The sequence below is a fragment of the Dendrobates tinctorius genome, unplaced genomic scaffold (genome assembly GCF_039654945.1).
Source record: "Dendrobates tinctorius isolate UK_male_01 unplaced genomic scaffold, ASM3965494v1 ptg000111l, whole genome shotgun sequence".
In the NCBI taxonomy this organism is placed as follows: Eukaryota; Metazoa; Chordata; class Amphibia; order Anura; family Dendrobatidae; genus Dendrobates; species Dendrobates tinctorius.
The window spans coordinates 32,086,553-32,360,775 of NW_027361779.1; the positions used below are offsets into that span (position 1 = coordinate 32,086,553).

Here is a 274,223-nt window from a genome sequence, read left to right on the forward strand (position 1 = left end):
ATGGGCCCAAATAATGCTCCAAACATAATGGGCCCCATTTCTAATGCTCTAGTGTATAATGGGCCCTGTAAATGCTGCTCCAGTGTCTGATGTCCACCTTTGGAATGTTCCAGTGTATGGTGGGCCCCATCTATCATTCTCCAGAGTATAGTGCTCCCCAAAAATTGCTGTCCCAACATTGAAAACAATCAAATAAGTCTCCTCGCTAGGGAATCCCTGTACTTGTCTGGACTCCTCGTCGTCCCCATCTTCCATCTCACTGCACAGTATTTCAACTTTGCAAGTGCTGTGATCTTGAGCAAGCAGGGGGGGCCCACTCGTTGGCGACGGCACTGGCACAGGGCCCCTGATAGTACGGTGGTGTGTCTGATGGCGGGTGGGCAGAACCTGCACTTTCATCTGCAGCTTCCTCTTTGTCACCGTGTAAGATGGAACTGTATATGGGAAGGGTAACCTGAGTTTCATCAGGGTCAGATTCAGGTCGTGTAGCGTGCGAGGGGAATGTAGTGGTCTGGGTCAATGTACCAGCAGATTCATCGAGCAGTGGCTGGGCATCAGTGCACTTGTGTCGCCCCCAGGAGTACGGTCGCCACAGTGGCATTACCTTCTTCCTAGGGAGTGTGATGTCATGCTTGGGAGCAACGAACGATCTCTCTAGCAGGTTAACTGATTGGGCGGCGTTATTCCCACGAGTCATGACCCTCCAAACAGCGTTCATGAAGGCAAAGTGTTTGTTTTACGTGGGCAGTATGGTTGCAAAGCTGAACCTTAAAGGAATGTCCAGAAGGGCACCACCAGGAGTGGAGTCTACGGTTAAATTCGACTCCACCTGGGAAACCTCAACCATGCCAGCTACAGAACAGATGCACACATTGCAAGCTTAATTCCGTTAACGAACGAGACTCCGTCATGCCCCGCGGTCCGAGTCCGGCTTACTAGAGGGACACGTGAGGATCTGGCACATGAGATTGGCCAATAACTGGTGTGTCATGCCCTTACATGTCCGAGGCTGCATGTGTGCTACACTGAAAAGGCCAGCGTTTGTCGCTTACGGGTGCAGATAACCCGCTGAACAACGTTAGTGATGGGGATCACTGATTACAATTATTACCCGCGAACAATGATTTCCCAGTAAGTGCAGGTCAACCGCAGTTCCGGAATTAGGCCTAACCGTCATTCCTGAAAAAATGAAAAACTTACGTGTGCAAACCACAGGTGCTGTAGCTTGCTTAACAGCTCGCCAGCCATTCTCACGCCCAGTATGGATTACACGTGATTGCACAAAGGTGAGAAAGGGTACCGTATCCCCAGATAACATGTATGGATAGCGTACACATTCAAAATATATGTCTATACATCAGGAGGCAGGCTCAGACGGTGTTAGGCCCAGTATGGATTGCACGTGATTGCACAAAGGTTAGAAAGGGTACCGTATCCCCAGATAACATGTATGGATAGCGTACACATTCAAAATATGTCTATACATCAGGAGGCAGGCTCAGACGGTGTTAGGCCCAGTATGGATTGCACAAAGGTTAGAAAGGGTACCGTTTCCCCGGATAACATGTATGGATAGCGTACACATTCAAAATATATGTCTATACATCAGGAGGCAGGCTCAGACGGTGTTAGGCCCAGTATGGATTGCACGTGATTGCACAAAGGTTAGAAAGGGTACCGTTTCCCCGGATAACATGTATGGATAGCGTACACATTCAAAATATATGTCTATACATCAGGAGGCAGGCTCAGACGGTGTTAGGCCCAGTATGGATTGCACGTGATTGCACAAAGGTTAGAAAGGGTACCGTATCCCCAGATAACATGTATGGATAGCGTACGCATTCAAAATATATGTTTATACATCAGGAGGCAGGCTCAGATGGTGTTAGGCCCAGTATGGATTGCACGTGATTGCACAAAGGTTAGAAAGGGTACCGTTTCCCCGGATAACATGTATGGATAGCGTACACATTCAAAATATATGTCTATACATCAGGAGGCAGGCTCAGATGGTGTTAGGCCCAGTATGGATTGCATGTGATTGCACAAAGGTTAGAAAGGGTACCATATCCACAGATAACATGTATGGATAGCGTACACATTCAAAATATATGTCTATACATCAGGAGGCAGGCTCAGACGGTGTTAGGCCCAGTATGGATTGCACGTGATTGCACAAAGGTTAGAAAGGGTACCGTTTCCCCGGATAACATGTATGGATAGCGTACACATTCAAAATATATGTCTATACATCAGGAGGCAGGCTCAGACGGTGTTAGGCCCAGTATGGATTGCACGTGATTGAACAAAGGTTAGAAAGGGTACCGTATCCCCAGATAACATGTATGGATAGCGTACACATTCAAAATATAGACGCACAGTATGGATTTGACGGCCCAGACTACACAGCGGAGGAGCAGGGAGAGGTAAAGATTGCAAATGCTGGGGCCCTGCCCAAGCAAGGGGGGCCCACTCGTGGGCGTCGGTACTGGCACTGGGCCCCTCATAGTACGGCGGTGTGTCTGACGGCGGGTGTGCACCACCACCGTCAGAGACACTTGATTGCACTATGAAGGACCCTGTGCCAGTGCCCGCGCCCAAGAGTCTGCCTACCCACCTGTCCAGGGCAACGGCACTCGCACGGTGTCGTGCGCTAGGTGGTGACCCCGGCCATGGGGGGGGGAGGCAGCACAGTTAGGGAGTTTTAGAAAGTGGCATATGTTGATGTTGGACATTCAGCTGATGCAAAAGGTGAAATAGGTCAAGTCCCAGGAAGAGGTGGACCAAAGCAAGCCATTTTTCTGTCACCCTATGTGTCATCAGGGGAAGGTGGGACAAAATCCTTGGAAACCCATGCGTGGTTCATTTTAATGAAGGTTAGATCATCCACATTTTGGGTTGACAGACGGGTCCTTTTTTCTGTCAGGATTGATCCAGCTGCACTGAAGACTCTTTCCGATAGCACACTTGCAGCTGGGCAAGCGAGCTCCTGTAAGGCATATTGTGCCAATTCAGGCCAGGTGTCCAGTTTAGCGGCCCAATAGTCAAAGGGGAATGACCTGTGTGGGAGAACATCGATATGGGAGGAAAAGTAGTTTGTAACCATAGTTGACAACTGCTGTCTCCTGTCACTTTCCATCGATGCAGTATTACCAGTTGTGTGAGCGGTACTTGAAAAATCAGTCCACAACATTGTCATGAAACCCCTGTCTCCAACGCCACTTCTGCTGTGTGCACCACGAACACCTCTGCCAAGCTGCCCCCGGCCCGTACGGCTCGTGTGAGAACCATCACCGCTGCTGTGTGCTGGGAATGCCTCAAGCAACCGATTTACCAGAGTTGCTTGTTTATTAGCCAATATTAGGTCAAGGTTCTCCTGTGGCATGATGTTTTGTTATTTGCCTTTATAGCGTGGATCCAGGATGCTGGCCAACCAGTAGTCGTCATCGTTCATCATTTTGGCAATGCGTGGGTCCCTTTTTAGGATCTGCAAGGCATAATATGACATGTGGGCCAATGTTCCCGGTGTCAATGATGCACTGCGAGTGCTGGTTGGAGGAGCACTTTCTGGCAAATCCACATCCCTCCAGTCACGCACAAACCCTGTACCAGACCTTGCCACGCCAACATTTTCACTTGCCCCACGAGATGCATCCTCCTCCCCTAAGTAATCATCCCCATCATCCTCCTCCTCCTCCACTTCTTCCTCCACCTCGTCCAGGAGAGGTCCCTGAGCAGATAATGGCTGAATGTCATCAAGGATTCCCTCCTCCTCTTCCTCCTCATCAACATTGGCTGCAGACGCCTGCTCCTTAAGGTGCGTCAAAGTTTGCATGAGCAGACGCATAAGTGGGATGCTCATGCTTAGGATGGCGTCGTCTGCGCTTACCAGCCGTGTGCATTCCTCAAAACACTGAAGGACTTTACAGAGGTCTTTCAGCTTCGACCACTGCACACCTGTCAACTCCATGTCTGCTCTCAAAGTGCCTGGCCGTGTATCCTCCCACAAATGCATTATGGCCTGCCTCTGCTCGCACAGCCGCTCCACCATGTGCAGGGTGGAGTTCCACCTTGTTGCAATGTCGATAATGAGGCGGTGGTTGGGAAGGTGGAGCAATCGCTGCAGCTTCTGCATACGAACGGAGTGTACAGGCGACCGGCGGATGTGCGCGCACAGTCTTCGCACCTTCTGGAGCAGGGCTGTTAACTCCGGATAATTTTTGAGGAAGCACTGCACCACCAGGTTCAAGGTGTGAGCCAAGCAAGGTATATGGCTGAGTTTTGAAAGGGCTATGGCTGCCACAAAATTACGGCCGTTATCACTAACTACCTTGCCTGCCTCAAGATGTACACTGCCCAGCCATGACTCAGTTTGTCGCTTCAAGTACTCGGCCAGCACCTCGGCGGTGTGTCTGTTGCCCAAACACATCATCTGCAACACAGCCTGCTGACGCTTTCCACTAGCTGCTCGATAGGGGGACACATAGTGTGCAACAGTGGCAGCTGCAGATGGAGTGCTCGTACGACTGCGCTCTGTGGACGAGCTTTCGCTTCTGGAGGAGGAGGAGGGTCGAACGCCTACAGCCAACTGTTTCCTATACCGTGGGCTAGGCAGCACTGTCCCACCACCGCTGTCCCCTGTGGACCCTGCATCCACCACATTAACCCAGTGCGCAGTGATGGACACGTAACGGCCCTGGCCATGCCGACTGGACCATGCATCAGTTGTGAGGTGCACCTTTCCGCTCACTGACTGCTTGAGTGCATGGACAATGCGGTCTTTCACATGATGGTGGAGGGCTGGGATGGCTTTGCGAGAGAAGAAGTGGCGACTGGGTAGGTCATAGCGTGGTACTGCATAGGCCATGAGTTCGCGGAAAGCTGTGCTTTCCACCAACCGAAAGGGCATCATCTCAAACGAGATTAGTTTGGCAATGTGGGCGTTCAAACCCAGTGTACACGGATGAGAGACTGAGTACTTTCTTGACCTACTCATAGTGTCTGGGAGGGTGAGCTGGACTTGAGAGCTGCATATGGTGGAAGTAGCGGTGGACAGGGCGGACTGAGAGAGGGATGATGATGGTGATGGAGTTGGTGTTCTTTCTGATGGCCTAGAATCAGTCTTTCGTTGATATAACAGTGGGATTCCCTGACTGCTGTGGCCTTGCAACGACACCTCAACATTTGCTGCTGTGCTAACCGGTGGGCTTACAGTGGGGGAAACAATGTAGCGTTGCTGACTACCTTCGTTGTGATCAGTTGCACATGTGGCACTTGAGGTTTGGTGTTGTGTCCACGCTTGCAAGTGTATGCTGGTTAAATGTCTAAGCATGCAACTGGTATTCAAATTTTTCAGATTTTTCCCTCGGCTAAAGGTCTTTGCGCACTTCTGACAGATAACCTTGGCCTGATCATGAGGATTTTGGTCAAAAAAGTGCCACACTGCACTCTTCCTACTTTGGCAGACATTTTGCGGCCTAGCACGCTGTGATCTTTTGACCCTCTGGACAAGCTGTCCAGCAACTCTTTTGATGTTTGGAACCTGTCTTTGGAGTGCTCCGGGCCTGCCAGATAACAGCTGTTGCGATGTCGATGTCTGCTGTGGATGCTTCTCATCTGAGCTATTGGAAGCAGCACCCTCTTCCCCCAATGGATGCCAATCTGGGTCAACAACTGGGTCATCCATCTCCTCCTCTTCTATGTCATGTGCACCTTCCTCTGTGTCACCGTGTATGGTGGTATAGTGTGCGGGAAGGGGCACCTGAGTCTCATCAGGGTCAGAATCTGGCTCTGTACACTGCGAGGACAATGTAGTGCTCTGAGTGAATGTACCAGCAGAATCATCCATCAGCGGCTGTGCATCAGTGCACTCCATGTCAGATTCATCTTGGCCTGGGTAATTCACCATTTGACTTGATAATCCAGGCATGGTATGTGAAAACAGCTCCATGGAGTAATCAGTAGTATGGCCTGCGTCATCCTTCAATCTTGGTTGGGGTGAAGGACACAAGGAAAGGTGTGGTTCATGAACATGAGCCTCCAATGATGACTCAGTGCTTTTACTTTTTACAACTGAAGAAGAGGAGGCGATAGAGCTGGAGGCTGAGTCAGCAATGTAAGACAAAACTTTTTCCTGATGCTCTGGCTTTAAAAGCGGTTTGCCAACTCCTAGAAAACTAAGCGTTTGAGGCCTTATGTAGCCAGACGATGACGCAGGCTCAACACCTCCTGCATTTGGTCCTATTTTGCTCTTGCCACTACCATCAGATCCACCACCAACACCATCATTACCAGCTGCCAACCCCCGCCCAATTCCACGGCCTCTTCCACCAGCCTTCCTCATTTTTGGTAGAAATGTAGACAAAATCCAACAAACTATATAGTAATGTAAAACAAGGTACAAGGTGTCTATAGGACAGGGGAGATTTTGAATTTCTGCACACACTTGTGGACACTGGACACTTTTGGATTGTGTGAGACCCAATGAATATCTGAGCGCTATGTCACAGGCTCGATGGCACAGCTGTGACCAAAGTGACTAGAGGATAAGGGAGATTTTGAATTTCTGCACACACTTGTGGACACTGGACACTTTTGGATTGTGTGAGGCCCAATGAATATCTGAGCACTATGTGACAGGCTCGATGGCACAGCTGTGACCAAAGTGACTAGAGGATAAGGGAGATTTTGAATTTCTGCACACACTTGTGGACACTGGACACTTTTGGATTGTGTGAGGCCCAATGAATATCTGAGCGCTATGTGACAGGCTCGATGGCACAGCTGTGACCAAAGTGACTAGAGGATAAGGGAGATTTTGAATTTCTGCAGACACTTGTGGACACTGGACACTTTTGGATTGTGTGAGGGCCACTGATATCTGAGCACTATGTCACAGGCTCGATGGCACAGCTGTGACAAAAGTGACGAGAGGATAAGGGATATTTTGAATTTCTGCAGACACTTGTGGACACTGGACACTTTTGGATTGTGTGAGGCCCACTGATATCTGAGCGCTATGTCACAGGCTCGATGGCACAGCTGTGACAAAAGTGACGAGAGGATAAGGGAGATTTTGAATTTCTGCACACACTTGTGGACACTGGACACTTTTGGATTGTGTGAGGCCCAATGAATATCTGAGCGCTATGTGACAGGCTCGATGGCACAGCTGTGACCAAAGTGACTAGAGGATAAGGGAGATTTTGAATTTCTGCACACACTTGTGGACACTGGACACTTTTGGATTGTGTGTGGCCCAATGAATATCTGAGCGCTATGTGACAGGCTCGATGGCACAGCTGTGACCAAAGTGACTAGAGGATAAGGGAGATTTTGAATTTCTGCAGACACTTGTGGACACTGGACACTTTTGGATTGTGTGAGGGCCACTGATATCTGAGCGCTATGTCACAGGCTCGATGGCACAGCTGTGACAAAAGTGACGAGAGGATAAGGGAGATTTTGAATTTCTGCAGACACTTGTGGACACTGGACACTTTTGGATTGTGTGAGGCCCACTGATATCTGAGCGCTATGTCACAAGCTCAATGGCACAGCTGTGACAAAAGTGACTAGAGGATAAGGGAGATTGGATTGCTTTTAAAAAAGCAGTTTGCAGAGCAGTGGATAAACAGCAATGCCAGCCTGTCAGGAAGCCTTAAAAGGCAGCCCAACAACCAACACCACTGATACACCACAATATAGCCTCCCCTTGCACTGCACACACAGTGACTGGTGTGTTGTGCAGGCCAAATCGCTAGCAGCAGAGGCAGTTTTTTTTTCTTCTCAGCAGGACAAAAAAAAAAAATTGGGATTGCTTTTAAAAAAGCAGTTTGCGGAGCAGTGGGTAAACAGCAATGCAGGAACGTCAGGAAGCCTTAGAAGGCAGCCCAACAACCAACACCACTGATACACCACTATATAGCCTCCCCTTGCACTGCACACACAGTGACTGGTGTGTTGTACAGGCCAAATCGCTAGCAGCAGAAGCAGTTTTTTTTTCTTCTCAGCAGGACAAAAAAAAAAAATTGGGATTGCTTTTAAAAAAGCAGCTTGCGGAGCAGTGGGTAAACAGCAATGCAGGAATGTCAGGAAGCCTTAGAAGGCAGCCCAACAACCAACACCACTGATACACCACTATATAGCCTCCCCTTGCACTGCACACACAGTGACTGGTGTGTTGTGCAGGCCAAATCGCTAGCAGCAGAAGCAGTTTTTTTGTCTTCTTCCCTGCCTAACGCTCTTCCTACAGAATCAGCAGCAACCTCTCCCTATACTGAGATCGGCAGAAGATGGCGGTCGGCGTGCACGCCCTTTTATACCCCCTGTGACGCCCACCAAAGCAAGCCAATCACTTGCATGCCCTTCTGAAAAATGGTGGTGACCCCTGCCTATGTCATCACTTTGCCCACAGTGTCCGTGGATCTTGATTGGCTGAAAAAGAGCACAAAACAAACTTTTGAAACGCGACTTTGGCGCGTAAGTCGCCGACCTCGTGGCCGACCTCATCCTAGGGTCGGGTTTCGTTTCATGAAACCCGACTTTGCCAAAAGTCGGCGACTTTTGAAATTTTTCGACCCGTTTCGCTCAACTCTAGTTAGCGCTATATCAAAATAAAGATTATTATTTATTATTAAGTGCCATTATACACAGGAAATCTGTACTTAGTATGCAGTGCCTGAAGTCCTTCAGCATCGCTTTTCATCTTTCATCCAGCACAGGCCGCCGTCACTTCTTCCAGCCAGGGCTCATCTCTGCAGGAAATAGCACAGTTACTGTATCTAAAGCACAGCTTGCAGAACACATTACTTAGTTTTTTCCCAAATTCTAAACTACACCAGATGAAGAAAAAAAGGCGACATAGTGTCGCTCTGCACAATAACAGGACCTCTTCCCCCATTTAAAACAGTATCCTCAAAAAATAAAATAAATACATCACTGCAATAATAATATCCCTTAATTAGCTCCTATGTTAATAATATGCCTCATACTGGCCCCAGTGTGTCTCATTCCTGACTCCAGCCATATGTTCTCCCTTCTTGCCCTCATGAGTATCCATTCTGCCCCCTGATGTCCCATCCTGCCCCATATGATCTCCCCATTCTGTCCCATGATTCTGCCCCATCTGCCTCCATCGTATCCATCCTGCCCCATGATCCTGCAACATGTGTCTCCATCTTGCCCCATGATCCTGCACCATGTTTCCCATCCTGCCCCTTGTCTCCATTCTGCCCGTGTGTCTCCAATCTGCCCCTTGTCTCCCATAATGCCCCTATGTCTCCATTCTGCCCCGTGTCTCCATGCTGCCCCTGTGTGTCTCCATTCTGCCGCGTCTCCATTCTGCCTCCGTGTCTCCAATCTGCCACTTGTCTCCATCTTGCCCCTTGTCTCCCATTCTGCCCCTTGTCTCCAATCTACCCCTTGTCTCCCATCCTGCCCCTCGTCTCCAATCTGCCCCTTGTCTCCCATCCTGCCCCCGTGTCTCCATTCTGCCCGTGTCTCCATTTTGCCCCGTGTCTCCATTCTGCCCCTGTGTGTCTCCAATCTGCCCCTTGTCTCCCATCCTGCCCCAGTGTCTCCATTCTGTCCCCGTGTCTCCATTCTGCCCCTGTGTGTCTACAATCCTGCCCCGTGTCTCAAATCTGCCGCATGTCTCCATTCTGCACCTGTGTGTCTCCAAACTGACGCTTGTCTCCATTCTGCCCCTATATGTCTCCAGTCCTGCCCGCGTGTCTCCAATCTGCCGCTTGTCTCCATTCTGCCCCTGTGTGTCTACAGTCCTTCTCCCGTGTCTCCAGTCTGCCCCTTGTCTCCATTCTGCCCCTTGTCTCCATTCTGCCCTCATGTCTCCATTCTGCTCCGTGTCTCTAATCTGCCCCTGTGTGTCTACAATCTGCCACTTGTCTCCATTCTGCCTCTGTGTGTTTCCAATCTGCCCCTTGTCTCCCATCCTGCCCCCGTGTCTCCATTCTGCCCCTGTCTGTCTCCATTGTGCTCCAGCAGGATGGAGACACATGGTCCATGTGTCTCCATTCTGCTGGGGAAACATATTGCCGCTTTCAATAATAAAATAAACAAAAAACTTTCTTCTTACCTGGCTGCGCTCCTGCGGCGAAGATGGTATCATACCAGAGAACACGAGCTGCACACAACCAGGACAGCTGCTGCTGTGTGAGCTGAAGGACCTGTGGTGGCGTCATCGTCAAGTGATCAGGGGGCGGAGCTGATAAATGGTGAAGGCCTGTGACAATGATGTCACCACAGGTCCTTCAGGTCATCCACTTCGTGTAGCTCTCTGATGTCAGCCGCTGTGGCGGCTGTGCTGATGTGTGCGCCGCGGGCCCGGTGACGCACAGCACTTGGGGCCCAATGACTAGAAGCACAGGAGTGGGACCCCTGACCTGCGGGCTCCCTCCTGTACTGCTGCTCACCAGCCCCATACAGTAGTAAGGGCAGTAATGCCCTGATGGCAGCCCTGCCACTCCACATCACATCCACAGTGGTGATAGAGCGTCACATGTCCCCACATCCATAGTGGCGACTGCATCACGTCTCCACATCACATCCACTGTGGTGACGGAGCATCACATGTCCTCATATTACACCCTCAGTGGTGATAGAGTGTCACAAGTCCCACATCACATTCACAGGGACAGTTTTAGACAAAGTGGGGCCCTGGGTAAAAGTTTAAAGTGGGGCCCCAAATGCTCACATATTGCACCATCACATGGATACATTTCTGTTGTATTTACATGAGCTGAGTTCAGGCCCCTAACAAACAAGCGCAGTCGACAATATTGAAGTCTTTCGACGTTTGTTTCCTGGCCTCTTTAATCTGGCTGAGGAAGAATGATGGGTACAGATAGCCCTTCATACAGTATAATGCAGATGTCATATAGTACGTATAGTAGAATGCACTCCCCATGGTCCTTGATAGAGTATAATGCAGCCCCCCTCATAAAGCATAATGCACCCCTTCAGAGTAAAATGTAGCCCCCTCAGAGTATAATGCAGCCCCCTCAGAGTATACTTCAGCCCCCCACACACAGGAAAGTGTAGCCCCCACACACAGTATAGTGCAGTCCCAGACACAGTGTAATGAAGCCCCCCACACACACACACACTATAATGCATGCATATACACACACACACTATAATGCACACAGCATAATGCCCCCCCACACACACATCGTATAATGCAGCTCCCCACACACAGTATAGTGCAGTTGCAGACACAGTATAATGCAGCCCCCACAAACAGTAAAATAAAGCCCCCCCACACAGTATAGTGCAGCAGCCCCACACACACACTATAATGAATGCATATACACACACACTATAACGCATACATATACACATACACACAATACTTACCTCTCCTTGTTCCCTCGCTGCTCTCAGAGTGATGGGAGAGGGAGTGTCATGTGACGCTCTCAACTCCATCACTGCTTTCAACTATATCGGCATCTATGATGTCAATAAGTTGAGTGCGAGATGCGGGGGAGGTGGCACCGAGCCTCTCTTACTCAGGGGCCCCAAAGTGACTGCGTGGTGTGCCACTATTAGTGGCTGGGATCACTGGTTGGGGTGCCTGAAGGAGTGGGGGACCTAGGCAGCTGCCTGGTCTGCCTGCCCCTAACGCCAGCCCTACACAGGCGTAACAGGGTTTCACATATCTCCACATTACATCCACAACATCACATGTCCCCACATTACCCCTGACATTGGAGAACTGTGAGAAGACTAGAGTGTGTAGATTTACATATATACCACATAATCCACCAGCTATCTATAAGCCTTTTCCTTCCTGGTTCGTCCAATCATCTGTCATTCCCCTGCTGCATTGCCCTGTGTACTGCAGGAGAGGCTGGAGCAGGAGGGGGAGGGTCTGGCATACACTTGGGTCAGTTACAACCAGTCTTTGCCAAATAGAAAAACTCTAATCGGTGAGTGAGCAGCTATTCCAGAATCAGGAGAGAGCTGCTCACCAGACTAAAGGCCTTTTTATATTTAGCGATGCACCAGCGATCCCGACCACGATACGACCCGGTCAGGATCGCTGGTGCATCGCTAAATGATCGCTAGCGAGCTGTCACACAGGCAGATCTCACAGCGATGCAGCAGCGATACAGCGGTCGTTACTTACCTTTCAGATGCGGTGATCCTGATGTCCTCCCGCCCGCCTCCACACGTCGCTCGTCGGCGCCACAGGAAGCCCAGCAGGAAGCGCCCGACGAGAAATGGAGCCGGCCGATCTCGCGCGATCAGCGACAGACAGCGGGGGAGCCGATCGGAGGTAAGTATCACACATAGCGATATCGCTATAACGTCACAAAATCGGTGACATTATAGCGATATTGCTAGCGATATCGCTATGTGTAAAACCCCCTTAATTGTGATACCTAGGACACTATGTAGAATGCTGACAGGGAGTATATTACAAACTGTCAGCATTCTGCAGCCTAGGTACACAAATAAATTATACAGAAAGACTGGAAAACTGCTTTAGGTAGTTTTCCTTTAACCCCTTCACCCCTGAGCCTGTTTTCACCTTCCTGACCAGGCCAATTTTTACAATTCTGACCAGTGTCACTTTATGAAGTCATAACTCTGGAACGCTTCCATGGATCACAGTGATTCTGAGAATGTTTTCTCGTGACATATTGTACTTCATAATAATAGTAAAATTTATTCGATATGACTTGCATTTCTTTGTGAAAAAAGGGAAATTTGGTGAAAATGTTGAAATGTTCAAACTTTGAACTCTTATGCCCTTAAATCAGAGAAATATGTCGCACAAAATACTTAATAAGTAACATTTCCCACGTCTACTTTATATCAGCATAATTTTTTAAACCAATTTTTTTTCCCGCTAGGAAGTTATAACGGTGAAACGTAGACCAGCAATTTCCCCTTTTTCCAACAAAATTTATAAAACCAATTTTAAAAGAGACACCATTCTAAATACTGCATCCATCAAGGTGATCAAAACCACATTCAAGAAGTTTATTAATCTTTCAGGTGCTTCACAGGAATTTTTTTAATGTGGGGAAAAAAAAACATTTACCATTTTTCCACAAAAATATACTTTAGACCAGTGCTCCCCAACCTTTCTGACCCAGAGAGCCACATTCAGCTCTGAGAGAGGGTCGTGAGCCACATCTAGCTCCCGGCCTCCTGATAGTAGTGGCAACCAGAGTCCCCCTGTGTGTTGAGGCGGGAGTTTTTCCCATTGCACTCGCAAGTGTGACAGCGGCCTTACCCTTATGAAAATGCAAAATTTGGGGCTAAAAACATATTTGTGGAGAAAAAGTGATTTTTTTTTTTTTAATTTTCATGGCTCAACGTTACAAACTTCTGTGAAGCAACTGAGGGTTAAATGTGCTCACCACACATCGAGATTAATTCCCTGAGGGTTCTAGTTTCCAAAATGGTGTCACTTGTGGGGGATTTTCACTATTTAGGCACATCAGGGTATAAATAGCAGTAGTCCATTTAATAACAAGTGTCCCACGACAATCTCACGTGTAGAACAGTCACATTGGAAGATGTCACTGCACGGCCTCCGGTGATGACAGGAGGTAGGCTGGAGTCACACTAACCTGCGCAAAATACGGTCAGTATTTTACATGCGTAATATGGATGACAGACCCCTAAATGGTGCTCCGTATGTCATCCGTAATCAAGGTGTGGTCGCGTATTTTGCGCATGTCAGCATCCGTATGTAATCCGTATGGCATCCGTATGGCATCCGTATGGCGAGATTTTCTCGCAGGCTTGCAAAATGGACATATAATGGAGCCCTATGACAGTTTTAATAAAGAAATGAAAGAATAGATATAGACACATAGAATGAATATATATATATATATATATATATATGTATTCTATGTGTCTATATCTATTCTTTCTTTCTTTATTAAACCTGTCAGTGTGAGTTTACTGTATAGCGCACTGAATTGCCGGCTTTGCTAAAAGACACCTGGTGCGTATTTCTCGCAAGTCACATGTGTGGTCCGTGTGTAATCCATATTTTTTGCGCACCCATAGACTTGCATTGGCGTACTACGGACGTAGTACGCTGACAATCGCAGCATGCTGCAAGTGGCACGGAGCGTAGGATACTGAGGAGAAATATACGCCTGGTGCGAGTGACCCCATAGAAAATCATTGGTCCGTGTCTAATGCGTGCTTTTTGCGCCTCTCACTCTCCCGTATTCCTCGCCAGTGTGACTCCGGCCGTAATCGCTCCTGCAGTGGATCACTGAGAGTTCACCGGAGTTCGGAGTTTACGGCACCGCTACGTGAGAATTCTCTCACGCCGTGGAGCTGCAAGTGACAGCACGAACTCCGGTGACCTCTCAAGGCTGAGGCTATGCCCTGACTGCACACACACATCCTATGCTTTCCCTACACTGAGGGCTGAAGCTACGCCCTGACTGCACACACACATCCTCTGCTCTCCCTGCGCTGAAGTTATACCCTGACTGCACACACACATCCTCTGCGCTCCCTGCGCTGAGGGCTGAGGCTACGCCCTGACTGCACACACACATCCTCTGCTCTCCCTGCGCTGAGGGCTGAGGCTACGCCCTGAGTGCACACACATCCTCTGCTCTCTCTGCGCTGAGGTTATGCCCTGACTGCACACACATCCTCTGTTCTCCCTGCGCTGAGGGCTGAGGCTACGCCCTGAGTGCACACACATCCTCTGCTCTTTCTGCGCTGAGGTTATACCCTGACTGCACATACATATCCTCTGCTCTCCCTGCGCTGAGGGCTGAGGCTATGCCCTGACTGCACACTCACATCCTCTGCTGTCCCTGCGCTGAGGGCTGAGGCTATACTCTGACTGCAAACACATCCTCTGCTCTCCCTGCGCTGAGGGCTGAGGCTATGCCCTGACTGCACACACATCCTCTGCTCTCCCTGCGCTGAGGGCTGAGGCTATACCATGACTGCACACACATCCTCTGCTCTCTCTGCGCTGAGGCTATGCCCTGACTGCACACACACAACCTCTGCTCTCTCTGCGTGTGCTGAGGGCTGAGGCTATGCCCTGACTGCACACACACATCCTCTGCTCTCCCTACGCTGAGGGCTGAGGCTATGCCCTGACTGCACACACACATCCTCTGCTCTCCCTGTGTGTGCTGAGGGCTGAGGCTATGCCCTGACTGCACAAACATCCTCTGCTCTCCCTGCGCTGAGGGCTGAGGCTATGCCCTGACTGCACACAAACATCCTCTGCTCTCCCTGCGCTGAGGGCTGAGGCTACGCCCTGACTGCACACACACATCCTCTGCTCTCCCTGCGCTGAGGGCTGAGGCTACGCCCTGAGTGCACACACATCCTCTGCTCTCTCTGCACTGAGGTTATGCCCTGACTGCACACACATCCTCTGTTCTCCCTGCGCTGAGGGCTGAGGCTATGCCCTGACTGCACACGCATCCTCTGTGCTGAGGCTATGCCCTGACTGCACACACACATCCTTTGCTCTCCCTGCGTGTGCTGAGGGCTGAGGCTATGCCCTGACTGCACACACATCCTCTGCTCTCCCTGCGCTGAGGGCTGAGGCTATGCCCTGACTGCACACACACACATCCTCTGCTCTCCCTGCACTGAGGGCTGAGGCTATGCCCTGACTGAACACAGACATCCTCTGCTCTCCCTGAGCTGAGGGCTGAGGCTATGCCCTGACTGCACACACACATCCTCTGCTCTTCCTGCGCTGAGGGCTGAGGCTATGCCCTGACTGCACACACACATCCTCTGCTCTCCCTGTGCTGAGGGCTAAGGCTATGCCCAGACTGCACACGCATCCTCTGCTCTCCCTGCACTGAGGGCTGAGGCTATACCCTGACTGCACACACATCCTCTGCTCTCCCTGCACTGAGGGCTGAGGCTATGCCCTGACTGCACACGCATCCTCTGCGCTGAGGTTATGCCCTGACTGCACACACACATCCTCTGCCCTCCCTGCACTGAGGGCTGAGGCTATGCCCTGACTGCACACACATCCTCTGCTCTCCCTGCGCTGGGGGCTGAGGCTATGCCCTGACTGCACACACACATCCTCTGCTCTCACTGCGCTGAGGGCTGAGGCTATGCCCTGACTGCACACACATCCTCTGCTCTCTCTGCGCTGAGGCTAAGCCCTGACTGCACACACACATCCTCTGCTCTCCCTACACTGAGGCTATGCCCTGACAGCACACACACATCCTCTGCTCTCCCTGCGTGCGCTGAGGGCTGAGGCTATGCCCTGACTGCACACACATCCTCTGCTTTCCCTTGGCTGAGGCTATGCCCTGACTGAACACAGACGTCCTCTGCTCTTCCTGCGCTGAGGGCTGAGGCTATGCCCTGACTGAACACAGACGTCCTCTGCTCTTCCTGCGCTGAGGGCTGAGGCTATGCCCTGACTGCACACACACAACCTCTGCTCTCTCTGCACTGAGGGTTGAGGCTATGCCCTGACTGCACACACATCCACACATCCTCTGCTCTCCCTGCACTGAGGGCTGAGGCTATACCCTGACTGCAAACACATCCTCTGCTCTCCCTGCGCTGAGGGCTGAGGCTATGCCCTGACTGCACACGCATCCTCTGCGCTGAGGTTATACCCTGACTGCACACACACATCCTCTGCCCTCCCTGCACTGAGGCTATGCCCTGACTGCACACACATCCTCTGCTCTCCCTGCGCTGAGGGCTGAGGCTACTTCCTGACTGCACACACATCCTCTGCTCTCCCTGCGCTGAGGCTACGTCCTGACTGCACACACATCCTCTGCTCTCCCTTAGCTGAGGGTTGAGGCTATGCCCTGACTACACACACATCCTCTGCTCTCCCTGCGCTGAGGGCTGAGGCTATGCCCTGACTGCAAACGCATTCTCTGCTATCTTTGTGCTGAGGTTATGCCCTGACTGCACACACATCCTCTGTTCTCTCTGCGCTGAAGGCTGAGGCTATGCCCTGACTGCATACACACATCCTCTGCTCTCCCTGCGCTGAGGGCTGAGGCTATGCCCTGACTGCACACACATCCTCTGCTCTCCCTGCGCCGAGGGCTGAGGCTACGCCCTGACTGCACTCACATCCTCTGTTCTCCCTGCGCTGAGGGCTGAGGCTATGCCCTTACTGCAAACACATCCTCTGCTCTCCCTGCGCTGAGGGCTGAGGCTATGCCCTGACTGCACACACATCCTCTGCTCTGCCTGCGCTGAGAGCTGAGGCTATGCCCTGACTGCACATGTATCCTCTGCTCTCTCTGCGCTGAGGTTATGCCCTGACTGCACACACATCCTCTGCTCTCCCTGCGCTGAGGGCTGAAGCTATGCCCTGACTGCACACACATCCTCTGCTCTCCCTGCGCTGAGGGCTGAAGCTATGCACTGACTGCACACACACATCCTCTGCTCTGCCTGCGCTGAGAGCTGAGGCTATGCCCTGACTGCACATGTATCCTCTGCTCTCTCTGCGCTGAGGTTATGCCCTGACTGCACACACATCCTCTGCTCTCCCTGCGCTGAGGGCTGAAGCTATGCCCTGACTGCACACACATCCTCTGCTCTCCCTGCGCTGAGGGCTGAAGCTATGCACTGACTGCACACACACATCCTCTGCTCTCCCTGCGCTGAGGGCTGAGGCTACGCCCTGACTGCACACACATCCTCTACTCTCCCTGTGCTGAGGGCTGAGGCTACGCCCTGACTGCACACACATCCTCTGCTCTCCCTGCGCTGAGGGCTGAGGCTACGCCCTGACTGCACACACATCCTCTACTCTCCCTGCGCTGAGGGCTCAGGCTATGCCCTGACTGCACATGCATCCTCTGCGCTGAGGCTATGCCCTGACTGCACACACATCCTCTGCCCTCCCTGCACTGAGGGCTGAGGCTACGCTCTGACTGCACACACATCCTCTGCTCTCCCTGCGCTGAGTGCTGAGGCTACTTCCTGACTGCACACACATCCTCTGCTCTCCCTGCGCTGAGGCTACGTCCTGACTGCACACACATCTTCTGCTCTCCCTTAGCTGAGGGCTGAGGCTATGCCCTGACTGCACACACATCCTCTGCTCTCCCTGCGCTGAGGGCTGAGGCTATGCCCTGACTGCACACGCATTCTCTGCTATCTCTGCGCTGAGGTTATGCCCTGACTGCACACACATCCTCTGTTCTCTCTGCGCTGAGGGCTGAGGCTATGCCCTGACTGCATACACACATCCTCTGCTCTCCCTGCGCTGAGGGCTGAGGCTATGCCCTGACTGCACACACATCCTCTGCTCTCCCTGCGCTGAGGGCTGAGGCTATGCCCTGACTGCACACACATCCTCTGCTCTCCCTGCGCCGAGGGCTGAGGCTACGCCCTGACTGCACTCACATCCTCTGTTCTCCCTGCGCTGAGGGCTGAGGCTATGCCCTTACTGCAAACACATCCTCTGCTCTCCCTGCACTAAGGACTGAGGCTATGCCCTGACTGCACACACATCCTCTGCTCTCCCTGCGCTGAGGGCTGAGGCTATGCCCTTACTGCACACACACATCCTCTGCTCTCCCTGCGCTGAGGGCTGAGGCTATGCCCTGACTGCACACACATCCTCTGCTCTCCCTGCGCTGAGGGCTGAGGCTATGCCCTGACTGCACATGCATCCTCTGCTCTCTCTGCGCTGAGGTTATGCCCTGACTGCACACACATCCTCTGCTCTCCCTGCGCTGAGGGCTGAAGCTATGCCCTGACTGCACACACATCCTCTGCTCTCCCTGCGCTGAGGGCTGAAGCTATGCCCTGACTGCACACACATATCCTCTGCTCTACCTGCGCTGAGGGCTGAGGCTACGCCCTGACTGCACACACATCCTCTACTCTCCCTGCGCTGAGGGCTGAGGCTACGCCCTGACGGCACACACATCCTCTGCTCTCCCTGCGCTGAGGGCTGAGGCTACGCCCTGACTGCACTCACATCCTCTGCTCTCCCTGCACTGAGGGCTGAGGCTATGCCCTGACTGCACACACATCCTCTGCACTACCTGCGCACTGAGGGCTGAGGCTATGCCCTGACTGCACACACATCCTCTGCTCTCCCTGCGCTGAGGGCTGAGGCTATGCCCTGACTGCACACACATCCTCTGCTCTCCCTGCGCTGAGGGCTGAGGCTATACCATGACTGCACACACATCCTCTGCTCTCTCTGCACTGAGGCTATGCCCTGACTGCACACACACAACCTCTGCTCTCCCTGCGTGTGCTGAGGGCTGAGGCTATGCCCTGACTGCACACACACATCCTCTGCTCTCCCTACGCTGAGGGCTGAGGCTATGCCCTGACTGCACACACATCCTCTGCTCTCCCTACGCTGAGGGCTGAGGCTATGCCCTGACTGCACACACACATCCTCTGCTCTCCCTGCGTGTGCTGAGGGCTGAGGCTATGCCCTGAGTGCACACACACATCCTCTGCTCTCCCTACGCTGAGGGCTGAGGCTATGCCCTGACTGCACACACACATCCTCTGCTCTCCCTACGCTGAGGGCTGAGGCTATGCCCTGACTGCACACACACATCCTCTGCTCTCCCTGTGTGTGCTGAGGGCTGAGGCTATGCCCTGACTGCACACACATCCTCTGCACTCCCTGCGCTGAGGGCTGAGGCTATGCCCTGACTGCACACACACATCCTCTGCTCTCCCTGCGCTGAGGGCTGAGGCTACGCCCTGACTGCACACACACATCCTCTGCTCTCCCTGCGCTGAGGGCTGAGGCTATGCCCTGAATGCACACACATCCTCTGCTCTCTCTGCACTGAGGTTATGCCCTGACTGCACACACATCCTCTGTTCTCCCTGCGCTGAGGGCTGAGGCTATGCCCTGACTGCACACGCATCCTCTGCGCTGAGGCTATGCCCTGATTGCACACACACATCCTTTGCTCTCCCTGCGTGTGCTGAGGGCTGAGGCTATGCCCTGACTGCACACACATCCTCTGCTCTCCCTGCGCTGAGGGCTGAGGCTATGCCCTGACTGCACACACACATTATCTGCTCTCCCTGCACTGAGGGCTGAGGCTATGCCCTGACTGAACACAGACATCCTCTGCTCTCCCTGAGCTGAGGGCTGAGGCTATGCCCTGACTGCACACACACATCCTCTGCTCTCCCTGTGCTGAGGGATGAGGCTATGCCCTGACTGCACACGCATCCTCTGCTCTCCCTGCACTGAGGGCTGAGGCTATACCCTGACTGCACACACATCCTCTGCTCTCCCTGCACTGAGGGCTGAGGCTATGCCCTGACTGCACACGCATCCTCTGCGCTGAGGTTATGCCCTGACTGCACACACACATCCTCTGCCCTCCCTGCACTAAGGGCTGAGGCTATGCCCTGACTGCACACACATCCTCTGCTCTCCCTGCGCTGGGGGCTGAGGCTATGCCCTGACTGCACACACACATCCTCTGCTCTCCCTGCGCTGAGGGCTGAGGCTATGCCCTGACTGCACACACATCCTCTGCTCTCTATGCGCTGAGGCTAAGCCCTGACTGCACACACACATCCTCTGCTCTCCCTACACTGAGGCTATGCCCTGACTGCACACACACATCCTCTGCTCTCCCTACGTGCGCTGAGGGCTGAGGCTATGCCCTGACTGCACACACATCCTCTGCTTTCCCTTGGCTGAGGCTATGCCCTGGCTGAACACAGACGTCCTCTGCTCTCCCTGCGCTGAGGGCTGAGGCTATGCCCTGACTGCACACACACAACCTCTGCTCTCTCTGCACTGAGGGCTGAGGCTATGCCCTGACTGCACACACACATCCTCTGCTCTCCCTGCACTGAGGGCTGAGGCTATGCCCTGACTGCACACACATCCACACATCCTCTGCTCTCCCTGCACTGATGGCTGAGGCTATACCCTGACAGCAAACACATCCTCTGCTCTCCCTGCGCTGAGGGCTGAGGCTATGCCCTGACTGCACACGCATCCTCTGCGCTGAGGTTATACCCTGACTGCACACACACATCCTCTGCCCTCCCTGCACTGAGGCTATGCCCTGACTACACACACATCCTCTGCTCTCCCTGCGCTGAGGGCTGAGGCTACTTCCTGACTGCACACACATCCTCTGCACTCCCTGCGCTGAGGCTACGTCCTGACTGCACACACATCTTCTGCTCTCCCTGCGCTGAGGGCTGAGGCTATGCCCTTACTGCACACACAACCTCTGCTCTCCCTGCGCTGAGGGCTGAGGCTATACCCTGACTGCAAACACATCCTCTGCTCTCCCTGCGCTGGGGGCTGAGGCTATGCCCTGACTGCACACACACATCCTCTGCTCTCCCTGCGCTGAGGGCTGAGGCTATGCCCTGACTGCACACACATCCTCTGCTCTCTATGCGCTGAGGCTAAGCCCTGACTGCAGACACACATCCTCTGCTCTCCCTACACTGAGGCTATGCCCTGACTGCACACACACATTCTCTGCTCTCCCTACGTGCGCTGAGGGCTGAGGCTATGCCCTGACTGCACACACATCCTCTGCTTTCCCTTGGCTGAGGCTATGCCCTGACTGAACACAGACGTCCTCTGCTCTCCCTGCGCTGAGGGCTGAGGCTATGCCCTGACTGCACACACACACAACCTCTGCTCTCTCTGCACTGAGGGCTGAGGCTATGCCCTGACTGCACACACACATCCTCTGCTCTCCCTGCACTGAGGGCTGAGGCTATGCCCTGACTGCACACACATCCACACATCCTCTGCTCTCCCTGCACTGATGGCTGAGGCTATACCCTGACTGCAAACACATCCTCTGCTCTCCCTGCGCTGAGGGCTGAGGCTATGCCCTGACTGCACACGCATCCTCTGCGCTGAGGTTATACCCTGACTGCACACACACATCCTCTGCCCTCCCTGCACTGAGGCTATGCCCTGACTGCACACACATCCTCTGCTCTCCCTGCGCTGAGGGCTGAGGCTACTTCCTGACTGCACACACATCCTCTGCTCTCCCTGCGCTGAGGCTACGTCCTGACTAGACACACATCTTCTGCTCTCCCTGCGCTGAGGGCTGAGGCTATGCCCTTACTGCACACACAACCTCTGCTCTCCCTGCGCTGAGGGCTGAGGCTATACCCTGACTGCAAACACATCCTCTGCTCTCCCTGCGCTGAGGGCTCAGGCTATGCCCTGACTGCACATGCATCCTCTGCACTGAGGCTATGCCCTGACTGCACACACATCCTCTGCCCTCCCTGCACTGAGGGCTGAGACTACGCTCTGACTGCACACACATCCTCTGCTCTCCCTGCGCTGAGGGCTGAGGCTACTTCCTGAATGCACACACATCCTCTGCTCTCCCTGCGCTGAGGCTACGTCCTGACTGCACACACATCCTCTGCTCTCCCTTAGCTGAGGGCTGAGGCTATGCCCTGACTGCACACACATTCTCTGCTCTCCCTGCGCTGAGGGCTGAGGCTATGCCCTGACTGCACACGCATTCTCTGCTATCTCTGCGCTGAGGTTATGCCCTGACTGCACACACATCCTCTGTTCTCTCTGCGCTGAGGGCTGAGGGTATGCCCTGACTGCATACACACATCATCTGCTCTCCCTGAGCTGAGGGCTGAGGCTATGCCCTGACTGCACACACATCCTCTGCTCTCCCTGCGCTGAGGGCTGAGGCTATGCCCTGACTGCACACACATCCTCTGCTCTCCCTGCGCCGAGGGCTGAGGCTACGCCCTGACTGCACTCACATCCTCTGTTCTCCCTGCGCTGAGGGCTGAGGCTATGCCCTTACTGCAAACACATCCTCTGCTCTCCCTGCACTAAGGGCTGAGGCTATGCCCTGACTGCACACACATCCTCTGCTCTCCCTGCGCTGAGGGCTGAGGCTATGCCCTGTCTGCACATGCATCCTCTGCTCTCTCTGCACTGAGGTTATGCCCTGACTGCACACACATCCTCTGCTCTCCCTGCGCTGAGGGCTGAAGCTATGCCCTGACTGCACACACATCCTCTGCTCTCCCTGCGCTGAGGGCTGAAGCTATGCCCTGACTGCACACACACATCCTCTGCTCTACCTGCGCTGAGGGCTGAGGCTACGCCCTGACTGCACACACATCCTCTACTCTCCCTGCGCTGAGGGCTGAGGCTACGCCCTGACTGCACACACATCCTCTGATCTCCCTGCTCCCTCTGCTCTCCCTGCGCTGAGGGCTGAGGCTACGCCCTGACTGCACACACATCCTCTACTCTCCCTGCGCTGAGGGCTCAGGATATGCCCTGACTGCACATGCATCCTCTGCGCTGAGGCTATGCCCTGACTGCACACACATCCTCTGCCCTCCCTGCACTGAGGGCTGAGGCTACGCTCTGACTGCACACACATCCTCTGCTCTCCCTGCGCTGAGGGCTGAGGCTACTTCCTGACTGCACACACATCCTCTGCTCTCCCTGCGCTGAGGCTACGTCCTGACTGCACTCACATCCTCTGTTCTCCCTGCGCTGAGGGCTGAGGCTATGCCCTTACTGCAAACACATCCTCTGCTCTCCCTGCGCTGAGGGCTGAGGCTATGCCCTGACTGCACATGCATCCTCTGCTCTCTCTGCGCTGAGGTTATGCCCTGACTGCACACACATCCTCTGCTCTCCCTGCGCTGAGGGCTGAAGCTATGCCCTGACTACACACACATCCTCTACTCTCCCTGCGCTGAGGGCTGAGGCTACACCCTGACTGAACACACATCCTCTGCTCTCCCTGGGCTGAGGGCTGAGGCTACGCCCTGACTGCACTCACATCCTCTGCTCTCCCTGCGCTGAGGGCTGAGGCTATGCCCTGACTGCACACACATCCTCTGCACTACCTGCGCACTGAGGGCTGAGGCTATGCCCTGACTGCACACACATCCTCTGCTCTACCTGCGCACTGAGTGCTGAGACTATGCCCTGACTGCACACACATCCTCTGCTCTCCCTGCACTGAGGGCTGAGGCTATGCCCTGACTGCACACACATCCTCTGCTCTCCCTGCGCTGGGGGCTGAGGCTATGCCCTGACTGCACACACACATCCTCTGCTCTCCCTGCACTGAGGGCTGAGGCTATGCCCTTACTGCACACACACATCCTCTGCTCTCCCTGCGCTGAAGGCTGAGGCTATGCCCTGACTGCACACACATCCTCTGCTCTCCCTGCGCTGAGGGCTGAGGCTATGCCCTGACTGCACACACACATCCTCTGCTCTCCTTGCGCTGAGGGCTGAGGCTATGCCCTGACTGCACACGCATCCTCTGCTCTCCCTGCATTGAGGGCTGAGGCTATGCCCTGACTGCACAAACATCCTCTGCTCTCCCTGCGCTGCGGGCTGAGGCTATGCCCTAACTGCACACACACATCCTCTGCTCTACCTGCGCACTGAGGCCTGAGGCTATGCCCTGACTGCACCACACATCCTCTGCTCTCCCTGCACTGAGGGCTGAGGCTAAGCCCTGACTTCACACGCATCCTCTGCTCTCTCTGCACTGAGGTTATGCCCTGACTGCACACACACATTCTCTGCTCTCCCTTCGCTGAGGGCTGAGGCTATGCCCTGACTGCACACACATCCTCTGCTCTCCCTGCGCTGAGGGCTGAGGCTACGCCCTGACTGCACACACATCCTCTGCTTCCCTGCGCTGAGGGCTGAGGCTACGCCCTGACTGCACACACATCCTCTGCTCTCACTGCACTGAGGGCTGAGGCTACGCCCTGACTGCACATACATCCTCTGCTCTCCCTACGCTGAGGGCTGAGGCTATGCCCTGACTGCACACACATCCTCTGCTCTCTCTGCGCTGGGGGCTGAGGCTATGCCCTGACTGCACACAAACATCCACTGCTCTCCCTGCGCACTGAGGGCTGAGGCTATGCCCAGACTGAACACACATCCTCTGCTCTCCCTGCACTGAGGGCTGAGCATATGCCCTGACTGCACACACATCCTCTGCTCTCCCTGCGCTGGGGGCTGAGGCTATGCCCTGACTGCACACATATTCTCTGCTCTACCTGCGCACTGAGGGCTGAGGCTATGCCCTGACTGCACCACACATCCTCTGCTCTCCCTGCACTTAGGGCTGAGGCTATGCCCTGACTCCACACATATCCTCTGCTCTACCTGTGCACTGAGGCTATGCCCTGACTGCACACGCATCCTCTGCTCTACCTGCGCACTGAGGGCTGAGGCTATGCCCTGACTGCACTCACATCCTCTGCTCTCCCTGCACTGAGGGCTGAGGCTATGCCCTGACTGCACACACACAACCTCTGCTCTCTCTGCACTGAGGGCTGAGGCTATGCCCTGACTGCACACACACATTCTCTGCTCTCCCTGCACTGAGGGCTGAGGCTATGCCCTGACTGCACACACATCCACACATCCTCTGCTCTCCCTGCACTGAGGGCTGAGGCTATACCCTGACTGCAAACACATCCTCTGCTCTCCCTGCGCTGAGGGCTGAGGCTATGCCCTGACTGCACACGCATCCTCTGCGCTGAGGTTATACCCTGACTGCACAAACACATCCTCTGCCCTCCCTGCACTGAGGCTATGCCCTGACTGCACACACATCCTCTGCTCTCCCTGCGCTGAGGGCTGAGGCTACTTCCTGACTGCACACACATCCTCTGCTCTCCCTGAGCTGAGGCTACGTCCTGACTGCACACACATCCTCTGCTCTCCCTGCGCTGAGGGCTGAGGCTACGCCCTGACTGCACACACATCTTCTGCTCTCCCTGCGCTGAGGGCTGAGGCTATGCCCTTACTGCACACACAACCTCTGCTCTCCCTGCGCTGAGGGCTAAGGCTATACCCTGACTGCAAACACATCCTCTGCTCTCCCTGCGCTGAGGGCTCAGGCTATGCCCTGACTGCACATGCATCCTCTGCGCTGAGACTATGCTCTGACTGCACACACATCCTCTGCTCTCCCTGCGCTGAGGGCTGAGGCTACTTCCTGACTGCACACACATCCTCTGCTCTCCCTGCGCTGAGGGCTGAGGCTATGCCCTGACTGCACACACATCCTCTGCTCTCCCTGCGCTGAGGGCTGAGGCTATGCACTGACTGCACATGCATCCTCTGCTCTCCCTGCGCTGAGGCTACGTCCTGACTGCACACACATCCTCTGCTCTCCCTTAGCTGAGGGCTGAGGCTATGCCCTGACTGCACACACATCCTCTGCTCTCCCTGCGCTGAGGGCTGAGGCTATGCCCTGACTGCACACGCATTCTCTGCTATCTCTGCGCTGAGGTTATGCCCTGATTGCACACACATCCTCTGTTCTCTCTGCGCTGAGGGCTGAGGCTATGCCCTGACTGCATGCACACATCCTCTGCTCTCCCTGCGCTGAGGGCTGAGGCTATGCCCTGACTGCACACACATCCTCTGCTCTCCCTGCGCTGAGGGCTGAGGCTATGCCCTGACTGCACACACATCCTCTGCTCTCCCTGCGCCGAGGGCTGAGGCTACGCCCTGACTGCACTCACATCCTCTGTTCTCCCTGCGCTGAGGGCTGAGGCTATGCCCTTACTGCAAACACATCCTCTGCTCTCCCTGCACTAAGGGCTGAGGCTATGCCCTGACTGCACACACATCCTCTGCTCTCCCTGCGCTGAGGGCTGAGGCTATGCCCTTACTGCACACACACATCCTCTGCTCTCCCTGCGCTGAGGGCTGAGGCTATGCCCTGACTGCACACACATCCTCTGCTCTCCCTGCGCTGAGGGCTGAGGCTATGCCCTGACTGCACATGCATCCTCTGCTCTCTCTGCGCTGAGGTTATGCCCTGACTGCACACACATCCTCTGCTCTCCCTGCGCTGAGGGCTGAAGCTATGCCCTGACTGCACACACACATCCTCTGCTCTCCCTGCGCTGAGGGCTGAGGCTACGCCCTGACTGCACACACATCCTCTACTCTCCCTGCGCTGAGGGCTGAGGCTACGCCCTGACTGCACACACATCCTCTGCTCTCCCTGCGCCCTCTGCTCTCCCTGCGCTGAGGGCTGAGGCTACGCCCTGACTGCACACACATCCTCTACTCTCCCTGCGCTGAGGGCTCAGGCTATGCCCTGACTGCACATGCATCCTCTGCGCTGAGGCTATGCCCTGACTGCACACACATCCTCTGCCCTCCCTGCACTGAGGGCTGAGGCTACTTCCTGACTGCACACACATCCTCTGCTCTCCCTGCGCTGAGGCTACGTCCTGACTGCACTCACATACTCTGTTCTCCCTGCGCTGAGGGCTGAGGCTATGCCCTTACTGCAAACACATCCTCTGCTCTCCCTGCGCTGAGGGCTGAGGCTGTGCCCTGACTGCACATGCATCCTCTGCTCTCTCTGCGCTGAGGTTATGCCATGACTGCACACACATCCTCTGCTCTCCCTGCGCTGAGGGCTGAAGCTATGCCCTGACTGCACACACATCCTCTGCTCTCCCTGCGCTGAGGGCTGAAGCTATGCCCTGACTGCACACACACATCCTCTGCTCTCCCTGCGCTGAGGGCTGAGGCTACGCCCTGACTGCACACACATCCTCTACTCTCCCTGCGCTGAGGGCTGAGGCTACGCCCTGACTGCACACACATCCTCTACTCTCCCTGCGCTGAGGGCTGAGGCTACGCCCTGACTGCACACACATCCTCTGCTCTCCCTGCGCTGAGTGCTGAGGCTACGCCCTGACTGCACTCAGATCCTCTGCTCTCCCTGCGCTGAGGGCTGAGGCTATGCCCTGACTGCACACACATCCTCTGCACTACCTGCGCACTGAGGGCTGAGGCTATGCCCTGACTGCACACACATCCTCTGCTCTACCTGCGCACTGAGGGCTGAGACTATGCCCTGACTGCACACACATCCTCTGCTCTCCCTGCACTGAGGGCTGAGGCTATGCCCTGACTGCACACAAATCCTCTGCTCTCCCTGCGTTGGGGGCTGAGGCTATGCCCTGACTGCTCACACACATCCTCTGCTCTCCCTGCGCTGAGGGCTGAGGCTATGCCCTGACTGCACACACATCCTCTGCTCTCCCTGCACTGAGGGCTGAGGCTATGCCCTGACTGCACACAAATCCTCTGCTCTCCCTGCGTTGGGGGCTGAGGCTATGCCCTGACTGCTCACACACATCCTCTGCTCTCTCTGCACTGAGGGCTGAGGCTATGCCCTTACTGCACACACAAATCCTCTGCTCTCCCTGCGCTGAGGGCTGAGGCTATGCCCTGACTGCACACACATCCTCTGCTCTCCCTGCGCTGAGGGCTGAGGCTATGCCCTGACTGCACACACACATCCTCTGCTCTCCTTGCGCTGAGGGCTGAGGCTATGCCCTGACTGCACACGCATCTTCTGCTCTCCCTGCGCTGAGGGCTGAGGCTATGCCCTGACTGCACACACACATCCTCTGCTCTCCTTGCGCTGAGGGCTGAGGCTATGCCCTGACTGCACACACATCCTCTGCTCTCCCTGCGCTGAGGGCTGAGGCTATGCCCTGACTGCACACACACATCCTCTGCTCTCCTTGCGCTGAGGGCTGAGGCTATGCCCTGACTGCACACGCATCCTCTGCTCTCCCTGCATTGAGGGCTGAGGCTATGCCCTGACTGCACACACATCCTCTGCTCTCCCTGCACTGAGGGCTGAGGCTACGCCCTGACTGCACATACATCCTCTGCTCTCCCTACGCTGAGGGCTGAGGCTATGCCCTGACTGTACACACATCCTCTGCTCTCTCTGCGCTGGGGGCTGAGGCTATGCCCTGACTGCACACAAACATCCACTGCTCTCCCTGCGCACTGAGGGCTGAGGCTATGCCCAGACTGAACACACATCCTCTGCTCTCCCTGCACTGAGGGCTGAGCATATGCCCTGACTGCACACACATCCTCTGCTCTCTCTGCGCTGGGGGCTGAGGCTATGCCCTGACTGCACACATATTCTCTGCTCTACCTGCGCACTGAGGGCTGAGGCTATGCCCTGACTGCACCACACATCCTCTGCTCTCCCTGCACTTAGGGCTGAGGCTATGCCCTGACTCCACACATATCCTCTGCTCTACCTGTGCACTGAGGCTATGCCCTGACTGCACACGCATCCTCTGCTCTACCTGCGCACTGAGGGCTGAGGCTATGCCCTGACTGCACTCACATCCTCTGCTCTCCCTGCACTGAGGGCTGAGGCTATGCCCTGACTGCACACACACAACCTCTGCTCTCTCTGCACTGAGGGCTGAGGCTATGCCCTGACTGCACACACACATTCTCTGCTCTCCCTGCACTGAGGGCTGAGGCTATGCCCTGACTGCACACACATCCTCTGCTCTCCCTGCACTGAGGGCTGAGGCTATACCCTGACTGCAAACACATCCTCTGCTCTCCCTGCGCTGAGGGCTGAGGCTATGCCCTGACTGCACACGCATCCTCTGCGCTGAGGTTATACCCTGACTGCACACACACATCCTCTGCCCTCCCTGCACTGAGGCTATGCCCTGACTGCACACACATCCTCTGCTCTCCCTGCGCTGAGGGCTGAGGCTACTTCCTGACTGCACACACATCCTCTGCTCTCCCTGCGCTGAGGCTACGTCCTGACTGCACACACATCCTCTGCTCTCCCTGCGCTGAGGGCTGAGGCTACGCCCTGACTGCACACACATCTTCTGCTCTCCCTGCGCTGAGGGCTGAGGCTATGCCCTTACTGCACACACCTCTGCTCTCCCTGCGCTGAGGGCTGAGGCTATACCCTGACTGCAAACACATCCTCTGCTCTCCCTGCGCTGAGGGCTCAGGCTATGCCCTGACTGCACATGCATCCTCTGCGCTGAGGCTATGCCCTGACTGCACACACATCCTCTGCCCTCCCTGCACTGAGGGCTGAGACTACGCTCTGACTGCACACACATCCTCTGCTCTCCCTGCGCTGAGGGCAGAGGCTACTTCCTGACTGCACACACATCCTCTGCTCTCCCTGCGCTGAGGCTACGTCCTGACTGCACACACATCCTCTGCTCTCCCTTAGCTGAGGACTGAGGCTATGCCCTGACTGCACACACATCCTCTGCTCTCCCTGCGCTGAGGGCTGAGGCTATGCCCTGACTGCACATGCATTCTCTGCTATCTCTGCGCTGAGGTTATGCCCTGACTGCACACACATCCTCTGTTTTCTCTGCGCTGAGGGCTGAGGCTATGCCCTGACTGCATACACACATCCTCTGCTCTCCCTGCGCTGAAGGCTGAGGCTATGCCCTGACTGCACACACATCCTCTGCTCTCCCTGCGCTGAGGGCTGAGGCTATGCCCTGACTGCACACACATCCTCTGCTCTCCCTGCGCCGAGGGCTGAGGCTACGCCCTGACTGCACTCACATCCTCTGTTCTCTCTGCGCTGAGGGCTGAGGCTATGCCCTTACTGCAAACACATCCTCTGCTCTCCCTGCACTAAGGGCTGAGGCTATGCCCTGACTGCACACACATCCTCTGCTCTCCCTGCGCTGAGGGCTGAGGCTATGCCCTTACTGCACACACAAATCCTCTGCTCTCCCTGCGCTGAGGGCTGAGGCTATGCCCTGACTGCACACACATCCTCTGCTCTCCCTGCGCCGAGGGCAGAGGCTATGCCCTGACTGCACATGCATCCTCTGCTCTCCCTGCGCTGAGGCTACGTCCTGACTGCACACACATCCCCTGCTCTCCCTTAGCTGAGGGCTGAGGCTATGCCCTGACTGCACACACATCCTTTGCTCTCCCTGCGCTGAGGGTTGAGGCTATGCCCTGACTGCACACGCATTCTCTGCTATCTCTGCGCTGAGGTTATGCCCTGACTGCACACACATCCTCTGTTCTCTCTGCGCTGAGGGCTGAGGCTATGCCCTGACTGCATACACACATCCTCTGCTCTCCCTGCACTGAGGGCTGAGGCTATGCCCTGACTGCACACACATCCTCTGCTCTCCCTGCGCTGAGGGCTGAGGCTATGCCCTGACTGCACACACATCCTCTGCTCTCCCTGCGCCGAGGGCTGAGGCTACGCCCTGACTGCACTCACATCCTCTGTTCTCCCTGCACTGAGGGCTGAGGCTATGCCCTTACTGCAAACACATCCTCTGCTCTCCCTGCACTAAGGGCTGAGGCTATGCCCTGACTGCACACACATCCTCTGCTCTCCCTGCGCTGAGGGCTGAGGCTATGCCCTTACTGCACACACACATCCTCTGCTCTCCCTGCGCTGAGGGCTGAGGCTATGCCCTGACTGCACACACATCCTCTGCTCTCCCTGCGCTGAGGGCTGAGGCTATGCCCTGACTGCACATGCATCCTCTGCTCTCTCTGCGCTGAGGTTATGCCCTGACTGCACACACATCCTCTGCTCTCCCTGCGCTGAGGGCTGAAGCTATGCCCTGACTGCACACACATCCTCTGCTCTCCCTGCGCTGAGGGCTGAAGCTATGCCCTGACTGCACACACACATCCTCTGCTCTCCCTGCGCTGAGGGCTGAGGCTACGCCCTGACTGCACACACATCCTCTACTCTCCCTGCGCTGAGGGCTGAGGCTACGCCCTGACTGCACACACATCCTCTGCTCTCCCTGCGCTGAGGGCTGAGGCTACGCCCTGACTGCACACACATCCTCTACTCTCCCTGCGCTGAGGGCTCAGGCTATGCCCTGACTGCACATGCATCCTCTGCGCTGAGGCTATGCCCTGACTGCACACACATCCTCTGCCCTCCCTGCACTGAGGGCTGAGGCTACGCTCTGACTGCACACACATCCTCTGCTCTCCCTGCAATGAGGGCTGAGGCTACTTCCTGACTGCACACACATCCTCTGCTCTCCCTGCGCTGAGGGCTGAGGCTATGCCCTTACTGCAAACACATCCTCTGCTCTCCCTGCGCTGAGGGCTGAGGCTATGCCCTGACTGCACATGCATCCTCTGCTCTCCCTGCATTGAGGGCTGAGGCTATGCCCTGACTGCACAAACATCCTCTGCTCTCCCTGCGCTGCGAGCTGAGGCTATGCCCTAACTGCACACACACATCCTCTGCTCTACCTGCGCACTGAGGCCTGAGGCTATGCCCTGACTGCACCACACATCCTCTGCTCTCCCTGCACTGAGGGCTGAGGCTAAGCCCTGACTGCACACGCATCCTCTGCTCTCTCTGCACTGAGGTTATGCCCTGACCGCACACACATCCTCTGTTCTCCCTGCGCTGAGGCTATGTCCTGACTGCACACACACATCCTCTGCTCTCCCTGCGCTGAGGGCTGAGGCTACGCCCTGACTGCACACACATCCTCTGCTTCCCTGCGCTGAGGGCTGAGGCTACGCCCTGACTGCACACACATCCTCTGCTCTCCCTGCACTGAGGGCTGAGGCTACGCCCTGACTGCACATACATAATCTGCTCTCCCTACACTGAGGGCTGAGGCTATGCCCTGACTGCACACACATCCTCTGCTCTCTCTGCGCTGGGGGCTGAGGCTATGCCCTGACTTCACACAAACATCCACTGCTCTCACTGCGCACTGAGGGCTGAGCATATGCCCTGACTGCACACACATCCTTTGCTCTCCCTGCGCTGGGGGCTGAGGCTATGCCCTGACTGCACACATATTCTCTGCTCTACCTGCGCACTGAGGGCTGAGGCTATGCCCTGACTGCACCACACATCCTCTGCTCTCCCTGCACTTAGGGCTGAGGCTATGCCCTGACTCCACACATATCCTCTGCTCTACCTGTGCACTGAGGCTATGCCCTGACTGAACACGCATCCTCTGCTCTACCTGCGCACTGAGGGCTGAGGCTATGCCGTGAGTGCACTCACATCCTCTGCTCTCCCTGCACTGAGGGCTGAGGCTACTTCCTGACTGCACACACATCCTCTGCTCTCCCTGCGCTGAGGCTACGTCCTGACTGCACACACATCTTCTGCTCTCCCTGCGCTGAGGGCTGAGGCTATGCCCTTACTGCACACACAACCTCTGCTCTCCCTGCGCTGAGGGCTGAGGCTATACCCTGACTGCAAACACATCCTCTGCTCTCCCTGCGCTGAGGGCTCAGGGTATGCCCTGACTGCACATGCATCCTCTGCGCTGAGGCTATGCCCTGACTGCACACACATCCTCTGCCCTCCCTGCACTGAGGGCTGAGACTACGCTCTGACTGCACACACATCCTCTGCTCTCCCTGCGCTGAGGGCTGAGGCTACTTCCTGACTGCACACACATCCTCTGCTCTCCCTGCGCTGAGGCTACGTCCTGACTGCACACACATCCTCTGCTCTCCCTTAGCTGAGCGCTGAGGCTATGCCCTGACTGCACACACATCCTCTGCTCTCCCTGCGCTGAGGGCTGAGGCTATGCCCTGACTGCACACGCATTCTCTGCTATCTCTGCGCTGAGGTTATGCCCTGACTGCACACACATCCTCTGTTCTCTCTGCGCTGAGGGCTGAGGGTATGCCCTGACTGCATACACACATCCTCTGCTCTCCCTGCGCTGAGGGCTGAGGCTATGCCCTGACTGCACACACATGCTCTGCTCTCCCTGCGCTGAGGGCTGAGGCCATGCCCTGACTGCACACACATCCTCTGCTCTCCCTGCGCTGAGGGCTGAGGCTATGCCCTGACTGAACATGCATCCTCTGCTCTCTCTGCGCTGAGGTTATGCCCTGACTGCACACACATCCTCTGCTCTCCCTGCGCTGAGGGCTGAAGCTATGCCCTGACTACACACACATCCTCTGCTCTCCCTGCGCTGAGGGCTGAAGCTATGCCCTGACTGCACACACACATCCTCTGCTCTCCCTGCGCTGAGGGCTGAGGCTACGCCCTGACTGCCCACACATCCTCTACTCTCCCTGCGCTGAGGGCTGAGGCTACGCCCTGACTGCACACACATCCTCTGCTCTCCCTGGGCTGAGGGCTGAGGCTACGCCCTGACTGCGCTCACATCCTCTGCTCTCCCTGCGCTGAGGGCTGAGGCTATGCCCTGACTGCACACACATCCTCTGCACTACCTGCGCACTGAGGGCTGAGGCTATGCCCTGACTGCACACACATCCTCTGCTCTACCTGCGCACTGAGGGCTGAGACTGTGCCCTGACTGCACACACATCCTCTGCTCTCCCTGCACTGAGGGCTGAGGCTATGCCCTGACTGCACACACATCCTCTGCTCTCCCTGCGCTGGGGGCTGAGGCTATGCCCTGACTGCACACACACATCCTCTGCTCTCCCTGCACTGAGGGCTGAGGCTATGCCCTTACTGCACACACACATCCTCTGCTCTCCCTGCGCTGAGGGCTGAGGCTATGCCCTGACTGCACACACATCCTCTGCTCTCCCTGCGCTGAGGGCTGAGGCTATGCCCTGACTGCACACACACATCCTCTGCTCTCCTTGCGCTGAGGGCTGAGGCTATGCCCTGACTGCACACGCATCCTCTGCTCTCCCTGCATTGAGGGCTGAGGCTATGCCCTGACTGCACAAACATCCTCTGCTCTCCCTGCGCTGCGGGCTGAGGCTATGCCCTAACTGCACACACACATCTTCTGCTCTACCTGCGCACTGAGGCCTGAGGCTATGCCCTGACTGCACCACACATCCTCTGCTCTCCCTGCACTGAGGGCTGAGGCTAAATCCCTGACTGCACACGCATCCTCTGCTCTCTCTGCACTGAGGTTATGCCCTGACTGCACACACACATCCTCTGCTCTCCCTTCGCTGAGGGCTGAGGCTATGCCCTGACTGCACACACATCCTCTGCTCTCCCTGCGCTGAGGGCTGAGGCTACGCCCTGACTGCACACACATCCTCTGCTTCCCTGCGATGAGGGCTGAGGCTACGCCCTGACTGCACACACATCCTCTGCTCTCACTGCACTGAGGGCTGAGGCTACGCCCTGACTGCACATACATCCTCTGCTCTCCCTACGCTGAGGGCTGAGGCTATGCCCTGACTGCACACACATCCTCTGCTCTCTCTGCGCTGGGGGCTGAGGCTATGCCCTGACTGCACACAAACATCCACTGCTCTCCATGCGCACTGAGGGCTGAGGCTATGCCCAGACTGAACACACATCCTCTCCTCTCCCTGCACTGAGGGCTGAGCATATGCCCTGACTGCACACACATCCTCTGCTCTCCCTGCACTTAGGGCTGAGGCTATGCCCTGACTCCACACATATCCTCTGCTCTACCTGTGCACTGAGGCTATGCCCTGACTGCACACGCATCCTCTGCTCTACCTGCGCACTGAGGGCTGAGGCTATGCCCTGACTGCACAAACATCCACTGCTCTCCCTGCGCTCTGAGGGCTGAGGCTATGCCCAGACTGAACACACATCCTCTGCTCTCCCTGCAGAGGGCTGAGCATATGCCCTGACTGCACACACATCCTCTGCTCTCCCTGCGCTGGGGGCTGAGGCTATGCCATGACTGCACACATATTCTCTGCTTTACCTGCGCACTGAGGGCTGAGGCTATGCCCTGACTGCACCACACATCCTCTGCTCTCCCTGCACTTAGGGCTGAGGCTATGCCCTGACTCCACACATATCCTCTGCTCTACCTGTGCACTGAGGCTATGCCCTGACTGCACACACATCCTCTGCTCTACCTGCGCACTGAGGGCTGAGGCTATGCCCTGACTGCACTCACATCCTCTGCTCTCCCTGCACTGAGGGCTGAGGCTATGCCCTGACTGCACACACACAACCTCTGCTCTCTCTGCACTGAGGGCTGAGGCTATGCCCTGACTGCACACACACAACCTCTGCTCTCTCTGCACTGAGGGCTGAGGCTATGCCCTGACTGCACACACACATTCTCTGCTCTCCCTGCACTGAGGGCTGAGGCTATGCCCTGACTGCACACACATCCACACATCCTCTGCTCTCCCTGCACTGAGGGCTGAGGCTATACCCTGACTGCAAACACATCCTCTGCTCTCCCTGCGCTGAGGGCTGAGGCTATGCCCTGACTGCACACGCATCCTCTGCGCTGAGGCTATACCCTGACTGCACACACACATCCTCTGCTCTCCCTGCACTGAGGCTATGCCCTGACTGCACACACATCCTCTGCTCTCCCTGCGCTGAGGGCTGAGGCTACTTCCTGACTGCACACACATCCTCTGCTCTCCCTGCGCTGAGGCTACGTCCTGACTGCACACACATCCTCTGCTCTCCCTGCGCTGAGGGCTGAGGCTACGCCCTGACTGCACACACATCTTCTGCTCTCCCTGCGCTGAGGGCTGAGGCTATGCCCTTTCTGCACACACAACCTCTGCTCTCCCTGCGCTGAGGGCTGAGGCTATACCCTGACTGCAAACACATCCTCTGCTCTCCCTGCGCTGAGGGCTCAGGCTATGCCCTGACTGCACATGCATCCTCTGCGCTGAGGCTATGCCCTGACTGCACACACATCCTCTGCCCTCCCTGCACTGAGGGCTGAGACTACGCTCTGACTGCACACACATCCTCTGCTCTCCCTGCGCTGAGGGCTGAGGCTACTTCCTGACTGCACACACATCCTCTGCTCTCCCTGCGCTGAGGCTACGTCCTGACTGCACACACATCCTCTGCTCTCCCTTAGCTGAGGGCTGAGGCTATGCCCTGACTGCACACACATCCTCTGCTCTCCCTGCGCTGAGGGCTGAGGCTATGCCCTGACTGCACACGCATTCTCTGCTATCTCTGCGCTGAGGTTATGCCCTGACTGCACACACATCCTCTGTTCTCTCTGCGCTGAGGGCTGAGGCTATGCCTTGACTGCATACACACATCCTCTGCTCTCCATGCGCTGAGGGCTGAGGCTATGCCCTGACTGCACACACATCCTCTGCTCTCCCTGCGCTGAGGGCTGAGGCTATGCCCTGACTGCACACACATCCTCTGCTCTCCCTGCGCCGAGGGCTGAGGCTACGCCCTGACTGCACTCACATCCTCTGTTCTCCCTGCGCTGAGGGCTGAGGCTATGCCCTGACTGCAAACACATCATCTGCTCTCCCTGCACTGAGGGCTGAGGCTATGCCCTTACTGCACACACACATCCTCTGCTCTCCCTGCGCTGAGGGCTGAGGCTATGCCCTGACTGCACACACATCCTCTGCTCTCCCTGCGCTGAGGGCTGAGGCTATGCCCTGACTGCACATGCATCCTCTGCTCTCCCTGCGCTGAGGCTACGTCCTGACTGCACACACATCCTCTGCTCTCCCTTAGCTGAGGGCTGAGGCTATGCCCTGACTGCACACACATCCTCTGCTCTCCCTGCGCTGAGGGCTGAGGCTATGCCCTGACTGCACACGCATTCTCTGCTATCTCTGCGCTGAGGTTATGCCCTGACTGCACACATATCCTCTGTTCTCTCTGCGCTGAGGGCTGAGGCTATGCCCTGACTGCATACACACATCCTCTGCTCTCCCTGCGCTGAGGGCTGAGGCTATGCCCTGACTGCACAAACATCCTCTGCTCTCCCTGCGCTGAGGGCTGAGGCTATGCCCTGACTGCACACATATCCTCTGCTCTCCCTGCGCCGAGGGCTGAGGCTACGCCCTGACTGCACTCACATCCTCTGTTCTCTCTGCGCTGAGGGCTGAGGCCATGCCCTTACTGCAAACACATCCTCTGCTCTCCCTGCACTAAGGGCTGAGGCTATGCCCTGACTGCACACACATCCTCTGCTCTCCCTGCGCTGAGGGCTGAGGCTATGCCCTTACTGCACACACACATCCTCTGCTCTCCCTGCGCTGAGGGCTGAGGCTATGCCCTGACTGCACACACATCCTCTGCTCTCCCTGCGCTGAGGGCTGAGGCTATGCCCTGACTGCACATGCATCCTCTGCTCTCTCTGCGCTGAGGGCTGAGGCTATGCCCTGACTGCACATGCATCCTCTGCTCTCTCTGCGCTGAGGTTATGCCCTGACTGCACACACATCCTTTGCTCTCCCTGCGCTGAGGGCTGAAGCTATGCCCTGACTGCACACACATCCTCTGCTCTCCCTGCGCTGAGGGCTGAAGCTATGCCCTGACTGCACACACACATCCTCTGCTCTCCCTGCGCTGAGGGCTGAGGCTACGCCCTGACTGCACACACATCCTCTACTCTCCCTGCGCTGAGGGCTGAGGCTACGCCCTGACTGCACACACATCCTCTGCTCTCCCTGCGCCCTCTGCTCTCCCTGAGCTGAGGGCTGAGGCTACGCCCTGACTGCACACACATCCTCTACTCTCCCTGCGCTGAGGGCTCAGACTATGCCCTGACTGCACATGCATCCTCTGCGCTGAGGCTATGCCCTGACTGCACACACATCCTCTGCCCTCCCTGCACTGAGGGCTGAGGCTACGCTCTGACTGCACACACATCCTCTGCTCTCCCTGCAATGAGGGCTGAGGCTACTTCCTGACTGCACACACATCCTCTGCTCTCCCTGCGCTGAGGCTACGTCCTGACTGCACTCACATCCTCTGTTCTCCCTGCGCTGAGGGCTGAGGCTATGCCCTTACTGCAAACACATCCTCTGCTCTCCCTGCGCTGAGGGCTGAGGCTATGCCCTGACTGCACATGCATTCTCTGCTCTCTCTGCGCTGAGGTTATGCCATGACTGCACACACATCCTCTGCTCTCCCTGCGCTGAGGGCTGAAGCTATGCCCTGACTGCACACACATCCTCTGCTCTCCCTGCGCTGAGGGCTGAAGCTATGCCCTGACTGCACACACACATCCTCTGCTCTCCCTGCGCTGAGGGCTGAGGCTACGCCCTGACTGCACACACATCCTCTACTCTCCCTGCGCTGAGGGCTGAGGCTACGCCCTGACTGCACACACATCCTCTGCTCTCCCTGCGCTGAGGGCTGAGGCTATGCCCTGACTGCACACACATCCTCTGCACTACCTGCACACTGAGGGCTGAGGCTATGCCCTGACTGCACACACATCCTCTGCTCTACCTGCGCACTGAGGGCTGAGACTATGCCCTGACTGCACACACATCCTCTGCTCTCCCTGCACTGAGGGCTGAGGCTATGCCCTGACTGCACACACATACTCTGCTCTCCCTGCGCTGGGGGCTGAGGCTATGCCCTGACTGCACACACACATCCTCTGCTCTCCCTGCTCTGAGGGCTGAGGCTATGCCCTTACTGCACACACAAATCCTCTGCTCTCCCTGCGCTGAGGGCTGAGGCTATGCCCTGACTGCACACACATCCTCTGCTCTCCCTGCGCTGAGGGCTGAGGCTATGCCCTGACTGCACACGCATCCTCTGCTCTCCCTGCATTGAGGGCTGAGGCTATGCCCTGACTGCACAAACATCCTCTGCTCTCCCTGCGCTGCGGGCTGAGGCTATGCCCTAACTGCACACACACATCGTCTGCTCTACCTGCGCACTGAGGCCTGAGGCTATGCCCTGACTGCACCACACATCCTCTGCTCTCCCTGCACTGAGGGCTGAGGCTAAGCCCTGACTGCACACGTATCCTCTGCTCTCTCTGCACTGAGGTTATGCCCTGACCGCACACACATCCTCTGTTCTCCCTGCGCTGAGGGCTGAGGCTATGTCCTGACTGCACACACACATCCTCTGCTCTCCCTGCGCTGAGGGCTGAGGCTATGCCCTGACTGCACACACATCCTCTGCTCTCCCTGCGCTGAGGGCTGAGGCTACGCCCTGACTGCACACACATCCTCTGCTTCCCTGCGCTGAGGGCTGAGGCTACGCCCTGACTGCACACACATCCTCTGCTCTCCCTGCACTGAGGGCTGAGGCTACGCCCTGACTGCACATACATCCTCTGCTCTCCCTACACTGAGGGCTGAGGCTATGCCCTGACTGAACACACATCCTCTGCTCTCTCTGCGCTGGGGGCTGAGGCTATGCCCTGACTTCACACAAACATCCACTGCTCTCCCTGCGCACTGAGGGCTGAGGCTATGCCCAGACTGAACACACATCCTCTGCTCTCCCTGCACTGAGGGCTGAGCATATGCCCTGACTGCACACACATCCTCTGCTCTCCCTGCGCTGGGGGCTGAGGCTATGCCCTGACTGCACACATATTCTCTGCTCTACCTGCGCACTGAGGGCTGAGGCTATGCCCTGACTGCACCACACATCCTCTGCTCTCCCTGCACTTAGGGCTGAGGCTATGCCCTGACTCCACACATATCCTCTGCTCTACCTGTGCACTGAGGCTATGCCCTGACTGCACACGCATCCTCTGCTCTACCTGCGCACTGAGGGCTGAGGCTATGCCCTGACTGCACACACATCCTCTGCTTTCCTTGCGCTGGGGGCTGAGGTTATGCCCTGACTGCACACACATCCTCTGCTCTCCCTCCACTGAGGGCTGAGGCTATGCCCTGACTGCACAAATATCCTCTGCTCTCCCTGCGCTACGGGCTGAGGCTACGCCCTGACTGCACACACATCCTCTACTCTCCCTGTGCTGAGGGCTGAGGCTACGCCCTGACTGCACACACATCCTCTGCTCTCCCTGCGCTGAGGGCTGAGGCTATGCCCTGACTGCACTCACATCCTCTGCTCTCCCTGCGCTGAGGGCTGAGGCTATGCCCCGACTGCACACACATCCTCTGCTTTCCTTGCGCTGGGGGCTGAGGCTATGCCCTGACTGCACACAAACATCCACTGCTCTCCCTGTGCACTGAGGGCTGAGGCTATGCCCTGACTGCACACACATCCTCTGCTCTCCCTGCGCTGAGGGCTGAGGCTACGCCCTGACTGCACACACATCCTCTGCTCTCCCTGCGCTGAGGGCTGAGGCTACGCCCTGACTGCACACACATCCTCTACTCTCCCTGCGCTGAGGGCTGAGGCTACGCCCTGACTGCACACACATCCTCTGCTCTCCCTGCGCTGAGGGCTGAGGCTACGCCATGACTGCACTCACATCCTCTGCTCTCCCTGCGCTGAGGGCTGAGGCTATGCCCTGACTGCACACACATCCTCTGCTCTCCCTGCACTGAGGGCTGAGGCTATGCCCTGACAGCACAAATATCCTCTGCTCTCCCTGCACTGCGGGCTGAGGCTATGCCCTGACTGCACACACACATCCTCTGCTCTACCTGCGCTCTGAGGGCTGAGGCTATACCCTGACTGCACCACACATCCTCTGCTCTCCCTGCACTGAGGGCTGAGGCTATGCCCTGACTGCACACACATCCTCTGCTCTACCTGCACTGAGGGCTGAGGCTATGCCCTGACTGCACACGCATCCTCTGCTCTACCTGCTCTGAGGGCTGAGGCTATGCCCTGACTGCACTCACATCCTCTGCTCTCCCTTCACTGAGGGCTGAGGCTATGCCCTGACTGCACACGCATCCTCTGCTCTACCTGCACTGAGGGCTGAGGCTATGCCCTGACTGCACTCACATCCTCTGCTCTCCCTGCACTGAGGGCTGAGGCTATGCCCTGACTGCACACACACACATCCACTGCTCTCCCTGCGCACTGAGGGCTGAGGCTATGCCCTGACTGCACACACATCCTCTGCTCTCCCTGCACTGAGGGCTGAGACTATGCCCTGACTGCACACACATCCTTTGCTCTCCCTGCGCTGAGGGCTGAGGCTACGCCCTGACTGCACACACATCCTCTGCTCTCCCCACGCTGAGGGCTGAGGCTATGCCCTGACTGCACACACACATCCTCTGCTCTCCCTGCGCTGAGGGCTGAGGCTACGCCCTGACTGCACTCACATCCTCTGCTCTCCCTGCGCTGAGGGCTGAGGCTATGCCCTGACTGCACACACATCCTCTGCTTTCCTTGCGCTGGGGGCTGAGGTTATGCCCTGACTGCACACACATCCTCTGCTCTCCCTCCACTGAGGGCTGAGGCTATGCCCTGACTGCACAAATATCCTCTGCTCTCCCTGTGCTACGGGCTGAGGCTACGCCCTGACTGCACACACATCCTCTACTCTCCCTGTGCTGAGGGCTGAGGCTACGCCCTGACTGCACACACATCCTCTGCTCTCCCTGCGCTGAGGGCTGAGGCTATGCCCTGACTGCACTCACATCCTCTGCTCTCCCTGCGCTGAGGGCTGAGGCTATGCCCCGACTGCACACACATCCTCTGCTTTCCTTGCGCTGGGGGCTGAGGCTATGCCCTGACTGCACACACACATCCACTGCTCTCCCTGTGCACTGAGGGCTGAGGCTATGCCCTGACTGCACACACATCCTCTGCTCTCCCTGCGCTGAGGGCTGAGGCTACGCCCTGACTGCACACACATCCTCTGCTCTCCCTGCGCTGAGGGCTGAGGCTACGCCCTGACTGCACACACATCCTCTACTCTCCCTGCGCTGAGGGCTGAGGCTACGCCCTGACTGCACACACATCCTCTGCTCTCCCTGCGCTGAGGGCTGAGGCTACGCCATGACTGCACTCACATCCTCTGCTCTCCCTGCGCTGAGGGCTGAGGCTATGCCCTGACTGCACACACATCCTCTGCTTTCCTTGCGCTGGGGGCTGAGGCTATGCCCTGACTGCACACACACATCCACTGCTCTCCCTGCGCACTGAGGGCTGAGGCTATGCCCTGACTGCACACACATCCTCTGCTCTCCCTGCACTGAGGGTAGAGGCTATGCCCTGACTGCACACACATCCTCTGCTTTCCCTGCGCTGGGGGCTGAGGCTATGCCCTGACTGCACACACACATCCACTGCTCTCCCTGCGCACTGAGGGCTGAGGCTATGCCCTGACTGCACACACATCCTCTGCTCTCCCTGCACTGAGGGCTGAGGCTATGCCCTGACTGCACAAACATCCTCTGCTCTCCCTGCGCTGCGGGCTGAGGCTATGCCCTGACTGCACACACACATCCTCCGCTCTCCCTGCACTGAGGGCTGAGGCTATGCCCTGACTGCACACACATCCTCTGCTGTACCTGCGCACTGAGGGCTGAGGCTATGCCCTGACTGCACACGCATCCTCTGCTCTCCCTGCGCTGGGGGCTGAGTTTATGCCCTGACTGCACACACATCCTCTGCTCTACCTGCGCACTGAAGGCTGAGGCTATGCCCTGACTGCACCACACATCCTCTGCTCTCCCTGCACTTAGGGCTGAGGCTATGCCCTGACTCCACACACATCCTCTGCTCTACCTGCGCACTGAGGCTATGCCCTGACTGCACACGCATCCTCTGCTCTACCTGCGCACTGAGGGCTGAGGCTATGCCTTGACTGCACTCACATCCTCTGCTCTCCCTGCACTGAGGGCTGAGGCTATGCCCTGACTGCACACACATCCTCTGCTCTACCTGCGCACTGAGGGGTGAGGCTATGCCCTGACTGCACACACATCCTCTGCTCTACCTGCGCACTGAGGGCTGAGGCTATGCCCTGACTGCACTCACATCCTCTGCTCTCCCTGCACTGAGGGCTGAGGCTAAGCCCTGACTGCACACACATCCTCTGCTCTCACTGCGCTGGGGGCTGAGGCTATGCTCTGACTGCACACACACACATCCTCTGCTCTACCTGCGCACTGAGGGCTGAGGCTATGCCCTGACTGCACACACATCCTCTGCTCTCCCTGCACTGAGGGCTGAGGCTATGCCCTGACTGCACACACACCTTCTGCTCTACCTGGACACTGAGGGCTGAGGCTATGCCCTGACTGCACTCACATCCTCTGCTCTCCCTGCACTGAGGGCTGAGGCTATGCCATGACTGCACACACATCCTCTGCTCTCCCTGCACTGGGGGCTGAGGCTATGCCCTGACTGCACACACACACATTCACTGCTCTCCCTGCGCACTGAGGGCTGAGGCTACGCCCTGACTGCAAACACATCCTCTGCTCTCCCTGCATTGAGGGCTGAGGCTACGCCCTGACTGCACTCACATCCTCTGCTCTCCCTGCGCTGAGGGCTGAGGCTATGCCCCGACTGCACACACATCCTCTGCTTTCCTTGCGCTGGGGGCTGAGGCTATGCCCTGACTGCACACACACATCCACTGCTCTCCCTGCGCACTGAGGGCTGAGGGTATGCCCTGACTGCACACACATCCTCTGCTCTCCCTGCACTGAGGGCTGAGGCTATGCCCTGACTGCACACACATCCTCTGCTCTCCCTGCGCTGGGGGCTGAGGCTATGCCCTGACTGCACACACACATCCACTGCGCTCCCTGCGCAGTGAGGGCTGAGGCTATGCCCTGACTGCACACACATCCTCTGCTCTCCCTGCACTGAGGGCTGAGGCTATGTCCTGACAGCACAAATATCCTCTGCTCTCCCTGCACTGCGGGCTGAGGCTATGCCCTGACTGCACACACACATCCTCTGCTCTACCTGCGCTCTGAGGGCTGAGGCTATACCCTGACTGCACCACACATCCTCTGCTCTCCCTGCACTGAGGGCTGAGGCTATGCCCTGACTGCACACACATCCTCTGCTCTACCTGCGCACTGAGGGCTGAGGCTATGCCCTGACTGCACACGCATCCTCTGCTCTACCTGCACTGAGGGCTGAGGCTATGCCCTGACTGCACTCACATCCTCTGCTCTCCCTGCACTGAGGGCTGAGGCTATGCCCTGACTGCACACACACACATCCACTGCTCTCCCTGCGCACTGAGGGCTGAGGCTATGCCCTGACTGCACACACATCCTCTGCTCTCCCTGCACTGAGGGCTGAGGCTATGCCCTGACTGCACACACATCCTTTGCTCTCCCTGCGCTGAGGGCTGAGGCTACGCCCTGACTGCACACACATCCTCTGCTCTCCCTGGGCTGAGGCTACGCCCTAACTGCACACACATCTTCTGCTCTCCCTGGGCTGAGGCTACGCCCTGAGTGCACATACATCCTCTGCTCTCCCTACGCTGAGGGCTGAGGCTATGCCCTGACTGCACACACACATCCTCTGCTCTCCCTGCGCTGAGGGCTGAGGCTATGCCCTGACTGCACACACATCCTGTGCTCTCCCTGCGCTGAGGGCTGAGGCTATGCCCTGACTGCACACACACATCCTCTGCTCTCCCTGCGCTGAGGGCTGAGGCTACGCCCTGACTGCACACACATCCTCTACTCTCCCTGCGCTGAGGGCTGAGGCTACGCCCTGACTGCACACACATCCTCTGCTCTCCCTGCGCTGAGGGCTGAGGCTACGCCCTGACTGCACTCACATCCTTTGCTCTCCCTGCGCTGAGGGCTGAGGCTATGCCCCGACTGCACACACATCCTCTGCTTTCCTTGCGCTGGGGGCTGAGGCTATGCCCTGACTGCACACACACATCCACTGCTCTCCCTGTGCACTGAGGGCTGAGGCTATGCCCTGACTGCACACACATCCTCTGCTCTCCCTGCACTGAGGGCTGAGGCTATGCCCTGACTGCACACACATCCTCTGCTCTCCCTGCGCTGGGGGCTGAGGCTATGCCCTGACTGCACACACACATCCACTGCTCTCCCTGTGCACTGAGGGCTGAGGCTATGCCCTGACTGCACACATATCCTCTGCTCTCCCTGCGCACTGAGGGCTGAGGCTATGCCCTGACTGCACACACATCCTCTGCTCTCCCTGCACTGAGGGCTGAGGCTATGCCCTGACTGCACACACATCCTTTGCTCTCCCTGCGCTGAGGGCTGAGGCTACGCCCTGACTGCACACACATCCTCTGCTCTCCCTGCGCTGAGGGCTGAGGCTACGCCCTAACTGCACACACATCTTCTGCTCTCCCTGGGCTGAGGCTACGCCCTGAGTGCACATACATCCTCTGCTCTCCCTACGCTGAGGGCTGAGGCTATGCCCTGACTGCACACACACATCCTCTGCTCTCCCTGCGCTGAGGGCTGAGGCTATGCCCTGACTGCACACACATCCTGTGCTCTCCCTGCGCTGAGGGCTGAGGCTATTCCCTGACTGCACACACACATCCTCTGCTCTCCCTGCGCTGAGGGCTGAGGCTACGCCCTGACTGCACACACATCCTCTACTCTCCCTGCGCTGAGGGCTGAGGCTACGCCCTGACTGCACACACATCCTCTGCTCTCCCTGCGCTGAGGGCTGAGGCTACGCCCTGACTGCACTCACATCCTCTGCTCTCCCTGCGCTGAGGGCTGAGGCTATGCCCCGACTGCACACACATCCTCTGCTTTCCTTGCGCTGGGGGCTGAGGCTATGCCCTGACTGCACACACACATCCACTGCTCTCCCTGTGCACTGAGGGCTGAGGCTATGCCCTGACTGCACACACATCCTCTGCTCTCCCTGCACTGAGGGCTGAGGCTATGCCCTGACTGCACACACATCCTCTGCTCTCCCTGCGCTGGGGGCTGAGGCTATGCCCTGACTGCACACACACATCCACTGCTCTCCCTGTGCACTGAGGGCTGAGGCTATGCCCTGACTGCACACACATCCTCTGCTCTCCCTGCACTGAGGGCTGAGGCTATGCCCTGACTGCACACACATCCTCTGCTCTCCCTGCGCTGGGGGCTGAGGCTATGCCCTGACTGCACACACACATCCACTGCTCTCCCTGCGCAGTGAGGGCTGAGGCTATCCCCTGACTGCACACACATCCTCTGCTCTCCCTGCACTGAGGGCTGAGGCTATGCCCTGACAGCACAAATATCCTCTGCTCTCCCTGCACTGCGGGCTGAGGCTATGCCCTGACTGCACACACACATCCTCTGCTCTACCTGCGCTCTGAGGGCTGAGGCTATACCCTGACTGCACCACACATCCTCTGCTCTCCCTGCACTGAGGGCTGAGGCTATGCCCTGACTGCACACACATCCTCTGCTCTACCTGCGCACTGAGGGCTGAGGCTATGCCCTGACTGCACACGCATCCTCTGCTCTACCTGCACTGAGGGCTGAGGCTATGCCCTGACTGCACTCACATCCTCTGCTCTCCCTGCACTGAGGGCTGAGGCTATGCCCTGACTGCACACACACACATCCACTGCTCTCCCTGCGCACTGAGGGCTGAGGCTATGCCCTGACTGCACACACATCCTCTGCTCTCCCTGCACTGAGGGCTGAGACTATGCCCTGACTGCACACACATCCTTTGCTCTCCCTGCGCTGAGGGCTGAGGCTACGCCCTGACTGCACACACATCCTCTGCTCTCCCTGCGCTGAGGGCTGAGGCTACGCCCTGACTGCACACACATCTTCTGCTCTCCCTGGGCTGAGGCTACGCCCTGAGTGCACATACATCCTCTGCTCTCCCTACGCTGAGGGCTGAGGCTATGCCCTGACTGCACACACACATCCTCTGCTCTCCCTGCGCTGAGGGCTGAGGCTACGCCCTGACTGCACTCACATCCTCTGCTCTCCCTGCGCTGAGGGCTGAGGCTATGCCCTGACTGCACACACATCCTCTGCTTTCCTTGCACTGGGGGCTGAGGTTATGCCCTGACTGCACACACACATCCACTGCTCTCCCTGGGCACTGAGGGCTGAGGCTATGCCCTGACTGCACACACATCCTCTGCTCTCCCTGCACTGAGGGCTGAGGCTATGCCCTGACTGCACAAATATCCTCTGCTCTCCCTGCGCTACAGGCTGAGGCTATGCCCTGACTGCACACACACATCCTCTGCTCTACCTGCGCACTGAGGGCTGAGGCTATGCCCTGACTGCACTCACATCCTCTGCTCTTCCTGCACTGAGGGCTGAGGCTATGCCCTGACTGCACACACATCTTCTGCTCTACCTGCGCACTGAGGGCTGAGGCTATGCCCTGACTGCACACACATCCTCTGCTCTACCTGCGCACTGAGGGCTGAGGCTATGCCCTGACTGCACACACATCCTCTGCTCTCCCTGCACTGAGGGCTGAGGCTATGCCCTGACTGCACACACATCCTTTGCTCTCCCTGCGCTGAGGGCTGAGGCTACGCCCTGACTGCACACACATCCTCTGCTCTCCCTGCGATGAGGGCTGAGGCTACGCCCTGACTGCACACACATCTTCTGCTCTCCCTGGGCTGAGGCTACGCCCTGAGTGCACATACATCCTCTGCTCTCCCTACGCTGAGGGCTGAGGCTATGCCCTGACTGCACACACACATCCTCTGCTCTCCCTGCGCTGAGGGCTGAGGCTATGCCCTGACTGCACACACATCCTGTGCTCTCCCTGCTTTGAGGGCTGAGGCTACGCCCTGACTGCACACACATCCTCTGCTTTCCTTGCGCTGGGGGCTGAGGCTATGCCCTGACTGCACACACACATCCACTGCTCTCCCTGTGCACTGAGGGCTGAGGCTATGCCCTGACTGCACACACATCCTCTGCTCTCCCTGCACTGAGGGCTGAGGCTATGCCCTGACTGCACACACATCCTCTGCTCTCCCTGCGCTGGGGGCTGAGGCTATGCCCTGACTGCACACACACATCCACTGCTCTCCCTGCGCAGTGAGGGCTGAGGCTATCCCCTGACTGCACACACATCCTCTGCTCTCCCTGCACTGAGGGCTGAGGCTATGCCCTGACAGCACAAATATCCTCTGCTCTCCCTGCACTGCGGGCTGAGGCTATGCCCTGACTGCACACACACATCCTCTGCTCTACCTGCGCTCTGAGGGCTGAGGCTATACCCTGACTGCACCACACATCCTCTGCTCTCCCTGCACTGAGGGCTGAGGCTATGCCCTGACTGCACACACATCCTCTGCTCTACCTGCACTGAGGGCTGAGGCTATGCCCTGACTGCACACGCATCCTCTGCTCTCCCTGCGATGAGGGCTGAGGCTACGCCCTGACTGCACACACATCTTCTGCTCTCCCTGGGCTGAGGCTACGCCCTGAGTGCACATACATCCTCTGCTCTCCCTACGCTGAGGGCTGAGGCTATGCCCTGACTGCACACACACATCCTCTGCTCTCCCTGCGCTGAGGGCTGAGGCTATGCCCTGACTGCACACACATCCTGTGCTCTCCCTGCTTTGAGGGCTGAGGCTACGCCCTGACTGCACACACATCCTCTGCTTTCCTTGCGCTGGGGGCTGAGGCTATGCCCTGACTGTACACACACATCCACTGCTCTCCCTGTGCACTGAGGGCTGAGGCTATGCCCTGACTGCACACACATCCTCTGCTCTCCCTGCACTGAGGGCTGAGGCTATGCCCTGACTGCACACACATCCTCTGCTCTCCCTGCGCTGGGGGCTGAGGCTATGCCCTGACTGCACACACACATCCACTGCTCTCCCTGCGCAGTGAGGGCTGAGGCTATCCCCTGACTGCACACACATCCTCTGCTCTCCCTGCACTGAGGGCTGAGGCTATGCCCTGACAGCACAAATATCCTCTGCTCTCCCTGCACTGCGGGCTGAGGCTATGCCCTGACTGCACACACACATCCTCTGCTCTACCTGCGCTCTGAGGGCTGAGGCTATACCCTGACTGCACCACACATCCTCTGCTCTCCCTGCACTGAGGGCTGAGGCTATGCCCTGACTGCACACACATCCTCTGCTCTACCTGCACTGAGGGCTGAGGCTATGCCCTGACTGCACACGCATCCTCTGCTCTACCTGCACTGAGGGCTGAGGCTATGCCCTGACTGCACTCACATCCTCTGCTCTCCCTGCACTGAGGGCTGAGGCTATGCCCTGACTGCACACGCATCCTCTGCTCTACCTGCACTGAGGGCTGAGGCTATGCCCTGACTGCACTCACATCCTCTGCTCTCCCTGCACTGAGGGCTGAGGCTATGCCCTGACTGCACACACACACATCCACTGCTCTCCCTGCGCACTGAGGGCTGAGGCTATGCCCTGACTGCACACACATCCTCTGCTCTCCCTGCACTGAGGGCTGAGACTATGCCCTGACTGCACACACATCCTTTGCTCTCCCTGCGCTGAGGGCTGAGGCTACGCCCTGACTGCACACACATCCTCTGCTCTCCCCACGCTGAGGGTATGCCCTGACTGCACACACACATCCTCTGCTCTCCCTGCGCTGAGGGCTGAGGCTACGCCCTGACTGCACTCACATCCTCTGCTCTCCCTGCGCTGAGGGCTGAGGCTATGCCCTGACTGCACACACATCCTCTGCTTTCCTTGCGCTGGGGGCTGAGGTTATGCCCTGACTGCACACACATCCTCTGCTCTCCCTCCACTGAGGGCTGAGGCTATGCCCTGACTGCACAAATATCCTCTGCTCTCCCTGCGCTACGGGCTGAGGCTACGCCCTGACTGCACACACATCCTCTACTCTCCCTGTGCTGAGGGCTGAGGCTACGCCCTGACTGCACACACATCCTCTGCTCTCCCTGCGCTGAGGGCTGAGGCTACGCCCTGACTGCACTCACATCCTCTGCTCTCCCTGCGCTGAGGGCTGAGGCTATGCCTCGACTGCACACACATCCTCTGCTTTCCTTGCGCTGGGGGCTGAGGCTATGCCCTGACTGCACACACACATCCACTGCTCTCCCTGTGCACTGAGGGCTGAGGCTATGCCCTGACTGCACACACATCCTCTGCTCTCCCTGCACTGAGGGCTGAGGCTATGCCCTGACTGCACACACATCCTCTGCTCTCCCTGCGTTGGGGGCTGAGGCTATGCCCTGACTGCACACACACATCCACTGCTCTCCCTGCGCAGTGAGGGCTGAGGCTATCCCCTGACTGCACACACATCCTCTGCTCTCCCTGCACTGAGGGCTGAGGCTATGCCCTGACAGCACAAATATCCTCTGCTCTCCCTGCACTGCGGGCTGAGGCTATGCCCTGACTGCACACACACATCCTCTGCTCTACCTGCGCTCTGAGGGCTGAGGCTATACCCTGACTGCACTCACATCCTCTGCTCTCCCTGCACTGAGGGCTGAGGCTATGCCCTGACTGCACACACACATCCTCTGCTCTACCTGCGCTCTGAGGGCTGAGGCTATGCCCTGACTGCACTCACATCCTCTGCTCTCCCTGCACTGAGGGCTGAGGCTATGCCCTGACTGCACACACACACATCCACTGCTCTCCCTGCGCACTGAGGGCTGAGGCTATGCCCTGACTGCACACACATCCTCTGCTCTCCCTGCACTGAGGGCTGAGGCTATGCCCTGACTGCACTCACATCCTCTGCTCTCCCTGCACTGAGGGCTGAGGCTATGCCCTGACTGCACACACATCCTCTGCTCTCCCTGCACTTAGGGCTGAGGCTATGCCCTGACTGCACACACACACATCCACTGCTCTCCCTGCGCACTGAGGGCTGAGGCTATGCCCTGACTGCACACGCATCCTCTGCTCTACCTGCACTGAGGGCTGAGGCTATGCCCTGACTGCACACACACATCCTCTGCTCTACCTGCGCTCTGATGGCTGAGGCTTTACCCTGACTGCACTCACATCCTCTGCTCTCCCTGCACTTAGGGCTGAGGCTATGCCCCGACTGCACTCACTGCTGAGCTGACAACTCCGCCAGTTCTGTACCAGGGTATTGGAGGGGCGGGGCCTAAGCGGTGACGCAGTTGTCATGTTCCAGGAAGTAGACGGGAGCCGGGAGCAGCCTGTGCCCGCGGCCTGGAGGATGTGGCTGCATATGAGGCAGCGGCTGCGGACCGGCACAGTGCGGGACATATGCCGGCAGTATCCCCTGCTCTGCTTTATCCTTCTCGGCCTTTCATTGTCCACCGTCCTGCTGCTCAGGTAACGCGCACCCGATGTCTGGCCCCATCTGTGCTGCTGTATGTGTATGACCGCGGTGCTGACCGCGCACACTATAATGACCCCACGGTGCCCACCGCACACTATAATGTCTCCACAGCGCCCACCGCCCACACTATAGTGACCCCACGGTGCCCACCGCACACTATAATGTCTCCACAGCGCCCACCGCCCACACTATAGTGACCCCACGGTGCCCACCGCACACTATAATGTCTCCACAGCGCCCACCGCGCACACTATAATGACCCCACGGTGCCCACCGCGCACACTATAGTGACCCCACGGTGCCCACTGCGCACACTATAATGACCCCACGGTGCCCACCGCGCACACTATAATGACCCCACGGTGCCCACCGCGCACACTATAATGACCCCACGGTGCCCACCGCGCACACTATAATGACCCCACGGTGCCCACCGCGCACACTATAATGACCCCACGGTGCCCACCGCGCACACTATAATGACCCCACGGTGCCCACCGCGCACACTATAATGACCCCACGGTGCCCACCGCGCACACTATAATGACCCCACGGTGCCCACCGCGCACACTATAATGACCCCACGGTGCCCACCGCGCACACTATAATGTCTCCACGGCGCCCACCGCCCACACTATAGTGACCCCACGGTGCCCACCGCACACTATAATGTCTCCACAGCGCCCACCGCCCACACTATAGTGACCCCACGGTGCCCACCGCACACTATAATGTCTCCACAGCGCCCACCGCCCACACTATAGTGACCCCACGGTGCCCACCGCACACTATAATGTCTCCACAGCGCCCACCGCGCACACTATAATGACCCCACGGTGCCCACCGCGCACACTATAGTGACCCCACGGTGCCCACCGCGCACACTATAATGACCCCACGGTGCCCACCGCGCACACTATAATGACCCCACGGTGCCCACCGCGCACACTATAATGACCCCACGGTGCCCACCGCGCACACTATAATGACCCCACGGTGCCCACCGCGCACACTATAATGACCCCACGGTGCCCACGGCGCCCACTATAATGACCCCACGGCGCCCACTATAATGACCCCACGGCGCCCACTATAATGACCCCACGGCGCCCACTATAATGACCCCACGGCGCCCACTATAATGACCCCACGGCGCCCACTATAATGACCCCACGGCGCCCACTATAATGACCCCACGGCGCCCACTATAATGACCCCACGGCGCACACTATAATGACCCCACGGCGCCCACTATAATGACCCCACGGCGCACACTATAATGACCTCACGGTGCCCACCGCGCACACTATAATGACCTCACGGTGCCCACCGCGCACACTATAATGACCCCACGGTGCCCACCGCGCACACTATAATGACCCCACGGTGCCCACCGCGCACACTATAATGACCCCACGGTGCCCACCGCGCACACTATAATGACCCCACGGTGCCCACCGCGCACACTATAATGACCCCATGGTGCCCACCGCGCACACTATAATGACCCCACCGCGCACACTATAATGACCTCACCGCGCACACTATAATGACCTCACCGCGCACACTATAATGACCCCACAGTGCCCACCGCACACACTATAATGACCCCACAGTGCCCACCACACACACCTCTATATATAAAACTGAATGTGTGTGTATCACCAACCAATCACAAAGCATTTTTCATTTCAACAGAGCTGTTCAAAAGAAGCTGAGCTATGATTGGTTTCTATGAGCAACAGTTTTCCTCGCAACCAATCACTAAGCATCTCTCATTTCATCAGAGCTGGTTAAAGGAAGCTGAGCTGTGACTGGTTGCTATGAGCAAGTTTTCCCACTTGACAACACCTCAGCATACATTGACTGGGTGGGAGAAATCTGGCATCCCTGGGAACATAAGCTCCCAGCCATTGTCTGCCCCACAGAAAGGAGCACAGAGCACATGACAGAAATGAATCCCCCCCTCCTGTGCCCATATACACATCACACATCCTCCATCATATGGGTACATCTTCCCTCTTAAAGGGATCATTGGTATGGAAGTCAGAGCAAATCCATCCAGCGCTTTGGTTTTGACCCCAAGCCTCTCTTAAAGGGATCTCCAGTATGGAAGTTAGGACCGCTTCTACGGTTAGTTAGTGACAAATTATAATGAATATATATATATATATATAATGTGTATGCATGAGTGTAGAGCCCCACCAATTCTGCATAGCCACATTCACTATAATATCCCACATCATCCCGTCAGCCAGAGCTACCGGACAACAACCCCTAATATCCCACATCATCCCGTCAGCCAGAGCTACCGGACAACAACCCCTAATATCCCACATCATCCCATCAGGCAGAGCCACCAGACTACTACTCTTAATATCTCACATCGTCCCGTCAGCCAGAGACACCGGACTACTACCCCTAGTATCCCACATTATCCCTTCAGCCAGAGCCACTGGACTACTACCCCTAATATCCCACATCATCCCGTCAGACAGAGCCACCGGACAACTACCACTAATATCCCACATCATCCCGTCAGCCAGAGCCACTGGACTACTACCTCTAATATCCCACATCGTCCCATCAGCCATAACCACCGGACTACTCCTAATATCCCTCATCGTCCCGTCAGCCAGAGCCACCGGACTACTACTCCTAATATCCCACATCATCTCGTCAACCAGAGCCACCGGACTACTACCCCTAATATCCCACATCGTCCCATCAGCTATAACCACCGGACAACTACCACTAATATCCCACATCATCTTGTCAGCCAGAGCCACCGGACTACTACCTCTAATATCCCACATCGTCCCGTCAGCCAGAGCCACCAGACTACTACCCTGTTGTGAGTTCATTTTTCCCTTCACCATTGAGGTCTGATGAACTCCCTCCTCTGGTGAAGGAAGGTAGTGAGACTGATTACCAAACACCTGGGCAGCTAGATGAAAACTGGGTGGCTGGAATTGAGGACTGGATATAAGGCTGCCGACGCCCTTCTTCCTGGCTGGCGATTTTCCTGCTGGATTCTTGGAGACTAGAAAATAGAGGGGGAAGCCAGCACTGCTTAAGGTTGGAACGCATAAATTGGAGTGCATATGCACATAATGTCTAGCCGTATTCAAAAATGAGATATTTAGCAAAAAAATTGATCAATTCAATTGAGCCGCCGCGCCAAGGCAATCTCATATGGGGGGTCCTACTCTATATATTTTTAATAAATGCTGTGCCATTACGGCCTCCTAAATACATTTAGAGCATGACCACATCAAGTGCAATCTGTACCTGAACATTACTGGATCGCTCCCATGAAGCCAGATGAAGCAAGTGCAGATTGAAGGCCAACCAGGTCTGAACACAGACATATCAGGAATGGCCTCTTGGAGACTAGTCTGATTCCTGCGTCTCAAAGCTAAGTTTTTCTGCTCTGCTTTGTACTCTTCAGTTTTGTTTTGCCTTGTTTTTTGGGAGTTCTGCCATCCCTGGCCGGGGGTGAGCTGAATTCCATTTTTGTCTCTGATCTGTTGATCTTTTGCTCTGTCTTCAGAATATACCTGAGTGCTGATATAGTCTTTTGAAGCCTAGCGACTTCAGGGCCTGTTTTTCCTATCAGTCGGTTGGCTCATTTTGATAGGGTTTTTGCGGATGGCAGACAGCAGCTTTCCTATCCTGTCCTATGTAGTTAGCTTGGGCCCCATCATTTGCTAAACCTATCTTTCTATCTGTGTTAGTGTTTTCATCTTGCTTCACCGTCATTATATGTTGGGGGCTGCCTATTGCTTTGGGGTCTGCTCTGGGGCAGTTTAGTTTTTTCCCCTTTTCTGTCTTTAGGCTATGTAGCTCTCCGGCTGTGATCGAGGGGTCTAGGGCACCGTAGGAACCCCCCACGGCTACTGCTAGTTGTTGTGGATAGGTTCAGGGGTCTGCAATCCGATAGCTGCCAACCTCTCTGGTTTTTCTGGACTTAGCTGGTATTTTGTTTTTTCCTCCGGTGACTCATCATAACACTACCCCTAATATCCCACATCATCCCGTCAGCCAGAGCCACCGGACTAATATCCCACATTATTCCGTCAGCCTGGAGTCAGAACCAGAGTGCTAAGGGGAATGATCCTAACTTCCATACTGGGGATCCCTTTAAGAGAGGCCTGGTGTCAGAACCAGAGCGCTGAGTGGATTTGCCCTGACTTCCATACCAATGATCCCTTTAATAGAACCCTGGGGTCAGAATCAGAGCGCTGAGAGATTTGCCCTAACTTCTGTACAGGAGATCCCTTTAAGAGAGCCTGGGGTCAGTACCAGAGCATTTGAAGGCAATTGCCCTGACTTCCCTACCGGCTATCCCTTTGAGAGCCTGGGGTCAGAGCCAGAGTGCTGAGTGGAATTGCCCTAACTTCCATACTGGGGATCCCTTTAAGAGAGGCCTGGTGTCAGAACCAAAGCGCTGAGTGGATTTGCCTGACTTTCATACCAATGATCTCTTTAATAGAAGCCTGGGATGAGAATCAGAGCGCTGAGGGATTTACCATAACTTCCATACCGGAGATCCTTTTAAGAGAGGCCTGGAGTCATTACGAAAGCACAGAGTGGATTTGCTCTCCCATCCATACCGGGGATCCCTTTAAGAGAGCCTGGGATCAGAACCAGAGCGCTGAGTGGATTTGTCCTGACTTGCATACCAATGATCACTTTAATAGAACCCTGGGGTCAGATTCAGAGCGCTGAGGGATTTGCCCTAACTTCAATACAGGAGATCCAGAATACAGGATTTGCCCTGACTTGCATACCAATGATCACTTTAATAGATCCCTGGGGTCAGTACCAGATAATTTGAAGGCAATTGCCCTGACTTCCATACCGGAGATCCCTTTAAGACAGGCCTGAGGTCAGTACCAAAGCACAGAGTGGATTTTCCCTAAATTCCATACCAATGATCCCTTTAAGAGAAACTGGGGTCAGAACCACAGAGCTGAGTGGAGCTGTCCTAACTTCCATACCGGAGATCCCTTTAAGAGAGGCCTGGGGTCAAAGCCAAAGCGCTGGATGGATTTGCTCTGACTTCCATAGCAATGATCCCTTTAAGAGGGAATATGTACCTATATGATGGAGGATGTGTATATGGGCACAGAAGGGGGGGGGATTAATTTCTGTCATGTGCTCTGTGCTCCTCTTTGGTGGGCAGACAATGGCTGGGAGCTTATGTTCCCAGGGATGCTAGATTTCTCCCACCATGTCAGTGTCTGCTGAGGTGTTGTCAAGTGGGAAAACTTGCTCATAGCAACCAATCACAGCTCAGCTTACTTTTGAACAGCTCTGTTGAAATGAAAGATGCTTCGTGATTGATTGCAAGGAAAACACATACTAAGACTCTCAGTTTTAGAATAATGTAAAGATATTTTTGTAAAAAATCTGAAAATATTTAAAAAAAAAAAAAAAAAAAATATAGTACTGATAAATTTCTATTTTTTATGTAAAAAAAAACAAACAAAAAAAAGTACACATTTGGTATTGCTGCATTCGGGACGACCTGCCACTTAAAACGGTCCCATTATTGAGCAAAAAAATAAAAAAAAGGGGCAAAACAGCATTCTTTTTCATCATATCGCCGAACAAAAAGTGTAATAAAACGCTGTAAAAAAAAGTGAATGTAAATAAAAATGGTTCGGCTGAAAAGAACATCTTGTTCTGCAAAAAACATCCACCATACTTCGCCATCAGTGGAAAAATTAAATAAGTTGTAGCGCTTAGATTACAGCGACGCAAAAATAATTTATTTTTTCTATAAAATTGTTTTTACTATGTAAAAGCGCCAAAGTATTAAAAAAAGTATAAATATGGTATCGCTGTAATCGTACTGACCCGAAGAATAAAACTGCCTTATCAACTATACCACATGCAGATCGAAAAAAAAAATATTCATGAATTGCTGGTTTTTGTTCATTCTGCCTCTCAAAAATAGGAATGTAAAATGAACAAAAAATGTTGTGACCGAAAACAGTACCAATAAAAAACATCAACTCGTCCCGCAGAAAACAAGACCTCACATGACTGTCAGCATAAATAAAATTATAGCTCTCAAAATATAGCGATGCAAAAATGTTGCAATAAAAAGCGTCTTTTCGTGTGTGACAGTATAGCGCTGTGGTCTGCAAGCTCTCTGACCTAGAAAGCCACACTCTGCTCTGAGAGAGAGTTGGCGAGCCACATGAAGAATCTGTAGGAACCTTGTGCCCAATAGAAAAAGAGACGACTGGAAGCTTCTCCAGTAACCATAACATAGATTATACTATACTGTTGTAGCAGTGACGTGAGACTGTTTGGCTGCATGAAGTGAGTCACTATATATAGAAAAAAAAAGCAACTTTTTTCTTATCCTGGAAACCTATATAATTATTGAAAATATTATAACCAAAATGCATGACATATCCACACTGTTATCTTGGTGATGGTTAGGACATGAGTGCATCTGCGTTTTTTCTCATGTTTCTCACAATTACAATGAAGCCATTGTGAGACAAAAATACAGCCTTTTATGCCCTGGTCTTTAGCATTACACCCATACTGAGCATGACTTACACCTGTACCAAGAGAAGAAGAGAGCAAGGAAAACAGGTGGAGCAGGAAAATACAGCTTAAGAACATGCATATATGTGTAGCCATTGTCTGATAATAATGATACGATGTAAGTACAATTAGTCCAATATTCACATTAACATAACAATCAAGATTGAAAAAAGATTGAATAGTATGGACAGTTTTAGAGAGTAACATAATTATTGCATAAAGCCCTATAATGTAGTAGCATAGTCACAGATGTGCATATAGTGTACCAAGGTTATGGGACAATGCAGCACAATAATTGTAACATAAGAACAAAAGGAGGGATAAGTAGACGGGGACCCACCACACCCAACGCGGATTTCGCTTAGGCTACTTTCAGACTTCAGTTTTTTAAATCCGGCGGGCTGCGGTGAAAAGTTGTCAAACCTGATCCGGTAGAAGCCGCAGCCCGCCGGATCATCTGTTGAGGCTGGAGACGGTGCAGGAGAGGGAGAGGGCGAGAGAGTCTTCGGGCATGCTCAGTGGAAAAAAGCGGTCCGGCGCTGTCAAAAAACGTTGCAGGGAATGTTTTCTGCAGACGCCGGACAGGCATTTTTTGCCGAATCCGGCAAAAGCCGGACACGCCGCATGGCCATCAGGCGCAATGCGGCGATAACGCAAGTCTATGGGAAAAAAGCCGTATCCGGTGGCAACCGGCGCCGGATCCGGCTTTTACATTTTTCGCCGCATCGCGCCTGATGCTTAAAAACTGAAGTCTGAAAGTACCCTGAGAAATGCTTCGTCCAGGGGTGGTCGGGTACTGGCCAGATACGTCTTTATATTAGAGATAGCCAATAGGCTTACTTTGAATCAGGTGTCTCCTATAAACCTGCTCCTTGGTGCCATCATGTGCTGGACTGTTGATGTCGTAATCTAAGTGATGCGGTCACATGGGCCCGCTGACAGGAAGTAAAACAAAGTTACTTGCGGATGTCTTTTCGCCACGTTGCTATTGGTACAAGTGTTGGCGTCCTGTGATTGAGAGGAAGAGGCGTCCTGGGTACCATGGCAACAATAGCATGCTGTGACAGTGCGCCATCGTGTGACCGGAGTGAAGGGTTCCAATACGTCACTTCCTGGACACAGGGTAGTGTCGCTTCTAATAATCCTAATCCAGGCAGACACACAAGCGCCGTGGTTCCTTCTCGCTGCATGTATAGCAATTGCTGTTAGGAGTAGCAGCATGCTGTGAGGGTAAAGAGAGTAAATTATTATGTTTGTCCTAAACCGGAATATTCCAAAATCAAAATTTATCTGCAACATATTAAGAGCGGGTAAATAAAATAAACATTACAAATAGTTGACATATATAGAATTAAACAACACATAAACCTCATGTTTATATTAGAAACATATTTTTAAGTAGTCAAGATAATTGAACGTGAAGTGATTGAAAAATAATAAATAAAAATAAGGCTACTTTCAGAATAGCGTTCTTGGGCGCAGGGCCACCGCTTAGCTCCGTCCACGGCCGCGCCTCCTCCGGTCAGCTCCTCCTAGGATCGCATGACGCTGCATGCTATCAGCGTACCCAATATTTAACGTTGGGTACGCTGACCGTGCGCTGGTATGATTTTGCCGGCACTTGTGCCCTTTTGGCGCTGCGCCGAGCGCACAAAAACGCACAGTGTCTGACCGGAGGGGGCGCGGCCGTGGGCGGAGCTAAGCGGCGGCACTGTGCTGTGCCCGAGAATGCAAGTCTGAAACTAGTCTAAGATGAGAAAAAAAAAATGGTGGGGGGGAAAGGGTTAAAGGAGAGAGATGTGCCCTAGTGACTTCTGTGGGAGATGTATAGTGTAAAATGGTCGCATATTGTAACAGAAATCGGCCAGAAGCATAACCACTCTAAGGGACTATCGGCGATAGGAAGGACACACACGGTGTGAGATATACTGTGTGTGTGTGTATATATATATAATGTATATGTGACAGAAATATCAAGGTGGGGACAAGCAGCAATAGGGATAAATATAAAGTGTTATATGTTGCAATTATATTAAGTGACTTTAGTGAGAGATGTCCAGAGGAAGGCCGCACAGTGTACATGAGCAGCCAGCCGAGGGCATAACCACTACAAAACACAATTAGTGCCGATGTAATGACACAGACAGGATAATATGTAAATAGATAGTGATAAAAAGAATAAATAAAACAAACTACAATAAAGATGAGTATAAAGTGCTTATGTGCCACTCTAGGGTGAACACTAGGAATCAAGATGAAGGATCAATATAACCTAGAGGATGCTGCATTACATGGAACAACACAATAAAAGAACAAAAATCGACCATAAGTCCCAGATTATAAGAATATATATTTTATTAAGATACCAAGTTTAAAATAACACAACACAACACAACCATGTATGAGATAAAAAATTATGTTATATATATATTCATTCCAAATAAAGGCAGCACTCCATAATAACTTCTCAAGTGGTAGTGAGTTTTTATTCAGCCCACATATCAAGGCAACGTTTAGGCTCAACTGAGCCTTTCTCAAGCCTAACATCCCGAAACAATCACTGACCTCAGGGAGACCAGTCAAAGAAAACACTGCGGCAGCCGGCAAAGGCGCTCAATCAGTGTTTTCTTTGACTGGTCTCTCTGAGGTCATGGATTGTTTCGTGATGTTGGTCTACTAGGCATTGCTCCCACCTAGCCAGAATCCTACTCCACACTGATGAGGGGCAACACCCCGAAACAGCTGTCTGTGGATGGATACCTGGCCTTGGTGTTTCCCTTGTCATATCTGTAAACTCGTAAAGAGCTGGATATTGACTTAAAGGGCCACTTAATATGGTGGTAATGGTGGTTTCCGAAAGGAGCCACCCCTTGGCTGGTTCCTTCCCTGGAGGAAGATCTGGCTAGTCCCGTGTTTGAGACTCTTAAATGAGGCTCCACGGACTTTATTTACATTTTCTCAAGCCTAAGGCTCAGTTGAGCCGAAACGTTGCCTTGATATGTGGGCTGAATAAAAACTTACTACCACTTGAGACGTTATTATGGAATGCTGCCTTTATTTGGAATGAATATTGGAAATTGTGGCTGAGAACGGGACTTTCTGCCTGGGGCCTTGCACCTGAAGCGAAGTACTGTGCTGTTTCCTCTTTTTATACTATATCTATCTATGCAATTACTATCCAGATGTGAGGCATGCCGTACCAATAATAGTACTAATAAATATTATTATTCATATAAAATAGTGTTTTAAGAGTAAATTTAAAACAACATCAGTGTGATTCAAAAAAATATAAATAGTGTGCATCACATGAAAAAGTGCATCATGAGGCAAAAAAAGTGCGGTGTCACTAAATTGGTATGCCAAACAGACAAAGCAATAGTGATGGAGGACACGGAACGTGTCACTATGTAATTTGCAGGTCAGAAGACCAGGAAGCAATGACAGTGCAACATAAGTAAAAAATAAAGTGAGAATGCAGGAAGTGACTTACAAAGTATACTGCTCCTGGGCTCCTAGAATAGACGCCCTCCCCAACGCGCGTTTTGGCCTGTTGCCTTCGTTATGTACTACATGGAAGAAAGTGCACCAGTTATAAAAGAAATGCAGAGACACTGGTCAGGGTGCATGGATAGGAAAAAAAATTACTAGACCGCTTGTAGTAATTAGTGTTTTGTTTAGTATAGTAGCTAGCCTTTATGCTTTTTTTATTGCATTAGGTCACCACGTTTTCTCTCTTTTTTCAGATACCTCCATATTCTTATGATCTTCTGGTCTTTCCTTGCTGGAGTTGTTACATTGTACTGCATTCTGGAGCCTGAATCTCTCCTTCCTAATATTCTTTTTAATATAAAACAAAAACCCAAGGTACAGTATTACATTACATTTTTATTGCACTTTTGAGCTTCTATTAACCCCTTTCTGACCTTTGACATACTATTCTGTCCATATGCCCTGGGCCCCTATGACTATTGACGAAATAGTACTTCATACGCGATCAGCTTCCCTCACTGGCGGGGGGGGGGGGGGGGGGGGGAGCGCGGTTGATCGCTGCCGGGTGTCAGCTGATTCTCACAGCTGACACCCGGCACTTTAACCCCCATAACAGTGCTATCAAACATCTGTGACAGCCCCTCTGCCTTTGGATCGGAGACCCCACAGCATGACGCGGGGTCCTGATCGCTCCCATGGTAACTCTGTCGTCATCCGAGTTACCAGAGCTCATTGACTTCCTGTCATGCGCAGTGCATGTCAGGAAGTCTCTCAGGTTAGTGACAAATCACTACAGAGCTGACAGCTTATATTTCATGCAAATCTGCATGCCATATAAGCGATCAGCCTGCACAAAATTAGTGTCCCATATGGGACATAGTGTAAAACATAGAATGAAGTAATTTTTTTTTTTTTTAAATAATCGTAAAAATATAAAAAAAAATAAATTAAATATTCCACCAATAAATCAATATTTGAATAAAACAATCTAAAAGTACACATAATTAGTATTGCCGCGTCCGTAACGACCCGACCTATAAAGCTGTCCCACTAGTTAACCCCTTTAATGAACACCATTTAAAAAAAAGGGCAGAAAAACAATGCTTTATCACCATACCGCCGAACAAAAAGTGGAATAACGCGCAATCAAAAAGACGGAAATAAACATGGTACCGCTGAAAAATTCATCTTGTCTTGCAAAAAACAAGCTGCCATATAACTTCATCACCGGAAAATTAAAGTTATAGCTCTCAGTATAAATCGATGCAAAAAATATTTACTTTATCGCCTTATTGGGGGACACAGATTACCATGGGTGTATGCTGCTGCTGCTAGGAGGCTGACACTATGCAAAACAAGAAAATTAGCTCCTCCCCGGCAGTATACACCCACCGACAGGCACCAAGCACCTCAGTTTGTGCTTAGTGTCTGTAGGAGGCGGACCGGGATCTCCCCAGATCCGCAGTTAACTTTTTTCCCTTAGGTTTTCTAGTGGAACGTTTTTAATTCTTTGTCTTTTGTCTTTCAGATTCAAGTCGGTAAACAGGGTGTAAGTTTCACCCTGCTTTCCCATATCAGGCGGCTGAGCGAGCAGTGTGGCGTACCCCACATCGCAACTCTCAGTACGCTGGCAGGACTTTTTCCCTATCACCTTCTGGTGCTATGGGATGTGGACAGGTGGCTGGTCCTTGCCAAATCCCCCTCCTCACCCCTCTCTCGGGACAGGGCTGAGAGGAAGACGGCGATCGCAAGTAGTGCATCCTCCTCATCCAACAAGAGGTTAACGCCGTCTTCTGCAGGATGCGGGTACAGAGGACATTTCCCAGCGGCTTGCCTTATGCTCGTGGGCCCCTGTGATCATCCTCTTCAGGGACGTCAGGTAAGTGCCTGTACGATCCCTCCAGCCCCGCAGTGTTACCAGAGAATCCCATCGGCAGTAACAGCTACAGGCTTCCCTGTTTGAATCTCCCACCTCTCTCCCCTGCCTGCCGCGCACCGCTCTCATCAGCCGCGCGCCTTCCTATCTATATTCAGGGGGGCACAGAACAATTCACAGCCTGGGCAGGGATTTCAAGGGAATCTGCGGGCATTGTACCGTAATATCGGCGTTTTTTATTGTCCCGAGTAGTTATCAGGCACTGGGCTGCGGCGGCATCAGTTTCACTTTCACTTTCGTTTCAGCTGTTTTCAGCGCGTTTTCTTATCCTGAGCGCGCTTTCCTGCGCGCCTTTCCTATCCTATCACAGGGCTCCTTTCTCTTTTGCCTAGCCAGCCCCCTTCTCCCCACGCCCTCCTTGCTGCCCTTATCCAATCGCGGCTCTGCTACTAAGCTCCGCCCGCCGCTTCCTTTATACAGTAGTTCCTGGTCGTCTTTTCTCTTCCTGTGTTGCGTGGGGGACACGTCGGCTTTCTCTGCTCGCCTGAATGTCACGGGGGCTTAGTTCAACTAAGGCTGAAATACCCGGGGCCCCTGTGGTGTCCCTTTACTAGGGGAAACCCTGTCTGACCCTCAACCCAGGGTTTTTGCTGAAGGTGCAAATGCCTGAGCCTCCGACCTTTCCTTATCTCCTGCTCAGCCCTGCACTTAACCCTCCACCCTCCACCCAGTGAGAAGTCACCACCAAAGCTCCCACACAAATAATGACAGACAGGGAGAACTTAAACTGCACTGCGCCGCACACACACAGGAATAAACAGTAATGTGAACAGGGCACAACTAAACACAAATATGGGAAGGAGAAAGGATAACGACGGATCATACGACACCAGATATGAATCTCTCTCTCTTGAACACCTCCACTCCAGACCGGAACCACTTGGTATGAAACACAAGCTATAATCGGCGACGCCCATAGGCCAGCATGACTATTTAAAGACCGTGGGCGTGACTAACCATCCAACCTGGTCTCCAGCAGGATTAACCCCCGAGAGCCTGAAGATCAGGCCGGCGCCACTGAGGCTATAGTGGCTGGAGGTGGAACTACCTCTGCCTGCCGGATGCTGTGGTGTGAACAGCGTCCGACATGACAGTACCCCGTCTTCTACGAGGGACCCCAGGGCCCTCAAGACTCATAGGACCCGGCTTGTCCGGATGACGACGGTGAAAAGAACTGACCAGCCGATCCGCATGTATGTCTGAGGCTGGAACCCAAGACCTCTCCTCTGGACCATACCCCCGCCAGTGCACCAAATACTGAAGAGTACGGCGTACTACTCGAGAGTCCACTACCTTGGCGACCTCGAACTCTAACTCGCCATCCACCATGACTGGAGGTGGCATCGGCGTTGTGTCCACAGAGCCTACCACCTTTTTCAATAAAGCCCTGTGAAACACGTTGTGTATCTTGTACACTGCGGGAAGTTCCAACCGATAAGCCACTGGGTTAATGATGGCAGAAATCCTAAAAGGCCCAATAAACCTTGGACCCAGTTTTAAAGAAGGGATTTTGAGTTTTATGTTCTTCGTAGCTAACCACACCCATTCACCCACACACAGGTCCGGACCTGGCACGCGTCTACTGTCAGCCACCCGTTTGTACCTGGCACTCATGCTCAACAAACGCTGTTTCACCCGCCTCCAGACTGATGACAATTGGGCTCCTAGCTGATCCTCCTCCGGGACACCCCCGGAGTCACCCTGACGTAAGGTACAAAACTGAGGATGTTGACCGTACACACAAAAGAATGGAGACTCTCCTGATGACTCTCTTGGCGGTGATTATTTAATGCGAATTCGGCCAGAGGAAGGAAAGTAGACCACTCCTCCTGGTTGTCGGACACAAAGCATCGTAAATACTGTTCAAGATTTTGGTTCATGCGCTCAGTTTGTCCATTAGACTGTGGATGAAACGCCGATGAATGTGACAACTTGATCCCCAACCTTGAGCAAAAAGCTTTCCAAAACCTCGCCACAAATTGCGTACCCCTATCAGATACTATGTCAGACGGTACTCCGTGGAGTCTGACCACCTCCTTCACAAATACCTGAGCCAACGTCTTAGCATTGGGCAAAGAAGACAACGCCACAAAATGCGCCATCTTTGAAAAACGGTCAACCACCACCAGGATGACCGTGTTCCCTGCCGAGGCTGGCAAGTCAGTGATAAAATCCATGGAGATTTCTGTCCATGGCCTATTGGGTACCCCCAGAGGCTGTAGCGTGCCAGCAGGACGGGTTCGGGGTGACTTAGCCCTAGCGCACGTGATGCAAGCTGCCACGTACGAGACCACGTCCTGCCGGATTTTGGGCCACCAGAAACGACGCGATACCAGCTCTAAGGTGCCCTTCACCCCTGGGTGACCAGCCAGTACCGAATCGTGGTGTTCCTTCAACACCTTAGGCCGAAGATGCAGGGGTACAAATGATTTGTTGGCGGGAAGTCCTGGTGGTACCTCCTCTTGGGCCTCGGCAATCTCCGCCTCTACCTCAGTCGTGAGAGCCGAGACCACTACCCCTTTCTGGAGGATGGGTACCGGCTCTTCCCGAGGTTCTCCCCCCGGAAAACACCTAGACAAAGCATCCGCCTTGGTGTTTTTAGCCCCGGGACGGTACGTCACAAGAAAATTGAAACGAGTAAAAAACAATGCCCAGCGAGCCTGCCTAGGAGACAGACGCTTGGCCGACTCCAGGTAGAGCAGATTCTTATGGTCGGTGATAACTGTGACCTGGTGAGCCGCCCCCTCCAAGAAGTGTCGCCATTCCTCAAAAGCCAGCTTGATGGCCAACAACTCCCTGTTGCCGATATCATAATTCCGTTCGGCCGGCGACAACTTCTTGGAGAAGTAGGCGCATGGATGCATCTCGCTCAAGGACGAGCCTTGAGACAGTACTGCCCCCACTCCCACCTCCGACGCATCAACCTCTACCACAAAAGGTTTAGACACGTCTGGTTGCACCAGAATGGGGGCTGAAGCAAAACTATTCTTCAGACGCTCAAATGCACGTATAGCCACCTCAGGCCAGTTCGCCAGATCGGCACCCTTTTTTGTCATGTCCGTGAGCGGTTTGGCGACAGTCGAAAAGTGTTTTATAAATTTCCTATAATAATTCGCAAACCCCAGGAACCGCTGGAGTGCTTTCAGACTCTCCGGCCTCTCCCATTGCAACACCGCTTGCACCTTAGCGGTGTCCATTTTAAAACCAGCTGCGGACACAATATATCCCAAAAAGGGCAACTCCTGGACAAAAAATAAACATTTTTCCAGCTTAGCATAGAGCTGGTTCTCCCGGAGCAACTGTAACACCTGCCTAACATGCTGCAAATGAGTGTCCCAATCGCTGGAATAAATGAGGATATCATCCAGGTATACAATCACAAATCTCCCCAGGACATGAGCAAAGACATCATTAATAAAATGTTGGAAAACGGCAGGCGCGGTGGTCAACCCAAACGGCATAACCAGACTCTCAAAATGACCCTCAGGAGTGTTAAACGCCGTCTTCCACTCATCCCCCTGACGGACCCTTATGAGGTTATACGCCCCCCTGAGGTCCAGCTTGGAAAACCATTTTGCCCCCCCTACCTGGTTGAACAAATCCGGGATCAACGGCATTGGGTAGGGATCACGGATAGTAATCTGGTTTAACTCTCGGAAATCCAGACACGGGCGTAACCCCCCATCTTTCTTCTTAATGAAGAAAAACCCCGCGGCTACAGGCGAGGACGAAGGCCGGATGTGACCTTTGCTCAGACTCTCCGCGATGTAGTCTTTCAGAGCTTGTCTCTCAGGGCCAGAAATATTAAACATCCTGGCCTTAGGTAATTTGGCCCCGGGTTTTAGCCTAATAGCACAGTCATAGGCTCTATGTGGAGGCAGTTCTGAGCAACCCTTCTCCGAGAAAACATCCGCGAAATCCTGCAAAGCCTCCGGCAGGCTGGGCGTCACGGCGGACACACATGTGGCCAAGCAATTGTCTTGGCAGAAACCACTCCATTGTACTATGTCCTGAGTTTTCCAATCAATTACCGGGTTGTGCCTGGACAGCCATGGAAAACCCAGGACCATTTGAGCTGGGAGATTACGGAGGACCCTACATGTAACCGACTCAGAATGTAGGACCCCAATGTGGAGTTTCACCTCTGCCACAAACTCAGTAATCTCCCCTTGAGGGAGGGGAACAGCATTAATGGTCACCACCTGTATGGGGTGAGGAAGTTTTTCAATCTTAAACCCGGCGGTGTGTGCAAACTCCTCATCTATGAGATTGGTGGCGGAACCGCTATCCACAAACACTGATATAGGTAGCTCTCTGCCGGCGACAATAACCTTGGCAGGGAGCATACATTGAGATACCATCGTGGAGGATATGCATACGCTCAGTTGGGTCTCCTCCATACCCTCTGAGCTTAACAGTTTTCCGCCGGTGTGACCCTCTTAGGTAGTACCGGGCAAACGTTAACATAATGACCACCTTTACCACAGTAGAAACATGCTCCGGACTTCCGGACTCCCGGAGCGCGAGGCTGAACCTGTGCCACGCCAGCAATCTGCATAGGTTCAGGGGACTCATCTACTTCAACCACACCTGCACCTCTGTTTTCCCCCAGAGGTAGCGTCTCCTGTGCCCCCTGACGAAAACGGCGATCAATACGTATCACCAAACTCATGGCAGACTCCAATGATGCCGGAGTCTCATACATCAGGAGGGCTTGTTTCACCCTCCCTGATACCCCATGAATAAACTGGCTCCGCAGTGCTGGGTCATTCCACTGTGTGTCTACAGCCCAGCGGCGAAATTCCGAACAATAGTCTTCTGCCAAGCGCTCCCCCTGGCGGAGGGCGCGGATTTTAGATTCCGCTAGAGCCAGTCGGTCAGGGTCATCGTAAATGAGCCCGAGGGCAGAAAAAACATTATCGACCGAATGAAATGTAGCAGAGTCAGGTGGTAAGGAAAATGCCCATGCTTGGGGGTCACCACTCAGTAATGACAACACCAGCCCTACTCGCTGGGCCTCATTACCTGAGGATATTGGCCGCATGCGGAAGTATAATTTGCAGGCCTCCCGAAATACGACAAATTTGCTGCGATCGCCTGAAAATCGTTCTGGCAGCGGAAACTTCGGCTCTGCACCGATACCTGCAGATGCCGTTTGCACCTTTGCTACTACCAGGCCCTGCTGCTGAACTGCCCCATTCAACTCGGAGACCTGTATGGACAGCGCCGCCAACTGGCGGGTTATGGAATCCATGGGATCCATGGACTCCTGAAAAAATGTGGGCCGATTATAATGTCACGGGGGCTTAGTTCAACTAAGGCTGAAATACCCGGGGCCCCTGTGGTGTCCCTTTACTAGGGGAAACCCTGTCTGACCCTCAACCCAGGGTTTTTGCTGAAGGTGCAAATGCCTGAGCCTCCGACCTTTCCTTATCTCCTGCTCAGCCCTGCACTTAACCCTCCACCCTCCACCCAGTGAGAAGTCACCACCAAAGCTCCCACACAAATAATGACAGACAGGGAGAACTTAAACTGCACTGCGCCGCACACACACAGGAATAAACAGTAATGTGAACAGGGCACAACTAAACACAAATATGGGAAGGAGAAAGGATAACGACGGATCATACGACACCAGATATGAATCTCTCTCTCTTGAACACCTCCACTCCAGACCGGAACCACTTGGTATGAAACACAAGCTATAATCGGCGACGCCCATAGGCCAGCATGACTATTTAAAGACCGTGGGCGTGACTAACCATCCAACCTGGTCTCCAGCAGGATTAACCCCCGAGAGCCTGAAGATCAGGCCGGCGCCACTGAGGCTATAGTGGCTGGAGGTGGAACTACCTCTGCCTGCCGGATGCTGTGGTGTGAACAGCGTCCGACATGACACTGAATCTCGGTAGGCTCTGCGGCTCAAATTAGCTCCTCTCCGCATTTTTTCCCCCTAACTCGTCTGGCCATTCAGCGCAGGTTACTTAGGCCCAACCCTTCAAGGGGTCTCAGCTTCAGGCCCACAGCTACCCACTACGCTTGTGCGTGCTGTAATAAGAAGTGGGCTTCATGTCAGTCATCCCCCTTCTGTCCGTCCTGCAGACCTTCCATTATGTCTGCCTCTCAGGAGCACACCGAGTCCCGGGATGAGGATACTCCACCTCCACCAGAGTGGACCGTGGTAATGTCTCAGTCGGTCGCTGACTTGACTAAAGTTTCTCAGTCTCTGGTCCAGGTCTTAGAACGATTGCCTCAGCTAGCCACAGCCACCTGCGCACCGACCGCCTCTCAAGGTGAGTCGTCCGCACCTGACCGCGGCCTTCAGAGAGAAAGATCGGGCAGGAGTTCTAGGCGATGACTCCCAATCGGGGTCTAGTTCAGACGCCGACAACGCATCTAAAACACGGGACATGGTCGATAGTCTCATTCGGTTATCTTCCAAACCCTTAAAATTAAGCAAGACAAAGCTCGCCCTCAGGAAGGCTCTGTGCTCTTTAAACGAGCAAGGCCCCCATCTCGAACTTTTCCCAATCACAAAGAGTTCGAGACTACCTTGTCCAAACACTGGGAGCGCCCTGAGCTACGTTACTCAGGCCGCAGGTATTTAGACGTCCTGTATCCCTTTGATGCGGACCTGCTCACAAAGTGGACCAAGACTACCGAGGTGGATCCCCCAGTGTCACGGATAGCCTCAAAAACGGTTCTATCCCCTCCAGATGGGGCATCGCTTAAAGATCCTACTGACAGGCAGATTGAATCTCTGGCTAAGTCAATCTTTGAGGCATCCGGCGCCTCCCTCTGTCCTATTTTCGCATCCGCCTGGGTGGTGAAAGTCATTTCCGCTTGGCTAAAATTCTTCGCAAGGACATCTTAGCGACAGCTTCTCAAGACAAGTTAGCAGATCTGGCAGATCAGATTAACCATGCGGGTAAATACCTTTTGGCCGCCTCCTTGGACTCGCCCGGGTGCGTAGCTATGGCTTACAGCAACGTAGTCGCTATACGCCGAGTCCTTTGGCTAAAGTCGTGGAATGAGGATACTACTTCAATAAAGTCGCTTACTAATCTGCCATTCCATGGCTCTAGGCTCTTTGGAGCCAAGCTGGATCAGATAATCTCCGATGCCACTGGCGGTAAAAGCACTTCTCTCCCCCAGTCTCGACCAAAACGCTTTTTTAACAGAAAGGGTTTTCGGCCGTTCAGGTTTTTTCGTCCCTTCTCTTCCACGGAAAGATCTGCTCCGCAAGATCGCTCTTCCACCACTAGGGAGCAGGAAGAGAAAAAAAAAAACCTTCTTGCAAGCCCGCTCTCCGCTGGAGATCTAGAGGTCTTCAGGCGCCAGTTCCGGCAGGTTTTCCTCCAAGTGATGGGTCACCCCCACCTGGAAGTTCTTCCAGGGTGGGAGGCAGACTTTCCCTTTTCGCCGATGCTTGGCTGTCCGCTGTCGACTACTCTTGGGTCAGAAAAATCGTTGCATCCGGTTACAAGATCGAATTTGCTTACCTCCCAAACAGACGGTTTTTACTGTCTCGACCCCCGAGACAGCGGTCCCTGATTCCAGGGTTTCTTCAGGCCATTTCCTCCCTTTCCGCCGGAGTGGTTGTTCCCGTCCCCCCAAACGAACGGGTTTCAGGGTTCTACTCAAATCTCTTCGTAGTCCCGAAGAAAGACGGTTCCCTTCGCCCAATCCTGGACCTCAAATTGCTCAATCGCCACATGAAGATTCTTCATTTCAAAATGGAGTCCCTTCGGTCGGTGAGAGCCTCAATGGAACCCGGAGAATTCCTCTGCTCGGTGGACATATGGAATGCCTATCTGCACATACCTGTTTGTTTGCAATATCAGAAATATCTTCGGTTTGCGATTCAGGAAAATCACTACCAGTTCACGGCTCTCCCCTTCGGCCTAGCCTCCGCTCCCCGTGTTTTCACGAAGGTGATGGCGACAGTCATGGCCATCCTTCGCCCCAGGGGGATCCTCATCATCCCTTATCTGGATGATCTCTTGATCAAGGGCTCGTCCCGCCAAGACTACCTTCAGAGTCTTCAGATAACCCTGGACACTCTCTGCCGTCTCGGATGGCTAGTCAACAAGGAGAAGTCCATTCTGATCCCCACGCAGCGTCTGACTTTTCTGGGCATGGAATTCGACACTAACCTGGACCGTGTGTTTCTCCCGAGGGAAAAATTTACAGCTCTTTCCAAGGGAATCAAAATCCTCAAACGGCCAGCGCCCATCCCCCTTCGGTCCTGCATGAAGGTTCTGGGGAAGATGGTAGCTTCCATGGAAGCAGTGCCCTTTGCACACTTTCATCTTCATCCCCTCCAGATATGCCTTCTTTCAGCCTGGGACAAGTCCACGCTGTCCTTGGACCGTCCCATTCTCCTCCCTCTCTGTGAGGCAATCCCTGACTTGGTGGGCAATGCCAGCGTCAGTTCTACAAGGGAGGTCTTTCCTTCCGCTTCAGTGGCAAGTCATCACCTCCGATGCCAGCCTTCTAGGCTGGGGAGCGGTGTTCCATCAGAAAGCGGCCCAAGGCTGCTTGAATCCACAGGAGTCTTTTCTGCCTATCAATCTTCTGGAGATCAAAGCAATCTTCCTGGCCCTTCTTCGCTGGCAGCCTCTCCTCGTCGGCAAGCCAGTCCGCATTCAGTCGGACAACGCCACGGCTGCGGCATACATAAACCACCAGGGGGGCACTCGCAGAAAGCAAGTAATGTCAGAAGTGGCCAAGATACTGCGCTGGGCGGAATGTTACGTTCTGGCAATCTCAGCCGTTCACATTCCAGGGGTGGAAAATTGGGCAGCCGACTTTGAGTCAAGGTCTAGCGTCAGGCGAATGGGCTCTTCATCCCACAGTCTTCGATCAGATATGCCAGCGCTGGGGCTCACCGGATATCGATCTCATGGCATCTCGGATGAACCACAAAGTTCTGCGCTTCGTAGCCAGGTCCAGGGACCCTCTAACCGTCACTTGCGACGCCCTAGTAATTCCGTGGTCCCAGTTCCGACTTCCTTATCTGTTTCCGCCTCTTGCCTTGATCCCACAAGTGGTCAAAAAGATAAGATCGGAAGGCGTACCAGTTATTCTAGTGGTGCCAGATTGGCCGAGACATCCTTGGTACGCGGAACTGGTGAACATGCTCGCGGACGCTCCCTGGAGGCTTCCAGACCGTCCGGATCTTCTCTTGCAAGGCCCCCTTTACCACGAGAATTCTCAGTCTCTGAGTTTGACGGCATGGCCGTTGAGACCGCAATCCTGAAGGAATCAGGTCTGTCCAGTCAGGTTATTCAAACTATGCTCAGAGCCAGGAAACCAGCCTCTTCCCGCATCTACCATAGGTACTGGAAGGCTTTTTTCCGTTGGTGTGATGATAAAAAAGTCTTCCCAATGTCCTTTTCTATCCCATCTATCCTTGGGTTTCTTCAGTCTGGTTTAGAAGCGGGTCTTTCCCTCAGTACGCTCAAGGGCCAGGTTTCCGCTCTCTCTATCCTCTTCCAAAGAGAGATAGCTTCTCTACCACAGGTCAAGACCTTTCTCCAAGGGGTCTCCCATGTGGCTCCTCCTCATCATTCGCCGATAGACCCGTGGGATCTCAATCTCGTTCTTAGCGCTCTCCAGAAGGCGCCGTTCGAGCCTATCCAGGCCATTCCTTTGTCCCTTCTCTCGTGGAAGGTCACCTTTTTGATTGCCATTACATCCATCAGAAGAGTTTCTGAATTGGCGGCCTTGTCATGTCATGTTACCTGATTCTCCATCAGGATAAGGTCGTCCTCAGGCCCGTTCCTTCTTTTCTTCCAAAGGTGGTTTCCTCTTTCCATATCAATGAGGATATCATTCTCCCATCTTTTTTTCCGGCTCCCTCTCATCCGTTTGAGAAGTCTCTCCACAAACTGGATGTAGTTAGAGCCCTGCGTGTCTATCTCGCCAGGACCTCTTCCTTTCGTCAGTCTGATTCCTTGCTGGTCATCTCTGAAGGTCACCGGAAAGGGCTTCCGGCTTCCAAATCCACGATCGCTCGCTGGATTCGTTCGACCATTCTGGAAGCTTACCGACTTCAGGAAAAACGGGCCCCCTCCGGGAGTGAGAGCTCACTCCACCCGGGCTGTGGCGGCTTCGTGGGCCGTTCGTCACCAGGCTTCAGCTTTACAAGTTTGCAAGGCCGCGACCTGGTCGTCCTTGCACACCTTTGTGAGATTCTACAGGGTTCATACCCAGACCTCGTCTGTTGCAGTTGTTGGAAGGAAGGTTCTGCAGGCGGCGGTGGCACACCGGCCGACCTAAGCCTTTCCTATTCTTTCGTTCCATATTGCTGTTCCCGCCCTTGGGACTGCTTTGGAACGTCCCATGGTAATCTGTGTCCCCCAATAAGGCGATAAAGAAAGATGGATTTTTGGTTCTTACCGTAAAATCTCTTTCTTGGAGCCTTCATTGGGGGACACAGCACCCGCCCTGTTTAAGTTGTACCGTGTTGGGTCTTTGAAACACTTGTTGGGTTAGTACATATGTTTAGAGCTTTCTTGTTGCTTCTCCTACTGCTTTCTCACCAACTGAGGTGCTTGGTGCCTGTCAGTGGGTGTATACTGCCGGGGAGGAGCTAATTTTCTTGTTTTGCATAGTGTCAGCCTCCTAGCAGCAGCAGCATACACCCATGGTAATCTGTGTCCCCCAATGAAGGCTCCAAGAAAGAGATTTTACGGTAAGAACCAAAAATCCATCTTTTTCTATAAAATAGTTTTTATTGTATAAATTTACCACACGTGGAACGGTATAAACACCCCCCAAAAGAAATTCATGAATTGCTGTCTTTGTTCATTCTGCCTCCCTAAAATTGGAATAAAAAGAGATTTAAAAAAAAAAAAAAAAAAAAGTAATGTGCCTGAAAATGGCACCAATGGAAACATCAACTCGTCCCGCAAAAAACAAGACCTCACATGACTCTGTGAGCCAAAATATGGAAACATTATAGCTCTCAAAATGTGGTGATGCAAAAACTATTTTTTTTGCAATAAAAGGCATCTTTTAGTGTGTGACAGCTGCCAAACGTAAAAACCTGCTATATATAGTAAATCAAACCCCCCGTTATCACCCCCTTAGTTAGGGAAAAATAATAAAATAAAAATAAGTATTTATTTCCATTTTCCCATTAGGTTTGGGGTTGGGGCTAAAGTTAGGGTTATGGTTGTTAGGGTTATGGTTAGGGTTGTGATTAGGGTTAGGGTTGGAGTTAGAATTGGGGGGTTTCCACTGTTCAGGCGCATCGGGGCTCTCCAAATGCAACATGCGTCTGATCTCAATTCCAGCCAATTCCTGCCATGCGCCAAAACAGTGGTTTACCCCCACATATGGGGTATCCGCGTACTTGGGACAAATTGCACAACAACTTTTGGGGTCCAATTTCACCTGCTATCCTTGGGAAAAAAAAAATTGGGCGCGAAAAGATCATTTTTTGTGAAAAAAAAAAAAAAAAAAAGATTTTTTATTTTTACGGCTTTATGTTATAAACTTCTGTGAAGCACTGGGGGGTTCAAAGTGCTCATCACACATCTAGATAAGTTCCTTAGGGGGTCTACTTTTCAAAATGGTGTCACTTGTGAGGGCGTTTCCACTGTTTAGGCACATCAGGGTCTCTGCAAACATGACATGGTGTCTGATCTCAATTCCAGCCAATTTTGCATTAAAAAGTCAAACGGCGCTCCTTCCCTTCCGAGCTCTGCCATGCGCCCAAATAGTGGTTTACTCTCACATATGGGGTATCAGCGTACTCGGGACAAGTTTTACAACAAATTTTGGTGTCCAATTTCTCCTGTTACCCTTGGTAAAATAAAACAAATTGGATATGACGTAAATTTTTTGTGAAAAAAAAAGTTAAATGTTCATTTTTTTTTTTTAATCATTCCAAAAATTCCTGTGAAGCACCTGAAGGGTTAATAAACTTCTGTAATGTGGTCTTGTGTACCATCAGGGGTGCAGTTTTTAGAATGGTGTCACATTTGGGTATTTTCTACCATATAGACCCCTCAGTGACTTCAAATGTGATGTGGTCCCTAAAAAAAAAAAAAAATGGTGTTGTAAAAATGAGAAATTGCTAGTCAACTTTTAACCCTTATAACTTCCTAACAAAAAAAAAAAATTTGGTTCCAAAATTGTGCTGATGTCAAGTAAACATGTGGGAAATGTTACTTGCTAAGTATTTTGTGTGACATATCTGTTTTAAGGGCATGAAAATTCAAAGTTGGAAAATTGCAAAATTTTCAAAATTTTCATTTTTTTCACAAATAAACGCAAGTCATATCAAAGAAATTTTACCACTATTATGAAGTACAATATGTCACGAGAAAACCGTGTCAGAATCACCGGGATCCATGGAAGCGTTCCAGAGTTATTACCTCATAAAGGGACAGTGGTCAGAATTGGTAAAATTGGCCTCGTCATTAACATGCAAACCACCCTTGGGGGTAAAGGGGTTAATAATAATGAGTCAGAAGGGCCTAAAAATTCCAAAAAGCTCTGACAGACCATCCCCTTATGGAGAAGCGCTCTGAACAGTCTCAAAGCTGCTCGTACAATCAGCAGTGCTTATGTTATTACACACATTAGGTGAGATCTCCTGTGGCGTGGAAAATCTGGTTTTCCAATAGCCATTGTACAACAGGCTGCTAATATATGGCCATGAAAGGGGTTGTCCGGTCTAGAATGAAAAGTTTGCAGTCACACTGTGCGCTGCGAGAATTCGCTGGTGTCTGCCCCAGAAGGGCAGTCAAGTATGCGACATGCATAACCCAGGGCAGAACTTGTCTGGTGAGCGCGACCTCGCTCCATACACTTGATAGATTGAGCTAGACTGAACTTCTTTTTATTGACTCTTCTTAAAGGGAAGGTGTGCTGTAAAATAAAAAAAAAAAATCAACTATTGAAAAAATGTAAAGTATTAATTTTTTTTTTCAGGTAAATATTATGTATTTTTAATGGAGTTAAATATGAAAAATAATTAATGTTTATTTCCACTATTAAATGCTAGGGGGAGCAGCTGCTGAAATTTGCCATGGAAACCTAATATAGAACTAGCTCATATTATGACTGCAGTAAGGGTCCCGTTTCACTTAGCGACGCACCAGTGATCCCGACAACGATACGACCTGGAAAGGATCGCTGGTGCGTCGCTAAATGGTCGCTAGTAAGCTGCCAAACAGGCAGATCTCTTCAGCGACGCAGCAGCGATCCATGTAACGACCTCGCCGGTCGTTGGTACCTTGTCACACAGCAGCTTTTCAAACGATTCTTGCCTGCGTTCCTGAGTTCTGCGTCGCCAACGAGGTCAAACGTCGGCGTCAAACACAGCGATGCGCGCTGGCCGGCGGGACGCCGACGACAAAAAAAAAATGGCCCGGGACATTCGAGCACGATCAGTGATATCCAACGGGGGGGGGGCGGTCGCCGCTGCGTGTCACATGTAGCGAGATCACTGTTGAGGCACAAAATCAGTGACGCTTCAGCGATCTTGCTATGTGAGACGGGATTAAATTTGGGTTGGATCTGCTGACGTGTGTGTGTGTGTGTGTGATGTCTCTTCCCCTCCCCTTCTGGGTGTTTGCAGACAGATAAGAGAGTTTGAAGTTTAAGATCACAGTGAGGAGCCATTTTGTTGGTGACTGCCAGTGATACTGACGAGTAGACAATGTCAGTATCATAACCTAGGATTAGATATGTAGAGTGTATAAGGGCTCAGTGTATTGTATGACATGATGGGATTAAATACACTGGTCTGGGGCATATCTTGCACGATGGGATTAGATAAATAGGTCTTGGGAGTATCACCCATACCAATGATCAGATTGTATACACAGGTCCATGGCTTATCGTCCATGGCCATGATGGGATTATATGGACGGGTCTGGAGCGTATCATGCATGCCCGTGATGGGATCAGATACATGGGACTGGTGCGTATCACCCATGCCCATGATGGAAATAGATACACGGTTATCGACCGTATCATGTAGGATGAGGATTAGATACATGGGTCTGGGGCATATCACGCAGGATGAGGATTAGATATGTGTCTGGGGTGTATCACTCAGGATGGGGATTAGATACACTTGTCTGGGGCGTATCATGCAGAATGGGGATTAGATACATGGGTCTGAGGCGTATCACGTAGGAGGAGGATTAGATACATGGGTCTGGGGCGTATCACGCAGGATGGGGATTAGATACATGGGTCTGGGGTGTATCACGCAGGATGAGGATTAGATACATGGGTTTGGGGCGTGTCACTCAGGATAGGGATTAGATACACTTTTCTGGGGCGTATCATGCAGGATAGGTATTAGATACTCTGGTCTGGGGCGTATCACTCAGGATGGGGATTAGATACATGGGTCTGGGGTGTATCACGCAGGATGAGGATTAGATACATGGGTTTGGGGCGTGTCACTCAGGATAGGGATTAGATACACTTGTCTGGGGCGTATCATGCAGGATGGGGATTAGATACATGGGTCTGGGACGTATCATACAGGATGGGTATTAGATACATGGGTCTGGGGCGTATCACGCAGGATGGGGATTAGATACACTGGTCTAGGGTGTATCACGCATGATGGGGGTTAGATACATGGGTTTGAGGCGTATCACTCAGGATTGGGATTAGATACATGGGTCTGGTGCGTATCATGCAGGTTGAAGATTTTGTCGCTTTGCCTTCTCTCTTCCTGATTGCTCTGCTGCCGGGGTAATGGTAGCTGGGGTTAATGACAGCTGTAATTTGTCAAAAATCACATCTGCCATCAAGCCCGGAGGTTATTAATGGAAAGGAGTTTATCCAAACACCGCCATTACTAACCCAATAATGAAGGAAAAACACAGGCAGAAATGTAAATATTATTACCTTATATACTCACGTATAAGCCGAGATTTTCAGCCCATTTTTTGGGCTGAAAGTCCCCCTCTCGGCTTATATGCGAGTCATATACTGGGTGTCGGCCGGGGAGGGGGAGTGGGGGTTGTCAGAGATCATACTCACCTCTCCTGGCATGTCTCTGCAGCCCCCCGTGCTTATTCCATCTTGGCGCAGTTCTTCCTGCTTTCAACGGTCCCATGGTACCGCTCATTACCCTCATGAATATGCGCATATGTAATGAGCGGCACCACGTGACCGCAGGAAGAACAGCGCCGAGAAGATGCAAAAGCACGGGGGGCTGCAGAGACATGCCAGGATAGGTGAATATAACAGGGGGAGCTATATTCACCTGTTCCCCGTTCCACCGCTGCGCGTCGCTCTGCTGTTTTGCTTCCTCTGGCAGTGACGTTCAGGTCAGAGGGCGCCATGACGTAGTTAGCAGGCGCCCTCTGCCTGAACAGTCACTGCAGAGCCGGCAACGCTGATGAGCAGCAGCAGCGACAAGGTGAGTATATAGTGTTTTTTGTTTTTTTTTTGTTTTTTTTTAAATTGAGGCAGCGGCAGCAGCATTGTAAGAGGCCACTAATCACCGTGCAGCATTGTAAGGGGCCACTAATCACCGTGCAGCATTACAAGGGGCCACTAATCACTGTGCAGCATTATAAGGGGCCACTAATCACTGTGCAGCATTATAAGGGGCCACCAATCACTGTGCAGCATTATAAGGGGCCACCAATCACTGTGCAGCATTATAAGGGGCCACCAATCACTGTGCAGCATTATAAGGGGCCACCAATCACTCTGCAGCATTATAAGGGGCCACCAATCACTGTGCAGCATTATAAGGGGCCACCAATCACTGTGCAGCATTATATGGGGCATATGATGTTATGGAGCATGTTATAGGGCCACCATTATTCGCTATGCAGCATTATTAGGCATATTTATGAATGGAGCATCTTATGGAACCCATCATGAACTTTATGGAGCATTATATGGGGCCATCATGAACTTTATGGAGCATCTTATGGGGCCCATTTTATTTTTGAAATTTACCAGTAGCTTCGGAATTTTCCACCCTAGGCTTATACGTGAGTCAATACGTTTTCCCAGTTTTTTGTGACAAAATTAGGGGGGTCGGCTTATACACGAGTATATACAGTATTATTATTAAAAGAAAACACTCCCCGACATGTACCCTGGTTCACCAATTTATTAAAAAAAATTAAAAACAAAAACCCATGCAGATTCCACAAATGGAAACCTGAAAAAAATAAAACAAGAGAAATGACATTAAAAAATGGATGAAATATAGATGGAAAACTGAACTTTAAAGTATATCTTCACTTTTTAACAACTCCATAGACTTTAATAGCTGAGTGAGATCTGCAAAACAGATGACAAGAGAGCGTGATGAGTCTCATGGGTAATTTTATAAAACAGAAGTGTATATGGAACAAAGAAAGTCTTTAGACACGATTCACCAATTTTACTGTATTTAATTGCTTATCTTTTTTGCCTTGTGATTTTTGCTTGTGTTTTTTGCACCAAATTCCTCAAAATTGTGCACACAATCCCTGAATTTTGTGTAAAGCCCCAAACTATCTTTTTTTTTCTGTCTTTAGTATTTTGCAAAGGAGCATCAAAATTATAGGTGTACATGAAATAACCAAAGGAGGAGACTTTTTTACTTTTTTTTTTTTTCTTTAAATAGTCGCATTTTATGAATGTACCCAAAACATCTGGAAATACCACATTGACTTAAAAATAAGAAAAGTAGCTACTGTGCAAAAGGCAAGTTCTAAAAAATGTGCCAATCGTGATGAATTAGACACTAATTTAGAGGTATTCACTCCAAAAAAAAAACTGTTAGCACTGGTCGTAGTGACCATGTACATAAAGTGTGGCACAGATTCATCTCCACTACGACTCCACAGCACTGGTCACTACTGAGCATGTACATAAAGTGCAGCACGGATTCATCTCACCCCCGACCCCACAGCACTGGCCACTACTGAGCATGTACATAAAGTGCAGCACAGATTCATCTCACCTCCGACCCCACAGCACTGGTCACTACTGAGCATGGACATAAAGTGCAGCACGGATTTATCTCACCCCCGACCCCACAGCACTGGCCACTACTGAGCATGTATATAAAGTGCTGCACAGATTCATCTCACCCCGACCCCACAGCACTGCCTCACTACTGAGCATGTACATAAAGTGCAGCACAGATTCATCTCACCTCTGACCCCACAGAACTGGTCACTACTGAGCATGTACATAAAGTGCAGCACAGATTCATCTCACCCCCAACCCCTCAGCACTGGTCACTACTGAGCATGGACATAAATTGCAGCACAGATTCATCTCACCTCTGACTCCACAGCACTGGTCACTACTGAGCATGGACATAAAGTGCAGCACGGATTCATCTCACCCCCGACCCCACAGCACTGGCCACTACTGAGCATGTACATAAAGTGCAGCACAGATTCATCTCACCCCCGACCCCACAGCACTGCCTCACTACTGAGCATGTACATAAAGTGCAGCACAGATTCATCTCACCTCCGACCCCACAGCACTGGTCACTACTGAGCATGTACATGTGCAGCACAGATTCATCTCACCCCGACCCCACAGCACTGCCTCACTACTGAGCATGTACATAAAGTGCAGCACAGATTCATCTCACCCCCAACCCCACAGCACTGCCTCACTACTGAGCATGTACATAAAGTGCAGCACAGATTCATGTCACCCCCGACTCCACAGCACTGGTAACTACTGAGCATGTACATGTGCAGCACAGATTCATCTCACCTCCGACTCCACAGTACTGGTCACTACTGAGCATGTACATGTGCAGCACAGATTCATCTCACCTCCGACTCCACAGTACTGGTCACTACTGAGCGTGTACATGTGCAGCACAGATTCATCTCACCTCCGACTCCACAGCACTGGTCACTACTGAGCATGTACATAAAGTGCAGCACAGATTCATCTCACCCCCGACTCCACAGCACTGGTCACTACTGAGCATGTATATAAAGTGCAGCACAGATTCATCTCACCTCCGACTCCACAGCACTGGTCACTACTGAGCATGGACATAAAGTGCAGCACGGATTCATCTCACCCCCGACCCCACAGCACTGGCCACTACTGAGCATGTACATAAAGTGCAGCACAGATTCATCTCACCCCCGACCCCACAGCACTGCCTCACTACTGAGCGTGTACATAAAGTGTGGCACAGATTCATCTCATCTACTACTCCACAGCACTGCCTCACTACTGAGCATGTATATAAAGTGCTGCACAGATTCATCTCACCTCCGACCCCACAGCACTGGTCACTACTGAGCATGTACATAAAGTGCAGCACAGATTCATCTCACCTCCGACTCCACAGCACTGGTCACTACTGAGCATGTACATAAAGTGCAGCACAGATTCATCTCACCTCTGACCCCACAGCACTGGTCACTACTGAGCATGTACATAAAGTGCAGCACAGATTCATCTCACCTCTGACCCCACAGCACTGGTCACTACTGAGCATGTACATAAAGTGCAGCACAGATTCATCTCACCCCCAACCCCACAGCACTGCCTCACTACTGAGCATGTACATAAAGTGCAGCACAGATTCATGTCACCCCCGACTCCACAGCACTGGTCACTACTGAGCGTGTACATGTGCAGCACAGATTCATCTCACCTCCGACTCCACAGCACTGGTCACTACTGAGCGTGTACATGTGCAGCACAGATTCATCTCACCTCCGACTCCACAGCACTGGTCACTACTGAGCATGTACATAAAGTGCAGCACAGATTCATCTCACCCCCGACTCCACAGCACTGGTCACTACTGAGCATGTATATAAAGTGCAGCACAGATTCATCTCACCTCCGACTCCACAGCACTGGTCACTACTGAGCATGGACATAAAGTGCAGCACGGATTTATCTCACCCCCGACCCCACAGCACTGGCCACTACTGAGCATGTACATAAAGTGCAGCACAGATTCATCTCACCCCCGACCCCACAGCACTGCCTCACTACTGAGCGTGTACATAAAGTGTGGCACAGATTCATCTCATCTACTACTCCACAGCACTGCCTCACTACTGAGCATGTACATAAAGTGCAGCACAGATTCATGTCACCCCCGACTCCACAGCACTGGTCACTACTGAGCGTGTACATGTGCAGCACAGATTCATCTCACCTCCGACTCCACAGCACTGGTCACTACTAAGCGTGTACATGTGCAGCACAGATTCATCTCACCTCCGACTCCACAGCACTGGTCACTACTGAGCATGTACATAAAGTGCAGCACAGATTCATCTCACCCCCGACTCCACAGCACTGGTCACTACTGAGCATGTATATAAAGTGCAGCACAGATTCATCTCACCTCCGACTCCACAGCACTGGTCACTACTGAGCATGGACATAAAGTGCAGCACGGATTTATCTCACCCCCGACCCCACAGCACTGGCCACTACTGAGCATGTACATAAAGTGCAGCACAGATTCATCTCACCCCCGACCCCACAGCACTGCCTCACTACTGAGCGTGTACATAAAGTGTGGCACAGATTCATCTCATCTACTACTCCACAGCACTGCCTCACTACTGAGCATGTATATAAAGTGCTGCACAGATTCATCTCACCTCCGACCCCACAGCACTGGTCACTACTGAGCATGTACATAAAGTGCAGCACAGATTCATCTCATCTCCGACTCCACAGCACTGGTCACTACTGAGCATGTACATAAAGTGCTGCACAGATTCATCTCACCTCCGACCCCACAGCACTGCCTCACTACTGAGCATGGACATAAAATGCAGCACAGATTCATCTCACCCCCGACCCCACAGCACTGGCCACTACTGAGCATGTACATGTGCAGCACAGATTCATCTCACCCCCGACCCCACAGCACTGGTCACTACTGAGCATGTATATAAAGTGCTGCACAGATTCATCTCATCTCCGACTCCACAGCACTGGTCACTACTGAGCATGTACATAAAGTGCAGCACAGATTCATCTCACCTCTGACCCCACAGCACTGGTCACTACTGAGCATGTACATAAAGTGCAGCACAGATTCATCTCACCTCCGACCCCACAGCACTGGTCACTACTGAGCATGTACATGTGCAGCACAGATTCATCTCACCTCCGACTCCACAGCACTGGTCACTACTGAGCATGTACATAAAGTGCAGCACAGATTCATCTCAATTATGACCCCACAGCACTGGTCACTACTGAGCATGTACATAAAGTGCAGCACAGATTCATCTCACCTCCGACCCCACAGCACTGGTCACTACTGAGCATGTACATAAAGTGCAGCAAAGATTCATCTAATCTACGACCCCACAGCACTGGTCACTACTTAGCATGGACATAAAATGCAGCACAGATTCATCTCACCTCCGACCCCACAGCACTGCCTCACTACTGAGCATGGACATAAAATGCAGCACAGATTCATCTCACCCCCGACCCCACAGCACTGGCCACTACTGAGCATGTACATGTGCAGCACAGATTCATCTCACCCCCGACCCCACAGCACTGGTCACTACTGAGCATGTATATGTGCAGCACAGATTCATCTCACCCCCGACCCCACAGCACTGGTCACTACTGAGCATGTACATAAAGTGCAGCACAGATTCATCTCACCCCCGACCCCACAGCACTGGTCACTACTGAGCATGTACATAAAGTGCAGCACAGATTCATCTAAATTAAAAGCCGAGATCCTTAGATCAGGAACAGAACAGACATGTATAGGACATTTCATAATTTTTCCAAATTCTTATGAAAAAATTTGTTATATATTTTAGCAGTCTGCGTCGGTCCGATTTTATTGCGACACCAACTCCACACCCCTGGTTCTAGAAACCGCTTGCAGTCAACTGGTTTTGCTAAAGATATATGCACGTTTAATACCTGGTGGTGCTGTTATTTTCAGAGCAGGAGCCACCTTTCCCCCTTTTGGTTCTGTTCACAACGCATTTGAGCCTTCAGTAGGACCCGTGCATTGAAAGTTATCTCCCAATGTATATGTACCTCTAATAGAAGATTTTAGCTTATACGATTGTATAGTTATACACTGAGGCTTACATGGATTGTAGGCCTCCAGAAATATAAGATGATATAACACTTGTTTTTTGCTGAATGGCAAACGGGGTTCAGTGAGTTCATTTGCATATATGTCAGGAGCCGTGCTCCTCTGTTCCACGTTGGTCAATAAAGGAATCTGTCACCAGGTTTTTGCCACTTAATCTTAAGAGGAGCGTAATGTAATGTAATTAGAGTTGAGCGATACCAGCCGATACTTGAAAATATCGGATCGGAATGGATCGGCCGATCTTTAAAAAAAGTATCGGTATCGCCGATTCCGATACCGGGAACCAATGCAAGTCAATGGGGCCAAAATATCGGAATTTAAAAAAACCCTTTCTTTCCTTGTAGGTTAATTCTACATGAAGAAAAACAACTAAGAATAATGTAGAATGTATTGTGGGAGGTGGAGGAGACATTAAAGCCATAGAGGTTTAGCCCAATCAAATGGAATAGCAGGAATTAAACTTTTTTTTTTAAAGATGTTAGGAGTTACAAAGATATTGACTATGTTAGCCTCATTTATATTTTGCCAGACATGTATGTCTTCTTCTTCTACTTCCTTTTTTTACATTCTTCTTCTTCTTCTACTTCCTTTTTTTACATTCTTCTTCTTCTTCTTCTTCCTTTTTTTACATTCTTCTTCTTATTCCTTTTTTTACATTCTTCTTCTTCTTCTTCTTCTTCTTCTTCTTCTTCTTCTTCTTCTTCTTCTTCTTCTTCTTCTTCTTCTTCTTCTTCTTCTTCTTCTTCTTCTTCTTCTTCTTCTTCTTCTTCTTCTTCTTCTTCTTCTTCTTCTTCTTCTTCTTCCTATTCTTCCTATTCTTCTTCATCATATTCTTGTTTGTGTCAGGCATTCCTGTAGTTGTTATCTAGAAAAGTTAGAAGTTTACACCTTCCGTTCTGCCTGTCACAAAAGATTTACAACAGGATTTGTCCGCGTTCAGTTTGGCCTGCAGAAGCAGGCCTTTTCCAGGGGCACCACGAGGAGGAACGGACTCACCCCCATACACTGCTTAGTCTTCTTCTGCTTATAAATAAGATAATATCATTTGCTCAGAGTATTAGTCTTATGCTTAATGTTCTTCTGCTTTGTTTTTTTTATGCTTCTTTGTCTTCTCTCTCTTGTTGTTCTGCATCTTGGTGGTTGTCTTCCTGTTCTTTGTCCTCTTGAACCAGCTGACGGTACTGGCACCCGGAGGGGCAGCAGAAGGAACAAGAGCCAATGGCACTACCGAGGACCAGCTGACGGTGCTGGAACCCGGTTACTAAGCAGGAGGTACCTGTGCTACAAAGCACTACCAAGGACCAGCAGACGTTGCCGGAACTCGGATACCGAGATGGAGGCACCTAGGCCAAAGGCTCTGACGAGAACCAGCTGACGGTGCTGGAACCCGGAGGGGTAGCATAAGCTGCAAGAGCAAATGGAAATAGCGAGGACCAGCTGACAGTGCTGGCACCCGGAGGGGCAGCAGAAGGAATAAGAGCCAATGGCACAACCGAGGACCAGCTGACGGTGCTGGAACCCGGTTACTAAGCAGGAGGTACCTGTGCTACAAAGCACTACCAAGGACCAGCAGACGTTGCCGGAACTCGGATACCGAGATGGAGGCACCTAGGCCAAAGGCTCTGACGAGAACCAGCTGACGGTGCTGGAACCCGGAGGGGTAGCATAAGCTGCAAGAGCAAATGGAAATAGCGAGGACCAGCTGACAGTGCTGGCACCCGGAGGGGCAGCAGAAGGAATAAGAGCCAATGGCACAACCGAGGACCAGCTGACGGTGCTGGAACCCGGTTACTAAGCAGGAGGTACCTGTGCTACAAAGCACTACCAAGGACCAGCAGACGTTGCCGGAACTCGGATACCGAGATGGAGGCACCTAGGCCAAAGGCTCTGATGAGAACCAGCTGACGGTGCTGGAACCCGGAGGGGTATCAGAAGTTACCCCTGAAAAGCAAAGTTGGCATGCCGCAAGCTGGCCGCAGTTACCGAATCACACAGTCCTACAGGGGGTGCTTGTCCTACTGGCACTATGGAACAAACCTTTCTTACCAGAACCCGCAGTCCACATAGGAAGCACCTAAACTGCTGGCACCCTAGCCTCGGCTAACCCAACCGCAACACGACATGGCAACTTGGGGTGGCAAACTGACATTGACACTTCCCGGAAACAGCAGGCAGGGCTGGAACCAAGCTGGGCAGGAGGGAGTACCCGTGCCAAAGTCAGTTATGAGCAGCAACTGGCGATGTTGGAGCCCAGGACAAGCACTTAGCAGGCTGAGGCCTGATGTGCTGTCAATTGGGAGGCAGCAGGACAGATTGCCATCAAAACAGCAGGGGAACAGCTGACGTTACTGAACCCCACAAACACAGGAGCTAGTGTTTTACTCTGTGAAGACGGCACTTCCGAGCAACAACTGGCTGTGTTGAAGCCCAGGGACAAGCACGGAGCAGGCTTAGGCTGCATTGAAGAAATTTTAAGATCGGTTGTAGACTACTAATTTGAACCAAGCTCCACTTAGGCCTGTGGCTTCACTGATTTTCGTATTTCCCCTGTCCTCCAACCCCGCCAGTTACAGCTCCGAAGTGGCGTCTGCACAATCCACACTTGTTCCTGTGTTACAGGTGTTCAGTCCGGTCAGTTAATCCCCTGATGTGTGTCCGGCAATGTCGCCTGCTCTGTCCACATTCCGATAATGGGAATGTGGACAGAGCAGGCGACATTGCCGGACACACATCAGGGGATTAACTGACCGGACTGAACACCTGTAACACAGGAACAAGTGTGGATTGTGCAGACGCCACTTCGGAGCTGTAACTGGCGGGGTTGGAGGACAGGGGAAATACGAGAGACAGTGGAGCCACAGGCCTAATTGGAGCACGGTTAAAAATCAGTAGTGGTACGACTGTGTAGGCAGCAGGAGACTTTGCCATCCACACAGCAGGGGATCAGCTGACATTACTGAACCCCACTGAGACACGGGAGCAAGTGTCTCTTTCCGTGTGGACGGCACTTCCGAACTACAACTGGCTGTGTTGAAGCCCAGGAAATAGGAGGGTGTAGGCAGAGGCCTACTGAATTTTGAATGAGTTTACAGCAGGAGAGACTGCCATCCACACAGCAGGGGATCAGCTGACGTTACTGAACCCCACTGAGACACGGGAGCAAGTGTCTCTTTCCGTGTGGACGGCACTTCCGAACTACAACTGGCTGTGTTGAAGCCCAGGAAATAGGAGGGTGTAGGCAGAGGCCTACTGTATTTTGAATGAGTTTACAGCAGGAGAGACTGCCATCCACACAGCAGGGGATCAGCTGACGTTACTGAACCCCACTGAGACACGGGAGCAAGTATCTCTTTCCGTGTGGACGGCACTTCCGAACTACAACTGGCTGTGTTGAAGCCCAGGAAATAGGAGGGTGTAGGCAGAGGCCTACTGAATTTTGAATGAGGTGACAGCAGGAGAGACTGCCATCCACACAGCAGGGGATCAGCTGACATTACTGAACCCCACTGAGACACGGGAGCAAGTATCTCTTTCCGTGTGGACGGCACTTCCGAACTACAACTGGCTGTGTTGAAGCCCAGGAAATAGGAGGGTGTAGGCAGAGGCCTACTGAATTTTGAATGAGGTGACAGCAGGAGAGACTGCCATCCACACAGCAGGGGATCAGCTGACATTACTGAACCCCACTGAGACACGGGAGCAAGTATCTCTTTCCGTGTGGACGGCACTTCCGAACTACAACTGGCTGTGTTGAAGCCCAGGAAATAGGAGGGTGTAGGCAGAGGCCTACTGTATTTTGAATGAGGTGACAGCAGGAGAGACTGCCATCCACACAGCAGGGGATCAGCTGACGTTACTGAACCCCACTAACACTTGAACGAATGTGTTTGGCTCTGTGGAGACGACACTTCTGAACACCAACTGACGTTGTTGGAGCCCAGGATTAGGCGAGGAGCAGGCTGGGGCCTACTGGATTTTGGCAGGTGAATGCAGCAGGAGACTTGCCATCTCCACAGCAGGGGAACAGCTGACAGTGCTGAACCCCACTAACACTTGAACGAATGTGTTTGGCTCTGTGGAGACGACACTTCTGAACACCAACTGACGTTGTTGGAGCTCAGGATTAGGCGAGGAGCAGGCTGGGGCCTACTGGATTTTGGCAGGTGAATGCAGCAGGAGACTTGCCATCTCCACAGCAGGGGAACAGCTGACAGTGCTGAACCCCACTAACACTTGAACGAATGTGTTTGGCTCTGTGGAGACGACACTTCTGAACACCAACTGACGTTGTTGGAGCCCAGGATTAGGCGAGGAGCAGGCTGGGGCCTACTGGATTTTGGCAGGTGAATGCAGCAGGAGACTTGCCATCTCCACAGCAGGGGAACAGCTGACAGTGCTGAACCCCACTAACACTTGAACGAATGTGTTTGGCTCTGTGGAGACGACACTTCTGAACACCAACTGACGTTGTTGGAGCTCAGGATTAGGCGAGGAGCAGGCTGGGGCCTACTGGATTTTGGCAGGTGAATGCAGCAGGAGACTTGCCATCTCCACAGCAGGGGAACAGCTGACAGTGCTGAACCCCACTAACACTTGAACGAATGTGTTTGGCTCTGTGGAGACGACACTTCTGAACACCAACTGACGTTGTTGGAGCCCAGGATTAGGCGAGGAGCAGGCTGGGGCCTACTGGATTTTGGCAGGTGAATGCAGCAGGAGACTTGCCATCTCCACAGCAGGGGAACAGCTGACAGTGCTGAACCCCACTAACACTTGAACGAATGTGTTTGGCTCTGTGGAGACGACACTTCTGAACACCAACTGACGTTGTTGGAGCTCAGGATTAGGCGAGGAGCAGGCTGGGGCCTACTGGATTTTGGCAGGTGAATGCAGCAGGAGACTTGCCATCTCCACAGCAGGGGAACAGCTGACAGTGCTGAACCCCACTAACACTTGAACGAATGTGTTTGGCTCTGTGGAGACGACACTTCTGAACACCAACTGACGTTGTTGGAGCTCAGGATTAGGCGAGGAGCAGGCTGGGGCCTACTGGATTTTGGCAGGTGAATGCAGCAGGAGACTTGCCATCTCCACAGCAGGGGAACAGCTGACAGTGCTGAACCCCACTAACACTTGAACGAATGTGTTTGGCTCTGTGGAGACGACACTTCTGAACACCAACTGACGTTGTTGGAGCCCAGGATTAGGCGAGGAGCAGGCTGGGGCCTACTTGATTTTGGCAGGTGAATGCAGCAGGAGACTTGCCGTCTCCACAGCAGGGGAACAGCTGGCAGTGCTGAACCCCACTAACACTTGAACGAATGTGTTTGGCTCTGTGGAGACGACACTTCTGAACACCAACTGACGTTGTTGGAGCCCAGGATTAGGCGAGGAGCAGGCTGGGGCCTACTGGATTTTGTCAGGTGAATGCAGCAGGAGACTTGCCATCTCCACAGCAGGGGAACAGCTGACAGTGCTGAACCCCACTAACACTTGAACGAATGTGTTTGGCTCTGTGGAGACGACACTTCTGAACACCAACTGACGTTGTTGGAGCCCAGGATTAGGCGAGGAGCAGGCTGGGGCCTACTGGATTTTGGCAGGTGAATGCAGCAGGAGACTTGCCATCTCCACAGCAGGGGAACAGCTGGCAGTGCTGAACCCCACTAACACTTGAACGAATGTGTTTGGCTCTGTGGAGACGACACTTCTGAACACCAACTGACGCTGTTGGAGCCCAGGATTACGCATGCCGCATGCAGAGGCCAATGGGCATCGGTTTTTATGGAGGTTGTGGACTACTACTGATTCTAACCATGCTCCACTTAGGCCTCTGGCTCCACTGTCTCTACTATTTACCCTGGCCTCCAACCCCGCCAGCTACATCTCTGAAGTGGCGTCAGCACAATCTACACTTGTTCCTGTGTTACTGGTGCTCAGTCCCATCAGTTGATCCCCTGATGTTTGTCCGGCAAGTTCGCCAGCTCTGTCCTCATTCCCACTACTGGTTATGGGAATGTGGACAGAGCAGGAGACCTTGCCGGACACACATCAGGGGATAAACTGATGGGACTGAGCCACAGGAACACAGGAACAAGTGTAGATTGTGCTGACGCCACTTCAGAGATGTAGATGGCGGGGTTGGAGGTCAGGGGAAATAGTAGAGACAGTGGAGCCAGAGACCTAAGTTGGGCACGGTTAAAAATCAGTAGTGGTTTGAATGTTGATGGAGCTGGTGACTCTGCCGTCCACACAGCAGGGGATCAGCTGGCATTACTGAACCCCAGTAACACAGGAGCTAGTGTGTTTCTCTGTGCAGACGACACATCTGAGCGACAACTGGCTGTGTTGAAGCACAGGGATTATAGTTCAGGTGGTAGAAAAATGAACACACCAGCAGACCTGGATACAGTTGCCAACCACTAATTTAGTCTGTAAGAGGAATGGCAAAGTCTTTGGAGATCCAGGCCTTGTTCATTTTCAGAAAAGTCAGCCGGTCAACATTATCGGAAGATAGTCGCGTGCGACGGTCTGTTAGTACACCACCTGCGGCACTAAAGACACGTTCCGATAATACACTGGCAGCAGGGCAAGCCAGCACCTCCAATGCATACTGGCTAAGCTCTGGCCATGTATCCAGCTTAGAGACCCAAAACTTGAAGGGGGAAGAGCCATCTGGGAGTACAGCGACAGGGCAAGACATGTAGTCTGACACCATCTGACGGAAGCGTTGCCTCCTGCTGACTCGAGGCGTCGCTGATGGTGTAGACAATTGTGGTGGACACACAAAACTTTGCCACATTTGGGCCATAGTGGTCTTGCCTTGTGCTGCGGCACTGCCTCTGCTCCCTCTTTGTGCAGAGTTTCCTCCACTGCCTCGACGCACAGAGCTGCTTTGTAAAGCACTAGCAACAATGCTGTCGGGTGGAATGGAAAACATTATGGACTGCACCAGTGACTCTTCGTACTCCCGCATTTTACGCTCCCGGTTCAACGTTGGTATGAGCCTTTGTACGCTGTCCCGGTAGCGAGGATCTAGGAGGGTGTACACCCAATAATCAGCCGAGACGAGAATGTGGGCGATGCGGCGGTCGTTTCTCAGGCACTGCAGCATGAAATCAACCATGTGCTGCAGACTCCCAACTGCCAAAGAACCGCTGTCCCCTGTTTGAGGCGTGACCTCGACCTGCTCTGCATCACCCCACCCTCGCTGTACATACTGAGTAGAGGTTTGTGTACCTCCCTCCTCTGGAGAGATGTCTTCCTCCTCCATCGACTCCTCCTCATCCTCCTCACAAAGTGTCCCCTGCCTAGGCCTTTGTGAGGAAACACGTAGCGCAGACTGTCCAGAAGCAGATGGCATTTGGGACTCCTCATCCTCCACCTCTTCTGAAACCTCATCCCTTAGTGCTTGCAGTGTTTGTTGAAGCAGGCAGATAAGGGGGACAGTCATGCTGACTAGTGCATCGTCTGCACTCGCCATCCGCGTGGATTCATCGAAGGCACGCAAAACGAGGCAGATGTCCTTCATAGAGGCCCACTCAATGGTGCTGAAGTGTGAACGGCGCACAGTGCGACTTGTTTGCGCCTGATGCAGCTGGTACTCCATGACTGCTGCCTGCTGCTCACACAACCGCTCCAACATATGTAACGTTGAATTCCACCGGGTGGGTAGGTCACATATGATGCGATGTTCCGGAAGGACAAATCGTCGCTGCAGAGCAGCGAGGCGCGATCTTGCCGTGCTGGAACGTCGCAAGTGAGCGCACTCTATGCGGACCTTGTGCAACAGTGCATCAAGATCCGGATAGTCCCTCAGAAAGCTCTGCACGACCAAGTTAAGAACATGTGCCAGACATGGGATGTGTGTGAGGTTGCCTAGGCCAAGAGCTGCCACCAGATTTCGGCCATTGTCACACACTACCAAGCCCGGCTGGAGATTCGCTGGCCCAAACCACACATCGCTCTCCAGCTTGATAGCATTCCAGAGCTCCTGCGCTGTGTGGCTTCGATTCCCCAAAGAAATTAATTTGAGTACAGCCTGTTGACGTTTGGCCACGGCTGTGCTCATATCGGTCGTAACAGGCTCCTGCTCTGCTGTTTCTGAGGAACTTGAGTAGGAGGAGGAGTCTATGTGTACAGACTGGAGTCCTGCAATCCGTGGCGTTGGAAGAACACGTACAGCGCCACTCTCCAGATCCGTACCCGGCTCCACAACATTGACCCAGTGGGCAGTGAGGGAAAGGTATCGTCCCTGTCCATGGTTACTGGTCCACGCATCGGTGGTCAGGTGGACCTTGCTACTAACGGCGTTTAGTAGCGCATGTTTTATTTTGCCCTCAACATGTTTCTGCAGGGCAGGGACGGCTCGCCTGCTGAAATAAAAGCGGCTGGGCACGTTGTATTGGGGGACTGCCAATGCCATTAAGTCCCGGAAGGTGTCAGTGTCCACCAGCCTGAATGACAGCATTTCAACTGCCAGAAGTTTGGCAATGCCAGCATTCAGAGAATGTGCTCGGGGATGGTTTGCCGAGTAAGGGCGCCTTTTATCCCATGCCTGTGCTACCGATGGCTGTGATGGATGGGAACGTGCTGTTATGGGTGGAATCTGACAGGGTCTCCGGACAACAGTGGCAGAGGTTCTTCCTTGGCGATCCTGTGAGGAAGCCGAACCAGCAGTGTGTGAGCTGGAGGAAGAGGGCCCAACACGAACTGAAGAGGTGGTAGGTGGTGCTGTACGTTGGCCTACGTCTTCAGGGTGTCTCTGCAACTCCAACTCGTGCTTGGTGCGCACATGTTTCCACATATTTGTGGTATTGAGGTTGCTGACATTTCTCCCTCTTTTGACTCTCTGATGACACAGCTTGCATTTGACAAAGCAAATGTCATCTGCAACTGTGTCAAAAAAGGACCACGCACTGCAACTCTTGTGAGCGCCCGGTTTGCCTTTGGAAGGAGGAATGCTCCTAACGGGTGCCGAAGTGGAGGGTACAGGCAACCAAGTCTTCCCCCTCCCTCTGCCTCCTGTTTTGGCCGGTAGGGGAATCTCTTCCTCCGAGCTGCTCCCACCACCTTCCTGTTGCTCACGCCATGATGGGTCAAGGACCTCATCATCTTCCCTCCCCTCTTCAAACAGCTGCTTCTCCGGGGTTGTCTCGCCAGCACCGTACGCACCAGAAAGTGGCAACTGAGTCTCGTCATCATCTGATGCGTACTGAGGTGTGCTGACCATAGGCACTGGCCCACTCGCCTCTTCAGATTCAGAGGGACAAAGAAGTTGCGCATCACTGCATACTCCCTCTTCTTCACATTCAGGAATGCTGCTTGGCTGGCCCCCTCTTTCCAAGCCAACAGATTCCGAGAACAGAAGTAGAGACTGTGATGGCTCCTGTCCATGTCTCTCTGACTGCCTGGGCACTTTGGCAGGTGGTGAAGAGACAGATGGTTGCTCTTCGGTGCTCTGACCCTGAGAGGATGCGGAAGTAATTGAAGTCGATGCGTTAGCTGCCATCCATCCGACAACGGCTTCAATTTGTTCCTCCCGCAGCAGTGGGGTACGTTGAGGTCCTACAAAGCTGCGCATAAAGGACTGTTGCCTGCTAAAACTGGGGGATGCTGATCCACTGGTGCCCGCAGCAGGCCCAGAATCCCCACGTCCTCTACCTGTAGAATCCCCACGTCCTCTCCCTGCAGAATCCCCACGTCCTCTCCCTGCTGAAACTCCACGCCCACGCCCCCGCGCCATACTCCCTGCCTTCTTCATCTTGCAAGACTGCTTAAGATAGGCAAAAAAGTACAAAGGGGGGCCTTAGTGTGCTTATTCCTGAACAGCTGGTTACAGGTACAAGAAACACTAATTTTATGAAGTGTGTGTGTGTGGACTAGACTTTAATAGGAGCTGATGTGGCCTACACAAGTTCAAAATGTAGTGTTTGGTGAACTTTTTATGTGGTTTCTTTGTTTGAAACAAACTCAAAGTATGAGAACAAAGAATTGAAACTGATAGTATCACCAACTTTTTGGAGCTATTACAATGCAGGCAGGTAACCTACAATGCAAAAGATGAGGCTCCAAAAAAATTGGGTAATACTAATCTGGCTGCGCCGGCAGGGCACAAGCCAGAAAAAAAGGCTCCTCTATCTACTCCTATATAGTGTTTGCAACCAACCAATGTTGATGGATACGGATGGATGCACACTAATAGGAGAAGAAAAAATGAGCTGCACTCAGAGACAAATATGTGTGAGGCAGTGACGCACGTTGAGCGTCCTACAACCAGACGTAGCTGCAGGACACTCTACTCAGCGTGAGCTGCACTCACACACAGTCAGAGACCTCTCAGACAGCCGTCAACAGTGCAGCTAAGTGGGCACTGGCACTGACAGGCTGCAGAAAGGCTCCGCTGTGTACTCCTATATAGTGTTTGCAACCACCGTAGATGAAGACGGATGGATGCACACTAATAGAAGAAAAAATGAGCTGCACTCAAATAAAAATATGTGTGAGGCAGTGACGCACGCTGAGCGTCCTACAGCCAGACGTAGCTGCAGGACACACTACTCAGCGTGAGCTGCACTCACACACAGTCAGAGACCTCTCAGACAGCCGTGAACAGTGCAGCAAAGTGGACACTAGCACTGAAAGGCTGCAGAAAGGCTCCGCTGTCTACTACTAGTGTTTGCAACCAACGTATATGGATACGGATGGAAGCACACTAGATTGAAATTATTTAAAAAATGCAGCTCAAAAAATAAAAGATGTATGAGGCAGCAGTGATCACACTGGGTGGCCTACAGCCTGACGTGGCTGCAGGACCCACTCCACAGCGTGAGCTGCACTCACACAGCCCTTGCAGACAGCTGTGAACACTGCTGCTAGGGCAAAGAAGGCTACAGTGGTGGTTTATGTAGCCTGGGTAAAGCACTAGATGTTTGGTGGAATCGCTATTTCTAACTGTCCCTCACAGTCTTCTACAGCAGCCTGTCCCTAACTGAATTCACAGCAGAGTGACCAGAAATGGCGGCTGCGGTGGCTTTTATAGTGCATCATGACATCATTTCGGCAGCCAATCACAGCCATGCCAATAGTTAACATGCCTACATGCCTAACAGGATGTGCCCACACTTCGGAGGATTCCCATTGGCTTAATCAAAGCAAGCAGGCTCATAGCATGATGGGAACTTCCTATTCCGATTCCGATCCCGGAATCCGATATGAAAAAAGTATCGGAATTAAGTATCGGAATTCCGATACCGCTAATATCGGCCGATACCCGATACTTGCGGTATCGGAATGCTCAACACTAAATGTAATGTGAGTTGGAGACCCTGATTCTAGTGATGTCTGGCTTACTGTGCTGCTTGCTTTAGTTTTAGTAAAATCACTGTTTATTATCACTAGTAGACTAGTAAACTAGATGCCAGGTAGTCCAACCACGCCCCCACCACTGATTGGCAGCTTTCTGCTTATTCACAGTGTACTCAGCTGCCAATCGGTGGTGTGGGCCGGGTTATACAGTTCTCAGCAATCAGAGAACTGGTAGATCTACAGCAGATAAGTGATTTTTAGCAAACTTTCAGCAACCAGTAAGGTAAGTGATAAATCACTAGAATAGGGTTTCTGCCCCCACATTGTGCTGCTCTCAGATGACAAAAACTTGGTGATAAATTTCCTTTCAGCAGCCTAATAGGACATATAGACAAGAATGGCATTAATGGGCGATCACTGTTGAAAAATCCCGTGATCACCTTACCATGTCATTATAGTGTGTCGCTTCTTCCTCATTGCAGTTTGTATACTAGTAGTTCTACAGCTATAGTAAAGCTTCACATAACAGCTGTTTTTTTTTTATTTTCTGTAGCAGGCAGAAGTACAAGAGCTTTTCCCACAAGGCCATAGCTGTGCAGTGTGTGGGAAAGTTAAGTGCAAAAGGCATAGGTAAGCTCAAGGCTAATGTAGAATTGACCTGCACCATACCTCATTGTGTTTCTAGGAGTAAAGGTTGTCATGTATTTCAGGCCAACACTGCAGCTGGAAAACTATCAGCCATGGCTGGACTTGAAGGTTCCTTCCAAAGTGGATGCGTCGCTCTCCGAGGTATTCCTGTTTTCTATGGGCATACTCTTTGGCTACGTTCTCACGTTGAGCTTTTGGTGCGGTTTTGTTGCTGCGCAGTTTTACTCCTTCAAAAAGACAGCGTCATACAGTTCCAGTACAGTTAGAGTACAGTTGATGGGACTTATAGAAATCTCACATCCACTGGGCTTTTATATTACTCAGCGTAAACTGACCTGCGGTGCGTGTTTCAGATCCGCAGCGTGTCAATTTCTCCTGTGGTCGCGCTGACTTTTTTTTTCTGCGGCTTTAACACATAGACTTGTAGACTTGCATTAGATGCGGAAAATCTACAGAAAAAATTGCGCGTGTGTTCTAAGGGCTTTTTCCGCTGTATCAAAGTAAATAAAGGTGCTTCATTTATAGCATGACGCAGCATTAAAACACACGTAAAAAAAGGCACACACAACCGCAATGCAAAGCCGCAAGTAACTCAATTTAAATAAGTGCAGAAATTCTGCAGCCCCAAAATCTCACCAAAACCTCATAATAATTACTAAGCTATTGGGGGTTGTCTTGGCAAACTTTTTTCTTTTTTAATTCATGTTTTAGTATTTTGAACTAAAAAGGTACACATTAAGGACTGTCATACCTAGTACAGTCTTTTAGGGAGGTGCATGGATTCAGAGAAAAGAATGATGTGGTGATCATGACTGTTCATAGGCTTATCATGCATTATTTTCTTTACAGGTGTTTGAACTCGTACTGGAAAACTTTGTTTACCCCTGGTATCGGTACGTTGGTATCCCAAATCATTGCCTAATTCATAAATCTGTGGCTCACTTTGTTTTTTCTTTTTTGAGTAGGGTCACATGTTGCAGTTGGCACATACCCATCATGTGCGTGGTACTGCTGTGTGCTGACAGAATTGGTTATAGTTGTTAATGTCCATCTGATTTTTTTGAATAACCATACAGCCGTTATTCCACATGTGTTAATTCATAGTTTTGATGCCTTCAGAGTGAATCTACAATTTTCATAGTCATGAAAATAAAGAAAACGCTTTGAATGAGAAGGTGTGTCCAAACTTTTGGTCTGTACTATATATCAGAAAACAATTTAGATTGTGGCATCAAATAGATCAGGATTTAATAAAATTTATTTTCGCCTTCGGACCACCTCTTGAAGCTCATCAAGAGAATGCCAAGAGTGCAAAGCAGTAATCAAAGCAAAAGGTGGCTACTTTGAAGAACCTAGAATATAAGACATATTTTCAGTTGGTTCTCACTTTTTTGTTAATTATATAATTCCACATGTGTTAATTCATAGTTTTGATGCCTTCAGAGTGAATCTACAATTTTCAGTCATGAAAATAAAGAAAACGCTTTGAATGAGAAGGTGTGTCCAAACTTTTGGTCTGTACTGTACTCACTTTAAAAATTCCCTACCATTCCCTAAATATCTAACTGCTAGTCCATACTTTGTTTTTCTTCCTGTCTGATGACTATTCGTTTGAGAGTTCCCAGTGCATGATGGGATATCGAAATGATGCGTCATCAGAGCATAGGGCAGAGGCAGTGGTCACTGTCACAGCCCCCTCCTTGAAATGAAGCATCATCAATGGCACTCGTTTCGGGGGCGAGGCTGGTCCCTGCGATGTGCACAATGGCAGCTCCCACTCTTTTGTCAACACAGATCTGCAGTAGTGAGCTGGCATCACAGCAGTGTTACAATACCCAGCATGCAGGAGATCAGCGCTAGCCCCTGCAGGTGACTTCACTGGCCTATGTCGGGTATTGTAACACTGCTGTGTGGGGAAACTTACAGCAGCAGATAGCTGTACACTATAGCTGATATACCCTGCTGCATCAGTCACGATCAGTAGTCGAACCAGCTATGGCTATTTAACCCCTTAGATGCTGCTGTCAATAGTGACTATGGCATTTAGATTATTAACAGCGCTTGGGGGCTCCCACTTAGCGCCTTTGGACCTAGAGATTTTGATTGTGATCCTGTTGTTTGCCATGGCAATTCACAGCCAAAATAATGGTCTTAATGTCAACTATAGTGACATTTTTCTTTTCTATCATGCCACTTTGTATTAATTCCTAAAAAGCACCTGAAGGGTTAATAAACTACCTAACAGCAGTTTTGAATATGTTGAGGAGCGCGGTTTTTAAAAATATCACTTTGGGGGGTTTTCCAGTATATGGTTCCCCTAATGTTACTTCAAAACTGAATGCGTACCTTTTTTTTTAAAAAATTAAATAAAGGATATATATATTTAAAGGTTGTAACATTCTAACAAAATATAAGAACATTTTACAGATGGGTGCTGATGTAAGGCAGTTAAGAGGTATATGTTATTTATTAACTATGTTGTGTGGTATGACTGTCTGGATTAAAGCAATAATCGTTCAAAGTTTGAAACCTGCTAACTTTTAAATTTTTTTTACAGTATATGGGCCTAACAACGAACAGGCATGTAGTAATTAACTATTTGCCGGTTCTACCCAAGGCCAGTTCAGAATGGTCAAGGACTGTTTCTGCTGGTGATTCTTCTGCTTCACGTCAATGCAGCAGCTCTTCCTCTTCTGAGCCTCTCCATCGCCGGGGCGTGTCTGCCAAGGTCATGCTGATTGACAGCTGGCTTCACCCATTTAGGCAGCAGGTAAGCTGGCTGTTAAGCAGCATGACTGACAGTCAGGCCCCGTCTACAGAGCAGAAAAGAAGCAGCTGCTGTGTCAGCATGATGTGAGTGGAAGATGCAGAATCGCTGGTAGGAGTGGTCTGTGACCTCTATAAGCAGACAAAGATAAGCGGCAGGCAGGTAGCATTAGGCCCTTAGTTAAAGTGAACCTACCATATTACTTTTGTGTATAAACCCCTTTCCGACCTTGGAGGTATTGGTACGTCAAAGGTCGCCTCCCTCCCTTTGATGCAAGCTCCGGTGCCAGCAACTTTTCCGGCACATATCAGCTAATTTCATCAGCTGACATGTGCCCCTGATAGCCGCAGGTGGAATCGCGATCCACCTGCAGCTGTTAACATGTTAAATACCGCTGTCAAGTTCCGACAGCGGCATTTAACATACCGGTGCCGGAAGCGCGTCATAAACCCCACCCATCCGCGCCTGTGTCACACAACAGCAGGCCGCTGATGGGTTGGCATGACAACCTGGGGTCTGCTGGAGAGCCCTAAGGTTGTCATAGCCGAACTGCTATGAGCTCCGCTCTGCGGACGCCGCTCATTGCATATGAGCATTTTTGCTATGCATAGCAATGCAGTATAAGCGATCGGATGATCGCAGCTTCTAGTCTCCCATGGAGACTATTGAAGGCAGTAAAAAGTAAAAACAGAAAAAAAATTTTAACAATATTTTTAAAAAATATAAAAGTTTAAATCACCCCCTTTTTGCCCCATTCAAAATAAAACAATAATAATAAAAAATACACACATTTGGTATCACTACGTTCATAAAAGCCTGATCTATCAATATATAAAAAAAAAAAAAAAAAAAAAAAAGAATTAGTCCGATCGGTAAACGTCGTAAAGAGAAAAAAGAAATCAAAACTCCAGAATTACGGTTATTTGGTCGCCGTAACATTACATTAAAATGCAATAATGGGCAATCAAAAGATCGTATCTCTGTGCTCAAAAATTAAGCCCTCACCCAGCCCCAGATCATGAAAATTGGAGACGCTACTGGTCTCTGAAAATGGCAATTTTTTTTTTTTTCCACAAACTTCACTCGTACTGACCTGGAGAATCATAATGGCAGGTCAATGTTACCATTTAGTGAACATGGTAAAAGAAACCCCCAAAAAACAATTGTGGAATTGCACACATGGCTGTGGAGTCGGTAAGCCAAATCTGCGACTCCGACTCCTCAATTTCCCTTAAACCGACTCCGACTCCCACATATATTTCTTATATTTAAGTGAAAAATTTATTGTAGTACAATGTGAACATCAGACATTTAATCATTTTTATGATACAATAATCAAGATATTTAGATAGAACATAATATATATTTATTGGAATACAACTTTAGAACACAAAAAACTGTAATTGTAAATATGTACCGTATATACTTGAATATAAGCCGAGATTTTCAGCCCGTTTTTTTGGGCTGAAAGTCCCCCTCTCGTCTTATATTCGAGTCATATACACCAGGGGGTCGGAGGGGGAGGGGGGGCGGGGGTGTCAGGTCATACTTACCCGTCCTGACGCTGTCTCTTGAGCCCCCAGCTTCTCCCCGTGCTCTCTCTTCCTGCCTTCAGCGGTCACGTGCTGCCGCTCATTAAAACTCATGAATATGCGCATATTCATGAGTTTTAATGAGCGGCACCACGTGACCGCTGAAGGCAGGAAGAGAGAGCGCGGAGAAGCTGGGGGCTCAAGAGGCAGCGTCAGGACGGGTAAGTATAGCGATACTCACCTGTCCTGCGTCCATGGCTGCTTGCTGCTGTCTGTCATCGGTCAGTGACTTCAGACAGCAGAGGGCGCGGTGACGTGATTAGTGCGCGCCGCGCCCCCTGCAGTCTGAACGTCACTGACTGATGACGTTGCAGATAGCGGTGAGCAGCCATGGACGCAGGACAAGTGAGTATCTGACACCCAGCGACGGAGAGGTGAGTATGTCATTTTTTTTATTTTTACATGCAGCAGCGGCAGCACATGGGGGAATAATCTAAGGAGCTTCTTATGGGGTCAGCATATGGGGGAATAATCTAAGGAGCTTCTTATGGGGTCAGCATATGGGGGAATAATCTAAGGAGCTTCTTATGGGGTCAGCATATGGGGGAATAATCTAAGGAGCTTCTTATGGGGTCAGCATATGGGGGAATAATGTTAGGAGCTTCTTCTGGGGGCAGCATATGGGGGAATAATCTAAGGAGCTTCTAATGGGGGCAGCATATGGGGGAACAATATGGAGCTTCTAATGGGGGCAGTATATGGGGGAACAATATGGAGCTTCTAATGGGGGCAGCATAAGGGGGAACAATATGGAGCTTCTAATGGGGGCAGCATATGGGGGAACAATATGGAGCTTCTTATGGGGGCAGTATATGGGGGAACAATATGGAGCTTCTAATGGGGGCAGAATATGGGGGAACAATATGGAGCTTCTAATGGGGGCAGTATATGGGGGAACAATATGGAGCTTCTAATGGGGGCAGCATATGGGGGAACAATATGGAGCTTCTAATGGGGGCAATATATTGGGGAACAATATGGAGCTTCTGATGGGGGCAGCATATGGGGGAACAATATGGAGCTTCTTATGGGGGCAGTATATGGGGGAACAATATGGAGCTTCTAATGGGGGCAGCATATGGGGGAACAATCTAAGGAGCTTCTTATGGGGGCAGTATATGGGGGAATAATCTATGGAGCTTCTTATGGGGGCAGCATATGGGGGAATAATCTATGGAGCATTTCCCACCCTAGGCTTATACTCGAGTCAATAAGTTTTCCCAGTTTTTTGTGGCAAAATTAGGGGGTCGGCTTATACTCGGGTCGGCTTATACTCGAGTATATACGGTAATACACGATGTAATATTGATTACATATAGTATGTGTGTATATATATATATATATATATATATATATATATATATATATATATATATATATATATATATATATATATATATATATATATATATATATACACACACACACACACACACACACACACACACACACACACACACACACACACACACACACACACACACACACACACAGTTAGGTCCATATATATTTGGTTCTAGACATTAAATTTTATTGTGGTAAACAAAACAATTCAGATGCAGTTGAAGTTCAGACTTTCAGCTTTCATTTGAGGGTATCCACATTAAAATTGGATGAAGGGTTTAGGAATTTCAGCTCCTTAAGGCCTGGATCACACTTCCGTTTTTTTAAATCCGTCGTTTTCCGTTAAACGGATCCGCCATATTTTTGCAGATACGATTTTTTTTGTCCCATAGACTACCATTAGCGGCTACCGCGGATCCGTCAAAAAAAGGATCCGTTTGCGGCAAAACGGAAACGGATCCGTTTTTTCACACTTTGACGGATGCATGCGGATGCAAAAAAACGGATGTGTGAAACAGGCCTAACATGTGCCACCCTGTTTTTAAAATGGACCAAAAGTAATTGGACAGATTAAATTGTAAATAAGATGTTCATTTCTAGTACTTGGCTGAAAACCCTTTGTTGGCAATGACTGCCTGAAGTCTTGAACTCATGGACATCACCAGACACGGTTTCCTCCTTTTTGATGCTCTGCCAGGCCTTCACTGCGGTGGTTTTCAGTTGCTGTTTGTTTGTGGGCCTTTCTGTCTGAAGTTTAGTCTTTAACAAGTGAAATGCATGCTCAATTGGGTTGAGATCAGGTGACTGACTTGGCCATTCAAGAATATTCCACTTCTTTGCTTTAATAAACTCCTGGGTTGCTTTGGCTTTATGTTTTGGGTCATTGTCCATCTGTAGTATGAAACGACGACCAATCAGTTTGGCTGCATTTGGCTGGATCTGAGCACAGTCTGGCTCTGAATACCTCAGAATTCATTCGGCTGCTTCTGTCCTGTGTCACATCATCAATAAACACTAGTGACCCAGTGCCACTGGCAGCCATGCATGCCCAAGCCATCACACTGCCTCCGCCGTGTTTTACAGATGATGTGGTATGCTTTGGATCATGAGCTGTACCACGCCTTCGCCATACTTTTCTCTTTCCATCATTCTGGTAGAGGTTGATCTTGGTTTCATCTGTCCAAAGAATGTTCTTCCAGAACTGTGCTGACTTTTTTAGATGGTTTTTTTGCAAAGTCCAGTCTAGCCTTTTGATTCTTGATGCTTATGAGTGGCTTGCACCGTGCAGTGAACCCTCTGTATTTACTTTCATGCAGTCTTCTCTTTATGGTAGATTTGGATATTGATACGCCTACCTCCTGGAGAGTGTTGTTCACTTGGTTGGCTGTTGTGAAGGGGTTTCTCTTCACCATGGCGATTATTCTGCGATCATCCACCACTGTTGTCTTCCGTGGGCACCCAAGTCTTTTTGCATTGATGAGTTCACCAGTGCTTTCCTTCTTTCTCAGGATGTACCAAACTGTAGATTTTGCCACTCATAATGTTGTAGCAATTTCTCGGATGTGTTTTTTTCTGTTTTTGCAGCTTAAGGATGGCTTGTTTCACCTGCATGGAGAGTTCCTTTGACCGCATGTTTCCTTCACAGCAAAATTTTCCAAATGCAAGCACCACACCTCAAATCAACGCCAGGCCTTTTATCTGCTTAATTGAGAATGACAACGAAGGGATTGCCCACACCTGTCCATGAAATAGCCTTGGAGTCAATTGTCCAATTACTTTTGGTCCCTTTAAAAACAGGGTGGCACATGTTAAGGAGCTGAAACTCCTAAACCCTTCTTCCAATTTTAATGTGGATACCCTCAAATGAAAGCTGAAAGTCTGAACTTCAACTGCATCTGAATTGTTTTGTTTAAGATTCATTGTGGTAATGTCCAGAACCAAAATTAGAAAAATGTTGTCTCTGTCCAAATATATATGGACCTAACTGTATGTGTGTAATAAATATATATATATATATTTTATGTAATAGACTATGTAAGTGGCAAAAAACAGTTTTCAACAAAACCATACTAAATAACATTTGTGCAGTCTATGAATTTGTTCTAAGAAATACAGTCATATGTTAAAGTTTGTGCACCCCTATTAATGTTAACCTTTTTTCTTTATAACAATTTTGGTTTTTGCAACAGCTATTTCAGTTTCATATATCTAATAACTGATGGACTCAGTTATATTTCTGGATTCAAATGAGGTTTATTGTACTAACAGAAAATGTGCAATCTGCATTTAAACAAAATTTGACCGGTGCAAAAGTATGGGCACCCTTATCATTTTCTTGATTTGAACACTCCTAACTACTTTTTACTGACTTCCTGAAGCACTAAATTGGTTTTGTAACCTCATTGAGCTTTGAACTTCATAGCCAGGTGTATCAAATCATGAGAAAAGGTATTTAAGGTGGCCACTTGCAAGTAGTTCTCCTATTTGATTCTCCTATGAAGAGTGGCATCATGGGCTCCTCAAAACAACTCTCAAATGATCTGAAAACAAAGATTATTCAACATAGCTTTTCAGGGGAAGGATACAAAAAGTTTTCTCAGATTTAACCTGTTAGTTTCCACTGTGAGGAACATAGTAAGGAAATGGAAGAACACAGGTACAGTTCTTGTTAAGCCCAGAAGTGGCAGGCCAAGAAAAAAATCAGAAAGACAGAGAAGAAGAATGGTGAGAACAGTCAAGGACAATCCACATACCACCTCCAAAGACCTGGTGCATCAACAATACAGTGCACTTTGCACAAGGAGAAGCTGTATGGGAGAGTGATGCGAATGAAGCCGTTTCAGCAAGCACGCCACAAACAGAGTCGCCTGAGGTATGCAAAAGCACATTTGGACAAGCCAGTTACATTTTGGAAGAAGGTCCTGTGGACTGATGAAACAAAGATTGAGTTGTTTGGTCATACAAAATGGCGTTATGCATGGAGGCTAAAAAACACAGCATTCCAAGAAAAACACTTGCTACCCACAGTAAAATTTGGTGGAGGTTCCATCATGCTTTGGGGCTGTGTGGCCAATGCCGGCACCGGGAATCTTGTTAAAGTTGAGGGTCGCATGGATTCAACTCAGTATCAGCAGATTCTTGACAATAATGTGCAAGAATCAGTGACGAAGTTGAAGTTACGCAGGGGATGGATATTTCAGCAAGACAATGATCCAAAACACTGCTCCAAATCTACTCAGGCATTCATGCAGAGGAACAATTACAATGTTCTGGAATGGCCATCCCAGTCCCCAGACCTGAATATCATTGCACATCTGTGGGATGATTTGAAGCGGGCTGTCCATGCTCGGCGACCATCAAACTTAACTGAACTGCAATTGTTTTGTAAACAGGAATGGTCACAAATACCTTCATCCAGGATCCAGGAACTCATTAATAGCTACAGGAAGCAACTAGAGGCTGTTATTTTTGCAAAAGGAGGCTGTACGAAATATTAATGTCACTTTTATGTTGAGGTGCCCATACTTTTGCACCGGTCAAATTTTGTTTAAATGCAGATTGCACATTTTCTGTTAGTACAATAAACCTCATTTGAATCCAGAAATATAACTGAGTCCATCAGTTATTAGATGTATGAAACTGAAATAGCTGTTGCAAAAAACAAAATTGTTATAAAGGAAAAAGGTTAACATTAATAGGGGTGCCCAAACTTTAACATATGACTTTAGAATTGCCTCCATCAGATCCTCCTTCATAGATGACCTCAATCTGACCTAATAATTTTAAGGCCAAAGAACAACCTCTCTACACTAACTTGGGTTGGAGGCAAAGCCGTAACCACATGGGCAACATCTCTAACAATTTCCGGGTATAAAGGAATTTGCCTCATGCACAGTCAGTTTTGATGAATGGTTGAATTTTTCTATTTCTTTGAGAGCAAGTGAAACATTTTGCTGAAATATGGTTAATCTGCTTGCTATAGTAGAGGGAGTGAAATCTTTTTCCTTGCGGCAACGCTTTGCCTGCTCCATGTGATCCAATTACTTGTCAAAGTCAGACTCATCTGATGAGGATGAAGATATGGCAGCAGTAGCACTGTCAGGACCCAAGTCCTCTTGCACCTGGCAGTCCTCCTGTAGGCCACTCATCCTAACTGCTACCTCAGTCAGAGCTTCTTTTCCTTTAGTAAGCTGTTGATCATCAAGCAGTATACCATGACTTTTGTCCACATAAACAGCTGCCAGAATAATTCTATTTTCCAATAGCTGTGTCTCTCTCCGTTTCATTGAAGCAGAAATGCCATCTGCGATTAAACCTCCTCTTTGGGACAGGAAAAATAGCAAGTTCTTCCACTACCTTATGAAAATGCCAGGAGTTAAATCCTCAGCTTGTAATTGTTTAGTCACGGTAAATGGGTGGATAAGCAATTCTTTCAATTCAGCCACCTGTGTCCATTGACCTTCATTTAGGGTTACCTGAGGGTTCGCCATATCTTTAAGAAACGGTTTTAGTTCAAGCAATCACTCAATCATTAAATACGTGCTGCCCCACCGAGTGGCTTGATCGACAATTGCCCCTTTCCTAGCACGTCTCTTCAAGATGGAATCAATTTTAGGGGTTCTGGCGGCAAAAGCCAATTTCCTCACTTTTCCAATCAGATTTCCAGCATGTCCCTCTTGCAGACTATCTCTTATTGCCAGCTACAGCGTGTGCACAACACAGCGCATGTGATGAAAATGAAAGTGTTTTGAAGCAGCTTCAACAAGATCATCTATTTCTACAGTATAATTTTGCTGTTCTTCTGTTGTAATATCTGTTTGTTCTTCAGTTACATGAACAGCACTGTGGCCTTCCATCTCAAGCATACTGAATCCTAAATTTTCTTCTAGCTGTTGTTCATTACTCTCATTCATCAGTTTAATTGTACTTATCATGTTTGAAGCATTGTCCGTTACAATAGTAAGAACCTGTTCTTTTTTGAGTTTGTAATCTTGCAGAACTTTTTCCACTAAGGCCTGGAGAAACTGGCTGCTGTGATGATCTTTAGTATCTTTTACTGCCAGTGTCTTGGTAACAATTTCTTTGTTGTCACAAACTTATCGAACATTGATGGCAAAATAGTTCACTCTGTGACATGTGCAGGCATCCATTTTAAGAAATACGTAGCGTCTCTTGAGAGTCTTTTTAAGATCTTCCTTTTGGTTAAGGGCTTCTTCAATCACTAATTTCCTTATACTTTCTCTTTCCAGAGAAACACCAAGTTTGCGGGCCATTTCTCCATTAAGAGCTGTAAAAGCTGGTCATGCAAATAATGATAATGGTACACCGTCCTTCACAACAAGCTGTATGAGCTGTCTTTTAAAGATATCTGCTGTCATTGTTACAGTAACTTTCTCACTTACAAAACATCTTGTTAATGATGTTTGAGATGCTCTTTCCTCCTCCTTTGCCTGGCAGGAAGTGCTGGGCGCGGGTTTCTTGGTGCTGCTGTTATCTTTCTCAGTCACAGCTTTGAAAATTTCTGGGTGGAAGCGTTGTGAATGTCTTTTTAGATTGGAAGCTCTTGTAGGAGCATTTTTATCACTGCCTGAGTATGCACTGATTTTGGCATCACAGCATTTGTTTTCCTCTGGGTCACTTGTCATACATTGACACACAAAATACTTTTCATCTTGACTCACTGTGAAATGCTCAAATACAGTTGACTTCATGGGAAGCTTCTTAGACATTTTGTAATCCTATAAATTCACTCTCAAAATAATTTTGTCCTATAAAATAATGTATATTATAATTCCAACAAGAACAGGGAACCATGTACAGTGGGGAAAATAAGAATTTGATACACTGACAATTTTGCAAGTTTTCCCACCTACAAAGAATGGAGAGGTCTGCAATTGTACACTTCACCTGTGAGAGACAGACTAAAAAAATCCAGAAAATCACATTGTAGGATTTAAATAATATGCATTTTATTGCATGAGATACGTATTTGATACGATAGAAAAACAGGAAAAACAGAACTTAATATTTGGTATAGAAACCTTTGTTCGCAATTACAGAGGTCAGACATTTCCTGTAGATTCTGTTTCTCTCAGTTGAAGTGTACCTATGATTAAAAATTTCAGACCTCTCCATTCTTTGTAGGTGGGAATCAACAGTGTATCAAATACATACTTTCACTACTGTCTAATTTTAGATAGAAATAAAACAAACTTTGCATAAATCAATAGTACAGATGACAAATATAAAGTTTGTAAAATATGTTATTAGATAGCTTTACTTTGAATTTCCAAGGCTTTTCTTGTTAGGGTACAGCTCACTATATGCTTCACAGTCTATGAAGAGGGGAGGAGGGAGGGAGCAAGTTTGTTGTGTATCATACTCCAGGAACAAAGAAACTGATAACAGAGCTAATAACTTGATGTTTTGGCTTCAATACCTATACAAGTCCTCATCAATCCTGTTGCTGTATTTCCCCTGTATATTGTATGTATATTGTATAAAAGCTAGCTTCCCAAAAGTATATGAGCTCAAAGAAAAAACAAACAAGCATCAAGTATACAGAGAGAACCTAAAGTATACTGGACTATTGATTTATGCACAGTTTATTGAAAGTTTAAATATGCTTTAAGAAGTAATTACCTTAATCTTGTTATCCTGTTCACTCTAGCAATTCTTCTGAGATAAGTGCCTTCCTTCTTTCTGAGTGTGTTTACTTTGTTCCCTTGTCTGTAGAGGAGGAGCTTCACTGGTGCTGGAGTGCAGCACTGACAAATCAGCTGCTGCAGAACCTCATACTGCACACCCCTACACTTGAAAATAAAGCCTGCACCTTAAGATGATGTGGTGAATGCAGTCTATTTATTCCAACTATCAATTGATGTTGATGTGTTACTGAAGACAAGCAATGCCTGTCCTGGGCGTCCTTTTGAGCAGCTATGAGGTGAACCTGACTGGTGCTAAAAAAAAAAAAAAAAAATTGTTAGTTTGTGTGCTATCCGGCTTTCATTCTTTTTGGTACAGATAAGATATGGATAGACAGATATGGATATATGGATTGACAGAGCAGATTCCTAATCTGCTATTGCAAACATTATGAGCTCAAAAACCTTTCAGGTGATGCGGTTTTTTAAAAAGCTGATCTGCTTTTGCAGCTGAAAAACGTATCCTCAAAAAACGCAGCAAAAACGCTGTGTGAATGTAGCCTTAGATCAGGAATAGAACAGTCATTTATAGGACATTTCATAACTTTCCCAAATTCCTATGAAAAAATATTCAACACATTCGGCATTGAACTACTGTACCCAATTTATTATATATTTTAGGAGATGGCGTCGGTCCATTTTATTCCGACTCCACCAAAATGAGCTCCAACTCCACGACTCCGCCTCCACAGCCCTGATTGCACTGTTTTTGTTTTTTTTTTCAATTTCACAGCATTTTTAATTTTTTCCTGTTTTCCAGTACACGATATGGTAAAACCAATGTCATCGTTCAAAAGTACAACTCGTCCCGCAAAAAACAACCCCTCATATGGCCATATTGATGGAATAATAAAAAAGTTATGGCTCTGGAAAGAAGGCGTGAAAAACAAAAAACGCAAAAATGGGAAAACCCAAGGGGGTAAAGGGGTTATACTACCCCTAGTATGTTGTTAGTGATGTAATATGCATCCCTAACATGTTTTTCCAAAAGCATACCAGTGTGTATGTGTGTGTGTGTGTGTGTGTATGTGTATATTTATTGTAAGGTAGGGGACACTCGCTAGGCAGCCAAAAAACCAGGTACGACACGGGTTTCTTATATAACTCCAGCAGTCCATGCGGTTTATTAAGCATCATAAACTGTGAATCAACAACAGAAAATTCATATCAACAGCATAGCGTCCATGACAGAGCTCCACTCGGTTAACCCTGTAGTCACACAAGTCATGCAATGTCCAATACGCAGGCTCCCTAGCCTCACCCCGTTGCCGGGTTACCTCATAGTTGCTTTACCACACTGCAGATGTCCATTCCCTCCCCTGGGAACTCTCAGGCACTTGCAGCCATTCAACACAGCGTCCCCACATGCTGTTAGGAAGGCAGCCACATCTTCCTCATTCGGTCTCACGTCAGCTGAGATGAGACCTTTCATACGGACCAACCGGGTCCAAGCATTCACTCATGTGACCTACCCTGGCCACCTTATATGGTCCGTAGCCACGCCCACCGGGTCACATGGCTATGACCTCATCACAGGTCCTACAAGCATTCATACATTCTTTACTATGGCGTTCTAGACACACCCCTGGGTGGATTTGTAGGTAGCTGGTCTCACCAGCTACCTGGAACGCTCTCCCTGACACAGTGTAACAGAAGCTCAGCAGTACCTCTGCTGACCAACACACATGTTCAAGCTTCCATCCCAAGGCCACCCACCTTGAGATACTTAACGGTCATTCAACATCCTGCCACTCATCCTCTCTCCTGGGACACCCACACAGCGCCCCCTAACGGACACAGTGGTCACTACACCACAATATATAAAACTGAATGTATGTATGTGTGTTTCACCAACCAATCACGAAGCATCTTTCATTTCACCAGTGCTGTTCAAAAGAAGCTGAGCTGTGATTGGTTGCTATGAGCAACAGTTTTCCTTGCAACCAATCACTAAGCATCTCTCATTTCACCAGAGCTGGTTAAAAGAAGCTGAGCTGTGATTGGTTGCTATGAGCAAGTTTTCCCACTTGACAACACCTCAGCATACACTGACTGGGTGGGAGAAATCTGGCATCCCTAGGAACATAAGCTCCCAGCCATTGTCTGCCCCACAGAAAGGAGCACAGAGCACTTTGATTTTGACCCCAGGCCTCTCTTAAAGGGATCCCCGGTATGGAAGTTAAAAACTATGCACTCAGCTCTGTGGTTCTAACACCAGGGTCTCTTAACCCCTTACCTACAATTGACGTAATATTCCGTCCATGTGACCATGGACCTAATTACCATGGACGGAATATTACGTCATCTCGATCAGCGGCGCCCACGTGGTGAGCGCCGCTGATCGCGGCCGAGTGTCAGCTAATTATCATAGCTGACACCCGGCACAATGTGTCAGGGGCGGTCACGGACCGCCCCCGACACGTTAACCCCTTGCACACCGCGATCAAACGCGATCGCGGTGTACCGGGGGTTAAAGGGAAGCATCGGCAGGGAGGGGGCTCCCTCCGTGCTTCCCTGAGCCCCCCACGGCAGCGCAATGTGCAGCGCTGCTGTGGGGGGCTCTTTCCCTACAGGCCCCCGGATCCAAGATGGCGACGGGGGCCTGCAGGGAGCTGACTTCCTCACTGCCTGCAAAGCGCAGGCATGAGGAAGTCTGCAGCAGTGCCTGTGACAGATCGCTGATCTGTCACAGTGATCTGTGATGTGACAGATCAGCGATCTGTCACATGACAGTGATGTCCCACCTGGGACAAGGTAATAAAGTAAAAAAAAAAAAAAAAAGTGTTAAAAATAATTTAAAAAAAAAATCGCTAAATAAATTAGTAAAAAAAAAAAAAATATTCCCCAATAAATCCATTTTTTCAAAATAAAAAAAAAAACAAAAACAATAAAAGTACACATACTTGGTATCGCCGCGTCCGTAATGACCTGCCCTATAAAACTGTCCCATTAGTTAACCCCTTTAGCGAACCCCTTAAAAAATAAAAATAAAAAACGAAGCAAAAAATAATGATTTATTATCATACCACCGAACAAAAAGTGCAATAACGCGCGATCAAAAAGACGCATATAAATATGCATGGTACCGCTGAAAACGTCATCTTGTCCCGCAAAAAACGAGCCGCCATACAGCATCATCCGCAAAAAAATAAAAAAGTTATAGCTCGCAGAATAAAGCGATACAAAAATAATTATTTTTTATATAAAATTGTTTTCATTGCAAAAAACCGACAAAACATAAAAAAACGACCTAAATGAGGTATCGCTGTAACCGTACTGACCCGAAGAATAAAAACGCGTTATCAATTTTACCGCACGCGGAACGGTGTAAACGCACCCCCCAAAAGAAATTCATGAAACGCTGGTTTTTGTTCATTCTGCGTCCCAAAAATCGGAATAAAAAGCGATCAAAAAATGTCACGTGCCCGAAAATGGTACCAATAAAAACGTCAACTCGTCCCGCAAAAAATAAGACCTCACATGACTCGGTGGATCAAAATACGGAAAAATTATAGCTCACAATATGTGGTGATGCAAAAACTATTTTTACAATAAAAAGCGTCTTTTAGCGTGCGACAGCCGCCAAACATAAAAACCGCCATAAATCGTAAATCAAACCCCCCGTTATCACCCCCTTAGTTAGGGAAAAATAATAAAACTAAAAGAAAATGTATTTATTTCCATTTTCCCGCTAGGGTTAGGGTTAGGGCTAGGGCTCAGATTAGGGTTAGGGGTGTGTTGAGGTTAGGGTTGGAGTTATAATTGGGGGTTTCTACTGTTTGGGCACATCAGGTGCTCTCCAAAGGCAACATGGCGTCTGATCTCAATTCCAGCCAATTCTGCGTTGAAAAAGTCAAATGGTGCTCCTTCCCTTCCAAGCTCTGCCATGTGCACACACAGTGTTTTACCCCCACATGTAGGGTATCAGCCTACTCAGGACAAATTACAAAACAACTTTTGGGGTCCAATTTCTCCTGTTACCCTTAGGAAAATAAAAAATTGGGGGCAAAAATATAATTTTGCGGAAAAAAATGTTTTTTTTATTTTCACGCCCAGGCGTTATAAACTTCTGTGAAGCACTTGGGGGTTCAAAGTGCTCTCCACACATCTAGATAAGCTCCGTGGGGGGTCTAGTTTCCAAAATGGGGTCACTTGTGGGGAGTTTCAATAGTTTAGGTACATCAGGGGCTCTCCAAACGCACATGCCACCCGCATACCAATCCATCAAAGTCTGCATTCCAAAACGTCACTACTTCCCTTCCGAGCCCCGACGTGTGCCCATACAGTAGTTTTCTCCCACATTTGAGGTATCAGCGTACTCAGGACAAATTGGACAACAACTTTTGGGGTCCAATTTCTCCTGTTACCCTTGGGAAAATAAAAAAAATGGGGACTAAAAGATGATGTTTGTTGAAAAAATACGATATTTTTATTTTCACGCCCGGTCGTTATAAACTTCTGTGAAGCACTGGGGGGTTCAAAGTGCTCACCACACATCTAGATAAGTTCATTAGGGGGGTCTAGTTTCCAAAAAGGGGTCACTTGTGGGGGGTTTCCACTGTTTAGGTACATCAGGGGCTCTCCAAACGCAACATGACCCCCTCAGACCATTCCATCAAAGTCTGCATTCCAAAACGTCACTACTTCCCTTCCGAGCCCCGACGTGTGCCCATACAGTAGTTTTCTCCCACATATGAGGTATCAGCGTACTCAGGACAAATTGGACAACAACTTTTGGGGTCCAATTTCTCCTGTTACCCTTGGGAAAATTAAAAAATTGGGGACTAAAAGATCATGTTTGTGGAAAAAATACGATTTTTTTATTTTCACGCCCGGACGTTATAAACTTCAGTGAAGCACTGGGGGGTTCAAAGTGCTCACCACACATCTAGATAAGTTCCTTGGGGGGTCTAGTTTCCAAAATGGTGTCATTTGTGGGGGGTTTCTACTGTTTTGGTACATCAGGGGCTTTCCTAACGCGACATGGTGTCCGATCTCAATTCCAGCCAAAAACGTCAAATGGAGCTGCTTCCCTTCCGAGCTCTGCCATACGCCCAAATAGTGGTTTACACCCACATGTGGGGTATCAGCGTACTCAGGATAAATTGCACAATATCTTTTAGGGTCCTGTTACTTTTGGAAAAATAAGAATTGAGGGTGAAAAGATCATTTTTGTGGAAAAAATATGATTTTTTAATTGTACTGCTGTACGTTATAAACTTCTGTGAAGCCCTTGGGGGTTCAAAGTTCTCACCACACATCTAGATAAGTTCCTTGGGGGGTCTAGATTCCAAAATGGTGTCATTTGTGGGGGGTTTCCACTGTTTTGGTACATCAGGGGTTTTCCAATCGCGACATGGTGTCCGATCTCAATTCTAGCCAAAAACGTCAAATGGCGCTGCTTCCCTTCCGAGCTCTGCTATGCGCCCAAATAGTCATTTACACCCACATATGGGGTATCAGCGTACTCAGGACAAATTGCACAATAACTTTTAGGGTCCTGTTACCCTTGGAAAAATAAAAATTCGGGGTGAAAAGATCATTTTTGTGGAAAAAATATGATTTTTTAATTGTACCGCTGTACGTTATAAACTTCTGTGAAGCCCTTGTGGGTTCAAAGTTCTCACCACATATCTAGATAAGTTCCTTGGGGGGTCTAGTTTCCAAAATGGGGTCACTTGGGGGGGTTTCCACTGTTTAGGTACATCAGGGGCTCGCCAAACGTGACATGGCGTCCGATCTGAATTCCAGCCAATTTTGCATTGAAAAAGTCAAACGGCGCTCCTTCGATTCTGAGCTCTGCCATGCGCCGAAACAGTGGTTCCCCCCCACATATCAGGTATCAGCGTACTCAGGACAAATTGCACAATAACTTTTGCATTCCAATTTCTCCTTTTACCTTTGGTAAAATAAAGAAAATTGAACCTGAAGTATTTTTTTTGTGAAAAAAAGTTAAATGTTCATTTTTTTTTTAATATTCAAAAAATTCCTGTGACGCACCTAAAGGGTTAATAAACTTCTTGAATGTGGTTTTAAGCACCTTAAGGGGTGCAGTTTTTAGAATGGTGTCACTTTTGGGTATTTTCTATCATATAGACCCCTCAAAGTGGCTTCAAATGTGAAGTGGTCCCTAAAAATAAAATGGTGTTGCAAAAATGAGAAATCGCTGGTCAATTTTTAACCCTTATAACTTCCTAACAAAAAAAAATTTTGGTTCCAAAATTGTGCTGATGTAAAGTAAACATGTGGGAAATGTTATGTATTAAGTTTTTTGTGTGCCGTATCGCTGTGATTTAAGGGCATAAAAATTCAAAGCTGGAAAATTGCGAAATTTTCAAAATTTTCGCCAAATTTCCGTTTTTTTCACAAATAAACGCAAGTTATTTGAATGCAATTTTACCACTAACATGAAGTACAATATGTCACGAGAAAGTCAGAATCACCGGGATCCATGAAAGCGTTCCAGAGTTATGACCTCATAAAGGTACAGTGGTCAGAATTGTAAAAATTGGCCCGGTAGTTATCGTGCAAACCACCCTTGGTAGTGAAGGGGTTAAAGGGATCATTGGTATGGAAGTTAGGGCAAATCCACTCTGTGATTTGGTACAGACCCCAGGCCTTTCTTAAAAGGATCTCCAGTATGGAAGTCAGGGCAAATCCATCCAGCCCTTTGGTTCTGACCCAGACCTCTCTTAAAGGGATCCCCGGTATGGAAGCCTGGGCAATTGCCTTGAAATGCTCTGGTACTGACTCCAGGCTCTCTTAAAGGGATCTCCTGTGTGCAAGGCAAATCCACTGAGCGCTCTGGTTCTGATCCCAGGCTCTCTTAAAGGGATCCATGGTATGTAAGTCAGGGCAAATCCACTCTGCGCTCTGATTCTGACTCCAGGCCTCTCTTAAAGGGATCTCCGGTATGGAATTCAGGGCTATTGCCTTCAAATGCTCTGGTACTGACCCTAGGCTCTCTTAAAGGGATCTCCTGTATGCAAGTCAGGGCAAATCCACTCTGCTCTTTGGTACTGACCCCAGGCCTCTCTTAAAGGCATCTCCGGTATGGAAGTTAGGGTAAATCCCTCAGCGCTCTGATTCTCACCCCAGGCCTCTCTTAAAGGGATCCCTGGTATGGAAATTAGGACCGTTCCACTCGGTGCTCTGGTTCTGACATGGAAAAAGGTTGTCCAGCTCCACGATGTAGTGAAAACAAATTTCTTTTATTCACTTCAATCGATACAGGGTAGAGGTTAAAATGCCAGCATAGAAGATATAGATGCTTGCGTTCTCAATGCGTTTCTGATGTCTTAGTCACTATGCCCCGGCAGCGACGCACTCTTCAGATAGTATCTTATAAAACAGTTTTTATCCTTGGGTGATTTGCATCACATACCTTCTGTTTCAGTCATATGGGTGGTGCTCACAACTGCTTTTGTCCCCTGATGAATCCCACATAGGGAACAAACGCATTGGGAGGTGGTCATGAGAAAGACACCTTTACTTGGTTTCGAAAACAAGATGAAGGTTAGGCTTTTATCTGTGCCCCGATTTTTTGTGAATCTGAGAAGGATCAGTATCTGATGCCTGAGAATTTATCTACTGCATTTGGGTGAGACGGTTCTTTTTTTTCCCTCAAGTATATAGGGACACATGGCGCATGTTGTGTTCCACCATACTAGCTTTGAGATAATCGCTCTGATCGGTATATCTACCCAAAGCCCATATTTGTTTTAGGTGTTGCTTGAAAAGAGATGATGCATATGCAACACCTCTCTGTATTGTAACGTCCACACCTGCCCACCTGTGGCTAATAGTCAGGTGTGCTTGGTTTCTGTTTGTGTCTTTTTTTTTTTAAAGATGTTAAAAAGAAGTTAGGTTTCAAAATTTAGCAGCAATTTTTTTTAGGAGATTTAAAAAAATAAATAAAATACAGTTTTTTGTTTTTTTTTAGTGATTTACTTTAGAATTTAAGTGATTTTAAGGGAATTATTTATTGGGAAAAAAAGTGATAACATTTTAAAACCCATACCCCTCAACATATTCAAAACTGCTGTCAGGTAGTTTAACCTTTGACTTGCTTTTCAGGATTGAATGCAAAATGGAGTGACAAGACTGAAAAAAATGTATTTTTACCACTAAAGTGTTACTAACATCTGAACAGGCCACTGTAGCTGTCAGACTCTAAGGCTGTTAATTGGCTCCTTATTAACATAGCAACCATCTGGACCACACAATCATGATCTCAGAAGGGAACCCTACACTCTATTAAGCATCTAGATGCCAGTTTCACTATTGATAGTCGCATCTAGGTGCTTAAGCGGCTGTGGTCAGTCCCAGTAACAGTTGTGGCAGAGACCCCATGTGTTCAGCTGACAGCTACAACATTTTTACCTGTCGGATGCTATTCTCTTATTTCAAGCCAGCTAAAAGGCATATGGGTGATAATGAAGGGTTTAAAGAGAACCTCTTACCAGTTTAGGCCAATGTGAAGTGTGACGGATCGCACGGGAAGGAGTGTGTCGACTCCACTCACCTCTGGGGAGGGGAGAGAAGGCCCCGGCAGGGATCGGCTCTCTGGCGCCGCCACTTGCCCCAGGTCAGTCAGGGACTGCACTGAGGGCCTTATAGGTATGAGTTATTGCGATGCTCCCAGTGAGGGGGGAAATACATCACCGGTCCAGGCTGTCGAGATATATATATATATATATATATATATATATATATATATATATATATATACACACACCTCCCGGCCGTCACTGTTAGGGTTCCTCACTAACACAGTACGGTATGCTGCCACCAGTTCCTCGTTCAATATAAGCTTCGTCTGACAATGGCAGAGGGAGTCACACACCCCTATAATTAGCTATACTAAAAAACCTGACCAGCACCTTCCAAGTGTGAATAGGTGCAAGCTGCAGTGACTGCAAAACATATATGAAAAAAGGCACAGCAGCACCCTGTGAATGCCAAGACATGTGATGTCAATGGAAATAAAAACTTCCAAACGGTCTGTCCCTCAGTAACTCAGCAAGATGTACTTACAAAAGTGAAGGTGCCACTTTCCGGTTAAAAAAAAAACCTGCCAGTTGCCCATTCACTTGTAGGCTTGCAGCCCAGGAGAGACATGTTTGTCCATTATAGCAGGTTTTTTTTAACCGTAAAGTGGCACCTTCGCTTTTGTAAGTACATCTTGTATAGATATATATAATCACAAATATATAAATATACGTTCAGGAGTGAATTAGGAGGGTAGTTTGCAAACAGGTTGCAATTACTGTGTTATGTAGCATGTGACCACAGGGAGGCACTGACGGATTACTGGTCCAAATCTTTGTTACGTGATTCTCTGACCGCGTCAGCTAACGGGCCTTCTGCCGGTAGAAAGACTCAGTCCAAAATGAGGAGCTGCCTATTATCCCCTAGGCTGCTCCCTCTCGCATGCTGTGCCAGCCCCTGGCCTGGGCAGCCTCCCTCCTCCCATATCTGAGAGTATGGTTTTCCAGGCAGAACCGTGGATGCCCATAACTTTCCGCCTGAGGGTCTAACTAAAACGGCAGTGGCGCCACTGGGTTCTGCTGGATTTTATCTGTGCAGGGAGACCAAATATGCCTATCATATGTAATTCCTGGTAGCTATACTTTATAACTCAATAACGCAGAGTTCTACAGGTGACTGCAGGGTACGGGCGGTGTGGGGGAAGGAATGCCGATTCTGATTATGTGCTTGTCTAGGCTAAGAGGTATTGCATTCTGTTATATTGGGTCATTTTCCAGATTCAGTATCTCAAAGCCTTGCGCTGGTCTGGGATCTGTGGTGCCACGATGTCTGCCTGTGGCTTGAGTCAAACAAAGGACTCCAGTTGGACCCTTATGATAATTGCTGAACTTGGTGCTGGGAGACACAGGGTCTATGCTCTCCACCCCCCACCCCCCCCCCCCAGAGTGAGCTTCAAAGGCCTATTTGCTTGAGCTAATTAAATGAAAACATTGCGCTGCTCTGTCCAAGGAAGTGCCTTTACTGGATAATGAGGTCCCATTGAGTGAGGTGTATTTGACTTCCCTTATGGCCTGGGGGAATGCCAAGGGTGGGGACTGAGTTTAGAGAAAGTATTTTTGGGCCAAACTGCATCTGACAAGGATTTCCATCAGATATTAAAATAATATCAATTAGATATAATTTTCCCATATCTCGCATGAAGTAAACCCTCAATCCGACCTTTAGGAGAAGAAAAATAACTTTTATTATACTCACCTGTGAGGTGGTTCGGTCCGGGGGGGTCTCAGGGCTTGGTCCGGTCCTGCGCCTCCTATCTTCTTACAATCCCCGTCGTCCTGCTCGCATCATGTGGATGATGCATCCCTACGTTATCCACACAATCTCCTCGGCAACGCGCTCCTGCGCAGGCGTACTTCTCTGACCTGTTGAGGGGCTTATCTTCATCATTATAGAATTCTGTAAATCAGCCCTGAAAGGTGGTGGCCTTACTTCATATTGGCCGAGTCTTTAGTGTTTTTTGTATTCTAAACATGTGAAGGATTTCTTTGCAATATCAAAGTAATAATTTTTTTTTAACTTATGACAGTCACATAACTGAAGATGAATCTTCCGTGGATGAACTGAGGTTGACATTGAGATTCTTTGCGTCAGTTCTTGTGCGAAGAATACAAAAGGTGATCACATGATTATTTTTTTTTTTTTTACGTTTCTCATGCATTAATAGGGCTATTAAATTATGATGTACAATAAAAAAATATATTGTAGTTCTGTGTTAGCCAGAAAAATCGTAAATTCTGTTATTTCCAAAAAGACAATAGTATTCTAGGTGTCATACATTTATTGGCTAATCGGAATCAACTGTGATCCCATGCTGTCCTGTCTGTATCCCCTCTCTATCTCCAGGAGCTGTGGTATGATCAGATCATGTCCCTGTACGGTCAGACACAGCCATTAGACAGTACACAGCTAGGGCACATTTATAAGATTATCTCAGCACAGGGACATTTTTAAACATCCAATTGTGGAGTTTATTATTATTACATTATATGTTGCTTGACATTTTTTTTTTGCTGTGGTGGCTATTAATAAATCAAATGTTACTCATCCACCCTGATGTTTGCAGCACTGACGTCATGTGAGACTTGGTCAGAGCTTCTGAGCTCAGTGATTGATTGACTGCAGCACTATGTTAGCACTGCAAACAAACAATAGGGACTGCAGCAGCAGCTGTGAGCTGGCATTGGACCCAGGGACAGTCATTAACAGCTTGGGCGTTTACATACGTCCAGGTTGGTAAGGACATACTGACCTTGGACGTATGGATACGCCCTAGCTTTAGTGTCCGGTGATCGCATTAAGGCATATGTTGAATCTTGCAGCAGGGCACCGGGAGGTGTTGTCACAGGGGGAGGGAGATGTGGCGCTTCTCCCCAACAACTATGATCTCTGTGATTGGCTGTTCAATTCTGAACAGCCAATGACAACGATTTCAGTGTTTCAGCCAATGAAAGTGCCTGAAACAGTGGCAATGCTAGCGTTACCAGGCCCAGTACCGTTTGGTACTATAGGACAATGATGTCGATTGCACCAGAGTGCAGAAACGCGATTTGGCACCACAAAGACCATTCATTGTGCTGTTCTGTCGTACAGTGTTGGGCCTTATGGTGCCACAGACTTTTTCAATCCTGTACCATCATTGCTGGTTGTGCTGCTGCTGTTCTTTAACCTAGAAAGAAGACATTCCTGATTCCTAACTTTCTATCCCTAAGCCTTTCCCCACCCTTCCTTCTGCCACTGAGCGCTGATCAGTACTTGATCGCTTGATTTTTGGCATTTTTTTTGTTTGTGCGTCCTGCCGCCACTGAGCGGCACCCATGCTCGCTGTTTTCTAGGATAATAAAACTTAAAAAGAAAAAAAAAAAGTTTTACATGTTTCAATAGTCTAAATGGGAGACTACAAGCTGCAGTTGTTTGATCGGCTCTGCTACATACAGGCGATGATCATATTAAACTGTACCACACATTGATGGAATACTAAATTAATTTCTGACTTGCACAACTCATGGTTGCCATCCTGATGCACTCTACTCGCATATGCCAGCTTGATGCATGCTGCAGAACTCACGTATGCCAACCTGACTTACACTACACCACTTGCATATGCCAACTGTATGCACTCTACATAACTCCCGTATGCCAATTTAACGTATACTACACAACTCCCGTATGCCAACCTGACGCGCTCTACACTACTCACATATGCCAACTTGGATGCACTCTTCACAACTTGCATATGCCGCTACATTATAATATTCACATACCAGGAAACACTAGATTAATTTCAATATAGGGTCACTTGTGGGGGGTTTCAACTGTTTAAGCACATGAAGGGCTCTCCAAAAGCTGCATGACATTCGCAGACCAGTCTCTCAAAGTCTGCATTCCAAAAAGTCACTCCTTCCCTTCTGAGCGCTGCTGTACGCCCAAACAGTAGTTTCTCCTCACATATGGGGTATCTGCATGCTCAGGAGAATTTGCACAACAAATTTGGGGTCCATTTTCTCCTATTACCCTTGTGAAATAAAAAAAAAAAGTTGTGGAAAAAAAATTAAATGTTCATTTTTTCCTTTCACATTGCTTCAGTTCATGTCAAGCATCTGAAAGGTTAATAAACTTCCTGATTTGTGGTTTTGAGCACCTTGAGGGGTGCAGTTTTTAGAATGGTGTCACTTTTGGGTATTTTCTGTTATCTAGGACCTCCAAAGCCACTTCAAATGTGATGTGGTCTCTAAGGCCGGTTTCACATTAGCGCTTTTTCAGCGCGCGCACGGCCGGGGGTAGCTCCGCCCCCGAGCCGGCTCTCTGCCCGGCGTGCCCGCCCCTTGCTTGTAGCGCCGCCTACTAGCGGACAGCGGCGCCTGCGATCGGCGCACCCTATCTTTAGCATAGGGTGCGCAGATCGTGCGCAGGCCGTGCGCTAGTTGCGCTTTGACCTGTGCTGCGCACTTTTGACGGTGCGCCGTGCGCGCCAAAATCAAACTTTTCGGATTTTGGCGCGCACGGCGCACCTTCAAAAGTGCGCAGCACAGGTCAAAGCGCAACTAGCGCACGGCCTGCGCACGATCTGCGCACCCTATGCTAAAGATAGGGTGCGCCGATCGCAGGCGCCGCTGTCCGCTAGTAGGCGGCGCTACAAGCAAGGGGCGGGCACGCCGGGCAGAGAGCCGGCTCGGGGGCGGAGCTACCCCCGGCCGTGCGTGCGCTGTAAAAGCGCTAATGTGAAACCGGCCTAAGAAAAATGGTTTTGTAAATTTTGTTGGAAAAATGAGAAACACATATATCTTCCTAAGAAAAAAATTATGTTCCAAAAATTGTACTGATGTAAAGTATTCATGTGGGAAATGTTTTTAACTATTTTGTGTGACATAACTCTCTGGCAAAAATTAAAAATTTGAAAATGTCAATAATTTTCAACACTATCATGAAGTACAATATTTCACAAAGAAATGGCCTCAGAATCAGTGGGATTCGTTGAAGCGTTCCTGAGTTATTACCACATAAAGTGACACTGGTCCAAATTGTAAACTTTGGCCTGGTCAGGAAGGTGAAAATGGGCTTGGGGGATGAATGGGTTAATACTTGGGTTTGGTTCTAAAAGGTGACAACCCTTTCATAAAGCTACATTGATCATAAGATTAAAAAAAAAAAAAAAAAAAAAAAAGTTACGGCTCTGAGAATGTGTCCTTACAAATAATTATTTGGAAAAAGTAGCTTTTATTGTGTATTGTGAGCTTGCCCTTCACAACACAGCACTAGCTGCGAGACTGGAAGCTCCTTCCGTGTGTTGGGTAAAGCCTATCCTTGAGGTACCAGCGCCGACACTGATCTTACAATGGTGGTACCCTTGGTAATTGAAGCATATTGGGAAGTTGTTTCTATATAAAGTGCATTCAAAGATTTTTTTTTTTTTTTTATCTATTTTTTTAGCAAGATAACCTTTCCTAAAGTGCAGATTACAAAAAAATGTTTTCTCATTTCTAGGTGGATATTCCATTTGTTATAACGAGAAAACTATTAAAAGCTGCTATGAAGCATATTGAAATCATTTCGAAAGCCAGACAAAAAGGTAAATTGGCTATATGTGACATCTCCCAGTCATCCCTCTTTTTAATTTCATGATTAGGGCATTTTATGTACACTTCAAAAACTCTAGGTTCCCAGAAGTTAACATTTAATAGCTGCTGCCCAATCTGTCTACAGCATGTATCAGCCACTGCCTGGACTTTGCTCTGAAGCGCTGCTGCAATGTGGACTGAGCCACACTGTACACTAGTTGCCTGTGTGACTACTGTACAGTGCGGCTCAGTCCACATTGCAGCAGCGCTTCGGTGGCTGAGATTGTACAGCCAGTGGCTGATTCATGCTGCAGATGGATTGGGCAGCATGTATCAAGTGTTAGGTTCTGGGAACCTATAGGGATGTAATTCAATTTCAGGACTTGATCTGGAGAAGTTACTTAGATTTTGGAGAAGGCGTCCTACATGTTTCTAAAGTTGTCTGTGCATGAACCCTCTGAACTGTACAGTGCTGCAGAATATGTTGGTGCTAGATAAATAAAATTATTATTTTTAGATTGATTAGAGAGACAGAAATAAGAATGGGTGCTGGGCCTAGCTTTATAATCAACCCTGAAAACAACACTGTGCCAGGTGAGCGAGCTCAAATATATTGTATGTATGATGGGCACACTCGTGGCTATTCATTTTGCATCGACCTTTTGGTATGGTATGGCGAAACAAGTGCTCACTTACATTTATAAACCGATTAGAATTGAGGGATGCAGAGAACCACGGTGTGTTGTGATGGACAATGTCCTCAGACTGTTGTACTGGAACTACAGATCTAACATACTGTAACGGTTGGGGAGACGCTATTGGTTGAAATCGTTAATTTTTTAATACCTTTTTTTCATTTTTATATTTCAATTAGTAAAAAACTCAGAGTTTTTGCAGCAGGCCGCACTCGAGGAATATGGACCTGATCTTCATGTTGCACTGAGAAGTCGCAGAGATGAACTTTGCTACCTCAGAAAACTCACTGAACTTCTTTTCCCATTTATTCTACCACCAAAAGCCACAGAGAGCAGGTGAATTTTCAGTCTTGTCCTAACTGACAACATCCTCCTTACAGTTTGTGTTGGTTATGATCAGATCTTCCTAGATGTGCAATGGGATATTTTGTGGTTTGTTAATGCCAATATTTTAGTACTCTTTCTTGGCAGTCCACTTTGCGGTAAACGCAATCCCCTCTCTAAGGTTAGCTGCTCTGGCAACCAGTGAACTTTCATGATTTCAGCTCCTGAGACCCCTAGCAAGTTGCCAGTGTCTGTATATTCCCCCAACTACTGTCTATTGATATGTATGTAATGCACTGATGGGTCAGACCACAGTGACTGGAGCCGCTCTTACACTCATTGCTCTGTGCTCTGCTTTCGTGATGTCTACAGTGGGGAAAAAAAGTATTTAGTCAGTCAGCAATAGTGCAAGTTCCACCACTTAAAAAGATGAGAGGCGTCTGTAATTTACATCATAGGTAGACCTCAACTATGGGAGACAAACTGAGAAAAAAAATCCCGAAAATCACATTGTCTGTTTTGTTTTCATTTTATTTGCATATTATGGTGGAAAATAAGTATTTGGGCAGAAACAAGCAATCAAGATTTCTGTCTCTCACAGACCTGTAACTTCTTCTTTAAGAGTCTCCTCTTTCCTCCACTCATTACCTGTAGTAATGGCACCTGTTTAAACTTGTTATCAGTATAAAAAGACACCTGTGCACACCCTCAAACAGTCTGACTCCAAACTCCACTATGGTGAAGACCAAAGAGCTGTCAAAGGACACCAGAAACAAAATTGTAGCCCTGCACCAGGCTGGGAAGACTGAATCTGCAATAGCCAACCAGCTTGGAGTGAAGAAATCAACTGTGGGAGCAATAATTAGAAAATGGAAGACATACAAGACCACTGATAATCTCCCTCGATCTGGTGCTCCACGCAAAATCCCACCCCGTGGGGTCAGAATGATCACAAGAACGGTGAGCAAAAATCCCAGAACCACGCGGGGGGACCTAGTGAATGAACTGCAGAGAGCTGGGACCAATGTAACAAGGCCTACCATAAGTAACACACTACGCCACCATGGACTCAGATCCTGCAGTGCCAGACGTGTCCCACTGCTTAAGCCTGTACATGTCCGGGCCCGTCTGAAGTTTGCTAGAGAGCATTTGGATGATCCAGAGGAGTTTTGGGAGAATGTCCTATGGTCTGATGAAACCAAACTGGAACTGTTTGGTAGAAACACAACTTGTCGTGTTTGGAGGAAAAAGAATACTGAGTTGCATCCATCAAACACCATACCTACTGTAAAGCATGGTGGTGGAAACATCATGCTTTGGGGCTGTTTCTCTGCAAAGGGGCCAGGACGACTGATCCGGGTACATGAAAGAATGAATGGGGCCATGTATCGTGAGATTTTGAGTGCAAACCTCCTTCCATCAGCAAGGGCATTGAAGATGAAACGTGGCTGGGTCTTTCAACATGACAATGATCCAAAGCACACCGCCAGGGCAACGAAGGAGTGGCTTCGTAAGAAGCATTTCAAGGTCCTGGAGTGGCCTAGCCAGTCTCCAGATCTCAACCCTATAGAAAACCTTTGGAGGGAGTTGAAAGTCCGTGTTGCCAAGCGAAAAGCCAAAAACATCACTGCTCTAGAGGAGATCTGCATGGAGGAATGGGCCAACATACCAACAACAGTGTGTGGCAACCTTGTGAAGACTTACAGAAAACGTTTGACCTCTGTCATTGCCAACAAAGGATATATCACAAAGTATTGAGATGAAATTTTGTTTCTGACCAAATACTTATTTTCCACCATAATATGCAAATAAAATGAAAAAAAAACAGACAATGTGATTTTCTGGATTTTTTTTTCTCAGTTTGTCTCCCATAGTTGAGGTCTACCTATGATGTAAATTACAGACGCCTCTCATCTTTTTAAGTGGTGGAACTTGCACTATTGCTGACTGACTAAATACTTTTTTTCCCCACTGTATATGGCACATGTGCAAAAATTATATCCAGGAAATAAACCATTTAAATGTCTCTAGTAGTAGCAGTATAATATTTCTGAAGCAAAATTCTTTTTTTCTCAAGTATGCAGTGTCCATTTCTAATACCACGTTTTTGTATGTTAATTATTGCAGACCTTTGACATTGCTTCTGAGAGAGATTCTTTCTGGTTCTGTGTTCCTCCCCTCAATGGACTTCTTGGCTGATCCAGTAGGTTTCTATAAATGTATTGCAGATTTATTAGTTTGTAGGTGTTGGTAATATTATTTGCTCATATGGTAATATAAATCTTTGCATTGAAAAAATAGCGAACAAAATCTGGAGGAGATGCAGAGATCTACAGCTCAGGTGCGAGAATCCGTCCACCGGACAACTGTCAGTAGTATACTCCACAATTCTGGCCTTCTATGGAAGAGTGACAAGAGGAAAGACATTTTTTCAAGCAAGGCACAAGATATCCCATTCACAGTGTACACAAAGCCATCTACAAAAGTGTACCCCAAAAAAGAGCATTACAGTAGTGTTCAAAATAATAGCAGTCCAATATGACTAACCCGATTTAATCACTGTAGTTGGAATAAATTCTATTCCCATATGTCAAACAGTGTACCAGTCGGTGCATTAGAGTCTAAAAAAAACCCAACAGACTCCGCATTCATGATCTGCATGTTTTTGAGTCTGTGTATTAGAATAATTAATTGAAAGTCTGTGTGTTCAAAATAATATCAGTGTGGAGCTGAATTAGTGAGGTCAATCGTGTGAAGAAACAGGTGTGAATCAGGAGGCCCTTATTTAAGGGTGAAGCCAGGACATGCTGTTCATGCATTTCTCCTTGAAAGCCTGAGAAATATGGGTCGTTTGAGACATTGTTGACAGGCTGTTAAGCTAAAATGATCTCCAAAGCTTTAAGGCTGTGTGCCACGTAATCGTTTTTTTCCCGTTTTCTAAGCGTTTTTACTGGTAAAAACGCTTAAAAAGCGCTTAAAAGAAGCATCCCATTAATTTTAATGCATTCTGCACTTTTTGTGCACATTGATGCGTTTTTTCCGCGAAAAAAACGCATCGCGGTAAAAAACGCAGCAAGCTCATTAATTTTGCGGAAAAGTCTGCTTTTTTAGCTATTTTCTATGAGACTGGTGACACGCGGAAAAAAAGCATAAAAAAGTGCGTTATTTGCTCAAAAAGCGTGCGGAAAAAAACGCGCGTTTTCTGGGGAGGAGTCCGGTTTTCATGCAGAAATTTTCTGCATACGTGGGTACATAACCGAGAATGGAAAGCCAAACCATAGAGACGTGGAAGAAAGCGGAAGACTGCCATTTCAATGGATGGAAGAACAGTCAGAATGGCAAAGGCTCAGCCAATGATCAGCCCAGGATGATCAAAGACAGTCTCAAGTTACCTGTGAGGACTGTGACAGACGCCTGTTTGAAGCTAAACTCTTAGCAAGAAGTCCCCGCAAAGTCCTACTATTAAAAATAACATGTACTGAAGTGGATACAATTTGCCAAAGAACACATCACCTGGCCTAAAGAGAAATGGAGAAACATTTTGTTGACTGATGAAAGTAAAATTGTTCTTTTTGGGTCCAAGGACCGCAGACAGTTTGTCAGACGACCCCCAAACTCTGCATTCAACCCCCCACAGTATACTCTGGTCAGTGAAGCATGGTGGGGCAAACATCATGATATGGGCATGTTTCTCTTAGGCTACTTTCACACATCCGTTTTTTTTAAATTCGGCACGATGCAGCGAAAATTGTGAAAACCGGATTCCGAATTGGATCCGTTTTTTTCACATAGAATGTAATGATCGCCGCATCGTGCCGGATGGACATGCCGCGCCTCCGGGTTTTGCCGGATACGGCAAACATGCGCCGTCTGGCCTCTGCAAAAAACGTTCCCTGCTACGTTTTTTTGCAGCGCCGGAACGGCTTTTCAAACAGCGCATGCCCGGGCACTGTGAGTTTTAACCCCACAAGTGCCCGGCACGCATCTCTCTCTCTCGCTCTCCCCTCTCTCTATACGCTCCATACCTCTCTCTGGCTGCTCTCTCGTCCCCCACTCTCTCAATTCAAATTCAAATAGGCTTTATTGGCAGGACCAAAATACAATTAGTGTTGCCAAAATAAGAAAAGAAGTGTGGCAGGGGAGTGGATTAGGGTAGTGGGGATGTGGTGTTGGGGGCAAAATTTGGGGAGTGATTGTGCATATGGAGGTCTTTAGATCCTCTCATCTTATGACATGTGGTGACATATTGGGCGGCGACCTCCACCATTGATTCTTCTTCCCCCAGTAGGATGCAGAGTTTCCTCTCCTCGTCCATGGATGGGAAGTCTGGGGTATGGGTGGTAAGTTTCTGGAAGTGGGAGTCCCTCACTGCTGAGTATTTGTTGCAGTGCAGCAGGAAATGCACCTCATCTTCCAGAGCCCCCTGCTGGCAGTGCTGGCGCAGTCTGTTCTCTCGTGGCTTGAATGTCTGTCGGTGCCGTCCTGTTTCCACCTCTAGGTTGTGGGTGCTTAATCTGTATATACTCAAGGTCTGCCTGTCTTTGGGGTGGCGTAGCCTTTCCAGGTATGGAGCCAGTGTGTAGTCCTCTCTCTGGCTGCTCTCTGTCTCTGGCTGCTCTCGTCCCCCGCTCTCTCTCTGGCTGCTCTCTCGTCCCCCGCTCTCTCTCTCTGGCTGCTCTCTCGTCCCCCGCTCTCTCTCTGGCTGCTCTCTCGTCCCCCGCTCTCTCTCTCTCTCTGGCTGCTCTCTCGTCCCCTGCTCTTTCGTCCCCCGCTCTTTCGTCCCCCGCTCTCTCTCTGGCTGCTCTCTCGTCCCCCGCTCTCTCTGGCTGCTCTCTCGTCCCCCGCTCTCTCTGGCTGCTCTCTCGTCCCCCGCTCTCTCTGGCTGCTCTCTCGTCCCCCGCTCTCTCTGGCTGCTCTCTCGTCCCCCGCTCTCTCTGGCTGCTCTCTCGTCCCCTGCTCTCTCTGGCTGCTCTCTCGTCCCCCGCTCTCTCTGGCTGCTCTCTCGTCCCCCGCTCTCTCTGGCTGCTCTCTCGTCCCCCGCTCTCTCTGGCTGCTCTCTCGTCCCCCGCTCTCTCTGGCTGCTCTCTCGTCCCCCGCTCTCTCTGGCTGCTCTCTCGTCCCCCGCTCTCTCTGGCTGCTCTCTCGTCCCCCGCTCTCTCTGGCTGCTCTCTCGTCCCCCGCTCTCTCTCTCTGGCTGCTCTCTCGTCCCCCGCTCTCTCTCTCTGGCTGCTCTCTCGTCCCCCGCTCTCTCTCTCTGGCTGCTCTCTCGTCCCCCGCTCTCTCTCTCTGGCTGCTCTCTCGGCCCCCGCTCTCTCTCTCTGGCTGCTCTCTCGGCCCCCGCTCTCTCTCTCTGGCTGCTCTCTCGGCCCCCGCTCTCTCTCTCTGGCTGCTCTCTCGGCCCCCGCTCTCTCTCTCTGGCTGCTCTCTCGGCCCCCGCTCTCTCTCTCTGGCTGCTCTCTCGGCCCCCGCTCTCTCTCTGGCTGCTCTCTCGGCCCCCGCTCTCTCTCTCTCTGGCTGCTCTCTCGGCCCCCGCTCTCTCTCTCTCTGGCTGCTCTCTCGGCCCCCGCTCTCTCTCTCTCTGGCTGCTCTCTCGGCCCCCGCTCTCTCTCTCTCTGGCTGCTCTCTCGGCCCCCGCTCTCTCTCTCTCTGGCTGCTCTCTCGGCCCCCGCTCTCTCTCTCTCTGGCTGCTCTCTCGGCCCCCGCTCTCTCTCTCTCTGGCTGCTCTCTCGGCCCCCGCTCTCTCTCTCTCTGGCTGCTCTCTCGGCCCCCGCTCTCTCTCTCTCTGGCTGCTCTCTCGGCCCCCGCTCTCTCTCTCTCTGGCTGCTCTCTCGGCCCCCGCTCTCTCTCTCTCTGGCTGCTCTCTCGGCCCCCGCTCTCTCTCTCTCTGGCTGCTCTCTCGGCCCCCGCTCTCTCTCTCTCTGGCTGCTCTCTCGGCCCCCGCTCTCTCTCTCTCTGGCTGCTCTCTCGGCCCCCGCTCTCTCTCTCTCTGGCTGCTCTCTCGGCCCCCGCTCTCTCTCTCTCTGGCTGCTCTCTCGGCCCCCGCTCTCTCTCTCTCTGGCTGCTCTCTCGGCCCCCGCTCTCTCTCTCTCTGGCTGCTCTCTCGGCCCCCGCTCTCTCTCTCTCTGGCTGCTCTCTCGGCCCCCGCTCTCTCTCTCTCTGGCTGCTCTCTCGGCCCCCGCTCTCTCTCTCTCTGGCTGCTCTCTCGGCCCCCGCTCTCTCTCTCTCTGGCTGCTCTCTCGGCCCCCGCTCTCTCTCTCTCTGGCTGCTCTCTCGGCCCCCGCTCTCTCTCTCTCTGGCTGCTCTCTCGGCCCCCGCTCTCTCTCTCTCTGGCTGCTCTCTCGGCCCCCGCTCTCTCTCTCTCTGGCTGCTCTCTCGGCCCCCGCTCTCTCTCTCTCTGGCTGCTCTCTCGGCCCCCGCTCTCTCTCTCTCTGGCTGCTCTCTCGGCCCCCGCTCTCTCTCTCTCTGGCTGCTCTCTCGGCCCCCGCTCTCTCTCTCTCTGGCTGCTCTCTCGGCCCCCGCTCTCTCTCTCTCTGGCTGCTCTCTCGGCCCCCGCTCTCTCTCTCTCTGGCTGCTCTCTCGGCCCCCGCTCTCTCTCTCTCTGGCTGCTCTCTCGGCCCCCGCGCTCTCTCTCTCTGGCTGCTCTCTCGGCCCCCGCGCTCTCTCTCTCTGGCTGCTCTCTCGGCCCCCGCGCTCTCTCTCTCTGGCTGCTCTCTCGGCCCCCGCGCTCTCTCTCTCTGGCTGCTCTCTCGTCCCCCGCGCTCTCTCTCTCTCTCTCTGGCTGCTCTCTCTTCCCCCGCTTTCTCTCTCTCTCTCTGGCTGCTCTCTCTTCCCCCGCTTTCTCTCTCTCTCTCTGGCTGCTCTCTCGTCCCCCGCTCTCTCTCCGGCTGGCTCTCTCGTCCCCCGTTGCTGCGGCTCCTTTAAATGTTATCCAAGCCGCATCAGGCGCCGCATCTACATCCGGTGTCACCGCTGCAGGCCGGATCCGGCGGCCCGGCTTTTCGCCGCACGCCGCCGGACCCCTGACACCGGATGTGTGAAAGAGGCCTTACTGTGGTGCCGGATCTATTTACCGCATACCTGGGAACATGGACCAGTTTGCATATATAAAAATACTTGAAGAGGTCATGTTACCTTACGCTGAAGAGGAAATGCCCTTGACACCAGTAAACTAGCAAAATCTTGGTTCCAGCTCAACAAAATTGAGGTTATGCAGTGACCAGCCCAATCCCCGAACCTTAATCCAATGGCAAGACTTGAAAATTGCATTTCACAGACACTCTCCATCCAATGTCACTGAGCTAGAACAAGTTTGCAAAGAAGAATGGACAAAAATGTCAGCCTCTAGATGTGCAAAGAAGGTAGAGGCGTATCCCAAAAGGCTTGCAGCAGCAAAAGGTGGTCCTACAATGTATTGATTAAGGGGGGTCTGAATACAAATGCACGTCACAAATTTCAGTATGTTATAGTTTTTAAATATTTAGAAAACCATGTTCATTTCCTTTGACATTCACAAATACTTGATACTTTGTGTATATCACATAAAATCCCAATACAATGTATTTAAGTTAGATGGTGTAGCATGTTAAAATGTTGAAAAGTTCACAGGGTATGAATACTTTTTTAAGGCACTGTGTGAGATATCATTGCTGAAAGCCAAGCTCTGAAATTGTAAGCAAAATCCAAAATGGATATGGTGCAGAATTCCGAGTGGATTCTTGCAGAATTACTAGGGATGTTATAGCTATTCCTTTGTGTGATTTTAGCATTATAATTGAGTGTGATATCTTTTTATCTTACAGCTGTGTCATCTGTCCTTTTTGTTTGTCAATATAATAAATAGAAAATCTGCTTAATTTCATCATAAATGTAAAAGTTTGCTTTCTAGTTACCAGTAATTGTTTTTTTTCTCCCTGTGCATGAGCGAATCGATATGTTCTCATACGTGTATGCAACACTCCGTGTATTATTATCCATTTGTAATGTATGTGAATGTTTTTTGTAGGACAATGTTAATCGGTTGCTCCTTATTTTCATTGACAATAGTCCTGTGAGTATTCTTTTTGTTATACTATTTGATCTTCTAGTCTTGTAAGTTCTGTTCATTTATTTTTTTCTAACATATGTTTGTTTTAGCCTGAACAAGCAACTGAGCCTACTTCCAGTTTGGTACCATTCCTCCAAAAATTTGCGGAGCCTAAAAACAAGAATCCATCAGTACGTTCAATGCTTTGCTTTAAGTAACACAATCATGCTCTTTAATGAAATCTAAATTAAAATATAACTGAAGTCAATGACAGTAAAAAAAAAAAAAAAAAAATGTATTACATATTTTTTTTTGGTGTCCTGTTCTGGGTGCTTGAATTAGGAAAAATGAGCAATAATTTATTGTGAAAAATTACATCTCTATTATTTTAAATATTGAATTACCATTGTGGATAGCGCTGCTTTGTTTTTCAAAATCATGCTTGTTTTGCCTGCTTTACGTTGTGTTGTACCAGCTTTTTAACAATTTAGTGGACTTATTTAATGTCCAGGTCCTGAAGCTAGAGTTGAAGGAGATCCGGGCAGAGCAGGATCTTCTTTTCCGATTCATGAATTTTTTGAAACAAGAAGGAGCTGTGCATGTTTTACAGTTTTGCTTGACTGTTGGTAAGTTCATGATGCGCCTTTAGAAAAATGTAATTGCAGAAGCCTTGCACAAGCTAAAAATGAGAGTAAGAAAGTTTTAACCCCTTCACGACATTTGACATAAGTTTACATCCTGGTCGGGAAAGAATTCACTCAAAATGACGTAAATTTACATAATGGCGATCATGCTTGCACAGGGAGATCGGCTTAAAGGGAATCTGTCACCTATTTTTTCGATTATCAGCTGCCGGCACCGACATCAGGGGCTTATCTACAGCATTCTATAATGCTGTACATAAGCCCCCGATGTAACCTGAAAGAGAAGAGAAGTGAGTTATATTATACTCACCCAGGGGCTGTCCAGGTCCGGTTTTGGTCTGATGGGTGTCACAGTCAGGCGCACTGCTCTGCCCTGTTGAGGGCAGAGCAGAGTCCTGCAGTGTGCAGGCGCCGGACCTTTATCGGCGCTTGCGCACTGCAGTACTCTGCTCTGCCCTCAACAGGGCAGAGCAGTGCGCCTGCGCAGGAGCCGCGACGGGAAGCAAAGAGGACGTCATCGTTAGAAGATGGGAGGCGCCGGACTGGCAATGCTGTAGATAAGCCCCTGATGGAGTTGCCGGCAGCTTATAGTCGAAAAAATAGTGACTTATTCCCTTTAAACGAAAGCCGAGCCTCAGCTGTCACTGCCAGGAGCTGTGCCTGCGCATTTTAAAACCCTGATCATTTTAACTGGGTCTGCCAGCTACTGTGGCTACCATAAGTGTAGCACTGAAGTAATAAAAGTAATAAAAATCCCATAGAGGGAGAAAGTGAAAAAAAAAAAAAATTGTAAAATTTAAAGCAATGTATCACAAACTTATAAATCTACCAATAAATACTTATGTTTATGTAAAAAAAAAAAAACATAGCCAAATAAGTTGTAGCTTTTAGAATAGAGCGATGCAATAACAATTCTTTTTTCTATAAAATAGTTTTTGTGTAAAAGCGCCAAAACATAAAAAATATAAATGTGGTATCGCTGTAATCGTACTGACCCGAAGAATAAAGCTGTCTCTTAACTTTTACCACCCTGTGAACGGCATAAAAATGGCCCCTCCCCCCAAAAAAAATTTTTTAAATTGCTGGTTTCTATTCTGCCTCCCAAAAATTGGAATAGAAAGCGATTTAAAAATGTCATGTGCCCTAAAGTGGTAACCATAAAAATGTCAACTCGTCCCGCAAATAATACGCCGTCACATGACTATAAGAAGAAAATGTAGAAAAAGTATAACTCAAAATATGGAGATACTAAAACTTGTGTTTTGAAAATAAAAGCAAATTTTAGTTTGACAGCAGCCAAATGGTACAAATAAAAGCTAATTTTTAGAGTATCCTCTAGGCTGGTAATATGCTTATATGGTTATACTGAGGAGGTGCCCTGTTTTATATACAAAACAAGGGCTTTTGCTTCTTGTTGACAGCAGCCAAACATAAACCCAATATAAAATCTGGTATCGCTGTAATTGTACCAACTCGAAGAATAAAATTGTCTGATCACTTATACCGCATGAGGAACGGTGTAAAAATAAAACCTATCATTCACCTGGTGATTGTTTCAGTCTACCTCCCAAAGATTGCAGTAAGTCTCTGCTCACATTTATCCTGCGCTCTACTCTGAGCACTTACACCAGTGCAAATCTCTGAAATACGTGATTCAGACGGAACCCCCGGCAGAAGATTCCGTATAATGATGCAGAGTGAGGCACTGTGGACGCCGTCTGGCCTATGATCCGGCGCTCTGGTGTTTTTTTTTTTTTGTTTTTTTTTTTAAGGCATGCATAGAAGTGCCGTCCGCTAGAGTTTTGTGCAGCTCTGAGAAGGACAACGCTGAACAGAGGCCGGAAGTAGTCCAGAAAATCTCTGCTGCCTCATTATAGTGAATGGATCCTTCAGTTTTCATCTGAATCACATCATTCAGTGATTTAGATCAAAACCCCGATGTTACATACTCAGCGTAGAGCGCTGGATAAATGTGATCCAAAATGTTATGTAAAATGTTCCCAATAAAAGCTTCCACTCAATCCACAAAAAAAGTTAGGGCCCCGTCACACATAGCGACGCACCAGCGATCCCAACAACGATATTACCTTGTCAGGATCGCTGGTGAGCTGCCAAACAGGCAGCTTCACCAGCGATCAGCACCAGCGACACGTGGGTAACAAGCGGCGCACATCGCTTAGTTACCCACTGTGTACCTTAGTTACCAGCGCGCTGGTGCAGGAAGCTGGTAACCAAGGTACACATCGGGTTTCTAAGCGGCGTGCGGCACTTAGAAACCCGATGTGTACCTTGGTTACCAGCTCCCTGCACCAGCGCACTGGTAACTAAGGTACACATCGGGTTTCTAAGCGCTGCGCGCCGCTTAGAAACCCGATGTTTACCTTAGTTACCAGTGGCAGCTCGCTGATCGCTGGTCTCCTGCCTGTCACACGCAGCGTTGCATGCTGGCCAGCGGGAGACCAGCGATCAAAAAAATATCCTGGCCATTCCAGGACGATCAGCGATACCCGGCAGGGGGGCTGGTCGCTGAGAAGTGTCACACCTGTTGATAAATTTCCAGAGGGGTATCATTTAAAAAATTGAGTCACTTGATGGATGATTCTGCTCTTCTGGCACTTAGGGGCTCTGTACATGGAATCCACACGCTATTCTACCATAATTTTTTCCCAAGAGTCAAATAGCGCTCGTCCCTTTTGAGCCTCACTGTGTGGCTAAGCAGTGCTCTGCAGCCACATATGGGGTATTTCCACGTTCAGCAGAAATTGTGTGGCAAATCTTGGTGCCAATCTTACCCATTTCACCCTATGAAAATGTAAAATTTGGGGCTAAAGCAAAAATTTGTGGTAAAAATGTAAAAAAATTTTTCTTCACTGCCCAGGAATTCTGTGACACACCCATGGATTCAATATGACCACTGGACCCTTAGATGAATTAAATGTGAGGTGTACTTTGTATAATGGGGGTCATTTATGGGAGAGTTCCGCTGTTCTGGCACCTCTCCACTGGGTCATGGCACCCACAAACCTTAACTGTAAAATCTGCACTATAATGTGATGGTCCTCCCATTCTGTGCTTTGCATCCTGCCTGAAAAGTATTTACCGATTACATGTAAGGTATTAGCTCAATCAGGAGAAATTGCACAACAGAGAGGTCAAGTTTTTCCTATTAGCCGTTGTAAAAATTTAAATTTGGGGGCTAAAACAGTTTAGAGGTAAAAATGTAATTTTAGTTTTTTCACCACCCAATGGTGTAAAATTCTGTGAGGCACATGTGGTGTCAATATGATAACTGCACCCCTAGATGAATTAATTGGGGGTTTAGTTTGTATAATGGGGTCACTTACGGGGGTCTGCTGTTCTGGCACCTCAGGGGCTCTGCCAATGTGACATGGCAGTCTTAAACCAGTGAAGCAAAATCTGCACTCCAATATGGCGCTTCTTCCCTCCTGAGCTGCGTAGTAGTTGTTGACCTAATATGGAATATTGGTGTAGTCAGGAGAAATTGCATAACAAATTGTACTGTTCCTTTTCTCCTATTATTGTTTTTAAAAATTTAACCCATGGGCCAACGCAACATTGAAGTGCAAAAAATGGCAAATTTTCTTTTATTATGCCTATTATACAATTCTGTGAATCGCCTGAGGAATAGAAATGCTCACTACACCCTTGGATGAATTCCTCAAGAGGTGTAGTTTTCAAAATTAGGTCACTTGTGGGGTTTTCTGCTGTTTGTGAAATTGTCAAAATTCCGATATTTTCGCAAAAAATATCAACCTAAATTTACCACTAACATAAAGTACAATCTGTCAAGAAAAAAATCACTGGGATTCGTTGAATTGTTCCAGAGTTATTACCACATAAAGTGACACTGGTCTGAATGGTACAATTTAGCCTGGTCAGAAAGGTGAAAAATGGCTTGGGGGGGTGAAGAAGCTCAAGCTAGGATAATGGGACAAAAAACATCCTATGCTCATGTACTAGACCGGTGCTGCCCCTCCTATTTCAATGCTGTCACCTGGGGCATCAATATCTGGAAGGACATCATGTGACCAATGCAGCCAACAAGCACAGTTCATTGAATTGTGAAGTTGCAGACAATTGCCATACAGTAGATGCTAGACGCCCTACAGTAGTGCATAAGGAGGAGTGTTGCCATACCCCACCTGGTCCCATTGAGAATAACATTTTAAGCAAGGGAAAAACTCCTTTAATGCATTACATTTCCTAGAAGGTTCCTAAGACATAGTGGCAAAAATCTGAAAATCCAGACATGGCTAATAATATGTTTGAGATCTTTTATCTATAGTTATTTTTTTGGCTTAAATTCGGCATATATCAGTGTTATCCTTATTGCTTTGTCTTTAACTTATAGAAGAAGCTTAATAGATGTTTTCTTATATGTAGAGGAATTTAATGACAAGATTTTAAGACCAGAGCTGTCGAATGATGAAATGCTCGCTCTTCATGAAGAAGTGAAAAAGATATATGTTACGTACTGCTTGGATGAAAGCATTGATAAAATCCAATTTGACCCTTTCATCGTGGATGAAATCCAAAGAAGTAAGTGTATATGTTTCAAAGCAAAATCTCCAATGATCATGTGATTGACCTAATTAGAGGTCTACCCTGAATTAGTTGTCCTCAGACTAGGAATCTTTTTTTCTCTTAATTCTGCTTGTTCACTTGTTTTTTTTTTGGCATTGTGCTTGTTTGGTTCTCTATTTGTGAAGTGCTGTAGAATATGTTAGGGGAAAAATGGGGTGACAGATTCCCCTTATCAGCTGCCGGCACCGCCATCAGGGGCTTATCTACAGCATTTTGTAATGCTGTAGATAAGCCTCCGATGAAACCTGAAAGTTAAGAAAAAAGAGTTAGATTATACTCACCTGGGGATCCGGTCCGATGGGTGTCGCCTTCCCGTCCGGCACCTCCCATCTTCATAAGATGATATCCTCCTCCTTGCTTCTCCCTCGGTTTCTGCGCATGCGTACTTTATCTGCCCTGTTGAGGGCAGAGCAGAGTACTGCAGTGTGCAGGCGCCGGACCTCTCTGACCTTTCCCGGCGCCTGCACACTGCAGTACTTTACTCTGCCTTCAACGGCAGATAAAGTATGCCTACGAAGGAACCGAGGGAGGACATCATCTTATGAAGATGGAATGCACCGGACCGCGACACCCACCGCACCCACCCCAGCCCCCCGGTAAGTATAATCTAACGTGTTTTTCTTATCTTTCAGGTTACATCGGGGACTTATCTACAACATTACAGAATGCTGTAGATAAGCCCCTGATGGCGGTGGCCGCAGTTGATAGGCTGAAAATGGGGTGACAGATTCCCTTTTATGCTATATAGATTAAGATTTTTATTTGGTAACAAGTCCTGATACATTCTGGTACGATTACATTATTTTGTAGGAATCTCAAAAGTGTTTCAGTGGCACTTTTTAATTGGGCCTTGTATAAGGTCAGATGACAGGTATTTCTGAATGATCAGAGTGCTTCATTATGGTCACAGATATGTTCCAAAAATGTCTTTGTGCCTTTTTTCAGAAAAGCAATAGATAAGACAGTATCTGTCGGTTGGTGCTAAATTTCAATATTCTGTCTCTAGCTTGATCAGTGATGCTGAACTTTCCACCTGACAAACTTTTCGTTGAGTTTGGACATGCGTTATTATTTTTATTATTTTTATTATTTTTATTATTATTATTATTATTATTATTATTATATTTAACCTCATGTTTTAGTTGCAGACGGCCCTTACAATGAAGTGGTGAAGCTTCAAACTATGAGATGCCTGTTTGAAGCCTATGAACATGTCCTCTCCCTCCTTGAGAATGTTTTCACACCCATGTTTTGTCACAGTGATGAGGTAAATAATGACATTTGGTCATACAACACAAGCTTACCATTTCTTCATGAATAAAAAAGTTGATAAAAAGATTGAGTAAGCTAATAACCCCTTTTTATGTCAGTTAAAGTGAACTGGTCACTAGATTCATACTACCCAAACTACGGCCAGCATGAATCCAGCCTTTGATGTACTATTACAGCAAGGTATGATGCTCTCTGAAACTCTCCAGCATTTCAGAGAAAATATAGTTTAAAGGTCACAAGCCGGGTTCTCTCTGCCCTGCTTCAGGTTATTGGCAGGTCTCTTGCTAAGTACTCACATGGAGGAGACCTGTTGTTCACTCGGAGTGGTAGCGTACTAGTGTCGTAACTGCTATGATTTGTTGTGGGGAAAAAAAGCTGCAGAAGTCAGTTCAATAAACTTAAAAAAAATAATACATAGCCGTTAAATCAAGAAGTAATGTTCTGGCCATTGAGGCACTGAATACTACTTTTACTATTAAGGGTTAAATAGTGTAACCTACAAAGCCAGGTTCTGCTGATATTAGTTGCTGTACCATCCATGCTGTCTCAAGTGGAGAGAATTAAAGGTGTTGTCCACTTCTACGACAACACGTTCTTGATCTCAATGTTTGACCCCAATAAAATAATGCTTATACTCCCCTCCCGTGCTGGCACCTTTCCCATGGTATCAGCACTTGCTCTCCCGGGGCTCCCGTGCAGTTATGAAACGTGATGCCAGTGCCCACTCGCTATCTCACTGTCTCGAGCATGGAGAGTAAGTCTGGACTGCTGCTGATCTTAGATATCCTCTTGATGCTCAATTCGACAGTAGGTGAGGACAGTGATGCCGGTGTTGCGTGTCACAACAGCGTGGAATGCCCAGGGAAAGTGGATGCAGACACCGCTGGAACGACGCCAGCACAGGAGGTGAGTATAAGCTTTTGTCCAAGTAGTGGACAGCTTCTTTAATTACAGACCGCAAAGTATAATGGTTCTCAGTCTCTTGCTGCTCTGTTACCCTCTGGATGTTGCTGTCATGCAGGCAAGCTTACATAATGTTAATGATGTCAGATGGTGCAGAGAGCTGGGTGCTGCTTCCTAAATAGGTAGGATCATGCAGATTCAGTGTGAGCAGTAGAAGAGTTATTTTCTAGCGCTAAAGCTTTGTAAGAGTTTACATACTGGTCACCCACAGAGTTTAGATTTTATTTTTACATATAAATATAGCTTAATAATTATTACTGCCTACTCACTCGGACAACTTTGTACAATGCCTGAGGCAGGTTGTAGGCAGGGGGCACCATTTTAGCGGAGGGAGGATGCTTTTTTTTTTTTCTCTTTTTTTAGTTCAGGCAGCAAAAATAAAGCTAAATATCTGGCTATTTATAATAAAATTCAATTTATGGTACATTTGTTGCCACCTATTTTGGTTATTATTCACGTGTATGGTACTCAATGGGGGTAGGACAGGGATACATTCTCATGTAGTTCTGTAACATGCTTTACTTTAAGGGAATCTGTCCACAGGTTTTTGCTATGTAATCTGAAGGCAGCAGTAGATAGGGTTGAAACACACAATTCAGAGATGTGTCACTTGTCATTGTGCGTGTTGTTGTTTAGTAACTGTGAAGGATTCATCACTAAGAGGTTAACATTGCCAGACTACACTCGTCTGGTAACCCTTCCTATAATAAGCACCTCACTGGCTTTGTACTCGCAGAGCCTGGTGTGGGCGGGATTAGCTTTCTCAGCTCTGCTTCAGTCTACATCTAAAAGCTCTGATTGTATCAGAACGGCTGTTCCCAGTAATCTAAGTGATACATCATTGGATTCAGGTTTTCTTTGCCCACATCATGCTGGTCTCAGAAAAGTTAGCAAAAACCTGCTGACAGGATTCCCTTTAACTAAATTTTAAAAAAATTATTATGCATTTTTTTCTTCTAGTATTTTATGCAGTTGCTTGAAGGTGCAGAGTCGCCTACCCGCAGTTCAAAATTTAACAGGTAGGGTTTAGATTATCATGTCTTGTGAAGTATTATATTTTATGTGTGCACATAATTCTATTTTATTGCGAAATGCAATTTTGGTTTATTGTAATACTTATTTTTTTTCTGCCTCTTCAGAGCTTAAAGGGGTTGTCTCATGAACAAAGTACATTTTAATCAATTGATCATGAAATAATTTCTACAATTGGATACGTTAAAAATAAAATGTTCCTGTGCGAACATATTATAGATGTACCCCTACTATATACTGTGTATTTGCAGTTTTTGTTCTGTGTATAAGCTTAGTGGCCGCTGGAGAGCTCATATGTCACCGACATGATTTATGACAAGCTCATGGGACTGGTGACAAGGCAGAAACACTTGCTCCTGTGATAAAATCAGACATGGAGATTATTTTAGAAAGCAGCAATTACCAACCCATGCTGTTTTGTCTGTATACTCACTTATCAGTGACATAGCGCAGCTCTTAGCTGGGAGGTGGGATATGTGTCAACCATGAACAGGAGTAGTTCTGCATAGTCAGACAATGCAAATATCAGTACATAGAAGGGGCACGTTTATAAGATTATCTCGGCACAGGAGCATTTTTTAAACATATTTAATTATGTAACTTACTGTTTTTCCAAGATCTATTGATTAATATGCACCTTGATTGTGAGCAAACCCTTTAAGTATTTAAAGCAGTTAAAGGAAGACTACTAAGAATAATAGCCAGTGCAAACACTGAGTTTGCGGAGTACATAAGAGGCTCTGTTTACTAGCTTAGAAATGACCACCTCCACTGCTATAGAAACCAGCAAGGTCGCTTTGCATGTTAAAAGGATTGTTCGGATCCTCTGACTTCATTAGAATTGAATGTGTGCAATATACCTGACAAATGAGCGACCACGAATTGTATGTGCAGATGTAAAATCACTCACCGCCACTCGCCTCCGGATGTGGAAGCGATCGGTGTCTGATAACCCTTGTAATGAAGATCTGGGGGAAAACTGTTTTGCACCCAATACAGAGGTGGTCAGATTTCCCACTTCGCTACATGAGGCAGCAATGTTTCTAACGTATTGCTTATTGATTATATACTTATTGCAGAAATAGCCTCAGTTTGGATGATATACGGTGAGTTTCCAGCATGTTTGCATTGCTTCCCTGTAGTTACGTGGTTGCATTTTTGTGCCGTATCTTGTGAATTCCTTTTGTGCTTAATAGAAATTGTGTCCTATTTTCTACCTTTCCTTGTTAATGCATACATGATGATGTGGATTGGTGGAGATTCAATTACCAATGCTCTCAAAATTATCAGACAAAATAAACTACATTGCGCTTCATTTACAGGAATGTGGCGTCCCAAAGATTGGCCCTTCACCAATCATCATGTTATAGGTTGTCCTTGTGTTATAGCTTTATGTGATGCAAAACTTTAAAAGTTACATTCAGGTACAATTATTTTTATGACTAGTAACCATAGTGTTAATTATTTTATAAATCAAGTGCACAAGAAACTGTAAGATATGTTCCAAGAGAAATCTGGTTCTTTTTCCTCCTGGATTTATCTTCAACTCAATGCAGGGATAAATTCTGTATTCAGTGAACACAATCTTTCACATTACTGAGATAGGAATTGACGGTCAGTGCTTATAAGATTCTATGGAGCTAGAGACCACCACGGACATTCTGCTGCAAGTTCTCAACTACACATGGTTTAAATCTATGGTAAAAAGACTAAAAGTTAGTGTACAGGAGAACTTGCAGCAGAATCTGTGTCTGCCTCTAGCCGCTCCTTCCGCATCCTCCCTTCTTCATAGAATCTTATGAATACCAACTTTAATTTCTTACCACAGTAATGTGAAATTCTTTCTTCACTGAATACAGATTTTATATTTGTCTAGGAGATGAGAGCAGCAGCTGTCTTACAAAGTTGTTTATTTTCACGTGTATTATAGATTTCTGAAATAAAAGCTAAAACAATGGTTACTCTTTAATGGTTGTATCCAGCATGACAACTACAGTGGCTTGCAAAAGTATTCACCCCTTGGCTTTTTACCTATTTTTTTTACGTAGCAACCTGTTTAAATATTTTTGTAATACTATTTTTGTGTGATGCATCAGCACTAAATAGTCCAAGTTACATAAATTAAATTTATGAGATCAAATAACTAAAAATTGGCATGTGCATATGTATATACCCCTTTTGCTATGATGCCCCTAAAAAATTTAAGTGCAAGCAATGACTTTCATAAGTCACATGATTAGTGAAAGGAAGTCCACCTGTGTTCAATCTAAGTGTCTCATGGTCTGTCAGTATATACACACCTTTTCTGAAAGGTCACAGATGATACAACACTATTAAGGAAATGGCATCACTAACCAAATAACACAATGAAGGCTATGGAGAGTTCCATACAAGTAAGGGACAAAGTTGTTGGGAAGTTAAAGTCAGGATTGAGTTGTAAAATAAAATATATCCCAATCTCTGATGATCCCCCTGAGCACCACCAAATCTATTATCATCAAATAGAAAGAACATGGTACCACAACATACCTGCCAAGAGGCCTGCCCACCGAAACTCTCAGCCCGGGCAAGGTGGACAATAATCAGTGAGGCAGCACAGAGACCAAAGGTAATCCTGAAGGAGCTGCAGAGTTCCCAAGCAGAAATTGGAATACTTGTCAATATGACCACAGTAAGCTGTATACTCCATAGAGGTGACCTTTATGGAAGAGTGAGCAAGAAAATAGTCTTTGCGTACAAACACAAATTGTAAGGCTTGTTTTGAGTTTGCTAAAAGCCATGAGAGACTCCCCAAATGTATGGAGGAGGGTGCTCTGGTCAGATAAGACTAAAATTGAACTTTTTGGCCAACAAAGTAAACTTTTTCTCTGGTGCCAAACCAACACAGCTCATCACCCCAAGAACAACATCATGCTGTGGGGATGGTTTTTGGCAAAAAAAACTGTGACATTCCAGGTTGTGAGGTAGCAAAACTTGAAAAATGCCAAGGGGGTGAATACTTTCTCAAGCCACTGTAATCATTGATCCTACATCGCCTGTTGGAAAGTCTGTAGTCAAAAGTTACTTTGACCTTAAATGAGGTGACACCATGCATGACTCCATTGAAATGGGGACATGGTACTCCATTCTAATTACCTATCCCGATGATAGGCGATAACTTGTCATTCTGGCAACGCTTTTTTTTTTTTAGCTCATAAATGTCATGTATGCTATCAAGGGTAAAAACAGGATACATTTTTCCTTTAAACAACAATATACTGCCTGTACGTATGACTGCTCATGATAAGGAATCTTGTTTTCATGAAGCATTATTTTTATATATGTCAAAAATATTAAACATAGTGAATGTATGTTGGTGCACAGCGGTAACCCTTTCACGCTGTTGTTAAGGCAGCACTTCTTGCTCTTGCATCATTACACAAAATGCATGACCAGTAAATGGATGCTATGGCTGGTTTTGTTCCCTTAATTCACCTTTTTGTCCTAACAAGGCTGCCTGGATGACCCAGTTGTCCCATAACCTAGCTGTATCCAGTTTGTGATTGCATCTATTTATCACATGGCTGTATTAATAGATTCTGGTATTCCTTCGCTGTGACCCTTGTTATGCTAACTGCTGGCTTCTCCAGTATTTATTCTTTATTTTTTCTTGCCTATTCTCCGTAAATCTTTTTATTGGGTAATGTATCCTAGTTCAAAGTGTGGAAGATGCTTGCTTTGTTAGACGAAAAGAAATAAAGTTAGTTATATAATTTTATGACTAAAGTGGGGCATTTAGTATACAATGCACTGAAGCTGGTGCAGAGAGACAGTGGAGCACTTCAGAGAGCTCTGAAAAGAGAATCTGAATCTGATTGCTATAGAATATTGCTCTGCTTTTAGTTTTATTAGCTTTGATTCATTTCTCCCAAGGGTTTACAAGCAGTGAATTTATTATTTCCAGATCTCTTCACTAGTCAAATACGTTGAACCCTTAAGCGCAAATTAAAACATACACTTTAAAGTAGGGGAGGGGAACCTCGGTTAATTTATGGCCTTGGATGACCTTTTCTCTGGCCCCTGGTCAGATTCCTAGGACTGCAGTGCTCTGGCTGGCAGCTTCGTTTTGACTGCTGCCGCCCCTTTTTAATTTGTTCTTACCCTGTGAGCACACTACTGAACCCTGTGGCACATGCAATGAAAATTTACGTCCTTACGCTGGCGAGTGTCAGTCTTGGAATCTTATGTAATGTATGTACATCAGTCGGTGTCTCCTGTGTGATGCATGTACAGCAGTCTCTGTGTATCCTATGTGATGTATATACAGCAGTCTCGGTGTCTGCTATGTGATGTATATACTGCAGTCTTTGTGTCTCACGTGATGCATATACAGCAGTATCTACAGTGGGTACGGAAAGTATTCAGACCCCTTTAAATGTTTCCCTCTTTGCTTCATTGCAGCCATTTGGTAAATTAAAAAAAGTTCATTTTTTTCTAATATACACTCTGCACCCCATCTTGACTTGGGGAAAAAAAACAGAAATGTAGAAATTTTTGCAAATTTATTAAGAAAGAAAAACTAAAATCACATGGTCATAAGTATTCAGACCTTTTGCTCAGACACTCTTATTTATAGTCACATGCTGTCCATTTCCTGGTGATCCTCCTTGAGTTGGTTCTACTCTATTGGAGTTCAGCTGTGTTTAATTAAACTGATAGGGCTTGATTTGTAAAGGCACACACCTGTCTGTATAAGACCTCACAGTGCATGTCAGACCAAATGAGAATCATGAGGTCAAAGGAACGGGCCAAGGAGCTCAAAGACAGAATTGTGGCAAGGCACACATCTGGCCAAGGTTATAAAAGAATTTCTGCAGTACTCAAGGTTCCTAAGAGCACAGTGACCTCCACAATCCTTAAATGGAAGACGTTTGGGACCACCAGAAGTCTTCCTAGACCTGGCCGTCCAGCCAAACTGAGTAATTGTGGGAGAAGAGCCTTGGTGAGAGGTAAAGAAGAACCCCAAGATCACTGTGTGGCCGAGCTCCACAGATGCAGTAGGGAGATGGGAGAAAGGTCCACAAAGTCAACTATCACTGCAGCCCTCCACCAGTCGGCCTTTATGGCAGAGTGACCCGACGGAAGCCTCGCCTCTCAGTGCTCAAGCATATGAAAGCCCGCATAGAGTTTGCTAAAAAACACATGAAGGACTCACAGACTATGAGAAATAAGATTCTCTGGTCTGATGAGATGAAGATAGAATTCTAAGCGGTATGTGTAGAGAAAACCAGGCACTGCTCTTCACCTGCCCAATACATTCCCAACTGTGAAACATGGTGGTGGCAGTTTCATGCTATGGGGGTGTTTTTCAGCTGCAGGGAGAGGACGACTAGTTGCAATTGAAGGAAACATGGATGCGGCCAAGTACAGAGAGATCCTGGATGAGAACTTCTTCCAGACTGCTCTGGACCTCAGATTTGGCCAAAGGTTCACCTTTCAACAAGACAATGACCCTAAGCACACAGCTAAAATAACAAAGGAGTGGCTTCAGAACAACTGTGACCATTATTGACTGGCCCAGCCAGAGCCCTGACCTAAACCCAATCCAGGTGTGAAAAACTTTTTGCATCATTCCCAAGAAGACTCATGGCTGTACTAGCTCAAAAGTGTGCTTCTACTCAATACTGAGCAAAGGGTCTGAATACTTATGACCATGTGATATTTCAGTTTTTCTTTTTTAATAAATTGGCAAATATTTCTACATTTCTTTTTTCAGTCAAGAAGGGGTGCGCAGAGTGTACATTAGTGAGAAATAAAATGAACTTTTTTTTAATTTACCAAATGGCTGCCATGAAACTAAGAGTGAAAAATTTAAAGGGGTCTGAATACTTTCGGTACCCATTGTATGTCTCCTATGTGATGTATTAACAGCAGTCTCGGTGTCTCCTATGTAATGTATATACAGCAGTCTAGAGGTCTCCTATGTGATCATAGAATCGTAGAGTTGGAAGGGACCTCCTGGGCCATCTGGTCCAACCCCCTGCTCAAAGCAGGATTCGCTAAATCATCCCAGTCAGATGTCTGTCCAGCCTCTGTTTTAAGACTTCCATTGAAGGAGAACTCACCACTTCTCGTGGCAGCCTGTTCCACTCATTGATCACTCTAACTGTCAAAAAGTTTTTTCTAATATCTAATCTGTGTCTCTTCCCATTCAGTTTCATCCCATTGCTTCTAGTCTTTCCTTGTGCAAATGAGAATAAAGTTGATCCTTCTACAATGTGACAGCCCTTTAGATATTTGTAGACAGCTATTAAGTCTCCTCTCAGTCTTCTCTTTTGCAAACTAAACATTCCCAAATCCTGCAACCTTTCCTCATAAGACAAGGTTTGCAGACCGGTCACCATTCTGGTCGCTCTTTTCTGAACTTGCTCCAGTTTGTTGATGTCTTTTTTAAAATGTGGTGCCCAAAACTGGACATAATATTCCAGATGAGGTCTGACCAAAGAGGAGTAGAGGGAAATAATGACTTCATGTGATCTAGACTGTATGCTTCTGTTAATACATCCTAGAATTGCATTTGCCTTTTTTGCTGCTGCATCACACTGTTGACTCATATTCAGTCTGTGATCTATTAGTATACCCAAGTCTTTTTCACATGTGAAATATATACTATTGATGCATATACAATAGTCTGTGTGTAGCCTATCTAATGTATATACAGCAGTCTTGGTGCATCCTATGTAATGTATACACTGCAGATCTCCCACTGCTTATGTTCTATAAATGTAACATGAGCAATGAAGGATTTTGCACTGTGAGGAGACATGCAGTGTAATAATACATCTGTGTTCGGTAAGACGTACTGCTGCGAGTTCTTTACAAAGCTTATGGCAGAGAGTCGCCTGCACGCCAGACTGACGCAAATCTGGAAAAGCAGTTACGAGTAGTAACATCATCCCATACTACCTAACTTCAAAGTTGCTCCAAAGAGAAACAGTTTCATCCATCACATTATGGGTGAGTTAATTAAATGTTTGACCAAATGTAGCAGGGTAATTTTCAAGTTGATTTTGTACGGCCTCCGAAGGATGGTATAACTATCCTTATGGCCTTTGGTAGATAAAAGCTTCCCCACCTCTCCTTTAAAAGGTTCTCGTTTTGCTGAAAAGAGGATTATTGAAGTGGTCACTATAAGTCCATACATGGTGTAATAGTGGCATTTCACTTTTTTATATTGTACGTCACAAATTAGATTGAAAGAAACTTATCACCTTATTTTGTTTAGCACTACATTTTTAATCCCCTATATGTGAAGCACATTGTGAGCCCGTGGTGTGGAAGAAACTGATGTGAGTGATTGTAAGATGTGCATAACATTGCAGAATATTGCTTGTAATTAAGTTTGTATATATTTTTTTTTTTTTAACTCTTAGGACAACACAAAAAAGAGGAGGTGAGCCCTCTGGAATTGGGAAGTTTGGTAGTAGGCTTAAAGGAGTATTTAAGAGCACAACAATGGAGGGAGCAATGTTGCCAAATTATGGGATGGCCGAGGGAGATGAGTATGCAGTACGTAAAGAATTCTTATTATTCTCCTTTGACGATGGGAATAGTTTGAATAGGTAGCAGTGGTTGCCCAGTCTGTAGATGAATTATAAAGTTGCCACTTAAGTACCACATTAAATTACCAAAAAGGAGAAGAAAGCAATACTATATTGATGTGTATATCTGGGTATAATATGAAATATATTTTATTGAAATCAATGCTCCATAAGGCTAGGTTCACATCGTGTTAGGGAAATCCGTTTAACGGATCTGTTTGTAAGCGCCACTGACGCAATGTAACGGATCTGTTAAGGCACCCATTGACTTCCTTTAGCGTAACGCATCCTAACACATGTCAAAATTGGCATGCGTTAGCGTTGGTCTGTTTTGTGACACACCTTCGAACATGGACTACCGCGTTTTCGGGTCCGTTATGGCGAACGGTCAGCGAACAGATGCGTTCGCTCTGCATAGAACTCTATTGCTAACTCAGGGCGACGCAATGCAACCATGCGTTAATGCGATCGCAAAAATACAGACAATTTGGGGCTCATCGTTAGCGCATCCGTTTAACGAATCTGTTAAACGGATTGCCCTAATGCGATGTGAACGTAGCCTTAAAACAAACTTCAAAAGAAAAGATCCACAACGCTGACATTCCAGCATAACTATGCATATACAAAATAAAAAAATAGCATACACAGATATGGGTGACAATGTATTCTGGAGTAAACCCTAAGTATATGGGAAATGTGCAGGATACCGGATCAAGGTGCAAGTATATGCTCATATTAGAGTACAGACACTACAGTGACGTGTAAAAGTGAGGACACTCCTAGTCAAAAATACTGTTATTGTGAATAGTTAAGCAAGTTGAAGATGAAATGATCTCTTAAAGATTACACTAAATTTACTTTGTATTTTAGGCAAAAAAATGTATGTATAGTTGTCATTTTTTTACATTTTAAAAATTGCAAAAAGGAAAATAGTTCAATGCAAATGTTTGGCTACCCTTTTGATATGTGTGTGCTCAGATACCTTTGACCAATGTTTGAGACCTTAATTAACCTGCTAAGAGTTATGGCTTGTTCACGATCATCATTACGAAAGGCCAGGGGATGCAAATTTCCCAGACTTTTTAAAACCCAGCCTTCTCTAACCTTGTGCCAAAAAACAACAGCCCATGGGTTCTTCTATGCAGCTTCCAAGCACTCTGAAAATGGTGGAGGCTCACAAAGCAGGAGAAGGCTATAAAAAGATAGCAAAGCGTATTCAAGTTGCCCTTTCCTCATTTCGAAATGTAGAGGATGGCTTCTTCAAATGGATAATGATCCTAAACACATGTCAAAGTCCACAATAGAAATCCTCAAAATATGCTATCTGAAGGTTTTATAATGGCCTTCACAATCCCCTAATCTGAACATCACTGAAAGTCTCTGGCTAGACCTCGAAATAGCAGTGCATGCAGGACGACTCAGGAATCTCACAGAACTGGAAGAATTTTCTAAGGAACAATTAATGAAAATCCCTCAAACAAGAATTGAAAGACGCTTACCTACCTACAAAAAGCATTTACAAGCTGTGATACTTGCAGCTACGTATTAACCATGCATTGGCCCATTTTCAGGGTTTTTCTGCTGTTCTGCCACTTTAGGGGCTTGCCTAGTGGAGACAATCTATTCAACAAAATGTGTTCTAAAAGCCAAGTAGCGCTCCTTCCCATTCGATCCCTGCTGTGTGCTCAAACAGTTGTGTAAAACCAAATATAGGGTACTGCCATCGTATAGTCAAAATTGCATAACAAATTGCAAGGTCCATGTTCTCCTATTACCCCTCATGTAAATTATAAGTTTGGTGCTAAAACAGTATTTTAGTGGGAATAAATGTATTTTTTTGTTTTCACTTCTAAATGTTATAAAGTTTTGTGAATCACTTGTAGGTTACACATGTTCAATACACCCCTGGATTCATTGAGGAATCTAGTTTCCAAAATGGGGTCACTTGTGGGGGTTTTTCTGCTGTTTGGGTGCTTTAGGGACCGGTCAAATGCAAAATTGTGCCTGCAATCTGTTATGAATGAGTCACCAAGGAGGAAAAACAAAAACATGCTAAGCCACAGAAAACCAGAGAGGTTGGTAACTAAGCGGATTGCAGACCCCTGATCCTATCCACACAACTAGCAGTAGCTGTGGAGCGTACCTACGATGATCCTAGACGCCTCGTCACAGCCGGAGAACTAAATAAGCCTAAATTAAGAAAAGGGGAAATCTGAACTTCCCCAGGGCAGACCCCAAAGCAATAGACAGCCCCCAAACATGTATTGTTGGTGAGACAAGATGAAAACACAAACACAGATAGAAAAATAGGCTGAGCAAACGATGGGGCCCACACTAACTAGAAAGGACAGGAAAGGAAAGATGCTGTCTGCAATCACGCACAAAAACCCTGCCAAAAAATGTCCAACACTTTCTGATAACAAAAACCCTGAAGTCGCTAGACTTCAATTCCCTATATCAGCACTCTGGTATATTCTGAAGACAGAGCGAAAAAAGAGACCAATCTGATCAGGAACAAAAATCAAACTGGCATAAACAGAGACATAAGAATGGAAATTCAGCACAGCCCCAGCGGGGGGGCTGGCTGACCACAAAAACTGAGTAAACCAGACCAAATCTCAAGTGAAAAATAGCAGAGCACACTTAGCTTGAGAAGGCAGGAACAGAACTGGAAACTAGAACCTCAGAGCAGGAAAATCACCAGCACAGAATTAGGGAGTCGGCTGTCTTAAATCCAGTCGGAGACTCCTGATGTCCAATCACAGTCCTCCTCCTCAGGTGGCAGGTCTCTGCTATTTAGATCAGCTTCATTACCTACTGTCACCACCAGAGGGAGCCCGGATGGAGACCTCACAACTCCTGTCAACACAGCCAGCTCCACCACCCTCACTAGAAGCCAGAGATAAACCAGAAAATGAGTTCACAACAGCAATCTATTTCTGCCAAATTTGTGTTACAAAATTCAAATGGCATTCCTTCCATTTCTTCCAAGCCCTGCCGTTTGTCCCAAAGCATTTTCTGGCCATGTGGGGTATCGCCGCACTCAGAATAAAGTGGGTAACAAACTTCCGAATATAACAGCTAAGAAATGAGTGGTTATGTTAACTTTAATCTAATGTCAAAATATATCTAAAAATATTAACTCTAAAATTCGGCAATTGATATAGTGTTACAAAGAAAAATAAAATGATAATGGACTACACTGGGTGCAGAATTATTAGGCAAATGAGTATTTTGATCACATCATCCTTTTTATACATGTTGACCTACTCCAAGCTGTATAGGCTTGAAAGCCAACTGCCAATTATGTAAATCAGGTGATTTGCATCTCTGTAATGAGGAGGGGTGTGGTATAATGACATCAACACCCTATATAAGGTGTGCTTAATTATTAGGCAACTTCCTTTCCTTTGGCAAAATGGGTTAGAAGAGAGATTTGATGGACTCTGAAAAGTCAAAAATTGTGAGATGTCTTGCAGAGGGATGCAGCAGTCTTGAAATTGCCAAACTTTTGAAGCGTGATCACCGAACAATCAAGCGTTTCATGGCAAATATCCAACAGGGTCGCAAGAAGCGTGTTGATAAAAAAGGCGCAAAATAACTGCCCATGAATTGAGGAAAATCAAGCGTGAAGCTGCCAAGATGCCATTTGCAACCAGTTTTGCCATATTTCAGAGCTGAAACTTTACTGGAGTATCAAAAGGCTCAAGGTGTGCCATACTCAGGGACATGACCAAGGTAAGGAAGGCTCAAAAACGACCACCTTTCAGCAAGAAACATAAGATAAAACGTCAAGACTGGGCCAAGAAATATCTTAAGACTGATTTTTCTAAGGTTTTATAGACTGATGAAATAAGAGCGACTCTTGATTGGCCAGATGGATGGGCCTGAGGCTGGATCAGTAAAGGGCGGAGAGCTCCACTCCAACTCAGACGCCAGCGAGGTGGAGGTGGGGTACTGGAATGGGCTGGTATCATCAAAGATGAACTTGTGGGACCTTTTCGGGTTGAGGAAGGAGTGAAGCTCAACTTCCAGACCTACTGGCAGTTTCTGGAAGACACCTTCTTCAAGCACTGGTACAGGAAGAATTCTGTATCGTTAAGAAAAACATGATTTTCATGCAGGACAATGCTCCACCACATGCATCCAAATACTCCACAGCGTGGCTAGTCAGTAAAGGTCTAAAAGAAGAAAAAAATCATGACATGGCCCCCTTGTTCACCTGATTTGAACCCCATAGAGAACCTGTAGTCCCTCATAAAATGTGAGATCTACAGGGAGGGAAAACAGTACACCTCTCCAAACAGTGTCTGGGAGGCTGTGGTGGCTGCGGCACGCAATGTTGATCGTAAACAGATCAAGCAACTGACAGAATCTATGGATGGAAGGCTTTTGAGTGTCATCGTAAAGAAAGGTGGCTACGTTTGTCCCTTTTTTTTGGTTTTGAGTGTCAGAAATGTTTATTTCTAAATTTTGTGTTATATTGGTTTACCTGGTGAAAATAAACAAGTAAGATGGGCATATATTTGGTTTTTATTAAGTTGCCTAATAATTCTGCACAGTAATAGTTACCTGCACAAACAGATATCCTTCTAAGATAGCCAAATCTAAAAAAAAAAACACTCCAACTTCCAAAAATATTAAGCTTTGATATTTATGAGTCTTTTCGGTTGATTGAGAACATAGTTGTTGCTCAATAATAAATAGAATCCGCTCAAATTCAACTTGCCTAATAATTCTACACACGGTGTAGGGAAGGATGAATTCCCTAAACATGGTGGAAAAATATTCAGGATTGAGAGTCCTCAGTAGTTGATACCTTTTAATGGCTAACTGAAATGATGGTAACACATTGCAAGCTTTCGAGACTACTCAGGTCTCATCAGGCTAGACTAATACAAAATCTGAAGTCACATATTTATGCACAATACAGCCTAGAAAAAATGCAGTAGATAAGACAAGTGACGTGAAGCAGAACTATCAATATGGGAGAGGGAGAAACATAAATATAAACATTGGACCAGTTCATAGATAAGGAGTACGGATGTTTTATGGTCCTCTGATTGGGGTCTAGTTCTGTGTTGTGATGCCCCCACAAGGTTTTAAAAGTAAATTCCTTAATTGATGTAAAAAGACATAAATCCATGCGACACATTCATTCCAGCACTGAGTGTGTCAAAGTTCGTCATAAATTTGTACTCCCAAACTCGTCTCTCTCTCTGAGAATTGAAGTTACCTTTCAATACCAGTAATTTCATATCCACGTTGCTGTGATCAGGGATACAGAAATGTTTTGCTACAGGTAGATCCATTCTTTTTTCTCTTATTGTGTGACGATGAGCATTCATCCTTGTTCTAAGCTTTTGCCCTGTCTCCCCCACATACAGACCCCCAGTTGGACATTTAGTACAAATAATTAAGTACACCACATTAGATGTATTGCAGGTGAAAATACCTGGGATCTTGTAGTCTTGATGTGAGTTGGGGATCTTTATCTTGTCCGTGGTCATTATAAATGGACAGGTTTTAAATTTTTTCTGGTTGCAAGGAAAGGTTCCTGCAGCTGTTGGAGAGGACAGGGAGCTTCTGACAATGATGCTTCTTAAATTTGGGGGCTGCCTAAAACACAGCAGTGGGGGGTCTGGAAAAATGGATTTTAATCAGGCATCTTTTTGTAGTGAAGGTTGTAATTTCCGTGCAGTTCCCTTAGCACCTCCAGATTTGGGTTGTAGGTGACTACTAGAGGCACCCGGTTATTCTCCTCTTCAGCTTTGTAATGTAGCAGGTGATTCCTTGACAATCTGGTGGCTCTTGTAATTTGGTTTTCAATTGTTCTTGGATGGTAGCCCTGATTCAAAAAGGTCTTTTTGAGGCGACCAAGGTGTTTGTCTCTATCCATGGGGTTGGAACACATACGATTGTATCTGATGGCTTGGCTATAGATAATAGAGTTCCTTATGTGTTTTGGATGGAAACTGTCCCATTTAAGGTATGTTGGACGGTCGATTGGCTTCTGATACAGGGATGTCTCTATTTCATTGTTTTTTAGCTTAATGATGGTGTCCAAAAAATTAATCTCGGTACTGGAGTAGTTGAGTGTTAAATTGATGGTGGGATGAAATTGATTAAACTGTTCGTGGAACGTCTTTAGCTGTTGCTCAGACTCCGTCCAGATGATTAAAATATCATCAATGAAGCGGTAGTAGGCCAGGGGCCTGATGGAGCACGAGGACAAAATGTCGCTTTCAAGCTTGGCCATGAAAAGATTTGCATACTGTGGAGCCAATTTACTTCCCATAGCTGTGCCAGTCTCCTGTAGATAGATCCTGTTGTCAAATTCAAAGTAATTGTGGGTGAGGATGAATTTTATAAGTTTCACCACAGCATCAGCATCAGTCCCTGTGTTTTCCATGAAGAATTTGCAGGCATTTAAACCATCTTGGTGTGGGTTATTAGAGTACAATGATTCCACATCCATGGTGGCCAGGATGGCTCCTTCTGGTAGAGGACCTATTGCTGCTAGTTTATTCAAACCATCCTGGCCACCATGGATGTGGAATCTTTGTACTCTAATATCCCACACCAAGATGGTTTAAATGCCTGCAAATTCTTCATGGAAAACACAGGGACTGATGCTGATGCTGTGGTGAAACTTATAAAATTCATCCTCACCCACAATTACTTTGAATTTGACACCAGGATCTATCGACAGGAGACTGGCACAGCTATGGGAAGTAAAATGGCTCCACAGTATGCAAATATTTTCATGGCCAAGCTTGAAAGCGACTCTTTGTCCTCATGCCCCATCAGGCCCCTGGCCTACTACCGCTTCATTGATGATATTTTAATCATCTGGACGGAGTCTGAGCAACAGCTAAAGACGTTCCACGAACAGTTTAATCAATTTCATCCCACCATCAATTTAACACTCAACTACTCCAGTACTGAGATTAATTTTTTGGACACCATCATTAAGCTAAAAAACAATGAAATAGAGACATCCCTGTATCAGAAGCCAATCGACCGTCCAACATACCTTAAATGGGACAGTTTCCATCCAAAACACATAAAGAACTCTATTATCTATAGCCAAGCCATCAGATACAATCGTATATGTTCCAACCCCATGGATAGAGACAAACACCTTGGTCGCCTCAAAAAGACCTTTTTGAATCAGGGCTACCATCCAAGAACAATTGAAAACCAAATTACAAGAGCCACCAGATTGTCAAGGAATCACCTGCTACATTACAAAGCTGAAGAAGAGAATAACCGGGTGCCTCTAGTAGTCACCTACAACCCAAATCTGGAGGTGCTAAGGGGAGCTGCACGGAAATTACAACCTTTACTACAAAAAGATGCCTGATTAAAATCCATTTTTCCAGACCCCCCACTGCTGTGTTTTAGGCAGCCCCCAAATTTAAGAAGCATCATTGTCAGAAGCTCCTTGTCCTCTCCAACAGCTGCAGGAACCTTTCCTTGCAACCAGAAAAAATTTAAAACCTGTCCATTTATAATGACCACGGACAAGATAAAGATCCCCAACTCACATCAGGACTACAAGATCCCAGGTATTTTCACCTGCATTACATCTAATGTGGTGTACTTAATTATTGGTACTAAATGTCCAACTGCGGTTCTGTATGTGGGGGAGACAGGGCAAAAGCTTAGAACAAGGATGAATGCTCATCGTCACACAATAAGAGAAAAAAGAATGGATCTACCTGTAGCAAAACATTTCTGTATCCCTGATCACAGCAACGTGGATATGAAATTACTGGTATTGAAAGGTAACTTCAATTCTCAGAGAGAGAGATGAGTTTGCGAGGACAAATTTCTGACGAACTTTGACACTCTCAGTGCTGGAATGAATGTGTCGCATGGATTTATGTCTTTTTACATCAATTAAGGAATTTCCTTTTAAAACCTTGTGGGGGCATCACAACACAGAACTAGACCCCAATCAGAGGACCATAAAACATCCGGACTCCTTATCTATGAGCTGGTCCAATGTTTATATTTATGTTTCTCCTCCCATATTGATAGTTCTGCTTCACGTCACTTGTCTAATCTAATATATTCAGGATTGAGAGTCCTCAGTAGTTGATACCTTTTAATGGCTAACTGAAAAGATGGTAACACATTGCCACATTGCCTACACGTTGTCTAATCTATTGCATTTTTTCTGTGTTGTATTGTGCATAAATATGTGACTTCAGATTTTGTATTAGTCTAGCCTGATGAAGAGACCTGAGTAATCTCGAAAGCTTGCAATGTGTTACCATCTTTTCAGTTAGCCATTAAAAGGTATCAACTACTGAAGACTCTCAATCCTGAATATTTTTCTATCTACTGGCTAACACGGTGCAAAGATATACATCTTTCCTGTATCTAAACATGGTGAACGTTCCTAATCTATAGTATCCATTCTACTGTAGTCCAGTGACACTACTAACAGGTAAACATGTAGGAAAAAAAATACTTTTGTGCCTAAAATAATCATTTAATGGATGAATTTGTCCAGATTAGAGATGAATGAATTTGTTTGGATTCGGTTCCGAATACTATCAGCATCGAATATTGGTTTTGCAATATTCGTCGAACACAGCCAAATGTCATTATTGTCAGTGGGAGTAGAAATTACTGAATATATTCAGAACTGATTATTAAACATACATTCGGCACGAATAGTGTTCAAATATGGTTCGAATATGTCAAAATCAGATTCGGGCACAAAAAAATGAACAAATTCACTCATCTCTAGTCCTGATGTGTCCACATAAGTGGATCAAACAAACCACATCATCTCAGACTTTTCGTCCGATGCAGATGTCAAGTTAGCTACCCTTTTTGGTCAGATTTTTAAAACAGACCTGTCACTAATCTAGAAGTGTCCAGATTTTGCTCTTACTTTATTTCCACTGCTCCCCTGAAGTTTTTTTTTTTTTTTGTTTTTTGTTTTTATTTGTTTGAATCCTCCATATGGTTCCAGAAGGTCCTTATTATTTAGTGGTAAATTTTATGTTCTTTACTAAGTAGGCATTTCTCACAGAATTCTGTGGGGGCATGTATTTAGGCTACTGTGCATTATCACCCTGCAAATAACGTCCCCTTAATAAAGACAATAAAAAACAAACTATGGTACATAAAAAAATGCAAAAAAAGAGATTTCTCAGCGGAGGAGCAGGAATAAAATGAGTTGGGCTATGTGCACTCAATGCGTTTTTGATGCGTTTTCGCAGTGTTTTTTCACGCTCGTAAATGGTCCAAAAACGCAATGGAATACTTTTGCAAGATAATTACAATCCTGAAGTGCTGTGCACATGATCAGTGAATTTCCGTCCATTTTTGCACTGTATTATTTTCTGCAGCATGTCAATTTTTTTTTTTTACTTTCTGCAGTGTTTTTGACTCATTGATTTCAATTGAGTCAGTCAGATCTGCAGCAAAAAAGCAAGTGTTAAAAGGTTTGGGTGTTTGCTGCCAAAAACGCTGCAAATTGTCAAAGGAAATGATGTCAGAAGGAGGCTGAGTGTTTGGGCGGGGAAATAAGTCTGTCTCTGCGGCTGTCTGTCTGTGGGCATGTACCCATGTGACGAACAGCCCATAGTGATTGTACTTAGGCGTCATGTGATGGGACTACTATTCCCATCTGGCTATGTCTGCTGTCACATATAACAGAGACCGCATGAGCTGATGATGGGAGAATAGTCTCATCATCCGGCACCTATTCAATTAAAAAAAAATAATAAAATAAACATTTACATAATTACATACATATTCACATACAAAATATACTCACCGAACGCCTAATCCCTGACGCCCTCGTCTCCTGCATACAATCAAAAATAATAAACCAACCTATACTAACCTTTCCGCCATAGTCCATTTAATACCGAGTGTCCCACGGCGTTCTCCCCCAGCCGCCGGCGATACACTGACAGGAGGTAATCGCACATGCAGTGCATCACTGAGCCACCGTGAGAGAGTTCACCGGAGTTCATTAGCTGATCTGCTTCGGTGCTCTCACTTACAGCACCACTGCTGCGTGGGAAAGTTCTCACACAGGAGTAGTGCTGTAAGTGAGAGCAGCGGAGCTGATGAACTCCGGTGAACTCTCACGGCAGCTCAATGATACACTGCGGAAACAATTACCTCCTGTCACTATCGCCGGAGGCCGGGTAGATCGGTCACATCTCTCAATGTGACTGTTCTACACGTGAGATCGCCGTGGGACACTTGGTATTAAGTGGACTACGTCAGACAGGATAGTATTGTGTGGGTTTATTATTTATTCATTGTTTGCAGGAGGCAAGGGTGTTTGGGATTAGGTGTTCAGTAAGTATGGTACATTTTGATTCAATAAAGAAGCCTGTGTGATTATTTCAAATAAAGGACTTTATTCTGGGTGTCTGTGTTTTTATACAATATCACTATGTGGTTACTAACCTGTAGGCTTAATGTCACCTGACAATACAAAGGTGACATTAACCCCACAAATATGAACCCCACTTGCCACCACTACAGGGCAATTGGGAAGAGCGAGGCTAAGTGCCAGAATTGGAGCATCTATAAGATGTGACATTTTTGGGGCAGCTGAGAGCTGATGTTTTTAGCCTGAGTGGTACCAATATTCATGGCCCCTTCCGAGGCTATTAATATCAGCCCACAGCTGTTTGCGTAGCCTTTGCTGCTTCGATTTTTATAGGGGGACCCCATGTCAATTTTTTCTGGGGTTCCCCTGTAAACTAGCCAGTAAAGGCTAAGCAAACAGCTGTGAGATGATATTAATAGCCTGGGAACCTTTATGGCTATTGGTTCCTTCCCAGAATATTAACATGAGCCCTCAGCCGTCATCTTTCCTTTTGCTGGTTATGAAAATTATGCGGTAGCCCAGACAATTTTTTTTTTTTTTGAAAATTAAACAGATATTGCGTTTCACGCAGATTTCTGACAGTTGCGGTTTTGTTACAGCATATGTAGGTTAATTATGTTAATGCTCCTACATAGGCTGATAACTGTGTGTTTGTTTTTTTTCTTTAACTCTTTATGTACCCTTTTATTAATGAGAGTATCTGGCTGACACCTGTTCATGAATAAACCTCGGGCTTGGTATTACATATAAATCTATATATACTAGCTGAAGAGCCCGGCGCTGCCCGGGCATAGTAACTAACTGTGGTAAGTTATAACAAATTATTATGCTCCATCCCATAGGCCTGTGCCCATATACCCATCATACATATCCACCATCCCATAATCCCATAGACCCGTGCCCATATACCCATCATACATATCCTCCATCACATAGGCCCGTGCCCATATACCCATCACACATCCTCCATCCCATAGTCCCGTGCCCATATACCCGTCATACATATCCTCCATCCCATAGTCCAGTGCCCATATACCCATCACACATCCTCCATCCCATAGGCCCGTGCCCATATACCCATCATACATATCCACCATTCCATAGGCCCGTGCCCATATACCCATCACACATCCTCCATCCCATATTCAACCATTATGACATCATAATGAGCGGCGGGGCTTGCAACCTATGATGAATGAGCGTTGCCATGGCAACCATTATGACATCATAATGAGGGGCGGGGCTTGATACGCGCACACTGTTTCCCCATTATATAGATAGGGGCATTATGACATCATAATGAGGGGCGGGGCTTGACGCGCACACACTTTTTTCCCCATTATGTAGATAGGGGCAAAATTGTTTGGTAAGTTGGAACGCGCGGGGTTAAAATTTCGCCTCACAACATAACCTAGGACGCTCTCTGGGTCCAGACGTGTGACTGTGCCAAATTTTGTGGCTGTAGCTGCGATGGTGGGGATGCCAATCTCGGACATACATACATACATACATACATACATTCATACACACACACACACACACACTTTGAGCTTTATATATTAGATTTGTGTGTAAACATTATACATTTGAACATGGTATTGTTATGAATGAGTCACCGTAGGAGGCAAGAACGGAAATACAAGCGAAGTCCAGAAAACCAGAGAACTTGGCAACTATCAGATTGCAGACCCCTGAACCTATCAACACAACTAGCAGTAGCCGTGGGGGGTTCCTACGATGCCCTAGACCCCTCGATCACAGCCGGAGAATTAAATAGGCCTAAAGAAAGGGGAAATCTAAACTGCCCCAGAGCAGACCCCAAAGCAATAGGCAGCCCCCAACATATAATGACGGTGAAGCAAGATGAAAACACTAACACAGACAGAAAGATAGACTGAGCAAAGACGGGGCCCCAAAACTACCTAGATAGGAAAGGACAGGAAGGCTGCTGTCTGCAATCTGCCAAAACCCTATCAAAGACATAAGCCAACAAGCTGATATGAAAAAGGCCCTGAAGCAGCTAGGCTTCAAAAACTAAATCAGCACTCAGGTATTTTCAGAAGACAGAGCTAAAGGAATTCAGCACACCCCAGCAGGGAATGGCAGAAATCCAGAAAAACAAAGCAAAACAAAGTCAAAGCACAGAGCAAAAGGCCGAGCAGAAAACTTAGCTTTAGAGGAGCAGGAATTCAGACTGGTCTCCAAGGATCCCACAGAGAAATCACTTGCAGGGCAGAAGGGCGTCGGCAGCCTTATATCCAGTCAGTAACTCCACTCAGCCAGTCATCATCATCAGCCTCAGGTGTTTGATAATCAGGCTCACTACCTTTCTTTACCAGAAGAGGGAGTTCCTCGGGCCTCAGTAATGAAGGGGAAAATGAACTCACAACAGTACCTCCCCCTTGAGGAGGGGTCACCGAATCCTCAACTACGCCACCAGGGCGATCAGGGTGAGCCCGATGAAAGGCACGCACCAATCTTTTGGCATGAATATCAGAGGCAGAGACCCAGGAATTATCCTCCTGACCATAACCCTTCCACTTAACCAAATACTGGAGTCTCCGTCTAGCCAGACGGGAATCCAGTACTTTCTCTACCTCATATTCCATGTTACCTTCAACCAATACAGGGTCTGGGGGTGCCACCCCCGGAACAACAGGTTCAACAAACCTCTTCAACAAAGATTTATGGAACACATTATGGATTTTAAATGTGACAGGAAGAGCCAAACGAAAAGAGACCGGATTAATAATCTCCACAATCTTGTAAGGTCCAATAAATCTAGGCTTAAACTTAGGAGAAGCCACCTTCATGGCAATATTTTTTGATGATAACCACACCATATCACCAACCTTAAACTGGGGACCAATGGTCCTATGTCGGTTGGAAAACCGCTGGGCCTTTTCCTGGGAGAGAGATAACTTATCCACCACTTGGTCCCAGATCTGGTGCATTCTCTCCACCACAGTGTCAACACCTGGGCAGGCAGAAGGCTCCACCTGCCCTGAAGAAAATCGAGGATGAAACCCAAAGTTACAAAAAAAAGGTGACATCAAAGTGGCAGAACTAGCTCTATTATTTAAAGCAAATTCGGCCAAGGGCAAAAATGAAACCCAATCATCCTGATCAGCAGAAATAAAACATCTCAAATATGACTCCAAGGTCTGGTTTGTTCTCTCTGTCTCCCCATTGGTCTGAGGGTGAAAAGCAGAGGAGAAGGACAACTGAATTCCCAGCCTGGAACAGAAAGTTCTCCAAAATCTAGTCACAAACTGGACTCCTCTGTCAGATACAATGTTCTCAGGAATCCCGTGCAAACGAACCACCTGTTGTAAAAACAGGGGCACCAACTCAGAGGAAGATGGCAACTTAGGGAGTGGTACAAGATGAACCATCTTGGAGAACCTATCACAAATCACCCAAATAACAGTCATCCTTTGAGAGACAGGCATATCAGAGATGAAATCCATTGCAATATGGGTCCATGGCCTCTTGGGGACAGGCAAAGGCATCCTCTAGAGCGAGAACACGATTTAGACCGGGAGCACGTCCCACAGGACTGCACAAAAATCCTGACATCACGAGACAAGGAGGGCCACCAAAAAAACCGACTCACCAGATCTCTAGTACCAAAAATACCTGGATGACCAGCCAAAGCAGAGCAATGAACTTCAGACATCACTCTCTTCTTCCACTGGTCAGGAACATATAACTTTCCACTGGGACAACGCTCAGGTTTGTCCTCCTGGAACTCTTCCAGAGCACGTCTCAAATCGGGCGAGATGGCAGAAAGAACTACCCCTTCGCCTAAGATGGTAGCAGGCTTGGTCACCACAGGAGAATCAGCAAAGAAGCTCCTAGAGAGGGCGTCTGCCTTGACATTCTTCGTTCCAGGAAGAAAAGAAACCACAAAATCAAAACGTGTAAAAAACAAGGCCCACCTAGCCTGTCTAGGGTTCAAGCGCTTAGCCGACTCTAGGTAAATCAAATTCTTGTGGTCAGTGAGGACCACGACTTGATGCTTAGCTCCCTCCAACCAATGTCTCCACTCCTCAAATGCCCATTTCATGGCCAACAGTTCCCTATTCCCCACATCATAGTTACGTTCAGATGGAGAGAACTTTCGGGAAAAGAAAGCACAGGGATTCATTTTAGATGTTACAGGATCCTTTTGGGACAAAACAGCTCCTGCACCAATCTCAGAAGCATCCACCTCTACCTGGAATGGATGTGAGACATCAGGTTGCCGCAAAACCGGGGCGGAGGTGAATCTTCGCTTCAGCTCCTGAAAGGAAGAAACAGCCTCCGGAGACCAATTTAACACATCAGCAGCCTTCTTGGTCAAATCAGTCAATGGCTTGGCAATACTAGAAAATTTTGCTATAAATTTCCGATAAAAAAATGCAAAACCCAAAAACTTCTGGAGGGCCTTCAAAGAAGTGGGCTGAACCCAATCGTAAATGGCCTGTACCTTGGCCGGGTCCATTTCAGTAGTTGACGGGGACAAAATAAATCCCAAAAAAGAAATCCTCTGTACTCCAAAAAGGCATTTAGATCCTTTGACATACAGGGAATTCTCCCTCAAGATCCGGAACACAGTCCGAATATGTTCCACATGAGAATCCCAATCCTTGGAGAAGATCAAAATCTCATCCAGATAGATAATCAAAAATTTATCGACAAAATCTCGGAAAATATCGTTCATGAAGCACTGGAAGACAGAAGGGGCATTAGTGAGCCCAAAAGGCATCACCAGGTACTCAAAATGTCCCTCCGGAGTATTAAACGCCGTCTTCCATTCATCCCCATGCTTAATGCGAATAAGATTATACGCCCCCCTGAGATCAAGCTTGGTAAACCAGCAAGTATCTTTAACTCTGGAGAATAGATCAGAAATCAGGGGTAACGGATACTGATATTTAACAGTAATTTTGTTGAGGGCACGATAATCAATACAAGGTCTTAATGATCCATCCTTTTTGGCTACAAAAAAAAAAACGGCACCTAAGGGTGACGAGGATGGTCTAATATGACCCTTCTCCAACGCCTCCTTAATATAGGATCGCATAGCCTCGTGCTCGGGTACAGATAAATTGAAGAGCCGACCCTTGGGAAATTTACACCCCGGGCTCAGTTCAATTGCACAGTCATAACTCCTATGAGGAGGCAGAGACGCAGACTCATTCTCACTAAATACATCATAAAAGTCCGTCAAATAATCAGGAACATCATGCGACTGAGGAGAGGTGGAAAACACCGGAGCCTCACTAAAGGCACACCGACAACCCCAACTCACCACAGACACAGATTTCCAATCCAAAACTGGATTATGAATTTGTAACCAGGGAAACCCCAGAACAATAGTATCATGCAGATTATGCAACACCAAAAATCTGCAATTTTCTTGGTGGTCTGGGGCGACCCGCATTACCACCTGGGTCCAAAACTGAGGTTTATTTTTAGCCAAAGGAGTAGCATCAATCCCCCTCAAAGGGATAGGCGTCTGCAGAGGTGTCATCGGAAATCCACAACGTTTAGCAAAATCCAAGTCCATTAGGTTTAGGGCTGCTCCCGAATCCACAAAAGCCTTGGCGGAAAATGTGGACAGGGAGCAGATCAGAGTAATAGCCAGAAGAAACTTGGGTTGAACACCCCCAACAGAAAACGTGTGTGCAAAGCGTTTCTCTCGTTTAGGACAGACAGAAATAATATGCGAGGCATCTCCACAGAAAAAACACAACTTATTACGCCTTCTGAACTCCTGACGCTGCTCTCTGGAAAAAACTCTATCACATTGCATAGGTTCAGACATTTGTTCAACAGGTGGCAACACCTCTCGTGCAGCTTTGCGTTCGCGCAAACGCCGATCAACCTGAATGGCTAATGACATAGAATCGAAAAGACCAGAGGGAACAGGAAATCCCACCATAGTATCTTTTACGGCTTCTGACAACCCCTTCCGAAAGAGAGCAACCAAGGCATTATCATTCCAGGTAGTAAGTACTGCCCACTTTCGGAATTTTTGACAGTACAATTCTGCAGAATCACAACCCTGGTTCAATGCCAGCAGGGTCTTTTCAGCCTGATCAATGGCATTAGGTTCATCATACAACAACCCCAAGGCCTGAAAAAATGCGTTCACATTAGTCAGAATAGGATCATCTGGTTTCAAAGAAAACGCCCAATCCTGGGGATCGCCACGCAGCAAAGAGATGACAATTTTAACTTGCTGCGCGGAGCTCCCTGACGAGTTAGGCTTCAAGGCAAAAAATAATCTACAATTATTTTTGAAATTCAAAAATTTAGACCGATCCCCAAAAAATACATCAGGTGTAGGAATCTTTGGTTCAGCAGCATGTGAATGAGCAAGGTAGGTGGAAATTCCCCGCACTTCCGCAGCGAGCTGCTCCACACGATCAGACAATTGCTTTATCTCCATTGAGAGAAAAAAAAAATTCCCCCTACGGCCTCAGAGATATAGAGGAAAAAATATACACACTTTTTTTTTTTTTACAATTCTTTCCTGCTACTGAGTACCCTAGGATCTGCGGTATGGCGGGTGATTCTGTTATGAATGAGTCACCGTAGGAGGCAAAAAACGGAAATACAAGCTAAGTCCAGAAAACCAGAGAAGTTGGCAACTATCAGATTGCAGACCCCTGAACCTATCAACACAACTAGCAGTAGCTGTGGGGGGTTCCTACGAGGCCTAAAGAAAGAAAGGGGAAATCTAAACTTCCCCAGAGCAGACCCCAAAGCAATAGGCAGCCCCCAACATATAATGACGGTGAAGCAAGATGAAAACACTAACACAGACAGAAAGATAGACTGAGCAAAGACGGGGCCCCAAAACTACCTAGATAGGAAAGGACAGGAAGGCTGCTGTCTGCAATCTGCCAAAACCCTATCAAAGACATAAGCCAACAAGCTGATATGAAATAGGCCCTGAAGCAGCTAGGCTTCAAAAACTAAATCAGCACTCAGGTATTTTCAGAAGACAGAGCTAAAGGAATTCAGCACACCCCAGTAGGGAATGGCAGAAATCTAGAAAAACAAAGCAAAACAAAGTCAAAGCACAAAGCAAAAGGCCGAGCAGAAAACTTAGCTTTAGAGGAGCAGGAATTCAGACTGGTCTCCAAGGATCCCACAGAGAAATCACTCGCAGGGCAGAAGGGCGTCGGCAGCCTTATATCCAGTCAGTAACTCCACTCAGCCAGTCATCATCATCAGCCTCAGGTGTTTGATAATCAGGCTCACTACCTTTCTTTACCAGAAGAGGGAGTTCCTCGGGCCTCAGTAATGAAGGGGAAAATGAACTCACAACAGGTATGTAATGACATGGTCATCAATTTCAAAATGGAGAATGAAAAAGAAGAGGTTGAACAAGGAAATTACATCACAATTTTTTTTTTTTTTTTTTTTCTCGTTCGCCTTATTGGGGGACACAGAGACCATGGGTGTATGCTGCTGCCACTAGGAGGCTGACACTATGCACAAAAAAAGGTTAGCTCCTCCTCCGTAGTGTACTCCCCACCGACCGGCAGGGAATGCCTCATGTTTAGCTTAGTGTCAGTAGGAGGTGGACACGGGTCTTTCATTAGACCCATATCTACCTCAGTGTGCGTCGTTTTCTTTTCAGGTTTTGCGGAGGGATACAGAGTGAACGGTCACATCTGTAGTCCCACAAGGAGGCTATGAGTACAGCGTGAACTGCCACTCTGTATCCTCATAGGTCTCCCGGAAGGACCAAGAGCCTGAGCACGGACGCGTGTCAGGCGATCCAACTGGTCCCCGTCCCCCGTCTCCCACCCACTCGCCCACCAGAGCCTGTCGGTCCGGAAGAGACGCGGACATCCTTCGGCTGGATGATAGCGGTACCTCTCTCCACAGGTAGCAGAAGACATTGAACAGCGGCAGGACTAGAGGGTAAGTATAGGACCCTGAGCCCTCAGCAGCCTCTTCCTTTCCCTGAATTCCCCGGCTGCACTTATCTCAGTGCTTTTCAGCAGCCGGGCTGCAGTCAGGCCTTCATCATCCTCCCCGGCTGCACTTACTTAAGCGATGGTTACCAGCCAGGCTAGTCATGGCTCCATTGAGGAGCGATCGCCGTGGCAGTGCGGCGCTGTCTCCGCGCCGCCCCGTGCTTCACGGCGGCTGCCGCATCTACTACAGGCCCCGGCTTCAGTTTGGGCCTACTTCGGCGTCGCGGCCACGCCCCCCCGCCTTCTTCCTCAGACGGGCTTCTCTCCGCCCGTTCTAAGCCCGCCCACCGCTCTCTTCCTCGGGCTCCGCGCTCCAGGGGCGGGGTTCAGCCCCCTAGACTGCCTATAGGCAGCGAGCGGCTCCTTCCTCCTCCTTACGGCGGTCAGCCCGCCCCTTCCTTCTCCCTGTCTGCTCAAGGAAGCGGGCGCTTTTCTACCCGGCTTTATTCAGGCGGCCGCCATTTTTTCTGCCTGTCAGCCGGACTCCGTCGTCTTCCCCATAAAGGGCTCCGCAGATCCAAACGAGTGGTGCAGCATTGGGGGACTCGGCAAGCATTTGCTGGAAGCTTCTACAGGACACTGGACCGTGAGTAGGCTCTGCTCTGCAGACTGACACCCTCCTCTGCCTCCTGTCCCCCAACTTTCCGGCACTACCTCAGGTTTCACTATGTATAACTCCAAATCTGACCGTAGCCGCCCTGCGGCTCCCTCCTGCACTCTAGTCAAGTTCTTTGCATGCTCTTCTTGCAATCGCAAACTTCCCTCAGGTCAGTCCACTTCCCTATGCCTGAACTGTAGCAATCCACTTCAACCTGACGCCGCCCAGAAGCATCTAGGCCCCCAGGTGAGAGTGAACCCCCCCATGCCCGGCTGGGCTTCGTCTCTATCACAGTCAGTGGCAGACCTCACCAGGGTGTCTCAGTCCCTAGTAGCCATTCTGGATAAGTTGCCCCTGGACACCTCTACAGGGTCCAGCAGGCCTCAAGAAGTTCCATCTGAGTCAGCCAGCGTTAGTCGCAAAAGACCCAGGCAGGATCTCCAGCCGGAATCCTCTCCTCGCCCCATGTCACCACATAGTCCTTATCGTCAGCCTCCTTCCCGGGCCTCCTCTCCCGTGTCAGGTGAGGCGCTCTCGGACAGGTCATCTGAGGGGATCTTAGAGCTGGATTCGGACCAGGATGCGAACATGAGGGTTACTGTACAGAACCTCATTGCAGCGATCCATCATACCTTCGACATTGCGGACTCCCCTGCGAAATCCTCAGATCAGGAGGTTTCGTTTAGACGGGAGGAAACACCCTCCAGGGTATTCCCTCTGCATTCCGAGTTTGGAAAGATTTTTACCAGGGAAAGAGCAGATCCGACCAGACGCTTTCAAAGAGGAAAGCGTCTCGGCGTTCTGTACCAGTTTGCTAAAGAGCTCACGGACAACTGGTCTGCCTCTCCCTCGGTCGATCCGCCCGTGTCCAGGCTTTCTAATAACACGGTTCTCCCGCTTTCAGGCGTGGCGTCTCTGAAGGATTCTAATGATAGGATTATAGAATCCCTAGCGAAGTCTGCCTTCGAAGCGGCTTCGACGGCGGTATGCCCAATCTTTGCTTCATCCTGGGCAGCAAAAGCCATAGCTACTTGGGCAGAGGATCTTCGTCAGGGCATCCTAGAGAAAGCACAACCAGATCGATTGGCCGATCTCGCCAATCAGATTTCCCATGCGGGGGATTATCTGCTTTCTGCTTCTTTGGATGCGGCATCCTGCGCAGTTCAGGTGTCAAGCAACGTAGTGGCAATCCGACGGACAATTTGGCTCAAGGCCTGGCAGGCGGACTTGTATTCTAAAAAGTCTCTTACTAATCTGCCTTTTCAGGGAGTGCGCCTTTTTGGTTACCAATTGGACCAGATTATTAAGGACGCCACCGGAGGCACGAGTTCTCTCCTGCCTCAGTCCAAGCCTCGCAGACCCCCACTAAGGCGTCAGTTTCGACCCTTTCGGGCTTACCGCTGTTTCAATACGGTGGAGACCTCCTCCAACCAACAAAGACCGCAGGCACGCCAAGATAGGAAGAAAGTTTCCTTCAGACCCACTCCCTCCTGGCGCTCCCACTCTTCGCAGAGCAGACCATCCAGACCCAGATCTGGACGGTCCACATCAGCATGACTATCCTCGGACTCCCGAGGGTCCCTTCCAATTGGGAGGTCGACTCCTGTTCTTCAAGGACGTCTGGCTGGCCTCAGTGGAGGACGCTTGGGTCAGGGAGGTTGTATCGTCAGGATACAAGATAGAGTTCGTCTCTCTTCCACGGGATCGTTTCTTCGAATCCCGTCCTCCAAAAGATCCAGCTTCGACTCTCTCCTCAGTGCCAGGGTGATTGTGCCCATTCCCGAAGCGGAGCGGTTTACAGGGTTTTATTCAAACCTATTTGTCGTGCCGAAAAAAGACGGGGCGGTCCGACCCATCTTGGATCTCAAGCTGCTCAACAAGAGAGTCCGTCTTCGCCACTTCCGGATGGAGTCGGTTCGTTCGGTAATCGCTTCCATGGAGGAGCAGGAATTCATGTGTTCAATAGACATCCAAGATGCCTATCTACATGTTCCCATATTCTCCGGACATCAGAAGTTCCTGCGTTTTGCGGCTCGCCAGGAACATTACCAGTTCGTCGCGCTGCCCTTCGGTCTCGCCACTGCTCCCAGAGTCTTCACGAAGATCGTGGCTGCGTTGATGGCCTTGTTGAGGATCAGAGGTCTCGTTCTTTTTCCGTTCCTCGACGATATTCTGATCAAAGCTCCCTCTTTCCAACAGGCACGCCTAAGTTTGACGATCGTCCTAGACACTCTTTCCAATTTCGGGTGGATCGTCAACAGGAAAAAGTCCTGTCTGGTTCCTACTCAACCTCTTGTGTTTCTGGGCCTCCTGTTCGACACTCGTCGGTCAAGGGTCTTTCTCCCTCAAGAGAAGATTCTCTCCCTGCGGCAGGATGTACGATCACTGCAGACCACACGATTTCCATCCCTCCGAACAACCATGAGGGTCCTGGGAAAGATTTTGGCGGCGATAGAGGCAGTTCCCTTTGCCCAATTTCACGCCAGACCTCTCCAACACGCCATTCTGTCGAGGTGGAACAGGTCGGCTCTGTCCCTGGATCACCCTGTTCGTCTTTCAGGCCGGATCAAGCGGTCACTCAACTAGTGGTTGACGTCACCTCTCATCCTCTTGGGGCGGTCTTTTCTTCCCATTCACTGGCAGATTGTAACAACGGATGCCAGCCTTGGTCGCAGTTCGAGCTACCCTACCTGTTTCCTACCCTGCCTCTTCTTCCCAAGCTGTTGAAGATCAAAGCAGAAGGAATTCCAGTCATTCTCATCGCCCCGAATTGGCCCAGAAGGTCTTGGTTCGCGGACATTGTCAACCTTCTCGCGGACGCCCCCTGGAAGCTTCCAGACAGGGCAGATCTCCTGTCTCAAGGCCCGATTTGCCATCCCAATTCTCGGCCGCTCAATTTAACGGCGTGGCTGTTGAGACCGAGGTTTTGAAACGAGCAGGATTCTCCGGTCGAGTAATTCATACCATGATCCGAGCCAGGAAGCCATCATCTTCCAAAATTTACTACCGTACTTGGAAGGCCTATTTCACTTGGTGTGAGGCCAATAACATCGCGCCCATGTGCTTTTCGCTCCCTTCCGTTCTGGCGTTTCTTCAGGCAGGGCTGGATGCGGGGCTTGCTCTCAGTTCCTTGAAGGGTCAAGTTTCGGCGCTGTCCATTTTATTTCAGAAGACGTTGGCCTCCCGCCCTCAGGTCAAAACCTTTCTTCAGGGTGTGGCTCACACGGCTCCTCCGTATCGAGTGCCCGTGGATCCATGGGATCTTAATCTGGTTCTTGAGGTTCTGCAAGGTTCTCCTTTTGAACCGCTCAGGGATGTTTCCCTTTCTTGGAAGGTAGCTTTTCTGGTGGCCATCACTTCCATCCGGAGCGTGTCGGAATTGGCGGCTCTTTCTTGCCGCTCTCCTTTCTTGGTACTTCACCAGGACAAGGTAGTTGTGCGGCCTCCGCCCTCTTTTCTTCCGAAGGTGGTGTCCTCCTTTCACCTCAATGAGGATATTGTTCTGCCGTCCTTCTGTCCGAGTCCAACTCACCCTCGGGAGTGGTCCCTGAACAAACTGGATCTGGTCAGGGCGATGAGAGCCTATCTGTCTAGGATGACTTCCTTGCGAAAGACAGACACTCTTTTCGTCATTCCAGATGGGGCGCGGAAAGGTCACCCGGCTTCCAAAGCTACTATTGCTCGCTGGATCACATCGCCCGGTAAGCATCGAGTGGCCCCTCCGGGGATCAGAGTGCACTCTACCCGGGCAGTGGGTGCTTCCTGGGCGGTACGCCACAGAGCCTCTGCGCTGCAGCTTTGCAAAGCTGCAACCTGGTCTTCGGTTCACACGTTTGTGAAATTCTACAAGGTCCACACCTACGCTTCGGCGGACGCCAGCCTAGGTAGAAGGATCCTGCAGGCAGCGGTGGTGAGTCCACTGGCCTGATGGAAGTTTGTTTCCCACTCCAGGGACTGCTTTGGGACGTCCCATGGTCTCTGTGTCCCCCAATAAGGCGAACGAGAAAACAGGATTTTTGGGTTGCTTACCGTAAAATCTGTTTCTCGGAGCCTTCATTGGGGGACACAGCACCCTCCCATGTTCTACAACTCCTGTTCTTACTTTGATTGGTTACAGTTGAGTGGTTTGTTCTGTTTTCAATCTATTCTGTTACTTCTCCTACTGCTTTCTCACTAACTGAGGAATTCCCTGCCGGTCGGTGGGGTGTACACTGCGGAGGAGGAGCTAACCTTTTTTTGTGCATAGTGTCAGCCTCATAGTGGCAGCAGCATACACCCATGGTCTCTGTGTCCCCCAATGAAGGCTCCGAGAAACAGATTTTACGGTAAGCAACCCAAAAATCCTGTTTTTAAATATATCTTTATTTAGCTCTATGGATTTACAAAAACGCATAAAAACACGCGTATTTTCCACTGCATTTTTCTGCAAAGAGATGTAAAAAACCTTGCAGAAATTTCTGCAAGCAAATACACAATGTGCGCACATAGCCTAAAATTTCACCTCTTTTGACTTTGTCCTCTTTAACTGCGTATTACACTGATTGCAATGCGTTGGGCAAAATTTGTAGCATAAGTCTGCAATTTGGGGACTCGGCGTTTGTGAACCTACAAGGGTAAGGTAGGTGAAGAGCTAGGTTTATATTCTACTTAAACCACTTTGTATTTACTCTCAGATTGAAGAAGGAATTATGGTATTAGAAGATGACTCTCCTGTCGAAGTTCTCACCGCAACCACTCCAAACACACCCCGAAATCTCTCCGCATGGAAAATCAGCATTCCATTCGTAGATTTTTTTGAAGACACAAGTCAGGAAAGAAGAGATCGAAAAGAAAGAATTCCTGTGTTTTGTATAGATGTAGAGAGAAATGACCGAAAAGCAGGTAAGTAGTGCTGAGAATGTGCTTGTCAATTGCTCTGTACAAAGTCTATATGTCAAATTATGAATGTAAAATGGTGTCCTAAAATTTTTCTTTGGAATGATTGCAATTGTTTTCTGTTTCCTTTTTTTTTTTTTTTAGTTGGGCATGAGGCAGAACATTGGTCAGTCTACAGAAAATATATAGAATTTTATGTTTTGGAGTCAAAACTTACAGAATTCCATGGTAAGTTCTGTTCATAAAACTCTTGTCTTTACGATCCTATAGCAAAGTTTAAACACAGCTTTTTAATTTAGTTTGTGTGAACAACGCTGAAGAAAATGTACAATAGACTAGAAGACATATGACATACTTTTAACTCCTTCACAACCGATGACGTTTATTGTCATTACAGCCAGGGATCTTCAGAAGACCTCCGTGCTAGTCATTGTGAATCTCCTGTGAACGTTGGCTCGTGGCCGGCATTCATAGGAGATCGTGATTTTTGATATACATAGCAGGGCTGAAGCCCTGGTTTGTATGGCACAGGCAATCGGATGAGTGCTGCTTCAACTCTCTTAAGGGGACTATTAAATAAAGTAAGAAGTGAAAAAAAAAGTTTTAAAAAATCAAAACACAAGTTCAAATCACCCCTCTTTCCCAATTAAAAATAAAATAAAAAAATACATGTTTTGGTATAGCTGTTTTCAGAAATGTCCAAGCTATCAAAATATAAAGTAAATCAATCTGATCAGCGTAATGAGAAACGAAACACCAGAATTAGGTTTATTTGGTTGCTAGGACATTTGGTGTAAAATGCTATAAAAGGCAATCAAAACATCGGTGACAGGACAATTGTGTACAAGATAATTGTGTACGGACTATTGTGTACAGACAATTGTGTACAGGCCAATTGTGTACAATGACAATTGTGTACAAGGCGATTGTGTACAAGGCGATTGTGTACAAGGCGATTGTGTACAAGGCGATTGTGTACAAGGCGATTGTGTACAAGGCATTTGTGTACGGGCAATTGTGTACAAGGCATTTGTGTACGGGCAATTGTGTACAAGGCAATTGTGTACGGGCAATTGTGTACGGACAATTGTGTACAAGGCAATTGTGTACGGGCAATTGTGTACAAGGCAATTGTGTACGGACAATTGTGTACAAGGCAATTGTGTACAAGGCAATTGTGTACGGACAATTGTGGGCAATTGTGTACGGGCAATTGTGTACAAGGCAATTGTGTACGGACAATTGTGTACAAGGCAATTGTGTACGGGCAATTGTGTACAAGGTCATGGAACCGTGTACAAGAGGCAATTGTGTACGGACAATTGTGTACAAGGCAATTATTTGTGTACAGGCCACTTGTACAGGCCACTTTCACACTGACGCTTACTTTCGGTTTCAGTACTCACCCCTTGCAACTTTCACCATGACTTTTACTTGTTGTGTACAGGCCACTTGTACAGGCCACTTTCACAATGACGCTTACTTTCACTTTCATTACTCACCCCTTGCAACTTTCACCATGACTTTTACTATGAGCAAGTCTGAAAAAGACAAAGATAATTGTACAGGCCACTTTCACACTGACGCTTACTTTCGGTTTCATTACTCACCCCTTGCAACTTTCACCATGACTTTTACTATGAGCAAGTCTGAAAAAGACAAAGATGTCCTTAGGCTTGGGGGACACGAGTATATCCTGCACAGGACACGTGATGACAGCATCAAAGAATGGCGGTGCAGGCAAGTCAACAAATTCAAGTGTCCCGCACGCATGCACACATCTGGAGCCGCGATTGTTAAACAGCCGACTGAGCACAGTCACTCTGCAGATCCAGTTCAAGCTGAAGCCAGAGCTACAATGGCTGCTCTGAGGCAAGAAGCAATCAGCTCTCAAGCATCTACTAGAAGCATTGTTGGACAGGTTCTTCGAGACAGGTCTGATGACGTGTTGTCTCGAATGCCCAAGCGAAGTGACGTTGAGCGAAATACACGTCGGGTCAGGCAGCGAGCAAACACCATGCTGGCTCCTCCTCAAAGCATCAATTTTGCTATCCCCCAGGAATACAGCGACATCATTTTATATGACTCTGCAAGAGATGACCCCCAAAGGATTCTTGTCATTGGTAGCAATGAACTGTTGCCTTATTTCGAAAGAGGAGACACATGGTTTGGCGATGGAACGTTCAAGGTGGTGCCAACCATGTTCTTTCAGCTGTATTCTCTCCATGCAAAAGTCGGCAACTCCTATCCTCCCCTGATCTACTGCCTGCTGCCAAACAAGACTGGTCCAACCTATCGTCGAATGATCACGGCGCTCAAAGGGTTGATGCCAGGTGCAAATCCCCAGAAAATTCTTCTTGACTTTGAGATGGCAGCAATGTCAGCTTTCCAAGATGAGTTTCCAGCTGCAGCGATTTCTGGCTGCTTCTTTCATCTGAGCCAGTCCATTATTCGAAAGGTCAATGAGCTGGGCCTAAAGGCTGAATTTGAGGCTGAGGATGGAGAGTTCAATCTCAAGGTAAAATCTTTGGCCTCCTTGGCGTTTGTCCCACCAGCCGAAGTAAGTGCAAGGTATGACGAACTAGCCCAAATCTTCCCTGATGATGATGCTACCAATCAGCTCCTCTCCTACTTTGAGCATACCTACGTTAGGGGGCCAGGAGTAGATGGACGCTTTCGAAACGCAAGGTTTACTCCAGAGGTCTGGAATCATTATGCTGACGCTTTGGCCTCTGCCCCCAAGACCACGAATTGCTGCGAGGGGTTTCATAACGCCTTACAAGCACTCTTTCTTTGTGCTCATCCTACCGTGTGGAAACTGTTCAACGGACTCATTAGTGACATGGCAATTCATGGACTTACAGCCCAGAATGCTGAGGTACTGAATGTTGAGCATCCACGAAGCAAGTATGTCCAGCTAGCTGAACGACTGCGTGTGAAAGTGGCTGATTATCACAATCAAGGAGACAAGCTGCGGTATCTACGAGCGATCAGCAACATGCAGGCACGATAGACAAGACCAGCAATATTTGTAGAATAAGAATAGAAGAAGCTTTGAAACTGTTATTCAATAAGCAATCTTACGTTAAAATCAATGATGAATATAGTATTTTCTTTTTTTGGACGTTTAATTTTTTGTTTTCCCTATACTTGTCTGTAAATAATCGTCCGTACACAATTGTCCGTACACAATTGTCCTTGTACACAATTGTCCTTGTACACAATTGTCCTTGTACACAATTGTCCTTGTACACAATTGTCCTTGTACACAATTGTCCTTGTACACAATTGTCCTGTACACAATTGTCCTTGTACACAATTGCCCTGTACACAATTGCCCTGTACACAATTTTCTGTACACAATTGTCCGTACACAATTATCTTGTACACAATTGTCATGGAACCAAAACATCGTATCTGCCCCAAAATGGTATCAGTAAAAACGTCAGTTCAGGGCACAAAAAATAAGCTGTCACACAGCCCCAGATTGCGAAAAATGTGAATATAAAATATTATATTATATTATATGGTATATTTTCACTGGAAACCATAGAAAAAGACATGCCTATATATACTGTATGTGCACACCTATATGCAACGTGTATGAAAAAACATCTTTATTGATAACAGGACAAAATGATAAAAACAGTTAAAACCAAAAAGTCACAACACCCTCTATTACAGTTGGTATCCATATGGGTATAATATATGATGCAAAATCATAGAATCCAAAAATGAATCTATGTAGATATGTTAGGTTGAACAATAAATAATGTTCAATAGTTGCCTGCCCCTGGTCCAATGGGTATTGATCAGTGGCCACTAAAAGAATCACACCACACACAGTGGGATGTAATCTCTCTTGATCAATCTCTGGCACGGTTCCAGTGAATAAGAGAGTCTTTATTGATTCACACACAGGTCTTATATCCCTTGTAAGGGGGCTCGGTTAACTCTAAAATGGGAGTGTTCGGATGTATTCCATTGGTTAGTGGGTTGGGCAGTGAGCTATTCCGGGCGGATCCATGAGGTCATCAGGCTGGGTTTGTCCATGAGGTCATCACAGTGGGCGTCGTCGTGGGTGGATCCATGGAGCACATGGTGGTTTGGCCAAACAGGAAATTCCAGTTCCAATAGCACATGGCATGAGGCAAACACGAGAAGGCAGCCATCTTTAGTGTCACACTTTGATCTGAAAAAGCTAATGTAAGGTGAAATAATACACTTGAGGTTAATTAGGTATTTGAACTTAAGGCTCTCCTCAACAGATAAAGCTATGTGCAAGTACAGGCCAGGATTAATCAAACATGAAATGCAAAAATGACATACTCTAATGCATTATTACGGCAAAAATACATAACATAGGTAAATTGCATAAATGAACGCAGAGTGGGCGTCCCCACAAGCCTACAATATCATAGCCATGGATCCAATGGTACCACACAAGGACAATAAACCCACCTCCCATACATGTGCAATCACCCCAGAAAGAAGGGAGACCTCTGATAAAATCAGCAATGGCAAGCTGCTATTCCACAAGTAATAAGTCTGTCAGAAGTATGCAAGGTACAATACCTGAGAGTGAGAAGCAAAGCCGTCAGCCCAAGAGGGAGGGGGGGGTAAAAGGCAAGAGGGAGATGTGATAACACGGGGGTGCGGGAGAGCCCTACGCGTATCGCTGTCAAACAGCTTCGTCAGGGGAAGTGACCTGTCATCATGAAAAAGATGTATAACTACCTGAAGTAGAATCGTGTAATCAGTTACTGGTGTGTCCAGTGCCCCAGGAACACCAGTCATGGAGGGGAAACCGGAAGTGTTTGTTGGAACATCCGGGTCACGTACTGAAAGTCAAAAAGAAAGTAGATCCGAGAGGAGCCGAGGCAGATTAAGTGCGCATGTGTGCTGTCACTGCTTTAGAGCCCCTATGCGCTGAGTAATATGAGCAGACTCAATGTGCTGAAGCGGGGAGAATTCTCCTGGCATCAGACAGGCTGTACAGCACAACAGTTACTATAGGGAAGGTCAATAAAGGCGGGCATAAGATGCAGTTAACCCATACACCGCCTTGCATACATACAAGTGGACAAAAACAGGAGGATGTAAACGTGTCAGATGCACAAAATATGAGTAAGTGAAAAGAAGACACCTGAGACAATGAAATACGGGAATGCATATTATAATTCCATAGTATGATAATATTAAACCCCGTAAGTCCCAAATGGTATGAGGGTTAGCCCCTATGAAGAGAACCATTATATATGATTTTTACCAAAAGACCTGTAAATAAGGGAAAATGTAGAAAAGAGACCTGTAGAAAAGGGACAAAATTGGTATGCAAATGATAATAAATAGACCTAAAACAGTGGATTAGCAGAACATGAGTTGAGTGCTAGATTAATGGAAAAGACCCAAGATGAGCCCAAATGCCCCAAGTCAATCTCAAAAGGGACTGGGCGCAGGGGGCACTATAAAATATAAACAGTGGACAGCCAAAGGTGATGGTAACAGGCGGTCCAAGGAGTTCATTGAGAATAAAATAAATATTGGCAAAAATTATATATCATGGTTCTCTTCATCGGGGACGTGGTAATTTTTGACCATGGCACTTGGCTATAATAAAAAATGTTTGTGTTCTATATGTTTCTTTTTTCCTGCACACCATTGTAATCTCACTCATGACCCACCTTCAAGTCACATGCCCAAGCTGTGACAGGTCCTATTCGGCTCTTTAATGTGGATCGGCAGGACCTGGAACGTTGTGCAATGAGCCCACACCCACCTTGCCAAGAAGACACGGCTGTCACATGTTCAGTTTGTGTAAGGTCCGATTTTATGTTTCTAATATGAGATGGCAGGTGCTGTAATGCTGCGCAATGAGTGCATTTTGCAGAGATGACTCTGCGATCTCACGGCTAATGCTTTTTTTTCTGGTCATGTGACTTTGTTACTATATCTGCACATGTGCCAGCATTCTTCTCGAGTGAGACCCCTCATTAACTCCTAAACAGGTGGTGTATGGTTTCCTTTACTCTGATTGGCCAGCATGTATATTTATGCCCTTCTGACTCTCTTATTAATTACCCCTGATGAAGCTGTGGTGAAACATTTGTCGGGTCTCTTGGTGGATGAGCTGATTGTTTGTATTTTTGATTTTAACATCTGTATACTAAACGTAATCCCCTGTAGGTACCCTTTTACACATTACTAAATCCTGATATTACTGATGTGGTCCCTGAAGGGGGTTCATAGATAATTTTGTCATAGTAGAACAAATTACTGTTTAGTAGACGGTTGTGTTATACCCATAACCAACAACAGATCAGCCATTCGATGCATGATGTTACTTTACTTTGTAGCTGATGTACCTTTTTACATATGTTTATTTACCTATAAATACTATTGATATTTTTCTGTTTAGCTCACCCACCAATTTTCTGTTTATCATGTGTGCCTGCTCTTGAGTGTTTGCTTGCATCATATTATGTACTGTTTATTGCCATATATACAGGTGCTTCTCACAAAATTAGAATATCAGAATGTTAATTTATTTCAGTTCTTCAGTACAAAAAGTGAAACTCGTATATTAGATGGTTATTACAAACAGAGTGATCTATTTCAAGTGTGTATTTCTGTTAATGTTTATGATTATGGCTTACAGCCAATGAAAACCCAAAAGTCATTATCTCTGTAAATTAGAACAATTACAAAACAAGCACCTGCAAAGGCTTCTTAAGTATTTAAAAAAGGTCCCTTAGTCTCTTTCAGGAGGCTCCACAATCATTGCAAAGACTGCTGACTTGACAGATATCCAGAAGGCAGTCATTGACACACTCCACAAGGAGGGTAAGCCACAAAAGGTATCCAAGCATATTAGTGTAAAGATAAAGTGTGGTGGAAAAAGTGTGGTAGAAAAAGGTGCACAAGCAACAAGGATAACCACAGTCTTGAAAGGATTAAGAAAAGGCCATTCAAAAACTTGGGGGAGATTTACAAGGAGTGGACTGCTGCTGGAGTCATTGCTTCAAGACCCACCACACACAGACGTATCCAGGACATGGACTAAAAGTGACGCATTCCTTGTGTCAAGCCACTCATGACCAATAGACAGAGCCAGAAGTGTTATGATTGGGTCACCGAGGAGGAAAGCAAGACCAAGCTAAGCCACAGAAAACCAGAGAGGTTGGTAACTAAGCGGATTGCAGACCCCTGATCCTATCCACACAACTAGCAGTAGCCGTGGAGCGTACCTACGATGATTCTAGACGCCTCGACACAGCCGGAGAACTAAATAAGCCTAAAACAAGAAAGGGGACATCTAAACTGCCCCAGAGCAGACCCCAAAGGCATAGATAGCCTCCAAACATATATTGTCAGTGAGACAAGATGAAAACACAAACGCAGGTAGGAAAATAGGCTGAGCAAATGATGGGGCCCAAGCTAACTAGACCAGAGAGGAAAGGAAAGACACTGTCTGCAATCACGCAGCAAACCCTGCAAAAAATGCCCAACACGTCTGATAGAAAAAAATACTGAAGTCACTAGACTTCGCCCACTATATCAGCACTCTGGCCTCTCTTTGCTCTGCTGTCAGAATATACCAATCTAATAAGGGACAAAAACAAACTGGCACAAACAGTAACATAAGGATGGAAATCCAGCACAGCCCCAGCCGCGGCTGGCTGACCGACCACACAAAACTGAAATAGACAAACCAAATCAAATAGCAAAGGAACACTTAGCTTGAGCATGCAGGGACTGAGCTGGAAACTAAGACCTCAGGAGGCAGGAAGAAATCGCCAGCAGGGATAGAGGGAGTCGGCTGTCTTAAATCCAGTCAGAAACTCCCAATGTCCAATCGCCCTCCTCATCAGGTGGCAGGCCTCTGTTAATTAGATCAGCTCCATTACCTCCTGTAACCACCAGTGGGAGCCCGGAAAGAGAACTCGCGACCCCTCTGTCAATATAACCATCTCCACTACCTTCACCAGTAACCAGAGGTAGGCCAGAAAGTGAATTCACAATAGGGGTCACCGAGCCCTCATCCACGCCACCAGGCCGATCAGGATGGGCCCGGTGAAAAGCACGCGCCAATCTATCGGCATGAATGTCAGAAGCAGAGACCCAAGAATTATCCTCCTGGCCATAACCCTTCCATTTGACCAAGTACTGGAGTCTCCGTCTAGCCAAACATGAATCCAATATTGTCTCTACCTCATATTCCACATTGCCTTTAACCAATACAGGGTCAAGAGGTGCCGCCATATGAACTACTGGCTCCACAAACCTCTTCAACAGAGATTTATGAAACACGTTATGGATCTTAAACGTAACTGGAAGAGCCAATCGAAAAGAAGCAGGATTAAGAATCTCCAAAATCTTATAAGGTCCAATGAATCTTGGCTTGAACTTTGGAGACGCAACCTTCATGGGAATATTCTTTGACGACAACCAAACCATATCACCCACTTTTTAACCGGGGACCAATGGTCCTATGCCGGTTGGAAACCCGTTGGGCTTTTTCCTGAGAGAGGGACAACTTATCCACCACTTGGTCCCAAATCTGCTGCATTCTCTCTACCACAGTGTCCACACTTGGGCAGGTCGAAGATTCCAGTTGCCCGTAGAAAATCGAGGATGAAACCCAAAGTTACAGAAAAAGGGCGACATCAAAGTGGCAGAACTAGCTCTATTGTTTAGCACGAATTCGGCTAAGGGCAAAAATGAGACCCAGAGATCCTGATCAGCAGATATAAAACATCTCAAATAGGACTCCAAAGTCTGGTTTGTTCTCTCAGTCTGCCCATTGGTCTGAGGATGAAACGCAGAGGAGAAAGATAACTGAATTCCCAGATTGGAACAAAAAGTTCTTCAAAATCTGGAAACAAACTGGACTCCTCTGTCCGACACAATGTTCTCAGGATTCCCATGCAACCGAACCACCTGTTGTAAAAGCAAGGGCACCAACTCTGAAGAAGATGGCAACTTTGGGAGTGGTAAAAGATGGATCATCTTAGAAAATATCACAAATCACCCAGATAAGTCATTCTCTGAGAGACAGGAAGATCAAAAATAAAATCCATTGAGATATGGGTCCATGGCCTCTTGGGCACCGGCAGGGGCATCAACAACCCACTAGAACGAGAACAGGTTTTAGACCGAAAACAAGTCCCACAGGACTGCACAAAATTCCTGACATCACGAGATAAGGCAGGCCACCAAAAAGATCGACTCCCCAAATCTCTGGTACCAAAAATACCTGGATGACCAGCCAACGCGGAGCAATGAATTTCAGACATTACTCTCTTCCTCCACTGGTCAGGAACATACAATTTTCCCATAGGGCAACGCTCAGGTTTGTCCTCCTGAATTTCTCCAGGACACGTCTCAAATCGGGTGAGATGGCGGAAAGAACTACACCCTCATTTAGAATGGTAGTAGGATCGGTCACAATAAGAGAATCCACAAAGAAACTCCTAAAAAGGGCGTCTGCCTTAACATTCTTAGTGCCCGGAAGAAAAGAGACCACAAAATTAAAACGTGTGTAAAACAAGGCCCACCTAGCCTGTCTAGGATTCAAGCATTTGGCTGATTCAAGATAAATCAAATTCTTGTGATCGGTGAGGACCACAACTTGATGTCTAGCTCCCTCCAACCAATGTCTCCACTCTTCAAACGCCCATTTCATGGCCAACCATTCCCGATTCCCCACGTCATAGTTGCGTTCATATGGGGAGAATTTTCGAGAAAAGAAGGCACAGGGATTCATTTTAGATGTCACCGGATCTTTTTGGGACAAAACATCTCCTGCACCAATCTCAGAAGCATCTACCTCCACCTGAAATGGAAGTGAGACATCAGGTTGCCGTAGAACCGGAGCAGAAGTGAATCTCCGCTTAAGCTCTTGAAATGCCGAGACTGCCTCTGGAGACCAATTCACCACATTAGCGCCCTTCTTGGTCAGATCAGTCAGTGGTTTGACAATACCACAAAAAATACCTATAAATTTACGATAGAAATTAGCAAAACCCAAAAACTTCTGGAGAGCCTTCAAAGATGTGGGCTGAACCCAATCATAAATGGCTTGTACCTTGGCCGGGTCCATTTCAATAGCCGACGGAGACAAAATAAATCCCAAAAGTGAAATCCTCTGTACACCAAAGAGGCATTTCGATCCCTTAACATAAAGGGAATTTTCCCTCAAAATCCGGAACACAGTCTGGACATGTTCCACATGAGAATCCCAATCACTGGAAAAGATCAAAATATCATCCAGATGAATGATCAAAAACTTATCCACAAAGTCCCGGAAAATATCGTTCATAAAGGATTGTAAGACAGAAGGGGCATTAGTGAGCCCAAAAGGCATCACCAGCTACTCAAAATGTCCCTCCGAAGTATTAAGCGCTGTCTTCCATTTATCCCCGTGCTTGATGCGAATAAGATTATACGCCCCCCTGAGGTCAAGTTTGGTAAACCAGCAGGCACTTTTAACTCTGGAAAATAAATCAGAAATCAGGGGTAACGGGTACTGATATTTAAGTGATTTTGTTAAGGCAACGATAGTCAATACAAGGCCTTAATGAACCATCTTTCTTGGTCACAAAAAAAACCCAGCACCTAAGGGTGAAGAGGATGGTCTAATATGACCCTTCTCCAACGACTCCTTGATATAAGATCGCATAGCAGCATGTTCGGGTACCGATAAGTTGAAAAGCCGACCCTTGGGAAATTTACACCCGGGCATTAACTCAATTGCACAGTCATAACTCCTATGAGGAGGCAAAGACGCAGACTTACTCTCACTAAATACATCAGAAAAATCAGCCATATCAGGAATATCATGAGACTGGGGAGAGGTGGAGAAAACAGGAGTGTCACTAAGAACACACTGACAACCCCAACTCACCACAGACACATATTTGCAAAGCAAAACAGGATTATGAGTTTGCAACCAGGGAAAACCCAGAACAATAGTATCATGCAAATTGTGCAGCTCCAAAAATGTACAATTTTCTTGGTGGTCCGGGGTGACCCGCATTATCACCTGGTTCCAAAACTGGGGTTTATTCTCCGCCAAAGGAGTAGCATCAATACCCCTCAAAGGGATAGGAGTCTGCAGGGGTATCATGGGAAAACCACAACGTTTAGCAAAGTCCAAATCCATCAGATTCAAAGCTGCTCCTGAATCCACAAAAGCCTTAGCGGAAAATGTAGATAAGGAGCAGATCAGAGTAATTGCCAAAAGGAACTTGGGTTGTACACTGTCCACAGCAAATGTGTGCGCAAAATGTTTCTCTCGTTTAGGGCAGACAGAAATAGTATAAGAGGCGTCTCCACAGAAAAAACACAGCTTATTACGCCTTCTAAACTCCTGACGTTGCGCCCTAGACAAAACCCTATCGCATTGCATGGGTTCAGACGTTTGTTCAAAAGGCGGCAACGCCTCTCGTGTAGTTTTACGTTCACGTAAACGCCGATCAACTTGAATGGCCAATGATAGAATCATCAAGACCAGAGGGTACAGGAAATCCCACCATAACATCTTTTACGGTTTCTGATAAACCCTTCCGAAAGAGCTGCTAAGGCCTGTTTCACACATCCGTCTTTCAGATCAGTTGTTAACCGCCAAAATGGCGAAAAACGGATCTGTCGGCGGACTGACAGGAACGTGTGGCACCAGACCGTTGTTCAGACAGATCCGGCGAAGGCTGAATTTTAAAGGAACCCATGTCTGGGGAAAAAAAGGGGGGGAGAGAGAGACCGCCAGAACTGGATTTAGGGTTAAATTTCCGGCAAAGGCTATTCTTCCGGGCATACGCAGTGTACAAATGCGGATCCAGCCAGCAAAAAAAAAAACGTTTTATTGTCCGTCCTGTCATGTCAGCGGACGCCAAAATTTTGGCGGATGCGTAAAAAAACGGATCCAACGGATGACCATCCGTCAAGATCCACCGATAATGCAAGTCAATGGGGAAAAAAACGGATCCGCCAAGAAAAATGGCGGATCATTTTTTTTTGCAAAACGGCGGATTTTGGCTGATGCAGACAAACGGATGTGTGAAAGAGGCCTAAGGCACCATCATTCCATGTAGTAAGGACCGCCCACTTTCGGAATTTTTGACAGTATAACTCGGCAGAATCCTGACCCTGGTTCAATGCCAATAGGGTTTTCTCAGCTTGATCAATAGCATTACACAACATAAAGAAGGATTTTTCCAGCGTCTCCAGGAGATAAAATAATTGCTTTATTGAGAATATAAAATCTTCATACCATCAGGTAAAAACGACACAAAGAGGCGTATGGAGGGGAGCAATTTCCTACGCGTTTCACCCTGAAAGGGCTTAATCATGGAGTGCATGTCAATAGCATTAGGTTCATCATACAACAACCCCAAGGCTTGAAAAAATGCGTCCACATTAGTCAGAATAGGATTTCCAGGTGTCAGAGAAAAAGCCCAATCCTGGGGATCGTCGCGCAGCAAGGAGATGACAATTTTAACCTGCTGCACAGAGCTCCCTGAGGAGTTAGGCTTCAAGGCAAGAAATAGTGTACAATTATTCTTAAAATTCAAAAATTTAGACCGATCCCCAGAAAACACATTAGGAGTAGGGATTTTTGGTTCAACAGCAGGTGATTTGAGCGAGATAGGCGGAAATTCCCCGCACTTCAGCAGCGAGCTGCTCAACACGATCAGAGAATTGCTTAATCTCCGTTAGAGAAAAAAAAAATCCTCCTACGGCCCCAGAAAAAGAGGGAAAAAATATATATAAAGAAAAAATTCTGACACTTTTTTTTTTTTTTTTAACAATTCTCTCCTGCTTTTGAGTACCCTAGAATCTGCGGTTTAGGCTTGTGATTCTGTTATGATTGGGTCACAGAGGCGGAAAGCAAGACCAAGCTAAGCCACATAAAACTAGAGAGGTTGGTAACTAAGCGGATTGCAGCCCCCCAGATCTTATCCACACAACTAGCAGTAGCCGTAGAGCGTACCTACGATGATTCTGGACGTCTCGACACAGCCGGAGAACTAAAGCCTAAAGCAAGAAAGGGGAAATCTAAACTGCCCCAGAGCAGACCCCAAAGGAATAGATCGCCCCCAAACATATATTGTCGGTGAGACAAGATGAAAACACAAACGCAGGTAGGAAAATAGGCTGAGCAAACGATGGGGCCCAAACTAACTAGAAAGGAAAGACACTGTCTGCAATCACGCAAAAAACCCTGCAAAAAATGCCCAACACGTCTGATAGAAAAAATACTGAAGTCACTAGACTTCGCCCACTATATCAGCACTCTGGTATATTCTGAAAGCAGAGCAAAGAGAGGCCAATCTAATAAGGGACAAAAACAAACTGGCACAAACAGTAACATAAGGATGGAAATCCAGCACAGCCCCAGCCCGGGGCTGGCTGACCACACAAAACTGAAATAGTCAAAACCAAATCAAATGTGAACAATAGCAAAAAAAACACTCAGCTTGAGCATGCAGGGACTGAGTTGGAAACGAAGACCTCAGGAGGCAGGAAAAAATCACCAGCAGGGATAGAGGGGGTCGGCTGTCTTAAATCCAGTCAGAAACTCCCAATGTCCAATCGTCCTCCTCATCAGGTGGCAGGCCTCTGTTAATTAGATCAGCTCCATTACCTCCTGTAACCACCAGTGGGAGCCCGGAAAGAGAACTCGCGACCCCTCTGTCAATATAACCATCTCCACTACCTTCACCAGTAACCAGAGGTAGGCCAGAAAGTGAATTCACAACACAGAAGCGTCTTACCTGGGCCAAGGAGAAAAAGAACTGAACTGTTGTTCATTGGTCAAAGGTGGTGTTTTCAGATGAAATTAATTTTGCATTTCTTTTGGAAATCAAGGTCCCAAGGTCTGGAGTAAGAGTGGAGAGGCACACAGTCCAAGCTGCTTGAGGTCTAGTGTGAAGTTTCCACAATCATTGATGGTTTGGGGAGCCATGTCATCTACTGGTGTAGGTCCACTGTGTTTGATCAAAACCAAAGTCAGCGCAGCCATCTACCAGGAAATTTTAGAGCACTTCATGCATCCCTCTGCCGATAAGCTTTTTGGAGATGGAAATGTAATTCTCCAACAGGACTTGGCACCTGTCAACACTTCCAAAAGTACCAATACCTGGTTTAAGAACAACAGTATCACTGTGCTTGATTGGCCAGCAAACTCGCCTGACCTTACCCCATAGAGAATCTATGGAGTATTGTCAAGAGGAAGATGAGAGACACCAGACCCAACAATGCAGACAAGCTGAAGGCTGTTATCAAAGCAACCTTGGCTTCCATAACACCTCAGCACTGCCACAGGCTGATCGTCTCCATGCCACGCCGCATTGATGCAGTAATTGATGGAAAAGGAGCCTCAACCAAGTATTGAGTGCATTAAGTGAACATACATTTCAGTAGGCCAACATTTCAGATTTTAAATTAAAATTAACTTTTTGATATTCTAATTTTGTGAGAATCACCTGTAAGTCTCCTTTAATCTATAGAGTAAAAGTTAAATTTTACCAAGAGATTGTTGTTTTTAGTTCTGTCACCCTTTTTTTGTCTTGATTGTATATGATCTTTTGTGCCTTATGAAGACTTTACCAATATAATACATTTTGGTTAGTCGAGATGCCAGTTTGAATCATTCTGGTTTCAAAAAATATAAATAATATAGGAATGTAAGTGGGTACTAAACGGATTTTCCCAAGTCTATTCTTCTACATTTAAGGTTATTGATATCAGAACATACTAATATGGGGAGTGCAGGTGATGGCAATGAAAGGGTTTGGTCAGCACGTGTCTCCGTAACTCTGGGGAAGGGTTGCTGCAGGGGATTATTGTGAGGAGCACAGCGCTGAGAGGGTGAAAAAGGTGCAGACCCTTTCACTGCCATCATCTGTACTCCACAGAACTGCATTCTGATATTGATGCAGTTGAAGGCAGGCAAATAGACCTGGGAAAAGCAGGGGTTTGGAGGCCACTTACATGATTTTTTTTCTCCACAGGAATGACGACAAATTGCCTAATAGAGATATACAAAGTTTCAGAACTTTCCATTCTGGACAAATTTCTTGAACTGTTACTATTTTATTACTTTATAGGAACACTAGATGGCAGCAATGTAGCTTTAGTCACATACAGTGGGGAAGAAAAGTATTTAGTCAGCCAGAAAGATGAGAGACCTGTAAAATGATAAAACAAATCCAGAAAATCACCTTGTCTGATGTGGCAAGATTTATTTTGCAAATTATGGTGGAAAATAAGTATTTGGTCACCTAAAACCATGCAAGATTTCTGGCTCTCACAGACCTGTAACTTCAAGAGGCTCCCCTGTCCTCTGCTCATTACCTGTAGTAATGGCACCTGTTTGAACTTATCAGTATAAGACACCTGTCCACAACCTCAGACAGTCACAGTCCAATCTCCACTATGGTGAAGACCTGTTGAAGGACACCAGAAACAAAATTGTAGCCCTGCACCAGACTGGGAAGACTGAATCTGCAATAGGCAAGCAGCTTGGTGTGAACTGTGGGAGCAATAATAAGAAAATGGAAGACATACAAGACCACTGATAATCTCCCTCGATCTTGGGTTCCATGCAAGATCTCACCCCGTGGGCTCAAAATGATCACAAGAACAGTAAGCAAAATTCCCAGAACCACATGGGGGGGACCTAGTGAATGACCTGCATAGAGCTGGGACCACCGTAACAAAGGCTACCATCAGTAACCGACTACGCCACCAGGGACTCAGATCTGGGCCCCTCTGAAGTTTACTAGAGAGCATTTGGAATATACAGAAGAGTATTGGGAGAATATCATATGGTCTGATGAAACCAAAGTAGAACTGTGGTAAAAACAAAACTCGTCATGTTTGGAGGAGGCAGAATGCTGAGTTGAATCCAAAGAACACCATACCTACTGTAAAGAATGGGGGTGGCAACATCATGCTTTGGGGTTGTTTTTCTGCAAAGGGTACATGAAAGAATTAATGGGGCCATGTATCTTGATATTTTGACTGCAAAACCTCCTTCCATCAACAAAGTCATTGAAGATGAAACGTGGATGGGTCTTTCAGCATGATAATGATCCCAAGCACACCGCCAGGGCAGCAAAGGAGTGGCTTTGTGAGAAGCATATGAAGGTCCTAGAGTGGCCTAGCCAGTCTCAAGATCTCAACCCCTTAGAAAACCTTTGGAGGGAGTTGAAAGTCCGTGTTGCCCAGCGACAGACCCAAAACATCACTGCTCTAGGGCCAACATACCACCAACAATGTGTGACAACCTTGTGAAGACTTACAGAAAAACTTTTGACCTCTGTCATTGCCAACAAAGGATATATAACAAAATATTGAGATGAACTTTTGTTAATTACCAAATGCTTATTTTCCACCATAATTTTCAAAATAAATGTTGCCAAATCAGGCAAGGTGATTTTCTGGATTTGTTTTCTCATTTTGACTCTCATAGTTGTGGTCTACCTATGATGTCATTTACAGGCCTCTCTCATCTTTTTAAGTGGGAGAACTTGCACAATTGGTTGCTGATTAAATACTTTTTTTCCCCATTGTAGACTCTGGTCATTTCAGTTCTCAAGACATTAATATACATATGGACGAACAACTGTCATCAATGTATATTGTAATGTACGTTTTATAGAGCTTTCGGAACGCGTCTGTAAGAACCAAAGGCTCTACATGTATGGGGGTAGCAGGTGTCAACATTGCCATCTACAGTGGGTATGGAAAGTATTCAGATCCCTTAAAATTTCTCACTCTTTGTTTCATTGAAGCCATTTGGTAAATTCAAAAATGTTCATTTTTTTTCTCATTAATGTACACTCTGCACCCCATCTTGATTGAAAAAAACAGAAATTTAGAAATTTTTGCAAATTTATTAAAAAAGAAAATCTGAAATATCACATGGTCATAAGTATTCAGACCCTTTGCTCAGACACTCATATTTAAGTCACATGCTGTCCATTTCCTTGTGATCCTCCTTGAGATGGTTCCACTCCTTCATTGTAGTCCAGGTGTGTTTAATTAAACTGACAGGACTTGATCCTGTAGACTGTGAGCCCTCTCGGGCAGGGTCCCCTCTCCTTATGTACTTGTGTGTCCCTTGTCTTACACATGTTTATTATACTTGTCTATATTTCCCCTTTTCACATGTAAAGCGCCATGGAATAAATGGCGCTATATAAATGCATAATAATAATAATTTGTAAAGGAACACACCTGTCTATATAAGACCTCACAGTGCATGTCAGACCAAATGAGAATCATGAGGTAAAAGGCACTGGCCAAGGAGCTCAAAGACAGAATTGTGGCAAGGCACAGATCTGGCCAATGTTACAAAAGAATGTCTGCAGTACTCAAGGTTTCTAAGAGCAAAGTGGCCTCCATAATCCTTAAGTGGGATAAGTTTGGGACCACAGAAGTCTTCCTAGACCTGGCAAATCAGCTGGAGAGACCTGAAAATGGCTGTCCACCAACGTTCACTATGCAACCTGACGGAACTGGAGAGGATCTGCAAGGAAAAATGGCAGAGGATCCCCAAATCCAGGTGTGAAAATCTTATTACATCATTTCCAAGAAGACTCATAGCTGTACTAGCTCAATAGGGTGCTTCTACTCAATACTGAGCAAAGGGTCCGAATACTTATGAGCATGTGATATTTCAGTTTTTCTTTTTTAATAAATTTGCAAAAATTTCTACATTTGTTTTCTTTCAGTCAAGATGTGGTGCAGAGTGTACATTAATGAGAAAAAAAATGAACTTTTTTGAATTTACCAAATGGAAACAGAGTGAAAAATTTAAAGGGGTCTGACTACTTTCCATACCCACTGTGCAATGAAATCTTACAGTGCTCCTAGGTGCCCCACTGACATTAATTTATTCCACATTCTTCATATTTAGGCACTTTTCCAGATGCCCAGCTTCCATCAAAAAGAATTATTGGTCCTAAAAACTATGAGTTTCTGAAATCCAAAAGAGAAGAATTTCAGGAATATTTACAGGTAAAAACTTTTTCTTATGAATTTATAATATATTAAATTAATAGTTTGCACAAAAAATATTGTGTATAGACAGAATTTATTGCCCCACAGAGATGGCCTACTAAATAACTGATTACCTTGTTTTATTGTTATACTTTTAATAAGCCCGATCAGTATAGCCAACCTGTGTGTTTTTGGTTTGTTTCTTTTTTAGTTTTTTTTTTTTTTTTTGGGCATTGTATTTTAAGAGAATCTGTCAGCAAGATTTCACAACCCAAGCTATTAATGTGTGCATGTAGCTCTTTAAGAGACAAGTCCAGCAATACATTTACATGGCCAGGCCGTTTTTCCATTACTGAGAAATCCTTCTTTTAAGTGATTTGCAAATGAGGCAGTAGGTCTGGAGCTTCTGTCACTCCAGCTATATTTCCCACCAAGTGCCACCTCCTCCCAATGCTCGACTAAAGCCCTCGTCACACACAGCGATCTCGCTAGCGAGATCGCTGCTGAGTCACAAGTTTTGTGATGCAACAGCGATCTCACCAGCGAGATCGCTATGAGTGACACTTACCAGCAACAGGCCCCCCTGCCGGGTATTGCTGATCGTCCTGGAATGGCCAGGACATTTTTTTGATCGCTGGTCTCCCACTGTCCAGCATGCATCGCTGCGTGTGGCAGGCGGGAGACCAGCGATCAGCGAGCTGGAGCTGGTAATCAAGGTAAACATCGGGTTTCTAAGCGCTGCGCGGCGCTTAGAATCCCGATGTTTACCTTGGTTACCAGCTCCCTGCACCAGCGTGCTGGTAACTAAGGTACACAGTGGGTAACTAAGCGACGTGCATCGCTTGTTACCCGCGTGTCGCTATCCTGATCGCTGGTGAAGCTGCCTGTTTGGCAGCTCACCAGCGATCATGTAGCAACACACCAGCGATCCTGACAAGGTCATATCATTGTCATGATCGCTGGTGTGTCGTTATGTGTGACAGGGCCCTAACAGTCTTTGTTCTGTGACTTCAGGCAATGTAGCAGTCAGTCAAACAGGAAGTGGCGGCGCTGGGTGGAAAATAGAGCTGGAGTGACAGAGATCTCAGATTTACAAATGGTTCTGTTGCCTCATTTGCATGTTTATTCAAATGCTGATTTCTCAGTAACAGAGGAACTAACTGACTATGTAAAGAATTTTTGCTGTACTTGTCTTTAAAAGGGCTACATGCGCTTATAAATAGTTTGGCGGGGGGGGTGAAATCCTGCTGACATATTATCTTTAAATAAAACAAACAAACAAAAAACCAGCCAACTTTATGGAGAATTTAGAAAACCAAAGTCAATTATAAAGTTAAAGAGAACCTGTTATCAGAAATTTATACCCCAAACTAAGGATATGCATATAAAGGTGTTTTAATGCTGAGTAAATCCTTGCCTTGTAGAAATTTGCAGTTGAAATTGTATCTAATGAGTTGTAAGTGCAGTGAGCGGGCGGACACCGCACTTACAGCTCCCCTGCCCTCTCTCCCTTTTCCCGTCTGCTGCCGGCATTCTGCCTCTAGGTGACTCCTGTTTTAGCGACCTGTCTCTAGGTATCCTGATGCAGCGGGCGAGCGGACAACGCACTTACAGCTCCCCTGCCCTCTCTCCCTTTTTCCTCTGCTGCCGGCCTTTTGCCTCTAGGTGACTCCTGTTTTAGTGACCTGTCTCTAGGTCTCCTCATGCAGTGGGTGGGCAGACAACTCACATCTCCCCTGCCCTCTCTCCCTTTTCCCTCTGCTGCCGGCCTTTTGCCTCTAGGTGACTCCTGTTTTAGTGACCTGTCTCTAGGTCTCCTCATGCAGTGGGTGGGCAGACAACTCACAGCTCCCCTGCCCTCTCTCCCTATTCCCGCCTGCTACTGGCCTTCTGCCTCTAGGTGACTCCTGTTTTAGTGACCTGTCTCTAGGTCTCCTCATGCAGCGGGCGGGCAGACAACTCACAGCTCCCCTGCCTTTCTCCCTATTCCCGCCTGCTGCTGGCCTTCTGCCTCTAGGTAACTCCTGTTTTAGTGACCTGTCTCTAGGTCTCCTCATGCAGTGGGCGGGCGGACAACGCACTTAAAGCTCCCCTGCCCTCTCTCCCTATTCCCGTCTGCTGCTTGGCTTCTGCCTCTAGGTGACTCCTGTTTTAGTCACCTGTCTCTAGGTCTCCTCATGCAGTGGGCGGGCGGACAACGCACTTACAGCTGCCCTGCCCTCTCTCCCTATTCCCGTCTGCTGCTAGCTTCCTGCCTCTAGGTGACTCCTGTTTTAGTCACCTGTCTCTAGATCTCCTCATGCAGCGGGCGGACACTGCACTTACTCTCCTGCTTCTCTGCCTTCTCCCTGCCCATTGCCTGCTTCATTTCTGACCAAACCAGAACTGAAACATGAGCGAGCTGTCAGTCAGAGACAGCTAGCAGAGAGCGTGTGGGAATAGGAAGAGAAGCAGGAGAGTGTAAGTGTAGTGTCCGCCTGCCCGCTGCACTTTTAATGTTACTAGAATAAAATTTCAACTATGGATTTCTCTTAAACAGCATAACAGATTTCTACAAGAAAGGTGAGGATTTACTCAGCATTACAGCACATTTTATATACATATCATTAGTTCGGAGAATAAAATCCTGATGACAGGTTCTCTTTAAGTACGATCTCTCTATAGATTAAAATAGTGCTATGAAATTGTTAGTCGCATTATATAATGGTAAGAATTACAGATTAGTTATCTGCATTAGCTCATCCAGCATCAAAACAAATGGCAGCCATATTTTTTTTTGTGCGTGCACCAGAAAGTTCTTGTATTTTTACAGACACAATTTGTGACTGTTGGCAGCTTCTTCCTCGGCCATTCATTCTCTGTGATTATCCCGGGCAGCTACATTGGGCAGGGGAAATATCGCATTACATACCAGCCTCACAAATCTGTAGAAATAATTGCTCATTTTGTGATGTATTTATTTTTTGTTACAGAAACTGCTGCAGCACCCAGAGCTGAGTAATAGCCAATTGTTGGCGGATTTTTTGTCACCTAACAGTTTGGAAACCCAGTTTCATGATAAAATCCTTCCAGATGTCAATCTTGGTATGCAATTTTGAGTTTTCAGCAGCATGTACTATAATTAAACCTGTTTTGGCCGCTATAAGATGTGACCACTGCCTTTCAGGGCTTATCTACAGCATTCCTTAATGCTATAGATAAGCCCCAGATCTGACCTGCAAGATAACAAAAATAAGTTTTATTATACTCGCCTGCAGGATGTTCCGGTCCGATGGGTGTTGCAGGTCTGGGACCTCCCATCTTCTTATAGTTGCCGCCTTCCTGCTTGTTTCATGGCTCCCCAGAATCGTGCTGCTGTGCAGGTGTACTTATCTGCCCTGTTGAGGGCAGAGCAAAGTACTGCAGTGCACAGGTGCTGGACCTCTCTGACCTTTCCCCGCTCCTGCACACTGCAGTACTTTGCCCTAAACAGGGCAGATAAGTACACCTGCACAGCAGCGCGACGCTAGGGAGCCTGTGAAACAAGCAGGAGGGCCGCATCGCAAGAAGATGGGAGGCGCCAGACCTGCGACACCCATCGGACCGGACCGCCCCCCGGGTGAGTTTAATAAGTTATTTTTCTTCTCTTGCAGGTTGGATCAGGGGCTTATCTACTGCATTATGGAATGCCCTATAGTGATAATCTTATTAATACAATGATTATCTGTGATTATAGAACACAACAATGTATTATTTTTTGCAATTTTGGCCCTAGTGCTTTACAGATGTTTCATCCTCTCACCTGTGTGATGAGCCAGCTGCCAAAGGACATATTTCACTGGAAGGAACATGATATTTGAGACCTTGCAAATATTTTGTATGAGTGTTACTCTAACAGTGTGAATATTTCTGGTCTTTGTGTTCTTTCTGACTTGCAGGCAAAATGTTCAAGTCTGTGCCAGGCAAATTAATTAAAGAGGTGATTTTAAATTTATTTTGTAGATATCTAAGCCTGATCTTATGTTCAAAAGTTAGAACATGTCTTTACCTTGCAGAAAGGTCAACATTTGGAGCCCTTCATCATGAATTTCATCAACTCTTGTGAATCTCCAAAACCCAAACCCAGCAGACCTGAACTAACAATACTCAGTCCTACCTCAGAAAATGACAAAAAGGTTTGGCTGCAGTCCGTAGTATTGTCTACATATAATATGTGGTATTTTTACATTTTATTGATTTAATGCTTTTTTTCACATGTAGCTTTTCAATGATTTGTACAAAAATAATGCCAACCGCTCGGAGAATATAGAGAGAAAACATAACCTGAATTGCTTCATGGAGGTTATGACCGTGGAAGGGGTTTATGACTATCTAATGTACATAGGTAAGTAGGGAGAAAGGCTATCCTAACAGCTAATATTTTCTTCAGTCGTTTTGATTGTGAGTACAGTCCTATAGCTGCTGTATGACTTCCTGTAATAGGGCGGCATAATTACGGTATATAACAGATCAATTTTATAGGGCGTTACATCCCCTGCAGGTATAGTGTTAAAGGAAAAGATTGTGGCTCCTGCTGGCGCTTTTAGAAGGCACCTACGCTATCCTGTTTATTACTACTATACAGATGTTACAAAATTAAGGTAATATGAACTTTTCGCCCAGTTTAAAGAGTACCTACTAAGAAAAACCAACTATTATTCAACCTTTTCCTGCCTGGTTTTCATTTTTTTTTCTTCTCATTCTTCCAAAAGCCAAAAGTACTAGAAAACCGCAAAACATTTCCAAGTGTGGTGAAACTGCTAAATAAAACCCCTGCAATTTGACATGGTTTTTGTGATTTTATTTTTATGGAAATTGTTGTGCAGGAAAAACGACCTAGCATCAAGGTTCTTTTAGTTCAGTATGGTTATGGAGATAAGTTTGACTTCATTTTCTGAGACTTGTTACGTTTTCGTGTTTGGTTGATAGAGCTTTATTAGGCATTGTTGTTTTTCAAGGCAAGAAGATTGTTTTATTGATATCATTTTGGGATAAGTACTGTATATTCTCGAGTATAAGCTGAGGCACCTGATTTTACCTCAAAACTGGGAAACCTTATTGACTCGAGTATAAGCCGTGTATGCATTGTCTCCTCATCCCTATCCTGGTGTGCATGGTCTCCTCATCCCTATCCTTGTGTGCATGTCTCCTCAACCCTATCCTGGTATGCATGGCCCCCTCATCCCTATCCTAGTATGCATGGCCCCCTCATCCCTATCCTGGTATGTATGGTCTCCTCATCCCTATCCTGGTATGCATGTCTCCTCATCCCTATCCTGGTATGCATGTCTCCTCATCCCTATCCTGGTATGCATGGCCCCTCATCCCTATCCTGGTATGCATTGTCTCCTCATCCCTATCCTGGTGTGCATAGTCTCCTCATCCCTATCCTGGTATGCATGGCCCCCTCATCCCTATCCTGGTATGCATGTCTCCTCATCCCTATCCTGGTATGCATGGCCCCTCATCCCTATCCTGGTATGCATGGCCCCCTCATCCCTATCCTGGTATGCATGTCTCCTCATCCCTATCCTGGTATGCATGGCCCCTCATCCCTATCCTGGTATGCATTGTCTCCTCATCCCTATCCTGGTGTGCATGGTCTCATCCCTATCCTGGTATGCATGGTCTCCTCATCCCTATCCTGGTATGCTTGGCCCCTCATCCCTATCCTGGTGTGCATGGTCTCCTCATCCCTATCCTTGTGTGCATGGCCCCCTCATCCCTATCCTGGTATGCATGGCCCCCTCATCCCTATCCTGGTATGCATGGCCCCCTCATCCCTATCCTGGTATGCATGTCTCCTCATCCCTATCCTGGTATGCATGGCCCCTCATCCCTATCCTGGTATGCATTGTCTCCTCATCCCTATCCTGGTGTGCATGGTCTCCTCATCCCTATCCTGGTATGCATGGTCTCCTCATCCCTATCCTGGTATGCATGGCCCCCTCATCCCTATCCTGGTATGCATGGCCCCCTCATCCCTATCCTGGTATGCATGGCCCCCTCATCCCTATCCTGGTATGCATGGCCCCCTCATCCCTATCCTGGTGTGCATGGTCTCCTCATCCCTATCCTTGTGTGCATGGTCGCCTCATCCATATCCTTGCATGCTGCATTTTGGCAGTTTTATTTTTTTTTTTTCTGATAACTGTTTACCTTTCAGGTAATGTTATATTGATTGGAATTTTACGGATGCAGTGATGCCAAATGTCTGTTTTTTTATATATATATATATATATATATATATATATATATATATATATATATATATATATATATATATATATATAATCTATCCAACAATGTAGACCAGCTTCTGGACCGTGAAGAAGGCGGGTTCTACCGCTGAAACGCGTAGTCCTATCTGCACGACTTTCCTGCGTCATTGCTGTTTTGAACTGCTTGGACCATTGCATTTTAATGGATTTATGAATAAAAAGAAAAAAATTTTTAACAGCATCCTGGATTACTCACGTTATTGCTGGACTTTGCTTTTTCGTTGTGTGTGTGTGTGTATATATATATATATATATATATATATATATATATATATATAAAATTTTAACCCCTTCACGACCAGAGGTATTTTAGTTTTTTTCTTCCCAGAGCCATAACTTTTTTTATTTTTCGTTCAGTATGGCCATGTGAGGGCTTGTTTTTTGCGGGACGAGCTGTACTTTTGAAAGACACCATTGGTTTTAAAATATTATGTATTGAAAAAAGGGAAAAAAAATTACAAATGCAGTGAAATTGCAAAAAAAAATACAGTTCCACTTTTTTTTTTTTTCACCACGTTCTCTAAATGCTAAAACTGACCTTCCATTTTGATTCTCCAGGTCATTACAAGTTCACAGACACCAAACATGTATAGGTACTTTTTATTTAAATGGTGGGAAAAAAGTCCAAAGTTTGTTTTTGTTTGTTTTTTAAAAACGCAATTTTCTGATACCCATAGCGTCTTCATCTTTGGGGCTAGATGAGCTACCGTCTTCATAGCGTCTTCATGATCTGGGGCTAGATGAGCTACCATTTTTATTGATACAATTTTGGTGTACCGTATATACTCGAGTATAAGTCGATCCGAGTATAAGTCGACCCCCCTAATTTTGCCACAAAAAACTGGGAGAACTTATTGACTCGAGTATAAGTCTAGGGTGGGAAATGCTCCATAGATTATTCCCCCATATGGTGTCCCCAGAAGAAGCTCCATAGATTATTCCCCCATATGGTGTCCCCAGAAGAAGCTCCATAGATTATTCCCCCATATGCTGCCCCCATTAGAAGCTCCATATTATTCCCCCATATACTGCCCCCATTAGAAGCTCCATACATTGTTCCCCCATATACTGCCCCCATTAGAAGCTCCATATTGTTCCCCCATATACTGCCCCCATTAGAAGCTCCATATTATTCCCCCATATGCTGCCCCCATAAGCAGCTCCATAGATTGTTCCCCCATATACTGCCCCCATTAGAAGCTCCATATTGTTTCCCCATATACTGCCCCCATAAGCAGCTCCATAGATTATTCCCCCATATGCTGCCCCCATTAGAAGCACCTTAAGATTATTCCCCCATATGCTGCCCCCATGCTGCTGCTGCATGTAAAAATAAAAAAATGACATACTCACCTCTCCATCGCTGGGTGTCAGATTCTCACCTGTCCTGCGTCCATGGCTGCTCACCGCTATCTGCCACGTCATCAGTCAGTGACGTTCAGACTGCAGGGGGCGCGGCTTGCACTAACCACGTCACTGCGCCCTCTGCTGTCTGAAGTCACTGACCGATGACAGACAGCAGCAAGCAGCCATGGACGCAGGACAGGTGAGTATCGCTATACTTACCCGTCCTGACGCTGCCTCTTGAGCCCCCAGCTTCTCCGCGCGGTCTCTTCCTGCCTTCAGCGGTCACGTGGTGCCGCTCATTAAAACTAATTAATATGCGCATATTCATGAGTTTTAATGAGCGGCACCACGTGACCGCTGATGGCAGGAAGAGAGAGCACGGGGAGAAGCTGGGGGCTCAAGACACAGCGTCAGGACGGGTAAGTATGACCTGACACCCCCGCCCCCCCCCTCCCCCTCCGACCCCCTTTGTATATGACTCGAATATAAGACGAGAGGGGGACTTTCAGCCCAATTTTTTGGACTGAAAATCTCGACTTATATTTGAGTATATACGATCTTTTGATTGCCCATTATTTTATTTCAATATAGCGACGAACAAAAAAAAGTAATTTTGATGTTTTGAATTTTTTTCTCACTACGCCGTTTAACGAACTGATTTATTTTTTTTTTATATTTATTGGGCGATTCTGAATGTAGTAATACCAAATATGCGTATATTTGACATTTTGATTTTTTTATTTTGAATGAGGTGAAAGGGGGGTGATTTGAACTTTTATTTATATTTTTAAAAACTTAGTTTTTTTTTTACTTTTTGCATGCTTCTACAGTCTCCATGGGAGACTAGAAACTGCAGTACTTTGATCTCTTCTGTTACACACAGGCGATGATCAGATCGACTGTATGTAGCAGAAATGCTCACTTGCTATGAGCGCTGACCACTGGGCGGCGCCATAGCAATCTGGCAATGACAACCATAGAGGTCTGCTAGAGACTTCTGGTTGTCATGCTGATCCATCGTTGACCTGCGATCATGTGACGGGCTCACTGATGGGTGGGATTTACAACGCTCTTCCGGTAAGTGTGATTTTAATGCGCTGTCAGAAATTGACAGCGGCATTTAACTAGTTAATAGCCACGGGTGGATCGCGATTCCACTCGCAGCTGTTGCGGGCACATGTCAGCTGTATATATCAGCTGACATGTGCACGGAAAGGTGCGGGCTCAGCGCCGAAACCGTACCAACATCGGGAGTCCGACTTCTGCGTACTATTACGCCCGATGTCTGAAAGGGGGTAATGCCTTTTTTTTTATATGGGTTGAAATATTTATTTTCTTTGTTAGTCCCCACAAGGGGCTTGTACTGTACCCAGCAATTCTAGTAAAAATCAAGGTCTTCTTTGAAGCCCAGCCATAGGCTGGTTTTCACCGGATCGCTGTGATTGCAGACACATGGGGGTTTATCAGATCCATGACTGCCATAAGATGTTGAAAAGGGGTTAAAAAAAAAAGTACTTCAATATATTAAAGTAAGAAGATTGTATAAGTATACAGGAAATATATTACTGTCTGTACCTGTATAAATTCAGAGAGAATACACTTGATACCTTTCATCTGTTAATTCTGTATTTTGCATGTTTTATTATGAATTACCTACAGGACGTGTTGTCTTCCACATTTCTGATTGGCTACATCACCTTTTAATGGGAGGGCGAATCCTTTTTAAAAACACCCTAGAGACCTATACAGACCACTACCTGCAATGTAAACTTGAGCAGCTTAGTCAGGAGCATCGACTGGTTTCACTAATTACACTTCTCAGAGGTATGGGCACTACAATCGTTTCCATGTTTTATTATTTAGTTTCTCACAGATATATTTACGTATCTCCAGGAAGAGTTTAAGTATATTCAGATTTTACGTATAGGATGGCTCTCTAGGTGATTTTCAACCAATAAAAATGATCTGATGTGCCAGTCGTGAGAACTCTAGTTAGGAGCCATATGCAAATAAGGGTGGAAGTGCACTAAGGGCACGTCACTGCCCTTGGAAGAAATGGTCCAAGTGCTTGTAATGCACTTGCACCCTGATTTTCTTATGGTTTTTATGCTAGCTTCTAATATTTTCATAAAAGGTGTCATTTTTATTGTGGGAAAAAGCGCCTATACAGCCACACTGCTTCCATATGTGAAAATGTGCTGACAGGTTCACTTTTATTTTGCTAGATCTGCAAATAATGGGTCGAAACCTCTGATTACACATATGCTGCTAACCTTGCCACGGAGTCCTGCCACTGCTGATAGATGTAACATAGGCAACGAGCCGGAAACCAATATAAAATCCCTCTGTTCTTGAGGACATTGAGGATTTTTAATAACAAATAAATTGCAAAGTTACTTGTTTTTAACAGTACATTGTAATTTTAACCATTTATGCTGATGAGAATAACCCTTTAAGCACCAGCCCTTCTCCTTTATGCCAGCCAGGCAGATGATACTATTTTTGCTATACATACTTGGTTGCCCTTGCAGTTCTCATGAAGGGAAGGCTTAAGCGAAGCTTTCCCTGGTTAAATGGTTAAAAACTGCACAAACGATCAGTGCTGAATAGTGCAGGATTTTTATCGCCTAACATTCAAAGATGTTCTATATCCACAGAGCATTACTGGTGTTTGTTTTCCTTGTAGATGCTGTGTTCTGTGAAACTACTGAACCTAGATCTGTTGCTGCAAAGCAGAAACGGGCAAAGCAGACCTTTGAAGAAATGATGGCTTACATTCCAGGTTTGTGACCTTTCTTAGGAAATTTGAGCGTACATAGAATACAGCACCGCGTTTCTCTGGCCAGTGATGGCCTTTTTGAGCGCTCCTCTTTAACCGAGTTGTTCCCTCTCCTACTCTTAGAACCTGATTTCAGCTGGCATCAGAGTTTCTTGCAGTGTGATTGGCTCTGTTGACTTTTTTGCTTCGTAGTTGTTCTATTTTCATTCAGTGAGTGCCATTAAAGACAGTGAAGTGTGAAGGTATATGGTTAAATGGAAAAAGATTATTATTATTTTTTTTTTTTTTTAAGATTAGGTTTGTGCAATGGCAATTATAGATATCAGTCAGAATTTGTATAGAAGAAATGACAAATTATAAGTCCTGGTCATTAAAGAAGTTGTCCACTACTTGGTCAACTCCTTGTCATACCCCATGCTTGGCCCCGATTAAATAAAAAAAAGCTTATACCCGGCACCTGTGCCGCCACTGTTCCTGCTGTACCTGGGGCACCCATGCTGCTGTTTTGGCACGTGAGTCTGGCGCCCAATCAGCGCTTGCGTCACTGTCCCCGCCATCTGTCAAATTGAACATGAAGAGGAAGTCAGCGATCAGCTGTCTCCCTGATGTTTTGTTTCTCTTCCTGTTCAATCGCACGAAGGTGGAGACAGTGGCTTTGAGTTCACGTGTCCCAGCAACAGCATGAGAGCCCCAGAATCGCAAGTGCAGACACGGCTAGAACAATGCCAGCACGGGAGCGGAGTATGTTTTTTTTATTCTTATCCGTGCCAAACCTTTAGATTAAGAAGGGGTTGTCCTAGTAGTGGACAACCACTTTAAAGGGAAGGTGCCATCCCAAAAAAAATTTTTCAGCAATTGAAAAAATGTAAAGAATTAATGTTTACATTTTCTTAAAAAATATTATCATTTGTTTTTAATTTTGTAAAATATGAAAAATAATTTTAAAAAGTTTGGCATTTCCACTTGTTAACACTAGGGGGAGCAGATACTGAAATTTGGCACAAAAACCTAGTGTACAACTAGCTCACAGTATTGTCCTGCAGTAATTAAGGGCGTACAGTGTCCATGATGATTGATTTTGATATATGATCATGCCCTAAAATGGACACTGTATGGGCGGAATCTGCTGACATGGGTGTGGTGTCACTCCTCTCCTCCCCTACTGGGTGCTTGCTAAGGGAAAAGAGAGGATGACATTTAGGAACACAGTGAGCAGCCATTTTGATGGGGCCTGCAAAGTTATACTGACTGTCTTTTCATGTAAAGTCTGGATCAGAACAGGTCATCAATCAGCAGAAATGTTTCCTGGATTTCTGTGGAGCGGACAAGAAGACGGTCCATCCATGTGTATAAAACACAGCGTTCTATGTACAATCCCTGGCTCTCCTGAAATACTCTAATCTGCTGTCACCCTGCTCCTTCCACCATATATCTCCCTCTGTGACCCCCCCCCCCATAGACCAGCACACTGCTCTCCTGAAATACTCTGTGCTGCTGTCACCCTGCTCCTTCCTCCATATATCAGGCCCCTGTCGCCTCGCTTTCACACATCGCCAGGACAGGATCTGAGGAGAGGAATGGGGTCTTCGGTCACCGAGGATGGCAGGCAGCAAGGATTCTGGGAGCAGGGTGACAGCAGCACAGAGTATTTCAGGAGAGCAGTGTGCTGGTCTATGGGGGGCACAGAGAGATATATGGTGGAGGGAGCAGTGTGACAGCAGCACAGAGTATTTCAGGAGAGCAGTGTGCTGGTCTATGGGGGGCACAGAGGGAGATATATGGTGGAGGAGCAGGGTGACAGCACCACAGAGTATTTCAGGAGAGCAGTGTGCTGGTCTATGGGGGGCACAGAGGGAGATATATGGGGGAGAAGCAGGGTGTCAGCAGCACAGAGTATTTCAGGAGAGCAGTGCGCTGGTCTATGGGGGCACAGAGGGAGATATATGGGGGAGGAGCAGGGTGACAGCAGCACAGAGTATTTCAGGAGAGCAGTGTGCTGGTGTATGGGGGGCACAGAGGGAGATATATGGGGGAGGAGCAGGGAGACAGCAGCACAGAAATCCAGGAAACATTTCTGCTGATTGATGGCCTGTTCTGATCCAGACTTTGCATGCAAAGACCCCATTCCCCTCCTCAGATTCTGTTCTGGCGATGTGTGAAAGCGAGGAGACAGGCGCAGTCCGGGGTGACGCTGGGAAGCAGGCTGGGGGAAATGTAGCCATACAGTAACGATAAAAATGAGACCCCTCTCTTCAGCTGCTTCACCAGCCCTCCCCTGACTGCACCTATTACCCCTGACCCCCGTGTGCAGGTGCTCAGCCAGAACCACCCTAGAAGGGGTCCCCTTTTAGCAGATCACAAATAATACCGCCATATACTTCACACACAATGCCGCCATATAGATCATACACAATATCACCATGTAGATCACACATAAAACCAGCTGGGTGACAGCCACACAGAGTATTTCAGGAGAGCAGTATCACACGGCAGAGAATTAGATACACGGCTCAGCAGACAGTATCACACAGGAGAGGATGAGATACACGGTTCAGCAGTCAGTATCACACAGGAGAGGATTAGATACACGGCTCAGCAGTCAGTATCACACAGGAGAGAATTAGATACACGGCTCAGCAGTCAGTATCACACAGGAGAGGATTAGATACACGGCTCAGCAGTCAGTATCACACAGGAGAGGATTAGATACACGGCTCAGCAGACAGTATCACACAGGATAGGATTAGATACACGGCTCAGCAGTCAGTATCACACAGGAGAGGATTAGATACACGGCTCAGCAGTCAGTATCACACAGGAGAGGATTAGATACACGGCTCAGCAGACAGTATCACACAGGATAGGATTAGATACACGGCTCAGCAGTCAGTATCACACAGGAGAGGATTAGATACACGGCTCAGCAAACAGTATCACACAGGAGAGGATTAGATACAACTCAGCAGTCAGTATCACACAGGAGAGGATTAGATACACGGCTCAGCAGGCAGTATCACACAGGAGAGGATTAGATACACGGCTCAGCAGTCAGTATCACACAGGATAGGATTAGATACACGGCTCAGCAGGCAGTATCACACAGGAGAGGATTAGATACACGGCTCAGCAGGCATTATCACACAGGAGAGGATTGGATACACGGCTCAGCAGGCAGTATCACAGGAGACAGTATTACAGATATGCCCACACTGGTGAAACTTCCAGCCCCCCCCCCCCCCAATTATACACTAGACTATGGGCTGTATATGTCACTGTCCTCCTCAGACAGCCATAAAAGCTCTCATAAAAGCAAAGGTGTCAGATTACCGGAGATCACTGGGGCTGTGTGTGAGTGAGGAGGCGGAGACAGAGCAGGAGGACAGTGGAGCTGGAGCAGGGAGCACGGTGCAGAAAGTGGAGCTCAGCAGATAGCACTGGGCTACAGTAAAATGGCGCCCAGCCACACCTACAGCAGTGAATGGTGCAGCCCACAGGGGTGTGCCCAGTTCTCTGCTAATGAGGCTGCATGGTGGGGTCGGGAGCTGACCGCAGTCTCCTATGTCCAGGGACGGCCATATTTGCAGACTGTATGAGTCCTCCACAGATCTGCAAATCAAGATGGCCCCGCCCAGTGGCTACATTAAAACATTATTACAAACAAACCATAAATCCTAGTTAGTACAACATTTGCTTTAACAACATGTTTTGTTACTTACTCTTTTTTTGCAAATTATACAAAATTGCGGCACCTTTCCTTTAAGGTCAAACGTAGCGCAGTCACTAAGGGGTTAAGCAGACAATAGTTTGCTGCAGCCAATAATCATGAATAATTTCAAAACTCTAGTTGTCCTTTAACGTGAAACTTCGCCATTTTGGACAACATTTATTTTAAATGTGTGGGCAGCGTCGCACTTTCACATCTGCCTTGAGGTTAGGGTGGGAGAAATCTGGTATAGAGTGGTGCTTAAAGGGGAGTTTTATTTTGGTGTCTAAGTAACACCTTCACTACCTTGGGATTTTCCGCTTTTGCGTTTGTTTTTTTTTCTGCTCTTCTTCCCAGAGCTATAATTTTTTTATTTTTCCATCAGTATGGCCATATGAGGGCTTGTTTTTTGCGAGACGAGTTGTATTTTTGAACGACATCAATGGTTTTACCATATAGTCTGCTGGAAAACTGGGGAAAAAATTCCAAGTGCTGTGATATTGCAAAAAAAAGTGCAATTCCACAATTGTGTTTTTTTTTTTTTTTTTTTTTTTTTTAAAGTTTTAAAACCATAGTCGCTGAATGCTAAAACTGACCTGCCACTATGATTCCCCAGGTCATTACGGGTTTTCAGATAACAAACACATGTATAGGTTCTAAAAAAAAAACCGTTGCGGACACCAGTAACGTCTCTATTTTTCAGGATCTGGGGCTGGGTAAGGGATAATTTTCTGCATGCCGAGCTAAATTTTTTCATTGATACCATTTTGGGGTAAATACAATCTTTTGATCGCCTGTTATTGCATTGTATTGCAATATTGCGGCGACCATAAAAACTCTTCTGGAGTTTTGATTTGTTTTCTTGTTTCATTTACCGATCTGATTCTTTTTTTTATATTGACAGTTCGAGCGTTTTTGAATGCAGTGACACCAATAATGTGTATTTGTTTTTTTAAATGTCTCAAAAGGGGGTGATTATATATAATTTTTTTTTTTTTTAAATTTTAAACTTTTTTTTTTACTTTATTAGTGTTGAATAGACTTGTTCGCTTGTGCTACACATAGCAGAATTCAGCCTTGCTATGTGTAGCAGAAATTATCATCTGCTATGTTTGCCAGCCAGTTTTGATTTGCAGTCAAAAATACAAGGGTCTCCTGCAGACCCCCGGTTGTTATGCGAATGCATTGGCGTTCCGCAGTCATGTGACGGGCATCGATGGGCTTGGTTTGTGACGCGCTTTCGGCATGTGCATGCTAAATGCCACTGTCAGATTGAGAGCGGCATTTAACATGTTAACAGACGCGGCTGTTAGGTGCCTGAAAAGAAGCGGACTCTACGTTGGAGCCCACATCAAAGAGGAGGAGGGGACCTTTGACATACCTGTACGTCATAAAGGTGTTAAAGTAACAACACACAGTTTTATTGTTAACTATCAGCAATTTATCCTTCACCCTGTACATTAGATTTAATAGGAAAATGTATCGGGGAGGAAGCGAAGTATGAAGGAATTCAATTATTATTCGATGGTCTACAGCAGCCTGTCCTCAACAAGCAGGTAATTGTGAATGCATGATGATTTTCTGTTCACGCAGTTCAAGTCCTCTTTCTCTCTTCAGAGGCAACTTGCATGTTTAATTTACCAGATGAGCACTGCATGGCCTATACGTCTTCTTACACTGGCATGTTAGACATTTAATTCCCGCACAAGGAGAGACGTTACCCCTAAGACCTCAGTCAGAGGCCTCTCTTACAGCCAAATCAGATCTCTTGCTTTGCACTGAGGAGAGGCAACACCCCTGCAAATAGAGATTCTGATTTGGCTTTTATCTCCTGTCATATGGCAAGGCTCAATATTGACTTTTAGGCCAGGGTCACACTTGCATGTGCAATGCGAGTAACTCGCATGAGTGTCTCACATCAGTACTTGGCGCTGCCGCTGGCACTTGGGATCGGAGTGTGCGGCTGCATGTATTTCTATGCAGCCGCACACTCCGATCCCGAGTGCTAGCGGCAGCGCCAAGTACTGATGTGAGACACTCACTCGAGTTTCTCGCATCACACTCACAAGTGAGACCTCAGCCTTAGGATTGCTATTGGTGGCTCTAGCTTTCAAGTACTCTTCCTCTCTAAAGAGGCAATTTGCATATTTAATTTCCCAGAGGAGTGTTTCATGGCCTATAAGTCTCCTTACACTGGCATGCCAATCTCCCCCATGTGAGGCGTTAGGTCTTAGACACCTGTTCAAACCTTGATTTTGGAAAATGTAGTTTTAATTTATAAGTAATTAATTTTTCATACCTTCTGACTTTACACTAACACCAAGTATGTGATGTCATTTCAGCTGTCGTATGTTCTGCTAGATATTCTTCTCCTTGACATATTCCCAGAACTTGGAAAGGTACAGTGTATTTTTATACTTGTACAGCTAAATAAAATACAAAATTCTATCTAATTTTTTGTAACTTTAAGATGTTACTTATTGAATGTGTCAGGAAATGACCCACTGATCAAATGTTTTTATGTTACATGTATATTTTTACATTTTTTTTATTTTTCATATCACACTGGCCACTGGCGCTATTCTAGACTTCTAATTCCAGTTCTTTCAGGAAATCCACATGGCATGTACGTTAGGAGTGATGGACTGACCATCTATTTTGTATTTCAGCATTGTGTGCAGAGGTTTTTGTAGTGAGAGGGGGAGCAGGGTTGCTTGTGACCTCGCCTGCTGTGCTTGGTAGATCCTGATTCTATTTTATTGACTGTGTATAGAGTTAACTGTCATTGCAATCCTAAAAAATTAAAAATATATGTGTATTTGCGCTAATAATATCCAATAATGCGAATAAGAATAAAACAAATCATTCACTAAAGAACCAGTGGTATATCTGTTCAGAGAGAATAATCATTCAGTCACCCTTAAGTTCCTAAACACATACAGGACCATTAGTGTAGATGAGTCACAATAGTTCACCCAAAGTTACCCAAAGTTACCTCTTCCATCGACACTTGCCACCACAGCTTCCATCTGTATCCGGAACGGCAATACTACTGGTACAAGGACTTGGGTGGATACAAGCACTGCGGGAAAAGCAATATCGGCTGTTGAATTTTGGATCGGCAATACCGCATATGGTCTGAACATAGACTCAGCTATATAGAGGTAACTTTGGGTGAACTATTGTGACTCATCTACACTAATGGTCCTGTATGTGCTTAGGAACTTAAGGGTGACTGATTATTCTCTCTGAACAGATATACCACTGGTTCTTTAGTGAATGATTTGTTTTATTCTTATTCGCATTATTGGATATTATTAGCGCAAATATACATATATTTTTAATTTTTTATTACCGTTTGGACTAACAAGGTGGTGTTGTCTGCATATTTGCTGCTGTTATATCCTCCACGCAGCGCCACTGGTTGTTTATTATTGTCATTGCAATCCTGCCTGTAATGATCATGACTGCTGAAAAATCTTCAGTAAGTGCAAGTTTAAAATGGCCCCGTGTCCAGTATGAAAATTGAGATTTCTATATATTTTTTTTTTTTTTTTAAATACAGATCATGTAATGAAAAGGTTTTATACTTTTATAAAAATGTGGTTTAAACAGTAGGTCATTCTCTGATGACCTGTTGGCTTTAAAGAAGCAGCACCATGTAGAGACAGAGACCCTGATTCCAGTGATGTGGCCCTTACTTGGCTGCTTACTGCAGTTTTGATAAAATACCAGTACTTTATATGCTGAGCTCTGTATGACCCCACTCACAGCACTGACTGACAACTTCTGTGTACACTGTACATGGGCAGAAAGCTGCCAATCATTGTGTTATCGTGGTTATAATTCAGGTAAGAAAAATAAGTGGCACCAAATAAAGTGCTGATATTTTATTGAAGCATAAAATTCCTAAGCTGGACAGATGAAAATCCAGTCGACCAACGCCCTTTTGCATAAGCACACACTTTTTCAAGGTCTTTTTCTGCTAAAGATCTACCAGTTTTCTTAATGCTGAGCTTGCAATAGCCCTGCCCACACCACTGATTGGCAGCATTCTGTGGATGCTCTGCATAGGCAGAAATCTGCTAATTATTGATCGAGGCCTGAATGACAGCAAGTTTACTAATCCTCATGTGATAATTTTCTGCTTATTAAAGAGTGATTTTTGTCAACAGTGAGCAGCCCAGTAAGTGAAACAGAGCAGAGTAAGTGGCAAAAATATTAAGGCTTTTTGATATTCACAACACCAATGGTTACTCTGTTCTGAGCAGCCTTGGCAGTTCTTTGTGATTTGATAGTAAACATAGCTTGGTTCTTGTCATCGGAATGAAAAAAAAGAAAAGAACACATAAAAAAAAATTGTGTACATTTATAACTTAAATTGGGGGGCAGTCCAGGAGCCGATATGGAAAATTGTAGGGTGAGGTAAAGACAACAGTCTGCACCAGTGATGAGATGTATGTAAGATTACCTTTGGACTCCCTATAGACTTTAGTCCTGATTCATTAAAGTTTTTTCACTGCGTACAAAGTTTTAAAAAGTCACAACATTTTGGCGCATCGCAAGTCTGTGCTAAAATTTTGCAACTTTTGGCGTTCTCACGCCATTTTCACCCACCCCCTAATAAGCGGGCAGAGCTTGGAGGACGGTGACATGGCAACACCCACTCATTTAAATTCATGATGAACGGCGGTGTTCTTCATGCTGCAATTTTACTCCAGTCCCTCACTGGGGTAAGAATTGTGGCAAGGCACACACCACTTCTCAGACATGGCAGATTCATTAGGAGGTGTGCACCTTGTTAATGAATCGGGAGTGCCTGATTCCAGTATGCTTCTTCATTCATCAAGACTGGTGTAAAAATGCTGCTCTTAATGAATCGGCACCATTTTAGCTAAACTGTAGTCGCTGGTCACAACTCTGCCAAATTGGTGCTAAGCTTTAGCAGCCAGTGAGTTAGCAGTGTGGAAAATGGCCGATAAGCAGCCCCCACAAGACCTGACTTATAGAACATTTTAGGGCTCTTGAATGGATTTTGTTAAATGAAGTTATTTTTTGCTTTTTATTGACTTCCATTATAACATAAGTTTTCTTTTTGCCTTGCTACATAATACACTATGTATAATAGATGTAACTGTCCTTATGTAGGATTTCACATTTGTTAAAATACTCTGAGATGAATTATAAGGATGGGTAATGTGCCCTTCAATCGACTGTATCATTGATGCTGAGAAATACCAAGAGACAAGTAGCTGCTTGTGTAGGAGCGTGCGCAGGGAGATGGAAGTCATTGGAAATATTTAGTACTATAATCTGGATTTGTAAAGTGCTGCACTATAACCCTGACACATATTGCAATGATATCTTAATATAATATGTCTTCTGGTCAAGATATTGTGTTCAAAGAGCCACTGTTAGCATACGAGCACATTTGCTCATCACTAGTTATAACTAAAAGAAAGTAATAATGGATGAATAGTGGATAATTTGCTAGTTGCTGGGGATTCAATCAGCAAGTTTTCCCCTGTCTTATTGATAGGTTTTTTTTATCTAAAATGTTGTTTCCCAGGATAAAATGTAGTAATTTTACTTGGTAACATACTGAAAGTGTAAAACCATCTATGATTGCTTTTAATTAGTCAAGTGATTCAATTTCATGCTTGCCTCAATGATTGGCATTAGATGGAAAAAGATAATATGGTACAGATGTGACTTCTGATGCTCAGACAAGATGCCTGTATGCATACAAATAATTGTCTTGATTTTATTTCAGCCTCCAAAGTGATTGCCCTATATGCCAGCCTGAGTGTGACGGAGACCACTGTAATTCAACCGCTTATGTTCCTTGGCTGTGATTCCAAAAGCCTTCCTTGTTCCAGTCACTTGACCGTACCAACACAAGAAATGAGTGTGAATATTGGCTAATCCGAACTCTAAAAATGAAAATAAGTTGCCTGGTTTTGAACTAATCATTGAAAGTTCAGAAATTTACAATATACTATTTATTACCACATTCAGTCTACAGAATGGAAACCATAAAAACACAATAATAATGCCTTTGCAAAGAAATACCACAGTTTATAGGCTAAAGCCCATAAAAGTTTAAAAAAAGACCTGTTAAGTCAAAACGGCTATTAACATAAGTCACAAGGATTGCCATAAACCAGTAAACACTCTGCCCGTTTGGCTCAGTTGTATAGTTTAAGGCCTAACAGCCTGTGTTTTACCTATTTTTTTATCCTTTTGGTTTTTAGTGATAATTTTTTGCCGTAGCCAACTGGCCCCCTGCATCTATAGTGGCCATATCTTTAGTAAAGTCCATTATTAGTATTAAATTCTCCTCCCCCCCCCTTTAGCTTGCGCTCCGTGTACTGTGATGAAGTGAACTAAGGTTTTTGTACATTAGATTGTAAATATTTGCACTGTAAACTCATTAACACTCCTCAAAACGAATAAAACTTTGAACAAGTAATATGTTGCTTGATTTATTTATATTTATACATATATATTTATATATATATTTTATTTTTATTTGACCTGCCATAAAGCTAGATGAGGCCTGTACAACATACGGGCCGCATGCAGCCTGCCAAAGGGTTTGTTGTGATTTGCAGAGCTGTCTGGGAAAGGCTCCCTTCTTTCCTTCACAAAAGCAGGCTATGGGCGGACATTGATTTGCATGAGAATCTGCTTCCAGAGCTTATTTTTAATAAAATTACCACAGTGAGACAAATAACTGAACTTTGTTCATGACAAATATGTTGGCAGCTACAGCTCTCACAGCTCTGCTGTAGTGCAACAATGACTGAGCCTGTAAATGTCAGTTACAATCACATAGAGCTCTACAGTGAGATCAGAAGAGCAGCCACTACACATCACACTGGTAACGTCCCCTTTTATGTAAAATAAGCTCTGGAGGCAGATTTTCAGGCAGATTGGTTTCCAGTCCATAGCACGTGTAATGTCGGCATCGCTGCATGGTTCCTTTCCCTTCCCCTGGCAGGGACTCCAACATGCTCGCAGCTGCTCAACGGTGTCTCCTGCTACCGCCACGGGTTCAGAGTTCCAGGTTTTGTGCAGGTCTCCCGGTAACACGCTTAGGGCATGTGGTCCCCACTTCTTAAAGGGGCAGCACAAACTCAGGAATTGTCCGCAGCCTGTAGCTGGGAAGCATTAGGTATTACAATTAAAAAAAAAAAAAAAAAAATATATATATATATATCCTTTTCCACTAATCCAGGAGTTGGGTGATTGCCTTAGAGTTGCCAGGATCTTCACCAAGCTCACCGGAACCTGCAACCTTATCCGCATACGCCAAGGTGATGAGTGGAAGACTGCTTTCAACACCCGGAACAGTCACTGAGTATCGTATTATGTAATTTGGGCTCAGTAACGCCTCAGCTGTCTTTCAAGAGTTCGTGAATAACAACTGCCGAGATCTTCTTTACTCTTGTGTGGTGGTTTATCTGGATGACATCCTGGTCTTCTCTCCAGATTTCCTTTCTCATAGGATGGATGTTCTCCAGGTCTTGCAAAGACTTAGGGAGAATCGCCTGTATTGCTTAATTTGAGAAATGTGTCTTTGAACAGTCCTCTCTGTCTTTCCTAGGATATATCATCTTGGACACGGCACGGGTTTGAAGATGACTCCTGAGAAGGTGTCTTCAATTCTTAAATGGCTGACGTTAAGGCAATTCTGCAAAGTGTTTTTTTGATTTGCCAAGTATTACTTCATTTATTCCTCATTTTTCATCTTGGACAGCCTTCATCTTAGCGTTGATCTGTAAAGGTGCCAATCCAAAGGTTTGGACTTCGGAGGCTGAGATATCATTTCTCTCCCTTAACCCCTTAATGTCCAGAGCGGTTTTTGGTTTTGCATTTTCATTTTTTGCTCCCCTTCTTCCAAGAGCCATGACTTTTTAATTGTTTGGTCAAAATGGCCATGTGAGGACTTGTTTTTTGTGGGACGAGTTGTACTTTTGAACAACACCATTGGTTTTACCATTTCGTGTACTCGAAAATAGGGAAAAAAATTCTCCACATGGGGTTTTTATTCACTATGTTCACTAAATGCTAAAACTAACCACCTGCCATTATGATTCTCCAGGTCATTACAAGTTCATAGACTCTAAACATATCTAGGTTCTTTATTTAATTGCTGAAAAAAAAAAAAAGTGCCATTTTCCGATACCCGTAGCGTCTCCATTTTTAGTGATCTCGGGTTGAGTGAGGGCTTATTTTTTGTGTGCCAAGCTGACGTTTTTAATGATACTGTTTTGGTGCAGATACAATCTTTTGATCGTCCTTTATTGCATTTTAATGCAGTGTTGCTGCGGCCAAAAAAAACACATAATTCTGTCGTTTCAATTTTTTTTTCGTTATGCCATTTTTAAAAACATGTTGTTTTTTTTTGTTTTTTTAGTTTTGGCATGCTTTAATAGGGGACGTACTTGGACGTTCCAACATGACAACGATCCAAAACACAAGGCCAAGTCAACCTCACATTGGCTACAGCGGAAAAAAGTGAAGGTTCTGGAGTGGCCATCTCAGTCTCCTGACCTCAAAATCATTGAGACACTCTGGGGAGATCTCAAGCATGCAGTTTATGCTAGACAGCACAGGAATTTACGGGAACTGGAGGCTTTTATGCCACGAAGAGTGTGCAGCTTTACCATCTGAGAAAATAAAGCACCTCGTCCACAACTACCACAAGCTGTCATTAATATTAAGAGGTGGCTATCCACTATATTAAGAATCGGAGTATGTGAACTTTTGATCAGGGTCATTTGGATGTTTTGGGTTGTCATTATGATTTAAAAAGAGGAAACACAGTAGTTTGACAATAAATGGCTTCACTCAACCACTAACCATGAGTGGAGAAAAAGGTTTGGTGTTATCATTCATTTTGTCTGAAAAAAGCAAAAATTCTGCCGGGGTATATAAGCTTTTGAGCGCAACTGTAAATGTGTGAATCAGCTGAACTTTTTTCTACTTGTTATAGCCCCTGTTTCTTTAGGCCATCCTTATCTAGGCCAAGAGCACATCCTGTCAGTCTGTGCGATCCTCCACCTACTATTGTGAGGATATTTGCAGCAGTTCTGTAGAATGAGATTAACCTGCTGTTTAATTCCTAATTCTTATCTCTGGTCACTCCTATAGAAAAGCAATGGGATAGTGTCTAATTTTTAATGCATAGAAATGCCAGAATAGAAAAATAACCAAAAAGTGTAAGAAAAAAATGTTTTCCTTAATTTTTTTTTTTTTTTTTTTTTAAATCCTTTCTGATGGCAGTGTCCCATTAACTAACTATTCTTTGTAAGATAACCCCTTTAAAGGCCATGAGAGCAAAGGCCTCCAGTATGGACAGGGTTTGTTTTTGTGAGTTGACCCCCTTTTTGTGCATTATGATACACAGTTCTCCGTTGTTCCTGATATTTTCCTCTTGCCACTTATATAAAATTACAACTCCAGGAGTTTTCTGCCAGTGTGACATCACATGAAGTCCCATCCTGAGTAATTCATCAGAAGTACATATTTACCTATTTTGTATTCACCTCTTTTTAATTTTTTTTATCATAGCTATACAAAATAAATACAATCACACTTAGAAATATAATATACAAATGCATAAGTATTTAAATATGGATTGACAATGAACATAAAAGTAGGAGACACGGTTTACAAAAAACTTTCCCAACCTAAATACTTTTACTGCCTAAAGTGTTCTTGGAAAATGAAAGCATATGGCGATTCTTATGCTTTTTCTCACCACTCCTTTGGACACAGATGTTGATCTTTGGTGTAGCTGCTAACCTTTAGGCAGACTTTGAGCATCTCCTACCGCTGTACTCCTATAGACCGTTTATGTCCATATCAGACTGACCTACCTTTTGCAGGGCTTCCATGATTTTATTATTTTATTTTTTTCCTTCTTCCCCTATATCTGTGAAACAGGGACAATGCATACTCACTGTTTATTCTCAAAAGTGGAGAGAACAGTTCTAAATCACACTTATACCCCCTACTCAAAGAAGAAAAAAAATGAACCAGAGCCGCCCAGCTACTCTGATTTCTGCCAGCCATGGGATCACTTGTTCTGCCTGCTCTCTCCGTATTTCCTGTGTACTCTCCTAACCAAGGACTTTACTGAGGGGGTTGACCCTGCTAGTTATTAGAGGAGACCAAGCGAATAGTATAAGAATGACAAAAATATTACGGGATTAGGGAAGTGCAAATCTGGATGTTGGCAATGTGGCTGATGGGATTTATCTGGACTTTGCAATGTCATTTGATACTGTACCACACAACAGACGTATAATAATCTTTATAATAATAATCTTTATTTTTATATAGCGCTAACATTCTACAGTTTGCACACATTTTCATCACTGTCTCCGACGGGTGCTCACAATCTAAATTCCCTATCAGTATGTTTTTGGAGTGTGGGAGGAAACCGGAGTACCCGGAGGAAACCCACGCAAACATGGGGAGAATATACAAACTCCTTGCAGATGTTGTCCTTGGTGGGATTCGAACCCAGGACCCCAGCGCTAACCACTGAGCCACCGTGCTGCCCCCATATACTAAAGCTACAGACACAGGGAATCGGGGAAACTAAATGCTGATGGGTAAGGAATTGGCTAAATGACAGGAAACCGAGCCGTCGTAAATGGTGCAATCTGTAAATGGGTTATAGTCAGCAGTGGGAACCACAAGGATCTCTGCTAGGACCAAGTCTTTTTACTCTCTCTTTACTCTCAATCTCATCCACAAGGTTGTTAATAAAGTGTCCATTTTTGCTGACGACACTAAACTACGTAGGATATTAAAATCTGACCTTGACATTACAATATTACAAAAAATCTGATCGTGATGTCTCAATGGGCAAACACTTGGCAAATGAGGATTAATGTAGATAAATACAGAGTACTGCACCTAGGATGGCGTAATCCTATTCCTGCACATACATTAAATGGTAGTATACTTGGGACTACAGAACAGGAGAAGGGCATGGGTATTTTGTTTAAGTAAGCTAAGTAGCAGTACTCAATGTCAAGCAGCAGCTGCAAAAGCAAACAAGATTTTAGAGTATATAAAAAGAGAGAAAATCCTGTGATCCCAACGTATTGTTACCCCTTTATGAATCACTAGAGAGGCCACATCTAGGATTCGCGTTCCAGTTTTAGGCTCCACATTATAAAAAGGATATTCAGAATCTAGTTTAAAGGTGTGCAACTAGATTATTACAAGGGATGGAAGGCCTCTTAGATGAGGAGATGTTGGAAAAGTTGGGCTTGTTTAGCTTACAAGATAGACTTCTCATAGGAAATTGTATTTATCCATTTAACTATTGTGAGAAGCTTGTGGAAGGATATCCCAAACATTTAACCCAAGTCATTCAGTTTAAGGGAAATGGTACCAAAAACTAATGAAATGTATGTAAACTTTTGACTTTGCAGTAAGTAATAAAAATGCCTTAAAACTTTCATTATTCTGGCCTTTGGCGAATTTTAATACTTATGGTAATCCTAATTGACTTAAAACGAGAGGTTTATTCTGATTACTTGTCAGATATTGAGAAAAACATGCTTATGTGTTATTTTTATTTTAGTGTATGTAAACTTCTAGTTTCAACTGTAGATAATTTATGTAGCGCTCGCATCTCTACCTTCAGTCCCTCTCTTCCTGCAGAGACACCAGCGTACTCACCACCGCAGCCCCCATCCTGCTCCTTCTGGGTCTGCTGCTGCCCGGGTTGCATACACCGCATGCAGGTCCTCGGGCACTGTGCTTAGGGTGCACTTTTCCTCTTACTTAAAGGGGTCTTCATGCGTTCCTCTAAAGTGTCCCCAGCCAATAGCTGGAGTACACTTACTATTTAAAGTACCTCCTCCCACATGGAGGTGCCTGTGCAATATTGTGAGTTTATTTTGCTAACACTCTTATGAGTTCTTAGGTCCCAGTGCTTGTATCTCAGCCTGCAGCACCCGCAAGGCCCACCTCAAGGGCAGCCGGTCCAGTTGCACTTGCCAGTGCTCATCTCTCCGTCATCCGGTCCTGTCTGCATCTGCTTTTCCTGTCATCTTCCCCTGCCTGCATCTGTTGGCATTCCCTCGGGTCGCCCCAGCTACCCGTTCCTAGGAGTCAGCTGCCATCTACCCAAGGCCAGCCCTGGAGTAGCACCTGGACCACCTGCCAAGGCAGGTGTTGATCTCGGTGTAGATCTCGGTGTTGTTAGCTGCTGAGTATCTGTGGTCAAATTGGGTGAGGCCCTTATTCACACCCCTCCAGGTATTCCTTGGGCTTCGGCACAGTGGTTTCACCACCCAGCCTGTTACAATTTAGTTACACAGAGTGTATAATTTGTCAAGAAAGGTTGAGCTTAAAGGACCTGTTTTTTTTTTTTTTTTCAATGTATGTAACTATAATAACCATCCACTCCAATTCTTTATTGGAACACATGATTACAATCAAAATTATTCAAACCCTTTGGCAAATTTTGCTAATGGGCTAATGCTAATTTCACCTGTACATAACCAACAGTGATGTTAAAAATGTGTGATCACACGTAGGCAAAAATGACAGTAAAAGCTCACACAACATGTGCATTCCAGACAAAAGTTATTACATAACTAGATGTGTGCCCGATGCTATCGCATCGGGAGCGCAGTAACATCACGATGGGGGCAGCTTTGTGGCGCTGGGGGTGGCGGCCCACCCACTTCTGTGCAGTCACAACCGGCAGGAAAGACTGTTTTGCGGCCTGTGCTGGAGATGTTGTGCAGCGCCACCAGAGGGTGGCTGACCCCAATCTCCAGCACAGGCCTCAAGCCGCGGTCTTTCCTGCCGGCTGTGACTGCACGGAGGTGGGTGGGCAGGCAGCGGCGGGATCCGGCGCGTGGAGTCAGGCGGTGGGTCCTGGCGGGGGTCCAGCGGCGGCATCCCTCTCATTGTTCCCCCGTCATTACACCATCTCATTATTCCCCCTTTATTACACCCGTCTCGTTATATCCCCTCGTTACACCCCTTTCACAGCCTCGTGATCGCAGCGGCAGCTGAGATCTGAGCGGCGGCTGGGATCCAAGCAGTAGCCGGGATCCCAGCAGCGGTCGGGATCGCAGCTGCGACCTGGATCCTAGTGGCATCACTTGGGTGTTCCAAAATGGTGGTTGGCGTACTTCCAGTGCGGCGCAGTGGATTGTGGGATTTGGGGACATCCAGACAGAAGTGGATAACAGACAATTTAAGGCAATTATGTATATAGATTCACTGCCCAAGCACAGACTGGTCTAACAATTATTGTTCTAGGCTCCAAATACACACCAAGATATTTTTTATGTAGAGCAGGTAATAAACTGACAGGAACTAAGGATTGTTCCTGTTGATATCCAGCAATATCTGACATAAAGGACGTAAAGAGGGGAATCGGGAGACACTCATGCCCATCCGCTTTTGCTAAAATTCTGTCGATGGCCATTCTGATGGAACACTGCAAAGTTATTAATATTTATATTGCAAAAGGTGGAGCATGGGTACATGGCAAACAAAGATGAGTAGTTAAAACAGTATAGCTGAGTTTGATCATTGGCTATATTCAGCAGAGCCATTAGTGTAACAGCTGAATTAACCTGTCTTCTACATTTATGATTAACAAGACTGGAGTCACTTTGTTATGTTAATCCTGACAAGACAAGAAATGTTTAAGGCTAGGGTTTGTATCTGATAGGTGAGGTGAGGCGTAGTTTGGAAAATGTTACAACTTGCCAGTATACGGAATATAGGGAATATTGTGTATGTCTGAATCAAGTATAACCTCTGGACAGAAGTGTTTAGGTAGGATAGGAAAAATTGCAGCCCAAAATATAAACATATACAAGATGGTTTTATATCTACTGTATTTTTCCGACTATAAGACGCACTTTTTCCCCCAAAAAATTGAGGAAAATGGGCGGGTTGCGGCGACAGATCTGTAGCGATGCAGAGGCATGGTGGGCGGTACAACTTGCACCTAAGCAGGGTCCCTTCCTCAGGTGAGGTGACGCCGCGGCCTGGTGTCCACGGAGAGCGGAGCCAGGTAAATCACTGGTTTCTCGTGGCGGTGGCTTCCTGAGGCCGCGCGCACGCGCGCAGATTGAGTTCTCTGCTTCCCGGGGCTTCAGGAAAATGGCTGCGGGAGGCTGCACGTGCGCAGATTGAATTTGTGGCAGTCATTTTCCTGAAGCCAAGTGCGCAGGTTGAGATCTCGGCTTCAGGAAAATGGCCACCGTGATATCCATCTGCGCATGCGCGGCCTCCCGTGACCATTTTCCTGAAGCCACAGGAAGCAGAGATCTCAATCTGCACACGCGTGGCCTCAGGAAGAAAGCCGCTGCCACCTAGAAACCCGTGATTCACCTGGCCCCGCTCTCCGTGGACACCGGGCCCCAGCATCACCTCACCTGAGGAATGGACCCTCGTCAGGAGGACGCCGTACCGCCCACCGCACCTCTGCCGCCACCACACCACTACCAAAATACCCCAGTGGACACCAGGCCGCGGCGTCGCCACATTTCTGGCATCCAAAGGAAGGGACCCTGCTAAGGTGCTCTCCTCACAGTCCACACCAAACATCAGCGTCGCCGCACCACCGACATCGGACCCCGGGACTGCAGCATTGCCCCACTTCTCCTATCCTGAGGAAGGGACCATGCCTCTTGTGACCCTGCTGTACCACTGCCAGCCCTCAGGTAAGATACCTTAAATTCGGACAATAAGACGGACCCCCCATCTTCTAAAAATCTTTTTTTCTGCTCTTTTCCAACCCCAAAATTTGGGGTGTGTCTTATGATCCGGTGCGTCTTATAGTCCTAAAAGTACCGTAAATAAGCTTGATTGGATGAGTTGCATATATAGAGTAACTGGTATTTCCCAGCAGAGTAGGATATTTGATGTACATCCTAAATGATGTCTCAATTCTACAATAACAGTTATAGCAGGTTTTTATTGTGCTTACATATGTATGCTGATTATTAGACCATATTTTTTTCTACAATACATGTAGTGAAATCTTGCTACCTATAATTTTAGTTTTCTCAAGTCCTCGGCAGCAAACAAGGGACTGCGATCGATAATGGCGCCATATTTCTCGGCACTTTACCTTACCTTTGATAGTAAACATGACTTGGCTATCAGTGATCTGACCAGTATTGATTTGGGGCTTATAGGCAGGTGTCACAGTTAGGGGAATAATATGCATATTTTTTCATATTAGTCCTGAAGTTGAAAATATGCCCCTTCACTATGGAATGTATTGAAACCACAATATTGATAACTTTCCACCAACGCCGCAGTGTCTAGTTGCAGGTGCAATATTTCCCCCTTTCACCTCAGGATGTCTCCTGGGGACAAAGGAGACTTTTTCACTTCTTTCTGTATCTATGCATACACACACATCCATTTTATCTGAACCTCAGACTATCTTTCAGGTCTAATTTCCTGTACTCTGTAAGGAGTCTTGGCTTCAAAGGAACTTAACTAGTTAACTTTTCCTATCTTAATTTGTCTCCTCACCCCCTAGCTATGCGTAATTTGTCAACATCCCTATGTGTATTGTGCAATTCTACATCGAGGAGGTTTAGAATGTAAGGTTTTTTTTACTGGAAATTCTGTGACTAGAGAGGAGGGGGGTAAATGCCTCCTCACTGGAGTTGATTTATGGATTTTAATGTTTTCTATGACTGTGTCACTGAATGAAAAAACATAAAAAATCAACTTGCCTAGACTATCGGGCATAGTTGCCCAGGCCAACACAGGACTCAAAATTAAGAAAAAAATATTTATTTAATGAAAATACAGAATAAATAGCTCAACATAGAAAGATTAAATAGGTGCCTCATATGGTGCCTCACCTACCAACCTCAACATAGGAAAATTCATAGTGCATTACAATGGTATGAAGACACTAGTGCTCACCCTAATACATTATAAACCATAGTTCAGTGGTGTAGAAAGATTGTTTAAGATACTGACATCAACTAATGTGTAACACCATTTTATTAAGTGTCATTACCTTTTAAAATTAAAGTTCAATGAATGGTAGATGCAGAGCAGGTGCCGTGACCCTCCATCCCAACTTGCGTTTGGTTTCGCTTCCTCAGGAGGAGACAGAAGCAGATATCTTTAAGTTAAACTAAAGTTTCTTATTTTTACAGGTCTTAATTTTTTTTGATAAATTAATAGAACAACAGATACTCTTTAAGCTACAAACTGGCGGTAGTGGAGTATGTTTCCATTCTCATTATCTCTACCAGAAGATTCTGGTTTCAGCCCTGGGGAGACTATTCTTCGATGTTTGTAAGGCACATGTGAAAAGTTTTTTTTGGTCAGTAATTCTTTAATGAAAGTAGTTCAATAGATACATCAGAATAATTCTGTGATGGAAAACTTGATGAAATGTAGGGAGTTGCCTTTTTCTGTGATGTTCCACACCCTTTAGTTTGTAACAATCTATGGCCAAACATGAAACAAGTTTAATAATCTTGCGCCTAAAGAAATTAAACTTTGGCATGAGAATTCAGACCTGGTAATCTCTCCATTATGATTTTTTTTTAATTTATTTATGTTGAAATCTTGAATTCTCTTAGGCCTTATCTACTTGGATCAAAGCCTCTGTAAATTTATATTCCAATATGAAAGGATCTAAGCCTTCTCTTTGTGGGTAGTTCAGACTTAGCCATTTTATTGGTTGAGGCCAAGTTCTTTAATCAGACTTCCATCCCATGGAAATCCCACTTACAGTTGGTTGCCAGCTTTAGAGTGGTTAGGCTGAAATAGGACCTGTTAAATATGGAATGTGCATTTGGCCCCCTTCACACATCCGTATAAAACCAGTACCAGAAAAAGCAGTACTGGTGTCATCAGTGTTTTGGATCAGTGTGTCATCAGTGTTTTTCCGGTATGGTAGAAGAAGAGAAAAAATTACAAAGCTTCTCCTATACTTTTCAATGCTAAATACAAACAGCATACAGGCACGTACAACACATGGATGTGCATGGTTTTACCTATTACATGCCACTGGGTGGTAGCCGTGTGCAAGGTACTGGTCTCATGCCGTGTCACATTACTTGAAGGTGAGAGTCCTGTGTCTGTGTGTGGTCTTAATCTATGAGGGCGTTATGCAAGCTGCATGCTAAAGTTGACTTTGGTTGGCCAGGAACAGATATTGGAAACTTCATTGAGGAAGACCACCAATCCAAAATAGTTTTTATCTAAACAACCACTTGGGGGAATTATGTACAATAGATAGCAGGTGCATAACTTGATAAATGTTTGCTTTTCGACACAAAGCATTTTCACACACAGTCTCTTCTTTAAGTTTACTTGCCTCTGCCTCAACTACAACCCCTGGCAAAAATTATGGAATCACTGGCCTTGGCGGATGTTCATTCAGTTGTTTAATTTTGTAGAAAAAAAAAGCACATCACAGACATGTCACAAAACCAAAATCAATTAAAATGGCAACTTTCTAGCTTTAAGAAACACTAAAAGAAATAAAGAAAAAATGTGGTAGTCAGTAATGGTTACTTTTTTAAACCAATCATAGGGAAAAAATTATGGAATCACTCAATTCTGAGGAAAAAATTATGGAATCGCCCTGTAAATTTTCATACCCAAAACTAACACCTGCATCAAATTAGTTCTGCTCGTTAGTCTGCATCTAAAAAGGAGTGAGCACACCTTGGAGAGCTGTGGCACCAAGTGGACTGACATGAATCATGGCTCCATCATGAGAGATGTCAATTGAAACAAAGGAGAGGATTATCAAACTCTTAAAAGAGGGTAAATCATCACGCAATGTTGCAAAAGATGTTGGTTGTTCACAGTCAGCTGTGTCTAAAATCTAGACCAAATAAAAACAACATGGGAAGGTTGTTAAAGGCAAACATACTGGTAGACCAAGGAAGACATCAAAGCATCAAGACCGGAAGCTTAAAGCAATATGTCTCCAAAACAGGAAATGCACAACAAAACAAATGAGGAACGAATGGGAGGAAACTGGAGTCAACGTCTGTGACCGAACTGTGAGAAACCGCCTAAAGGAAATGAGATTTACATACAGAAAACCTAAACAAAAGCCATCATTAACACCTAAACAGAAAAAGCAAGGTTACAATAGCCTATGGAAAAGCAATCGTGGACTGTGGATGACTGGATGAAAGTAATATTCAGTGATGAATCACGAATCTGCATTGGGCATGGTGATGATGCTGGAACTTTTGTTTGGTGCCGTTCCAATGATGACTGCCTGAAGAGAACATGCAAACTTCTACCGTCATTGATGATATGGGGCTGCATGTCAGGTAAAGGCACTGGGGAGATGGCTGTCATTTCATCTTCAATAAAGTTTATGTTGATATTTTGGACACTTTTCCTATCCCATCAATTGAAGGGATGTTTGGGGATGATGAAATCATTTTTCAAGATAATGCATCCTGCCATAGAGCAAAAACTGTGAAAACATTCCTTGAAAAAAGACACATAAGGTCAATGTCATGGTCTGCAAATAGTCCGGATCGCAATCCAATTGAAACTCTTTGGTGGAAGTTGAAAATGGTCCATGACAAGGCTCCAACCTGCAAAGCTGATCTGGCAACAGCAATCAGAGAAAGTTGGAGCCAGATTGATGAAGAGTTCTGTTTGACACTCATTAAGTCCATGCCTCAGAGACTGGAAGCTGTTATAAAAGCCAGAGGTGGTGCAACAAAATACTAGTGATGTGTTGGAGTGTTTTTTTTATTGGTTTGTTTTTCATGATTCCATAATTTTTTCCTCAGAATTGAGTGATTCCATATTTTTTTTCGCTATGCTTGGTTTAAAAAACTAACCAGTACTGACTACCACATTTTTTGTTCTTGATTTCATTTAGCGTTTCATAAAGCCAGAAAGTTGCCATTTGAAATGACTTTAGTTTTGTACCATGTCTGTGATCTGCTTTTTTCCTACAAAATTAAACAACTGAATGATCACCCTTCAAGGCCGGTGATTCCTTAATTTTTGCCAGGGTTGTAGTCTTGTTTCCTTCACCACACCCCAACATGATATTAGTCTTTTTAGTGAGAGTCTTATTCAACCTAGATTGTAACCAGTTCATCTGAGGTGGGCAAATTTTCCTGCAATAGTAATCCAGCAAAGTTTTTTTTTTAGCAGGGACACATTATATGCTATTTATACTGTGCCAGTTGTGGATCAAAAGCATACAGCCAGACTTGGTTGGTTATCAATAGCATCGCTGTATTGCTCCTGCTGTGTAAGAAGTCTTATCTGAGGTGGGCACTTTTTCCTGCGATTAGTATCCCTACAAATTTTTTTCAGCTGGAAAATATATGGCATTTGTACTGCAACAGTTGTGCATCAACGCAAAAAAAATCCAGAGTTGGTTAGAAATAGCATTGATATATTGCTCCTGTACTGTAACAAGTCCATCTGAGGTGGGAAAATTTTACTGCTGTAGCATTCCTGCAAATTTTTTTAAGCAGTGAAATATACAACATTTTAGCTGTTAGTTCTGCTTAAAAATAAAAAAGCCAGAGTTGGTTGATTAGAAATAGCAGTACTATTGATCTTGCACTGGAACAATTCCATCTGAGGTGGGAAAATGTTCCTGCGATACTAATCCTGCAAAGATTTTTAGCAGGTAAATTTTATAAGCCCTTTCCACTGTGCCAGTTGTGCATCAAAATAAAAAGCCACAATTTGTTTTATTAGATGTAGCATTACTATATTGCTCCTGCACAGTAACAAGTCCATCTGAGGTGGGCACATTTTTCTGCAATACTAATCCTGCAGTTTTACTCAACAGGGATGTGGCATACGTAATTTAAAATTGGCAAGGTCAATCTGTGTCTCCTGCGGAAGCACAATAAATACCATGCATTTCCTGTCTCGGCACAGGGGGGGCATGGAACACCACTCTTGAAATTAGACCAGTGTGATAAGGTTGTTGGATGAATGGCATATAATGCTTCAGTCACTTTGCTAACCCACCCTGTCTTCCACATTGTCCAGTCGCAGTAGCCGGGATTCTGGACCACATAATCTTCAACCTGATCCTTCCTCCCACCATGCCAAGTGCCCAAAGACAAGTGATCCCACACTTGGACACTCCAAAGAGCTGTTCACATTTCTGTTTATAGATTATGCCCTCTCGCCCTGCCCCTTTCAAGCGGGACATGAGATTGCATGAAGCGATGCCCAAGTAATTGCGCAGCCACACTCACAAGAAGGTGAGGGTGGGAAAATGCAATTACTGTTGTAAGAGCTGGATGATGATGAGACACAAATGCCAACAAATGATGTATTTACTTCTAGTGATGAGCGAGCACTAAAATACTCGGGTACTCGTTACTTGAATCAAGCAAATCGTAATATACAGGTGCTCGACCCGACTAACTAGTATTATGGAAGTGAATTGGAAACTCAAGTATTTTTCAGGCGCCCCCCTTCCCCCAAGTAGGTCTAAAAATTACTTAAAAAGATGAAGATAATGCTGAAATGGCAAGGAAACCGCATGGAGATGACCCCTGGAAGCATCTCTGAATCCCAGGTAAAAATGATCTTTTAGGCTGCTCTCCCACTAGCGTTTTTTAGCGCTGCACTTCGTGCGCATCCATGCGCATGCATCCTGCTCCCCTATCTTTAACATGGGGGCACATGGTCTAGCGTATGCACGCATTCGTATGCGTTTTCGTGCTCATGTGTTTTTTGTAGTGTGCGCCTAGGCGCGCCGGACGCAACCTGTTGCATTTTTGGTCCATCCGACCTGTCTCAAAAAAACGCTTACTCACGGAATGCGCAAAAAAATCACATTACAGTCTATGGGATGGCCTGCGTTCCCATAGACTGTAATGTGATTTTTTTGCGCATTCCGTGCACAAGCGTGCGCATGCGTTCTTTTGAGACAGGTCGGACGGACCAAAAATGCAACAGGTTGCGTCCGACGCGCCTAGGCGTGCACTACAAAAAACCACATGCGCACGAAAACGCATACGAACGCGTGCATACGCTAGACCATGCGCCCCCATGTTAAAGATAGGGGCGTAGGATGCATACGCATGGATGCGCACGAAGTGCAGCACTAAAAAACGCAAGTGTGAAACCAGCCTAAAGATCATTTTTGTGGGCAAAAATTAGGATTTTTTATTTTCTCACCCGGGCATTATAAACTTTAGTGAAACACTTGGGGATTCAAAGTGCTCACCACACATCTAGAGAAGTTCCTTAGGGGGTCTAGTTTCCAAAATGGGGTCACTTGTGGGAGGTTTTCACTGTTTAGACACATCAGGGGACTCGTCAAACGCGACATGGCGTCCGATCTCAATTGCAGACAAATTTAGGTTGAAAAAGTCAAATGGTTCTCCTTCCCTTCCGAGCCCTGCCGTGTGCCCAAACAGTGGTTCTCCCACACATATGGGGTATCGGCGGACTCAGGACAAATTGGAGAACAACTTTTGGGGTTCAATTTCCCCTGTTACCCTTGGGAAAATAAAAAAAATTGTTGCTAAAAGATCATTTTTGTGATTAAAAAGTTGAATATTCAATTTTCCTTCCTCGTTGCTTCTGCTCCTGTGAAACACCTGAAGGGTTAATAATCTTCTTGAATGTAGTTTTCAGTAGCTTGAGGGGTGCATTTTTTAGAATGGTGTCACTTTTTTTTCTATCATATAGACCCCTCAAAGTGACTTCAAATGTGAGGTAGTCCCTAAAAAAACAAAAACATGGTTTTGTAAATTTTGTTGTAAAATGAGAAATTGCTGGTCAACTTTTAACCCTTATAACTTCCTAACAAAAAAATTGTTTCCAAAATTGTGCTGGTGTAAAGTAGACATGTGTGAAATGTTATTTATTAACTATTTTGTGTGATATATTTCTCTGTTTTAGGGGCATTAAAATTCAAAATTTGAAAATTGCCTCACCAAATTTCCATTTTTTTCACAAATAAACGCGTTATATCGAATAAATTTTACCACTAAAGTGAAGTACAATAGGTCACGAGAAAACATTCTCTGAATCGCTAAGGTCCGTTGAAGCATTCCAGAGTTATTACCTCATAAAGGGACAGTGGTTAGAATACTAAAAATTGGCCCGGTCATTAAAGTGCAAACCACCCTTGGGGGTTAAGGGGTTAATACCTTATCTGTCCATTTGTTGTGATGCATAATCAGACATATCCTGCTTAATTTATGAAGGAGGGACTCTGAAAGTCACACTTTTTTTTCCCAGGGCCATCAAGCGGCCTTCACTCTAATTTTAGAGGGCCATCAGCCAGCACTCACTGAGCATTTTTGGAGAGCCGGCTATGCTTTACACAGCCGTATATTTCTACTGCAATATAACTTGGCAATCTGAGGTAGGCAAATTTTCTTTTTCGTATTAGTACTGTAAAGTTTGAAACCTGCAGGAGCAGCAGGCGACCCTCACAATTTATAGAGGGGCCAGCAGGCATCCCCCACTATTTTTAGAGGACCAGCAGGCATCTTGTGGACAGATGAGACCAAGATGGAGCTTTTTGGTAAAGCATATTATTCTACTGTTTACTGTAAATGGAATGAGGCCTGCAAATAAAAGATCACTGTAGTTAGTCAAATATGGTAGCTGTTCCAAGATATTTTGGGGTTGTTTTGCTTCCTCTGGCACTGGGTGCCTTGACAGTGTGCAAGGCATCATAAAATGTGAAGATTCGCAAGGGATTTTGGTTTGCAATGTAGTGCCCATGGACTGAAAGCTGGGTTTACATCCTAGGTCATAGGTCTTACAGCAGGACAATGACCCCAAACATATCGTATATACTCATGTATAAGTCGAGTTTTTCAGCACATTTTTATGTGCTAAAAATGCCCCCCTTGGCTTATACACAAGTCAATTGTCCCAGAAAGCCGGTGGCGGAGCAGCGGGTCACAGAGGTAGGAGCCGGTGGCTGTGGCTAAATCCTGTGCTGCTGCTGTAATATAGCGCACAGTGGCAGCCGCAGCTGCCTGCTTCCAGCACACAACCTACTCGCCTAGCTGCGCACTTTCGCTAGCACTGCATCTTGTTTGTTCCGGCGCCAGCAGCTCTTCCGGCCGAGTGATCTCGTGGCCTCGCTCATTAAGGTAAAGAATTTGCACTCCTTTCCACTCCCATAGGAGTGGAGTGCATATTCATTACCTTAATGAGCGGGGCCACATGATTGCTCGCTGGACTCGCTGGGAGAGATACTAGTGTCAGCAAGGGTGCACAGGTAGGTGAGTAGGATGTAACAGGAACCATACATACAAGGATAGGGAATAAGGAGCCATGCATACCAGGACAGGGACCAGGGAGCCATGCATACAATGACAGGGACGGGGAGTCATGCATACCCGGCTTATACTCGCGTCAATAAGCTTACCCAGTTTTTCGTGGTAAATTAGGAGCCTCGGCTTATACTCGGGTCGGCCTATACTTGAGTATATACGGTACTTCAAGATCCACCCAGAAATAGATGGGAAAAAAAAGCATTGGAGAATTCAGAAGTGGTAATTACAGCTCCAGTAGCGTAAGGTGTCCTACAACTACCTCTTACATACAGATGCTAGAGGAAAAACTGTGAATGGACACATTAAATCAGTTAATTTTGCCTGCTTTGATGAATTTGAGTACAGATCATCATAGAAAACATGAACCGGTCAATGAGTCCATTGGAAAAAGCAATAGCAAGGCTTATAATTTGTAAAGCAATAATGCTGACTAGAGTTGAGCGACTTTGGTCGGATCGGGTTTCGTGAAACCCGAATGAAACAAAATAAGTTTCAGATGAAACTCGTCCGACTAGAGCAAAAAAAGTCGGAGTTTCGTCCGACTTTTATTTCCCATTGACTTGCATTGGGGGCGGGTTTCGGACGAAACTCCGACTTTGTTTTGCTCTAGTCGGACGAGTTTCATCTGAAACTTATTTTGTTTCATTCGGGTTTCACGAAACCCGATCCGACCAAAGTCGCTCAACGAAGTGCTGAAAGAGCGATTTTATTATAATAGAATAGAATCTATTTGAATTAGTCCTGAAAAAAAGTGATTAGTTTAATGTAGCCACATCAATGACTTATTTCATCAACCCTGCTTGGGGATAAATAGTGAAGCATTTGGCATCTACTCAACCTGATAGGGAGGAGACCAGGATCTTCTGTACTTACTATACAAACGCTCCTGTCCCGGCTTTGAAAACCTGTAGGGAGTTCTCACACGGCATATGTGATGACGATATGACAGCTCACAACAAGGCACTGGATCGTATACTAATGGACCACAGCGGCTCTTTTGGTTTCAAAAAATTTTCCCTCAACTAAAAGGTGGATCCTCAGAAAAGCATATTTTTACATTACTAAGGAGTGGGTCTCCTAGACTGGTTAAGGATATGCACGAAGTGCAAGGGATGCCCCAAAAATTAGGAGGAGGCACTACAATACCCCTTTGAAGAGACGTAGTGGAATTAACAGGCGAATACACGTATTGGTTATAATACTCCCGGCTGCGTAAAAATGTGCTCTGACAAAGTGCTAGCAGCAGTTCAGGCCAGGACCTCTAAGGTGTAGAGGGACAGTTCTTGCAACGTGTCTAGCTTGGATACCTAATAGTTGTAAGGCACAGAGGAATCATGGTGGACGCTGGTATGGGCAGCAAGGTACTCCTTCAGCATCTTCCAAAAAGTTTACTCCACTTAAGTGATTGAATCCAGGGACATGACAGGACTATGGGGTGCATTATACTATATGGAGGCTACTTATGAGGCCATCATACAGCATAAGGGCTAGTGAGGGGCCATCATAAAGTGAGGAAGCTAATGTTATAATGAAAAAATATAGATTTATAAGGCGGCCAAGGTGGATATTATCTTTATACGGTGCTGTATAACTGTAAGGACCACAGAGTGGGAGTATTATAACTGAAGAAGTATAGCGGGAACATTACTACTGTGTTAAGGGCACAAGGGAGGTACTGTAATTGGGACACAAAAGGTAAGATTTGGTTACGGTCTGGTGGTACTTGTCTGTTATATTGCAAAATTATTATTGCAGTTTTGTTGGGAATATACACTCACTGGCCACTTTATTAGGTACACCATGCTAGTAAGGGGTTGGACCCCCTTTTGCCTTCAGAACTGCCTCAATTCTTCGTGGCAGAGATTCAACAAGGTGCTGGAAGCATTCCTCAGAGATTTTGGACCATATTGACATGATGGCATCACACAGTTGGCGCAGATTTGTCGGCTGCACATCCCTGATGCGAATCTCCCGTTCCACCACATCCCAAAGATGCTCTATTGGATTGAGATCTGGTGACTGAGGAGGCCATTTGAGTTCAGTAAACTCATTGTCATGTTCAAGAAACCAATCTGAGATGATTCGAGCTTTATGACATGGCGCATTATCCTGCTGAAAGTAGCCATCAGATGTTGGGTACATTGTGGTCATAAAGGGATGGACATGGTCAGCAACAATACTCAGGTAGGCTGTGGCGTTGCAACGATGCTCAATTGGTACCAAGGGGCCCAAAGAGTGCCCAGAAAAAATTCCCCACACCATGACACCACCACCACCAGCCTGAACCGTTGATACAAGGCAGGATGGATCCATGCTTTCATGTTGTTTACGCCAAATTCTGACCCTACCATCCGAATGTCGCAGCAGAAATCGAGACTCATCAGACCAGGCAACGTTTTTCCAATCTTCTACTGTCCAATTTCGATGAGCTTGTGCAAATTGTAGCCTCAGTTTCCTGTTCTTAGCTGAGAGGAGTGGTACCCAGTGTGGTCTTCTGCTGCTGTAGCCCATCTGCCTCAAAGTTCGACGCACTGTGCGTTCAGAGATGCTCTTCTGCCTACCTTGGTTGTAACGGGTGGCAATTTGAGTCACTGTTGCCTTTCTATCAGCTCGAACCAGTCTGCCCATTCTCCTCTGACCTCTGGCATCAACATGGCATTTCCGGCCACAGAACTGCCGCTCACTGGATTTTTTTTTCTTTTTCGGACCATTCTCTGTAAACCCTAGAGATGGTTGTGCGTGAAAATCCCAGTAGATCAGCAGTTTCTGAAATTCTCAGACCAGCCCTTCTGGCACCAACAATCATGCCACGTTCAAAGGCACTCAAATCACCTTTCTTCCCCATACTGATGCTCGGTTTGAACTGCAGGAGATTGTCTTGACCATGTCTACATGCCTAAATGCACTGAGTTGCCGCCATGTGATTGGCTGATTAGAAATTAAGTCTTAACACACAGTTGGACAGGTGTACCTAATAAAGTGGCCAGTGAGTGTAAGTCCTGTAGTTAATCTTGAGTTCTTCTAGATAGCATATTAGTATTACAGACCAAGTGAGGGTACGACACCTGACACTCCCACAAATCAGATGTAATTCGCTCTGACGAGGGCTGCATGTAAGCATAACCAAGGTGAAGAGCAGAGCTCCTTTTAATGTTCAACTCCTCTCGGCGTTTACATCCTGCCATATCCAGAGCGTTATAGTTGATTAGTGGGGGCGCCCTGAGTACAAGAACCCTCCCTACCACTTTGATGACCTATCCTATCCTTATGTAAATATTTTATTTTATCTAATGAGGTTTGTCTTGAAAGCATGTTATGATGGAGTAAAATGTGTTCTTACTTGATACTTGAATGGGTCCTATGAACTAAAGCAATAATTTTAAAGGAATTTGTGCATTGGTAAAGCTGCAGACTGAAACCACTGAACTTGTCAGTAAGATTATGTTTCAGGGGCAAAGACATGATAGAAAGCAATTAAAAACTTTGTCCTAGCATGCGATTGTACACTGTCCCTTAAGCATTTTCATCTCTCTAGCTATTGTGCCTGACTCATTAATGTGATCTATTCGAGTGTTGATAATGACACATCAATCCTATTAAACTGCGGAAAACTATTTTTGGCAAAAACCTGTAATCAAGATTCATTAACGTTCCTTAGAGAAATAAAGCCATATTTTCCTCTCATATCTTAAACCACTGAAAACATATGACACCATTGACAATGTTTTTTTCATCGGAAAGGTAGAGAGGTAAACTCTGGAATGTTATATGCCTCCTCGATGCCTTAATTTGAATTTCATTCCTTTAAAGCTAGTTTTTCTGGCAGCGTATTTATATGTAGTTATCGTGAAGAATTACGTTATACTTCGAAACGTGTTGATAAAACCACAAAATACTGCTTCATATACAGTATACTAGATCCTTATCATTCCTTCAGCTGCGTGGAATAATTCAATGTTTTTCCTTCCTTACTTGAATCTGGTGACCTGTGGATCTGTGATGGGTGATTGCTTATAAAATGTTGTGTGGTACACAACTTTGTCAGGTTAGAAAATCCCATTTCAAATAATTTCTTTACTATCGGATAAGACTCTGTTGCACTTGTTTGCTACCCAGATCCCTCACAAGAAAGATAAAGGGGTATTCTTATCTCCAAGATCCTATCCCAACATGTAGTAGGCCTAATATTAGCAAATAACTACAGCTAGAAATGTAATATAGTTCTTCTGATTAGCTATGACACTTACTGCATGTGCATGGCGTTGCAGTAGCTTAGATATCCATAGTTATGACCTCTAACAGCTAACTGTCATCTAAGAGTGGTCTTAACCATGGATACCTAAGCTACTGCAATGTCCTGCACATGGGGTAAGCGACATAGCAAATAAGGAGAACTATACTATATTTCTAATTGGGGATATTTGCTAATATTATTATTATTACTACTACATCTACTGCCTATTGAAACAGGATCTAGGAGATGAGAATACTCCTTTAAAGACAATTACCTTAAGCCACAATGAAGCCTCTCCTTAAGAGATCAAGTTTTTAACTACTCCACCAACCACTGGATATGACTCATTCAAGGTATCTGTTAAGAAGAAGGTAACAATGCCTTATCCATAATCCTTTTTGGTACCCATGATTCAAGTATAATAGGTGCCAAGTCCCAACTTATAAGAATGTTAAACCATTGATATTGATATATTCAGGCACAAGTTAGGCCAAAAATATTTTTTTTATTATTGACTAGTTTCAAACAAGAAAGAATTAGCCATAAAAGCTTAAAATCTCAAAATTATGGGATAGACACAAGAGCTGGTCATACAGAATACATGTCAGTCGAATCATTTAAAAACAAATGTATGGGTAAGTGAAGTAGTAGAAAGGGTATGTGCACGTTGCGGATTGCTGTGTGGAATTTGCATATTTGTATACTGCCCCTATTGGTCAAGCAATCAGTAGATTTGGGTTCCAGTACCATCTCTATGCTGATGACACTCAATTATATACTTCTTCTCCTGATATCATGCCTGCCTTTTCGGAAAACACCGGTGATTGTCTTACCGCTGTCTCTAACATGTCCTCCCTCTATCTGAAACTGAACCTGTCAAAAACTGAACTCCTCGTGTTTCTTCCCTCTGCTAACCTACCTATGCCCAACATTGCCATTTCCGTGTGCGGTTCCACCATTTCTCCCCAGCAACATGCCCGCTGTCTTGGGGTCATACTTGATTCTGAGCTTTCATTCACCCCCCCACATCCGATCACTGGCTCGCTCTTGTTATCTGCACCTCAAAAACATTTCTAGAATTCGACCCTTTCTTACTTTTGACTCTGCAAAAACTTACTGTTTCTCTTATTCATTCTCGTCTGGACTATTGTAACTCTCTACTAATCGGTCTCCCTCTTACCAAACTCTCCCCCCTCCAATCTGTCCTGAATGCTGCAGCCAGGATTGTATTCCTCACCAATCGTTACACCGATGCCTCTACCTTGTGCCAGGCATTACACTGGCTACCCATCCACTCCAGAATTCAGTATAAACTTATTACCCTCACCCACAAAGCCCTCCATGGCTCAGCACCACCCTACATCTCCTCCCTTGTCTCAGCCTACCACCCTACCCGTGCCCTCCGTTCTGCTAATGACCTGAGGTTAACATCCTCAATAATCAGAACCTCCCACTCCAGTCTCCAAGACTTTTCACGTGCCGGGCCGATTCTTTGGAATGCACTACCCAGGCTAATACGATTAATCCCCAATCCCCACAGTATTAAGCGTGCCCTAAAAATGCATTTGTTCAGACTGGCCTATCTCCTCAACGCACAAACCTAAATATCCCTGTGTGGCTCATTTCAAAATCTTTTACCATATCCAGGTTCCTCACATCATGTTCCCACTTGCTTTTTGCATTTAATAGCCCTCTGTGTCTGTACTGTTACATATTTAGACTGTTAACTGGTTCATGCAGCAACAGGAACACCCGATTCTTACACTAGGGATGGTCCAAACAATAAAAGCAATTGTTACCATTCACCTTTCATGTCTCCCCTTTTCCCTTATAGACTGTAAGCTTGTGAGCAGGGCCCTCATTCCTCTTGGTATCTGTTTTGATCTATGTGTTTATTGCTATGCTATGCTGTAATGTCTATTGTCTGTAGAATCCCCTCTATAATGTAAAGTGCTGCGGAATATGTTGGCGCTATAGAAATAAAATTATCATCTTTTGGCAGAATCCGCAGGTCATAATCCACGCGTTTTTTATGCTGATTTTGTGCGAATTTGGCCTGCGTTTTTACACCTGCAGATTCCTATAATGGAATAGGTGTAAAAATTCACTGCTGTGTTTCCGCGCAGATTTTTCCACAGCATGTGCACCGCACAGTTTTATTCCCCATAGGCTAACATTGTACTGTAAATCACTAGCCAATCTGCAGCGGATCCGCAATGTGTGCACATACCCTAAAGGTGACTTGCTGGTTTGTTAGTAGCCAGTGTAGGGTACAAGGAAAAAGTTGTACGCTTAGATGAGTGAGCAGAGGAAACTGCAAGTCTAAGTTTAAAACTGATTGAAGTAGTGCCAGTCTGTATTATGACAAGTCAAAGAGGAAGGAGTAGGCGTCAGGATATGAGGGCATGTGCTGGCATGTTGGCAGAATCACAAATGTTAAGTGAGGAGTTTAGAAACAATATTTTGAAGCTGCAGACCATAAGATATACGTTGTAATTGTTTGAACAAAAAAATAAGTGAATCAGACAAGTGAAGACGGATGAGCCAGTGTGTTAGTAACAGTAATTGTTTCTATGGACAGAGGGGAAATAAGATGGTATAAAGAGAGCAAGTTGTTTTTTTCCAACAGAGCATAAAAGATTAAATAAACACAGGATCGTACATAGAGAACACAGGGCCGCTTATGCCATCAGTCAAGATGAGCGTCTCGCCTCATGGCAGCAAACAGAATTTTAGTGAGCATTTTGAACCCACAGGTCCGACATAGAATTTGAAAACATTAGTCATCACATTGAATATGTTGTTGTTAGTGTTGAGTGAAAGTGCTCGCTACTACAGTTTGCATCAGGTGCTCGGATATGCACAGAGTATTGCGGGTGCCTGACATGCATCTTTTGAGGCTTTTATACACCCCCCCCAAAAAAACATGCAGGGAACCTAAGTGCATAAGAACTAAGTGCATACCCAAGCACCCAATGCAAACTCGAGTAGCGAGCACTTGCGCTCAAAATTAATTCTCATATTGTAATTTTTTTTTTAACTTTTGAAAAAAAACACAATTGTAACCCCAACCCTAATCCACCCCTAACCTTAAGTCTAACCCTAACATAGCCCTAACTCTAGCCCTAACCCTAACATAGTCCCAACCCTAACCACAAAGAATAGAAAAATATATATATATATTTTATCATGTTTATCTAACTAAGGGGGTGACAAAGGGGGTTTCATTTGCTTTTTTTTTTATTTTAATCACTGTGACACAATCTATTACAGTGATCAAAAGGAACCAATAGGAAAAATTTCCTATTTTTGGTGGGTACCTTCCAGCAGATCTCGGCAGGCATGCCCGCCATTTATTTTTTCCAGAAAGATGATGCAAGGTGAGGGAGAGGGACTGATCAGGAGGGACCAAGGGATGATGGAGATAAAGGGGGACTTTGGAGGGTGGGCATTATTCTTCTCTCCTCTGACATGTATATCATGTCAGAAGAAAGAGAAATCACTGAAATAACCGGCACATTTTTTTTGTGATTGCCGTTATTCACTGAATAACGGCAATCATGTGATCGGACACTAGAAAATCCGGCGGCAATGAGGGAATAGGTACTCTTAGTGGCCACCGTTTTAATGCTTATCGGCAATCGTTTAGGGGTTAAAGAAATGACCAGCGTTACGATGCTGTCTGGCGGCTGCATGTAGCCAAATGCAGCGGGAAAAAAAATCTTTATTCTCCTTGCCAGCATTCAGTTTGTCAAGTGGGGCAGGGTGCCAATTCAGGCGCTGTAACTGAGCCCCCAGCCATGACTGTCAGTGGCTTTGCATTGAGGCTCAGCTGTCAGTCAGGGCGGGGGGCACGGTTACAGCGGCCGATCTGTATACTCAGAGCGGTGACTGAACCGGAGTGGACCACATCACTGAATACAGAATGCTGGTGGCGATAATAAAGATAATTTTCTCCCCGCTGCATTCGGTTACGTGCAGGCGCCCGACAACATCATAATGCTGTTAACATGCAGAATAACCCCATACCTGCAGGATAACAGCGTTGTTCCTGGTGACAGGTTCCCTTTAAGTTCTGTTTTTCTATTGTGTCAAATACTTATTTCATGCAATAAAATGCAAATTAATTATGTAAAAATCATACAATATGATTTTCGATTTTTTATTTTTAAGATTGTCTCAGTTGAAGTGTACCTACAATAAAAATTACAGACATCTATATTTTGTCGGTGGGAAAACTTGGAAAATCACCAGTGTATCAAATACTTATTTTCCACACTGTAGCTCATAAAGTAGTGTTCAAAATAATAGCAGTCTAACATGACTAACCTGATTAATCACTGTTTTTGGTCTAAATTATATTACCACATGTCAAACAATTTACCAGTCGGTGCAGTAGAGTCTAAGAAAACCAACAAACTCCGCATTCATGATCTGCATGTTTTTCAGTCTGTGTATTAGAATAATTAATTGAAAGGGGGGTGTATTCAATATAGTAGCAGTGTGGAGTTGAATTAGTGAGGTCAATCATTCTGTGAAGAAACAGGTGTGAGTCAGGAGGCCCTTATCTAAGAGTGAAGCCAGGACATGCTGTACATGCATTTCTCCTTGAAAGCCTGAGAAATATGGGTCGTTCGAAACATTGTTCAGAAGAACAGCGTACTTTGATTAAAAAATTGATTGGAGAGGGTAAGGCTATGTGCCCACGCTTTCCAGAAATGCTGCAGAATTGTCGACAGAGGGTGAGTATGTCCCTATTTTTTATTTTAATTCTAATTTTTAAAGGAATATGGTACCCAGGGCATGGAGGACAGTCTCCTCTCCTCCAGACTCTGGGTACCATCCACACATGAAGCGCTCACTTTACGCATGGTGGGCATAGCCACATGCATAAAGTGAGAGTTTCAGTGCAATCTTATGGCGGCGGAATCGCCACGATTTAGCAAAATTAATGGACATACTGCTGATTTTTCCTCTATGCGATTGAAAAACGCAACGTGGGCACACAGCCTAACACTTATAAAGAAGGGCAGACAATGATGGTTTGTTGTTCAGCTAAAGCGATGTCCAATGCTTTAAAATGGAAAGCCAAACCAGAGAGGTGGAAGAAAGCAGAAGACTGCCATTAGAATGGATGGAAGAATAGCCAGAATGGCAAAGGCTCAGCCAATGATCAGCTCCGGAATGATCAAGGACAGTGTCAAGTTACCTGTGAGTACTGTGACAGTTAGACACCTGTGTGAAGCAATGAACCCCCCCCCACTGCTAAAAAAAAATAAAATAAGAAAGTACTGAAGCGGATACAATTTGCCAAAGAACACAACTGGCCTAAAGAGAAATGGAGAAACATTTAGTGGACTCATGAAAGTAACATAGTTCTTTTTGGGTCCAAAAGCTGCAGACAGTCAGATGACCCTGAAACTCTGCATTCAAGACACAGTACATTCTGAAGACAGTGAAGCATGGTGGTGCAAACAAATACTTGAAAGAGGTCATGTTGCCTTATGCTGAAGAGTATAACCAATGGGTGTTTCTCCTAGACAATGACCCTAAACACACCAGTAAACAAGCAAAATCTTGGTTCCAGTCCAACAAAATTGAGGTTATGGAGTGGCCAGCCAAATCCCTGGACCTTAGTCAGACAGAACACTTGTGGGGTGACGTAAATAATCAAAGCCAACAAATGCCAAAAAATTGTGGAATGGAATCCAAATATCCTGGTCTGGAATAACAGGTGACAGGTGCCAGAAGTTAGTTGACCCTATGCAACATACTGTAGATGTGAAGCAGTTCTAAAAAAAACTGTGGGTATACAACTAAATATTAGGTTAGTGGTTTACAGGAATGCTAAATCCTCAAAAAAATGCATATTGTGAGTTTAGAAAGACAAATGCAAACACTGCTATTTCTTTTAGAATAGCCCAATGTTCAATTTTTGTTTTCTATAAAGTATTTATAAATTATATCCATTTCTCATCATGTTTTGAATTAGAAAACAGCGTGCAATGTTCCCAATGCATGGAAATAAAAACTAGTATAAAGATTTTGTGATTAACGCATGCTATTGAAGACACGGCTATTATTTTGAACACTACTGTAAAGGCGAAAAGAGTGCAGCTCATATTTTGTGCAAGGAGCACATTGAGGGGCTACTATTTATTCAGGGGGCACCGAATGGGCAGATGTTTGTACACAGAGCAAATTATACTGACACTTATTTATAAATACACAGTGTTGGGTTATACAGACTGACACACATTTTAGTTTTCATAAAGTTTGCTATTCAGTGGTTTTATATCTTTTAATCAGATGTTTCTATGGTTACCGAAGTACAATTAAAAGAATTTCATACGTTTTTAAACGTTTATTGATAAATACATCAAGTTTATGTACAGACTCAATATTTACAGTGTCGACCTTATTCTTCAAGACTTCTGCACCACTCCTGGGAGATGGATATTAACTTTGTGGCCAAATCCTGAGTGATGACAACCAATTCTTGACTAATCAGTGATTCGAGTTATCACAATTTTTGTATCTAAAATTTCCTATGGAAAATATTAAAGCTCTGTATATGTTCTCTAAAAAAAACACTGCCCTTTGTGCACCCTTTTGATGGTCACATTTTGTTGCGTGCTCCCATTACTATAATGTTTCTAAATTGCCCACTTAAATTTAATAATCTCTCCAGAGTCCTCTCATGTACAGTAAGGTCTCTTGAATCCCCACACATACAGAAAGTGTCTCCTGAGTCCCCCCATGACTAGTAATAATGCCCCAAATCCTCCAGCATACAGTAATAATGTAGTAGTAATACAGTAACAATGTTCTCTCAGTCACCCCATGAACATCTCTTCTATAAACAGACGGATGCTACCACAACTTCCATATACACTTTTTGTTGATTGCACAACTCCCTTGTACACAGATTGATGCCCTACAGCTACCTTATGCACAATATTATGCCCCACAGCTCCTTATACACAGTATGATGTCCCTACAACTCCACCAAACACACTGAGCCAACAGCCTTTATATAGTATGATACCTTCAAAGCTCCCCTTTATACAGTATGATGTCCCTATAGCACCCCTATGCACACTATAATGTCCGCACAGCTTCCCTATAGAAAGTATGATGTCCACACTGCTCTCTTATACACTATATGATGTCCCCACAGCTCCCCTATACACAGAATGATGGGACCACAGCTCCCCTATAAACAGCATGATGAGTCCACTGCTCCCCTATACACAGTATGATAGGCCCCCTGCCCCTATATATAGTATATCTACATAGCTTTTCTAAACACAGTTTCATGTCACCCATAGCTCACCTAGACACAGTATGATATGCCTACTGCTCCCCTATACACAGGATGAAATCCTTATAGCACCAGTGTACACATTATGATGTCCCCATAGCTACTCTATACTCAATAATTCACCCACAGCTCCCCTATGCATGGTATGTTTTCACCATAGCCTCACCTACACTTAAAGCCACCTGTAAACAGAATAATACCCCCATACTGAGTGATGGCCACAACACTAGTCCTTATAGGAGTGTCTCCAAAAGCCCCCTATAGAGTGTACAATACCTAAATGACCCTTGAACCAAATAACTATCTCCCCCTCTCTCTTACCCCCCATCTCGCTTTATCTGCAGACATACTCCTTAACCTCAGACCTCTCCTACTAAAATACAATACAAGACGATCACTCTCCTTCACCCACCTGCTTGCCCTTTCTCTGCTTCTTCTCACTGCTGGTGACATATCCCCCAATCCTGGCCCCCCTGCCTCATATATCCCACTAATCCTCACCCCTATCTTTTTCACACTAAGAGAAACTACCGCAATCCCTCACACTTAAAACCTGTGCCACTGACCCCCTACCTTCCACACCCTCTTTCTGGAGCACTTTGGAATGCTTGCTGCATCTGCAACAAGCTCTATGTGATCCACGACCTCTTTACCTTCTGCAACCTTTCCTTCCTGGCTCTCACTGAGACCGGGCTGACACCCCCTGACACAGCCTCCCCGGCCGCACTGAGTTATGGCGGCCTCCACTTTACCCACACTCCTCGCTCTGGTAACAGACATGGTGGAGGAGTGGGTTTCCTCCTTTCTAAAAACTGCTCCTTCAACCCTATCCAACCCCCACCCTCCCTTATCCTCCCTTCTTTCGAGGTTCACTTTGTCCGTATTTACTCTCTCTGCTGACATCCCCACCATCATCATGGGGGACTTCAACATCCCCATTGAGACCCACCAGCCAGCAGCCTCCAAACTCCTGTCATCTACCTCACCTTTGGACTTACTCAGTGGTCCTCCACAGCCACCCACACAGATGGACATACATTAGACCTCATCTTCACCCGCCTCTGTTCCCTATCTAATCTCACAACCTCTCCCTTCCCCCTATCTGACCACCATCTACTCACTTTCTCATGCTTGTCCTTCTCACCTGCCCCCCATGTCCAGCCACTAGCACATCCTCGCAGAAACCTCGCACACCTAGACATCCACAGACTCTCAGACTCTCTTCTACCTCTGTCCTCCATATCTTCACTCCACAACACGGACAGTGCCACCGCTTTCTACAACGCCACCCTCACATCAGCCATAGACTCATTCGCTCCCTCATGCATGGCAAAGTGCGACAAACCAACCCTGGCACAACAACCTCACCAAAAAATTTCGACAAGCATCCAGGGTCGCGGAGCGGCGTTGGAAGAAAACACGCCTGCCAGACGACTTCACTGCTTTCAAACAAGCTACACTTGCCTTTAAATCAGCCCTCACCTCTGCTAAACAGACCTATTTCACAAACCTTGTATCTTCATTATCCCACAACCCAAAACAACTGTTCAGCATATTCAACTCTCTCCAACTCCCCTCATCTCTGCTGAGGACTTTGCCACCTACTTCAAAAACAAGATTGACCGAACAAGGCAAACCTTTACAGTTCCACCACCCCAACCACTCCACATACCGGACCTCTGCCCTTCCCTAATAACCTCCCTCTCCAACATCACTGAAGCAGAGCTTACTCATCTCCTTTCCAAATCACGCCTCACCACCTGTGCACTTGACCCCATCTCTTCCCACCTGCTCCCCAACCTCACTAACATGATCGTTCCAGCCCTAACCCATCTCTTCAACCTATCCCTAACTTCTGGTACCTTCCCCTCTGCCTTCAAACATGTCACCATAACAGCCATCCTCAAAAAATCAAAACTTGACCCAACTGCTATGCCCAGCTATCACCCCATATCACTGCTCCCGTTTGCTTCCAAACTCTTTGAACAGCATGTCCATGCTCAAATTTCCTCCCACCACTCCACTTAAACTGCCCTGACGAAAATCACTAATGACTTACAGCCGAAGCTAACAGACAGTTCTCCATCCTCCTCCTTCTTGACCTGTCCTCTGCCTTTGACACAGTTGACCACTGCCTACTGCTACAGATTCTTTCTTCCCTTGGCATCAAAGACCTTGCCCTGTCCTGGATTTCCTCATACCTTTCTGACCGCACATTCAGCTTTTCCCACTCCCACACTACCTCCTCATCCCGCCCCCGCTTTGTTGGAGTCCCCCAAGGCTCTGTCCTGGGGCCCCAACTTTTTTCCATCTATACTCTTGCCCTAGGACATCTCATAAAGTCCCATGGCTTCCAGTACCACCTGTATGCAGATGACACTCAGATCTACCTCTCTGGCCCAGATGTCACCTCTCTGCTGTCCAGAATCCTGGAATGTCTATCAGCCATATCCTCCTTTTTACCTCTCGCTTCCTAAAACTCAACGTAGACAAAATTGAACTCATTATCTTTCCTCCATCTCGCGTATCTTCCCTACCTGATCTATCTATTATGGTAAACGGCATCACACTCTCTCCCGCACCTGAAATCCGCTGCCTCGGAGTAACTTTCGACTCTGCCCTGTCCTTCAAACCACACGTCCAATCTCTTGCCACCTCCTATCGCCTCCAACTCAAAAATATTTCCAGAATCCGTCCCGTCCTCAATCTACTAAAACTCTTGTACATGCCCTCAATATCTCCCGCCTTGACTACTGCAACACTCTCCTCTGTGGCCTCCCTGCTAATTCTCTTGCACCATTCCAGTCTGTCCTCAATTCTGCTGCCCGACTAATCCACCTATCTCCTCACTACTCCCCTGTCTCCCCCCTCTGCAAATCCCTCCATTGGCTCCCAATTCCCCAACAAATCCAGTTCAAACTACTAACACTGACCTACAAAGCCATCCACAACCTTTCCCCTCCCTATATCTCTGAACTAATCTCCCAATATCTTCCCTCACGTAATCTTCGATCCTTCCAAGATCTCCTACTCTCCTCCACACTTATTCATTCCTCACACAACCGCCTCCAAGATTTCTCACGAATATCCCCTATCCTCTGGAATGCCATGCCTCAACGCGTCCGATTATCCACCACCCTTGGATCCTTCAAACGGAACCTGAAAACCCATCTTTTCAGGAAAGCTTACAGCCTGCAATGACCATTCTGCCGCCTCACCACCGCCTGAGCTGCTGCCTCATCACCTCCAGAGCTGCTGCACCCCCGACCTTCTGTCTCTTCCCCACTATCCCGTAGAATGTAAGTCTGCAAGGACAGGGTCCTCTCCCCTCTTTACCAGTCTGTCATCGTAAATTTGTTTACTGCTAACGATATCCACAACTTTGCATGTAACCCCCCTCCTCATGTACAGCACCATGGAATTAATGGTGCTATATAAATAATAATAATAATAATAATAATAAAAGACCCCCAAATATAGTATTGTGCTATAGCCGACACATAGTATAATGCCCCCAAAGAACCCTTATACACCATATCATACCCCAGCAGTAGTCCTCACACAATATAAAGCCCCCTTAATCCCCCTATACACAGGGAGTATACACAGTATAATAGCCAAAAGTTCCCCTATAAAAGTATGATGCTCCTCACACAGTATAATGTCCCAGAGCTTACTATACAGTGTAATGCCATCCACACAGTATAGTAGCCAACAACACTAATCCTATATAATGCCCTACTGTACACAGTATAATGACCCCATAGACCTTATATACATTATGATGCCCCCATAACTCCCTTATACAGTGACTTGTAAAAGTCTGTGCACCCTTGATCAAAGTTACTGTTATTGTGAACAGTTAAACAAAATGAAATGATCTCTAAAAGGGCTAAACTTAAAGACGACACATTGCTTTGTATTTCAGCCAAAAATATATACATATTGGCATTTTTTACATTTTAAAAATTATAAAAAGGAAAAATGATAATTACCGGTAATTTGATTTTCCAGAGCCATGACAGCACCGCACATGAGAGATGGTATCCGCCCCCAGGAAACAGGAAACCTGTAGCAGAGATAAAAGAAGAGGGCGGCACCTCTCTCCCCAGTTTGTTTCAGAGTATGCAAGGTAACCGCCTCACTAGTTCACATATATATTATATGACAAAGTTACTAATATCTACCTTTCGTTTTTCTATTTTTATTATTTTCTCACAGATTATATATATATATATATATATATATATATATATATATACACACACACACACACACATACAAACGTTTTTTGGTGCACCACACAACTATCGCTAAGATAGGGTGGGAATCAATGCGGTGCTGTCATGGCTCTGGTAAATAAAAAAAAAAAGTGGATGGTGAAGACCATACTGCTGCTTTACAAATCTGTTCTACAGATGCATTTGCCCTTTAAGTCCAGGATGTGGCTATGGCTCTTGTAGAGTGAGCTGTTACACCCAATGGGGGAGTCTGACCTTAGGAAGAGTAAGCCAGTGCAATACCCATACGTAGCCATCGTGCAATGGTTGATTTTGAAGCTTTTTTACCCCTGTTTGTCCCCTGGAAGGAGACAAAAAGGGCTGATGACTGTCGCCATGATTTTGAGACTTCTATGTATTGAAGCAGGCAACGTCTGACACCTAGACAATGGAAGGTTTGCTCTCCCTGGGACTTAGGGTTTGTACAAAATGAGGGCAAAATTATTTCCTGGTCCCTGTGGAATTTGGAATTTACCTTCTCTAGGAAGGCCGGGTCAGTTTTTATGATTACTCTGTCATCCAGAAAGGTAGTGTATGGGATTTACAGATATAGCCTGCAGCTCGCAGACACGCCGAGCTGAAGTCAGGGCTACCAGGAGTACTGTTTTTAATGTCAGCGCCTTTACTGAGATGGAAGTAATAGGCTCAAAAGGAGAAGATGTTAGAGCATTTAAAACTAAATTTAGATCCCAGGGAGCTACCTTAGTCAGTAATTTCGAGGGCCTGGTTGTGAAGGAGTCTCGAATGAACCTATAGACCCAGGGGTGGTCGGCAAGTTTTTGATCAAGCAACGCACCCAGGGCAGATACCTGCACCTTTAGGGTGCTTGTGGACTATCCTCTTTCTAGCCCTTTTTGGAGGAATTCTAGAATCTCTTTTATTGGGACTTCCTGGGTTGTTTTGGATAACTGCCAGCCTGTGAACTGTAAGAATTTCTCCCAAATTTTTTGGTATTTGCGTGAGGTTACCTCTTTCCTGCTAGCGAGCAGGGTGGTCACCAACGGAGTTGAGAAACCTTTCGCCAGAAGGAGTCCCCTCTCAAGTTCCATGCCGTGAGATGGAGTCTGTGAACCCAAGGATGCTCCACTGGGCCCTGGTATAGAAGATTCGGGTTATCTGGGAGTATTCGTGGGTCCGAGATAGGGCGCGACAGGGATTATCCAAGTTTTGTCCTCCCGAATCTTTTTTTAAGACTACCGGGATCAATAGGATCGGGGGAAACGCATAGGCTAGATGAAACTTCCAGCGGTGTAGTAGGGCATCCACCCCTTCTGGACGTTCTCTTGGGTTTAGAGAGTAGAACCTGTTTACTTTCCGATTTTCTCTTGTAGCAAACAGGTCTACCTCCGGCGTGCCTCAGGCGGCACAGATTTCCCCAAATATTTTGTCATTTTGGGACCATTCTCCCTGGTGCAACACATGACTGCTTAAAAAATCGGCTAGATGATTGTCTGCTACCCTCAAGTGTGTACCTGACAAGGACAAGAGGTTGTTTTCTGCCCATGTGAATAATTCCCTGGCCTCTGCCATCAGGGTTGTTGACCTTGTACCCCCTTGTCGGTTTATGTAGGCTATGGCTGTGTTGTTGTCGGATAATGTTTGCGACATGCTTCCCTTGAACTACTTCTTTTACTTGAAGAAGGGCCTGCTTACAGCTGCCAATTCTTTTAGATTTGAGGATGCTGTCTTCATTGAGGGCTCCCATTGGTTCTGTAGGATTTGTTCTCTTACGTGTGCCCCCCAACACATTGGACTTGCATCCATGGTCATCACCACCGCGTTTTGAATAGTCCAGGGTATTGCTCCGTTAATGTTTTCGATGCTCAGCCACCATTTTAATGATTCCTGAACTTGAGGTGAGAGGATGATCTTCCGATTTAAGTTGTAAGTATCCCTCCCTTGTTCGGATAGGATCTGCCACTGTAGTTCTCTTGTGTGGGCTTGTGCCCACCGGACTGCTGGGATTGTTGCTGTCAAGGTACCCAGGAGTGACATTGCCTCTCTTATTGATATGGCTTGACCGGGTTGTATCTGTTGTACCTTTTGTTGGATAGCCCGAATTTTCCTTTTTGGGAGAATGCATTGTTGCTTTATTGAATCCAATTGAATTCTGAGGAATTCCTGCGTCTGAACTGGAGCTAATCTGGACTTTTTTAGATTTATTATCCAGCCTAGCCTGGTAAATATTTTCCAGAACCTCCGTGACCGCCTTCTCGCAATTTTCTTTGTTGCTTGCTACGACAAGGAAATCATCCAAATAGGGCACTAATAGTATGTTCTTTCTTCTTACAAAGGACGCTACTTCCGCGATAATTTTTCTAAATATACGAGGGGCTACTGACACCCCGAAGGGGAGGCACTGATATTGGAGATGAGTGGGGATTTGAGCAATCTCCACTACCAACCCTAGGTATTGCTGATGTTCCTCCCATATTGGCACATGGTAATAGGCGTCGGTGAAATCTATTACTGCCATGTAGCAGCCAGGGTCGAGTATCTCACTGCTGACCTTAAGGTCTCCATTTTTAACTTTTCTGTTCTGATATATTGGTTCAAGGCTTTCAGGTTGAATATTGTTCTTAGTGAACCATCTGGTTTTGGCATAAGGAACAGAGTGCTGTAGAACCCTTTCCCTATTTGATGGTATGGTACCCTTATTAGTACTTCCATTTGTACGAGGATTTGAACCTCCTTTTCTAGCGTGGCCTGATTCTTTTTGGCCACTTGGGTCATTTTTATTCGCTGCGGCAGAAGGCTCAGTAAGTTTAGTCGCAGACCTTCGGATAACAGATCGGTTACCCACTTTGAGGCGGGTAATGTTACCCACTGATGAACAAAAAAACGGAGCCTTCCCCTCACCGGAATTCTGGCGTCATTGTTTGGTATCAGATTTTGGGGTGGCCTTACTGAAGAGGAATCCTTTTTTCTTCCTTTCCCTCCAGGGTCTGCCCCGAATGGCCCTAACGTCCGGGTGGCCTCGGCTCCCTCTATTCCCTGATCCACGAAAGGACGAGCGAGCGTCAGTCCAACGGCGCCTAGGGAAGGGGGGTGGGAATCGTTTTTTCCTATCTGACGCCTTCTCCAAAATTTCGTCCAATGCTTTACCAAATAGGTACTGACCCTCACAAGGGACGGCACAGAGTTTGACTTTTGATTGGAAATCTGCTGTCCAATTTTCAACCAAAGTGCTCTGCGACATGAATTTGAAAGGGCGCATGCATGGGCGGCACCTCGGACAGAATCTACTGCGGCGTCAGCTAGGAATCCTGCCGCCTTCTGTAGGGAAGGTATTGCTTTCAGCTGTCTCTCCCTTTGGCATTTATTTTTTATTTTCTCACTTAATTCCTCCAAACACTTGACCATAGCACGCGCTGTGCAAGTGGCGGCTACCCCCGGTTTAAATGACCATGCCGACACCTCCCCAGCAGATTTTAGAAATGCATCAGCTTTCTTGTTGAGGGGATCTTTTACAGCGCCCATGTCCTCAAATGGCAGTGCTATTCCTCTGGAGGTATTAGCAATGGCAGCATCCAGTCTGGGAGCTTTTTCACATTTCTTGCATACCTCTTCGTCGAACGGGTATTTAAGTTTGAGTGCCTGTGGTATGAACATCTTTTTGTTGGGCTTTTTCCATTCTCGTTTAATTAGATTTAGCAGGTTATCATGAAAGGGAAAAACTCTGCGTTTTTTCCCTTCAAAATTACTAAACATGGAATCTTGAATAGACCGTGGCTCTTTAGGCGATTCAAGCCCCATGGTAGACCTCACAAGTTTAAGCAACTTTCCGATATCTTCGGATAGAAAATAAGGACGACCTTCTTCCTCATCTGAGGAGTCCAGATCTGAGCTATCAGAGGGGCCTACTTCCCCCTGCTCTTCCTCTGAGTCTACATCGGTAGCAATTTCCGTAGGAGGAAGGGGTGGGGGTGAAGTTGGGGTTGCGGTGGGTTTGGCGGAGCTAAGTGTAGTTTGCTCCTTTAACTGGTCTTTTACTGTTGTCTTTACTTGATCCCGGATCATAGACTTAATGCTTTGAAATAGGGACGGTGACTCTTCGGCCACTGTTTTCTTAATGCAAGAGCGACAGAGTAGCTAGGGTCTTTTTGCATAATGCACATTCCTTATTTTTTTGTTTTGATGTGGCCTTTCCCTAAAGAAGAGACATGACATAGGGCAGTCGTTAATAAAATGTGTTGCCTTACAAAGGCACTCACCCGAACCCTCTGGGTACCCTGGTAGACTGCGGTTCTTCCTCGGGTGCGCGCATTTCGGCTTCTGCGTCTGCCTTCTGGAGAAGCTTGCCGCCTCTCTGCTGCTGGTCCTGGCTCTGCTGCTTAGTGACTGCCCTGACAGGAGCAGTCATGCACAGCCTGCAAGGACCGGTAGCACCCTGTGCACTTCATCTTATTTATGTGGAGGAGCGGTGTGTGCTTCTGGAACCGCTCCCTCCCGGAAGTGTCCAGCACACCATCTCCCCCTGCGTGTGATGTCACTTCCGGCGTGACTGGAAGTCTTCTCCACTCAGTCGGAGCCAGCGTCATGGTGGACACGCCTCCCCCGGCCCAACCTCCCGACAGGAGCGGCCACCGGGGAGTCCAGCGGGGAATGGAACACGCGCTGCAGCCCCCAGGATGCCGGGATGACAGGCGCACGCTACCGCGCCCAGCTGCTTCCTCCCTCTCCGTGGACCTCGGCCTCCGGACCGGCCATCGTCAGAGGGGGATGCCCCTGAAGGTACGTGGTCTGCCACAGGCATCCGCCTGCAGGAAACAGGAAACCAACCTGGGGAGAGAGGTGCCGCCCCCTTCTTTCATCTCTGCTACAGGTTTCCTGTTTCCTGGGGGCAGATACCATCTCTCATGTGCAGTGCTGTCATGGGGAAGGGAAAAATGGAGTGATTCAAAAGTTGGGGCACCCTGCATAGTTAGTACCTAGTAGCACCCCCTTTTGCAAGTATCACAGCTTTTGATTGCTTTTTGTAGCCATCTAAGAGCCTTCCAATTCTTGTTTGAGGAATTTTCATTTATTCATTTTGGAAAATTCTTCCAGTTCTATGAGATTCCTGGATTGTCTTACATTCACTACTAATTTGAGGTCTAGATTTCCAATGATGTTCAGATCAGGGGACAGTGAGGGCTTCTGCCTTTTAAGGTAGTCTATTGTGAATTTTGACTTTTGTTTAGGAACTTTATCCATTTGTAGAAATCTTCTTCTTTTCAACTTCAACTTTTTTACAGGTGATGTTATGTTTGCATTAAGAATTTGTTGAAATTTCATTGAATCCATTCCCTCCACCCATGAAATATTCCCCGTTACATTGGCTGCAACAAAACCCCAAAGCATGATTGATCCACCTCCAAGCTTTAATGGTTGGCGAGATATTTTTTTTCCTGAAATTCTGTGCCCTTTTTTCTTCACACATACCTTTGATCATTGTGACAAAAGCGTTCTATTGTAACTTCATCAGTCCACAGGATTTATTTCCAAAATGCATCAGGCTTGTTAATATGTTATTTTGCACACTTCTGACACTGCCTTTTATGGTGAGGATGCAGGAGAGATTTTCTTCTGATGACTCATCCATAAAGGCCCTATTTGTTTAGGTGTCTCTGAACAGTAGAACAATGTACCACAACTCCAGAGTCTGCTAAATCTTTCTGAAGGTTTTTTGCAGTCAAGTTGGGGTTCTGATTTTCCTCTCAAGCAATCCTCCGAGCAGCTCACTGAAATTTTGCATGGTCTTCCAGACCTTATTTTGACCTCCACTGTTCCTGTTAACTGCCATCTGTTTATTACATTTCAAACTGAGGAAAGAGAAACTTGAAAACGCTTTGCTATCATCTTTTAGCCTTCTGCTGCTTTATGGGCCTCCACCATTTTCATTTTCAGAGTCCTAGGCAGCTGCTTAGAGGAACCCATGGCGGCTGTTTTTTGGCACAAGATTGGAGGAAGCTAAGTTTTTAAAAAGCTGGGAAATTTGCATCACCTGGCCTTTTCCAACAATGATAGTGAACAATCCATAACCCTAACTGGCTAATTAAGGTCTGAAACCTTGGCCAAAGTTATCTGAGTGCTAAAATCTCCAAGGATGCCCAAGCTTTAGCATCAGCAATTTTTCTTTTTACAATTTTTAAAATGTAAAAACGTAAAATATATATATATTTTTTTGCCTAAAATACAGTCATATGTTAAAGTTTGGGCACCCCTATTAATGTTAACCTTTTTTCTTTATAACAATTTTGTTTATTTCAACAGCTATTTCAGTTTCATATATCTAATAACTGATGGACTCAGTTATATTTCTGGATTCAAATGAGGTTTATTGCACTAACAGAAAATGTGCAATCTGCATTTAAACAAAATTTGACCGGTGCAAAAGTATGGGCACCTCAACATAAAAGTGACATTAATATTTCGTAGATCCTCCTTTTGCAAAAATAACAGCTTCTAGTCGCTTCCTGTAGCTATTAATGAGTTCCTGGATGAAGGTATTGGTGAACAATCCTGTTTACAAAACAATTCCAGTTCAGTTAAGTTTGATGGTCACCGAGCATATACAGCCCGCTTCAAATCATCCCACAGATGTTCAATGATATTCAGGTCTGGGGACTGGGATGGCCATTCCAGAACATTGTAATTGTTCCTCTGCATGAATGCCTGAGTAGATTTGGAGCGGTGTTTTGGATCATTGTCTTGCTGAAATATCCATCCCCTGCGTAACTTCAACTTCGTCACTGATTCTTGCACATTATTGTCAAGAATCTGCTGATACTGAGTTGAATCCATGCGACCCTCAACTTTAACAAGATTCCCGGTGCCGGCATTGGACACACAGCCCCAAAGCATGATGGAACCTCCACCAAATTTTACTGGGTGTAGCAAGTGTTTTTCTTGGAATGCTGTGTTTTTTAGCCTCCATGCATAACGTCTTTTTGAATGACCAAACAACTCAATCTTTGTTTCATCAGTCCACAGGACCTTCTTCCAAAATGTAACTGGCTTGTCCAAATGTGCTTTTGCAAACCTCAGGCGACTCTGTTTGTGGCGTGCTTGCAGAAACGGCTTCTTTCGCATCACTCTCCCATACAGCTTCTCCTTGTGCAAAGTGCGCTGTATTGTTGACCGATGCACAGTGACACCATCTGCAGCAAGATGATGCTGCAGGTCTTTGGAGGTGGTCTGTGGATTGTCCTTGACTGTTCTCACCATTCTTCTTCTCTGCCTTTCTGATATTTTTCTTGGCCGGCCACTTCTGGGCTTAACAAGAACTGTACCTGTGTTCTTCCATTTCCTTACTATGTTCCTCACAGTGGAAACTGACAGGTTAAATCTCTGAGACAACTTTTTGTATCCTTCCCCTGAAAAGCTATGTTGAATAATCTTTGCTTTCAGATCATTTGAGAGTTGTTTTGAGGAGCCCATGATGCCACTCTTCATAGGAGAATCAAATAGGAGAACTACTTGCAAGTGGCCACCTTAAATACCTTTTCTCATGATTTGATACACCTGGCTATGAAGTTCAAAGCTCAATGAGGTTACAAAACCAATTTAGTGCTTCAGGAAGTCAGTAAAAAGTAGTTAGGAGTGTTCAAATCAAGAAAATGATAAGGGTGCCCATACTTTTGCACCGTTCAAATTTTGCTTAAATGCAGATTGCACATTTTCTGTTAGTACAATAAACCTCATTTGAATCCAGAAATATAACTGAGTCCATCAGTTATTAGATATATGAAACTGAAATAGCTGTTGCAAAAACCAAAATTGTTATAAAGAAAAAAGGTTAACATTAATAGGGGTGCCCAAACTTTAACATATGACTGTACAAGAGAAATGTGTCATCTTTAACTTCAGCCCTTTTAGCGATAATTTCATCTTCAACTTGCTTAACTGCGCACAATAAGCAAAATCTCCAAGGATGCCCAAGCTTTAGCATCAACACATTTTTCTTTTTGCAATTTTTAAAATGTAAAAAATTACAATATATATATATTTTTTTTGCCTAAAATACAAGAGAAATGTGTCATCTTTAACTTCAGCCCTTTTAGAGATAATTTCATCTTCAACTTGCTTAACTGCTCACAATAACAGTATTTTTGACCAGGGGTGCCCACATTTTTACATGCCACTATATACTGTATGATGTCCCCACAGTGCCCCTACATGTATATTATTAAAATAAAAAATAAACATAATATACTCATCTAAGGCTGGTTTCACACTTGCGGTTTTTTTCGCGGTATTTTAGCGCTAAATAGCGCATGCGTTTTTTTTTCCTATACTTTGTATGGGATGCGCTTATGTGCGCATACACATGCGTTTGTACGCGTTTTTCCGCGCATGCGTTTTTTTGCGGTATGCGCTCGGGCGCACAAAATGCAACCTGTTGCATTTTTTGGGCGTCCGACTTGCCTCAAAAAAACGCATGCGCGCGCAATGCGTTTTTTTTACAGCAAGACACCCATTATAAGTCTATGGTGAGCATATGTGCGCATTGGCATGCTTATGTATGCGTTTTTTTGCACATGCGGTTTTTTTTTTGCCATTAGTTTAGACAATGGAATTTAGGGGTTTGGGTTAGGGTTAGGGTTAGGGTCAGGGTCAGGGTCAGGGTTAGGGTTAGGGTTAGTAAAGTCATGGTTTGGGTTAGTGTGAGGGGCCACCTAATGTTGGAAAAAAACGCAAACGCGGTAAAAACGCACTAAAAACGCATACAAACGCATAAAAACGCTGCGTTTTTTTCATGCATGCTCATAAAAATGCTTGAAAAAAACGCAGCATCTGTATGCATTTGTATGCGTTTTTTCAATGCGTTTTTTTGCGGGAAAAACGCGCTGCAAAAAAAAGCAAGTGTGAAACTAGCCTAACCCTGGATCCTGTCGAGTTCACATCAGACAGTGGTGTAGGGGCACAGGCGGACCAAAATGGTGACATTGGGACTGTGACATCCTATGCATGCTGTGACATGATGACAAAATCACATTGCTCTGTCCACACATGAGACTCATCAGTACCATTGGTCATCCTGTCATGTGGTAGTGCAGAGAGACTATACACAGAGATACAGTTGAGTGGCAGGCACTGCAGGTGTAACTATCCATCTGCCTTTCCTGGTAGCTGTTTCTGTGGTGCTGTATTCATGTTCTGATGTTGGTTCAAATGTTATATTCCTGTACTGATTGTGGTCCTAAATTCCTTTACTAATGGTTGTTTTGTTGCAATATTAATGTACTGATTATAATGATATATTCATTTACTTATTGTGAATTTGTTGATATATTCATGTATCGTTGATATAGTCATGTATTGATGGTGGTTCTGGTGCTGTATACATGTGCTGATGGTTGTTCTGGTGCTGTATTAATGTACTGAGGGTGGTTTTGATGAATTCTTGCACTGATGGTGGTGCTATGTTCATGTACTGATACTGGTTCTGGTGCTGTTTTCATTTACAGATGGTTCAAGTGATGTATTCATGTACTGATTGTGGTTTTAATTCTACATTTATGTACTGATTGTGATTCTTGTGCTGTATTCATGTACTAGTGGTAGTTCTGTTGATGTGCTGAAAAAGAGATTGGACAGCACCTCCCAAAATCATACATTGATCTAATGCTGCTAGGCCAAAATATGTGTAACTGGACATAAGGTTCTTAGTTTAATATTCTGATCAGATTGTATGACGCCCACTGCCACGTCACGGCGAACCTCTCAGTGGGTGCTAACTTTTATTGCCTTAAAGGAGCAGCTTAATGCACTGGCCACCGCCATAGTGACAGTGTACAAGAAGGATGTCCTGCTGCTTCACAGTGCCCAGGCTGAGTCCCCATGACTCCAGACGGCATCGCCCCACAAGCATGTAATAATGATGGTTCAGGTCCTGTATTTCTGTCCTGGTGTTAGTTTAGGTGCTTTATTCTTGTATTATTAGTTCTGCACGGGCGGCACGGTGGCTCAGTGGTTAGCGCTGCAGCCTTGCAGCGCTGGGGTCCTGGGTTCGAATCCCACCAAGGACAACATCTGCAAGGAGTTTGTATGTTCTCCCCGTGTTTGCGTTGGTTTCCTCCGGGCACTCCGGTTTCCTCCCACACTCCAAAGACATACTGATAGGGAATTTAGATTGTGAGCCCCATCGGGGACAGTGATGATGATGTGTGCAAACTGTAAAGCGCTGCGGAATATGTTAGCGCTATATAAAAATAAAGATTATTATTATTCTGCACACATGTAGCAATTCATATCTTGTCAGATGACATGTTATGTGGCTATGCTATTAAAGTATTGTGTTGTCTGATAAATTCCTACATCTGTATTTGTTAGGAGCTTTAAACCTTTGTATTTGAAAGGCCAAGGTTCTACGGGTTGAGCTTCATAGACCATGATTTGTCATATATGCTGCAATACTGTAATATTCAAAACCTGCAGAGACTTTGTATTTTTGCATTCTGTGCAAGCCGGGATGTGGCCGCCCTCTCCTGAGCTGGAAATTGTATTTAGGCTGGAGTCACACTAACCTGCGCAAAATACGGTCAGTATTTTACATGCGTAATACGGATGACAGACCCCTAAACAGTGCTCCGTATGTCATCCGTAATCAAGATCGCATATTTTGCGCATGTCAGCATCCGTATGTAATCCGTATGGCATCCGTATGGTGAGATTTTCTCGCAGGCTTGCAAAATGGACATATAATGGAGCCCTATGACAGTTTTAATAAAGAAATGAAAGAATAGATATAGACACATAGAATGCATATATATAGATATATATATATTTATATGTATATATACTGTATGTATTCTATGTGTATATATCTATTCTTTCTATCTTTATTAAACCTGTCAGTGTGAGTTTACTGTATAGCGCACTGAATTGCCGGCTTTGCTAAAAGACACCGGGTGCGTATTTCTCGCAGGTCACACGTGTGGTCCGTGTGTAATCCGTACTTTTTGCGCACCCATAGACTTGCATTGGCGTATTACGGCCGTAGTACGCTGACAATCGCAGCATGCTGCAATTGGCACGGAGCGTAGAATACGGATGAGAAATATACGGCTGGTGCGAGTGACCCCATAGAGAATCATTGGTCCGTGTCTAATGCGTGCTTTTAGCGCCTCTCACTCGGCCGTATTCCTCGCCAGTGTGACCCCGGCCTTAAAAGCTTCTCCAGACTGGTGTTCACTGGTTGGGACCCAGTCCTTTCGTCTGTCCTTATTCACACACTGAGGTCAAATCTGACACATGGTAAGGTTTTTAATATTAGACAGTGTAGGACCGTCTCGATCAGAGTCACCTTGTCAATGGTGGGATGACTTTTATGCCATTTTTGATCAAAAACTTTTGCTTTTTACTTACTTATTTAGTTACAGCAGGGTTTTTGCTCATTTTGTCTCTTGTAGGTTTTGTATGTTTTATGGCCAATGTGAACATGCGTTTATGTGCTGCATGTATACCAACTCAAACCAAGCTCAATTTTTTTTTTTTTTTTTTAATACTGTAATATCGCAGTATGTTACATAAGCGACCGGGTGATTCCAGGATCAACTTCCCTAAGTAAAAAAAAAATTAATACGTTTTTAATGATATAAAAAAAATCAAATTTGAGTCACACACGGACATTTATCCTTATTAAAAAAAAAATAAACATATTTGATATCACTGCATCCATAAAAATCTAATATCACAATAAAGAATTAATCAATGCTAATGGTAAAGAGAAAAAAATCGACACGCCAGAATTGTTTTTTTATGCACATAACTTCCTTAACAAAATACAATAAAAAAAGCCATCAAAACTTCATATGCATGCCAAATTGGTAGCAATAAAACAGTCAACTTGGCTCTCAAAAAATAAACTCTCATGTGTCTCCATGGAAGAAAAAATAAGGAAATTTAAAGTCTCAAAAAATGAAGACACAAGCAAAAATGTTTTGTTTTGTTTTGTTTTTTTTCCATAGAAAATTTTTTTTGGGTCTTGCCATAATTGCATTGCTGCATTGCCCTGGAGAATCTTTTTCAGTTTTCTTTTTGTCTGTACATTGAATACAATGAAAGCCAAACCTCCGACACAGTGATGGAATTACGTTTATTCACAGCAGGTTTATTTTGCAGTGTGTGGAGGGGTGTAACTTCAATTTTTGACTCGGGCAGCAGGAAAGTTAGGTTATCTAGACAAGCATAGGAGGCTCACAGATCTGAGAATTAAGTATAAGTGTGTTTTTACATAAACAGACAAACTTTCTGTAATATTATAGCAATGCCAGTCAGTTCTCGTTATTTTTCTGTAATGATTGTAAGTGGGTTCATACAAATGTTCATTGTGCCTCAGTTTCATTATTGATATGCTGCCAACAAGTGTTTTTTTTTCTAGTCTTAGAGTGCCTGAAATAGCCTACGAATTGGTGGGAGTCCAGAGCTTGAGACCCCCACCTATCGCTCAAAATACTTGTCACATGTGAGTTATTCTGGATGTAGGAGCACATGACAGGTGTTTTGAACAGCACACATGTGAAAAATATATGAGCAAGGAGTGGGAATCTCAAGACTCATACCTTCACCAGTTTGTACCACATTTTTGCCAATTGGACATATTTGAGAAGCGTCTTGAGTAGAAATATTCTTTTGAAATTCCAACAAGCCTATTTTGCAAAATTTTTCCGAAAAATTAAATTCATTTTTTTTACCCAGTAGTTCAATTAACAGTGAATTGTTTTGCCACAAAACACAGGTACTGATAAGCCTTTAATTGCCCAGAAAAGATGTGTTACACTCTGAGGTCTAAGGACTATTTTGAACTCCTTTTTGAATGATTTAATGCAAACATAGTCTTCGAAAATTCAAAGTGACAAATCTGGCTATGGGTGACCAGATGATTCCAAAGATTAATTAACAGTCTGTTTACCAACATAATGGACTATGAAACTTTTCAAGCTTTTTTTAATTGTGAAGAGCATAGAAAAAATTACATTTTTTTGCTGACAGTTCCTGCCTTGCTGGTGCTTATACTCATGTGGTGCACACAATACAAACCGTAGCATTTTCAAAAAGGTGGTGCAAAAATTATTTTTATTTGGGGAATATCCACAGGTTTGTACTTTCCTAAATTATGAAGTGATAGCTTTTTCAGAAGCCATCCAAAAATTATCTCTAATTTATGATGAGCAACACATTCACTGTATAGATAGAAAAATAGCAATGGCTTTGTCATGATCCAGACCGGGTTTTGAGTTCTGTCTTTCCATGTTCCTGGTCTGGTCATTTCAGGGGTTAACCTTTCTCAGCCTCTGTCTGGGTTTAGGTTTGCTATTTATCGCTGCTGCTTCCTGCAGGTGATGTCCGTTATAGTTCTGCCTATGGCATGAGTAGCTGACTCTGTTACACCCTGATTTGTCCTGCTGTTATTCCTGACTCGGCCTGTGTCTGTGTTATTCCCTGCTCCCTGTCCCGACTTTGTGTGTCCCCTTTGTGTCTGGACTTCTTGGTGTTTGAACTCGGCTTGGATCCTGACCTGCTTTTGTCTCTTGTCTTTGGCATCTCCGCTCCAGACTGTTACTGATCCCCTGGCTTGTCTCTGACCCTAAGTTTGCTTATTCCTTTAGTACTGCACAGTCTAGGATTTGACCCGGCTTGTCTGACTTCTCTGCTGCCACCTGGTGGTAGCTTCACTGCTGCACGGCAGGTCTGCTTCATCTGTGTGTTGGACCTCTCTCCACTCTTTCGCCACCTAGTGGAGCTAACTTCTACCTGCATTGCAGCAGCATGATTGGCTTCTTTACAATCTAATGGCTTATTAACTATTTGAAAGTGAAGAAGCAACTGCTGAACTAGTTGTGAAAAAAATTATGCTTTTTTTGAGGTTTGCAATAGGTTTGCTACTCAAAAAACGAAATGATGTTTTTTTCACTTTATTTAGGGATCAAGAACAGGCTACCCGTTTTAAAAGTGTAGAAGCAATGACTTGTCAACAAGTCGTGAAAAACTTATCCCTGAGAGCAGTGTTATGTTTGTGTTCTTTGAAGAGAGTGCGCATCTCAGCAACAGTACCGTATGGCTATGCAAAACATTGGGCAAGTAGGAGATGTACATGCGTATCTAACTGCAGTGGCAGTGGAAGCAACCGTTCAGAATAGAATAAGCCAGGTGAGTAAGTCTGGTGAGGCAAGTATATGTCTGGTGATGAACAGAAAGCTCTGGCAATCCCAGGAGCAGCAGTAGAGTATAGCACTATAAAACACAGCAGGTAACCACTAGATATATGGCTGGCATGGCTGTCTAGTGGCAGTAGCTGCACATTATAGAAATATAGTGGGACAAGAAAGGAGATGTCTGGCGGTGCAGAAGCACAGTAAAAATGACAGTTGGGCATCGAGTAGATGCCCGGCTGCACATGGGCAAAGGGCACTGACAGCAGCAAAATGGTGTAGAAGACGAATGACAGGAAGGCAGATGATATGGTTGATCTAATCATCAGCATCAACCATACGTGATTGAAATATGGCATTCATCCATGCCTGATTTATTTTGAGAAATGCAAGATTTATGTTGCTTTGAGGGGATAATTTTGTCTTCTTGGGAGTGCAAAAAGCCCTTTATGACAGTACACTGAAAGCTGGATATCATGGCAGTAACCGCATGCCTCCTCAAAACCGCCCTACTCACTGTGATAACTGAACGGCTTCCCACTGAGTAGGGGCGGACTTACCGTCCGTGCAGCCCGTTCATTGAATGGGGGCCCCCAGGGGAGAGGGGGCCCCTCCCCTCCAGCATCACATGGCTAATTATTTCAAAATCCAAATTAGCCATGTGTAGCGCAAGGAGGAGAGCAGTGCTGCGGGAGGCGGCGAGAGCGGGTCTGACTCCTGAGCAGGGCTGGCATTAGGGGCAGGCAGCTGCCTGGGGGCCCCAAACCAGCGGCACATCACGCAGGGGGTCCCGCCTGCCCCCAGCGCCGACTCCACCCCCCTGCATTGAAGGAGGCAATGATGGAGGAGAGAGCTTCAGCTGATGCTCCCTCTCCCATCATTCCCCACTCTGCCTCTGACACAGCGGGTGCACGATGACGTCATCGCGCTCTCACTGTGTACCAGGCAGTGCAGGAGAGGAGACAGGAGCCGGGAGCAACGCAGGCACGAGGAGAAGGTGAGGAGTGTGTTTTTTTTTTTTTTAAATCAGTGTGAGTACTGGACTGTGGAGCCATGCTGGGGGGGTTTATATACCATGCTGGGCTGTATTATACCATGCTGGGGGGTGGCTATATACCATGCTGGGCTGTATTATACCATGCTGGGGAGGCTATATACCATGCTGGGCTCTATTATACCATGCTGGGGGGCTATATACCATGCTGGGCTGTATTATACCATGCTGGGGGGCTCTATACCATGCTGGGCTGTATTATACCATGCTGGGGGGTCTATATACCATGCTGGGCTGTATTATACCATGCTGGTGTCAGGATCCTGACAGCGCCGGCGTACAGCCTCCGCTGAGCAGGGACTCACCCGAACTGTAAGGGTCCTGAGGACAGGAACAGCCGGAAAGTACAAATGCACAGGACCAGAACACTGAAGTTTTAGCAGGCAAGCACAGGACCTACGGTCATGTGACTGCAAAGGGGCGGGGCTTGGCGTCCTGCTTTCAGAGATAGTAGAAAACTCAGAGTCGGGCAAAACGGAGATCATACACAGTGCGGGCAAACGAGGTACAGGAGGGATAAACAGACGGGAGGTCAGACAAAGCCAAAGGTCATACACAAGAGGGCGGTGAGCAAAGAGTAATCAAGTCACAAGCAGAGAGTCATACACGAGAGAGCGGTGAGGTACAAGAGGGGCAGGCAGAACTCATAACAGGGACAGAACCGGATCACAACCAAACAAGCAACAAGTTATCAGGCACAAGGCACACGTACACAAGAGGTCAACTAACTCAGCCGAGGTCAGGAGTATATCTGACACCGGACCTAGGTCAAATGAGCATTAAATAGCTGCCCTCTGCCAGAGAGAGGTCAAAACAATTAACCCCCTGTCTGACCAGGACGGGCCAAAGCGAAACCCTGTCCTGGATCATGACAGCTGGGCTGTATTATACCATGCTGGGCTGGCTATAGGGGGGCTATATACCATGCTGGGCTGTATTATACCATGCTGGGCTGTATTATACAGGCCACCATGGTATACAGCCTGTATACCATGGTGGGCTGTATTATACCATGGTGGGCTATATACCATGCTCTGCTGTACACCATGTGGGGATGGGCTATATACCATGTGGGGCTGGGCTATATACCATGTGGTGCTGGGGTACATTTTACATTATATTCTATAGGGGGAGGCTGTGTTATATAATATGGGGGGCTACATTATATTCTATGGGGAGGTGGGCTGTATTATATTCTATTTGGGGCTACATTATATTCTATAGGGGGGCTGTATTATATTATCTTCTATGGGGGCTGCACTATACTATATGAGGAGGGCTACATTGTATTCTATGGAGGCGCTACATTATACTATATAAGGGGCTGCATTATATCCTATGAGGGGGTTGCCATATATTCTATGGAGTGGCTGCATTATACTATATGGGGGGACTGCATTATATTCTATGGGGGGGTTACATTATATTCTATACAGATATAATATCCAGCCCTGCATAGCTTCAATATTAGATAACAACAAATAACAAATAACTTTGTTGCCCCATGAGGGGGGGGCGGATCATTTCTTGCACAGGGGCCCACTACGGTCTGTGTCTGCCCCTGCTGCTGAGTTTACATGACAAGTACCTCCTGTCTTTGATTTCTGATCTATTTCACAGAATTCGTGAAGCTAAGATCTTCTCTAAATAGGATCTGCGAGGGGCTTACAACTTTATTTGTATCCGTAAGGATGACATATGGAAAACATAAAAAAAAAATGTAGCATTGGTGTGTGTGGATCCACTGCACCCTGGGCCAGGCTTACCCTGGAGGGGCATGACTAAGTGTCTACCAAGTCTTCAATAGGGCATTTGATGGTGAGAATAAGCTGGACTGCCGGTAGACACCAAGCACCACTCCAGGGTAGTCACAAGCACAGCAGCAGCTGACTGGATGTTCAGAAATGCATGTGCGATGTACAGGAGGGTGAGACAGAAGCATAGTGAGATGGTGCGAGGTTGGGGTACGCAGCATGGTTTCACAATAGAAAGCCAGAATCAGGAATGGAGAAGTCTAACTGAGTGGGTAAGCAGGCCAGGTTGAGATCGGGAGACAGAATTACGGAGATGTGCATAAATGGTTGCTAGCAGACTAGGAGCCAAAGTTCAGGCAAGGAGTTGTGGGAGTAGCTGCCTAATATATAAACTGCTGGCACGGAATAGGCCAGGTAGCCTAATCTCTGCAGAAAACAGCACGTTTAAATTCCTGCAGAGACTAGCCACGTCCCACCTAAGCTAAATGGAAATATGCATATACAGCAGTGCTGAGGAGTGCTGCAAGAGGCAAACCCAGAGGGACGGACTTACACAAGGAGAAGCCACATCATGACCACGGTGAGTTACCACCATGATACTGGATATGACAGAAAGCCCATAACAACCTGGGCCCATGGGCATAATGATTTTGGCTGCAGAGGGTGCAACCACAACCGTGCCCATGTGGGAAAGGGGCCCACTGACACCTATTTTAGCTGGATGTGCATCATCGGATGCATAATCAGCTGAAGTGTATTGCAGTGCATTTTGCAGTGAGAAATAAGTATTTGATCCCGCTGGCAAACAAGACTTAATACTTGGTGGCAAAACCCTTGTTGGGAAGCACAGCAGTGAGACATTTTTTGTAGTTGATGAGTTTTGCGCACATGTCAGGAGGAATTTTGGTCCACTCCGCTTTGCAGATTATCTCTAAATCATTAAGATTTTGAAGCTGTCACTTGGCAACTTAGATCTTCAATTCCCTCCATAAGTTTTCTTTGGGATTAAGGTCTGGAGACTGGCTAGGCCACGCCATGACCTTAATATGGTTCTTTTTTAGCCATTCCTTTGTTGCCTTGGCTGTATGTTTTGGGTCATTGTCTAGCCGGAAGACCCAGCCACGACCCATTTTTAAGGTCCTGGCAGAGGGAAGGGGGTTGTCACTCAGGATTTTATGGTACATGGCTCCAACAATTTTCCCATTTATGCGGTAAAGTAGTCCTGTGCCATTAGCAGAGAAACACCCCAAAAACATAATGTTTCCACCTCCATGCTTGACAGTGGAGATGGTGTTCTTTGGGTCATAGGCAGCATTTCTCTTCCTCCAAACATGGTGAGTTGAGTTAATGCCAAAGAGCTCAATTTTTGTCTCATCTGACCACAGATCCTTCTCCAATCACTCACAGAATCATCCAGGTGTTCAGTGGCAAACTTCAGATGGGCCTGCACATGTGCCTTCTTGAGCAGAGGGACCTTACGGGCACTGCTGGATTTCAAACCTTTACAGCATAATGTGTTACCAATGGTTTTCTTGGTGACTGTGGTCCCAGCGGCCTTGATATCATAAACAAATTTCCCTCGTATAGTTTTAGGCTGATCTCTCACCTTCCTTATGATCAAGGATACCCCACAAGATGAGATTTTGCATGGTGACCCAGATCGATGTCGATTGACAGTCATTTTGTATTTCTTCCATTTTCTTACTATTGCACCAACAGTTGTCTCCTTCTCACCCAGCGTCTTGCTTATGGTTTTGTACCCCATTTCAGCTTTATGCAGGCCTATGATCTTGTCCCTGACATCCTTATAAATCTATTTGGTCTTGCCCATGTTGTAGAGGTTAAAGTCTGACTGATTAATTTGCATCTGTGGACAGGAGTCTTTTATAAAGGTGACTATGTAAGACAGCTGTCTTTAATGAAGGTAACAAGTTGATTAGGAGCGTCTAACTGGTCTGTACGAGTCAGAAGTCTTAATGGTTGGTAGGGGATCAAATACTTATTTCTAACTGCAAAATGCAAATACATTTATAGAAATTAATACAATGTGATTTTCTGGATTTTATTTTTGATATTCTATCTCTCAATGTTAAAATGAACCTACCCTTAAAGTTATAGACTGTTCATGTCTTTGTCAGTGGGCAAACTTACAAAATCAGCAAGGGATCAAATAAGTATTTCCTTCACTGTATATAAGAACAGCAGACTATATGTCACAATTTTGCATAATATAATGCATTAATAAAAAATAAAAGATACAATTGAAGGTTCAACCCAACATGTCCGGTCTCAAAGTCCAAAAAGCCTTGGTATTGGCTACTTTGTGACTCCAGTCACGGACTTTCTCTACTCATTAAGATGCTGCGAGCCACTTGCATTGCATGGGCATTAGTAAAATAACAAGGCTTTCATACTAGGTGTGTACAGTAGCATACAGTTTGAAAACTAATTATATTTACATGTCCTTTTACTGCTGACCAGGTATAGGTTTTCCAATGGTCTCGATTTTGTGCCAACAAAATGAACATTTAATCTGTACAATGCTTTAATTGATGTGAAAAGGTTCATAAAATTACTTTTTTTCTCTTCTAATGAATGAGATAGGTGAATGATGTTTGCGATCACACTTGTGTCCAGCACATATCCGTATATGTGGCATCACCAGCCCCACTTGTCTTGAAGGGAAGTGAGCGGAGCAGGACTAATCCTTTAAATGACTTTTCTAATCTGGGTTCTCATAACATGTAAGCAGCATCTAGCTACTCATGCGGTGAGTTAGTGACATCTCACTCGCCTTTGCCCATTTACTCGTTTTAACCTCAGAACCCCGATACCTTAGCTATTGTTTTATGTATGTTTTAGCTCCTATTTCTTAATTTATTAGCCTGCATTTGGTTTACAGTTTTATCATGACATATGGAATATACTTATATCTGTTGGCAAAAAAACAAAGTTGTAATTACTTGGAATCCATAAATCTGATACTTTGTCATACAATCTATGTGAATGTTTGCTTTATGAGTATTGTTTGACCTGTAGGATCCCTGTATTTTCATCTGCCTAGCATAAAAAGCTTTTGGAAATGGGTGGAATGTGGACTAAATTTAAAGGATAACATTGTCCTAAAACTAGAGATTAAACAGATTGTAAATGTCATAACACAAGTACTGTATCAGCTATTTTTTTCATCTTGACTGTGAAGTTTATAAGATTGTTTATCTTTGGAAGATGAGTCTCTTAGACAGTTTCAAGTCAGTACTCCTTTGGTATACATGTGCTACCATTTAACATTTTAGCCAGTCTGGCAAATTGCAAAGTCGTTGCTCTACTTGGACAATGTGGTAGGCTTTTGTGCTGTGATCAGAACTGCACTTATTTAGACTCCATGGAATTTAGCAGAGGTATGAGATCACCTTTGGGAAGTCAGAGGCGATTATCAAGATTCTAGAAATCTGGTTAAGAAATAAGCCAGTAGTCAAATATTCAAGGAAAAATTGCTTACCTTAAATTCAGCCAAAAAGTAAAGGCCCCGTCACACTAAGCGACTTACCAGCGATCCCGACACCGATATCAAGGTGTCAGGATCGCTGGTAAGTCGCTATGTGATCGCTGGTGAGCTGTCACACAGACAGCTTCACCAGCGATCAGCACAGCGATGCCGAGCGCCCGGCATCGCTGTAAAAAATAGAATCAAAATAAAAAATATAGTTATTCTCACCTTCCGACGTCCCACGCAGCCATCCCGCCTCTCTCCACGCTCCGGTCCCAGTGATCCTTTGCACGAATGACCGCGAGACTTTGTTATCCCGCGAGACCGTGACATCTCGCGGTCATTCGTGCAAAGGATCACTGTGATCGGAGCGTGGAGAGAGGCAGGATGGCTGAACGCGACGTCGGAAGGTGAGAATAACTATATTTTTTATTTTTTTTATTATTTTTTACACCTGATCGCTGGTCTCCCGCCTGTCACACACAGCGATGCGTGCTGGCCAGCGGGAGACCAGCGACAAAAGAAATGTCCAGAGATTTCTTGCAGCGATCAGCGATACCGGCAGGGGGGCCGCTCGCTGATCGCTGTCACACACAGCGATCTCGCTGGTGAGATCGCTGTTACATCACAGAAGTTGTGACTCAGCAGCGATCTCGCTACCGAGATCGCTTAGTGAGACGGGGCCTTAAGACTACTGAGTTTCAAGCAGATCCTGAGATCTTGCAACCTCTGTATTCTAATGTGACTATATACTGGACTATTACCAGAAAACTTGTTTACAGTCAGCCTTCAAAATTTAAATTGTGAAACAGTTATGTACAAAGGGCCCCGCAAGTGTTGAAAAGTTATCTCTAACATCTTCACACAGAAATAAGTCATTTTTGTGTGTCTTTGTCCATGGGAATCTGAAAAGAAATGTATTGGGTTTGGATGTCTGGTTCATGTCTCATTTGTCACATTTCTTTCTCCTGCATTTCTTGAAAAGACTGGGTTAAGGAAAGTGGAGTAGATCCTACCCCTATAACTGAGACATATTATACAGTTTGTGAGGGAACACCACCTACTGATACTCAAGTCTGAAACAAAGTTATATAGCCACAAGTTCATCTGAGCAAAAAATGTAAGCCCCCTATATACATTATTGTAATATCAGCTGAACCTATGTTGATGGGTTTGGCTGAGAGTCTAATGTGTATGGGAGAACCAAGAATTGACCGTTGAGGACAACATCATTCTGGTATGTCTAATTTTGGAATACCACTCATATCGTGTCTCGGAAATAGAGAACACAGGAGCACTTAGCTGAGATGGCTGCTGGTGGAACAAATGTCTGATTCATCCAATAGCCATCTCATGTGTATGCCGGACCTTCAGAGACAACTCTGGGGCTTTCTGCTGCCACAGTTCAGACTGTTTGGAGGAATATGGCTTATATCACGTTGGCCAACAGATCAAAAGAACTCTTCAGGCCTTTGATATTCACCCCTTTCCTCATTTTTCCACTAGCTATCCCCTGTCACTTGACTGCTTGTAAAATGATGTGTTAGAATTGTTGTCGCCACATAATGTGGGACGTTCTGAGACGTGTGTGTTCCAAACTAAACTGTAAAATTCAAACACGCGCACGGAAGATCTACTCTGAAAGATTGAGCTACAAAGCAGATCTCTCTTTATTGCCTCATTCAGTCTTTCATTATATAGGTTATTAGCACTCATACATTGTAACAGTATAATTGGCTCAGCTTAACTCTAAATATGTGCTAGCATTAGCATACATACTCCTAATTGGCTAAGTTAACATTATTGACACCCAGTTTTTGGTGTTGTTCTACCCCCCATCCCCGTTAGTTTTGTTGTCCTCTGCTATCTCTATATTTTTAGACAAAGACATTCCTGAGACCCACTTATCTGATCATATACTCCATCTTGCAAGGAAAGCGATGCATGTAGAAGAAGCCAAGATGGAATCAGGATAGATAAATTTAAATCCTGCTCACAATTCTCTTCTCTTGTGGCAGTGTGTGGCTTTTCCAGACAAAGTGCCCACCTACAGACTCCCCCAGATACATTCTCCTCCCCTAATAGAAGCAGCCAGCCTTCCTAAACTGCTTCACCGGACTCTCTGGTTTGGTCTGCCTGTCACACCATCGGATGGACACACACACACAAGCCAGAACAAGCAAGAAAAGTATACAGGTGCCACATTCATATGCTGGTCTTTATTGGCATCCAACAGTTGGTCATAGTAGATATAATTTATCCAGTCTACATTTGTATTCACTAGCGATGGGGAATAGCGATTCTAATCCTGCTACTTCTTGATCTCTGGCTTCATCTGGTACTACTCTTGAAACTCCAATAGTGTATATATACACACATGAGGGTAAAAAAGAGTAGAAATACTGGTGTGTTTAGCTTTACGTTGCATATTCGTGGAGATTGTCTGTCTGTATTTGGAGTCACAAGCTGGAGTGATATCAGGAATTTAACAATAACATATTTACCCTCTCTTCCCACTGGCAGTACTGGATAAAAGTCACCATTTCCACACATCCACCTCAAGTCATCCCTAGCTACCGTCTGATTCAGGAGGGCATGACCTCATACTAAGTTATTGATGGTGGTGGGACTGCAATATGAGGGACCTAAATGCTTTAGGTAATTGTACCTGTTAAACCTTGGAAACACATGTAATTCCTGGGATAGGGGATAACTCCATTGGCCTTTTACATGTTTAAAGGGAATCTGTCACCCTTTTTTTGGCCTTGCAGCTGACGGCATAGACATCGGGGGCTTATCTACAGCATTCTGTAATGCTGTAGATAAGCCGATGTAACCTGAAAGAGAAGAAAAACACGTTATATTATACTCACCGGGGTGGGTGGTCCGGTCCGGTGGGCGTTGCGGTCTGGTCCAACGCCTCCCTTCTTCATGCGATGATGTTCTCTTCTCCCGTCCTGTAATGGCAGCGGCGCAAGCGCACTGCTCTGCCCTGTTGAGGGCAGAGCAGAGTCCTGCAGTGCGCAGGCGTCAGGAGAGGTCCGGTGCCTGTGCACTGCAGAATTCTACTCTGCCCTCAACAGGGCAGAGCAGTGCGCTTGCGCCGCTGCCATTACAGGACGGGAGAAGAGGACGTCATCGCATGAAGAAGGGAGGCGTCGGACCGGACCCCAACGCCCACCGGACCGGACCGTCCACCCCGGTGAGTATATTATAACATGTTTTTCTTCTCTTTCAGGTTACATCGGAGGCTTATCTACAGCATTACAGAATGCTGTAGATAAGCCCCCGATGCCAATGCCGGCAGCTGCAAGCCAAAAAAAAGGGTGACAGATTCCCTTTAAGGTTTATGGGAAGGGCACCAGAATGAGTTTTTGGAAGTATTGATTTGTGGAGTCTCAGTTTCATTTAGAATAGTTCAGTCCCTGATATCCTTAAGATAAAAGTGTCCTAATCGGTCAGTGAAGCCCTACTACTCTGCACTCATTACCTGTATTAATTACACCTGTTTGAACTTGTTATCTGTATAAAAGACACCTGTTCACACACTCAATCACACTCCAACCTCTCCACCATAGCCAAGACAAACGAGCTGTCTAAGGACACCAGGGACAAAATTGTAGATGCGCACAAGGCTGGATGGACTGCAGAACAATAGGAAGCAGCTTGGTGAAAAGGCAACAATTATTAGAAAATGGAAGAAACACAATATGACTGTCAATCTTCCTTGGTCTGGGGCTCCATGCAAGATCTTGCATTGTGGGGTAAGGATGATTCTGAGAAAAGTCCAGAATCATCCCAGAATCACATGAGAGGAACTGGTCAATGACCTGAAAAGAGCTGGTACCACAGTCTCAAACATTACCATAACACACTATGGCATCATGGATTAAAATCCTGCAAGGCATGCGAGGTCCACTTGCTCAACCAAGCACCTGTCCAGGCCTGTTTGATGTTCACCAATCAACATATGGACAATCCAGATTAGGCATGGGAGAAAGATTGTGTGGTCAGATGAGAACAAAATAGAACTTTTTGGTATCAACTTCACTCATCGTGTTTGGAGGAAGAATAAGGAGGAGTACAACTCCAAGAACACCATCCCAACCATGATGCATGGGGAGGGAAACATCATACTTTGTGGGTGCTTTTATGCAAAGGGGACAGGACGACTGCACCATATTTGAAGGGAGGATGGATGGGGTAATGTATTGCGAGATTTTGGCCAGCAACCTCCTTCCCTCAGTAAGATCATTGAAGATGGGTCATGGCTGGGTCTTCCAGCATGACAATGAACTGAAACATACAGCCAGGACAACCAAGTAGTGGCTTTGTAAGAAGCATTTCAAAGTCCTGGAGTGGCTTAGAAAGTCTCCAGACCTGAACCCAATAGAAAATCTTTGGAGGAACTGAAACTCAATGTTGCTCAGTGACTGCTATGAAACCTGAAAGATCTTGAGTTCTGTATGGAGGAGTGGGCCAAAATCCCTGCTGAAGTGTGTACAATCTTGGTAAAGAACTACAGGAAATGTCTGACCTCCTGAAATTGCAAACAAAGGTTTCTGTACCAAATATTGAGTTTTGTTTTTCTATTGTATCAAATATTTCATTCAAGCAATGTAATTCAAATTAATTGTGTAAAAAATCATACAATGTGATTTTCTGGTATTTTTTTTTTAAGATTCTGTCTCTCACAGTTGATGTATACTTAAAATTACAAGCCTCTCCATTCTTGTAGGTGGGACAACTTGCAAAATCCGTAGTGTTTCAAATACTTATTTTCCCTACTGTAGGTCCAGTGTACAACTTCTTCACAGAAGCTGATCAGATTTGTTTGATAGGACTGACACTGTGTAATATTTTCTCCCTATTTTACTATAGTACAGTAAAATGGTCATTGTCCTAGTACACCGAGAGAAATTTGTTCTAGAATATTAATAGGACAAGTGCCTTTGAGCATGTGTAGTCTGTGAAAGGCAGATAATTTATATACCACATACTGTCAAGTTATCTCAAGCTCAAAGCAAGCAGTTCTGTATTCAGAAAGACGGTGGACAGCAGCATCAGCAGCCTTTTCTTACATCAGCATCTCCAGTATTAGATAAAAAAAGACAGAGTGCCACAACAAAAGTGGCCCCTTATTACCTCACCACCCTTGGTATCTTCAGCATCAGATCATAAAGACAGGGTGGACAGCCACTTCTTACCTTAGAACTCCTGGTATCTCCTGTATTCAATCAGTCAGACAAGGTTGGACAACAGTGTGAGCAGCCACTTCTTACCTCGGTACTCCTGGTGGCGCTAGTATTAAATCAGAAAGACATTGTGGGCAGCATTGTGACTACCCCATCGTACCTCAGAACCCCTGATATTTCCAGCAGTATTATATCAGAATATCCACTGGAGCACATATTTCCACACATGAAAGGAAGGGCAGAGCTTCCTGGCATTTGACCTATTTACATTCTTTGACAGGTTTCAGTCAGTATAACAAGGTGGTGGCCATTTTAATTCCATAGTGATTGCTTCCTTAGATAAGGTGAGTGTGATTTACTTAATTACATGTATTTAGAATTACATTTCCTTTGTTTTTTTTTCTTTATCTTAAGAGAAAACTTTTCAAAAAACTTTGTGATGAAAACTCGCCTTTCTGAAGTTAAACGTTTTGTTGCTTTTACCTAAACACTTTTTTAAAAAGACATAAATGAAAATTCACTGTTAATGATCACATGGGTAATGCCAACATTTTTGTTATCCAGTCTAGCCTATAGTTGAGACACAAATTTTGCTTTTCGAAAGGTTTGATGCTTCACTGTTTTTTGATCTTTTAGTCAGATGTTTCTATGACCATTAAAGTAGAATTCTAAACGTTTCATAATTTATTTTTTTTTACCTTTTATTGTTAAATACATCAAGTTTATGAAAGACTTCAAAATTTACAGTTTTGACTCCTTATTTTTCAAGAGTTCTGCATTTTTCCCTAACATGTTAGATCTCAAATTCTGGGCCAAATCCTGACTGATGACAAGTTCAACCCATTCTTGTCTAATCAGTGCTTGGAGTTTATCACAATTCCTGTGATTTTGTTCGTACACCACTTTTTGAGGATTGACCACAGGTTCTCCATGTGATTGAGATCTGGAAATATCTTGGCTGTGGGTCCAAAATTTAAATTTTGTTCACCAAGGTACTTATCACTTTGCTTTGTGACATGGTGCTCCATCATGCTAGAAAAAGTATTGTACATCATCAAATTTTCCCTGGGTCATTGCAATGATGCTGGATCGTCGATATAAGTTGGTCTAGCAGCATGTTTACATACCATTTTTTATTCATTACAATGTTCTTAGGCGCAATTGTTTTTGGGCCAATGAAAAGCAACACCACACATGAATGGTTTTAGGATAAAATTCAGTGTAAATGTTTTTTTTTTTTTTTTTTTTTTTTATATTAACCCCTTTCTGACATTGGATGTAATAGTATGCCGATGTCGAACACCCTCCCTTACAAATGATAGTCAATTTCTCTTTTTTATATGTATATGATGTTATAATGGAAAATAAAAGGGTACTATGCCTCAATATGCCTTATAAGGGCAGTTTCACACGTCCAGATACAGTCATGGCCAAAAGTATTGACACCCCTTCAATTCTGTCAGATAATACTCAGTTTCTTCCTGAAAATGATTGCAAACACAAATTCTTTGGTATTATTATCTTCATTTAATTTGTCTTAAATGAAAAAACACAAAAAGATTTGTCCTAAAGCCAAATTGGATATAATTCCACACCAAACATAACAAAGAGGGTGGACAAAAGTATTGGCACTGTTTGAAAAATCATGTGATGGTTCTCTAATTTATGTAATTAACAGCACCTGTAACTTACCTGTGGCACCTAACAGGAGCTGGCAATAACTAAATCACACTTGCAGCCAGTTAACATGGATTAAAGTTGACTCAACCTCTGTCCTGTGTCCTTGTGTGTACCACATTGAGCATGGAGAAAAGAAAGAAGACCAAAGAACTGTCTGAGGACTTGAGAAACCAAATTGTGAGGAAGCATGAGCAATTTCAAGGCTACAAGTCCATCTCCAAAGACCTGAATGTCCCTGTGTCTACCGTGCACAGTGTCAAAAAGAAGTTTAAAGCCCATGGCACTGTGGCTAACCTCCCTAGATGTGGCCGGAAAAGAAAAATTGACAAGAGATTTCAACGCAAGATTGTGCGGATGTTGGATAAAGAACCTCCACTAACATCCACACAAGTTCAAGCTGCCCTGCAGTCCGAGGGTACAACGGTGTCAACCCGTACAATCCGTCGGCGTCTGAATGAAAAGGGACTGTATGGTAGGAGACCCAGGAAGACTCCACTTCTTACCCCAAGACATAAAAAAGCCAGGCTGGAGTTTGCCAAAACTTACCTGAAAAAGCCTAAAACATTTTGGAAGAATGTTCTCTGGTCAGATGAGACAAAAGTAGAGCTTTTAGGGCAAAAGCATCAACATAGAGTTTACAGGAGAAAAAAGAGGCATTCAAAGAAAAGTACACAGTCCCTACAGTCAAACATGGTGGAGGTTCCCTGATGTTTTGGGGCTGCTTTGCTGCCTCTGGCACTGGACTGCTTGACCGTGTGCATGGCATTATGAAGTCTGAAGACTACCAACAAATTTTGCAGCATAATGTAGGGCCCAGTGGGAGAAAGCTGGGTCTCCCTCAGAGGTCATGGGTCTTCCAGCAGGACAATGACCCAAAACACACTTCAAAAAGCACTAGAAAATGGTTTGAGAGAAAGCACTGGAGACATCTAAGGTGGCCAGCAATGAGTCCAGACCTGAATCCCATAGAACACCTGTGGAGAGATCTAAAAATGGCAGTTTGGAGAAGGCACCCTTCAAATATCAGGGACCTGGAGTAGTTTTCCAAAGAAGAATGGTCTAAAATTCCAGCAGAGCATTGTAAGAAACTCATTGATGGTTACCGGAAGCGGTTGGTCGCAGTTATTTTGGCTAAAGGTTGTGCAACCAAGTATTAGGCGGAGGGTGCCAATACTTTTGTCTGGCCCATTTTTGGAGTTTTGTGTGAAATGATCAATGTTTTGCTTTTTGCTTCATTCTCTTTTGTGTTTTTTCATTTAAGACAAATTAAATGAAGATAATAATACCAAAGAATTTGTGTTTGCAATCATTTTCAGGAAGAAACTGAATATTATCTGACAGAATTGCAGGGGTGTCAATACTTTTGGCCATGACTGTAATTCCAGTACCGGAAAAACCGGTACGGAGCTATCCGTGTGCATCCGTATGCCATCCGTGTGACATCCGTGTGATATTCGTATGTCCGTATGTACCATCCGTGTGCTGTCCGTATGCTGTCCGTGTCCATGTTTTTGAAAAATTATTTTCAATGTTAACCCTTTGACTTTTAAAACGCACACGGATTGCACACGGACAGCATCCGTGTGCGGTACGTGTTTACATGGACCAATTGACTTGTATGGGTCCGTGTGATCCGTGCTGTTGCACAAAAACGGACATGTCAGCGTGTTTTGCACACGGACACACGGTCCGTGAAAACACGCTGACATCTGCATAGACACATTCATTCAAATGTGTCTACATGTGTCAGTGTCTCCGGTACGTGAGAAAACTGTCACTACACGTACCGGAGACACTGACGTGTGAAACTGCCCTAACAGAGCTTTATCCCTGCAATACAAGGGTATACACCCTATTTTAATTATGTAAATTGTTAGCTTCCTAATTGGACTGAGTTCCTGGGAGCAGGGTATATTACTATCTTGGACACTGCTCACGCTTAAGACCTAGAAGAACACCTAAGAAGGTCAAAACGTGTTGTCTGCACACATAAAGCAGCAGTGTGCCCTTTTTTTCTGATCCCCCTGAGTATAAGGATTTCTGCTAAATGGAAAATTTTTTGAAGATGGAAAAATAAAATGGATTTTAATTGCCTAGTAGGAAGAATCCACTGGAATTATTTGTTTCCGTTAGATAAAAAAAGAACCTAGACATGTTTGGTGTCTGTGAACTTGTAATTTCCTGGAGAATCATAATGGATGGTCAGTTTTAGCATTTAGTGAACCTACGGTAGTAAAAAAGCAAAACAAAAAACTGTGGGATTGCACTTTTTTTGCAATTTCTCCGTACTTGGAATTCTTTTTCTGGTTTTTCAGTACATGATATGTTAAAACCAATGATGTTGTTCAAAGGTACAACTCGTCCCGTAAAAAACGAGCCCTCACATGGCCATATTGAAGGAAAAATAAAGTTATGGCTCTGGGAAGAAGGGGAGCAAAAAACGAAAATGCAAAACCTAAAATACCTCCGGTCATGAAGGGGTTACGTTAATTTTCATGACAGGAATTGCTGTAACTTTTTGCAATTCATCTGCCACCATAAAAACTGAAGCAGCAAACTTTGTGAAAGCCAAAATTTGTATCAGTCTCAAAACTTTTTATAATCACTGTACAGTTAAAATTAGGTCTATTAAGTGTCCCTTTCTTTGAGTGTGTACTTGTTCTACAAAGTAATTTTTTTTTTATTGTCAAAAGCTTGGTATCTTTGTTGAATCTACAGGTTTGTATTTCTGTTTCCAATTTCAACAAAGAAGTCTCATCTTTGCTATGATTTGCTGCCTAATCTAGTCACCTCTATTAGTAGATTTTCTGCTGATTAATAAAACTAGCTTGGCCCGTGCAAAATTTTCGCACATTGGTCGTTGGGGGCGCAGGCAATTTCAGAAAAAGCAAGCTGGTCAAATGTAAATGTATTTCATGAGCTGATGAACACAGACAGATATTTATATATGCAGATTGGTAATACAATAAATTGGTTTGATAAGTAGAGGCCAAAAATGTTTTCTGGTTGAGGTGCCACCTGCAGGTCATTGTGTCTTTTTGCAAGTTTATGAAAATGAATGCTTTTAAAAAGTATTTAGTGATAAAATCGTGAATGTGTGGTGTGTTTGGCTATTTTCTTGCTGAAAGGGGCAAGTTTATCATTTGTGTGTGTGGGTGCAGTATGAACGGGGATACAAAGGAATCACCAAAAAACAGTGTTTAGAAATAATAGAATAGATTCTACCTCCACATCATCATGCTATATGGGCTTTAGGCAAAACATGGCGGCTCCTAACTGTAAACTTATATTTAACTCAACTTCCCAGGTTCCTTTTTAAACCTCACTTTCACACTATATTGTGGCAGTTTTGTAAATTACTTTTTTCACACCTGTGGTTTATTGTCTGTACTCTGTATACATACTGACTTCTAGAGATGAATGAACTT

At 46.5% G+C, this 274,223-nt stretch overlaps 1 protein-coding gene across 3 annotated transcripts; it reads left to right on the plus strand.

The window, feature by feature from the left end:
• The first annotated feature begins 51,484 nt into the window (after positions 1-51,484).
• Positions 51,485-210,806, plus strand: SNX14 (sorting nexin 14). 3 transcript variants are annotated; one of them, XM_073589635.1, is made up of 29 exons: positions 51,485-51,675; positions 61,996-62,116; positions 96,623-96,699; positions 96,780-96,858; positions 97,567-97,610; positions 119,701-119,788; positions 123,156-123,240; positions 124,104-124,260; positions 126,376-126,451; positions 132,251-132,295; positions 132,382-132,462; positions 132,783-132,897; positions 137,320-137,475; positions 138,663-138,787; positions 140,716-140,774; positions 141,867-141,893; positions 148,200-148,335; positions 171,996-172,203; positions 172,342-172,425; positions 190,124-190,224; positions 193,179-193,290; positions 194,124-194,164; positions 194,241-194,360; positions 194,446-194,569; positions 199,512-199,676; positions 200,539-200,634; positions 205,799-205,890; positions 206,677-206,733; positions 210,108-210,806. In XM_073589635.1, the coding sequence occupies exons 1-29, from the start codon at positions 51,503-51,505 to the stop codon at positions 210,117-210,119; spliced, it is 2,856 nt and encodes a 951-aa protein (XP_073445736.1). In that variant the 5' UTR covers positions 51,485-51,502; the 3' UTR covers positions 210,120-210,806. The 3 variants fall into 3 exon arrangements, with proteins under 3 accessions (XP_073445736.1, XP_073445737.1, XP_073445738.1); XM_073589636.1 differs by lacking the exon at positions 141,867-141,893 and having other exon boundaries at positions 51,486-51,675; XM_073589637.1 differs by lacking the exons at positions 51,485-51,675; positions 61,996-62,116; positions 96,623-96,699; positions 96,780-96,858; positions 119,701-119,788 and having other exon boundaries at positions 97,592-97,610.
• Positions 210,807-274,223: the final 63,417 nt, after the last annotated feature.

Coding starts and splice junctions, on each gene's coding strand:
- SNX14 (XM_073589635.1), top strand. CDS start 51,503: ATGTTCCAGGAAGTAGACGGGAGCCGGGAGCAGCCTGTGCCCGCGGCC. Junction 137,476..138,662: donor CGTGGATGAAATCCAAAGAA/GTAAGTGTATAT, acceptor CTCATGTTTTAG/TTGCAGACGGCCCTTACAAT. Junction 194,165..194,240: donor CAGGCAAATTAATTAAAGAG/GTGATTTTAAAT, acceptor TTTACCTTGCAG/AAAGGTCAACATTTGGAGCC.